The following is a 288,358-nucleotide window of genomic DNA, read 5'->3' as shown; positions in this document are numbered from 1 at the left end:
ACCAAAGAAAATTAACATAAATGAGATTATCAGTTATGGAATTAAAAAATCTAATACACATTCCATGCAAATTATTATTTTATTTTTTCGCTTGTGAAAATTAAAACCCGCAGGCAGACTGCACAAAATTGCACTGTGGCCGCATGCAGCCCGCGGGTTGTACTTTGGACAGCCCTGTATTAGATGGTTGATATGTTTGTCAAACTGAAATTGAATCAAACATTAGGAACTAAGCAGAGACCAAGTAGCTTCAAGTGATTCTTCAGTAGGTTTAGCAGCTAATATATCACTAACATAATCTCTTTAGGAAAGCTTGTATCATGTTAGGAGCTTGCCTGTTTAGTCATGATGTGGTCAATTTGATAACTGCCATTCAATGGGCCTCTGTAATACTCTCTGTGGGCTTGTTCCTACATCTTAGACTTGCAGGCAGGCTGGATCATGAGAGGACTAACAAATACACAAAGGCTCCCATCAGGTATGCTCCCTACTGATTATAAGCCAGCTAATTAGCTTTTAGAAAAAGTATTTTTTGATTAATATGGAATCAGAAAATCAACAGCATAAAACATTTCCCTTCATACTCAAACTTGAGTTCACTCTCTTCCTTGCATACACAAGATCCCTTGGGAAAGTGGGCTTTGACTGTGGAGTGAAGCATAAATTCAGAGAACATACATGACAAAAGGGTGGTTCAAGAATCATAGAACTGAAAGTTCATTAACCCATTTTGGAGTCCTCATGAAGTTCCCCTTTGATATAGTTTTCTGCTAAGTTCTAATGATCAGTCCCCTTCTAGAGTCCATAGCTGGCATTCTCTCAACCAAGTTGGGGAGAAGGAAATAGGGTCACAGTCTCGAAGCTGCCTTCTCACTTGGATAGCTACCCTTCTACAGCCATCTGTGTCTGTGTTTATCCTTGTTTGTTTTTATTGTTTTTCTCTCTCCTCTGGGATGGATATTATCTCCTATTTGTCTCTTCTCTTCAATAAGGGATTTCAGACCTTTCCATGGGAGCATTTCCCTCCCAGATGCTTAGTTAAAACTAGAATCCTAACTTTAGAACTTAAATCTTCTATCACTGGGCTAGGCCGGGCCACTCTGGGCTGAGTTCATCAATGGATTGACTTTTATGTATTGTCCCAATACCAGTGGGTATGACTGTCTTTTCAACCAAGTAGATGTTTTTCTTGAGCTCATCAAAGAGATTCATACCTGGAAAAGAGGTTAGAGAGTAAAAGCCATCTTCTTTACCTACAGTACATTTAAAACCCTTTACAATCTGACTCCATCTTACCTCCCAAGGATAATATTTATATAGCACTTTAAGGTTTGCGAATAACTTTACAAAGTGTATCTCCTTTATATCCCTACAGCCACCATGGGAGGTAGGTATTATCATTATCCCCATTTTATAGCCGAGAAAACTGGGTCAGAGGTCAAGTAACTTGCCCAGGTCACAGAGACAATAAATGTCTGAATTCAGATTTGATCACAGGTTTATCATAATTCCAGTTTTATGTTCGATCCACTGTACCACATTGTTACCATTATGAATTCTATTATACAAATAAATCCTAGTTACTTGAGATTCCTATAATTTTTTTGTGTGTTCCTTTTTGCCTATCTCTACCTTACTAGATAAGTCTCACATATGTTTTAGTCTCAGAGAGGGAAACAAATGACATGCCCGTGGTTAAACAACTAATATATAAAGGAGATAAGGCTTGAACCCAGGTCTTTCTGGCTTCACATAAATCACCCTCTTCACTATAACAAGTTGCCTCCCAGTCTACTGATAACCGGAAAATTATTATCTTTTCGATTTTTAGGCAGAATAACGAGAAATGACTGAGATGCAATACATAGATATTAGATGGCATCTTGGGTACTGTGGTAACACAACATCAAATAAGAAAACTAAAGTGAATTCCTCCAGCTTCTAATAGATTCCAGTTATTAACTTCTGGCAATCCACGTGTTAGTCATTTGAAATGTTTCTAATCAGTGAAACACCAGAATTAACCAAAGAGAAAAAGCCGCATTTCCTTAAGTATTTTCATCAGGGAGATGCAATATTCAATTTCAAGTAGCTCTTCCTTGTTCTAAATGGTCACAAGAAAGCAGCTGCTAGAGAATAGTTTGTTGGTGTCATTTCGGAATAGAATACAAGTTTCAAAATCTGAGCAATGACAAAATTCAATAAGCATAGGGTATTTTATTTTAGATGATATATTCATTTTTCCAAACATACATCTCTTTTACAATATTTATTCACAACTCCTTTGTTCACCATTACTTTGAAAAACTTTAAACTAGAATCGAGTTTTTGAAATCAAAAGGAAACATTTATTTGGCAATCTCTCAAGAATAGCTATTTCTTAAAAGTCCATAGGACCTTTATGTGGACCTATTAAGTTTTTTGAGCTAATCAATGTAGCATCAATGTGCCAACTAGTCTTCAGATTGAATGGTTTGGGGATTAAAAACATTTCTCTGATCACCTTAAGATATTAAATGCTGCCATGACTGAAAACTGGTTCTAGACACATTGCATTGGTGCATGGCCTGGGGAAATACCTTTATATTATACCTCCTATTTCTGGAGAGTACTAGGTGGCATAGTGAATAGAGTGTGGTATGTAGCGACAGGACTACAAGAGTTTGAATCCTGCCTCAGACACTTAGTAATTGTGTGGCCCTGGGCAAGTCACTTAACCTCTGGGCCTCAATTTCTTTATCTGTAAAATGAGGATAGTGATAACACTTCCTCTATAAGTTTGTTGTGAGAACTAAATGAGATAACAGATGTATAGTGATTTGCAGACTTAGAGAACTAGATAAATGCTAGCTATTCTTATTACAAATTCATAGCATCATAGCTCTAGAAGCAGAAGAGACCTCAGAGGTCAGTTAGTTCAACCACTCACTTTATGGATGAGAAGAAAGATGCAGAGAATTTAAGTGACTTTCCCAATGTCATACACGGAGCAAACATCAGAAAAGGGAATTAAACTCAGATTCTCTGACTCCTCTGAGGCCAGAGCCTTCTTTCTATCACCTGAACTCTTGTGTTTCTTTTATCTATAAGATTAATAAGTAATAATATAAAACTAAATACATCCAGTCCTGTTTTTAGCATCATCTATCATATGTTAGAGAATCAGACCAACTTAAATGCAATGTATGAGGCACTATAATAATGCAGACTTATCATATAAATCAAGATAGCAAATTTGCCTCACAGCTAGGTTCATGTCTCACCTCTGACATATACTGGTTTTGTGACTCAGCTATATCATTTAATCTCCTAGTCCTAGAGGGAACATTAGAAGACTATAAGTTGCAGAGGTGGTACCTACCTGAATTTGTAGAGACAATTTCTCATTGGAGATTATCTATTCTCAATGGTTATTCCTATCACTACAATGCCATCATATATATTGGATCCATGATGGACTTTAGAGATCATTGGGAAAAAAAAAAACCATTCAATTCAATTTAACAAGCATTTGTTAACCACCTATGGTATTCAAACTGATGTGGTAGGCACTGGGAAGACATAGAAAGTAGCCTCAAACCTGATCTCAGGAAACTTTAAATTCTATAAGGGAAGCTGGAGCTTTAAACTCTGCAAAGGGGATATGACATGTGTACAGGTACATATACTACAAGATATCATATAAGAAGGGCAAAGGAAACTGAAAAATATTAACAGTGACTAATGGAAGAGCTCCCAAGCTCTCTTATAAAATGTCAAGTGATGCCCCTGAAGAACCAGATACTGAAAGACAAGGGAGAATCCTGGCCGGCAGAACATCGAGCAAGGGATGTCACTAGAGAAGCTGTATGATCGAATGGCTTGAAGAGATTATTGCAGTATGTTTTGTAGACTGAAGATTTTCTAAGGTTGTGAGCTTGCCAGATGCTCACTGATGGATGGCTATTATTCAACTTTGTACTATTGGGATTTGCCTCTCTTCGCTATATGTGCTTATTGTAGCTTCCCATTTCTTTTAATAAAATTGTTACACTGGGGTTGCCATACTTCAAATGGGAAAGTTGGTCTTTTACTGGTTTGTCCAATAAAGAGGGTTTCCAGGGAATTTTGGTGAGGACACACAGCAGTAGAAGCTGAAAATGGAAACTCAGGTCCTCTTTACCCAGGTTCCTTTTACCATGGCAGGTACATACTGTCCTTTAACCAAGGTCAGGATAGACAAAGCTAATAGGAAAGCTAACTTCGATCAGTATATATTTATATTCCAATCATCACAACCATTCACATTCTGAAGGCCTTCCCTTATGGCAGTTTTGTTGCCAGGATTATTGAACCTTTCCCTTCCAAATACTCTCTTGCCTAACTCCCTAAATGTTATCCCTATCAATATCATTGCAAAAATTACTTTTTTTAAATATAGAAGTCTCTTCAACTTTAAAGTGGAAGAAAATGGGTTGCTAATATCTTCCTACAATTAAAAATAGGGTAGGTAGGTGGCACAGTGGATAGAATGTCAGGCCTAGAGTCAATAAGTCTCCTCTTCATGAGTTCAAATCTGGCCTCAAATATTTACCAGCTGTGTGACCCTAGGCAAGTCAGTTAACCCTCTTTGCCTCAGTTTCCTCATCTGTAAAATGAGCTAGAGAAGAAAATGACAAAGTGCTCTAGCATCTTTTCCAAGAAAACCCCAAAAGGCATCATGAAGAGTTGGACATGACTGAAAAACAATAAACAACAAATTGAAAATAGGGAATGGAGCCCAACTCGTTATGCAGTATAGTAGAGGACATGACAGACTTTGAGTCAGAAGTCCTGAATTCAATTACTTTCTCTGTCACTTATGTGTGTAACCTTGGTAAATAACTTTACCTATCTATCTCTCAATTTGTTATCTATAAATTCTGAAGTAACTATGATAAAATTGTAAGGACTCTTAAATGTCAAATTATTAGCTTTATTCAAAATATATACATACATACATTATATATGCAGACATCATACATGTATTATGTATCTGTACATAATGTAGATATGTACATTTTTATCAAAACTAACAAGTATATTTATTGCAAGTGTATATCACATACAATTTTACATATATATCCATGCATATATGCATTAGAAATATACTTGCTCACTCTATACCAATTCATCCTCTTATTATTATCCTTCATCCCCACTTCATCTTCCATTTTCTAAGGTGATTAGATAAATTTAGCTGTCTCTAAATTGTTCTTAATTTCTCCTGTTTTCTTAAGGTTTAGCATCTGAGATTTATTTTTAACTTGTTTATTGCCATAAAGTTGACACCATGGAACATGTATCCAAAGAAATGCAGAACTATAGTTAAATATTTCCCATTAAACTTAACAGGAGTTACACCCCTGACACTTATCTGATCAGTGCCTGGAGTTTCATGCTTATGAATGAATTGTATGCCCAGGGCAGCATAATCTGGAATGTTGGACAATGCTTCCACCTGGGAGCTGTTCCATTGAAAATGCTGTACAAATCCTTTGTGACTTTCATTGACTTTTGCTACTGTATTAATTAGAAAGCAAGTAAGGGTTTTTGGTGTCCATCTGATACTATTTTTAAAATTAAAGTCATATTCAATTTTGTATTTGAGACACGTATGTTAAGCCATTGTAAGACAGTATGTATCTTATAACAATAGGTGGTGGGTAATGATAAAATATGGTAAGGAATGCTTATGCTCTCCCCACAGCACTATTGTCCAGAGGTAACAATGCTCTACTTTTCTGCTTTCTTTCTTTTCATCCTCAGTATTTTTTCTATCTATTCCATTAAACTAATTTCATTTATTAAAACCTTATAAATATGCATTTAGGGGACAAATGTGTTGGATTTAAAAAGAAAGGGTCTAAGTTTGAATCCAGAGTATGCCACTTAGCTTTAAGATCTTGGACAAATCATGTGACATCATTAGACTTCAGTTTCCCTACATGAAAATGGGAGAGTTGGACTAGATGAAGTTGTGGTCCTTTTCAGTCCTAAATCTGTGATTCTATAAATGCAATAAAAAAATAAAAACACCTAAATAAAAGTGTGTTAATTTGGAGAGGAAATGTTTTTTATATCATACTTTGTGGATGATATTTTAGTCATGCTACATAATGCCAAAAAATTATTTTACAGAAAAAGAAAAACCCGCGAACAATTAAGCTGGTCTCACTATCAGTTGGATAAGGGCAAAGTTGTCTCACTAAATTCACACTATGAGATATCATGCAACCATTTAAAATCTCTGTTTAGAAGACTTGTTTAAATTTCATATGAGATATTCTGTTTTATGAAAAGAAAGCAAAGTATTTAAAGAAGCTATTCCCAAAGTACTTTCTTTCGGGGATAGCTTGGAAGTTACTAAGTCACTATGAGCCAGGACATTTATAGCATGAGAACTATGACATATAACATAAAACCAAAAGAAATTAAGAGAGGCATGGTGGGGATGAGTAGGCTACAACACAATACAGGCTAAGGAAAAGATGCAAAAAATGTTATCAGCAAGATGTATGACAGCCAAAGGTAGGTCACTTGTATAGTGAGAAGGAAATGGACAGATGGACAGCCACTGTTTTCCATTGATATACTTGAGAGACCAAGAGAATTTGAAGAATCATTCCAGAATTTAGTATGAGTCCCATGTGAAGCACTTATGAGAAGTCACAGAGAAGAATCACACAGGATATGAGGACAAGGAAGGATGGTGTTCTGCCTCACTTTGGGGGAATGCACACATCAATGAGTTCATATATCCATTAAAGTATCCAAGTATTTTTTTTATATTGGTTGTTGTTATTTTTCCCAGAAAATATACAGAAGAAATAAATAATTCCCCCCTTTCATTGAAGATAAACTGAAAATGTGTTTCAAGAGAACCTAGTCACAGAAGGAGACATTTTCTCCATGTGAAAGTGCCCTAAGTTGAAGGAGCCAAGAGGGCAGAGTAAAATCAAGGACTGGCTTGAATTCTCCCCCAAACCACTGTGAATACCTGTAAAAATGATTCTGGACAAATTCTAGAGCTACAGAACAAGCAAATCTCCAGCCCAAGATGACCTGGAGGTCTATCACTAGGCTGGGAGGAGAGGGCAGTCCAACACGGGCCATGATGGCACAGACCAGACATAGCAGCCTCAGGGGATTGAATCACTGGTAGCTGTGGTGGTTTCCAGACTTCTCAACACACAAATTCGAAAGACAAAGTAGAAGGTCCTCATCGGGGAAACTCTGTCAGACTTAAGTGAGACAAGAGTGTCCAACCACAGCCCCAGGGCAGCGGAGGTGGCAGCAGCAGCAATGGCAACAGCAAAAGCAGTTGCTTCTGGAGCTCCAGGCCCACAGATGGTGGGACGATGAAACAGCTGATCAGGGAGACATTGCAGGGATCTCTTTGCTGTGCTGAAGCAGGATTCTCTTTCTTTGCCCTACTTGAATCTGGGTTGCAGTCCTAGGTGGTGGTTCTGTGGTGTGGAGGAACTCTGACATGGCAGAGCTTGTGGCAGCTGTGAAGAGAGAGGCTTCCTCACAGCTCCTAGGCAGAAAAGAGTGTTTGTGGTCACTCACAGAACAGATAACAGGCCAGGAGAGGTCTAAACACCTCTCCTTTGATGATACCAACTTAGAAGAACTGAAAATTTACAGGTGCCTAGAAATATCTCTGACAACAGCTGCACAAAACCTCTGAAACTTGGGACAGGGCACTCTCCACTCTGGAAGCAGAGTCCTACCTTGACAAAGAGCTCAAAAGTCAAGTAATTGGCTGGGGAAATGAGAAAACAGTGTTAAAAAAATCAGACTATAGAATCTTACTTTGATACTTATTTTGATACTTAGTTACCTACAAAGAAGATCAAAACATACAACCAGACAAAGACAACAAAGTCAAAGCTCCTAAATGCAAAGCCTCCAAGAAAAATATGAATTGGTCACAGCCCATGGAAGAGCTCAAAAAGGATTGGAAAATCAAGTAAGACAAGTAGAAGAAAATTAGGAAGAGACATGAGAGCGATGAAAGAAAATCATGAAAAATGAGTCAAGAGTTTGCTTAAAGAAGACCTCAAAATTCCAATAGAATAGAAGAAAATAACACCTTTATAAAATAGACTAACCCAAATGGCAAAGGAGGCCTAAAAAGCCAATGAGGAGAAGAATGACTTAAAAAGCAAAATTTGCAAAATGGAAAAGGAGGTCCAAAATCTCACTGAAGAAAATAAATTAAAAATTAGAATAGAGCAAATGGAAGCTAATGACTTCATGAGAAATCAAGAAATTATAATACAGAACCAAAAGAATGAAAAAAAAATAGAAGACAATGTGAAATATCTCATTGGAAAAACCACTGACCTGGAAAATAGATCCAGGAGACATAATTTAAAAATTGGTGGACTACCTGAAAGCCATGATCAAAAAAAGAGCCTAGACATCATCTTTAAAGAAATTATCAAGGAAAATTGCCCTGATATTCTAGATCCAGAAGGTTAGATAGAAATTGAAAGAGTCCACCAATTGCCTCTTCAGAAAGATCCCAAAAGGAAAACTCCTAGGATTTTGTGGCCAAATTCGAGTTCCAAGGTCAAGGAAAAATATTGCAAGCAGCCAGAAAGAAACAATTCAAGTGCTGTGGAAACACAATCAGGATAATACAAGATCTAACAGCTTCTACACTAAGAGGTTGAAGGGCTTGGATATTCCAGAGGTCAAAGGAGTTAGGATTAAAAACAAGAATCACCTACCCATCAAAACTGAGTATAATACTTCAGGGGAAAAAACAGATTTTCAATGAAACAGAGGACTTTCTTTTTTTTCTCCTTGTTTGGGTTTCTTTTGGAGAGGAAAGGAGGGCAATTGGGGTTAAGTGTATATGTATATGCAAATATATATATATATATATATGTATGTGTGTGTGTGTGTGTATGTACATATATATATGTGTGTGTGTGTGTGTGTGTGTGTGTATGTACATATATATATATGTGTGTGTGTGTGTGTGTGTGTATGTGTGTGTATGTATAGATATAGATATAGAATTTGGCTTAAGGAGGGAATAACATACACACTCAATTGGGTATTTTACCCTACAGGAAAGTATGGGGGAAGGGGATAATGGAGGTGATGATAGAAGGAGGGCAGATTGGGGAATGGGGTAGCCAGAAGATAAAATTTTTGAGAAGGGACGGATTCAAAGGAGAAAATAGAAAAAATGAGCAGTAGGATAGGATGGAGGGAAATATAGTTAGTCTTTCACATAGGACTATTATGGAAATGTTTTGCATAACTACACACGGATAACATTTATTGAATTGCTTACCTTCTCAATGAGGGTGGGCGGAGAGGGAAGAAAGGAGAGAATCTGGAACTCAAAGTTTTAAAAATAAATGTTAAAAATTATTTTTACATGCAACTCGAAATGACATATATAGGCAACGGGGTATAGAAATCTATCTTGCCCTGTAAGAAATTAAGGGGGAAGGGAATGGGGGGGTGATAGAAAGGAGGGAAGACTGGGGGGAGGGGTAATTAGAATGAGTGCCATTTGGGGGTGTGAGGTAGGGGAGAGATGGGGAGAAAATTTGGAACTCAAAATCTTATGGAAATTAATGTTGAAAACTAAATATATAAATAACAAATTAATTAATTAATAATAATAAAAAAAGAAAATGCCCTAAATTGTTTCCTCCCTATTTTCCTGTTTCTACTAGATATGTCATGTCCTGTGGGGTTCTGTGTGGATGTATGGAGCAGAAAATAATAGCTCTGCAGAAGACAAAGTTGGAGCCAGTTAATAAAAGACAATGGAATGGAAGTTCAGCCAGTCTGTGAAACTAAGTAGTTTCCCCTCACCCATCACAGGACAGAGAAATATAAAGAATCCTGCTTCATATATATTTTTTTCTGACTCAGGATCAGGTCAATTTAAGTGACTTTATACACTTGTTCCAATAATTAGTTTCTTGCTTTATTCCATGTGTCTAAGCCCCTGATCTATATGCCAGTTCTCACGACTTCAATAGATATTTTCCATGTTTTTGAGTATATGCTTTGATTACCTGCCCACTATTCCAGTTATTCTCCACATTAAGGTTTGTGTTATTCCCCTAGTCTTCATGATTAATGTTGCCTTTCCCCCAGAACTTTGTCTTTATTTATAGATTTCCTTATGCCTCCTTCTCCTGCCTATCAAGATATCTACCCTTTTTTCATTACTGGATCATTCTGATGGTCCAACTGCCTACTTTTCTGGGCTTTCTCATATTTTGTGCTGCTGAGACCTACCCTTTCCTGTTGGGTTGAGCAGAAGCTGGGAAACTGCTATCATAAACTTGGTCTTCTTCCTGCTTTCTTATCCTGAACTCTGACAATGTAGAATAGAGAAATTTATTTCAGAGAAGCTTGGGAAATATGAAGACTTATTACATCAGCTGACTGAACAAGGGCATGCATAGGAATTATTACTTAAACTAAAAGACTCATAGCTCGAACTGAGAATAGCTGTAAGGTCTTTTGATGCCAAGTTGGCCTGAATTCCTAGAGCCATCTGCCAACCCTGTGATGATTTTGACTACAACATTAGATTCAGAATGTTAGAAAGGAACATTTTATCAAAGTTTATGGGAAAGGACAGAGTTTGATTTAACTGGGAGTAAAAACAGCCAAATGAGAGAAAAAGAAAAGTAGAACATCCTTCATTGATTAATTTTATTAGTTTGCTCTATTAGTAAAAATCTACTTCACTGGCTAAAAAAAATAAGTAACAAGATTATAGTATGCATTTTTAGGGCAGGAAAATTGTGGCTACAAATATTTCAAAGCAGAAAAGTACATTTGACTCTTAGAAAAAATCTTGTACTTTCAAATAACTGATTAACTATTACTCTCTGATGACAGAGATAGTAATGTAAAGGAAAATGGCAACAATTATAGCTGCTGAGCTTTCTAGTACTTTGAGGTTTTCAAAACAATCTATTTACATTTGACAAGGCTGTCCCCCACATGTAGCATGGTGGTGTCATTGTGTGGTGTGCAGTAAGGTTGAAATAAACACTTTCCTTTTGTCTCTTTCCTCTTCTCTTCTCCAAGGGAAACTTTAATTCCTGCAGGACGGGAAACAGGAAGTTTGAGGCTAGATTCTAGCCTTCTACTTTCCTCAGAGAGAGAAGGTACAGTCTAGAATTTTATCTATCAGTTTCTTTAAATATTGTTAGTCTGGGGGTGGATTTTTCAGATTGAAGTTAAATTCATTAACATTGTTGCTTAATAGGGAAAGGGGCAACAACCTTTATATCCAAAGCTTGATCGTCTTCACACTATATGGAAGAAACCTATCTAACTATGTCTGTCTGTCTATCATCTAATCCAACAAACAATTGTTAAGTGCCTACTGTGTACCTGGTTCTTAGCTAAACACTGGGAATGCCATTAATAAAAACAAATACTGCCTCTATCCTCAAGGAGCTTACAGTCTATCTATATGGACATTTAGAAGAATTTATCCCAGACAATAAAGAAAGAAAGTTCTCCCACTGTGAGTGAGGTAGCTCATTTCAATTAGGAAAGAGATTCCCAGATCTCACTTAAAGGGGAAATTACTTGAAGTCTCTAGCATAACAAACTGATGATAGGGACAAGATGGAGACTGCTAGCTCCTCTCAAGTCAGCTTCCTCCAAAAGTCTTTTCTCCCTTCGGCATCATCTATCTTGTCTCTTGATGATGGAAGCCATAAGAGCCTAACATGACTGATGAGACTAGATGTCTTCTTTCTTCTCCACCCCACCCTTCGCACCAGTGCAGGTTATTGATCACCACCAATGAAGAGAGTCCAATGAATTTCAGGGCTCAGCTTACACACACTATCTCATTCTGCCCTCACAAACCTGTGAAGTGATTGGGACAGATCTTGTGATGGCTATCTAATGGATGAGAAAACCAAAGATCAGAGAATTTTAAGCAATTTTCACAGTCATGGAGATAACTATCATAGCAGGGATTTGAACCCAGATCTGTCCTGAGTGTCAGTGCAGAACTCACTCTGTTTTACCATGTTTCACTTAATTATTTTAACATAAACCTAAAGACTCAAAAACCAGGTGATGGCCGATGCTGCATATCCATTTGAAAAGACTTTATTCAGATCTATTGTTAAGGATAATAAGATTCCATATTCTGCTAAGCTGAGGTCTTTCCATCTTTAAGAGTACAAATTTCTATCTTCAACTTCATGAAGTCGGAAACCTTCTTTCTGATTCCTCCCTTTTCCAAGTTTTATTTTAAATCGATGGTTTCAGTTTCCTGCCTCCTGGCTTCTTTCGAATAAAAAGGTAAAATCCTACCTTCTATAGGAAGCCTTTCCCAATAGTTCTTATTCTAATGCCTTCCCTCTCTTAATTATTTCCTGTTTATCTTGCATGAAACTTGTTTGTACATATTTGTTTGCTTATTGCTCTCCCTCCCCCACATCCCCTGCCTCTGTTAGACTGTGAGTTCCTCAAGGGCAAGGATTGTCTTTTGTTTTTCTTCATATTTCCATCACTCAGTATAGAGTCCAGCAAAAAGTAAGTGCTTAATAAATGCTTATTGAGTGACTTGCACTAACTGCTCATTTTGACAATGTAGTTGTTTATATAACAAGAAAAAGTGGTAAAGACAAGCAATGTTGTCATGTGTAAATAAGTAGAATAACAACCAAAACAATAGAATAATAATAATAATACCAAAAACAATTGATATTTACTTAGATTTTTTTAGATTAGCAAGTGCTTTAGATACATCATATCATTTGACCTCCACAGCTATCTTGTGAATGAGGCATCACTGTCCTTATTTTTGTATGTAATTAATAATAACAATTGTAATCACATTTTTAAAAAGACTTCAAGTAGCTAAATAATTTGATATTCATTGTTTCCTTTGATATTCATAACGACTCTATGAAGTGTTAAAGTTATTATAACTCTCATTTTACAGATGAAGAAACCATGGTAGAGAGAGGTTGAGTGATCTGCCCAGGATTACTATAGTAAGAGCCTATGCTAGCCCTCTTAACTGACATTCTGTCTTATAAATACAATACCCCAGTTTATGAAGTTGTGAACACAAACCCTCTGTGTATGATAGCTTACTTTAACTACACCTGTATATCATGTTTGGTGATTGCCTCAGAAAAGTTGACACTTAAATCAGACATTCAGGCTATGAACAAACTTAATAGTGCCTTTGTTTCAGCATTTGCTAACCTTGTATATTCCCTGAGCATGAACTCCAAACTTCCAATAAGCTATAGCTATCCAGATAGATAATGATGCTACACAGAAGGGAGAGCTTCTGGACTCTAGGCAATTTACAGATAACATTTCACAAGCCTAAGCCAAGGCCACGAGAGCAGGCTCAGTAAATTTGCAAAGTCAGTCATGGGTAGACAAAACTCTTCACCCACCTTCATTACCTCCTCTCTTCATTTCGTTAAACAAATATAATGCCCAAAGAACCTGTAAGAATAGATTTAGAAGTGGAGGAAATTGATAACAGTCTGTATCCCCACCAATCATTTTTTAGAGTAACAGGTAAAAGTAGTGAATCATCAGAGTCACATGTCACTAGTAGGACCTCTCATATAGAAAGGGAAAACTGTGAAGCCATTTTTGAGCAGTTTTATCAACATGAAAAAAAGAGATTGAGCTATAGACCTAAAGCAAGACAAATTTTTCCTGGGAAAAACTGGATATAAGGGTATAAGGAAGAGCCCATGTGTTTAGTATGATTCTTTGCTACCTTAAAAAAATGGCTTTTAGATGGGCAGAGCCAAGATGAAAGATTAGAGGCAGAAACCCAGCCAAAGTCTCCTAACATTCTCTTCCAAACAAAATTAAAATAACACCTCAAATCAAATTTTGTAGCAACAGAATCAACAGAAGTTCATAGAGAGAGATTTTCCCAACCTAAGACAACTTAGGAAGTGACAAGAGAGTTTTGTGACATTGAGGAGAGAGCCAGCCCAAGCACAGCATTAGCACCAGTGCTGGGCCTTGGAGACAACAGCAGCATCAACAGGAGCAGCTTCAGGAGCTTTTAGCCCAAAGATAGTAAGAGGGTCAGACAAATGGTCAGAAAAAGATTACAGGGGACCTTTTGCTGACGCTGGGTACAGCTAATGCTGATTTGCAATTCTATTGCCTATACACAGTATAGGTCTTGTGGGCAGTCACTTGGGAGCAGGGAGTCTGATCACAGTCCCAATGAAGAGAAGAGTGCTAGTGCTTATTACTTCAGTCCTTCGTAAATAAAGAACACAGCATAGACCTGAGAGAAAAGAGAATTCACCTCACCTCAGATCACACCACCTTAGAAGCACCAAAATCTTGTAGACCCCTGGAAGTAGCTATGAAAAAAAAGTAATACAAAAAAACCTGAAGCTTGGGTTGGTGCATCCCCAACCCAAGGAGAGAAGAGCCTGAACGTGATCATCCAGAAGGCAAAAAGACTAGTATTACAACCAAGAATTACCTATCTAACAAAAGTGAGTATAATATATCAGGTGGAAAAAGTAGACATTTAATGAAATGGAGGACTTTCAAACATTCCTGATCAAAAGACTAGAGTTGAACAGCAAATCTGACTTTCAAATATAAGAATCAAGAAAAGCGTAAAAAGGTAAATATAAGAGAGAAATCATCAGAGACACAATAAACTTAAACTGTTTACATTCCTATGCAGGAAGATTATACATGCAGTTCCTAAGTTGGAAGAAGTCTACATAGGAAGAAGGCACAGGTATGAGTTGATTATATTGAAATGATCTAAAAAAAATGTGTGACTGATGCACTGGGAGGAGGGAGAAAGTAGAGGTTGAATGGGGAAAAGTATCTCACATAAAAGAGTTACAGAGAGTAGAGCTTTTACAATGGAGGATAAAATGATGGGGGGAGGGTTAGAAATGCTTGAACCTAACTTGCATTGGAATTGGATCAAAGAAGGAAGAATACATACATATACACTTAAATGCATAAAATTGGTCATGGAAATCTATATTACTCAAAAGGAGGGGAAGGAGATTAGTGCCATATAATTAGACAAACTAACTCCTAATAATTGCTTTCATTTCATCTTTATTGGTGGTGACTTCAACCTTTTCATTTTTGATACTAGTAAATTGGGGTTTTTTTCATTATTGTTAAATCAAATTAACCAATGGCCTATTTTGTTGTTGTTCTTGTTGTTTTAAACCAGTTTCTATTTTTTGCTGTTAGTTCATTTTTTTTTACTTTCTATCTTTTCTTTGATATTCCAGATTTTTACTTTGGTGTTCAATTGGGAATTTCTAACTTTTTTTTTTCTTTTTCCAGTTTGTTTCTTCCTACTTGCATGCCAAATTAATTGATCTGCTCTTTCTCTCTTTTAGTGATACTTATTGATATTTAGAGATATAAAATTTCCCCTAAGTGCTGCTTTAGCTGCATCCCACAAATTTAGGAATGTTGTCTCCTCATTCTCGTTAATGAAATTATTGATTGTTTCTATGATTTGTTCTTTGATCCATTCATTCTTTAGTATTAGATTATTTAATATCCAATTAACTTTTCATCTGTTCTTCCATGACCTTTTATTAAATGATTTTTTTATTGTGTTATGGTCTGAAAAGAGTCCTTTTTATTATTCCTGCTTTTCTTCATTTGGTTGTGTGGATTTTATGCCCCAAATGGTCAATTTTCATAAAGGTACTATGTACAGGTGAGAAAAATATATATTCCTTTCTTCCTCATTCGGTTTTCTCCAGAGGCTTATTCTATCTAACTTTTCTAAGATTCTATTCATCTCCTTAATGTCTTTCTTATGTATTTTATGACTAGATTTTTCTAGCTCTGAGAGAGGAAAGTTGGGGTTCCCCATGAATATAGTTTTAATCTCTTGGTCTTCCTGTAATTCATTTGACTTTTAAGAATTTGGATGTTATGCTATTTAGTACATAGATGTTTAGTATTGTTAATTATGTATGGTGTGTTTTAACAAGATGTAATTTCTCTACTCATTCATTTTAATTGTCAATGTTTGCTTTTGCTTTGATTTCTGTTCCCTGCTTTTTTTCACTTCTGCCGAAGCCTAACAGATTCTGCTCTGGCCCTTTATATTCACTCTGTATTTCTCTGTTTCAATTATGTTGCTTTTAAATAATATATTATTGGATTTTAGTGTCCAATCCATTCTGTTATCTCCTTTCATTTTATAGGTAACTTTATCCTATTCTCATCCACAGTTATGATTATTAACAGTACATTTCCATTTATCCTATTTTCTTCTATTTATCCTCTTCTCTCTCTTTTCATCCTGTCCCTTCTCTAAAGACTGCTTTGCTTCCACCCACTGCCTTCTTTTATTTGCCCTCCCTTTCACCACACATACTCCTTTCCCTTATCCCCTTTTTTTCTTACTTCCCTGTTGGGCAAGATAGATTTTTCTATATCCAATTGAGTATGTACATATAATTTCCTTCTTTGAACAAATTTAGATGTGAATGAAGTTCAAGTATTACCTACTGCCCCATTTCCCCCCAACCCCACCCCATTGCAAAAGCTCTTCCTTTCATATTCTTTTATGTGAGATAATTTCTGCCATTATTCCTTACACTTTTCCCTTTTTACAGGGTATCCCTCTTTCTCACCCATACATTTTTAATTATCCCAACATAATCAACTCACTCTTGCACCTTCTTTCTATGTAGAATCCCTCTAACTGCCCTAATAATGATAAAGTTCTCATAAGATATATGCATCATCTTTCCATATAGAAAGATAAACAATTTAACCATATCAATTTCTTTATGATTTCTCTTTCATGTTTACCTTTTTATGCTTCTCTCAATTCTTGTATTTGAAGGTCAAAATTTCTATTCAGCTCTTGTCTTTGCATCAGGAATGCTTAAAAATCCTCTATTTCATTAAATGCTCATTTTTTTTCCTCAGAAAGATATCACTCAATTTTGCTGGATAGGTTATTTTTAGTTGTAATGCCAGCTTCTTTGCTTTCTGGAATATCATATTTCTTTTTTTTTTTTTTTTTGACACAGGAAGGCATTTATTACGGTCCTCGAGAGAGCGGGTGTAGTGCTCGCTGGAACACTCACACTGATACAGATGCAGGAGCAGTGGTAACCATTCCCTCCACTCCTGCTAGAGTTATGGTTAGTTTACATTCTTTATTTTTTACATAGTTTTTCTAGGTTATACAGTTTATATAGGTAGGATAATAAGGATATAGAAGCAAAAGTGAAGTTAATTAGATTTTCCTTGTCTTAGTTTAGGATTAATCTACATTCTTTTACTTCCCTTACCTTTGGTCTTTGACATATGCAAATTATGCAAATCAGTAGGCCTGGACTCTTGACCAAGACCAAACCCTAGATAAGTTTGAACTGGTTCAACCTGGTTTGGCCTCTCCAATTCCCCTGACTGCCTTCTCAAAAAGCATGCGCATACGTACAAGCTCTGACCTCTCACCTGACCAACCTTGAGGACTGATTTCTGCTAAAGCTGGGGTGGGGGATGGGGAAGTACACCTTTAGTTCTGTGGAAACAAAACTCCTCTTCCCATTTCTTACAATTTCCCCCTCTTCTTTTATTCAAATTTTTGTTTCCACATTTTTAATATTCCCTTACTCTCTTTCTCATCTGAATTTTTCTCCTTAATCATCACCCCTTTAAATATGGGAAGGATTGATCGACGCATTGACAAATCAAAGGGGGCAGTCCCCTTTGTAAATACAGATAAAGAGACCCAAAAGAAAACGATAATTCAATTGTCCCTTTAAGATTCAAAAGTCTTCTTCCCATAAGGCTGTCTGGCAGAGAACAACATCAGTGAAGTCTTCTGGTCCTTGGTATTTGTTCTAGTCATCTCCAGCATCTTCTTGCCTTCCTGTAGGAACCAGCTCTCTTTCCATTCTCCTACAAAAGTTACCTTGGCACAATTTTAAGTTACCATTTCTTAATCCTTATACCCTGATCATTTTTACAAATTCAAAATTGGAACTTTGGCCAATTGTCATGTTTAAGGAATTTACATCAGAACCCAGTTCCTCATACTTTACATTAACTCTTTATGTACTTTACTTAACATAATTTACATTAACATTTCCTCACCAGGAGGATGACATTTCACTGAGGAATGAACAGCAGACTCCAGCACATACATAAATACATTAGATAACCAATTCTTAACAGTACATATAACATCATAAACTTTTAGTTATGCCATGTTTCTTTGATGGTGTTTACAAAATAAACCACAAGCCATTCTTCTTTTAACATTACTAATTGTAACAAAGCTTTAGACAAGCATGATATTAACCTAATAGCAAAATAATATTCTCACAAGCCCTTGACCTAATTGTCTCCATACCATTTCCAAGGAAAAAAAAACCTAACACTAGTCCCAGTCCTATACTATTCTAAGATGTTCCATAATCAATTATTTTAATAGATTTGTTACCGTACTTACAAGACCTTCTGATTATAGTGTAATATTATATTTCAAGCCCTCTGACACTTTAAGGTGGAAGCTGCTAAATTTTGTGTGATCCTGACTGTGGCTCCACAATATTTGAATTGTTTCATTCTGACTGCTTGTAATTTATTCTCCTTGAGATGGAAGGTCTGGAATTTAGCTATAATATTCCCGGGAGTTTTCATTTTGGGTTCTCCTTCTGGAAGTGATCAATGGATTCTTTTAATTTCTATATTATTTTCTGGTTCTAGGATGTCAGGGTGATTTTCTTTTTTCATTATTTTGGTTTTATTTTATTGCTTTTTGATGTCTCATGGAGTCATTAGCTTGCACTTGTCCTATTCTAATTTTTAAAGAATTATTTTCTTTAGTGGGCAGCTAGGTGGCACCGTGAATAAAGGGTTAGGCTGTAAGACTCATCTTCCTGAGTTCAAATCTGGCTTCAGACACTTACTTGTTGTATGACCTTAAGTGAGTCACTTAACTAGGTTTGCTTCAGTTTCTTCATTTGCAAAATGAGCTAAAGCAGTAAATGGTAAACTCCTAAAATCTTGGCAAGAAAACCTCAATTGGGGTCACAAAGAGTCAGGCATGGCTTAAAAATAAAATGGCTTTTCCATTTGACTAAATTCTGCCTTTTAAAGAGTTTTTTCATGAGTGAATTTTTGTACCTTTTTTTTCTACTTAGTAATTCTGTTTTTTTAAGGTGTTATTTTCTTCAGCATTTTTTTTCTTCAGCATCTTTTACCAACCTGTTACTCGTCCTTTTATAATTTTCTTCCTTTGCTTTCATTTATCTAATTTTCTTCTACCATTCCTATTTGATTTTGAAAACAAATTTTTAGCTCTATCAAAAATTATTTTTTGTATTGTGTCCAATTCACATTTTTCTTTGAGGTTTTGTTTGTAGCTCTTTGGTCTTCACTGTCTACTTCTGAGATTGTAGTTTTATCTTCCCTATCACCATATTAGCTTTTCTGGTAGGTTTTTTTTCTTCCTTGTTGCTTACTCATCTTTCTGCCCTATTTCCTGATTTTTAAAATTTTATGTTAATGTTGGGCTCTATCCAGGGAATGAAGGTGGAAGGTGGGAGTGGAGGGCACTATCTCAACCTTGATTTAGGCATTTTTAACTGCTATTTTCAAAGCTAGGTCTGGGCAGTTGAAAGTTCAATGCTTTCAAGGTGTTGTGATCTGCGGAGAGGTATAGTCCCTTATGTCTTGTTCTGCACTATGGTCCTTACCAAGGAAGTGGCTATGATCCCTTGGCACCAGAAGAGATATTGCCTGTAAAAGTTTCCACTCCTTTGACTGAAAGTGCTCCTCTCTGCCTTTGCACTATGTATAGACAAACATTTGCCACTCAGGGCTCCCACTCTTTAGTGATTGAAAGTGCTCTTTTCTGCTTTTGAACTATAAACCAGAAGTAGGTCAAAACAGTAGAATTGCCCGACAGTATCTAGTACTGTGTCCAGTGCTAGCACAGAGGTGCCTTATAATATCTTTCTGACCAGATCCCCTCACTGTGTCTGGCTTGAAATCTCCTGAAGCTGCTGCTACATTTGTCATCACCACCTAGTCCCACCACTGGTATTAATTCACATATAGGGCCAACTGCCCTCCCCTGCATCACAGATTTCTCTGACCCCCTATGTTGTCTTGTGCTCAAAGCATATGTCACACTGAACTTTTGTTGGCTCTGTCTGTAATTCAATATGAGTTGTTATTTTAAAGTTGTTTGGAGGGAAATATGATGAGGTCCCAGCTGAATGCCTTCTCTATTCCACCATCTTGGTTCCACTCCAGGCCAAAGAACCCATAATAAAAAAAGAAATGCTATCTACCTCCAGAGAAAGGACTGTTGAACCATGAGTGGGAATCGAAATATAATTTTCTTACTTTCTTTTGTTTTTTAAAAAATTTTAAAATTATTTTTATTATTACTTTATTTTTCTTGCTTTTTGTGATATGGCTAATATGGAAATAGGTTTTTATAACTGATAAAATATTGCTTGCTTTCTTAGTGATTGTGGGAGGAACTTGTAGGAAGGGAGAAGGTTTTCAATTCAATTTTTTTTTTTAAAAAGAATGCTAAAATTAATAAATAATAAACAGATATTTTTGGAAGAATAAAATTTTAAAAATGGCTTTTCTAATCAAACTTTGCTAAGATATATGTATTTTATATGTGGACTCTCATTTTTCTGGTATGGCTACGGGCTTACCACAGAGTAGTAAAGCATTTAAGCATTTTCTGCTTGAACAGTCAGGAAAGCATACAGGAAAATCTGATCACCTCTTTTAACCCTCTACAAACTCTAATATTAATTCATGCAGTAATTATGAATCTGAGGTAGGATTAGTTCCAGGTTTTCTTGATTCTAAGAACAACATACTATCTACTAAACCCCATCACGGATCAGGAAACAGAGAATAATTGTGTTTAAATTTTAGAGATGATTTTTTTTGCCCAAAGTCTTTCCTAATTCCATACATAGTGCTCTTTACAATATACTAATGCAGCTGTTAAGAGGAAGGTATGTGATATGTATTGTAGTGATCATCTTTGTAACTAACAAAAATTCCCTTTATGGTTGACAGGTATTGATTAGCCTTCATTTAGTGGATGCCTAGGCTGCCTTGGGGCAGGTGTCTGCGCAGTGAACAAATTATCTGGAGATGATAGCTACTGTTGGTTCTATTTGCTGAGTGGCCTCACTCAGAGGGGACCTTCCATTTTAAGAAGGGTAGTAACAAACTGTGTCTTTCCAGAAGCAGACGACCGGGACAATGAAAGGCTTGGGAATCATTTTTGAAAAAAAAATAGGGATGTTTAGGCTGGAAAAGAGAAGATTTAGGTAATTAAGCTTTGTCATGAGATAGAGTGATTAGGCTTGTTTTGCTCGGCCTAAAAGACTGAACCAGAAACAATAAAGAGACACTGCAGAAAGTCAGGTTTTAGTTCAATGAAAAGAATAACCTACCTGAGAACTAGAACTGTCATAAAGTTTAAAGCACTTCCTCCATAAGGGATGACTGGAGATCTTGATGGGGAGACTTGATGAGCATTTTCTTATCCTAGTTATTGTAAAGAGCGTTTATGTTCATGTTTGACTAAGAATACATGGTCTATATGGACACTTCCAATTCTCAGATTGTGATTCTCAATATAGAACTTGAAGCAAATCATATCTTAACTTTCCCAACAATATAAATAGGCATGACAGAACTCTTTATCTCCTTGGATACTAAACCTTTGCTAACCCAAATTCCCCTAGAATTCTCTACAAGTGAATTAAAGGAATGAATATGCTATGATATGTGTCTGTTCTATTGCCAAAGCAAAACACGTGAACTATGAGAATGTTCTATCAAATGGAAGATTTCCCAGGTAACAAAAGGATAGAACATCCTCGTGGTTTATCAGTAATGGAAAAGTTATTGAACTATCCAACCAAATCCATGAACAAAAAAAATTACCTTGGCATACCACCAAATTCCATGAGATTGTAAATATAATCCATGGTGAGGTATTTTATAAACTTTGTTTTAAATTATAAAATAAAGGAAATAAAAGAAAACAGAAAGTATCCCAGTGAGTTATATGGAAAGAAGAACCAAATAGATGAGTCTAGACTCCTTTTATCTCTGAAACCCAGAAAATGGCACATGAGTATAATACAGAGAATTACAAGTAGTGAGAAGAACTGGTAGCTCTTAGTTTTCTATGCATCAATTAATTAAAATACTCCACACATAAATAAACATATAAGGAAGAATTGGGGCAAAATTTTATATGTTAATTATAGGGTTTAGTTGGCATAAGTATAGTACTGATTACAGATACACTAGTGTGCTAGTACGTGTGAATGTGTAAGTGTTTTAACAAAAACTTCATAGCATTGGTTTTATTTGTGGTTTATTAAACCATTGGACTAATGAGATGAAATTCATGATTTGATTTGTACTTGGAGCCACTGGCAATGTTGAGTTCTAAGTCAAAGACCAGACATAAAAGCAATGATACGTATCTCAGAATTTTGGATGACAGAGTAAGATGGGTCCTGGGGCAAGGAGATGGGGGTGGGGTGCAAGGTTGGGGAATGAATACTCTTTGTCTGAAACTTGTTTAGGAAAAAAAGAAAAAAAACATATATAAAATACAAGACATACACCTTTACCGCAACATTCTTATTTATAGTGAAAGAAAACAGTCACTCTGAAGAATTATTTGGCATCCTCCCTTGTTGAGATCACTACCAGTCAGATCTCAGGGGCTTTCTTGTCCAAAAGCTATACCCAAGGGGCTATAGTCTTTACCCTCTTATTCCCTGTGGGAACCTTACCCTGTAACATCTTTAGTAGCACACACACACACACACACAAACACCCCGCAAAAAACCCCACAACAACCAATTGGTTTGGTGGGAGAAGTATTTTACAATGATTGCTAGAGATATAAATTATAGAAGTCAGCTACATTTACGTGGTTTCATGTCACTTCACACATGAGATCACTATTGCACAATTGTAGGTTGATGTTTATTTACAATAGCCAACTTGGACCCTGGGGTTTTAGTGCTGGAGTTCCTTAGTTCTTCCATGCTAGTTACTAGAGCCGTCACTCAAATTGTGACCAAAGTTGCTCTCTTCATAACCTCCTGAAAATTGCCATGTATACACTATGGGCTACCCATGCCAACATACACTAGGGTGGGAATTATCACTGGCATTCCCCTGAGGACACATTCAACACATGCTCTATATACACCTATAACTGGCAGTGATTTTATTATAAGTGGATATATAGTAGATAGAGCACAGGGCCTGGAATCAGAAAGATCCAAGTTCAAACCTGGCCTCAGAAACTTACTAGCTGTGTGACCCTGAGCAAGTCACTTAACCCCTATTTGCCTCAGTTCCTCATCTGTAAAATGATGGTGTGTTGAAGAAGGAAATGGCAAACTACTCTAGTATTTTTGCCAAGAAAACAACATGGACAAGTCCATGAGGTCACAAAGAGCTGGACACAATTGAACAGCAAAAATCATAGCTTCTCTATCATCATGTTCTTGGTTTTTTTTGTCTGAGCATATTCCTCTTAGCCATTGTTTCCCATTTTCATGTGCTCTAATGACTTCTGAAGCTCTTTGGGCTTCATCAACTCATGCAGTTTTCTCAAATCTCCAGATTCTTGGTAGAAAAACGTTTATCCTAACTCATTCTCCCTTCTCAATTCACATATCCAGTCCTGGTATCAATATGGTTTACTCCTTCTAAAAAATTTTAGCAATCTTGAAAACTATCTTTCATCTAGATAGCCTTTTACACTTTCAACAAACATTTATCAAGCAGCCACTATGAACAATGGGCCATAGCCAAGGACTATGGATGAGGCAAAGATTAAAAGACGACAGGCACCACTCCTGCTCTTCAGAAGCCCGCAACGTAGTAGTGTGATAAGACTTGAACACAAATAGCTCTAATATAAGTTAGACTATAATAAGGATATGGGAGAGATCAAAAGAAGGCATGAGAAACTCTAGAAAGGAGAGATCACTTCTGGATAGAAAGTGAGAAAATGGCAAAAAAAATTAAAAAGGGAGGTGGACTCTGATCTGAGATCTTAAGGCAAGAAGAGATATCCATAAGTAATGATAGGGAAGAAATATATTACCAGGAACAAACAGGGTGGAGGGACAGGACATATGGTGAGAGAAGACAAATATACATGCACAGACATCTAATGACTTATCACCACTAAAGACTTCATCCAATGCTCAGCATGGTGTGGAGGTCACTTTAGCTTCTTCAAAGGGGAATCTAGACCAAAAGATTTGACATGTCCTAACAAGCTGGAAAACTGAGATTAGGTTCAATGATGGACTGTGTGTCCATGAATTGAGAATTTGCATATTACATTTAAAAAATGTTCATTGTTATATAACAAATATCTGGAGAGCTTAACCTAAGCTCACTAAGTTTGCTCACTAAGGCATAGTGGGTCACAATGTACATCTACAAAAATGAAACGGTGACTCTTTCACCGTATGTAAATATCTCCTTTCCTACCTAGACAGGGGTCTTTTTAGGGGCACCCACACTCAGTGAAAGGTAATTTTCATCGCATTTAGCAACAACAAAAAATTATTTGTTTTTGGATAATCATTGAAAAACTTCCTTCACACCCTTTCATTGAGTTTCCTTTGTTTTCTAGGCCTTTGGATTGTGTATTTCATTTTATTTAAATTCAAAAAAATGTTAGAGCTATGTTGTCAAGGGAAGCAGACACATAAAAATACTATTAAGCTGCTTCAAAAGTAAAATACAATCTTATTTAAATCAAGAAAGGGGATACTTGAGAACTTTCACTACACAGGGAGAGAGAAAGAGAGAGAGTTCCATTAAAATCGTATCCCTTCTTGAATCCAGATTGCTGGCTTTTCCCAAGATTTATAGACAAAGAGCCTGGCATTATTTTCATGAACTCCTTTCGGAAAGTACATTACTCTTAGACTGAAAAAGAAATTATTATATAGTATTACTTAGAGGAATTTCACTTTGAGATTTCTGCTTCTATCATCTAACTTTAAAAACTTTCTAAGAAAGAATCCATGCATATGAATCTATCAATTTATTTTTGATTTAAAGAAGTATATTGAAAAGAGAACCAATATGGTATGGAGAGAGCACTGGTCTTGGAGTCAGATCTGTGTTCTGATCTCAGCTCAGATGTTTACTACCTCTTTGATCGTGAACAATAAATCAGCAAGCATTGCTTAAACACTTAACAGATGCCTGCCACTGTGCTAGGTATTTGAAGTAAAAAAGCAAAAGAGAGACAATCCCTACCATCAAGGAGCTTGCTAGAATACCACAAGATGCTCACACAGAAGTAAACACAAAATATGCACAAAATAAACGCACCATATTTTACAACGAATCCACTAATTGGTTTGGGTGGGATGGACTCGGGGAGTAGTAATCAGAAAATGACTTTGGAAAGAGGTGATACTGGAGCTAAGTCTTGAAGAGAGCTGGAATTTCCAAGAGGTAGAGATCAGGAAGGGAGATATTATAGGCAGAGATCTATAATGTATGGTCTGTCCAAAAGTATGGTGGTCATCAATGAATCAATAACTTAATAAATATTTATTACTACTAGTATATTCCAGGCATTGTGCTAAGTGCTAGGGAAAATAAAAGATATAAAAACAAAACAAAAGCAAAAAAAAACAAACAAACAAAAAAACAACCATGCAGTTCCTGTTTTCAAGTAGCTCACAATCTAATGGGAGTCAACATATGCAAACAAATATAAACAAATAAGCCATTTATTGGATAAACAGAACATAATCAATAGAAGGAAGGCAGTAAAATTTAGAAGGGTTGTGAAAGTCTTCCTGTAAAAGGTAGAATTTTAGTTGCAACTTAAAGGAATCTAGGAAAGGAAGTAGACAGAATTGAGGAGGGAGAGTGTTCCAGTCATGTGAAACAACTAGAAAAAAATGTCCAAACCCAAGAAAGGCAGCGTTTTGTTCCTGGAATAGCAAGGAGGTCACTAGATTGAAGAGTATATGGCAGGGAGTAAAGTGTAAGAAGAATGGAGATGTAGGAAGGGCCTAAGTTGTGAAGAATTTTAATGCCAAACAGAGGATTTTGCATTTGATTTTGGAGACAATAGGGAGCAACTGTATTTTATTGAGTAGGGGTATGACATGGCCAGGCTTGCATATTAGGAAAATCACTTTGATGGCTGAATGGAGAACAAAAGGAGGATGGATGGAGAATGGTGAGACTTGAGGTAGGCAGACCCACCAGCAAGATATTTCAGTAGTCTAGGCAGGAGGTGATGAGGGCCTGCATGAAAGTGGTAGAAGTGTCAGAGGAGAGAAGAGGGCATACTCTAGAGATATTTCAAAGCTCAAATTGACAGGCCCTGGCAACAGATTGGATGGAGGGTGGGGTGGGGGAGGGAGGATATGAGAAGATGAGATTCTTATTGCTAAAGAGGAGATAGGAGAGATAATGAAGAGTTGAGCATAACACCTAGGTTGCTAGCCTGATGGACAAGGAAGACGCTGCTGCCCTCAATATTAATAGGGAACTTAGAAGCTTGGAACATAATAGGTAAATGTGAGAATCTGGAATGACTTATAGAAGAAGCAGCAAACAAAAGCAGCTGAGTGCGAATGGAACAAAGAGTGTGCAAGCGAGAGTAATGTGTAATCAATCTGGAGAGTTAGATTGTAGACAGATCGTGAAGGGCTTTAAATGTTGAGCAGAGGATTGACATTTTATCCTAAAGCTAATGCAAGGTCACAGAACCTTCCTTAACAAAGGAATGAGAGAGTCCGACTTGAGTGTGGAGGATTATCACTTTGGCAGCTTTGTAGGGGGTGGAGTGAAAAGAAAGAGATTGGATGCAGAGACTGATTAAGAATTAAGAATTAAGACTGATTATTTCAATAGTCCAGGAGAGAGATTTTGAGAGGATGGCCTAGGGTGGTTGTAGTATGAATCAAGAAGAGGATAGATACAGGAGATGGTGGAAAGATGAAAATATGCTAACTTGGAATATGGGTGGTGAATGAGAGTGAAGAATGGAAATTGACTCAAAGAATGATGGTATGGGAAGGTGGAGGGGCAGAAATAATGAATTCTTATTTAGACATATTTCGAATGCCTGTCCAACATACAGGTGAAAATGTCACGCAAACCACTGGAAATGTGAGACTAGAGCTCAGAAGAGAAATCAGGAAATTTATATACAGATTTAAGAATCACTTCTGTTGCTATGGTTGTCTGATAAGGTCACTGAAAGAGACTATGTCAAGAAAGGAGAGGCATCACAATATAGCACAAGTTTTCAATGCATACGCTCAGGCTGACTCTTAATTAGCCATTTACTTCTTGGTTGGCTTCTTCTAGCTGATTTCTTCTTCATACTTAGTGTTATTTTGACTTCCTTAAGTAGCACATCAAGATCCAGATGTTAGAGTGCAAATGTGGTACCTTCTCATTGATGAAGAATGTATTTTGTTTTGATAGAATCAACAGGGGAAGCTAGATGCCGCAGTGAGTAGAGCACTGGCCCTGGAGTCAGGAGGACCTGAATTCAAATGAGGCCTCAGATACTTGACTCACTCTCTAGCTGTGTGACCTCAGACAAGTTACTTAACCCCAATTGCCCTGCCTTCCCCCCTCAACCAAAAAAAAAATCAACAGCAAATTTGTGGAATGCAGGGCTTAGTGAAATTAGCACACTATTATTCACTAACAGCACCATCTAGAGGAGCTATCTACACTCATTAAATTCTCATTCACTTCTCAACCCTTTGCAATCTGGCCTCCATAACCATTAACCAAAAATAATGATAATAGCAGTTATAAAGCACTCTAAGGTTTTTGGAGCAATTTATAAATATGATCTCATTTTAAACATAACAATCATGTGAGGTAGGTATTATTATTATCCCCATTTTACAGATAAGGGAATAGATAAGGAGGCTGTTAGAGCAATCTAGGCAAGAAGGCTCTGAGAGGCTAAACTAAGTCAAGAAATGCTGGGAGGGTAAAAAAATGACAAAATTATCTAACTGATTGTTTATGTGCTGTGATGGAGAGTGAGACCTTTGGTATAATAAGCCTCCATGTTAGGAAGGACAGTGGTGCCTTAAGAATAAATGGGAAGTTTGGTAGAGGAGGAGATTGAGGGGGAAAGATACTGAAGGGCAGAGGAAAAAGTAAGAAATTTTCATTACTCCTTTTTTTTTCTCTTAACTGTAAATGTACTGGTTGCTTTGGTGAGGAATTGTGAGCTTATTTAGGGTCTGTTGGAAAGGCAAAGTAGCTTTTAGGGCTTTTTAAAGAAGTAGAGGCCTTCGTTGGATTCCTAGAATCTGTCTGGTAAGGTGAAATTTGGTGGAACCAGTCATAAAGTTAATAGGTAAAGGACATCAAGCTGATGAGAAGCTAGGACACTATAGTGTTACAAAGGCCAAAGGTATGGTGCAGCCATGTAAAATTTCACAGAAAGGCCAAGCAGGATAAGGAGAGAAACAAAGAAATAAACAAATTTCTGGATCTAGTTATGATGAGGTCCTTAGCATAGACAGTTCTCTATCCTACATAAAGACTTGTTAAAGAAATGCACATCTTTCCCCACCAAAAGACCCCTATGTTAATTTTTACAGTACTGTTCTCTTTCTCTCTCTCTCTCTCTCTCTCTCTCCCTTTCCTCTCCTTCCCTCCTTCTTTCTCTCTCCTTTCTCTCTCCCTCTGTCTCTGTCTCTCTGTCTCTCTCTCTGTCTGTCTCTCTCTATCTCTCTTTCTCTTCCTGACCCAGGCTCCAAGGCCTTCTCATATTAAAAAACAAACAAACAAAAAAAACAACAAATTGAGATAGAAGGGGGGAGTGGGAGAAGGGAAGAGGAGGGAGGCTTTGGGAAAAAGAAATGATTTGGAAAGTCCATGAAAGGGAGTATGGAAAGGTGCTAATGAGTCCCAGTAAAGCATAATGTAAGATGGATAGATAAAAGCTTCAGAATTAGGAAGACATGGCTTCAAATTCTGAAGTTGACATTACTGGCTGCTTGACTCTAGGCAAGTCATTTATCTCTAGGTCGGTAGTTCTCAAATTTTTTGGTCTCAAGATGTCTTACATTTTTAAAAATTATTGAGGACACCAACCAGCTTTTGTTTATGTGGGCTATATCTACCAATGTTTACCATAGTAGAAATAAAACTAATAAATTTCAAATATTTATTCATGAACTCATTTTAAAATAATAATAAAACCATTACATGTTAACATATGTTAAATATATATAATCATATTTTTCTAGAACCAAGAAGTTGAGAGTAGAACTGATTTATATATTTTCACAGATCTCGTTCATCTCTGGCTTAGTAGAAAACTGTGTTCTCTCTGTTTCTGTATTCATTCTTTTGCAATATGTTTTTGGTTGAAATATATGAAGAAAACACAGATGTGTAATCAGAAAGGGGAGTATTTTAAAGAACAAATAATTTCTAAATATTATTGTGAAATAGTTTTGACCTCACAGACACCCTGAAAGCATGTCAGGAACCCCAGAGCGTTCTCAGGTCGTATTTTGAGAACCATTGCTCTAGGTTCCAAAGGTTAATTTCTAAGACCATAAACTACAGCGCCAATGACAACTTGCATTGGTAGATTAAGTTTCCTAATCAGAAATTCCTTACCAACTGGTTCTCCATGAAATGGAGCCACCCCATTGCTGATGTGGTAGGTGCAGGACCTGCCCCTGCTAACAACCAGTTCTCCCAACTCAACCTAAAATTAGCTACTGGTTCTACCAAACCTGAGTGAACCGGCTGAATCCCACCACTGGTTCAAACCCAGCCTCTCATGCTTATTACTTATGATCCTCAGTAATTCACTTCTACTCTGGGGGATTTAGTTTCCTTACCTGTAAAATTAAAGAACTGGATTATACAGACTCTGGGATTCTTTCTAGTTTTAGGTCTATAGCAAAGAAAGAGAGGAGAGAGGAGAGGAGAGGATAAAGGAGAGAAGAGAGGAGAGGTTAGAGGGGAAGGGAGGGGAGGGGAGGGGGGAAGGGAGAGTTTAGGAGAGGAGAAGGGAGGGAGAGAACCAGCCAAGTTGAGGTTGGATAACATAACTTTTTTTGTGGTTCTTTTAAAATACAAAATGTTTATGAAGTACTTTATAAAAACCACCAAAAATTCAAAATAATTATCACCAAAATGTGCTGTAAGACTATGTTGGAAAAAGTTAAAATTGTATAATTTTATATTAGCAAGGAATATAATGATATATTTATTTACTTCTTTGAAAAATGCTTTCCTTCTTACTCGTATAAGTCTTTCATAAATAGAATTTAAATACTATTTAATTAGAATTAATTGAGTGTTCCTTATGCAGAAATCCAAAATAAATCAATCTCTAGCATGAAAGTTCCCAGGATTTTAAGATACATGATGTGCACCATGGACACAGACTCTAAACTGAACATCTGTAGTCAGGACGAAATGTCTGTCACCTGCAGTGGGGTATCAGTGCAGTGACACATCTGGTTAAAACTATTAGAGCTAGAAGCCAGAACATTTTGCTCATTTCAAACAGAGCACGAAGATGCAAAGCTTTTATTGGTTTCATTTTGCCAGTGCTGAATAAGGCAGATTTCTCTTTGCACACTTGCATTTTCTGCTTTGGAACTACAAAAGAAGATGGCTGCCCTCCAGGCATTCACTGGTCCTATTGTTCTTGATGGATTTTGTTACCTTGGAGATTCTTGGAAGATGTAAGTGCTCTAAGGGTTGATTGATGCCTGACATGAAGCTAAGGTACAGAATGTTACTCTAGCAGCTATGAAGGATTATATTTTCTTTACAGATGTCCTCATTCATTTGAAAAGAGATCAAATACTGATGCCTAAACCTGAGTCTGGAAATGTGAATTTCACAGTTTGCATTGCGATGAGATTTGGAGCAAGAGAACCTGAGGAGAAATACCTGTGGGTATTATAAACCATTACTAAAATAGAAAAGAGGGAGACAGCTAGGTGGCAAAATGGATAGACCACTGAACCTGGAGTCAGGAAGACCTGGGTTCAAATTCTGCCTCAGACACCTACTCATTGAGTGACCCTGGACAAATCATTATCCTCTGTCTGACTCAGTTACCTCATCTCTAAAATGGGAATGATGATAGTATCTATTTCCCAAGGCTGTTGTAAGGATAAAATGAGTTAATATTTGTAAACTATAAGCACTTTTATATAGTGCTTTAATTGTAGGCTAATAACAATTACATATTTATTGATATTGTTATCACCCTACTATTAACTCCACATTTACAGTTACAGCGTTTTTAAGAAGGACAAACTGATCAGATTAAGTATTGGTACTTCTTGAAGCTTTTGTTTTCCCCAAATCAGCTTCTTTACAGTCACTCAGATCCTTTAACTGATGTAGATCACCAGTGTTGATGAAGTGTGCAATGCAGAGACATCTGATTTAGTACATCACAATGAGTCATATTTAAATTTATTCATTAAGAGAAAGAAGCTTTTTTCTCCTAGGACTACCACATTCCTACCCATTCTTTACCATCCTTAGGCCCAACTCTTTCTCATTACTCGTCTATTCTTCGATGGTTTTTTTTTCTTACTATCATTTAATTTAGTCCACAGTGTATCCTTTCATCCCGTTTTATTGATCTATTTATTCACTGTTTGGATGGATTTCTATGGAGTCCAAAAAAGTATGTAAGTCTATTTTTAAAATTCAGTGGTGTTTTCTCTTTTATATTAGTAATCACAGTAATATCCACATACCTTCCATTCACTTAAATCCTCAGGGCTGTGTTTAACTAAAGCCATGAGAAATAGTCATTTAAGTTAAGGTGGGAGAAAAAGAGACAGAATTATTTGGAACTGTAAAATCACCAAGTTAGAATGACATTTGTTACAGTCTCTTGCTGAAATATATAAACTATTTTTGGCAAGATAGATAAGCAGAAATAGTCTATTTCTCATACCATGTTAAGCACTACTTAGCCTTTGTCTATAAGGGAGCAAGAAACATGCAAATGCCAGTGATAATATGATGCCATGGCATTGTGAAAAGTAATTGCTTCAATTTTGCTTTTAAAAATAATTAATTCAAATCTGTTTAGTAATATAAAGTCATGAAAGTGAAGTCAAGATATTTTCAGAGGAATGGGGGAAGAAGAAAACCTGTAAGTTCATTACAGAAACTTATTTTGCTGATAAGGATCAGCAACTCATCTGTAACTTAAAAGAGTTGTCCAGGACACCGAAAGACTGACTTACCAATATCCCTCCAGTGTTTAAGTGTCAGAAAAAGGATTTCAACTGAACTCTTTCTGACCTCAAGGCCATATCTCTGTTCAAAACACAGTCCTAGCCCGTGAACTCAGGTTAAATGTATTAAATCTATGATAGCTTTGTTGTGTTTTGTTTTTAGGTGTGTGTGGCAGGGCGGTCATCTCTCAACTAAATAAGGATATATTTCACATCAAGACTGATTATCAAGTGCAAAGCCGAGGCTGATATACATTGATAGAGGGAATCTGGGCACTGGAAGTTCCTGATACCAGTGAAACCACAGGTCTGCTTCACTTTTAAATAGACTTTACAGTCAAAATCTATCATCTGATGCTGAGTGAGGGGAGCAGAACCAGGAGAATGTTATACAGTTACAGACACACAGTATCTGTGATGACTAATTTTGATAGCCTTGGCTTTTCTCAGTAATACAAGGTTCTAAGACAGCTCCAAACAAGCCATCCACATCCAGAGAGAGAATTGCAGAGTCTGAATGCAGATTGAGGCAAACTATTTGCTCTCTCTTTTTTTCCTTTGGTTTTGTTTCTTCTTTATCATTGTTCATTCCTTTGGTTATAATTCTTCTCTACAACTTGACTATTGTGAAAATGAGTTGAATGTGAAGGTGGATGTAAAACTTATGTCAGATTATATGCCATCTTGGTGGGGGGAAAGGAGAAGAGAAGGAGGGGGGAGAAAACTTGGAACTCAAAAACTTGTGGAACTGAGTGTTGTAAATTAAAAATAAAAATAAAATTTTAAAAATCACAGATTTTTCATACCATATTACATATGTTGCAGATATTAAGAAATATTATTGTCAGAATGTAGTTACTTGACCTGTCTATTGACTAGACGTGATGTGTATATAAAATTATTATTCTTAAAACAGTCCCACAGATTTTACCAGACTGCCTAAGTAGACAGTGATTAAAAAAATGAAAAAGAAAAAGAACCATTGATGGTCTTAGTCGCATAGAATTCTGAGTGTCCTGTGATTTGAACAGACAGGTCTCTAGCTGTCTGACCAAAGAATTACATAGTTACCAGAGAAAGAAGCACCAACATCTGGGTTTTTAAAGCAGGGTGGCTCCAGTGGCTACCCAGAGTCTCATCTGTTCAAATCACAGGACACTCTTACAGTGAATACCTTCTTCAATCTCACTTTAAATAAACATACATATATCATTCACTTAGTTCAGGGAAAAAAAGCCAGCACCCTGAACTTCAGAGCAAATACAAACAAAAATTACAAGCATACATTATGTAAACAGAGCAAACACACCCAGAAATCAACAGATAGGCCTCTAGCTGTCTGACCAGGGAATTACATAGTTACCAGAGAGAGAAGCACCAACATCTGGGTTTTCAAAGCCAGGGAGGCTCCAACAGCTAACCAGAGTCTCATCTGGCCAAATCACCAACACTCTTCCAATGAGTGTGCCCCCAAAGGCAAAATGCTAACCTCTGAGTATATATATATTTCTTCAGGGTCAAAGGATGTCACAAGCATGTGACTCAAACCCATGTGACCTAGGCTTTCTTATGAGTTAAACACTTCTTCAGGGTCAGAGGGTTTCACAACCATGCAACACAAACCCAGGTGACCTTGGCCTTCCCATTACATAAGCAGGTCATCAAAGACTCCCGATTTAATCAAAGATTCCCAATTGAAGCAAAGGCAAGACTCATTAAAGGCACTTGACTGCTTTAGCATTCTAAAAGAGAAGAAAACAGAAAAAGGCCCACCCTAATTACCATAACAAGGACAAGAAGGATAACAACCAACAGATAGGTACAACTTATCATTTTAAGAAAATCTCCATTTATTCTTATACTTTTTAATGCTTTTAGTAAAAATTAGTGTTGTATTTTGTTCTAAGCTTTTTCTGCATCTATGGAGATAATTGTTATGATTCTTGTTGGTTTTGTTATTGATATAGTCAATTGTGCTGATAGTTTTCCAATATTGAATTGGCCCTACATTCCTAGTATAAATCCCACCCACCCCCTTTGTCATGATGTATGATCTTTGTGATATGTTGCTGTAATCTTCTTGTTAATATTTTATTTAAAAATTTTGCATCAATATCCTTTGGGGAAATTGGTCTATAGTTTTGTTTTTGTTTTTGTTTTTTTGCCCACTGTTTTTGCACTTCTTAGTTTAGTTATCAGCACCATATTTGTGTCACAAAAGGAATTTGGCAGGACTCCTTTGCCTATTTTTCCAAATACTATATATAGTTTTGGAATAAATTATTCTTTAACATCCATCTGGTCTTGGGGATTTTTTCTTATGGAACTTAGTAATGACTTGTTCAGTTTCTTTGTCTAAAATAGGGCTATTTAAATATTCTATTTTCTCTTGTGTTAATTTGGGCAATTTAAATTTTTGTAAGTATTCATCCATTTCACTTACACTGTCAGATTTATTGCCATATAATTGGGCAAAATTGTTCCTAATTATTGCTTTAATTTCCTCCTCATTTGTGGTGAACTAACCCTTTCATTTTTGATATTTGTAATTTGTTTTTCTTTTTTTTAATCAAATTAACCAATGATTTATCTATTTTATTGGTGCTTCTATCTGCACCCCCCTCCCACCCCACCATAAAACCAGCTCCTACTTCTATTTGTTAGTTCAATGGTTCTTCTTGCTTTCAATTTATTTATCTCTCCTTTGATTTTCAGGATTTTCGATTTGTTGTTCAACAGGGGATTTTTAATTTATTCTTCTTCCAGTTTTTCTTTAGTTGCATACCCAGTTAACTGACCTGTTCTTTCTCTAGTTTGCTGATCTCAGCATTTAGAGATTAATTTTTTTTTTCCCCAAATACTGCTTTGGCTGCATCTCATAAATGTTGGTATGTTGTCTCATTGTTCTCATTCTCTTTAATTAAATTAATTATTTCTATTATTTGTACTTTGACCCACTCATTTTTTTTAGGATTACATTATTTAGTTTCCAATTAATTTTCAATATTTGTTTTCATGGCCCTTTATTAAATGTAATTTTATTGCATTATGATGTGAAAAGGATGCATTTAAAATTTCCACTTTTCTGCATTTTGTCGTGAGGCTTTTATGCCCTAATACATGGTCAGTTTTTGTGAAGGTGTCATGTACAGATGAGAAAAGGTATATTCCTTTTTTATTTCCCATTTTTCTCCAGAGGTCTATCATATCTAACTTTTAAAAAATTCTATTGAATTCCATAACTTCTTTTGTTGGTACTGTTGTTATTACATTTATCTAGTTCTTAGATGAGAAAGTTGAGGTCTTCCAAATAGTAAAGTTTTACTGTCTATTTCCTCCTGTAACTCATTTAAATTTTCTTTAAAAATTTAGATGCTCTACCATTTGGCGTGTGTATATATATATATATATATATATATATATATATATATATATATATATGTGTGTGTGTGTGTGTGTGTATATTTAGTATTGTTCTACTTGATTGTCTATGGTAGTTTTTAGCAAGATGTAGTTTCCCTGTTTATCTCTTTTAATAAGAATTATATTTGGCTTTGCTTTGTCTGAGATCAGAATAGATTCTGCTCTAGACTTTTATCTTTGCTCTGTATGTGTCTGTCTATTTCAAGTGTGTTTTTTACAAGTGAGACATTATAGGATTCTGGTTTTTAATCCACTCTGCTATCTGCTTCCATTTTATGGATGAATTAATCCCATTTACATTCACAGTTACGATTACTGTGCATGTCCCTCCATCCTATGTTCACATTTATTCTTGATCTCTCTCTCTCCCTCTCTCTCTCTCTCTCTCTCTCTCTCTCTCTCTCTCTCTCTCTCTCTCTCTCTCTCTCTCTCTCTTTTTCTCTCGTCCAAATCCACTCTATGTAAGATATCACTTATTACTCTCCCATCCTATTCCCCCAGGATAAGATAGATTTCTATATCCCACTGAGTCTTTATGTCATTCTGTCTTCCAATTAATTCTAATGAGAGTAAGTTCATGCATTGCCTATTTCCTTCTTATATTCTCCTCTATTGTAAAAGATCTTTTGTGATTTTTTTACATGAGATAATTTACCCTATTCTTCTTCTCCCTTCCCCCCTTCTCCCAGTACATCCCTTAAGAGATTTTTTTGTTTGTTTTTTAAATATCATCCCACCATTGTCAACTCACACATGTGCCCTCTGTCTCTGTATAATCCTTCTAACTGCCTCAATAAGGTTAACTTTCTTAGGAGGTATAAGTATCATTATATTAGGAAGGCAGAATTTATGATTTCAAAGAGAATCTCATATGTGCCTGAAAGGTTTGGAACCACAGGATATAAGGAATTCTCTAGGCAGAAGGCAGGAGAACTAAAGCATGTATTTACACTCCACAGTAACAAGCCCACAAACCAGCGTCCCCATTTTGATATTTTCATCAAAAGCTTCCAGGCCCAATAAATCTGCCTCACAAGGGTAACCAGGAGGCCACAGAGAAGCGAGATAGTATAAGGCAAAATCATATACATGCTTCCCCTCTATGGTAAGAAGATTACCCACTGGCCTCCAGTCCTGGCTCAGCACTCCTCACTCTACGTAGGTCAGCTCTGCTACTGGCAGCTCAGCTTTGGCTGTAGGTGTCTCTGGCTCCAATCAGAAAAGGACAAAAGGGGTCTTTAAGCTGTCCTCTCCCCTCTTCATCATCAAGCGCTGCCTGAATGACCAGGGCTGATTGGTTCTTGACTTGGCCTCTCCCTCTAGTGTAGACCAGGTTAACACACCTCCCCTCAGCCAGCCCCATGACTCATCATACAGGAAGTTCTCTGATTCCTGGCATGGTCGCTGGGCTTCCTGCCCCAGAAGAGCAAGCCCCAGTGTCCAGGGAAGCTCTATGAGATAAGTTGAGTCATTCAAAGAAAACAAAGGCCATTCTGGTTACAATCATTTTTCCATGTAGGCATGTAAACAGTTTCACCTTATTGAAACCCTTATGATTTCTCTTTCCTGTTTATTTTTTTATACTTCTTTTGAATCTAGTTTGTGACAGCCAAATTTTCTATTTAGCTGTGGTCTTTTCTTCTGGAATATTTGGAAGTACTTTATTTCATTAAATATCCATGTTTTTTTTTCCTCCTGAAGGATTATATTTAGTTTTGTGGGGTAGTGGTTATAATCCTAGTTCCATTGCCATTCTGAGTATCATATTCTAAGTCTTCCTATCTTTTAATGAAGAAACTGTTAAGTCTTCTGTGAGCCTGACTACGACGTCACTATTATGAATTGTTTGTTTCTTTCTGCTTATAGTATTTTCTCTTTGACATGATAATTCTGGAATTTGGCTACAATATTCCTGGGAGTTTTCATTTTGGGATCTCTTTTAGAAGGTGAGTGGTGGATTCCTTTGATTTTTATTTTACCTTTTGGTTCTAGCATAAAAGAGCAGTTTTCCTAATAATTTCTTGAAATATGATGTCTAGGCTCTTTCTTTTTTTTTAATCATAGGTTTCAGGTAATCCCATAATTTTAAAATTCTCTCTCCAGTATCTATTTTCCAGGTCAGGTGTTTTTCAAATGAGATATTTTGCATTTTCTATTGTTTTCATTCTTTTGATTTTGTTTTAGTTTCAAGATGTCTCATGCAGTCATTAGCTTCCACTTGCCCAATTCTAATTTTTAAGGACTTATTTTCTTTATTAAGCTTTTGTACCCATTCTATTTGGCCAATTCTACTTTTTAAGGAATTGTTTTCTTCATTGAACTTTTGTATTTTTTTTTCCATTTAGCCAATTCTGCTTTTTAAGGAGTTCTTCTCTTCAGTGAATTTTTGTGCCTCTTTTACCATTTGGCATATCCTGTTTTTTAAAGTTATTTTCTTCTTCCATCACTCCCAATTTATTTCTCTAATTTTTCCTGTGCCTCTCTTTGTGGTTTTTAAAATCCTCTTTTGAGCTCTTACATGAGTTCTTTTTGGGCCTGAGACCAATTCATACTTTAATTTGAATCTTTTCATGAGCTATTTCAATATTCTTGTCCTCTTCTGACCTTTTTGTTTTTTTTTCTTCCCTGTCACCATAGTAAATTTCTAGGAACAGGTTCTTTTATTACTTGCTCATTTTTCCAGACTATTTCTTGACTTTTAGCTTAATATTAAAGTTGGCTTCCATTCACTAATTGGAGGAGGCATCATACATAACTTCAGGTTTTTGTTCTGTTGTTTCCAGAGCTCATTTTGGGGATCTGTAAGTTTTCAGTTATTCTGAGGTGTTATGATCTAAGAAGAGGTGTGGTCACTCCTCTCTGGACTGCACTCTGTCAGTGAGCAATAACAAGTACTGTTTTACGCTCCGGAACTCTGACCAAGGATCTTGTTCCCCTTCAGCTGGGGGCTCTAACATAATAGTGCTCTTCCTTGCCCTGTGACTGTGATCTGGAATCATGTGTGGGAAATGCAACAAAATCCTGGCCCAATATCTCCCTTATAATCTCCTTCTGAGTAGTTGCCTAATCCCTCTCCATCTTACCATCTGTAGGCTGAGAGTTCCATTGCAGATTCTGTTGCCCCCAGGCCTGCTACTGGCTTGTAGGTTTGGCCAGCTCCTGTAGGGGCCTTGCTGGCCTGTGGCTGGGGCTCAGGGCCACACTGCTAACTTGTGATGGGGCCCAGAGCTTTACTTCTGACTTGCTAGGTGGACCATGTGCTGGACTGTGCTCATCTTGCCCCAGTAAGAAAGACTTTTCCTATGAGCCTTCTAGATTTTCTTGGGCTGGAATATAGTTTCACCCCATCCTTTTGTTGGTTTTGCCATTCTAGAATTCATTTTGAAGTATTAGTTTAGTTATTTGGAGGGGAATTGGGGAGAAGTGAAGTCAGTCTCTGTCTTTATTCTACCATTTTGGCTTCACCCTCCCACCCCCAAACTTTTCTTCATAATGCTTGGATCAGCTTATAACTCCGCCAACAATTCATTAGTTTGCCAATTTTTCCATATCCTTTCCAACATTTATCATTAGCCAATCTGATAGGTATTAGGTGGTACCTCAGATTTATTTCAATTTTCATTTCTCTAATCAGTAGTGATTTAGAGTATTTTTTTATGTGACTATTGATAGCTTTGGTTTACTCTTCTGAAAATTTCCTTTGACCATGTATCAGTCAGAGAATAACTAGTATTTTTTTATAAATTTAACTCAGTTCTCTCTATATTTGAGAAATGAAGCCTTTATCAGAGAAACTTGCTGTAAACCACCCCCCATTTTCCTGCTTTCCTTACAATCTTGGCTACATTGTTTTTGTTTGTGCAAAACCATTTAAATTTGATTAGTAATTTTTAAAATTGTTTTAATTAGTTTAACCACCCACATAAATAACATAATTATACTATTGGCAGCTTTGGTGATGAACATCCCTTTATTGTCCCTGTATTTTGTATTTTCCTCTACTCCAACAGACTGTGATTTTATCAGTATGGATGGATCTTTCCTCCACCAATATATATTGCAACCAATATATAATTGAGCAGCCAATCTTTATAAGTGGCTGTGCTTCCCCAAAACCCTTTCCATTCCCAACCCCCCAAAAGTCAGGATTTTAGTGAAGGTACAAACTTTCTCCTCATGTTATCGCAAATCTGGCCTTCCTGTCACTATGGGTCATCTCCGCATCGTGCTGCTGCATTGTACAACTCTACACCCCTTTCGAGCTTGCCTTTGTATGTTGTCTTTCCCAGTTATAACGTAAGCTCCTTGAGGGCAGGGGTTATCTTTCTTGCTTGTATGCATCCCCAGCACTTAGCTTCATGCCTGGCACACAGTTAACCTTAATGAGTACTTTATTTGTCTTTGTATTTACGTGCTGTCTCTAATACTTGAAAAGTAAAACACATCTGTGAAATCATCAGTGTGAGTATTCCTTCCAATAATATACATCACAATACATTCATCTTGTATATCTTGATCCATTCTTGCACATGGCCTCCCATAAGTTTACCACAGGAATTCCTTCTCCCCATCTTTTGGAGACTTTCTTATCTTCCTCTTGATATCATGAGGGTGTCAGTGAAATATGTGGGCTGTCTATTTCTTATTTCTCAATCTTGCCACATGATCAGACCATCTGCTATTCTTTTCCTCTTGCCTTTCTTCAGTCCCATCTTTGCACCACTTTGGTCTTTGCAATTCCTTATTGTGACATCATGTATTTCTATATTGCTGTTTGGGTTATCCTCAATTTCAATTTTGCAAAGACTGTAGTGATCCGTGACTGGCAGCTATAAAACAACATGAGAAGAATGTTGATATTTAAAAGGCAATCCAGCCCACTCCCCTCCTGCTGTTCAGCTGTTATGTTCTGGGCCCAAAATAGATGGACAGACACTGCCAATTGAATACATGTAAAACCATAATGTTTTTGTGTACATATCATCAGCTTCTTTATCTCTCTCTTTTAAACTCCATATAATAATAACTAACGTGTATATAGTGTTTACCATATACCAGGCATTGCACTATGTCCTTTACAATTATTATTTCATTTGAGCCTCACCTACCTTGGGAGGTAGGTGCTATTATCACCTCCATTTTCCAAATGAGGAAAGTGAAGCAAAAGTTAAGTGACTTCTTTAGGGTCACACTACTAGCAAATGCCTAAAGCTGAATTTAGATTCAGGTCTTTTTGTCTCTATTCATTTCACCACCTAGCTGCCTGCCACACACACAACTAGTTTCCAGATTTCTTTCTCTACAACACCTCTAGCATAGTCACTTTCTACACCGGTACCACTCTAATTCAATCCCCAATCACCTCTCATCAGGACTATCACATTAGCCTTCTAACTGATCTCTCTTTTTTGTCCCTACTCAAATATATCCACAGTTATGAAAGTGATCTTCTTAAAGTGCGATTGTGATCATGCTATCACCCTACTCAATAAACTTCTTAAAGTTCGCTAAACTTCAATAGCTCCCTATTTCAGCCAGGATCAAGTATAAAGTCCTTTGTTTGGCATTTGAAATTCTTTATAACTTTTCCCCTTACTCTCTTTATTGTCTTCCTACATCCTACTGCCTTCCACACACTCTGTGAAGCTACCATACCATCCTACTTGCTATTCCTTTCATATGACACTCCCATCTCCTCAGTTTTTTTCACTGACTAGATGCCTTAGTTCCAGGACTGGGCTGGTCTCCTTCCTCAGTTCCATCTCTGAGAATGGCTGATATTTCCCCCAAATTTGTACTGAATGTCACCTCCTTCAGGAAGCCTTTTCTGGCAACCCTGGCTGCCAATGCTATCTCTTCTAAGGTTATCTTATTTCTCCTCTCTATTTATTTGTAGTTTATGATTTTATATGTTGTTTCTCAAATTAAAATGGAAGCTATTTGAAGACAGAGGTAATTTTTTTGCTTTTATTTGGTTTCCCCAGTGTTGTAGCACTGTCCCTAGCATTTAGTAAGCATTTAATAAATGCATATTGTTTGACTGATGTCTGTATACCTACAAAAGCATGTGCATACATATATGAATTCATTGTATATATATGTGTATGTATATGTATACACACACAGAAATTAATGAATTAAATTTATACATTAGTATAGAAATTAAACATTCAGTTCTATGCTCTAGTCTGGATAATAGACATTGAGTCATTTGGTTTTTCTTATATGTTTATTTTGCCCAAATTCTAGAATGATTACAGAATCTCTTTTAGAAAATGCTACAGTATTATGAGTTTTGATATAACCATCATAACATAATCTCAAATGAGGAGATATTATACCTCACTAGAGGGACTATTTCCTCAACATTTTATTTAAATGGTTATAATCATCTCATTAATTGGCTGTCAGGGACAACTCTAATGAACTGGGATAAAAAAAAAAAAACAAGAATGGTGTAGACATTTTTGAGCACCAATAACCTATTTTCTACCTTTTTTATGACACATATAAAAATTTCTTTCCTCGTGGGAAATCAGCAGAGGTATGCTCCACAGTGACTTATGTGGCTTCTCTGAGCATCTTAAACATTGTAAATCTGAGAGATGATGTGGGTTCACAAACCTTAAAAGTGATTTCCACACTCCAAATGAAATAATTTTAAAACAACCAAGTAGATAGGACTTCAGTAACTGAATTCATGCCATATACATCATTAAGAACCCTTGACCCTGCCTTTCATCTAGCCTCAGTATTTTATTGCTTCTGGTCTTGAGCATTTGTAACATTGAGAATAATGATGTTCTTTACTTTGGAGATTACAGTTGCATTATATTGGTTCCCTCCTTTCACCATTCTTTCTGACTAATAATAAGATAAATTTGGGAGACAAAGTAAACTCAGGGATACATGTAAAGCCAATCAAAAAGTGAAAAGTATTTCCCCCATTGAATAGGCTTTGGGTGGGGCCAAAAAAGGGAGGCTTGATGAGAGACAGGCCCACATCCTTTCACTAACTAGATGTGAGTTCCCAGGCTAGTTAGCAAACTAGTTTGTTAGCTTGCTAGAGGCATGAAGCATTCAGGGCCCTAAGGGGAATCGCTAAGACAAGAGCCAATGGTATGTTCTTGAGCTCTAGTCAATCAGATGATGGCTAGAACTATATAAAAAGAGAGCCCAGAACTGGGAGCAGCAGAGAGCTGCAGGATTCAGAAGCAGAGAGCCAGCATGGAGAGTGCAGAGTAGAGAGTGCTGAACAGGAGAGAGTTGTGGAGATCAAGGAACTCAGAGTCAGCAGAGCTGTAGGAGAGAGTGCTGAGTGGAGAGTTAGGATTCCTGAGTAACCTTTTATAGGAAAGCCTTGGCAGTGAAGGGAACTTGTAAGTATGGCTTGGTTCCATAATTTCCTTGTTACTACAGTGAGGTGGACTTATCGGTTTCGGAATATTGTTGCTACAATATCAAATTGGGAGCATTGGTCCTTGGATCTGATCCTCTGGAGTCCAAATAAATGTTTTACTTCCTCTGTCTTCTACCTAGAGAATTCCTTATACTTTGTGATTCTGAACCACTCAGGCATGTCCATGGCCCTCTCCGAGGTCATGAATTTCTCCTTACTACTATAATATGGAGTCATTCCTTGCTCTGAGTAGTTCTAAGACATTGACAGCTCTCAACAGAAGCATTATTGAGAGTTCCATGTAGTTGGCTCCTTCAATAATAAATGTTAATTCTAAGGGAGATTATCTCTTACTTTGACAGTGTTATCTTAAAAGAGTTGAAATGTCAGGGAAAAGGAGCAGGGTAGAAATGTAATTGATGATTTTTCTCTTTGGTATGCATGATGGAGCAAATACCAGACACACAGGCTCCTACCCTTGGTCCCCACCCTAGGATATGTATGTGCCTGTCATATATAATATACACACATGTACATATACATATATATATACACACATATACATGTACATATTGTGAATATGGATGCATATTATACATGTGTACGTATGTGTCCATATGCATGTCTGTGGTACATTGCACATATATGAGCTTATAGGTGTATATACAGATATAGAGATAGATAGGTGGTATAGGCAAAAAATTTCATCCTCTAGGGAATTTTAGAGTTAGAAAGCTTCTTCTACTGATAAAACTAGACATCTTTTCTGTAATTTAGTCATAGAAAGTGTCTTGGAACAATGAAAAAGTAAATGATTTACCCAGGGTCATATAGCTAGCATATGTCAGAGGCAGAGCTTGGACCCAGGTTTTCAATATACATCTATCCATATGTAAATATGCATCTTTGCATTGTGATGCATATATATGCACATAAACAGATATGCACACACAAACACACACACATATCCTATTGATTACATTCTGAACCTTTGTGATTATAAGCTTTTGTTTTCAGCACGTTTTCTACATTTTATCTAAATGTTTAGTTTTAAGTCACCCATTAGATGATAACATGACATAGAGTATGAAGTATTGTGTGCTTTAAGTTAATGTTCCCTTGACATACTTGATGGTGCTTGAGGTAGTAAGGTAGTTTCCAACCATTTCTGTTTAATTAATAAAGTTTATAACAACATTAATGGCCTGTTTGTCATTTATTACCAATCAGGTAATAATGAACCTGGGCAATGAAGTGTCCTAAACTGGTCATTAACAAGTAACTGACTTGTTCTCCAGCATATAGAAACCATCAAGGTACATTTTTGTTTGGTCTCTGTAGGCCTTCCCTACATTCACCCACATATCACTAATGTGCTTTCAAGATTGGTTTAACCAAGTGGGTGTTTTAGCATTGAAAATAAGCACACAAGGTTAAAGAAGGCTAGAATGGCTATTCAACTAAAACGAGCAGTACCAAGAATAATTCATTGCGAGTATCACAGAATTATTGTTAACTTCACAGACTATCTTATTGTCTAGGAAATTTAACAAATGTAGTTATCTTAATAAATATAGGATAAATTAATTAAAGACAGATTTCTGTACAAAATCCATTTTTTTTAAACTAACAGGTTGAGCAGTGTAAGGTACAGTATGTTAGTACTGGACTCAAAAGGATATAGACTCATGTCCTGCTTCTGATATCTGCTTCACAGGAATCTCTTTCAAACTGTACATGAAGTAATCTTTCTTCTCTAAGGGCATACACTTTACTGGAGGCACACAGAGATACGTCAACTTAATCTTGTTGTTCGGTCGTTTTAGTCATGCCTGACTATTTGTGACCTCATTTTGGGTTTTCTTGGCAAAGATACTAGAGTGGTTTGCCATTTCCTTCTCCAGCTCATTTTATAGATGAGGAAAGAGAGGCAAACAGATTTAAGTGACTTGCTCAGGGTCACATAGCTAGTAAGTATCTGAGGCTGGATTTGAACTCAGGAAGATGAGTCTTCCTGACCTCAGGCCTGCCATTTGATCCATTGTGCCACATATAAAATCTCTGCCAAATAAATACAATGAGAGAATCTCATGGGAAGTAGCATTTGAAATGATCCTTGAAGGTAGCAGGGGGTTCCAAAAGGAGAACATGAAGGGAGAGGAAATTATAAGGTAAAGCAGAGAAAGTTGGGGTGGACCCCCTTTCTGGACTCTGGAATATGGCATTAGGGTAAGAACCTGTGATTTTATCTCAAAGGAGAAGGAAAGGAGATCCAGAAAGGAGAGGACCTTGAATACTCAAGCCGTTTCTTAGAATAGTAGGAGAAAGCCACTCATCTCTAAACAGATATATGGCTAACTAAATAAAAGCAACTTATATTATCTACCACTTCATGATTTACAAAAGGATTGTGCTGTTCATGTAAACACAGAAAAAAAAATTAGCTATTTGGCCTGCATTTTGCATTAATATCCTTGGAAATATTTGGAGAATTAGAAAAAAGATCTTCACAACACAGAACAGTGCCTGGCCCATAGTAGGCATTTAAAAATGCTTGTTGACTAGTTATAGAGGTTCTATGAAGGATTTCCCGAAAGAACCTCATGGGTCGAGAAAGTGAGAAGCGTTTGGTATTTATACTAGTGCTGTGAATGCCCACATGTAAATGAAACCTTCAGTCCTTCAATACACCAGGATCATTGAAGTACTTACCCCATGAAGTAAGTAATGAGAGGATAATTTTTTTTCTTCATTTGCTCTTGACCCGTTATTAGCATGGAAATCTCTAAGGGCAAATCTTTGACCACCAATGAAGATCACTAATTCAACTGTAACTTAAAGCCTCACAAATTTTGCCTGTGGATCCTGAGAGGTTGTGCAATTTGTTAATAATCATAAAGCTATTTTGTGTTGGAAGCAGAACTCAAACCAAGTTTTCCTTCATCTAAGGCCAAACCTTTATGAAGTGTGCTATGTTGTTTCTATATGAAAGTATCCCCCTACCTCTAACCCCCATTGTACAGATAGAGATGCTGTCAAGACACAGGGAGCGGGGTAACCTGCCAAGGTCAAATAGTGAGTGAATGATGAAGCCAGGACTCAAACCCAGGTCTTTCAACTCTGACCCCAGTACACAGTATTATACTCTACCATTCAGGAGCTGGGCTAGAAAATATTCAGTGTCTTCTCAACCCTTGCAGAATTCTATAATATAATGCAAAGTAAATAATATATTACTAGAAAGAGGTATGAACACTATATTTAAATGCCTTATTCTTGGTTGGTAAATGAACTATAAAATCTATACAACAGCAACGTAAAAAACTGCATTGTTGAAAATAGCATAATTTCTTGACATACTGATTTTGAAACCCCTTAAAAATAAAGTCATAATATCTAAAGAGACTATTCTTTTAAAGGTTAAGTACATTGTACTGCCATGTAAGTAATTCTGTTTGAAACTTTTAAAGGTCATTTTTTTCATATGATATTGACTTTTATTCGGTTTATTTGCTAATCAGTTTCACTCTACAAACAGAATTTGAGATTATGTGCTTTACTCAGTTGATAGAAAGGGAGTGTGTTATAGTATAATCAATATAAAATAGGTTTGCAAACCTTCCTTCTCAGGCAACACTCTAAATATGTATGTTGCAAGACATTTGCTAATCAGTATAGGTGGAAGAAGTTTCTTCTAATTGGAGTTTCCTTACATAAATTAAAGCACATATCTAGATTTAAAAAAAAAATCTAAGTCAATTCAGGTTATGTTAAAGTGTATCAGACTCAATGGGTTCTTTTGATTCACTTAGTTTTAATTTCAAAAGAATTATACCTAGGCATAGAGAACTGTAATTAACAGGCATGAAAAAATATTTTTTAAGACAGTGTTAGAAATAAAGAAGCTATTTTGGAATTTCCCATCGCTACATGCTAAGGTTTCTTCAAAGAATGACAAATATAAGAGTCACTTACAATTAATTTTATCTTTGTCCTACTACATAGAAAATGTAACATTCTCAAATACTTATTCTCTTTATATATTATATAAATGATTCATTATTTTAATGAATCTATTATCTTATATTCACCATCCACCAGTATATACATTACATTATTATGTGTGTGTGTGTGTGTGTGTGTCTGTGTCTGTGTGTCTGTGTGTGTGTCTGTGTGGGTATAACAGTGCCTCATTTTCTTTCCCAACCTATGGTGTTCTTGCCCATGTCTTTTCCTAAATCTTCCATAGATAATATGACTGATAAATTGGAGGGCTTCCTCTGATTCCATCAGAGAATCCTGTATGGTCATGGAAGACTATTTTAAAAAAGCAACCTCAAAGCGCCGTTTTACTTTGTCAAGTAGAATGCTTCTTTGTAATCAGCATACAATAATTAACGTAGTATCTTGTATTATTTATACCAGCAGTATCAAAGTCTCGTAGGCCTGTGGGAATAATTTACATTTGCATAATACTCTTTCCACAACTCCATAAGGTCAGCATCAGAAGTACTGCATCACATCCATTTCACTGAGGCTCAGGGAGGTTAAGAGACTTACAGATGGCTACACAGCTAATAAACGACGGAGCTGAGGCTCAAACCTTGATCCTGCTGACTGCAATCCTACGTTTCTCTCCATTACACCATGCTGCCTCTTAAATAAAATGTAGATAGTTATTGATGTTTTCTCCCTTTTTTGTTTATTTAGGGGGAATAATCTTATCTGTGATCTTTTCTATTTTTCTGAATGTTTGTCATTTTTTAGATATTTTGAAGAATCAATCCTCAGATGTCTTAAAAAGAAGCTTTATTGATGCCTTGTATTTTTATATCACTGCCATTTCCAAATATGGGGATCATTCTCTTCCCACTCATCTCCCACATACCATTGTCTTCCATTTTAACAAATAAAAACAGCTAAAGAAAACCGAGTGACACAGAGACTAAATCTGACAATGTATACAAAATTCGGCACCCAGAGATTCCCCCACCTCTCTCCAAAAAGGAGAATAGTATTTGCTCATCTCTTCCCTGAGTATTTTCTTTTCTTTTTTTTTTTTTAATGAAAAAACATTTATTGAATTCCTATTCCTACTAAGTTCCAAGTGCTATGCTTGGTACTGGGGATGGATGACAACTACAGAAAGACAGTTTATGGTCAAGTTCACTTCTTGGTAGTGGTGCAGAGACAACATATTATTTGACAGTTTAGTTGCTGGGTAAATGAAAAGACTTTTAAAAGTTCTAAGTCCTAAAAATCACAAGAATGCACGTGAGGGACAGATTGCATGGCCCAAACAGGCATCTTTAGAGAGCAGTCTGGATTAGTTTATAAACTAATACATTAGTTTATATTAGTTAATAGTCATTAGTTTATTAGTTTGACTCATGAGTTCAGAAGTCAGAGTTCAGTTGGATCTGACCGAGATGAGAAATCTGCCTTTCTCTTATTAGCAGTATGAATAATTTCTACAGTTGTTTATAGTATGATTATAGTATAGTATATAGTATTTTGTTGACATCACTGAAGAAAAATTAAAATAGCTCATAGCAAAACAAAGATAGCCATGGAAGACAGTTCTAACATGGGGTGGGGGCAGTGTAAAGAGACTTATTTGGAGATTATATTGCAGGGTTTAAGAGAATGAAACTTTAAATTCCACCATCTGCAAAGTTTTGATTGAGTCTTCTCACTTCTTTCTATTTTTAACATTTAAAATTTATTTTTATTATTTAATGTTTTTTGTTTTCGACACTGATTTCCATAAGATTTTGAGTTACAAATTTTCTCCCCATTTCTACCCTCCCCCCACCCCAAGATGGCATATATGCTGATTGCCCTTTTCCCCAGTCTGCCTTCACTTCTGTCACCCCCACTCCCTTCTCCCCATCCCTTTTCCCCTTAGTTTCTGGTAGGGCAAGATAGATTTGTATACCCCATTGCCTGTATATCTTATTTCCCAGTTGCATGTAAAAACAACTTTTTTTGAACATTCATTTTTAGAACTTTAAATTCCAAATTCTCTCCCTTCTTCCCCTCCACCCATCCTCCTTGAGGAGGTAAGCAATTCAACATAGGTCACACATGTATCATTATGGAAAACACTTCCATAATAGTCATGTTGTGAAAGACTGTTTCCCTCCATCCTATCCTGTCTCCCTTTATTCAGAATTCTTCTTTGACCCTGTCCCTTTTCAAAAGTGTTTGCTTTTGACTACCTCCTCCCCCAATCTGCCCTTCCTTCTATCATCCCCCACTTTTTATCCCTTTTCCCTCCACTTTCCTGTAGGATAAGATACCCAATTGAGTGTGTATGTTATTCATTCCTTAAGTAAATCAAGAGCAAGATTCACTCATTCTCTTTCACCTGGCCCCTCTTCCCTTCCATTATAACTGCTTTTTCTTTCTACTTTTATGTGAGGTAATTTACACCATTATGTCTCTCCCTTTCTCCTTCTCCCAATACATTCCTCCCTCACCCATTAATTGTTTTTAGGCATCTCTTCATATTCAACTCATCTTATGCCTGCCCCTCCTCTCTCTCTCTCTCTCTCTCTCTCTCTACATATATATATATATATATATATGTATATATATATATATATATATGTGTGTGTGTGTGTGTGTGTGTGTGTATACACACACACACATATATATGTATATATGTATATGTGTATATATATGTGCATGTGTGTGTATGTATGTATGTATGTATGTATATTTCCTTCAACTACCCTAATACTGAGAAAGGTCTCATGAGCTACAAATATCACCTTTCCACGTAGGAATGTAAACAAAATAGTTCAGCTTTAGTAAGTCCCTTATGATTTCTCTTTCCTGTTTACCTTTTCATGCTTTTCTTGTTTCTTGTATTTGAAAGTCAGACTTTCAATTTAGCTCTGGTCTTTTCATCATGAATGCTTGAAAGTCATCTATTTTATTGAAAATCCATATTTTGCCCTGGAGTATTATACTCAGTGTGGGTGGGTAGGTGATTCTTGGTTTTAATCCTAGCTCCTTTGATCTCCAGAACACCATAGCCCTTCAATCCCCTTAATATAGAAGCTGCTAGATCTTGTATTATCCTGATTGTGTTTCCACAATACTCAAGTTGTTTCTTTCTGGCTGCTTGCAATATTTTCTCCTTGACCTGGGAACTCGAGAATTTGGCTACAATATTCCTAGGAGTTTTCTTTTTAGGATCTTTTTCAAGAGGTGATTGGTGGATTCTTTCCATTTCTATTTCACCTTCTGGTTCTAGAATATCAGGGCAGTTTTCCTTGGCAATTTCTTGAAAGATGATGTATAAGCTCTATTTTTGAATATGACTTTCAGGTAATCCAATAATTTTTAAATTATCTCACCTGGATCTATTTTCTAGGTCAGTGGTTTTCCCAGTAAGATATTTCACATTGTCTTCCATTCTTTCATTCTTTTGGTTCTTTTTTTATAATTTCTTGATTTATCATAATGTCATTAGCTTCTACTTGCTCCATTTTAATTTTTAAAGCAGTATTTTCTTCAATGGTCTTTTGGACCTCCTGTTCCATTTGGTAATTCTGCCTTTTAAGGCATGCTTCTCTCCTCACTGACTTTTTGGAGCTCTTTTGCCATTTGGGTAAGTCTATTTTTTAAGGTGTTATTTTCTTCAGTAATATTTTGGGTCTCCTTTAGCAAGTTGTTGACTTGTTTTTCATGATTTTCTTGCATCACTCTCCCAATGTTTCCTCTATCTCTCTCACTTGATTTTCCAATTCCTTTCTGAGCTCTTCCATGGCCTGAGAATTATTTTTCTTGGAGGCTTTGGATGTAGGATCTTTGAACTTGTTGACCTCTTCTGGTTCTATGTTTCGATCTTGTTTGTCACCCAAAAAAGATTCTATAGTCTGGGTCCTTTTATGCTGCTTGTTCATTTTCCCAGCCAATTACTTGACTTTTGAGCTTTTTGTCACAGCATGACTGCTTTCAGAATGAAGAGTGCTTTATCCCATGTTTCAGGGGTTTTACGCTGCTGTTTTCAGAGCTACTTCTATTCTGAGGTGGTATGATGCTCCTCTCCTGGCCTGTGCTCAGGTCTGTAAGTGTAAGCACCTCTTTCTGCCGTGTAACTACCAAGAGAACTCCCTCTCCACAGTCATCACAAGCTCTGCCACATCAGTGCTCCTCCTCCCCCACGAACCACTAACCAAGACTCCAACCCAGATCTAAGCACGCTAAAGCAAGAGAACCCTACCTCTGTATACCCGCTCTGATCTGCCACTTGATACCTCCCACAGTGTGTGCCATGGGCTCCTGAAGCAGCCTCAGCTGGAGCTCTGGAAGCTGCTGCAGGAGCTTCCTGCTGTTGTCTCTTACTACCCCTGGGGCTGACCCTAGACCACACTTCTCTCACTCACATGTAGCAGTTTTCCCTCTGATCTGCTCTGTTGTCTTTGGTGATTGGGGATTGAGAAGTCTGATAACTGCCACAGCTAGTGATTAAGGGCCCTGAGACCTGGTCTGCCTGGTCTACTCCTGGCCCAGTCTGTCCTGCCATGGCCCATGCTGGGCTGTGCTCCACTCACAGCAAGGTGCAATAGACCCTTCCCAGGGACCATCTAGGTTGTCTTGGGCTGGAGACTTTTTTCCTTCTGTTATTTCATGGATCCTGTAGCTCTGGAATTTGTTTGGAGTCATCTTTTACAGGTGCTTGGAGGAATTTAGGGGAGAGCTTAATCACGTCCCTGTTTTCAAGCCACCATCTTGGCTCTGTCCCTTTTCACTTCTTTCTAGTTACTTCTCAAGCTAGTCTTTGAGCTTCAGCGTTGCCTTCAACTTTTGGTCCCAAGTCGTATTATCTAGCTTAGTGAATTGGTGGTTGTGGACAACATCTTTATTTTTGCTTGTTTTCCAGCCAGTTTCTTTCCAGTTGTCAATCCTTTCATTCATACCTTTGGTGATAAATTAATTATCTGTCTACACAGTAGGTCTGTCCTTATTTTGGGCCTTTCCTTACTCAATCCCTTTGGTAGTTGCTTCTGATGATGCTCTTTGGTTTGTCTGTTGTCCAGAATGTGTACCACTTATGTTTAGATAATGGTCTGGTGCCTAGTAGACACCAATACCTCCTCGCACTCTTTCTCTTCCATTATTTTTGCAGGCACCTTTGATGTACACTGTGTTAGGGTCTGATCCCTGGTGTGGTTGCCCGTATGGGCTTTCAGAGCCTCTAGTCTGCCAGCCATACTCCTAGCTCCTTGGACTGTGTTTTCAACTCATCTCCAAAAGCTTGGTGAAAAACGAAAATGAGTCTGACCTTCAGAGATTGATTCCCTGAATATTTTCAAAAGTGCATTTCCTGCAACATGTATTACTTCTATATTGTTTTGAAAGGTTTAGCACTTCTCCTTGACTTCATCTTTTTCACATCATTGTTACTTTGGACGTATATTGGGTGCTGAGATGAACATGATAATCTTATAATAAAAACCTACACAGAAGAAGAAACCCAGTTAACTGTACCATTTCATACATATGTTGCTATGTCTAACATCTTCAATTTATCTAATGAATGAAAACTTATTTTTTATTTATATAAAGTTCATTGTTAAGCAAAATTCTAAAAATTCACCTTGAGTCATACATCATTAGGACTTAAAAGGACTCTAGAGATACTCTAGTCTAACCTCTTCATTTTCCAGATGAGGACTTTTATGTAATCTATTCCTATAAAGATTCATTCAAATTGAATAATGTGTTAGATTTTACACAGTATTTTCTGGGATGCCTATGGAAATTTTTTGTAGCAATTATTTCCCCCTGAGAACTACATCTAAAAATGTATCTTTGCATCAACAGAGAACAGATTGATTAATTCAAATAGTGGCTTCTGCCATGATATGAAGTGAATGTCTGTCTAATAAGCCTGAAGCAAATGTTATTTTCACTATAGCAAAGAAAGCATGGTTTATATACATTTGACTTTCTAAATCACTTTCAGATCATCACAAGGCTAAATGTTCTGTCATCTTTCATAGAATATGTTTGGAGCTGTCTACAGTTCTGAACATATTACTAAACGTCTATTCCTTTCCCTGAGTTTAAATCCCTGAGCTTCAGGGTCTTGAAATAATTACTGTCACATTTCCAAAAGGTACTTATCCGAGAGATTTGTATCATCTGTGAACCCTAGAACTTTCTAGAAATTTAAGAAATGACTATTTGTCTGTCTTATAGCTATTAAGCTCAATCATATCCTGATTTATTAAAATTCCTAAATCTAATGACATAACTTCTGGATGCCAAAGCCATTTTTTTAAATGGGGCTCTCTAATATCTTCTCAAGAAGAAAAATGAATTGACATCCAACAGGAAAGTATCTCTTCACATAAAACCTCTACAAAACAAAGATAATCCTTTTCACTATCCTCTTCCCTTTAAGATCCAACCTCCATCCACAATATTTTGAATGATGGAATTCCAAGCTCTGTGGCTTTTTGGGGCAGGGCATATGAGGGTGGCCCATGGAAAGAAAACTACCTACTGTCTCCTAAATTCCATGGAGAGGCAAGCACTCTATATATATATATAAGAATAACTGTGTGGGCAAAAGCTGCTTTAGCAAATGACCCAGGCACTTCAAAACACTAAAGGATATTGAAAATACAGTGATTAGAAGATTTTAGATTTATAGCTGTGAGGGATGTCAAAAAGCATCTAGTCTAGTCTTTTCATTTTATAGATAAGAAAACTAATGCTCAGAGAGGTTATGTGATTTACGGTAACATGGGTATAAGTAATGACCTTGGATTCAAACAAAGGTCCACTCATTCCAATACCGCTATTCTCCCCACTGTCTAGGACTGACAACACAGCACTCTGGAGACACAATGACCAATGCTTTATGTAAATATTTGTATTGTTAATGTATTGAATGTATTGTTAATGCAATGGGAAGATCTTTCCCATCCATTAAATAGGCCCATGTTACCTGCTTAGGTCACATGGAAGCCTAAATCACATGACTTTGAGTCACATGTAATCTCTAGTGGGAGGAGCTTGCTGAACAGTTGGAATAGGAAGGGGTGGAGCAGGAAGAGTGGAACAGAGATGAGAGGAAGTTGGTCAGAGAGTCAGAGCTGAGGAAGAGAGAGCAGGCACAGGAACTAGCATGAGTGAGAGGAGTGATTTTGCTTAACGGAATTTGTGTGTGGGAAGGCCCTAATTGAGGGAAGGCTGGGGGATGCTGGTGCCCCTTGCATTGCTAATGTGTATAGATTTCTTTGTTGCTATAACTGATATGGCTTCCTGGTGTTGGGATTTGGCTTTCTGGTGTTTGCATAAATGTTTTGGTTCTTTCTTCCATGTAGAGAGTCTGTTGTATTTTGTAATTCAGAACTACACCAGCATATTCATAACTGCTGTAGGCGCTGTGAATATAACATTGGCACTACAACACTATAGCTAATTAAAATGTAGAAACCAAGTAAACTCACCCACACACATACTATTTAAAATCATAATATAAAATCCTCTAGAATTTAAAAAAAAATTCAATTTTTCAACATCTTTTAATGCAATAGAAAAAAAGAGATTGATACATACATATGTATATGCATATGCATGTATTCATGTATGTTTACATAATTCATGTATATGTGCATACATATATATGTGTATATACATGAAATCTATGTTTATATTTCATTTGGATTTTAATTTAAAAATTCCATCTCCCAACCAAGCTATGGATTTGTTTTTCTGGAACTTACCTGTTATTTCAAATGTTTTTCCATTAGGTATTATAGTAAATCTTTGAAGATACTTAGGTTTGGGAAAATTAAGTTTGAATATAATGTTCCTAGGATGCAATTTTGTATACATATCAAAATGATAGCATATTGGGAAATATGGTAGTATGAATTGTATACATGAATTTTACTATCTTAGTAGCTCTTCCCTACCCCCAAGTTAATATAAATGCCTCAAAATTTTTTCTTATTGAAAATAGAAATAAATAGTTCATTTTTCCCAAAATTTTATAATGCAAATAAAAGTCTGGCCGAACCATACACAGTAGAAAAAGTAGATAAAACATTTCCCCAAGATTATGAAATGTTTCTAAATTTGCAACATTCTTATTGGTCCATCAATATATGCACTTTAGATAACTGGTACACATATCTAATTAACAAGCCAAAAATAGGCAGAAAGCAAAAGATCTCATCATCTTATGTAAGGAAAATTGTACAGCACTCCATTGATACCTAATTACTTCTCACCATGATGCTGATAGGGCAGCTAGGAGGCATAGTATTTAGAGTGCTGTGTCTGCAGTTAGGAAGAATTATCTTCCTGAGTTCAAATTTGGCCTCAGACACTTACTGGCTGTGTTACCCTGGACACATCACTTAACCCTGTTTGCGTCTCTTTCCTCATCTGTAAAATGAGCTAGAGAAGGAAATGGCAAACCACTGTGGTATTGTATCAACAATCCAGCTAGCAGCTTCTGTGGGGGTATAAGATCCACCAACAACCAGCACCCAGAAAGCTGCCAACACAGGTCTTTTTGATCTGCTTTATTTAAGGAAAGCAACATTAAGGGGTTAACCATCTTACTTTAATCCAGCATAAAATAACCTCCACCTAGTTCAGGGGAAAAAGCCAGCATCCTGAATTACACACTAAATACAATTCATAGTTATCAACATCTGGGTGTACAGCCTGGGAGCTCATTGCAACAGCTGGCCCAGAGTCATATGCCACTTCTGCTGTGGCACAGAGCTCTGAGAGAGAGCACCAACCTTTATGTCTATATATCCTGTTCAGGGCCTGGAGGGCCCTGACCTCACTCAGGCTGGGCATGGAGAAGTTCCCCACCCCCAATATCACATCAGATACAAATCAATGGCTCCCAATTGTCTTGGTGCTGAGAAATACAAAAACATCCCACTTTATCTGCCCCATTCAAACAAAGGCCAGAATCATTAAAGGTCAACAGCAAAAAGTCCCACCTTAATTACTATTACAGGTATCTCAGCCAAGAAAATCCCAAATGGAGTCACAAAGAGTTGGATAAGACTGAAAAAATGACAGAACAACAACAAAATGATGCTGATCCCCTTAACAGCAAAATTCTTCCATGGGTGCTCTATAATTGTTAACCTTGGTATATAACAAATTGAATAAATTAAATTATAAGCAATCCAAAGGACAACTGAAAGATGAATCGTAAGCGTAATCAAACTATAACATGCTATTGACAATACTTGTGTTCAAGATATGTAATAACATTATTAAGGACAAAACTATCAATTATAAACAACTATTACTAGAAAAGGCATTATAATGATTATTCAGTAGGAATGAGAGATAGTGATGGACACCTACGAGATGCAAGCGGCAGGAGTGGTAAAGGAAGAAGAAGAAGAAGGAAGAGGGGGAGGGGGAGGAGGGGAAGGAGGAAAGGAGAAGAAGACATCCAGTGTATAGTACAGTTTGATGATTGATTTCTGGAGAAACATGGACAAGAATCACATAGCTTTCAATGATATGGAAGGGGTGATTTATCGCTAGTGGTCACAGAATGAATACTACAGAAATCATAGATGTTTAAATTATCAAACTAAAACATCATAGAGTTATTTAAAATTTAGAAAACAACCATTACAAAAATGAATTTGAGTAACTAATTCCTGATACTTATAAAGTCACCTGAAAAACTTAAAGATAATTTTATCTCATGAAATCATAGCAGGATTCCATGGCTAAGGGTTCCTGAAGCATCATAAAGCCTCTTTCTGGAATGATCAAAAACAACCAATGGAGTGAATAGATCTCAAGAGTCATATCTAAACATAGCTGAAATTAACCATGAAAAATAGAACATTTTTAAATGACTTAGTTCAGATTTTATATTTTTTTGCTTTTTTAAAAATATGCAATTACAAACATAAAAGGGAATACAGATGAAGTAGAAAACTTTCATGCTGCTAAATATGTCATTGGAGATAGAATATTAATGCACATTAACATGTACAACAAATATTTATCATGGTCCTACTATACTTTAAGTGCAAATCACTGTGCCAGCCAATAGCAAAACCACACAAAGACAAAAGTAAAACAGTCCCTGACCCCACGCAAACTTATATTCCATTAGAGTGCACATCTGTATAGAGCTAAACGAAATTATCCAAAGGTGCTTTCCTCACAAAAACCTTCTAAGAAAGACAGAAAAGTTAATATAGAAAGTGAGGCGAAGGAAACTGATATGGCTTACCTAGGATATGACTTGCTCTCATACAAGTCTCATGACACTTAATACATTGCCCTTTCTATTTATGACACACAACTCAATTTTATGATATCTATCCTACCCGGAAAAGAAAATGGTTTGATTTCAGTTTTTCCAATTCAGCTTTAACCAATAGGATGAAAATCAATTTTAGAAATAATTGAATATCCTTATTAGAATGCCTACCTAAATACCTGAGTCCTATATGAATCATATTAAAGAAATTACCTGGGTTTGAGGTTTGAGTTCTCAGAAAGAGTGGTTAAAGTATAGAGAGAGAGAAAAAAATGTCAGACTCTCATTGGCTTTGTCTAAGCAAGAGAAGTGAAAGTAAGAAAGTTTAAACTGTAGCCATATACCGAACAAACAAATCAGTACAATTCATACAGAAAAAAGAAAATATTTTTCTTAAAGTTTAATATTTTGAAATGTGTATATTGCACAAATGATTTTTAGTATTATTGATGGAAGGGAGCTAGAGTTGAAAGAGGATCCTCCATCAGAATTTATTATTAAAGTCTGCGTAATTGTATAGAAGCACTAGGAATTACCAGGGTTTTTTGTTTCATTTCCGTTTTTTGTTTTCTAACATGATGTGTAAACTGCAAGTATATATGCATACATATACAATACATCCATTTATATAGTTATTTATATAATACATATATAAAGCTATTATATATTTACAAATATTTATGTGCATACATAAACATACACATTTTTTGAGCTATTTCAACAATATTTTCACCTTAGATGCATATATGCATATGTATGATATTTCATCTTAAATATATATATATATGTATCTATGAGAAATATCATTGGAACAGTTTAACTAGAAAACAAATTGAAAATTAGTATTGCATTTTCTCTTCCTATCAAAAATAGTAAATGACCTCTCACTAGATAATAAATATAGCTTTTGGAGTCTCACTACAACACTGTCCCTGGGGTCCATGCTTTATCCTTTAGGTAAAGTTACCCTCTAACAAGGTCCATTTTCTGTGTCAGTAACTAAACCTCCTGGGATTCTCTCCTAGACAGACTTGTTATGATGAATACTTGTTTCTAAGTATTATAGTTAGTTTCTATAATAATATCCACTCATAATTAAACACAAATAAATGTCCCATTCTTCAGTTTTTTGGCTCACAAATGCTTGTTTTATTTTTAAAATATATAAAAACATCCAATAAAATAGCTTAGTTTTAGATGTCTTAAACAAAATGTCTTAGAATATGTAGGAAACATTATCATAAACCAAAACATACTAACAATATGCTGCAGGAGATGTTGCCAAAAATGTATACATCACTTTTTCTACGAAATTCAAGAGCAGGATCTGGCAAAGGAGTTATTTAGCAAAGACCCTTATGGGTTTAGGGATGTTAAGCTATCCTGTGTCCCAGAACAACTTTCACTAAAGATGGAGAAAAGAAAACAGACTCACTGGCTTTGATTCAGTTTGATTTTATGGCTTTAATGTTGGTCATTCCCTAAAATGGTTAAATGCTGTAAAAAGGCACTAGAACCACATAAGGCATAATCTTTTGTCAACATAGACACTTGTGAACCACCACTGCATATCACATTGAAGATGCCAGCAAAGGAAATTTTAAAAAACTAGACCAAGTCTATCACTATTCTAAGCCTTCAGCCTCAATCAGCATCTCCTTTCACATAATTTGTTACTTCATACCATTTTATTTCTTGCTGGGGACTACCCCTCCAAGAGGGCAGTTAGGTGGTTCAGTGGGTAAAGTGCCAGGTCAGATGTCAGGAAGGCTCATTTTTGTGAGTTCACATCTGGCCTGAGGCACTAGCAGTGTGACCCTGGGTGAATCACTTAGCCCTGTTTGCTTCAGTTCCTTATCTGTAGAAATGATCTGGAGAATGAAATAGCAAACTACTCCAGTATCTTTGTCAAGAAAACTCCTAGTGGGATCACAAAGAGTCAAACATGACTGAAAACACTGAACAACAAAGTATCCCCTCACACCCACCCCGTGCACACATCCACATAAAAACCCTGCAGCAGATAATGCTTCAATGTTGAAGTGAGCCTTGAGAAAGAGCTGACATGCCTGAGAATTGGAAGACCCTTCACTTCACTTCTTTGTAACCAAGCTGATCCCAGGAATCTACAGATTGCTTTACTTTGACCATGAGCCAAGCAGCATCATGAATTTGCCAATTGCCTGGGTGCCTCCTGTATATTATCCCTTGCTGTCTCCCCACTCTTGTCACTGTTCTTTACACTTATTCATAAATTCATAAATTGTTTTTACCATTGCTAATGTGAAGGGCATGGTATTCAGAATCCCAGCTTCTTTACTTCTCTGGCCATGCTCACCATTCCCTCATTTTAATCCATTTTTGTCCTTGTACTCTTCCCTTCAATTGAACCTGTTGGACTGCACAATCTAATGTAAATAAACTTCCTTAAAAAAATCAAATTGTGCCCTTTCCATAGAAACAATTTTGCATTTTAAATGTAATTTTCTATTTATATGTGTTTTTTTATATGATGAAATCTCGACAGGGTTCTTATTTTACACCAAGCATTGTGCTGAACACAGGGTATACCAAAGAAAAGTGATTAGCCTTTCCTGGATTGAAGACATCCACTGAGGAAGAGCTTACTACCTTCTGAGGCAATCCATGATACTCTTGGTTAGTTCTAAATCTAAGGATTTACAGTACTAACTTTTTTCTCTGCAAATTCCATTGCTCTTACCTCTGTCCTCTGTGCTAAATCAGCACAAATTTAATCCTTTTTTTTAAATAACACCCCTTTGAATTCTTGAAGAAATCTATTATATGCCCCATCTTCTCTTCTCTAGACTAAACTTGCTAAGTTCTTTCCACTAATCCTCATATGCTATGATCATAAAACTCATAAAACATCCAAGTCATCCTCCTCAGAAAGCTCTCTAGCTTGCTGTAGCCCTCCCAAAATGTGGTGGGGAACTAAGAACACAGTCTTCCAAATATTGCCTAAACATCGGCAGGGTATCTCCAGAGCTACAAAGTAGAACAAATGATAGGAACTGAGGTATGCAAAAGTTCATAGGGTTTAAAGAAAAAGATCTTTAGATGTCTAAATGCATACACATAAGGTCTGAGTAAAATAAAGGCAAGAAAAATAAAGTGAAGGTGGCAAATTTGAAGAGACAAAATGCACCACAATATGTATCAAAAACTTCATAGGATGAAATACTTTACAGAGACATATGCGTAATTCAAAATAGAGTATAATTGAAAGGGGAACAGAAATTAGCTATGAAAAATACACAAATTATACAGATATATATGTATATACACACATATATACATGTATATACATACATATCAATCTCTCTCTCTCTCTCTCTCTCTCTCTCTCTCTCTCTCTCTCTCTCTCTCCCTCCCTCCCTCCCTCCCTCTCTCTCTCTCTCTCTCACACACACACACACACACACACACACACACACACAAAACGCAATCAGAAAAATACTTTTGGCCCAGTTCTTCAAACCTAAATCTTTAACAAAAGGAATTGTATGCCAAAGAATTAGAATAATCATAGTTGATTAGTTAATATCATAAGATAAGAAGTAGTAGTCTCAAGGTAAGGTTTAGAAAATTAACACAGAGTACTTTAATAGTAAGCTATTTGATTCCTCATGCCCATTGCAAGAATTATAAGCAAGCTAATAGTTTTATGAATGGGTGCCTGAGCCAAGATTTCCTTCCCTGCCATGAGTGTATGTACTTTGCCAGAATAGCCCTCACCCCCAACCTTGTAATAATTGGCAAACATTAATTCTGCCCATAAATGTGATGGGGGGAAAAGAGAAAGTAAGCAAGAGAAGGAAAGGAGGAATTTGATGAGCTAAAACACGTGTGTGAGGAGAAGTGCATTCAAAATTAGAGACTAGAGGTGAGACATCACAGGGAATGGTGAAAATCATACAGGAGAGTCACCTGGGGCCATTCCTGTCCCCTTAGAGTTTATTCAGGGGAGGTACCTGGCCCACAGACCATCGTATTGGTTAAGATGAAGAAGCTGAAATTCCTTGGGAGCCCGGACTTTGATGTTTATGTGAGAGGAGTCAAGCTAAGTGGGAATGATGCAAAGCAAGGAAAATTCTGAAACACTAAAAAGATGGAGACCAAAACTTCAATAAAAGCCCTATATACAAATAGGTAAGCAACTAATCTTGAAAACAGAAGGAATAATGGATAAAACCTAAAAGAGAAAATAATATGCCTGAAACAAATATAAATACCAAGAAAAGTAAATCAATATTGCCTGATGAGGAAGAGAATACTACAGACATCTTATTGACCATGGAACAAAAAGAAACTCCATAATGATTAAAAAAGTGAAATACCACCCATAAAACAAACAAAAAGAGGAGTGAATTTTGGTTAGAAATTATTTCTCAATGCAAGATTTCAAGCTTTTAGGGAAGAATTTGATAACCTATTTAATGAAATAAAAGCTGTAAGAGAAAGAATGACATATTTGGAAAATAAAAATATTGATATTAAGAAAAATTTAGTAGAAGAGAAGCCAAACTCTAAAACCGGAATAGAATACATGAATTCAGTACAAGCTAAAGCAGTTGAATTTGATGTCAAAGAAAATTAAAGAATTGTAGGTTTTCCAACTAAGTATGACAAATAAAAAAATTTAAATACCGTAATGGCAGAAAAAAGAAAATTTTACAGAAATTATGAATAGCAACAACTATATATCAGTGAAAAGAATCCACAGATCACAAAGAAAAAAAAGGAGAAAAATTTAAAAAAAAAGTAAAGTGCAATTCCAAAACAAAAGTTAAATTTAACTTAAAAATAATTTTATTCATAGTTTCAGATTTTTAATTGCCTGTCTTTTCCACTGTATCCCTTCTCCCTATTCCTTCCGGAGAATTATCCCTTATATTAAAGAAAGAAAAAAGGAGAATAACTTGAGCAAAACTAACTACCAGATCAAAAAAGTCTGATGTTATAAGGTGTGTTATATAACAAACCTATAGTCCTACTCTTCTGCAAAGAAGTAATACTTTTTCATGGCCAAACTTCATCACCCTAATTTCTTATCTTTCATTTCCAATTACTTTGTTGTTGTTTTCTTCCCATTTACATGGTTGTGGCCAATGTGCATTTTTTTTTCCTCCCCACTATGCTTAACTCACCGTGCATCAGTTTGTATAAGATTCATCAAGGGGGCGGAGCCAAGATGGCTGCATGAAGGCAGCGTCTTACCGGAGCTCTCTCACAAGGTCTGTCAGATTCCCATAAAAAAGTGAATTTGAACAGATTTGAGAGAGTCAGAAACCGCGAGCAGTCTGCATGGGGCCAATTTCCGAGCCGGGAGAGTCTGAAAGGCTGAAGACACGATCCTGTAGCCTCGGAGAGTGCTCGGCTGCGGAGCTGCTCCAGACCAAAGTGGAAGCGGCCGGCCGGGAAATCCACATGGGAGACGGGCTGGGAGAAAGCTGGGCGCCCGAAACCGGCAGAGATCCCCAGGACTCCCAACACAGGACGGCAGTCTGTGGGAGCGACGAGAGGCAGTGCAACGCCACTGGCCGTGAAAACACCCACTTCTGACGCTTGCAAAACCCAGGAACTCGGCTTCTTGAACTTCCGGAAGACTCAATGGCCAGGTAAAAGGCTCTAATCCCTCCCCCCCTCACCCAGAGAATTCCTCGGGAGAAAAAAAAAGAGAGAACTGAAACAGAGGAGAAAGTAGTGGTGCCTCACAGGACAAATAGTAGAAGCCCATTAGTCCCAGAGGGGCAGAGTCAGCAGGGGTCAACACCGGGAACCCAGACATAATCTTGCTCCCCCAGGGGAAGCGCCAGTCATCAGCTCAAACAACAAACAGCTGAGACCATTGCTGAAAAGCAAGTGCTGGAGAGCACCTATAGGGAGTGAGATGCCAGGGAGCCAGACCCCTCCCCCACACCTCAGGAAACTGAAGGTTATAATTCTGGACTCACAACCCCCAGAATAAGAAAGCTGGGACAGAGAGCCCAAAGCTAGAAATTCGGGGTAAAGCCAGCAAAAGGCAAACCAACATGAAGAAGAACACCAAAAAACCGAGGACAATAGATTCTTTTTATGCAGACAGGCAGGAGGAAAATATCAATACGGAAGAGGACGGCAATGATACTATAGACGTGTCTGATACCTCAAAAAGTAATATGAACTGGTCTCCAGCCCAAAAAGCATGGCTGGAAGAGCTAAAGGAGGATTTTAAAAACCAAATTAGGGAGCTAAAAGAAAATATGGAAAAAAAAGATTGGCGAAATGGCTACGGAGATTCAGAATCTAAAGAGAGAAAATGACACCCTGAGCAGTAAAATCAACCAAATGGAAAAGGAGACTCAAAAACAAAATGAAAACACTAACTCATTAAAAATTAGAGTTGAGAAAGTGGAAGCTAATGAATCTATGAGGCACCAGGAAGTAGTAAAACAAAATGTAAAGAATGAAAAAATAGAAAATAATGTGAAATATCTGATTGGCAAAACAACTGACCTGGAAAATAGATCCAGGAGAGACAATCTAAGAGTTATTGGTCTACCAGAAATCCATGATGAAAAAAGGAGCCTTGACAGTATCTTTGAAGAAATTATCAAAGACAACTGCCCAGAGGTCCTAGAACCAGAGGGCAAAATAGTCATTGAAAGAATTCACCGATCACCCCCTGAAAGAGATCCCAAACTGAAAACACCAAGAAATATTATAGCCAAATTTCAGAGCTATAAACTCAAGGAGAAAATACTGCAAGCAGCCAAAAAGAAGCAATTCAAATATCGTGGAACTACAGTCAGGATCACGCAGGATCTCTCAGCTTCCACATTAAAAGACAGGAGAAATTGGAATATGATATTCCGAAGGGCAAAGGAGCTGGGACTACAACCAAGGATCAACTACCCAGCAAAACTAAGCATAATTTTCCAGGCAAGGCGATGGACATTCAATGAAATAAGGGAATTCCAGATCTTCCTGATGAAAAGGCCAGAACTCAATGGAAAATTTGATCTCCAAATACAAAACTCAAGAGAGACATAAAAAGGTAACCTGGGGGAAAAACCCCACAAACCTTATTAACCAATAAGGCAGGTTGTTTACATCTTTATGTGGGATTATATCATCTTATGTATGTTTTATATGTATATGTATATATATGTATATATGTATGTATATATATGTGTATATATGTATATATGTGTGTATATATATACGTGCATGTATGCATGTGTATATATATTATATATATATATACACATATATAATCAGTCTTGAGAATGGTACAGCTATTTTGACAATTGAAAGGGATATACATAGGTTGTGAATGCCTCTATAAATTAACTGATGTAAAGATATAAAATATAAGTAAGAGATATAAAGAGATATAAAGAGATATGAGAGGAGCAGTAAGGAGGTAGTAGAAAAGGGTAAATTACACCAAAAGAAGTGGCACAAAAACATATCATAGCAGAGGGAAAGAAGGGAGGGAGAAGAACAGTATTTGTTTTACTGTCATCTGATCTAGTTCAAGAAGGGAATAACATACCCTGATAAGTTTAGAAATCTAACTTGTCCTACGGGAAGTAGGAGGGGAAGGGGGGAAAAAGGGAGGGGGGTGGTCAGAAGGGAGAGGAGAAGTAGCAAGTGGGAAACGGTAAGATAAGGGAGGGGAATAAAGAGGGAGGGTAAACTGAGGAAGGCGGCGGTCAAAGATTCATCAAGTTTCTCTGCATTCATTATGGTTGTTGTTTCATATAGTACAGTTATATTCCATTGTAGTCATGCACCACAGTTTCATTCAGCTGTTTCCAACTGAAAGACAGCTATTCTGTTTTTACTACAACAAAGAGTGATATAATGATTTTTGTGTATATATGGGCCCTTTTCCATACTCCTTGGGGTAAATACCTGGCAATGGAATCTCTGGATCAAAGGGTAAGGACATTTTAGGAACTCTATTTTAAATATTTCAAAATTGTTTTTCAGAATTACTAGATGAATTCATATGTCCACTAGCAATGTATTAGTATGGCTATTTTTCTGCAATCATTCTAGCATTTACTATTTCAGTCTCATCATCTTTATCAATTTGGTTGCTATGAGGTAAAACCTCAGAATTGTTTTAATTTGCATTTCTCTTATGAGAAATTTGGAGCATTCTTTTACAACTTAATGGTTCAAAACTCTTATGAATGTCTTCTATTATTACATAATTCTACATAATTTCTGAACACATATGTATTGAAGATTTTTTTGAGAATGGCTTTTGAGCATTTGCATTTCCATTAATTGTCTATGTATCTTGGATACCAGACTATGATCACAAATATTAGATTAAAATAATTTACCCATTCTATTACTCCTCTTTGCAGGGTGTTTGTATTAATTTTCCATCATAGGTATTCATTGCTTTCGCCATGACAATGCTCTTTTCTGAAACTCTCTTGCTTTTATTATTTGAGAAAACACTCCCCTCTTCATGCTTTTAGTTTCTACCCTTCAGTTCTGCATCCTCTCCCATTCTCCAGCAGCTTCTTTTCTAGCCAAACTACTGTAAGAGTCATCATCCCTTCACTATCTGCTCACTTATAGATTTGAGAAGTATGTATCACTGATTATTCCTCTCCCTCCACCTCTTCCCATTTACGCACCATTTCGCTCTGCAATTTTCGTCCAACAAAATACATTGATTCTTTAACAGGGGGTTATTGGGAATTTTCCATGGTATTTTAGGTATGTTCCTCTAACTTAATCTCTCCTATTGTTCATATATTTAACTCTCTCTTTTTTATCCCTTGATGATTCCTTTTTGATCTTTATTTTTCTGATAGTTCAGTCATTTTCTCTCAAGCTTAAAAATAAAGAAGTAAACAAAAATCCTGCTAAACATGGAGTGATTTATTTCTGTACTTACCTTTCTTCAGTAGTTGTATTTATTTATTCTTCTTATGTTTTGGATGTTTGGGGTGTTTGCAAGTTTCCATTTAGCCTTTATATAATCTAGTCACACTCACACTGATGAGTGTAGTCCCCCTAGTAAGCCTGTTTATATCTTAGTCAAACTCAGTCCAGCTCAGTTGGCCAGGCAGTGCCCTTTTGAATGGAGCTCTCCAATTTGTCTCAGTGGCCAGTGAAATGCCTTTTCTTTTCCACAGAATAAGTATATATGAAAGAGTCATAGAAACCTTGTGCATGCTCCAAAGTCCACTTGGAAGATTGAATCAGGCCTAACATATGGACCATACTCATAATATTCCATTCTGTCTCAGAACTCTGAAGGCAGTTTTAGACTAGATTATATAATCTTTATCTTTCTTACCCTAAAATGCAAGAGACTGACCCCATGGCCAGAAGAGATCAATTATGAACCCTGCATGACTTTGAGCTTTTTGTATAAGTTCCTGTGGGAAATAATCCACATCCATATGCCCATTTACCACAAGGAGACAAAATCCTAGATGTCAATGCTTTTACATACCTAGAATTATAATAAATATACAGAATAAAACCTTTTACTGACTTGGATTCCAAATTATTTTAAAGGTTTCTTCTATCTGCAGACTTTAGGCTAAGGACTTTTCTAGCTTAAAATCTATGATTCTATGATATACCCTCCAAAGCAGATCACCAAGTCCACTATTAGGTAGGGTGTCAGAGAATTGCCTGGGGAATTAAGAAGTTGAATTACGTTGTCATAATGACAAAAGAAGTATGTGTTAGAGGTAGAAGATGTACCCATATCTTCCTGAATTAAAGGCCAAATGTCTATCCACTACACACACTGCCTCTAAAATTACATTTGTTGATTGCAAAATATAATGCAATTGGTCACTTTTAGATTCCCTTGGGTCACTATAGCCCTGATTTCTGGATGAATCCTCTTTTCCTGACAGATGTCCAAGAGCTAAGTGATAAAACTTCTCCAAGTGGGGCATCTTAAACTTACTGGATTACTTCACAGGAGGATATCCCCAGAGTTAGATGACTTTAGTATTGATTTTTAAAAAAACTAATTTCAATTTATAGCCTTCATTTTTATTTCTGTCTTCACAAGCAAATTTATTCCCTGGAATGAGAGGCTAACCATCTTACTGATTCCAAAATCTGATTCATCTCTTCAAAGAATGAGATGGTAAAAGCCTGCTATTTTTTAGTGAACGGCCAAAAGAGAATATATATAAAAAAGGGGTAGCTGTTAGCCATGGAGTTTGTAAGGTTTTATTTTCTAAGACTTATATGAATAATAAACTATAAGACCTTTGATTTCATGAATGATGACATTTTATTCAGAAGTACACAGAGCACCAACTCACAGTGGTCCCATGCAGAGATCAAGGCCTTGCCTATGTAGTGAAGGCTAATTGGAACTAGGACCATGCTATTGATAAAATCCAATTCATGTGGGTTTCTGTTAATGGCCCCCACCATGAATGGATTTGCCTGAACATTTTGAACTTATCCCATTGATGTTTGGTCACAAAGATACGTGCCAAGAATAGAAGGCTATTTAGAAGGAAAAAATAAAATTTTATGAATTTATATAAAATAAGAAAATGAAGACAAGTAGGATATACTGTGATGATGAAATAGTACTCAGAGTACTGAGTACTGAGTCTTGTTATTCCTTGTGGCTGGAATGAATTTGGATAAGGACAAGGACCCAAAGTTAGGTAAGGTTGTTCTAAGGGAGCGTTAGGTGATAAAAGCTGTCAGTAGGAGTGGAGGATTGGTAGTGGGGGGAAAAACGATGTATTGCTTAGATATTAAAACAAACATAAACATTTTTTAAAAAAATAAAGAATAAGGGAACATGGAAGAAAACTTCAAAGAACAATTTGTCTAAAGAGTACAAATGAGGAAATATGATGAGGATTGTATTACTGTGTTGGAGTCAGGAGACCCAGCTTCAAATCTTGGTTGAGCTACTTTCTATCCCTTTGACTTTAGACAAGTTATTCAGTTTTCTCTTGGACTCAGTTTCCTTAACTGCAAAGTGAGGGAATTGGAATAGTTGGCTTCTAAGGACCCCTCCAGCTATAAGTCAATGATCTCATGACTTACAATATGACAGTGTAGACAAGATAGTTAGCACATATGAAATGTTTCTTTATGTAAGTAGTTTTCATACACATTTTGTGTATGTATTTATGTCATGCATATATACATGAAGGTCCATTCCTAGGGAAATCTGAAGCCATGGTAGCATGATAGCTTTCAATACCAGTTAAACAATTCTCCCCTTGAGGTTTTTATAAATTGAGTTTGAGCAGACAGTCTAAGAGATAGGCATGAAATAAGAATTTCTATTTTCTGATGGTTTTTTGTTTGTTTGTGTGTATCATTTCATGTAGGAATTTTATAATTATATATAAAGTATGGGTGGAGAAGCAGGATGACCCAATGGAAGAAGTACATTATTTGGAGTCAGAGGACATCAGTGTGAATCCTACTTCAGCTATGTACTACCCACGTGACCTTGGGCAAATCGCTTTAACTCTCTAACCCTCAGCTACTTCATTTGTAAAAAGAGAGACTTGGACTTATGACTAAAGGATTAAGGTCCTTTCAAGCTTTAACTTATTATCCTGTGGCTGAAATAGTAGGTGTGTAGTTCAATCAGAGTGATATAGAAATCCAAGGTTGTATCTCCTCACCAAGAACTGCCTCCTAGTTTCACACCCATTCCAGCCCTGGCTACAACCACAACATTAGACAAGACTAGAAATTGTAGCATACATATTTGGTGAAATATTCTTTCAGTGGCTTATGGTAGTCCAGCCTCATTAATTTATATATTATTGTGATTAATCCACCTATGTCTTGAAAGATTAAACCAAGGGATTAATTGGTGATTGGTCTTGGTAAAGTTAATATTATTTAAATCCTGTAAGTCACGTTATGCAAAGTTTTTAATTATTTGAGGTTAAAAATATAACAAATTCTCGTAACCCAAGGTTAATGAAAAAAAAATTTACATGAAATACAGTAACAATCATCTGCTATGTAGTAGGAAAAGAATAACATTCAAATGATATGCTTTTTAATTTGGCCTTATGGCTCTGGGTAAAGCAAAGATCCAGGTTTGAGGATTTACAGGAAATTGGAACTCAGAAAACTAGTATTTGAATGAGCTTTATAGCTATGTGGCATGCCAAATGGACAAAAATTAAGCAGGTGTGTTTGCATGCACATACGCAGATGCACAGAGACACACAAACACATGTGCATGTACACATGCTCATGCATGCACACACATGCACATACTATATGGCAATACAGATTGAGATTTGGCCACACATACAGGGCTACGGTCACTCATGTGAGGAAAGAAGACGTATTGTAGTGAAGTTCTTTGTGAGAGTACACGCTCAGAGCAGGACTTGAGAGGGCAAGTTTTATACCTTAAAGACTGGCTTCACTGAGAGCAAGTGTTTGATGCCATTTATGGGAGAGGACATTTCTAAACAGACTCAAATGTTGTGTGAAAATTCCCAAGGTTACTTGTTGATGCCAGATAGGTAGAGGAATTTCCTAATCAGGACCAGAAACTAGATGAGATAAGGGTTTGAGCTGGCAGTTGGAGACCAGGAATGCACAGCCTGTGCAGTCAGCAAGGAGTATTGATTATTTACATCATTAATACAGAGTTAGAGTGAGTCAGGATAATGAATTACAGGCTGTCTGCCAAATATATATCTTTGAAAAGTTCTTTTAACATTACAGAGTTATCAGCCCCACTGCTATGTTTTAGTAGACACAACAATAACAGGTCCTTTCATTCTTCAAGCATATGATTTGTCAATTCAGATTCCAAGTCCTCTATGCCTCACATGATGATCTTTGAGATTCACTGTTACTGAAGATCACCCTCGTGCTAACATCAGGGTGAACAACTCCAAATTTAGTGAGATTGGTCTTTAGATGGCCTTGAGTTGAACCCACAGTTAAAACCTTTCCAGATTGGTAAAACCTGCCCTTGTTTGCATTCCTTTGACATAGTCTGCCATGACCAAGAAAAACCTGAGAACTACCTCACAACGATTCATCAGAGAAGAATTTAATGTAAAATTTATTTACTTAATAAAATGAATTAAATCACATTATCTTAGTTAATCATATTAAATTTTATTCAATAAGGCCACTTATTAAAGAATAAATGAAAGAAAACAATTGCCTCAAGAGGATCCTTCCCATACTTGAACTAAAGTACTCATTCAAAACACACAGAATATCTTGTAATTGCTTTGCTAAACAAACAAGAGGAAAGCTTAATATTCATTGCAAAGTCATAATACCACTAACAGAAAGGAGCTAGAAGATTAGCAACAGTCACCACTACAAAGTCATACATTGGATAATTGATCTGCATACTTGTATATGGAAATATACCTTTGTATCATTTCTATATTTAACAATGCTCTTATTGTATTTATTCTTCATAAAGAAGATCTTTGAATAGACATGTATGGGAAGCTGAAGTAAAAGTAAAAATAAAATAAGAATTATTCTGGTTAATAAGGAAGCTAGTAGAAAATGGTGGTAGTAAGTACAAACTAATTTATTACAACTTATTGGTAATAATTAAGGAAGTAACTGCATAAGGATTTGAAGCCTCTCAATAGGAAAATGGTTTCACTTTTGCGGAGAAAACAGGGGTTGGGGAATAAAGAGTTTTAGACTTGCCATTTCAACCCTATAGGGAGCTTTCAATATGAAAAATTTATCCTACAGATGCATATATACAACTCAACTGAAACATTTGGTCTTAGCAAAATGAGAGGTTAAACAGCTTACACATGATTTGTTGTATAATATTATGTCAAAGGCAGTATCTGAAGCCAGGCTTGCCCGTGAGTCATAGAATTTGCTATTCTGCTTTTCTTAGTTTGTCATGATCTAAGATGTAATAAGGAATATTATATATAGAGAGGCCATTATGCTGGAATACTGAAATCCTAGAATGAATCAATCAGCAAGCATTTATAACATTTGTTATGTTTCAGGAATTGCATTGAGCCCTAGGGATTCTAAGAAAGGCATAAGGGTGTCTCTGCCCTCAAAGAACTCACAGTTCAAGGGGGGAAGATCACACATAAAAAGAAACTGAAAAGTGGAAGGGAGTACCTTGCTTTGGGAGCAAGAGGAATTCCTGCAGCCAGGGTAGAAAATTATCTGAGTGAGGGGTGAGTTATTTAAAGACTCACTAGGCTTGTATGTATGGGTGTTCAAGGAGGCCTATCAGCTCTGGTGTTTGGGCTTGTTGAGTCCTTTTCAGGACTGCTCATCCACCTTTGGTCTCCACCTGGCACTCAACTCTCACTTGTGACTTCAAGAAGCTGTGGCATGAGCTGAGGCCACACCCTATAAAATATCTCTGCAGACAGACTTACTTTAACAGAACCTCATAAATCCTCAAGTATAGATGGCATCTTCAGGATGCCTCCTGGTGCTAGCATCTTCAGTACTATGTTTGAATGAGAACAGTACTATCAGAATAAAGCAAGCAATTGCTCAGTCTTAGGAAGTCCTTCTGAGTTCTTTTTTAATTTTTTTTTTGTTTTCGCTAAGTTGGCATAAGCCATTTTTTAAATCTTCCTATTGAATAAGGCTATTATTTGTGTTGCAATTCTGTTCAATTTTATAATTTCTATAGAATATTTCTATAGCTCGATATGAATCTATATAGATGTTGTTCAGCTGCTTTTCAGTAATGTCCAATACTTTGTGATCCCATTTGGAGTTTTCTTTGCAAAGATTCTGGACTGGTTTGCCATTTCCTTCTCCAGCTCATTTTACAGATGAGAAAATTGAGGCAAACAGGGTTAAGTGACTTGCTTAGGGTCATACAGCTAGCTAAGTACCTGAAGCCTGATTTGAACTTAGGAAGATAAGTCTTCCTGATTCTAGGACTGGCCTTTTAGCTACTGAGCCACCAATATACATACACACATGATAAAATATATACTTAGATATTTGCATGGTTGTATATCTATGACCATGTATATTACTAAATCATCTGTATAGATATAGAAATACGTATATTTGTATAAATATAACACATATACGTATGTACAATATATGTAAATTATACATATAAATATACATTTGAATATATAAATATTTAAATATGTACTTTGCATGGGCTGCTCTGCCTTGTTTCAATTCCACTAAATGAGATGTCCCTGTTGCTACCTCTAAGGAACACCCTCCCCATTTTCTGCCTCCTTTTGTGTGTTGTCTCTCCCCATTAAATTGTGATCTCCTTGAGGACAGGAATTGTTTTTATTAATTGTATCCCCTCCATTTAACACAATGCCTGGCTTAAGAAATGTAGATTGGATATGTTTGTATACGTGTGTGTATGTGTATACATGTATGTGTGTATGTATATCTATGTGTATAGCTGTGTAGGTCTGCACACTTATATATGTATGCATGCATGTATGTATTTATGTATACATATATCTCCCAGAGAGCGATAGAGACATTTCCAGAACTGAGGTCTCATTGATATGAACCCATTTTAAACCCACAAGTTTTGTAAGTCATAGTTTTAAAGATTTGTCTGGGGGAGGCTAAGAGTCTGTAACTTGCACATGTTCACATGGCTAGCATGGATCAGAACGACTTTATTTCTGGTCTTCCTAACTACAAGGCATGCCCTCTAACCATTATTCTATACTGTTTCTCTCCCATCTTGTCTTAAATGTCATGGATAAGAGGAAACGAGAACGAAACTTGAGAGATTACTTAATCTTTGCTGACAATCATCTCCTTCTTGTATTGGTTTTCTTTATAGACCCATGAAAGGTATGATCTCATGGTTGTGTGTATTCTCCTGTCATGAAGAGAACAACCCATCCTATGCTGGACCATCCCGCACATTTCTCATTCATAGCCTCTTATCAAGCTTCCACAGGGGGTCCATGATCCATGTGCCTCCTCCCTCTGGTCCTATTGACATTCTAAGTGTGCTGATGGATCAGGGTGGTCAGCACCAGAAGAAACGCACGTTTCAACAATGGAAATGTTTAAAATCAAACTTTGCATGCCATTTCATAATTTTTATTCTGAAGAAGCTTTCGAGTGGTGTTTGTAAAGCTCCTTTCTGAATACGAATTTGATTTCTAAAATGTGTTGTTTCAGAGAGAATGCTTTCTCATCAAAACCTTCTATAATCAGATATTCCCCTTGTTTGTTATGAACAATCTTACCCCCTACAAAGTCTCTCCATTTTCTCCACCTTATTAAAAACCAACAAACCATTGAATTTGGACATGGACTTTTTCTGTGTGCTGCCTTAATTCTGGCAACACTTCAAATATCTATACCTCATCATCAGAGAAATCCCAAGACACAGAGATGAGCATGTGACTGTGACAAGCAATCTCTTTGCATACTAATCCTTAGCTTTAGGCAGTATGGAAATTGTCCTTTCCTTTCACACTGGCCCATATTTGATTTAATTTCCAAAAGGTGGTTCTCCCTACCCCCAACAATTTCTGAACTATAGTATTGACTAATGACTTCTGGGGCTTTTCTGATTGTTTTTCGTTTATTTCTCTATGTTACATTGTTACTTAAAAGCTTCCATCCTAATTACAGTAAAAAAAATCTTGGAAAATAAGCTTCTTGATTGAGTCAAATTCAAAGAGACATTCAGTAATACATTCACATTTGTTTAATATCCTCATCCCCAGTCCTAATCTGTAAGTTTAATTAAACTCCGTGCTTTTCCTTCCAAGCATACATTTTAAATGTAATCTTTCTGAATTTGAACCAAGACTCTCTGCCCCAGTCAAATGGTACTTAAAAAAAACTGCAGGCATATTCAATGAGTCAAGGAAAAAAAGTAGAGAAAAAGGCTCAAATGGTAATCATAGACTAGATTTCACAGGAAAGCTTATTTGCTTCTCTATGAAATTTGCTATGGATTAATGGGAAGAAATAGGACCCTTTCAGCATAGAAGTATTGTTGTTTACAAGAATGAGAGATTTTTAAAAAAAATATCAGCTTATGTGCCAGATTTTACAACATAATTCCTAAAGGTCTGGCATGATTCAAATTGTGTGCTAAAGGAGAAAGAACACTGTGAATTGGAAATCAGACTCCTTGGATTTGAATCTCACATGACCTTGGGCAACACAGTTTAACCAAGTTTTAGTAAATGCCTCCTAAATGCAAGGTTAATACCTTAAGCATTGGAGAGGTAAAAGCAAAAATTAGACAAGTCATGACCTAAAGGAGCTCACATTCTATTGCTGGGGGGCAGGGAGATGCAACATAAACACAAATAAATGTGAAATGCATTGAAAGAGACAACGTGATTTTTTAAGAAGAGAGCAATAGCACCTGGAGAGATCAAGAAAGGTCTTCTACAGGAGGTAGCCCCTAAACTGTGTTGCAGAGAGTGAAAGATTATAGAGGGTAGAGGTAAGGAGAGAGTTTATTCTAGATACAATGGGACACAGAGATGGATATAAAATGTGGCCTATGGTGAACGGCAAGTGACTCATTTGGACTGCAATAGAGAGCATGTTGATGGGAGTGATATGAAAGAAGACTGGAAAGGTTGGTGAAGCAAGTCATTTAACTTTTCTGTTCCTCAATTTCCTCCTCTGTAACATAAAGGGGTTGGAGGGAGATGACCTCTAAGTTTCCTTCCAGCTCTAAATCTGTGATCCAATGATGTTTGAGATGGAAATGCACCTCCTTGGAGACATCCCTATCATTCTTTACTCTTCCTCTTATGGGTCAGATGAGCATTTAAGCTTGTAATTTTTATTTTTAAGGTGGCATAATGAGAATGCATCTCTTTTACCTAGTTAACACATAGCTTGTATTGCTCAAGAGATATTTAAATTGGAACAAGGTAAACTTGTAAGTGTCAGCGTTTCATGGGCATAACAGCCTTAAAAACTCCAGAGAGCCACAGGACTCATGATATCACGCCATAGCTCCATTTTTCTTTCAAATCCACTAAGGTTATTATCTCTTTTCAACTTACAAGCTTTGTTTTTTTTTCTATAAATATAAAAATGGTTCATTTTTCTGAACATTTCCTCCAGCTTTGGGTGAGCCATTACAGCAGTGATTGATTCCTATAGTGAACTCAGATACATGGAACTATGGGAATTCTAATTTGTGCTCCTAGATTATTTGTGATATGAAATGATGGAATGAATTGATTCATTTACTGGGCAAGTTTTAACTGAATTCAGTAGTTCCAGTTCTTTACGTACTAATAGGTGCTTCTAAGTTTTCAGGGTTTTGTTTGTCTGTTTGGTGAGGAAAATCTCACCCAGGGTAGAAACGCATTGGCCTCTCATGGGTCCAACCCCACTCCTGATCACTTTGTCCCATTCCATGTCCAACCTGGGACAATTTGCCTTTCCTTAGGCAACCTTCTGACCCCACACTATATTGGTAAATGATTAAATGTGGACACCCTATCAAGTTAACCACTAGCAGCTCAGAGCTCCTGAGTTCAAGCAATTCATCAGCTTGAGGAGACAGGGATGGGAAAGGAAGAAGCATTATTAATGATCCAGTAAGTCCCAGATACTTCTATGCTCTTCAAAAATATTATCTCACTTGATCTTCAAAACAGTTGAGGAAATTCAAGAAAACAGAGGTTAAGGGACTTTCCCAGGTTATATAGGAAGTTTTTGAGCCTAGATATGAATTTAAGTCTTTCTCATTCCAGGCCCAGTCACTTTATCCATGGCAACCCGTAGCTATTTCAGCCTCTCTAATAGTAGGGATTGTTAGCATGTGCCACCATACCTGGCTAAATTCTCAGTTAAAAAAATACTATTTTGTGTAGAGATATTTTTCGATATTAGGAGTTACCCATGACTTTGAAATCACAGGTCCAGACAATTAAAAAAATACTCTCATATATGGCCTTGCGAGTTGCCTCACACTCCTATGAGGTGCCTTTGTCCTGCTCCTAGAGTATTTTAGTGTTGTTACTTTGTTCTACAGAAGATTTAAGATTTTCTTTCTCATTGAACCACTGGATTTCCAAGTTGGAAGGTATCTCAACATCCATCTAATTGCAAACGATGCCTCAAAAAGAATCCATGGTACCACCAAACCAACGAGTGGTTGTTCTGTGTTTGCTTGGAGGTTTCCAATGAGGAGACACCAGCCACCTCTGTCCATTCTACCTTGGGCTAGATCTAATCTTTCAATTTGCCTTGAGTTACGCTTCAATTTGCCTCTTTGGAGCTTCTGCTCATAGCTCCCGATTTGGGTCTCTGGAGTAAAGTGGAACAAATAATCCCTCTTCTGCGTAATAGCCATTCAGAAGCTTATAGACATCTATCATACCCGCTCTGAGTCTCCCCCCACCACCCCACAGTAAATGAGTAAACATCTACAGCTTCTCTAGTCCGTCCTCATATCTCTAGGCCCTTAAAAATACAAGTTGATGGATTCTGGATGCTCTTTAACTTTCTGAGTCCTTCCTAAAATTTGGTGACCAGAGAAGAGCATCTTCTTTTATGGTGTAGTATCCTACAAGACTGGGCTTTTTGGAACTGAGGGCAACACAGGGAATGGCTGCCTTTCCTGAAAGGGGAATTTTCTTCTTTCCTCCTTAACAGAAAAAAAAAAAGACAGTATATCTGATCAAATTCTCTTTGATCAATGGAAACAATGTCTTCCAAGAGATATGTGCAATTGTTTAAGATGATTGTTTTATAATGTGACTGTTTCTCCTAAGAGCAATTTTGTGATATTTCAGCAACATTAAACTATATTCTATAATTGCTAATTTTATTTTTATATATTAAAAAGAAAGCGCAGTTTTCTCTTGAGATCTATTCTTTACAAAGCTCCTCCTGAACTCATTTTATGAAATAGCTAATTTATTTTGTTAAATAGTTATTATGTGCTATAAAAAGTTACTTTTTTGGCTATTATATTATTTATACAAAATGGAAAGATAAGTATAATCTTTGTGAGCAATATGATGGAATAGGGGAACTACAGATTTTGGAATCAGAACTCTGGCACTTGTTATTTCCATGGCCTTGGAAAAATCACTTGCTCTATCTGGATCTCAGTTTTCTCATTTGTAAAAGGACATTAGACTGTATCATGTTTTAGGTTCTGTCTATATCAAACAACTATCCTGTGCCTTCTGGGAAAATATAGTAAAGATGTTTTCCACTGTAACCCAATACCCCTTGTACAAGCACCCACAAAACCCTTTCTGATTACATTAGCTGTTACTTATAAAGGTATAAGTTTAAAAAGGGTGGGACTTTTTTTTTTTTTACTGTTTTCTCTTATGGAGCACTTATGTAATCAAGTTCCTTTGATGAGTCCAGTCTTTGTTTCTTTGATTACATCTGGAGTCTTTGATGACCTGCTTACCTCAAGGCAAAGCCTAGTTTACATAGATTTGAGTCTCATGTTTGTGACACCTCTTTGACTCTGAAGAAGCTTTTAGGTCACATGAGTTTGAGTCACATGGTTGTGATGGCCTTTGACCCCAAATAGGGCATATAAACTCAGAGGTTAGCTTTTTGTTTGAGGCTCTCACTCACTGGAAAAGTGTTGATGTGGAGACTCTGGGTAGCTGCTGGAGACCCCCAGGTTTGAAGAAAACCACATGTTGATGCTTCTCTTTTTGGCAACTATGTGTGTGATGTCTTGATAAGACAAAGCCTGCCAGTTGAATTGTGTTATTTGATCTGTGGATATTTTCTATTTGTATTTGCTCTAAGGTTCAGGGTGCTGGCTTTTCCCCAGAACTAAGTGAATGATATATGTATGTTGGATTAAAGTGAGATTGTTAACCCCTCAACATTGCTTTCCTTAGGAAAGCAGGTCAAGGAACCTGAGCTGGTAGCTCTTGTTCCTGGTCTTGTTGCTTGTCTTACACTTTCACAGCAGCTGCAAGCCACATTGTTTTTACGACAGGTAGTCCCAAAGGTCTTAGTGCACTTTAATGCTTTAATAACTTATATAGTACAATGACTTTTGGGATACCCAGTATAAGCTTTTAATGTTTACAAAGCATTACACTTTCTTTTTTTTAAATATATTTAGTTTTCAGCATTGATTTTCACAAGAGTTTGAATTACGAATTTTCTCCCCATTTCTACCCTCCTCCCCCACTCCAAGATGGCCCCATTCCCCAGTCAGCCCTCCCTTCTGTCACCCCTCTCCCCTACCATCCCCTTTTCCCTTCCTTTCTTGTAGGGTAAGATTAATTTCTATGCCCCATTGCTTGTGTATCTTATTTCCTAGTTGCATGCAAAAAAAATTTTTTTTGTTTTTGAACATCTGTTTTTTAAAACTTTGAGTTCCAAATTCTCTCTCTTCTTCCCTTCACACCCACCCTCACTAAGAAGGCAAGCAGTTCAACATAGGCCACATGCATATCATTATGTAAAACCCTTCCACAATATTCATGTTGTGAAACACTAACTATATTTTGCTCCTTCCTAACCTATTCCCCTTTATTGAATTTTCTCCTTTGACCCTGTCCCTTTTTGAAAGTGTTTGTTTTTTATTACCTCTTACCCCATCCGCCCTCCCTTCTATCATCCCCCCCCTTTTTTATCTTCTTCCTCCTTCTTTCCTGTGGGGTAAGATACCCAATTGAGTGTGTATGGTATTCCCTCCACAGATCAAATCCAATGAGAACAAGATTCACTCATTGCCCCTCACCTGCTTCCTCTTCCCTTCCTACGGAACTGCTTTTTCTTGCCACTTTCATGCAAGATAATTTATCCCATTCTATCTCATCCTTTCTCCCTGTCTCAATATATTCCTCTCTCATACCTTAATTTGATTTTATTTCTTTTAGATATCATCCCTTCACATTCAACTCACCCTGTGCCCTCTGTCTATATATATATATATACCCACACACACACACACACACACATATACGCATATTCCCGTCAGCTACCTTAATACTGAGGTCTCATCAATCATTTACATCATCTTTCCATGTAGGAATGTAAACAAAACAGTTCAACTTTAGTAAGTCCCTTGTGATTTCTTTTTCTTGTTTACCTTTTCATGCTTCTCTTGATTCCTGTGTTTGAAAGTCAGATTTTCTATTCAGCTCTGGTCTTTTCACTGAGAAAACTTGAAAGTCCTCTATTATATTGAAAATCCATATTTTGCCTTGGAGCATGATACTCAGTTTTGCTGAGTAGGTGATTCTTGGTTTTAATCCTGGCTCCATTGACCTACAGAATATTGTATTCCAAGCCCTTCAATCCCTTAAGGTAGAAGCGGCTAGATCTTGTATTATCCTGATTGTGTTTCCACAGTATTGAAATTGTTTCTTTCTGGCTGCTTGCCGTATTTTCTCCTTGATCTGGGAGTTCTGGAATTTGGTGACTATTCCTAGGAGTTTTCTTTTTGGGATCTATTTGAGGAGGCTATTGGTGGATTCTTGAAATTTCTATTTTACCCTCTGGCTCTAGAATATCAGGGCAGTTCTCCTCGATAATTTCTTGAAAAATGATATCTAGGCTCTTTTTTTGATCATGGCTTTTGGGTAGTCCAATAATTTTTAAATTATCTCTCCTGGGTCTACTTTCCAGGTCAGTGGCTTTTTTCAATGAGATATTTCACATTGTCTTCCACTTTTTCATTCCTTTGGTTCTGTTTTGTAATATCTTGATTTCTCATAAAGTCACTAGCTTCTACTTGCTCCAGTCTAATTTTTAAGGTAGTATTTTCTTCAGTGGTCTTTTGTACCTCCTTTTCCATTTGGCTAATTCTGCCTTTCAAGGCATTCTTTTCCTCATTGGCTTTTTGGAGCTCTTTTGCCATTTGAATTAGTCTATTTTTTAAGGTGTTGTTTTCTTCAGTATTTCTTTCCATATTTTTTGGGTCTCCTTTAGCATGTCATTGACTTGTTTTTCGTGGTTTTCTTCCATCACTCTTGTTTCTCTTCCCAATTTTTCCTCTACTTCTCTAACTTGCTTTTCCAACTCCTTTTTGATCTCTTCCATGGCCTGAGACCAGTTCATGTTTTTCTTGGAGGCTTTTGATGTAGGCCCTTTGACTTTGTTCACTTCTTCTGGCTGTATGTCTCGATCTTCTTTGTAACCAAAAAAAAAAACGACTCCAAAGTCTGAGACTGAATCTGAGTCCATTTTCACTGCCTGGCCATGTTCCCAGCCAACTTATTTGACCCTTGAGTTTTTTGTTGGGGTATGACTGCTTGTAGAGCAAATGTACTTTGTTCCAAGCTTGAGGGGATGCATTGTTGTTTTCAGAGCTATTTCTATACAGCCAGCTCTGCCACACCAGCACTCTTCCTTCCCCAAGAACCGCCTACCCAGACTGGACTCAGATCTTCAGCAGGCTCTCCACTCCAGCTCTGATCTGCCACTTAATTCCTCCCACCAGGTGGGCCTGGGGCAGAAGCAACTGCAGCTGTAATTCTGTAGCTGTACCACCTCCACTGCCCCGGGGCAGTGGGTGAACTGAAAACTCCTTCCACTCCCCACAGCTTTTCCCACTGACCTTCTCTGTTGTTTTTGGTGTTTGTAGGTTGAGAAGTCTGGTAACTGCCACAGCTCACTGATTCAGGGAACTAGGGCCTGTTCTGCCCAGCTCCCAGTCTGGTTGGTCTGCGCGGCCCACGCTGGACTCCACTCCCCTCTGCTCCCAGCTCCATTTGCGACAGACCTCACCCAGCATCCATCCAGGCTGTCTTGTGCTGGAGCCCTGCTTCCCTCTGCTATTTTGTGGGTTCTGCAGTTCTAGAATTTGTTCAGAGCCAGTTTTTATAGGTTTCTGGAGGGACTTGGCAGGGAGCTCATGCTAGTCCCTGCTTTCTAGCCACCATCTTCTTAGCATTAACTTAGCATTACACTTTCATCATCTCATTTGACCCTTACTCCAACCCCATGGAGCAGTAACCCTTGATATCACCCTGTATATATACATGTGGAAATCGAGGCATAGATAAGACAAATAAAAACATGGCTAATAAATGTTAAAGGCAAGATTCTAAACCAGATCTTGCCTGATTCTAGTACTTGTGCCATTTCTACTATAACACTCATCAATGGTAGCCCCCTACCCTTTTGTACTATTTATTCTGCCTACATATTTTTTTTTATTCCTGTCCTTCAGGAGAAGCATCATGGCAAAGTGGACAGACACCTGGCCTCAGGGCCAGGACAACCTGGATTCAAGTTCTACCTTTAATACATACTGGCTGCTTGATCTTGGGAAAGTTATTAACATCTCAATGCTATAGGAACCATCTAAGGCTAAAAATTTCAGAAAAAGGGCTGAACTTCACTAGTGGACAGCATTTCCTCACCTGGGAGTATCCTATGGCAATAAAACAGCAGTCCCAGTTTCTGTTCCTATTCTTACACTTTTCCACCTGCTCCATACCCTGATCAAACAAAAACAAAGAGGCAGCCCAGGTTGAGGCTTGCCTAGGCAGGTAATGTGCTTTAGATGCCATGTGCTCATGGCCACCATGAGGTTAGGGGTGGGAGAAGAAAATAAGAGACAACTTCCAGTCCTCCATATCTCTCGAAGTAGTTTGAAATAGTCCTGCCATGATGCCACCTGAAGGGATAGGAGAAGTCCAGAGATGGATCATGCCTTCCTACATATCCACTAAGTCATCAGCTTCAAAACCAATAAAGGGAATCTTTGGTCTTCTCGAAGTACAAACCTCAAAATAATGAATTATATATCATACTTAACACATATGTGTATATATGCACATGCGTATATCATATGTGTGTAGATGAAATATATGTATCTTATATATTAGTTATACTGTTTCAGGAGAAGTATTATAGAAATGAAATTCACATGTATACATACATATGTGTAAGTATTGCTTGAATGCAAATTATGTGGTCAAAAATAATTTTAAATCTTCTACCTTATTACTCATATGTGTATGCTTACTGATTTATTTATTTTAACCCAGCTATATTGGTAGATTTGACCGTTTCATCAGAAGAACTCCTGAATGGTAACTACCTAGGAAATAGGAATGGAAAATTTTTTTTTCTTTGATTTTGACATGCATATTTACCTTTAGAAAGCCTTATAGCAACTTACACATTAAGTTGCAACTTAACTTATGTAAACTATACATGTAATTTAAACTGGGCTGGTTAGTTATAAAAAAGCACACAGATTCTCTAAAAGAAGTGGAGAAAGCTATTGTTACTTGTCATCTGAAAGAAGCTGATTGCTGCCATTAGGCACAGAATCTGGTTCTAAATTTGCTGTCATTAGGGCAAAAAGGGAAATACAGTTGTATGTAGTTTCTATTTTCTCACAAAGGAATCTATTCAAATTCACTTGCCAACAGAAACATTTTTTGGGAACTGAAAATAAATGGAATTTTGTTTAAGCTTGAATCCTTGTATAAGAGCCATTGGGTAACAGTGAAAAAACATCCTCAATTGTTTTAAAAAAAATAAACTACATTAATTTAAATGAGTGGTTTTTATATTTACTCTTTATAGGGTATAAAAAGGCAGAGAGGGATAACATTAACATGCAGCTTAAAGATAATATTTCTGTAGGGGGTTGACATGATATGTTATGTTGTTTTCCATTGACCCAACTTAAAACAAGGATAGAATTTGGAATATATAAACACATATATTAAAAATAATTAACCTATTCATTGAACTGTTTTTCTAGCTTCAAATATGAGGTAAAATAGGTGAACACCAAGGTGTTTTCAACACTGAAGTTCTATGTTTTCATCATCCTCCGATAATATTAAAATTGCAGATTTTTAAGGATCACTTTAACATATACTGAAGTCTAGTTAATGAATGACAGTATTATCTTAGCAATTCAGAGGAGTAAACATATTAAACCCATATGCGCTGAAAAATATTATTCTAGGTGGGCATGCAAATATGGAAAACAACAATCCATACCTTCAAAGAATAAATAATCAAATGGTTAGAGGAAATGACAAATAAAAAGAAATAAGGAACTAAATCCTGCAGAAAAAAGTGTTGGCTTTGGATTCTGATAACCTAGGTTCAAATCCTACCTCTTATACTCGCTATCAATGTGATATTCACTAAATTATTTAACTTTTCTTAGCCTCAAATTCCTCATTTTTTAAAATATTTAATTTACTTATTTTCAATTTTGGACATTCATTTCCATAAGTTTTAAGTTTTCTCCCCCACCTGTGACCAGAATGGCCTTTGTTTTCTTTGAATGACTCAGCTTACCTCATTGAGCTTTGCGGGGTGCTGGGGCTTCTCTTCTGGGGAAGGAAGCCCAGACACCATGCCTGGAAGCAGAGAACTTCCTTGTGATGAGTCATGGGGCTGGCTGAGGGGAGGTGTTGACTCCAGAGCCACGCCCTATTGGGTGTTAACCTAGGGGAAGGGGCCAACTCAAGAACCACTCGGCCTTGGTCATTCAGGCGGCACTTGATGATGTCAAAAACTCTATAAGAGGGGAGAGGACAGCTTGAAGAGCCCTCTTTCCTTTTCTAGTTGGTATGGGAGCAGCGGCAAGTGTGACTCTGGGTCAGCCCTTGCTCTCGGGCCAACCCCAGGTGTTGGTAACTATGAATTGTATTGTGTCTGTCTGTTAATATTTGTAATTTGTTTGTATTTTGGTTTTGAGGTTCGGGGTGCTGGTTTGTTTCCCCCAAACTAAATGAATGTTCTGAACCTCAGGGTGCTGGTTTTTTCCCCTGAAGTAAGACAATGAATCTGTATTTGGTCTGTCTCTTGATGCTTGTCTTTTTGCTCCCCTGAACTAACCGAATGCTAACTGAATGCTGGTGTTTTCCCCTGAACTAAATGAATGCTGTCTGTATGCTAACTGAATGCTGGATTAAAGTAAACTGGTCAACCCCTTCACCGTGCTTTCCTTGTTTAAGCAGATAAAAAGAACTTGTGCTTTCCCGGCAGCCTCCTGGGTGCCGGCATACTCCTGGGTGCTGGCTGTGGGGGGAATCTTACACCCCCACAGGAGCTGCTAGCAGGAGCTGCTCGCTGGGTTGTTAAACCACCCTTCTCCCTCCCTCCCTAAGTCATCATGCAATTTGATATGGGCTCTTCACATACATTCCTATTAATCACATTTTCACATTAGTCATGTTTCATAGAAGAATTATAATGAATGAGAGAAACCATGAGGAAGAAAACAAACAATACAAAAGAGAAAAGAGTCTGTTTCACTCTACACTCTGTCTCCATAATTCTTCTTTTGGATGTGGATGGACCATTATGAGTCCTTTGGAAAAGTTTTAGGTCCTTGCATCGCTCATCAGAGGTGAATCTATCAAATTCAGTAATCACACAATATGACTGTTACTGTGTACAGTGTTCTCCTGATTCTTCTCCCTTAACTCAGCATCAGTTTATCAAGTCCTTCCAGGTTTTCCCGAAATCCATCTGCTCATCATTTCTTATAGCACAGTAGTATTCCATTACATTCATATACCACAACTTGCTTAGCTATTCCTCAAATGATGGCATCCCCTAGATTTCCAGTTCTTGGCACCACAAAAAGAGTTGCTATAAATATTTTCGTACATGTGGGTCCTTTCCCCATTTGTACGATCTCTTTGGGAAAGAACCTTAGAAGCAATTTTGCTGGGTCAAAGGATATGCACATTTTTATAGCCCTTTGGGCATAGTTCCAAATTGCTCTCCAGAATGGTTGGATCAGCTCACAGATCCACCAACAAGGAACTGGTGTTCTAACTTTTCCACATCTTCTACAAAATGTATCATTTTCCTGTTTTGTCATGTTAGCCAGTCTGATAGGTGTGATGCGGTACCTCTGAGTTGTTTTGATTTGTATCTCTCTAATCAATAGTGATTTAGAATATTTTTTCATAAGGCTATAGACAGGTTTAATTTCTTCCTTTGAAAACTTCCTATTTATATCCTTTGACCATATATCAATTGGGGAATGACTTGTATTCTTGTAAATTTGATTCAGTTCTCTATATAGTTTAGAAATGAAGCCTTTATCAGAGACACTAGTTGTAGAAATTCTTTCCCAGTGTTCTGCTTCCTTCCTAATCTTGGTTGCATTGGCTTTGTTTGTACAAAAACTATTCAATTTAATGTAATCAAAATTATCCATTTTGCCTTTCATAGTCTTCTCCATCTCTTATTTGGTCATAAATTCCTCCATTCTCCCTAAATCAGACAGATAAACTATTCCTTGCTCCCCTATTTTTTTGTATTCCACATTTTATTCCTGAGCACATTGCCACAAAATTCCCTAGACAGACCTTCTAAAATCAGATGCTTCTTGCTTCTCAGTTTCTTTAGGGACAGAAAAAGGGAGTGCTTTTATTGAATGACTTTGAAACATCCACCACCATCCTTTACCATTCATACTTTATGTAATATAAAACAGAGTAGAGAAACCATGACTCTGCATTCTATGACAGCAAAGTACAACCAACTGGGAAATTGATGTTATGTCTGTTTTCTAGCAGCAGGTCATGGGTCAGGTTCCTCTATTAAATTGTAAGCCCCTTGTGGGTAGGACAGTCATGCTTGTTTCTGTTGTCAGTGTTTAACAAGATGGTAGCACATAGAGGACACTTAATAAACCTCTCTCTCTCTCTCTCTCTCTCTCTCTCTCTCTCTCTCACACACACACACATTCCTATGAACAATTGTACTCTCACAGCTCACAACCTCTACCTCACTTTGATAGAAAAATGTCCATTTTCCATCTGAAGGTATTCCCCTTTACATTTCTTTTTTTCACATTTTTAAATCTATTCTTTATTTTTAGTTTACAACATTCAGTTCTAAAAATTTTGGGGTCACAAATTTTCTCTTCCCTCCCACTCCTCCCCACAACTCCCAGAGAAAGGATGTAATCCAATGTAGGTTCTACATATACCTTCACATTGAACTTATTTACATAATAGTCCAGTTTTAATGAAGAATTATAACCAATGGAATGAATCATGAGAAAGGAGAAATGAAATTTTTTAAAAAAGAAAAAAAAAAGAGAGCAAATAGTTTGCCTCCATGTGCATTCAGACTCCATAATTCTTTTTCTGGATGTGCACAGCTTCTTCCATCATGAGTCTCTTGGAGTCCTGTTTCCTTTACATCCCTTCATTTCCACTGTGTAGCCTCCTCTCGAAGCTGCCTCCTCCAGTTCTTTTTTTATTTTATTTTATTATTTAATATTTTTTAGTTTTCGGCATTGATTTCCACAAGATTTTGAGTTACAGTTTTCTCCCCATTTCTACTTTCCCCCCACTCCAAGATGGCATATATTCTGATTGTCCCATCCCCCAGTCAGCCCTCCCTTCTGTCACCCCAATCCCCCTCCTCCCATCTCTTTTCCCCTTGCTTTCTTGTAGGACAAGATATATTTCTATGCCCCCTTGCCTGGATAGCTTATTTCCCAGTTGCATGCAAAAATAACTTTTTTTGAGCATCCACTTTTACAACTTTGAGTTCCAAATTCTCTCCCCTCTTCCCTCCCATCCACCCTCCCTAAGAAGGCAAGCAATTCAACATAATCCACACATGTATCATTATGCAAAACACTCCCATAAATAGTCATGTTGTGAAAGACTAACCATATTTCACTCCCTCCTGTCCTGTCCCCCATTATTCAATTTTCTCCCTTGACACTGTCCCTTTTCAAAAGTGTTTGCTTTTTGTTAAAAAAATTTGATGGAGAATCAGAATCTTTGGACCATGCCTTGAGAATCACTGACTTAACTTGATCCTCTCCTTTTATCCACCCATAGGGAAACTCATGATTCACAGTATCTACTGAGCTTTTACTAATAGCTTTGAACTAGGAATTTCCTACACTTAGATGCTTTTTAACACATTTCACAATAAATTTAAACTCATAATTAATGTTTCTTACTCCGCAGAGATACATTTATGAACTTAGACACCAAATCTTTTTTGATTTAGTTTTGTTCTAACTTTAGTACGGCATGAGTCTTAGAGGAAAGTATGTCAATCTATGTTAAAATGTGCATTTATAGTTATTACTTAATATTTATAAAGAATATACATTATTTAACTCAGGGCAAGCCCTGTCAAATAAAAATACAAGATAAAGTACAATGAGCAAAGCACCCTAAACCCAAAGATAACTTTAGTAATCAAATTGATTTTTTAAATTAAAAGCACATTAGTTATTGCCCTAATTCTTCTTTGGTGTATTAAACAGAAGCAATACAGTAGGATGGACAGAATGTTGAGCTGGTATTAGGAAGGCCTAGGTTCAAATTTGACCTTCATCATTTTTTTAGTGTGGGTGACTCTCTGTTCAAGTAATTTAACTTCATTATGACTCAGGCAACTCCCTCGAAGTTATCTAGATAATTTGTCGGCGGCCGGACGGGTGTGCCCCACAATAGCACCCCGTTCTCCCCGACTACCGCCTCACACTCACCCTGCCCACGGGTCTTCGGATGTCTCCGGCTCCTCCCGGGGGACGCGAGAGGAGAATCACCAGGCAGCTACCGGAATGCGACAAGCAGTTTTATTGCAATGGCATACCAGAAATCTTACACAAAATCCCACTGACCCTCTCTGGGGTGCTCCTTATATTGGGAGTTTCGGGTTAGCTCCTCCCCAGTTCCTCCCCGAAGGTGGAGCCCTTCCAGTTGGAGCCGCCCCGGTACTGACGTAACAGAAGCCACACAGGCACTGCTGCGTCAGCAGGTCCAGACTCCCTGGCGTCTCACTACCCTTTCAGGAGGCCCAGGTCCAGAGCGCCCCTAACAACTCCCCCTTTTTGTTTAATGACATCGGCTTTTACAGCTTCTAAGGAGCTGTGCAAAACCCCAATCATACAGGAAATCAAGCAGGGCAGGAACAGACAGATAAGAAAGGCTAGTATGAGAACAAGTCCTCCAATGGAGGCCCATTGGAGCAACTGGTGGACACTGAGAGTGTCCCACCAGGCCTTAGCGTTGGTATAGTTCTCTTCCCAGTCGCCATTGAATTGTATAGTAGCATTCTGTATGGCCGCAATGACCTCATCTAGCATATGCAGTTCAGTTGTGAAATTAGTGGCAGTGTTATAAGAAGTGTCTCTAATTGTGCATACTGGGAGGCATTGTAGGGAACAGGGGTTACACAGAGATTCGAGGTAATGGCCCAGTGCATAGGATTCACTGCCAGGGGTGGCAAGATGGCAGGAGCAGATGTGGATGGGGTCGCCAACTGGATCATGGCAAGCAGGCAGCTAAGGGCATTGTTCAAGGCAGCCCTCCTTCTCTGGACGGTCCTGTTTTTCCGCCGCGGCCTCCGTTCCCTGGGGCGTCGACGGGGGCGCAACCTCACGGACCCGGCGGATGGGCACCCAGATTTGTTCTCCTGTGGCATCTGTGGAGACACAAAGATACCCTCTCCCTCCAATTACGACCCTCCCCGGCCCGTGCCACACCCCTTTCTCATCTTTCCACCAGACCGGGCTGCCTTGAAGGCACGCAGTTGGCGGCGGTGTCTCCTTTTGGCCCGGCTCCTGTCTTTCACACTGGCCTCCAGCATAATATTTTAGCGCAGGCGTGAGGCCATCATCACGAAATCGTAAAAAATAAAAAATTGGCAGTAATAAAAAATGGGCAGTAAAGGTAGCTGTAGCGAGCTGCGCATGGGTCAGCCTACCCACCACTCCCCCTTTTTGTTTTATGAGAATAGGACTCACATATATAAGGGATTTAATTAAACATCTTTCATCCTCTACGTTAAACTTATCCCAGTGTAAAAGCCAAATATTAGAATCCTTTCCATCTATTGTACATTCAGTTCCTCAGCAAGTCAAGTGCATTGTTTAGGACCTACATAACTCAAACAAGTTCTTTCTCTGGGCTGATGACCTTGCCCGTGCAGAGAGTGCAGAGAGTTTCCAAGGGCCTTGGCAATGTTACAAAATAAGGAGAAGCAACATGGTCTCTAGGAAGGGGTTACACAGAGAACTCTGTGTGCTATCTGTTGCTGTTCCCCTGAGCAAACTTATTCAAGGTCGAGTCTTACCAAAAATTATGCAAAGGAGTGCACAAAACTTTCCTTCATAAAAAATCTCTCTTTCTCAGACAGCTTATAATTTATCCTGATATTATTAATTTCCACCTTCTCCACATAATTAAAAAAAAGGAAAACTAAACTCACCATAGTAAATACTATCTCTAAGCAACAACATCAATAGCTTAATTAATGATCTCACAAATTTCCCAAATGATAGCAAAACAATTAAAGACAAAATTTGGTAATTTAAGATTTCTTAAATTACAATTCTTAATGTAATAAAATTTAGATTATAAAAGAAATTGTTTTCCAACAACACAGATGATACAGTTGCTTACCAATTTATGCAATAATAAGAAAAATTTTAGAAATATAACAATATCATAAACAATTATCATCTATTTAAACTTGAAAACCAAAATCCATTAATTTCCATTTTGGTGGCTTTACCTCAGTCAGGTATGACCCCAAATTGCCTGATAACAGAATCATTCATCTCATCACCAAAACTTCACATTGAAGAAAATCCACATAAAGTTAATGAATATGAAGCAATTATTTTTAACTTAAAACAGTTTACATTCAAATAGCATTTATTCTATGCCAAGCATTGTGCCAAGCACCTTTACAATCATGCAATCTTTATAATACCCCTGGGAATGGATTCCACCACCATCCTCTAATTGAACAGTAAACTACAGTAAATAGAATTTTCTTGGGGCTATATAGTTAATAAATTTCTCAATGCCAGGTATAGTCAGTTTCCCTTCCAGGCAGAGGGGGTTGATAATTAATTGAACAGCAATAATAATAACTCACAATAATCAATATCCTTACCCTAATCAATATCCATATAAAATTTAATAGAACCCTCCCACAAATCTAGCTCAAAAGGTAGGTGGACATAATTTCTTTTATCTCTTCAGAACTTAATTGGTTTTTAACACTAAAACAGTAATCCCAAATAACCTAGTTAACAATCTTACAAGTTTCCTAAGTGCTGGCAGAAGTGTTTTAGCTGTGATCTTAACAAGGTAGGGTTAGCAAGGCTGAGAAAGTAACTTAACCAGTTTTACACAATTGTTTTCATTTTGTAGTTTCACCAAAATTCAAATTAAAGATCACTTTGTCTAATCTCATATCTAGTCACTTAAATTTTACAACGTAGGAGAATTTTACTACAATTCAGAAGTACAATAGAAAAATTTCAGATGACATTAACTGCATTCCCAAATCATTACATACATTAGGCTTACCAAGCATAGAGGCTTTTCTTCTCCTCATAGTTGCAGAGCCTGGCTGTGGACTGAAAGGGGGGAAGGTGCTGGGAAGCTGCAGAGTCCAGCACCTGAATTAAAGGTCTAAGGAATTATTGAGGGGTCCCTGAGAGATCTTTACCTTCTTATAGGGGTTGTATTTTAATTTCTACAGTTTCTATGTATTATGATTTAATTTATTTGAGGACTTTTAGGGGAAAGGCACATCAGAATAAAAGGGCCTAAATAAGAAAAAGCAGCTCGTACACAGGGCAATTATTTTGAAAAGAAGCCAACTCTCTATTGTATATTTACGAATCACTTTAAACTTTCCAAGTAGCAAACGTAGGAAAATCACAGCGAGCTAGAAATGTTTTCACCCAGGCGGACTGGGTTATATCTATGGAGATAATTCCTATCCGAAGAAGTATTTTTGTTTCTCAGGACTACAGTAACAGTCAGTAACAGTCCTTTGGGTACACTATGTTCAGATTGGCTTTCACGTTTGGCTTTCATTTCTCTGTTTTGGAAGCTTTAAACCACTTGTTTCAAATTCAAACAGGAATGAGGGTCACTAAATTGCACATAAGCATAAGGATCTCTGTAGTTGTAGATTGAAAAGTACTTATCAACTCTATAGATTTAATACCGTTATGTCATTAAATATTTTCCAACTTTTTTATCTATACTAGTCTCATGGTGATTCTCATTCACCACACAGGAATTAAAACATCTTTGTATATACTTCTGACATAGAGCTGGAATTCTTAGCCCCCCAAGGAGTCTACGGATTGGAGGGGGATACAGAATATCTTTTGTCTTATAAACTGATTTTTCTTTACAACAGAATCTGCTAAATCAAGATCTTAATGGTTCTAATTTTCTCAAGTAAATTTTACTTCTGTGTTCACTCCTTAAAAACTTTTTTGGAAGTGAGAGCTTTGAATTTGCCAGTCTAAGGTGAGTGGGACTCTGGAAAAGATCCAGTGGTACCATGTCCCTTTCTCCTCATACTGGGAGACTCAGAGTGTCTCTTCCTTATGCATTTTCCAAATTTGCCTTAGTGCCAAATGGTATGAGAAATTCTGACTTTATCTTAAGCATCAAATCAGGAGTAACACATTTCTTTAAATTTCAGGGAAAAGGTCCCCGCCTCCTCTCTTATCTCTCCTCACATCCCAAATTGGCCAGATTTGGGATGAAGAGAGAAAGAAAGAGCATTATTTTCAACAACTATAAACCGTTAAACAAGAAGACATTTTCCTCTCTCCTGCTCTCCCCCCCTGCCCTCCCGCTCCTCTGAAGAGACTGGAGTCAGGGAGGGAGAGAAAGAGACAGTGGACATTACAGGGTGTCAGGTTACACACACACAGAAACACAGATACAGCACACAGACACAGAGACAAAAAACACAGAGAGGATTTTTGAATCCTATGCACAAATTGCTTGGCCCTCTGATGTAACGGAGGCCAGGTGCCATGCTTTATTGGGGTTGTGGAGACCCTGCGTTTAAGATGATCAGAGGCAGATCGCTGGCTGGTCTCTTAAAGAGACAGCTTTCTCTTACTAACTTCTTCAGAAAGTGAGGAGTTGGGGAAGGGGCCAAAGAAGACTTCATTCTTTCCTTCGGACCATATGCTAAGTTGCCTTTTTCTGGTATCTTGTCCTTGGAGTCTACCAAGTGTGCAAATTCCTCCTCTTGCTCTGTTCCGGTAGCCACATCTGTAATTCGGGGAGTGATTGTACACCCCTGATCTTGGCCATCTTGTATATGATTCTTATGAATGTGGCCTGATCCGTGGCTTAAGTTTCTCAGTTTCCATTTCTCTTTCTTTATACTTTTGTGTCACATTCATTGGCTTTGTGTTCAGCATCTCAATCTCTAAGTTCTGCAACTGTTGGTTTAGTAGCTTATTATCTGAACCAACCTTCTCAAGTTCTTTCTGTAAGGTCTGATTCCTCAAAGTTAACTCAGTGATCTTCTTTCCAAATTCACCTGACTTTTGTTCAAATTTGTCTTTAAGTTGTTCATGTTCTTCTGGCCTAACATGTTGAGAAAGCTTAGCTTCATAGTTCTCAAGTTCTCTCTTTAACTGCCTAAGTTCAGCCTGTGATTTTTCATATTCCCTTTCCATCTCTACGAACTTTTTTGCTTTCTCATTCACTTCATTTGATAGTAAGCTCTTCATGTTTTCAAATTTTTCCGTAGGGATGGAGAGGGCCAACTTTGTTGCTAACTCCTTTAATTGGCCTTCCATCTCCAAGGCTTTTCTTCCTCTCTTCTCTCGCTCTATTTCAGACATGCTAAATTCTTTCTGTAGTCGCTTATTTTCTTCTCCTAGTCTCCCTTTATCCCTTTTAAATTCCTCTACTAACTTTTCATTTCTTTTGATTTGGTTCTTTAGCCTTCCTGCTTCAGCAGAAGCTCCCTCATATTTTGCTTTCATTTCTTTCAATTGCTCCCTTAGTTCTTCTGTTAATCTGTTATTTCCTGAAGCTGCTTCATTCGTCAAGTGCTCCTTTAGAGCAAGAAAATGAGTCTGCATTTGCTTTATTTTACCTTCTGAATCATACATTCTCTTTTGCACATCTTTTAAAGCATCCTCCAACTGCTTTATCTGGTCATCAGAATCCTCCTTGACTCTTTCACATTCTAATGCCAAAGCTTTGCATACTGCCACCTTATGGGCCAGTTCATTTTGGAGCTTAATCTTATCTTGCTTAACTGAATCACAAAAGGCTCTCAAGGCATCTAACTCTTTCTTTAAAATCTCATTTTCAGAAATGGCAGTTTGACTGGGTAAGGATAGTTCCAATGGTCTTAGCATGGAACGACAGTTTTTGGCTACATGCCCTAACTTGCCACATGAGAAGCATTTAATGCCGTTAAATGGCGCACGGCAAGCGTTCTTCATATGCCCCTCTTTCCCACAGTTGAAGCAAGTAAGCCTCCTTCCATTCCCACCCCACTGTGCCATCAACTGAGTTTGTTTTTCCAGGCATGAAGCCATCATGGTCATAGGGTCTCGGTGTGGCAAATCCATCATTTTTTCAATAATTTGATCAAGGGAGGGATTATGTGGCAGCGACGCAAGCGCTGCACGATATTGCGGTAACAGCCCTCCCTTCACCAACTGCACTATCAGAGGTGGTGCTGCGCCCGTCTTGCCAAAGGTGGCATGGACTACTGTTTTCACCCTGCTAATAAAGTCCAGAGGTGATTCATTATTCCTCTGCTTGAGGGAAGTTAAGGAGACCTTGCTCCCAGGAGTGCCTAATTTTTGGAGGGCCTTAATGTGGCAGGTATTCACTGCCCTCCTCACCAGGTCGTCATAATTTAACTGGTGTTGTAAAGACACATAAGGTCCTTGTCCCAAAATCATGTCTAAGGCATCCTGCTCGTCTGCAATATTATGCTCTGTAATAAACTTCTGCGCTTCCCTACGGACGTAAGCCTTGAAGGCTACTGCCGTGGCGGGCTCAAAAATCGCCTCTGCAACTTCCTGAAAATCGAATGGGGTCCAGGGGAGCGTAAGGCAGGATGATTCTAAAGCCTTTTGTACATAGGCTGAGCCTGGGCCATATTTCTGGACTGCCTCCTTCAAATCTTTAATAAACTTAAAGGGAACAGGTCGGTGATATCTGTCCTCGTCTATATCGCCTGGATTTTCTATCAGCACCGGTAGTGCCAGCGGGGAGTCCCACTCTGCCCAATCTACATCCTCCCCGTCCTTCACAGCCTGGCGTAGGCTGAAGGACAGCAGGCTCTGTGGGGGCCGGGCTGCAGCTGCACCCTTTGTACTGAACGAAAAGCCTTTCCGCGGCCCCAGTGTCATCTCTGCCAGCAGGGCAGTGGCCCCTTCCTCCTTCTCCCTGAACTCATGAGTTCCCTCCCACTTATGCCAGCCTGTCTGTTCCTCTTTTCCCTCTTTGAAGAGGTGCCGAGGCGGTAAAGAAGCACCTCCTTTGCCTAGGGAGTTCTGCTCTTCCTTCCTTTTGGGGGCTGCTAACAACCCCTCCCTCGGAGGGGGGCATGGGAAGTCCTCTTTGCCTTGCTGTAAAGCCTCCCAAGGGTAGATGGATTTTGGCTCGGGAGTTTTCTCTTCCTCATCGTCATCATCCGAGCCTGCCAGGGATGCCCCTACTTGGGCCCCCCTTTCGTCCCGTATAGGGGGTGGCTGGGGCGATAGGGCAGCCCCAATCGCCGAGTAAATCGCAAAATCCTTGGGGTCTAAGAAAGTGGGGTCTGTTTTATGGTAAGAGGCCATTTGCTGGCCCACCAAACCCCATCTCTGCAGATCTACCCCCGTGTGTTCTAACCACGGGCTAACTACCCAAACTTTCTCCACCCACTCTCTACATGCTCTTATATGAATTCTAACGCCTTGCTCCTTACAGACCTTGTAGATCTGGCAGGCGAGTACGCCTTTGTCCTCCGGCTCAACACGGGCTTTACAGACCTTCGGTCCCATCCCAAGGGCTCAACCTGTCTCCTTGGGTTCTGCCTGGTCTTCCGCTCCCCTTATCTATTGGGAGCAGGAGCGGCCTCACTGGTCAAGCCCCACGTTTGGGCGCCAGCTGTCGGCGGCCGGACGGGTGTGCCCCACAATAGCACCCCGTTCTCCCCGACTACCGCCTCACACTCACCCTGCCCACGGGTCTTCGGATGTCTCCGGCTCCTCCCGGGGGACGCGAGAGGAGAATCACCAGGCAGCTACCGGAATGCGACAAGCAGTTTTATTGCAATGGCATACCAGAAATCTTACACAAAATCCCACTGACCCTCTCTGGGGTGCTCCTTATATTGGGAGTTTCGGGTTAGCTCCTCCCCAGTTCCTCCCCGAAGGTGGAGCCCTTCCAGTTGGAGCCGCCCCGGTACTGACGTAACAGAAGCCACACAGGCACTGCTGCGTCAGCAGGTCCAGACTCCCTGGCGTCTCACTACCCTTTCAGGAGGCCCAGGTCCAGAGCGCCCCTAACAATAATTAATTAATAAACATTTACGTTGTGCCAGACACACTTCTAAGTTCTAAGGAGACAGAGAAAGGCAAAAACAGTGTCTGTTTTCAAGCAGTTTTTGTTACAGTTACATTTTACAGGGTGTTCCTAAAGTTTGGACAGACAGTGAAAAACGCATATTTTCAAGAAATGAAATGAATGAAATTTTCAAAAATATTTTATTTAATTGGAATATTCACAAATAACATCTTCAATATGGTTTGATCATTTGTGATGCAAAAATTTGAAGATTCATGTGAACTTGATGCAATAACTCCAATTTGCCTTCAATTTTAGCACATTCACTCTTTTTGCATTTATGCATTCAATCAAGTGTGTTGCATCTGTGATTTTCATTGAGTACACCTTCTCCTTTAGCATACCCCAGAAAAGAAGTTGTTAAATAACACAGAGTCTTCGGTGAAACAGTTAGCAAGATGTTAATGAGATTTCCTGTGTCCAGACTTTAGGGACACCCTGTAATGTGGAAAACACATTAAAAAATGGAAAAAAGAAATACCAAATAGATAAAAACTATTGTGAGAGTGAGGCACTAACAGCTGGGGGAGGGGACACCTAGAAAGACCTCCAGCAGAAGAGGAGGTTTGGGATGAGACTTGCAAGAAGCCAAGGAACCTAAGAGGCAGAAGTGAGGAGAGCAATCCAGGTACAGAGGATCATTCGTGAAAGGGGAAAGGACATGAGGTAACATGACAAAGTTTAATGTTCCAGGAAGAGCAAGGAGGCCAGAATAGCGGAATTGTCAAGGGCATGGAGGAGAATAAAGAATAAAAAGACTAGATAGCTGTGAAGGAGCACTTCCCTATAGGTAATTCAATTTCCCTTCCCAACAATTGGTTGATAGGTATTCTTTCTTTCATATATAAAAGTGAAAATGATTATATTAAATACATAAATATTAATGTCTATTAAATGAAGACTAAGCTATAGACAACCATTAGTTTACATGAAGTGTGAAGAGAATGACAGAGTTCCATAGGATAAGTCATGGATATAAAGACATGAGCACCTTTGACAGGATGACCCAAAGATACCCAATTTAATTTAAGAAACAAAATATAATCAATTCTCACAAGAATTCCTCTTCAGTTCCCTTCAATTAATCCTTTCTTTATCATGATTGTATGTAGTTCTTTGCATGTTGTTCCCCCCATTAGAATGAGCTCTTGAAGCCAAGAAATATCTCTGTTATTCTTTATATCCCTAGAATTTATCATAGTGTCTGGCATATAGTAAGCCATTAATAAATACTTCTGGACTGACAGGAAAGCATAATTAGTAGTTTCCACTTGTTTAGTGAAAAAGTCGATAAATTTTTCCATTGTTTGGCTTCAAAAGAACATAATTTTTGAAATGTGGAATTTCCATTAACATCAGGTGTAATTAAATTTGCAGTTAGTCAAATTGTGTACTCCAAATTCACATGTGAGTCATTTGTTGAAATATCTCACATATGAAATATTGCAAGATACAATTTTAGGAAAGAAAGCCTTAATATGTTATGGCAACTCTGTATTGTAGCTAAAAACTTCTACTTTGTTTATAAAAATATGTTGATTTCAACATCAATTTTCACTGTAGGAGATTTTCAGAAAAAAAGAAGAGCCAATTATAATTGAAAATAATTATTTGGAAAGAGATAATAACTGGTGGGATTCAAGTTTAAGAGAAGGCATTCTGGCTTAAAATATTTTTTTTACCTAATGCAAGAGTAAATCAGACTGAAAAAAATATCTATCTTCAACTAATCCTCTTGAGGCTTTAAAAATGAAGATTTTCAAAGTATCTTAATGCATCTATGTTTGCCATTTAAAAAAATACAGCAATATTAACTGCCCTGACTGGATAGAATGCTGGACCTGAATTCAGGATGACTTGAGTTCAATTCCAGACTCAGACACTTACTGGCTGTATGATTCTGGAAAAGTCATTTAACCTCTGTTTGCCTGAGTGTCCTCCCCCGTAAAATGGGAATAACAATAACATGTATCTTTCAGGGTTGCTGCATCAAATGAGATAGTATTCATGAAGTGCTTAGTATAGTGCCTGGCACATAGTAGGCATTATATAAATGTTTGCTATTATCATACGTACTATGAAAATGACGTAGTTTTTAAATTTATTTTAAACTTAAGTACAAAAGAAAAAACTGCCACATACACAACAGCATCTAATAGAGGATTCAAAAGAAAGCAATAAATTTACATTTCAAGAAAACCTATAAAATAAGTACTACACATTTTTTCAAAACTGTTCAGTTTTTCTTTGCTTCCTTATAGGTTTTCTTTTGTTCTCTGCTGTTTACTTTTACTTTATTTTTCCCCTCCCTTCCAAAGAAGGCTACAATTAAATATGATATATATATATATATATATATGCGTGTGTATGTATATATTTTGTACGTATATGTGCATACACATATATAAATGTACATAGGTATCTATAAATATAAACATATATACTTATATACATATATATGCAAGACTATTGTGTGCTTATTTAATACTAGTCATCTGGTTTTCTGAAGGTAGATAGCATCTTCTTTCATAAGTCCAAATCTTTCCATGTTTTTCTAAATTAACCAGCTCCTCATTTCCTACACCATATCACTATTCCAACCCAATCCCATTCTATCTGATTGTCTATGAAAACTGTTTCTCCCCAATTCCCTACATTCTTTCTATTCTTAGCTGCATAGGTTTGATTTACACAACAAAATCTTAATTTAAAAGAATCAAAACTATCCATTTTACGCTTCAACAATGCTCTCACCTTGTAATATGGTTTAAGGTCTGATACTACTGTATCTGCTTCTTTTACATCTATTTTCCCCTGGTTTCTTTGAAGTTCCTGACTTTTTGTTCTTCTAAATGAACTTTGTTATTTTTTTATAACCAATAAGATTTTTGAGCAAATTTATTGGAATGACCTTACATAAATAGACTAGGTCTATTTTCATTTTAAAAAATATATTGGCCTTACCTACGCACAATCAGTAAATATTACTTCAATTATTTAGATCTAACTTTATGTGTATAAAAGTGTTTTATGTTTATATTTGTGCAGTTCCTGTGTCTGCTCTGGTAGGTATGCTCTTAGGTATTTTATATTGTCCAACAAGAGGACAAATAAAAGAGTGGAATCGAGAACTCTAAAGCAGTCTTTTAAGACATACATTGCAGAGGCAAATAGCCTTACCTACCTCAATGGCCATTATAGTACATAAAAGAATAAATATTGATAGTTATTACAGTGACCCTGGGTAGACAAAGTTAGCCAAGTTTCACTCCATCATTTTATGAGGTAGAAAAATTATACAGAACTTTGTTTAAAAGTTTTCTGAATTGAATAAAGGGAGATAGGATAGGAAGGAGCAAAATATAGTTAGTCTTTCACAACATGAGTATTGTGGAAGGGTTTTACATAATGATATGCATGTGGCCTATGTTGAATTGCTTGCCTTCTTAGGGAGGGAGGTGGGGAGGGAAGAGGGGAGAGAATTTGGAATTCAAAGTTTTAAAAACAAATGTTCAAAAAAAGTTTTTGCATGCAACTAGGTAATAAGATATACAGGCAATGGGGAATAGTAGCCAAGAATTGGAAATCAAAGGGATGCCTATCAATTGGGGAATGGCTGAACAAGCTGTGGCATATGAAGGTAATGGAATACTATTGTGCCATAAGAAATGGGGATGATACGGACTTCGTAACAACCTGGAAAAACCTACACGACATAATGCTGAGTGAGCGGAGCAGAGCCAGGAGAACATTGTACACAACCACAGATATATGGATTCTGTGAGGACCAGCCCTGACAGACTTCACTCTTCTCAGCAACACAAGGTTCAAGGACAACTTCAAAGGACTCACGATGGAGAATGCTATCTACATCCAGAGAAAGAACTATGAAGTTTGAATGCAGATTGAGGCACACTTCATGCTCGCCTTTTTTTCTTCTCTTCTGTTTTTGTTATTGGGTTTTATTTTTGGTTCTGTTTCTTCTTTCTCATGATTCATTCCATTGGTCATAATTCTTCTCCACAACTTGACTAGTGTATAAATTAATTTAATGTGAAGTTATATGTGGTAGTTATATGAGACTCCATGCCATCTTGGAGAGGGAGTGCGGAGGGAGGGGAGAAAATCTGGAACTCAAAATTATGTAGAACCGTGTGTTGTAAACTAAAAAAAAATAAAAAAAAGAAAGTAAGGGAAAAGGGGATGGGGGGGATGGCTAACTGGGGAATGGGGCAACCAGAATATATGTCATCTTGGAGTGGGGAGGAGGGTAGAAATGGGGCAAAAATTTGTAATTCAAACTCTTGTGAAAATCAATGCTGAAAACTAAAAATATTAAATAAATTTAAAAAGCGAGTCTTATCAAAAAAATTTTCTGTAAAATTAATTAACAATCATCTATTAAAGGCTTACTATGTGTCAGGCAATGAAAACATGTCTTTCTTGAAATACATTAAACATTTAATGTTAAATTATTTAGGAAATTTAGGTATGTGGAACATATGTTTTCCACAGTTATATTAGATAATTAAAGCACTACTCTGCTACTTTCTACTATATGCCCTCTAATGCACGATAAGGTAGAGACTTTTTTAATAATCATTATTGTGTTTTTCTTTCAAAGATTCTATTGTAATTCTATTGTGACTGTAATTTAGAAAGAAAACAAAAATCAAAACAAAAAGAAATGGGGAAGTTCACATCCCTTGGGAAATAATAATATTCCATTTCATGATTTCCCTTTGTACAACCTCAGATTTTTCATGACTTCTTAACAACATATTCATTTGGGGGAAAGTAAACAAACATTTTATAGAGATGATGATGACCAAGTTGCTATTGGATAGCTTTATATTGACTATAGTTTTGCACTCTTTCAGATTGGCTAAAGCATCTGCTGCATTTTAGTCTGCTTTTTTATGAGAGTAAATTGAAATTACAAGAAATGTCTTCTATGTGTTCCCAGGTTTTAACTATTGTACTGAAAGAGGTCTATAACTTCATCTGGATCTCCATATGGTTCCCTAAAGGTGCTATAGTAACTATAAGACTCAGCTTACTGGTCGATTGGCTGTGGTCCCATCATAAAATGTACCTGTTGTGATTTTAATGTTGGAGAATTTATGAAATGTTGCATGTGTTTGCCTTGGGGATTACATAGGGAACTTCCTAAATTAACATGCTGTTAAAGTTATATAAAGTACGAAAGAATCATAGGAGGAAATTGGTCATGAAAATAAGCATTTCCTAATGGAAGGAGTGATTTCCTAATGACTCCTCCATAAACTCTCACACACATACACACACATGTCAATCATTCCATGCAACAAAATATAGTCAAGTAAAACAAATCAGCATGTTAGGCAGGTCTTGAAATATATGCCTTGCCATCTATAGTTCACCATATCTCTGTTAAGAGTCTAAAGGCAAGCTTTCTCAGCAGTCCTCTTAATTTACAGGCATAATCAAGCATCACATTGATCAAAGTTCTGGAGTGTCTCAGTGATCCTCTATTTCACTTTATTGTGATTATCCTGTTAACTATTCTCTTCGTCTTGCTTACTTTCCTATGCATCAGTTCATAGAAGTCTTGTGGGGCACATCTGCAGCATTAGTCTATTTCTCATGAAAATCTGCAAACTGTGAGCCAAAGATAGATGTATTGATTTAACTAATGAGGTTGAGAGTATTAAACAAGTAACAGCTGTTTCACTTGGAGATGTTTCTCTCAGCCAGAACTCCGAAAGAAAACAGGGGAAAAAAATGAAACGTGAGAGCCACTGGGGCTGAGTAATTTCAGAAGGTGTGAATAACACAACAATCTAAGAAAATATGAGCATCTTTGAAAGGCCTTGTCAACTTTAGGTATGACCTAGAAAGTGTGAATGGTGTTATTAAGATCCTGGTATTTAACAGAAATAAAATCCGTGGTAGAATAACTGATAATTTATTAAGAAAAAAAGCTATTATTTCCCCTCAAAGGGTGACAATGATCAGCATACACTTTGCAACAAATTAAGTGGAATAATATGATTTCTTAAGGAACTCTATTCATTTTTTTCTAAAGAAAAGTGGGGTTAGTTAAATTAGAATCTTTTTGAGCTTATCACAGAAAGAATGCTTCAAAAGTCATTGCTAGATGTATTTCTCATAGCAGTTATGTATGGAAAGTTAGCCAATCAAGGTTTAAAAGAATAAGCAAAGTCAAATGGCAAATACATCCACAATAATCTTTAACAAATCTTTTCGTTAATTTGTTTTTCGGTTATTGAGAATCTCTTGAAAGGCAAGACCACATATGAAGGCAACTTGATACAGGAGAAAGTGTCTTCATGAAACTTAAATTTGAATACAAGCTCCTTCACTTATTAGTTATGTTATCTTGGACAAGTGACAATATTTTGGGGTCTCAGTCTCTAGATCTCAAATACTCTTCAAAATTACAAAATTAGCTACTATAAAATCAGTTTTAAATGATCCCAGATTCTCCACAATATATCCTCATCATTGTGATGTGACATACACTTGAAGAATATTAATATTGCTCGTGTGGATCTCATCAGTTTGGCTCTTTCTTCTACCAGTATAGATTGCAATATATTAATACCTTTTTCATTTGTGCAGTTCTTATCATATCCTTCCATAACCGATCCATAAGGGATCATACTTAACTCACAAAGAGGACTTTTCTTTAAGTCTTTTTATATTTGATGAATGCTGGTATAAAATTTGGACCCTCTATCTATTATTATTTGATCTCATTATATTACTTCCTCACCTCTTTTTCTAGTGCTTGATGATGTCATTATTTGAATGGAAGTAATTTGAATATGATGTAGCCTATTCATAGCTGTGAGGCACTTATCATTTGTCCTTTGAGTCACCTGAACATAGTCCTACAAAATAAATTATTTTTGAGATTTCTGCTTTTTTTGGACTATTGCTAACATTAATCTCTCCTGTTTTACATTGGCTAATCAAGAATTGACAATATAGAGAGTATTTCAAAGGACCTCCAAAGTGCTTCCCTTTCTATGCTTTGTTGAATAAAATATTCTTTTAGATGTCCTCTTTTTCTTGTTGATATATCATTTCATTGTGAAGCAACTGTCATAGTAAAGGAGGAAATGAAATGTTTTTTTTTTATTTCCTGAAATATGTCCCATTTCAAAGTTAAAAAATAATTATAGCTCCATTTCTGGCATGGGATCATACATTTAGAATTAGAAAAGGCCTTGCAGTTCATCTAGTCTAAGCCAAGAGAGGTTAATTGACTTGTTTAAGGTTGTTGTTGTTGTTCAGTTGCTTCAGTTGTTCCAATTCCTTTGATCACATTTGAGATTTTCTTGGCATAGATATTGGAATGCCATTTCCTTCTCCAGCTCATTTTACAGAGAAGGAAACTGAGGCAAACAGGATTAAGTCACTTACTTAGGATCACATAGCTAGAAAGTGTCTGATGCCAGATTTCGACTCAGAAAGATGAATTTTCCTGACTCCAGGTCCAATACTCTATCCACTGTGCCTGTGACTAAGGTCGCCCAAGTAGTAAAAAGTAGAATTTAAACACAGATTCTCTACAGCAGAGATTCGCAAACTTATTTGTCCTACTCCCCCCTTTAAAAAAAATTGCTCAATGTACCACTGGAAATCTACTTTCTTTAACACTTTAACAGTTTTTTTAAAATTTGCATTATTTCAAAAATATGTATATATTTTTAAATGATACATCTTTAATTTAATTATTTATTGTAAATCTGTGGGTTCTTTCCTGCATTGAAATTTTAATGATGCAATATTGCATCATCTAACCATATAGTATCTTATTGTAAACAAGTCTTTACTCTCACATATTCTTGCTAATGCATGTTGGATTTCCCAACAATGTGTGACATGCTTGCCTACCAAAACTTTCTTGCTAAGACCTGTCAGCAGACTTGAATGCTGATTGAATTTTGTGTGTTTATTTAAAAATGATATAATCACTATGACTTTAACTCTGTTACACACAACAGATGAAACACTTAAGAAAGGTTTTTCAAAATGTTCTTCTCTTTTATTATGCTTCCACCACCCCCTTGTTTTTATTCAATGTCCCCCAATTGCACTTGAGGCTACTATTGCCCTCCCTGCCTCCATCATTCCAGTGCCCCCCAAGAGGGTGGCATCACCCACTTTGGGAACCTCTGCTACAGACAATGCCATTTTTCCATTTTGACTCCATTCCCCATCCCCAATCATCACTCCTGTCTGTATTTATAAGCAAAGCTTAACTGATTCAAATGTACAATGAATGTTTAGGGAAATTAGTGCAAAGAATATATCATCAGAAAGACGTAGGAATGGAATGATATTCCTGTGACAAAAGTAACTGATAGATAGCCAAAAAAGAGTTTGTGTGTTCCGCTGGTATTTCCACAATGTCAAAAGTTCCTCAGGAAGTCTCTCCCAACATGCTGATTAAGCATCTTTTTGAAAAATTGACACAGAATATAGACAAGAGTTGCACAGGATAAGAAGTGTGCTTTTGTTAAATTTGCCCCATTAAAGCAACTATCCACATTGATGAGATCATAGATACACAGAAGTGTTAAAATAATTATTTACAAATGTATTATACAAGGTTTCCTGTCAACATCCTGGATGGAAGGGAATTTGTGGCTCTCTAAGAGGAGATGAAGTGTCATAATGGTACTTGAAATACTGTTGTACAAACCTCTCTGCCTTGTTATTGAGGAGTCTAGATTCTATGTACCACCCCAGATGTAGTGCATTAAAAAACAAACAAACAAAGGCAAAGAGGAAACTTTCAGTCTTGGCAGAAAATATGCCCCTACATATGGCTTTTTAGAAGAAATTATTTACCTGAAATATGTCTACAAAGGGAATTAGTCCTATCTTTAAGATAATACCTTAATCCATTCCTTACCAAAATATATTTTAAGTTGTAATATAGACATACCCTATCTCTGAGTCAACAATCATTTATTAAATGCTTACTCTATTCCAGGTACACTGCTATGCTGGAAATACAAAGAAAATTTTTTTAAGGAAATTATCATTTCATTCAAGAACTTTACGTATTAATGGGAGAGATGACATACATAAAACAAAATACAAGATAAATATAGAATATATGGAAAGAACCTTACAGGGTAGCATTAGTATGTTTGAGGGCTAGCAAAGACCTCCTGGAAGAGGTGGCAAATGAGCAGAGTCTTATAGAAATGCTAAGAATTCTAAGATACCAAAGTGAGAAGGCAAAGCTTTCCTGACATGAAAGAGAAATCATGCAAAGGCGTGGTCGGTGTGTGAGGGATAGCAAGAAGGCCAATAGGCCAAACTATAGATTGCATGAGAGAAATGTGTTAAATAATTAAAAAAAAAAAACTAAGAAGGCAAGAAGCAAATGTTCTATGTCATTGGTTTTTCTTTTTTCTTTTCATATTGTGTGTTGAAGGCCATTCTAACACTGAATTAGGCACTTGTTTAATCCTAAGGAAGCACTCATTTTCTAGATGAGGCACATGGACAATGAAATAAAAATGCATTCCCCTTTATTTGTTGAGAACGGCAAAATTTTCAGAGAGTAAAGTGAAATGAAGGGCTGGCATATGGCTAGAACACCTGAAGTAGCTTCAATCATATGGTAGATGCAGGGTGCTGCTTTCTTTAGTTCTCAGGTATGCAGGAATATTCTACTTTGGCTTAACCCAGGGTTAGGAGGGGTTACCGCGCCCCCCCCATTGGCAGTCTAGCCAAAACTGTCCAACAATACGAAGGGCCTGAATTAGCACCACCCCTGGATTCTGGCTACACTGGCATCTGAGGGAGAGAAATACAAGATTCCATGTAATGAAAAGGAAGGGAGCCTTCTACTTCACCCCTCTCCCCTTCCCAGTCCTGCCCCAGGCCATAAGGCCCCAGTGTGTCCTGAGTCTTAATCCTTTTCCTTCGTTCTTTTCCATACCAGGTGCAGAGTAGAGTCTCTGATCTAGGCCAGGAGCTCAAGCCATGGGAATCTGGAATTACAGGCTGAGTGATACAACTAGTCCAGCATTTAGGCCTCAAGGAGCAGACCATTGTGACTCCAGTCCAACAAAATCTGGTAATTTGGACTTGAACTTGGTGGGACCAATGCCATCTAGGAATTGAGTTAAATTGTAAAACTAATCTCCCACCCTCTCCATCTGAGGAATTATGCCCTGTCGGTATTAGGGAAAATATATGTATGTTTGTTCTTGCTATAAATTTCCATATGTAAATATCTTTTGGTAGAAGCTATTTTTAATAGAGGGAGAAAGACAGAGAGAGAGAAACAGAGACAGAGAGAGACAGAAATACACAACAGAGAGAGATAGAGAAAGAGAGACAGAGAGAGAAAGAGAGAGAGAGAGAGAGAGAGAGAGAGAGAGAGAGAGAGAGAGAGAGAGAGAGAGAGAGAGAGAGAGAGAGAAAATGTGTCTAGGTAGATTGTGAAAAGCTTTTCATGCAAACCAAGGGTTTGTGGTCAGTCATATAGACAAAAGGAGCTATAGGAGTTTTTTGAGTGTGTGTAGAGGTATGTGTGTGGGCAGGGGATGGGTGAAGGACACCTGATGTGGTTGGACATGTACTTTAGGAAAATCACTTTGGCGAATGGATGAAAGTTAGATCGCGGTAGAGAGAGACTACAGCCTGGTCAGCCTGGCCAAGTAGAAGGCTATCACTATAGTCCAGGCAATGCAGTCCTTAACCAGGGTGATAGCTATATGAGTGGGAAGAAGGAGATTGTGCAAGAGACATCGTGGAGATAGAAATGACAAGATTTGGAGGATAATTTAATATACAGGATGAGCAGACAGCAGTTGAAGACGACACTGAGGTTGTGAACCTGGGTCCTTTGTATTTCTAGCTGTTAATCAAATGATGTATGTTTTAGATTAGTAACCATATTTTCAAGTATAACATAATTACTGAATTGAGGCAGCCTGAAGAGAGGGCTACACTTGGAGTCAGGAATACCTGGATTCGAATCCCACCTTAGATGCTTAACCACTTCTAGTCTCTACAATGAGGATTGTCTCCGGGTTCTACAATACTCAATAAGATAACTTATATAAAGCACTTTAAGAAACATAAAGCACCATGTAAATGCGAACTACTATTATTATTTTAGATTTGTATTCAAAGGATATATGGAATTGCCCAATAAAAATATATTGTATGGTGCCAATGTTCAATTCTTACAGTTTTTTCAGAATAATGCATAACTTTTTCTATTATATTTTTAAGAATTAAAAAATAATAATTCTCTTTCATTTTATTTTGCAAAACTTCTACTATCTGGTTAGAAATTGTGGCCCCAGGGAGAAATCTGCAGAAAAGAATCACATCTTTGGTAAACCTACAGTCTGTTCTTAAACTATCTTGTGATAAACTTAAAGGCAGGATCATTTTATAGGTCAAATTAGAGCGGAAAGTACCCTACCATTTATCCCAAGTGCCCCTGAGAAGTTTCCTGCTCTATTAGTTCAAAGAGATTTTACTGGTTTCTCCTGAATTCAACCATAGCACTGAAGCGAACATGAAACAGCCAGAGTTTCTGATTCTTAACAAAACTATCACTAGAACAAAGCCCAAGGATGTTCGCAGTCATGTAACCTTATAATTTCTCTCACTAACAACATTTCACCTGAAAAAAATATTCTTTTCATCATTTTTTTCTGGTTAGGTAGTAGTTCCTGTCACTAGAACACAGTTATTGCAGCAAAAATGATGAATTAGGGAGTTGAAACAAAGGAAATGTTCAGTGTTCTGAGAGTTCTTCACTCATTAAAATATATTAATTTTGTTATCTGGAAGAAGAAATACTAATTCAGTGGTATAGGAGAAGCTGTACATAATAATAAAAACGAGCTAACAACCTTCAGGGTGTCCATTCACCAGAAAACTAATTTCACACCTAGTGTATTATGTAATGTGCTATGAAAATAGTTCTTTGCTTCAAAATATCATTAGACTAGTTGAGGCCTTCAAACTCCTACAAAAGCATTTCTATTCAATAGAAGGCAGATTTCCCACATGGTAATAAAAATCCTGAGATAGCTCCAAATTTCCTCTCTCTCCTTTTTCAAGAATGTCATAATGAGTTACTGCACAATTTGAAAGATCTCAAATAGTGGATTAAATGGAAACACATAGAGAGAGAGGTACAGTTGATATGAAAACATCTATATGGTGGGAAGGGCTTCTGGGATGTTATAGAGTCCTATCAGTCTATCCAGTATTTTCTCCTCTGGTATAGTCTTCCTGAGAACTCACATACTATTTTAAGTAGAATTTTTTTTAATGCTTGGGTTAGCAGGAGAATATATAGATGCTATGGACAATGTTGTCTGTGCCTTTTGAATTTCCCTGCTATGAGCAGAGGAGGTAGGACTGAGGAATGATTGTACATTTAAATGTTGCTAGCATTGGCAGTGGAATAGGAAAGGGAGGAGCTGAACTAAGGTGCATTAATATAGAGTGCTTTCAACGTGCTGTGAATTTACAATCTTGCACCAAAGCCCTAGTGTTCCCTCTCTAGCTATAGCTCTGATGTGTATCAAGGGGCCAACTTCACAAAACTATGTCACCATGGTTTCATTTCATCCATACCAAGTGTTTGAACATAGAAAAAAAAAAACTGGTAGCATCAGTGATTTTATAGTTGGAAAAATTCTTACAATGTCAAATTTCGGTTTTGACTGAATTGATCATGTTTCAATCATATTAAGAGAGTCTACTAACCATTTTGATTCTTCTATTGTTTTGCTGGGTTCTTTTTCTCTTTCTCCATCATTTCCTGACCACTTCGACTGGGTGGATGTGTTGAGTTCCACACAGTACTGGTTCCTACCTTGAACTGGCAAGCATGATAATGAAAATCATTTACTCATTCAATCAGTACTTGGTCCAGGATCCCAAATTATTCAGATTACAAGGAGACATTATCTTTGCTTCAAATGTTTTATTCATACAGAAAAGTAAAGCCATTAAAAATTGCTTTGCCTCTGGAAACATCTGCGCTTTTGCTCTGTAGTTGGGCACTAAAACGTTTGAGGCAATCTTTGTGTATTGCCATTACCTAAGATAGAGTACTTTATCTTAGCTAACTTAAAATCTTTATGTTCAAACATTGCTCACTGTGACATTTCTTTCCTGTTAGTTTATTTATTAAACAATTTGGAGAGTAGGGGAAAAGGATATAACTTTTATGGTAGTTGATAGTGGGCACAGAAAACCAAATGATGTGCATTTTAAAATATTATTGTTTTTAAATTTTGACAAAGATATCACAACCTTAACTCATACTAAATGTTAAATTTTTTTTTCAGTTTCCTGGCTGTAACACATTAATGGTTCATCAAAAGCGCCTCACATATTTATGACCTGCTATGTAAAACTACATAAATGTGAGAAAGTGCCAACAACTCTTTTTGCTTAAAAAAACTTCAGAAATATGAGTGTCAAAAATTCTTAAAAATAATATTATTTCAAAACTTTTGTGAATTTTATTCAATTTTTAATTTTTGCTGATCCCATATTTTATTTAAAGGGCAAGGAGGACAGTGCTATTCATTAACTTTACTAATGAAGATTTATTGATGATCTGTAATAGCATAGGTAGGATATCTTATTTAATTTCATGCTAAATATATATCCTTTTCATCTTTAAAATAGAGAAGAAAATATAGTATATACAAATCAAGATCAGAGTGAGGAGTGGCATGTAAAGACCATGTTTAATAACTGCTATTTCTGAAATAGTTCTTTAAAAACAGGATCACAGGATATTTTTGAACAGTGAGAGGCAGAGCCATAACTAGGTCAGGTTAATGGGGGCTTTGTCCCAGGGCACCAATATTTAGAGGATGAAGAAATTTAAAATGCTGATTTTAAAAGATTGTGCATAAAACCCTTTCCCCCAAGCATATTGCCATGGAGACTTAGTGAAGCAAGATTATTAGTATTCAGGCACTGCCCAGAATTCCATAAGTTTCTGGAGGTTTTTGGTCTTATAAAGGACTTCTTTCCACTCAAAAGCCATGAAGTACCAATGAAGGAGAGGGAGAACTATGTTTCCAATAAGAGTTCTGATGAAAAGAAAATGGTTTTGATTTCTTTTTAGCTTTAAAGGAAATAGGATATGCTGCTAATGACTCCTTATCTATCCTGGAATCTTCCCCCTCTCCCTTCAAAATACAATCCTTACTGGCTACTCCTGTAAAATGCTAAATGTTAAAATGTTTCAGCTACTAATACAAATGGTGTTTACTGGAAATACTTAGGCATTCTAAATATTCACTTCTATTTGATTATTAAGTAGTCTGACATGTTGTATTCCTACCTTAAGTCTTAAGAATATTAATAGTGACTTTTGAGCTTATAAAATAGTCAAGTTATGAAACACATTTGATTTAAAAATTATTGGATCTTTTATTTTTTTTCCTGAGAAGAAACTTTGAAAGCAATACTAGAACCATATGATTATAATTTGATTCACATAAAGCAAATAGTATAAGATTCAGTGATTTTTATTTCAATGATTAAATATATGAAGTTTATTAAAATTTGAAATGTGATCTCTGTACCAAATGCCATGAAAAATGCAATTACTTTTCGTAGTCTCTGCATTTTCCATGTAAACAAACTAAATAATAACAAACTTTATTTATTGTTAATCACACCTCTCTGGACAAAATGACAGGGAATGAAGAATCTGAGTGGCACCTTTGTGACAGCAGGACAAACAAGAGGACAAGCAACTTCATGGCATGGCAGAAAACTCATTTAGGCAGAGGTACAGAGATCAGAGAAACCAGCAGACTAGGATTAATTAAATTGTAGCCCAGGTTACCATCTGTTTTACCCTGTTTCTCTGGAGTAGTATTTAGGGAAATTTCTCAACTCTATTTTGCCTATTTAACCACTTAAATCCCACAATGATTCAGTTCTACTTTCCTTCCACAATGGCAGCTTGAAATTTGAAGCTTGTTCCCTTCATTGCTCCTTCAATATTTCCTTCAAGTCCTAAAAATTTTGAAATTTTTATTAAAATATATGGTCATTTCCATGATTTGTGTCCAAATCTATAAGTATATTGTTTTGGATTAATATCTGTGTCAATATCTATATATGTTTATATCATGCATATCTATATCTATCTGCATGTATAAGTACATTCGTGCTATCCAAATGTTTTTAGAAAAAGATGGGAGTGCTTTGCTGGGGGAATTGTGAAATGGTAAAAGTCATTTTTGGAAAGCAATTTGGAATTATGCAAAAAAAGTCTAAGCTGGCCATGCCCTTTGACCATTGTAGATTTCACTACTAAGCTTATATTCCAAGAAGGCTATTGAAGAAAAAAAATTCCCATATATAGCAACATATTTCTAGTAGCACTTTTTATAATAGCAAAGAATTGAGAGGGGGAGTAGATGCCTATCAGTTGGGGAATAGTTAAACAAATTGTGGTACTCGAATATAATGGAATACGTGTGTGGCAAAAAAAGATTAATGTAATGAATGCAGAGAAAGATGGATGTGAATTGATGTAGAGTAAACAGAACCAAGAAAATAATATACTACACAGTGGCTACAACAATATAAATATAACTACACACCAAAAAGATCAGAAATAAATGTTACAAAGGACAAGCTTGATTCAAAAGAAAAAAAAATATTAAAGAACACTCCTTTCAGGGTCCCATAGTGTGGTACATTACATATATTTTCAGACTTTTTCAACATATTGATTAATCTTTTTTTGAGGCAATTAGGGTTAAGTGATTTACTCTGGGTCACCCAGCTAGTAAATGTCTGAGGCTGGATTTGAATTCAGGTCCTCCTGACTTCAGGGCCAGTTGCTCTATCCACTGTACCTCCTAACTGCCCCTTTAGTAATCTTACTGATTTTTCCCCTCTTTTTCTTTTTCGTCTTATGTGTTATATGAGATGGCTCTGGGAAAGGGAAGAGAGAAGATATTGGAGGAAATATTTTTAAAATATTACAAAATATTACAAAATTATTTTGCTCTTTTTTCCATATTCTCCCAAAATATAATGTTCATTGAGTTTCACAAAATTAATATGGAAATGTCAACCATTGTTCTAGCTTACTGCCTGATGTCTTTATATCTTGATGTCTTTTGAAGGTTAATGCTAGAGTTGCAAGGTTAGCAGGTATAAAGACTTGCTTGGAAGAGGGGATGGGGAACAGAGTAGTCCTTCAAGCAACATACACTCACAGAAAAAAAAGAGAATAAAATTATTGTGATTCAAGAATAAAATATTTAAACAATAAACCTTAAGTAGATTTTCTTCACGTTTTCATTAAAGGTTATTAACATATAGCAGACAAGTCTTTTAAGTATGCTATGGATATAGGTGTATCCTGCCTACCTCCACCCCCGGCCATAACATTTGAGGCTGGAATAAAAGGGTGGTGGCTGCATTGTAACAGTCACATTTATCTAAATTAATTTTAAAGTTTACTTGACTCTCTGTATTGACCTTCTGTGTCACTCTTTACCTATTGCTGGGAAGAAGAGGACAGGGAATTTACAATCATATGATAATGAGCAGAGAACAAAACCCAAAGGAGACCACATCCATGATTTGCCAGTCATGCCAGGAACTCTCCCAGCAAGTGATGCTGTTTGACTCCACAAGCAGTCTCAGTCTCTACATCATCCCCTGTTGCCAAGCAAGAACTGCGCTCAGTGGCATTTGGGGATGACACTATGGTTAGCCTCTTAGGATTCATCCTAAACTGAGCTAGCTGGCCTCCATTTCAATATGTACAAGACTTTCTTCTATTTTAAACATACACCTAATTCATATCACTGTATTTAATGCTAGTAAGTGAAAATGTGTTTTCAATTGAACATCAATTTTGATACCAGAGTCCTAGCCATTGTTTTTCATTGCATTAATCTTTAATTTAAGAAATAAACTTCATAATAATTTCTCATGATCTATTTTTTCTCGATTTATTTACATGTATAATTTGGGGGCTAACCCTTTCCTATCCCTCCTTAGTGTGAACTGGCAGGCAAATATAATATATTTTCCAAATGTTATTTGAATATGTAAATGGAAATGATTCAAAGACATTACTAGAGTATTGTGTGTGAAACAAATTTTTTTAATTGATTAATATTCTCAAAGTTTAAGATGTGAGAGGAGCCCTGAGGGGGGAAAACCTCTTGGAGGAAAGAGATTTTGAAGATACAGAAAGTCAGACAGAAAAATGGAAGAGAATTGCGGGATGCCGAATAGGTGCTCATTTCAAGTGGTGTCTCAGCATGTGAGAGGTGAACTAGTACTCTTAGAAGAACAGAAAAGCTTGTCAGAGAATTTCTGTGGAGAGTTTCAGGGATAATGGCTTAATGGAAATACTGATAGCTAGGAGGAAAGCACTCTTGTGGGGCATATCTAGAACCCTAAAAAGGGATAAGATTGATTACGTAAAGTTTTCATGGAGCTAAGAAAAAAGAGATCACAGACTACATTGGGGTGGGGAGTGAGAGATACTGATGGAATCCTAATAAAGCCGCCTCCAGCCTCAGTATACTTACTTCTTTATGGGCCTCACTGAACAGCAGGAATGTCCTGATTTAATCACACAATCTGGCTTTAACCACACCACTGCCCACAAACTCAGTGAGGAGTAGGCCCACTGTCCCTAGCTATCCACTGCCACCAGGCTCAATATAGCCACTGCCCTTACCTAGTCACTGCCTCCAGACCCATTCCTCATATTTCCCACAGAAACAGTAGATGTGTCCACGAACTTAACCACAACCACATTCATCTAATTGCAGACAGGACCACAACAGTCAGCCAATCAGAAAGCAGCACCACCAGGATGCCTGAGTAGGATGTAGACCCCAAAACAATAGAAGGGACTTTCCCTAACTAGGCCCCTGTGCAGTAACAGCAAAAACCATCTTTTAGGTGAACTTGCGAGGAAGAGAGGCTTGTTATAATATCCTTATCATATATTAATGCCCTTCCAAAATGGGGTTTTCTGTAGGCACTGTGGGTAATCACATGCGCAATTCCACTGAGGCTGGGACCCCTCCACTATTAACTTATCTCTTGACAAACCCCTCCTGCCTTTTTAATACTCATAATTTCTGTTGTATAACCATCATCATTACATTATAAAATTGCCTATCTTGTCTTACTAAGTTTCTGTTTCCTCTTGGAACTCAGCCTGTTGGAGAGCATCACCTACAATAAATGCCTTTACTTGGATTAGAGGTGGTCCGAATATGAATTCTTTGAGGTGACCCCACAACACATTATGAAACCACAATAATAATGTGAATAAAAAATTAGTAGTGACCTCATGGGTGAGGCTGGAAGAGGAACCTGAAATTAAGAAAGGATTTAAATAGGAAGGGTAAAAGAATGATTATTTAATTATTTAAACAGGTCCAAAGATTTATTAAGCACCTACTAAGAACGAATTATTTACAAAATCTCAGCAGAGCCAGAGGAAAGTTCTAAAGAGTTGAAAGGTCACCCTCCCGTAAGTATCTCAAGGAAGATTTATGGGAGGCATGGACAAAAGTTGAGTAGAATGGGAGGCCTGAATGAGCTGTGATTAGTACTGCTGGAGGCAGTATCTATGTCATTCAGGTTATAGATCCCCAGAAGTTATCAAAATATAAATAGGGCACTATCCTAGACCCTGGGGTCATTCAAACTATTTGAGTAATATGGGATTAGGAAGCCTATAATTCCAAGTAAACACTATGTAATTTATGCCCTAGGACCTAGGTTCAATTCCCATCTCTTTCATTTACACTTGTGTGGCTTTGGGCAAATGACTTAATCTCTCTTGGTTTTAGCTTCCTCATTTGTAAAATAAAGATCAAACAATCTCAAAGCTCTTCCCAGCCTGTATCTGTGATACTGTGACGGTATGATTTGACTGCACTGTTGACTGAGTGGTGGTGCCAGTATAATGGCTCACTTTGCCAAAAGAGTAGGGGAGTGGCACCACTGGAAACATGAATCAATCACTCAACAAGCATTTATTAAGTACCTTCTATGTGCCAGTCATTGTGTTAGGCAGGCAGATAAGAAGATAAAGACTAAAATCAATTCAGGCCTTGCCTTTAAAGAGCTTAAACTCTCTTAACAGTCAATCAGTCTACAAGCATTTATTAAGGGCTTACTACCTTACTATGTGTCACATACCATGTGAAACTCTGGAAATACAAAGACAATCTAAAAGAGTTTCCCTTCCTTCAAGGAGCTTACATTCTAATGGGAAAATAATGGAAAGTGTATGGGGAGGGGGTGTCTTGTTTTGGGTCATGATGGAGAGTTCTAGAGGGGTACAGTCTGGTGACTAATGAAGAGGTGGTTGGCATGGGTCCTCTTTAAATAAAGGATTATAGGAGGAAGCAGCCAATCAAACAAGAGTACTTGAACCAGGTCTAAAGAGATCTTTAGGCTAACAAAGGTAGGTAGAGAAATCTGGAGGAACAGAGATTACATGTACATGCAAAAGTGCACACACTAAAAAAATATGTATCGAATAAATACATGGTTAACAGCTTGGAGATCAGGAGAAGATTTATGTAGAAGGTGGAACTTCAGCTTAATTTTGAAGGAAACTACAGATTACAAAATGGGGAAGATGGGAGGAAATACACAGTAGGCGTAACAGGGGAAGGGGCAAATAGTTATTACAAAGACAAGATAATGAGAATTGGAGTGTAGCATATGTGAGACAAAGCATAAGGAGATCAGTTTGGTCAATTATAAAGGGCACAAAAGGGAGTGATGTATAATATAGTTGGTAAGGAAGACTGAGGCCTGTTTGCATATGTCAGTCACCTTTCTAGGGACATGTCATATACAAAGAATACACCTCTAGCCTTCAGTTTATATTAAAAGAAAACAATGCTTATTGCACTCAAAAAAATTTAAAAGTTAGCAATTCATTAACTGAGATCTAATGGAGAACATTCAATTGTATGTAATTTATTATTAGTGGTATTAAATGGCAAAAAGTTTTTTCCTCCTATTTCTCACAGTGTAAATGAAAATATGACAAGATAAATTCAGTAAGAGTTAAAAAAAACAAGAGGAAGGCTCTAAGAAACAATTATAAATAAATGGAAATTGGAACTAACCTGAAAACCCGGTTCTGAAACAAAGTTACAAGTGGGAAGTTAAGCAGTGATTCCGAGCTGGATGCAGACAGTGGTTCATCAGAATTTATTAGCTTATAAAGATATAAGAGCCAAAAAGTACAGTCAAGTTGGATCCAAGACCAGCACAATATGAACACCAATACCAAACCCTCTTCTAAATAAGACATAGGTCAGTCTGCTTGGAAATTGGGCAAAATTGGGCAGAGCCATGTCCTATAGAAATAATGAAAGCAACTCTTTCTTGGAGAATCACTATTATGAGATAGAATGGTGACCTAGTTTTTTTCTTTTCTTTTTTTTAAATGTTACAGAAAATTATAAATAAAAACTAAATATCAATAAAGTTAAATAAACTAAAACTGAAACAAATTAAAACATTGTTCAGTGACTTAAAATTAGAAGGCACATGTTGCCCACTTAAAAATTGTATCACTTCTCATTGTCTACGGTAGTTATTATAATTTTAGTTATTGTAGGTTATTTTTTATTCTGGTCCTGCTTTAATGTCACTTGAAACATTCATTAATTCTATCTGATACAGACTGATTAGATTGAGCCCTTTCTCCCAGAGGAATGGGTTGGTGTGGTGAGAAGAGACAGGAAGACGGGGATCAGGCCTTCTGAAAATACTCTTCCAATAGCGACAGTTACCAGGCAGAAAAGAGGGGCACCACAGAGGAGGTTCCTCCAGGGTCTGGTCTCTTTTGGGAGGGGGAGAGCTGGCAAGGGGGTTGTCATGGTAGTTGTAGAGATGGAAAAGAAGAAGAGAGTGAAGAAAAAAGGAGCACAGAGAAAAGGAGGACTTGCTGAGAGGTGTGTTTGCTCGCTTCAATAAATAGATATAGTGATGGTAGAACTGAGCTGTTCTTAAAAATCAGAAGCTAAGGAACTGAGGTCAGGGGTAGGGAGGATCACAATGAAAAAGATCAAGTGTCTCTCTCTCTCTCTCTCTCTCTCTCTCTCTCTCTCTGACTGTCTGTCTGTCTTTTTGTCTTTCTCTCTCTGTCTCTGGGTTTCTTTCTCTCTCCCCCATCTCCTCTCCTCTCTCCCTGTCTTTCTCATTAAAAAGTAAATACTTCTTGATAGTATAAATGAAGGCTGCCAGATGAGGACCCTTGCAATCCAACAACTTTGGCTATTACTCTCCACAATGTTACTGCTGTACAGGTCTCTGAGCAACAGTTCTTTAGACATCTAGAGCTATTTGAATATCAAGATATCAGTTATGTAAAACCGCTCATTCCTTGGCTTTATTAAATTTGCAAATTGGAACCAACCCTAAAGAAATATATGCCAAGAAAGGTAGAATGGGTTTAGTTTTAAAACACAGCTCTATTAAGTATTACTGTATTAATATCAGCAAATACTTTTTTCATTTGAAAATAGCCTTGCCTTCCACATGTTTTACTACATTTGGCTTAACATTATTTTTTTTCTGATTCATTTTTGAAGCAGCACTGATATACTAATATTTTTGTGAATGTGAATGCTCAACGTGAAATTCTGCAATGGCCTCATAGAGCCAGGCAATTGCTCTGAAATGAAGTCCCACATAGTTAATACTGAATAATTATCTTAGAACATCTGTTATTTCTGTACATACAGGCACTGATACTTCAGTACTTTGGTGGATGTGTGGGTATTCTCTCCAATGATGCACACAACCCATCCATGGCTGCCATTAGATCTCTTGACATTGTGACACTGTGTCCATGCCTATGAAGTCTGCAGCCTGTCCAGTAGTTAATCCTTGCTCATACTATATGAGCTTCATATCTTCTCCCCTCCCCAGCCTCCAATTTTATTTTCCTATCCTACACTGCAGAAGAGGAAATTTTTTTTTACTTTTTTTTCAAAGTTGTTAAGGAATTTACTAGCAAGTGGATAGCCTACTAATGATATGCATCCCTATACTTAGCTTGACTGTTTCTCACAAAGGAGATATAGTCAATTATCAGGATATATTCAAAACTTTCAATATCATTCACTGCTCTTCATTCACCCCCATAGCAGATCTTGTCATTTATATCTCTATAGTACCTTTTGCAATAATTCCTCTTCTCACTACTCACAGTCCTCACCAGTTCTGACCCGGACTTTGCAATAGCCTTCTCTTTGGGATTCCTGCCTCAAGTCTCTTCCCTCTTTAACCATTCCTTTCATACCCAGTGATTTTCCTAAAGCACAAATCTGACCGTATAACAACTTCTTTCCCGCTCAATAAACTCTAACATTTCCTTATTATAGGATCAAGTATAAATTTTTTTAAATCGTAATTTAGATCCTTCCCACCTTCCTAGTCTTCTTATATATTACTTCCTTCCCAGTATTCTACAGTCCAGTCATTCTAGCCTGCTTACCATTCCTTACATACAACACACCATCTCCCATCTTCTTGCTTTTGTACTCTCTATTCCCCATGACTAAAATGCTTTTCCTTCTTACCATCATCTCTTAGAATACCTGCTATTCTTTGAAACAGCTCAAAAATCATCTTGTACATGGAACCTTTCCTGATCTCCCTAGCCGTACCCTGTCCTTCAGGATTGCCTGCTATGAATTTTCATATTTTGTGTATATGCACACACACACACACACACACACACACACACACACACACACACACATATATATATATATATATATATATATATATATATATATATATATATATACACATATACATACCTGTTGACTCCCATTTAGAATGGAAGATCCTTGAGGGTACTTACTATAGTGTTTGATATCCAGCAGGCACTTAATAAATGCTTAAGTGTCTGAGTCCTTTCCAACACAGTAGAAAAGTGCCAGACCTTGTGCTATATATCATAGTCTGATGAAATATCAGAATGGGGTTTTCTCTGCTTCTGATACTTCAATTGCATAACATGGGAGACACTGGCAAAGGACTGCAAAGCATGGCATTCCTGCATCAAGGAAGGAGCTGTGCTCTAGGAGCAAAGTAGAATTGCAGTAGCTCAAAAGAAATGTGATATATGAACATTTAGAGACATCTCCACTCCAAATGTTCACATGGCCTATTTGTGCCTGACCTGTGGTGGAGCCTTCTGAGTTTGTATTGGTCTGATCGGCCACAGTCAGACACGTTGTGTACCTTGACTCCACTACAAGTGTATTAGCAAGGCAATAATCACAATTTAGATGATAATGGTCAAAATGCCTATGTGGTTCTGTATCGCAAAATATAAGAGTCTCTCCACATAGAAGGTAGAAGAAGTAAACCATATATTCAGACACCAAAGGATCAGATCCCAAAACCAAAACACCCAATGCATCACAGCAGCAAAGAATTCAATACGCAACACCACCACAGAGAAACACTCTGCCCTTCTGCTGAGGCCTTCCCACAAACACATTCTCAGCCACCACACATCTACTGTTTCCCTCACAGCTCTAACTTCCTATCTCTCTGCACTTCCCGTGACACAATTTCCTTTTCCTCTCAGCAAGCTCCTCCCACCACATATGACTTAGGCTTCCTGTGATGTAAGCAGGTCACGTGGCCTATTAATGGGTGGGAAAGATCTTCAAATCTAAATTGTCATAACATATAGTGACATCATTTTGGTCCTCTTCAAGAACAAAGGAGCACAACCAACCAACTACTGATACTTTGTGAACAACTCTAGGAGAAGAATACTAGTGGCCAAAAGCATAAAGAGGGAGGAGTTGCTGTGATTACCATAACAAGAAAAAACGTTTGCAAGGTATCATAACAATATAAAAATATGATCATATAGAGGTGAGCACAGAGTTTCTCAGATTCCAGGGACAAGGTAAAGAGAAAGAATGTCAGAGACTTTGCTTTCTTTCTTTCTTTCTTATTTGTAACTCCCTTGGCACAAGAAATGAAATATTTTAGATGCGATTCTCAGGCATGTATTGGCCAACACCACTTGAGCTCAAATTTCCTCTTAGGCCAATTCTTGCTTTGATTTATTGACCTTCACTTGCTGACTCCTACAGTCTCTCGGATGCACACAGATAAGTGACATCCCCAAAGATTCTTCACTCTCTTGGAATCACACAAAGAGGCATGAATTCCCAGAGGATGATTCCTGAAGCAGAATATTGTAGGGAACCATACCAAACACACGAGTTAGACAGCAGAATAGATGATGACGCCAACAAGTCTATGTTAGATCAATCTCTCAGTCCTGACTACCATCAGTCTGTATGAACTGTACCTCAGTTATTTTGTAATGCCTCTGATGGATATAGAAATAACCTGGCTGGTTTGAAAATCACTAGCAGTGGTGAACTTCTGACTTTTTATATGTACCAGTGATTGTTCCCTGACAGTCATAACTGGCATCTGCCTCAGGTTGCTGGTATATGCTGCCCCACACACATATACTAACAAAGACAGTACTGGGCTGATATAGAAAGCCTCTCTAACTTCAGAGTCTGCATTTCACTCATTTTACTTGTGCCCATGGACAAATAAGGGCTATAGGATGGTGAGTACAGATAGCATTTTGCCTTCTGCAATCTCAGGAATTGAAACATTTGTCTGTGAACCAAAACAAACACTTCATACTAATCCACCCAAACAATAGGTAGAAAGTCTATGTAAAATAGCGAATATCGTAAAATATAATAATTCTCAAATAATGCATTATAATCTATAATCATTTTGATTATCAACAAACAAGATCCCAAATCATTTCTGGTGAATCTTTCCAATCTCTACAAAAGCTCATTTTGTAAGAGTTTGTAACTAAAAACTTCTGCATATCCAAGCTCCAGGAATACTTTGGTCCTTTACCCTATGGCCAATCAAGTTCAGGGCACATGGATCGACTTTTTCTTCGTGCTATAGACAGCAGACAGAAAAAAAAAAATAAAGTTCTCACTTGGCTATATACCAAGGGCAAATGGATGAGTACTAAGCCTGCTCTGATCAACTCAGGTAAAGAAGATTTCTTAATCATTAATTAGTTAAATAAGATCAAAAGAAAATTTATATGCTGAAACAGTCTTCCTAAAGAGACTTGGGGTATATTAATTACTTAAGGGTTTTTTTTTATTTTGGGGGTGGTATTTGTAATGGCTAGTTGAATTCAAATAACCTTGAGATATCCTCCAACATTTTATAAGAAAAGCTTAATGGAATGGATCTTGGAAACTCCCAATGCTAAAGTAAGATATGCCATCTGTGTGGAGTAAGCGTCTTCATGCAGTTCCAAAAACATCCTCACTTACATTTGACTGAATATTAATGACATCAAACTGTGACATGTCCCTTGTTCAGTTCTGATTTCATAGCACTACTTATTTCCACAAACATTATGATAAGGGTATATTCTAGCCATATTTTCATAGTTTCTGGCATAGAGCATTAAACATTGCAATAAAGCATAACTATTTTCACATTCTGCTGATGTGGGAAAACCATAAAAATCTTAATAAGCGAGATACATGACACCTAGCAATTAATTAGGTCTGGGGAACATGTCAGACTTCCAGGGACATTATCTGATGCTGATGCTGAAAAAGACTACAAACAAAGATATGAAAGTAATAGCTATTGACCATTATGTTCCAATGCATTTTCCATTGCACAGAAATTATTCTTGACCAAGTTTTCTGTGGTGCACCAGTACTATTTTAAAATGACATATTTTTCATCCAAATATTCATCAGTCATAACTAGAAATTCAAATTATTGAAATTATGGGGGGAAATTTAGTTGTGGGAGACTCAGTTTGATTCCACTGGGAGCAGATACCCCAGAAGAGGGGATAGGGATAATTAGAATATTGGGGGCTGGTGGCCAACGGTTACTTAAGGAAGTGGGAGAAGTTGTAGCAAAAAGTCAGTAAACCAGAGTATCATGACAGGAAGATGTGCCCATCTACTCCCAAAGTTATCCTCAGCAAAACTCTGCTTGTTCTACTAACTCTTGTATTTACACAGAGTAAAATATTTTACCTACTGTAACGTTCATAATGAGTAAAACACTTTGACTTCAGACATATATTAAAACTCTTTTTTTTTCTTCAACAGGAGAAAATAATAGGAAGATAACCCATTCTGCTTTCTGATTCCTTCACAAATTTAAAATAAATTAATATAAACATATTGAACATGATATTTTATATGAATAGTAATCACGTTGGAACATTATGGGATCATATGTTGTCATTCATAATAGGAATGATAAAAAAATAGTCTTGAATTCAAAATACAATTTGTTAAAGTAGTAATTTCTGGCAGAGGTGGTGATTTCACTCTAGTGGAAACTCCTTCCAGTGATACATATTAGCAATTGGTTTGCTATCTTAGTTTTGGTTGGCTGCCTAGAACAGGGGCTTGTCCATGTAAGCAGTTGGAATGTGTTTCAGAATACAGGCTTGAACTCAAGCTGTGGCCACTTCAAGCCTCAATGGTCCTCTCTCCATTATGTCACACTTTGTCTCATAAAGAAATCTTGAGGGAGGGGAGCCAAGATGGCAAAGTAAAACCAGGCATTTATTTGAGCTCTCCCCCAAATCCCTCTAAAACACCTGTGAAAAATGACTCTAAGCAAAGTCTAGAGCTACAAAACCCATGAAATGACAGAGTGAAACAAGTCTCCAGCCTAAGAGGTCCTTGATAGTCACTGGGAAGTGTCTATTGCACTATGCCGAGAGTGGAGTACAGCCCAGTATGGGCTGCATCAGGACAGACCAGGCCTGAGCAGACCTGGCAGAGAAGGCCTTAAGGCACTGAATCACTGAGCTGTGGCTGTTTCCAGACTTCTCAACCTACAAACACCAAAGACAACTTAGCAGGCCAGTGGGAAAACTCTGTTGGACCTGGGTGAGAGAAGGGCCCAGCACAGTCTGGTCCCAGCCCTGGGGTTGAGGAGATGGCTGCAGTGGCAGTAGCAGCCACAGAAGCAGCAGCAGCAGCCAATGCTGCTGCTTCTGGAGATCCAGGCCCACAGAAGGTGCGGGGAATCAAGTGGCTTATCAGAGCGGGAGTGCAGGGGTCTCTTTGCTGGTGCTGAGGCTGGATTCTCTTTCTTTGCCCTGCTTGGATCTGGGTCACAGTCCTGGTTGGTGGTCCTGGGGTGATGAGGGATGCTGGTGTGGCAGAGCTTCTGGTGGCTGTGGAGAGGGAGTCCTCCTGGCAGTTCCAAGGCAGAAAAGAGTGCTTGAGGTCACTCACAGACCAGAGCACAGGCCATGAGAGAAGGAAAAACCTCTCCTTGGATCCTACCACCTCGGAAGAACTGAAAATTTACATGTGCCTACAAGTTGCTTGGAAAACAGCAGTACAAAACCCCTGAAGTGTGGGACAGAACACTCTCCACTCTTGAAGCAGAGTCATACCTTGACAAAGAGCTCAAAAGTCAATCAATTGGCTGCAAAAACGAGCAGATAGCATAAAAAATCAGACTACAGAATCATATTTGGTGACAAAGATCAAAACATACATGCAGAAGAAGCCAACAAAGTCAAAGATCCTACAGCCAAAGCATCCACAAAATATATGAATTGTTTGCAAGTTATGGAAGAGCTCAAAAAGCATTTTGAAAATCAAGTAAGAGAAGAAGAGGAAAAATTGGGAAAAGAAATGAGAGAGATGCAAGAAAATCATGAAAAATGAGCCAACAGCTAGCTAAAGGAGACCTAAAAAATACAGAAGAAAATAACACCTTAAAAAATAGACTTACCCAAATAGCAAAGGAGGTCCAAAAAGACAATGAGGAAAAGAATGCTTTAAAAAACAGAATTGACCAAATGGAAAAGGAGGTCTAAAAGAGCACTGGAGAAAATAATGCCTCAAAAATTAGAACAGAGCAAATAGAAGCAAATGAATTTATGAAAAATCAAGAAATTATAAAACAGAACCAAAAGAATGAAAAATAGAAGACAGTAAGAACTATTTCGTTGGAAAAACCACTGGCCTGAAAAGTAGATGCAGGACAGATCATTCAAAAATTATTGGACTACCTGAAAGCCATGATCAAAAAAAGAGCCTAGGCATCGTCTTTCAAGACATTATCAAGGAAAACTGCCCTGATATTCTAGAACCAGAGGGGAAAATAGAAATTGCAAGAATCCACTGATAGCCTCTTGAAAAAGATCCCAATGGGAAAACTCTTAGGAATGTTGTAGCCAAATTCCAGAGTTCCCAGGTCAGGGAGAAAATATTGCAAGCAGCCAGAAAGAAACAATTCACATATTGTGGAAACACAGAATAACACAGGATCTAGTAGCTTCTGCATTAAGGGATGGAAGGCCTTGGAATATGATATTCTGGAGGTCAAAGGAGCTAGGATTATAACCAAGAATCACCTATCCAACAAAACTGAGCATAGTACTTCAGGGGAAAAAAATGGATTTTCAATGAAATAGAGGACTTTCAAGCTGAATAGAAAATTTGACTTTCAAATACAAGAATGAAGAAAAGCATGAAAAAGTAAGCAGGAAATAAAAATCATAAGGAGCTTATTAAAGTTGAACTGTTTACATTCCTATATGGAATGATGATATTTGTAACTCATGAGACCTTTCTCAGTATTAAGGTAGTTGAAGGGAATATACACATACATAGACATAGGGCATAGGGTGAGTTTAATATGAAGTGGTGATATCTAAAAAAGAAAACTAAGGGGTGAGAGGAATATATTGGGAGGAGAAAGGGATAGACAGAATGGGGTAAATTATCTCATATAAAAGAGGTAACAAAAAGCTGTTATAACGGAAGGGAAGAAAGGGAAGGTGAAAGGGAATGAGTGAACCTTACTCTCATTGGATTTGGCTTAAGGAGGGAATAACATATACACTCAATTGGGAATCTTACCCCAAAGGAAAATAGGGGATAAGTGAATAAGAGGAGCATGATAGCAGGGAGGACAGATTGGGGGAGGTAGTAGTCAGAAGGAAACACTTTTGAAAAGGGTCAGAGTCAAAGGAGAAAACTGAATAAATGGGAGACAGGATAGGATAGAGGGAAATACATAGTCTTTCACAACAGGACTATTATGGAAGTGTTTTGCATAAAGATACATGTATAACCAACATGGAATTGCTTGTCTTCTCAAGGAGGGTGGGGGGAGGGAAGAAGGGAGAGAATTTGGAACTCAAAGTTCTAAAAACAAATGTTAAAACTGTTTTTACATGCAAGCAGGAAATAAGATATACAGGCAATGGGGGATAGAAATCTATTTTGCCCTACAAGAAAGTAAGGGGAAAAGGGAGTGGGGGGAATGGGGTGATAGAAGGGAGGGCAGACTAGCGAAAGGGGTAATCAGAATACATTCCCTCTTGGGGTGGGGGGGAGGGTAGAGATGGAGAGTAAATTTCTAACTCAGAATCTTGTGGAAATGAATGTTGAACACTAAAAATAAATAAATTAATCTTTAAAAAAAGAAATCTTGCACAGAAGAAAACCTTTAACTGATAATTCAGTGTATGGGCTTGAAAATCTTGCTGAATTTCAGGATAAACTTAAAGAAAGACTTAAAAATGGACAAAACTTTAACAAATTTCCTTAAAGAAAGTTTGACATATATGACACATTTAATTTATGGTTGGTGATTCTAAGATTATTGCTCTAGAGCTGAGAGGGACCTTAGAGGCTATCTGATCCAAACCCATCATTTTCAGTTGAGGAGAGTGAGGCCCAGGGACAGTATAATTGGCTCAAGATCACACAGGTGAAAAAAGTTGAAACTGAACCAAGGTCTTCTGAATCCAGAACAAGTTAGAGATATTTGGTTATAACTAAATAGGATATCCTTTAACTAAGGCAGCACTTATCTTACTTTTTTAAAACTTATTCATTTATCTTAAATGAGATATTGTACCTAAATAAGTCATTAGTGCCTCTCATCAAAAGAAAATGTGTTTGACTTGCAATTTTTCTTTGGTTTGCATTTCCACATACGTGTACGTTTGTGCATGTGTATTTGTGTGTGTGTGTGTGTGTGTGTGTGTGTCTGTAGTGACTTGGACAAAACAAGCCTTAGTACTTTTGCTGGGAAGTGAACTGCAGGTTCTTGATGTTTAAAACATATATATGTGTGTATGTGTATATGTATGTATATATATGTGTACATATATGTGTATATATATATATATATATTTACCTTTCTAATGAAGCATAGAAAGAAACGTGATTCATTAATGTTGTAATTATTTTTCCATGCTGTGAATATTATCCACTGTTTTGTTTTTAATTGTAACAAACATGTAATTATACATTTAACAATGGGAAAAAAAGCATTCAGGTAAATAAAGTTAAGGAAATGTTTGCTTTGCAAACAATTAAACAATGTTATTACCTTGCTCCACATATTCGGGAGAACTGTCATTAGACTCTTACCTATTGTAAAAACAATCACAGGTAGTTTAAGTTTGCATTTTTAGAGTCAACTTCTGTAATTAGGAATAATTGGATTAGCCACATTGTTAAAAATTAATAAGCTAAAGTGGAAAAAATTAATAAGGACTAAAGACTGTGGTTACCTTTCTGTTTTTAGCTCAAAATCATCAAGGTAAATCAGCATAGCTTCAAAGAGATTAGTACAATTTGTAGAAAGTTTAAAGAAATGTATAAAATATTAGCCAAAGAATTTGAAGTCCACTTATTTAGTTTCTTTATATAATCTGACTTCAGATAGGTATTGACTAAGTATTGACTACCATTTCTACTACCATTTCTATGGTTTTTTTAATAAAGTGATGACTAAGGAGAGAAGAAGTATGGTGTAATGAATATAGCGCTAGATTTGAAATTAGTAAGACAGGGATTCATGTCTCTCCTCTGATGTGTACAAGCCGTTTGATGATGGTCAATCTCTTAGATTCTAGGTTACCTCCTGTAAAACCTAGATAATGCCAGCAATACTTACCTCCCAGCACTGTTCTGTGATTCAAAAGAGAAAATGTTTATAATGATCTATGAAAACATTAAAGTACTATGTAAATATGTTATGATTTTTATGAAATACATAAAAAGAAGAATTAAGAATTCTGAATCACCTGCTATAGGTTTCAGAAATGTGAGATCTTTTTTGTAAACTCATTTGGATTTTTAATTTGTTTTTTCTTTATTTCTTTCTTTCTCCTGTAATGAGTGGATAATTCAAGGAGAGCTATGTGATCCTAGCCTGGTATCTTAACTTCTCAGTGAGGTCAGATAGCCTCAGGTAGCCTATGACTATAGGCTGCAAAACAGTTGCAAATCTACATTTGTGGACAGTTTTCTCATCAAGAGCTCCCTATACAAAAAGAAATTACCAATCCGGTCAAAATAAAATGTATTATGGTGGACTTCTCAGGAGTGAAAATTATTTGTTCAAACTGCTCCCCCAAAGATTATATTTCACAAACATCTCCCTCCCCATCATATATGAGCAAAAATGTTCCAGTCTTTGAGTATTATGTTTATATCACTAGACTATAAGCTCTTTGAGGATAGGACTTCTATGTTAGCTAAGTTCCATATGTCCTTTGGGAGTCTAAAAAATATAAATATTAGGTACTTAACATATGATGCATTTGTTGTTGCCTCCTTCCAAGTCTGATGTAATCCAACCTTCTCCATATTCTCTTCCCTAATTACACTGCCCCTCTTCCCTCAATCAATGTGTATATATATATATATATATATATACACACACACATATATACACACACATATGTACATATATACATACATGTATGTGTATATATACACATACATATATGTATTATGTATGTATATGTGTGTGTATATGTGCATATCTATGTATATATATATGTATGTATGTGTATACACACACACATATATGTGTGTGTGTGTGTGTGTGTGTGTGTGTGTGTATTCCTTTTGCGATCTGACCTAATACTTACTATGGACTTCCAGGATCATAAGAATTGCAGCTTGAAGAGATATTAGAAGTCATCTAAACCACAACCCTAATTTACAAAGGAGAAAAATGTGTCTCAGAAGCATTAAATGACTTGCCCAGGATGAAACAATTAGTAGGTAGCAAAGTAAGCATCTGAAACCAAGTCTTCTGACTCTAAATTCAGCACTGTTTCTGGGCCATCTGTCTTGTAAGCAGAAAGCTGACATCCATCCTAACCTCAGGTATTAATATTGCACAAATGACTGACCTAACTCAAACAGAGGGGTTATAAAAAATAGGTTTGTTTAACTTGTAAGGCTCTAGTTATCAAATATAGGGCAGGTCACATGTTGGTAAATTTGGTTCTGGTTCAGTTCAGTGAGATCTTTTTCCCTGATCAGCCATCTTATCAATAAAGACAGAGCTCAAGTGGTTTCAAATAGTGGCCAGCACAGACTAGAAAATCTTCCTGTGTCATGAACAATGCATGATGCAGAATAGATGCTAATAAAATATTTTCAATTGATTTATTTTCAGAGATATTCTGTTTGAGGTAGTCTATTTTCACCAATTAAGGAAGGTTTGCAGTTGCTCATACATAATCAGTGGGAAAACCAAAGTTGGCCTCTGACTATTATGGCATGCCTAGTTCTCTCTGCTGACTGTAATTCCTCATAGTGACTAAGAAGAGACTGCTGACAGGAAGAATTTATTCAAACACCCCTAATTCAATCTAAATTAAATGAGATTGGCCCGCTGCAATTGTAACATATCCAAGGGGAGGGAATAGCAATGTACAAAAAGGTTCAGGATAAATTGTGTAAGAGATCAGGGAAACTCTAAAATTCTAAATTATAATTTATTGCAAAAAGATCTCTAATCTGTTTGACTGTATTTTGACATATTTAAGGTAACATCGTCATAGAACGGTGGTGCTTTTCATGGAGTACAAAGGAAGAAAAGACAAAACATAAGAATTTCTTCAGAAAGTTAAGAATAAAAAGAAACCTAGAGATATTAGAGGGCCATATGGTGAATAAAAATCAACAGTAGGACCTGGCTGGCAGCCATATTGCTTTAACTTCAATTCAATAAATATTTATTAAGTGTCTACTATGTGGCAGGCAGGCACTGTGCTAAGTGCTGGGGATACAAATAAGAAAAAGAGATAGTTCCTGTCCTCCAGGGGCTTACAGTCTAATAAGGAAAGACAACACAGAAAAGGAAGTTGAAAAGCCGGGGAAGGGGAAGGAAAAGTGGGTAGACAGTACATTAAGAGCATGTTGTACTATGGAGTAAAAGCTAAGCAGAGCTTCTTTTGGAAAATGAAATTACCCCAGAGGTTGGGAGCTCTTCGTAAAGGAAGGGATTGGGAAGAGTTTAACACTCTGTCCTCCAGCCCTCTGATCAGAGGGAAGAGGCAACTGAGGATAGGTTTAGAAGTTATTGAATATCCAAATTGGAATAATTTTTTTTCATGCTGCTAGATTTCACATGATCATCGTCCTCTCAAGGGGAATGGTATATTGTTCCATGAAGTGAAAGCCAAACAGAGTACCTGATAGAAAACATAGTAATTTCTCCTTAAAGTGTGTGTATTTAACTAGGATTTTAATACATTGATGTAAAGAACCAGACTCACAAATGATGTTTATCATATACGTATAAATGGAGAGGATCTGGATTCATTTTTTAAGAAGTGTTTACATTTTGAACACGTGGTGGTTAGTATTGATACTAGTATAACACATATTGATATTGAACTTGGTAATAAACAGTCATAGCTGGTTTGAGCAGAGATACTACACACACACATATACAAAGACACAAGATAAAATATCCTTGTCTAAAGATGGATATGTTTTTCTTTGTATAAGAGTCAATCTATATTCTATATCTCCCATCCCAAATTCATGTGGAAACAATTGTTTTATCACAACTGAACAAAATAGAAATGATTTTCTGTTAGAAATAGCTACAAAATTTCTCCATTTCCATCAGAAGTGCATTATATCTCTGACACTTGACCTCTGTAAATTATGAGAATTTCACTGGAGAGCTATGTGAAATATCACCAGCTGTCTCCATTTTTGTGTGTTTTGCTTCAGCACATTAAAGACAAAAAGTAATTAAAACAGTACTTGGTATTTTTTTAAAAATGAGGTTATCTTAATTATGGAAGAAAAACATGGTAACATAAAATACTGACCATCAAATTTTACAACTATATGAAGGCTAAAGTCAATACAACAATATTAATAACATGAACAAACAAAATTTTAAATTTAATTTTAATAAAGTCAATAAACTTGCCAAATGAAGGCCACAACACAGTTATGGTCCTTCAGTATAAATATTTATAGTTTCCATAATCATGATGTATTTACATTATGACATTTTAAATTGTATATTTGGGGGATTGACCTGTTAATAAAATGATTCGTTACTGAAGGTTTTTGTGTAGGATTATTCCATGCCATAACAATCAGATACTATTACTCTAAAGTAATCAAAGAAGCATAGCATCTCATAGTTGGAAGAAATCATGAAGTCTAGTTCAAATCAGAACAAGAAGTCCTCCTACTGACAAAAATTTGAATATTAAAACTTCCAATGATAGAGGACTCTCTACCTACTAAGGCTGTCCCTTCCAAGTTGTTATTTATTCTAATCATCAAGAGATGTTTCCTAGCATTGAAACAAAAACATCTAATGCTTATTCCAAACACAAGCCCTTTAGACATTTAAAGACATTGTTCATGGGTTCACTGCAGTTCATGTGTCTACTGGTGTCTTTACTTCTTCAGTTATAACTTCACTCATTCCTTCAATCCATCTTCAAATGATATAACATTAAGTCCTCCACACCATTCTGGTTACCCTCCTCTTCATGTGTTTCTAAATGTATCTCCAGAACCGAGATCAGAGAAGCTGATATGATCTGAGTGGACCAGGGTACTGGGACTATCATCTCCGTTGTTGTAGTTATGGGACATCCATTAATGAAGCATAATTTAGAGAGGTCAAAAATAAGTTTTATTTATGCCTTCCTTTCTTAGTTCCACTCCTGAATCTCCAGACTTCTTTCTACACTGTGCCACTACACTCTGCTCCTGCTACCCACTATTTTTAGGATTCCTTTTATTTGAATTACTTTTTTTTCCTTTCTCCATTAAAATGTCAGCTCCTTGAGAGCAGGGACTGCCATTTTTTTTTTGCTTGTGTGTGTATTCCTAGTGTTTAGCATAGTTTCAGGCACGTAGTGCTTGATAAAAGATTACTGATTTCTATTTGCACGTGAAAGCAATTTTTTTGAAATATCCCCTCCTCTCCATCACATTCTACATTGATCCCTTCCTTGTAACAAAGAAAAACATTTTTAATGAAAGAATTCCATCTTTAATGTAACCTTGAGGTAGGTTGCCAAGTGTGTATTTCCATGGACACATGACAATTCATTTTTTGCTTCATTTCAACTTTGCAAATGCTGAATAAGCATCTGCTTTATACTAAAAACAAAGGAAGATTCAAATTTAGATGTCAGAGGTTTTATATCTATGGGCTTCATTTGAGTTGGGGATTGGGACACATATAGGAATAACTTTAAAACTAATAATAGAAGTGTCTAGTCATTAAGGGGCAGCTGAACTGGAGCTTGAAAGAAAATAAGGATTTTTTTTAACAAAAAAGAGATAAGGAGCAAGTGAACTTTAGGAATTCGTGAATACATAAGGGACTATGATGAAAGAGGGAGTTCAAAGAATAACTAGTCCACTGTGGCTACAACATACATTATAAGAGGAAAGTATTGAAATAAGGCACATAGGAGCCAACTTGAAGAGGGACATAAATGCGAGTCTGATGATTTTATAATTAATTCTATATTTAATCCTACATGCAATAGGAAGCTACTGAAGATTTTTGAGGAGACAAGTAGCATGATCAGACTTGTCCTACAGGAAGATTATTTTGACAGCTGTGTTAAGGGTGGATTGGAATGGGAGGGAGAAAAGACTCAAGAAGAGACAAATTAGAAAGCTATCACAATAGTAGAGGTGAGAGGAAATGAGGGCCTTATCTGATGAAGGCCTGATATAAAATGATGGCTATTTGAGTATAGTGAAGGGGACAGATATCAGATATTGGTCGGCAATTATTTGGATATGGGAGTGAAAGTTAAGAATGAATCTGAAGTTACGTTTCTGGTGCCTGACAAGACGAATGGTGGAATCCCCACAGATGAGGGCAGTGTCAGTTGGAAAACGAAAAAAGGGGGGGGCAGGGTAAATTGCATAATATGTTTAGAAGAAAAAATTAAGAAGACAAGGGGAACTCACTGCATATTTAGAAGAACAAGAGATAGCACAGTGTATTATATAAAGTCTTGGATGTTGAATCAGAGGACTTAGGTTTGCTACTCACTTTTATGACCATAGGCAAGTCCCTTTACCTCATTGGTCTTCATTTTCCTTATTTATTAAAAAAGGAAGAAAGAAAAAAGAGAGTCTAACTAGATGGCTTACAAGTTTTAAATTCTGTGAGTCAAAGTTAATTGAAATATTGAGTCAAAGTGTATAAATTAATTCAATGCGAAGTTATACATGGTAGTTATATGAGATTCCAGGCTGTCTTGGGGATGGAGGGGGGAGGGAGGGGAGAAAATCTGGAACTCAAAATTATGTAGAACCGTGTGTGGTAAACTAAAAATAAATTAATTAATTAACAAAAAAAAGAAGAGTAAACTATAGTTCTGAGAGGTTAAATAGTTTACTTAAGATTACATGTCTAGTGGAGCAACAATAGAGCTAAGTCTTTCCAGTTTGGAGAAAAAAGGAATGTTGACTAAATGTTATTACTAAATGGCATGAACTATATTTCAAACTACTGTTTTTAATTCATTTGCAACTTCAGGGTAGGAAATGCAAAATAAAAATACAATAAAAGAAAAAGAAATATTGAGTCAAGGAACTAGAAAAGAGATGATGACATTGATACGAAACCAGGATATGATACCAGAAACAACTATTTGGGGGTAGAATATACACATGTACATACATATACACATGCATGTATATGTGTGTGTATATACACACACAAGTTGCCAATAAAGGATGATAGTAGCATTAGTAATTATTGTAATTATTAATATTACTATCATCCTTAATAATCATCATAACCATCGTAATTATTATAATAACCAGTCGTAATCAAAATTCTCATTAACAAACGTTTCTGATTTAAAAAAAAGTATATTGCAAAACTGTTACAGCCCATTACTAATCAACTTATTGATACTCATACTCATCTCATTTACTCTCCAAGCTCTAGGTCTGCTTCTGCCTCATCCCCCAGGATGCTCTTGTTTCCAAAAAGAGACTCCTATCAACCCCTAACTGTGCCTCTAAGATGGAGAATTTATTTGATTTTTCTATATTGCTCTCCAAATGTTGATATTACTGAAAGGGAGGGGCATTAGAACCCAGAGCCTCAGGGCTGGAAGCATCAGTAAAGAATATCATCTGCTAGAGTACCTAACCTTAGTCTTGACATTCTACATTTTTGCCCCAATCAAAGCTAATAAACAAACTGAACTTGACCCCTGGGGATCTGCACCAAAATAAAAAATCCACAAAACCTGTCAGCAATCCACACCCAGACATATTTGCTAACCATTTGCATTGGTTTAGAATCATGATATACTATTTCATCCCCGCTGTGTCGTACCACTACTTCATATATCAATTCAATCATTTTGTATTACTACTAATAATAAATACACAAACATTTATTAAGCACTTACTATGTGCCAGGTACTGTGCTAAGCACCAAGGATACAAAAAGAGGCAAAAGTCAATCCCTGCCCTTAAGGAGTTCACAGTCTAATGGGGAAAGACCACAAACAAATACGTATAAGCAAGTGATATACAGAATAAATAGCAGATAATTAGAATGAAGAAGGATTAGAAAAAGTTTCCTGAAGAAGAGAGGGTTTTAGTTGGGACTGAAAGGAAGCCAGGAAAGCCAATTGAGGAGGGAGACCATTCCAGATATGGAAGACAGCCACAGAGCAAGGAGGTCAGCGTCATTGGTTAGAAAAGTATTTGTGGGGAGTAAGGCATAAGAAGATTGGAAAGATAGGAAGAGGCTTTGGATGCCAAAAAGAGGATTTTGTATTTGATCCTGGAAGGAATAAGGAGACAATGGAGTTTATATTCCATATTTTGCTCTCAATGTACTCTGTCACAAAGACCCAGGTGCATACGGCTTTTAAGAATGTGGACTGGGTATGCTGACACACCTTGAGGGACCAACCCAATTGACCCTTTGGATAATAAGAACGAATCCTCAAGGTGTGCCAAGCAAACTTGACCCACTTTTGTTCCTAAACCCAGGGAAGTATCTCACAGTCACCTAACCAAACAATAATCACCTCCAACCAAGCTGCACCTATTCATTCTCAGAGACTCTTGTCCATGTGTTCTCTTGCAAATCATACAATGGGAAAACACCCAAATATTTTGGGGGGAGGGCATTCTTCTAGATGTCATTTTGCAGATATCAATAGAACACATGTGGTGTCCATCAGTTATTCTACACTTTCCCTATGGGACTGATCTATTCTTGTCCCCCGATCTTACATCTCTGATTAAATATTTTATGTAGCTGCTCCTAAGCAATTCTTCATTGGAAATATGTCTTGAATCAATATGAGAGCTCACACTATGGAAACTCCTTCCATCATTACCTATCAGCAATTCATTTATAATCTTTTATCTTAGTTATCTGAAGCACTGAGACATTCAGTGACTTACCTATTAACATAGCCTTCACATGCCAGAGGCAGAACCTGAACCCAGGTCTTATCCACTCTAAGCATACTACTCTATCCAGCAGCATGTGCTGTGTTTTGATGGTTTTAAGATTATATAACATTGTATATATTTAGTCGTCAGTATTATCCCCACAAACTGCAATCTTTTCAAAGTCAAGGATCATTTCCTATGCAAATTTTTTATCTTCCCAGCACCTAACATATGGCTCCTTACAGAATATACAATTAATATATGTTTGTGGTATGGTCTGATACAGTTTGATCTAGTCTGGTATTATCTTGTGCATTCTGAACTAAAGAACATTATTTTTCTCTCCATACTGTTAATTTCATTATTAAATGTAAATTTATGACATGTTTTAACTCACTATTGATTGGATGAATGCATATTAAAACAATTTTGCATATTAAATGCATATTAAAACAAAGAAAATAATGCAAATCAAAACAATTCATATTTGCTGATAGGACAGAAAAGTGTCAGAGGGGGTGTGGGAATGCATTAATGCCCTGGTGGTGGAGTTGTTAACTGATTCAGTCATTCTGTAGAGGAATTTGGAACTATGCCCCAAAGAGATATAAAATCATGTACACCCTTTGACATAGTAATACCACTACTAGGTCTGTATCCCAAAAGACATAAAAAACAGAAAGGGAAAGGACCTATAGGTGCAAACTTATTTATAGCAGTCTTTTCTGGTGGCAAACAATTAGAAATTGAGGGGATACCCATCAATTAGGAAATGGCTAAACAAATTGTGGTATGTAATTATGATGGAATACTATTGTGCTATGAGAAATGAGTGGGATGCTCTCAAAAATACCTGAAAAAATTTATGTGAGCTGATGCAAAGTGAAATATACTATTTACAAAGTAACAGAAATATTGTGTGATGATCAGCTGTGAATGACTTGGCTATTCTCAGCAATACAATGATTCAAGACAATTCTGAAGGACTTATGATGAAAAATGCTATCCATCTCCAGAGAAAGAACTGATGTTGTCTGAATATAGGTGAAGCATACTTTTTTCTTTCTTTCTCTTGAGTTTTTTTGTCTATTATTTCTTTCATAACATGATTATTATAAAAATGTTTTGCATAACTATGCATATGTAACCTATATCAAATTGTTTGCCTTCTCAATGGGGGGAGTGTTGGGGAGGGAGGAAGGGAGAGAATGTGGAACTCAAAGTTTTAAAAAACAAATGTTAAATTTTTTTTACATGTTACCGGGGAAAATAAAATGCTAAATAAAAATATAAATTTCTCATCATGGATTTGTTGTTTGTCCTTCATTTTCAAAGAGGACCATGATATCAGGGAGGTGATACCATGACATTCAAGTGAATTGGATTTAAGTGAGGGAATACTGTGCAAAATTAGCAGTCTCACTTTCTCCTCCAGAGCCGTCTGGGTCCAGTGGCAAGATATAGATCAGGACGACTGGAGGTGGCTTTGGATGCAGTGGGAAACCTTGACCTTCTTAAGTTAAGATCTCCAACAAGTCTCAATTTTACTGAGGCAACACCCATTCAGTGATTAAGCTAGGTAAGAAATGAGGCAGAGAATAGCCTCTTAAAGAAGAAGGAAGGAAGGAAGGAAGGAAGGAAGGAAGGAAGGAAGGAAGGAAGGAAGGAAGGAAGGAAGGAAGGAAGGAAGGAAGGAAGAAAATCTGGGAGGGGAAGATCACAGACTCAAGGTCATAGTGAAAGATATGCTGTAGATAATCCCACTGGTTTATTAAAAGGTTTAATCTTAAGTAAATCATAACTAGCCAAGAACTTTTTATAAGAAATTTTCAAATTCTATAAAATGTCAGGAGCTCAGAATATCCTAGAATTCTTCTAGTAGATCCTACATTGTTATCTATTGGGGCTTTTTGTGTAGGTAGTGATCCTACTTTAGGTAAGGGGCAAACCAGATGATCTCTGAGGCATCCACCAACTCTAATACTCAATGCTTAGGTTTCAAGTACTTCTATTTCTGTTTGTTTCTTGATCAATTTTTTTCAGCTAAATGATCTGAAAAGAATAGTACATTGGTCTTGTAGTTAAGAAAACCTGACTTCAAATCTTACCTCAGACACCAGCTATGTGACCTTGGGCAAGTCACATAACAGCCCTCTGCCTCAGTAAAATGTTTAGTAAAATGAGGCAGTTAAAATTGATGATCTCCAAGATTAGGTCTAGCTCTAATCCTACCATCCTAGGACCTTAGAGATACTTCTGATTGATATCAAATTCATTCATATACCCCTAAAGAAGTCCTTTTGAGCACAAGGTCTGCTTGGGCTACAGTCTGGGTACTATATTTCAATACTTAATTTTACATTATTTAATATTTGAAAGTGGATTTCCATTGCCCACATTTATCCAGTTTTTAAGAGTATAACATTTTAGCCACCACAGAAAGAGGGTCTCTTAGCAGGAGTAATAAAACAGACAAGGATGTACAAGTCTTCAGTTAGATAGTTCATTGCTATGAAAATGTTCTGGACTGCCTCTATGCAGAAACACTGTAATACGCAATTAGGAGAACTTAAAAACACCAAAACCATCACCCACTGACCTTGAACCACAATCCTCAACCTTTCAGACATACAAAACTATTAGTTAAGAAAAAATCAAAACCAGTAAGTTTTTACACTCAAGTAAAAAGAAAAATACATTGGGGAAGGGGAAGATTTTTTAAGAGTTAGATTAGTTGTAGAGATTATCTAATCTGTACTAGAAAAACACCTTTCGGAACACATTGGTCTCAATACCTGAGGGTAGAAACTGAATCATCATGGAAAAATTCTTCATAACATGTCAAATCAGCCTTTATTTAAAAAAAATCCACACATTGTCTGTGGGAAACAGGATGTCCTTTATAGTTATAAAAACACGTACTGAAGTAATAGAGCCAGTAGATTTGTCCTTACCAACCGACTTATATCATAAAAGCTTCAAGAAAATCTTGAATAGCGATATCATCAATCTTGTGGGTGTATAAGTTAGTACATGTCACTGTATATCACATCGGGAGGAAGACAGCATAGCAGCTGGCTGTCAAACTCACAATATTTAGTGAGCAACTACAAAATGGATTTCCAACTAGAAGTGCTTGATGGAAAAGGTGGAAGAGTTCATTAGTTGCCTTGCCAGGGCTAACAGGGAAAAAAGTCTTAATTATCTTACAAAGAGAGTGGATTTCAACTTTATTCTTTTCATATTTATTTTAAAAGTCTTTAGATACAAGAGTTCCTTTAATACTATATTGGTCCAAAACATGGAGGTGGCAAGTAAAGAGAAAATCTCTAGCCCCGTGTTTCATTTGTCAGATGGAGTTAGCAGTGATTGAAAAGTGAATCTAAGTGGACTTATTCATATTAGAGGATGGCACAGATGGAGACATATTTGCGATTCTCACATAAGGGAAAAGAAGTAGAGCCAAGCAAGAAATTGCAAATAGGTCAGGAAGCAGTGTTTTCATGGTCTCAAGTAATTACTCATTCTATACAAACTGAATGGACAACCTGATATCCATTTACCTACAGACTTGACAGAATATTGATACAATTAAAAAGTCTGAGATTTATGATTTTTTTCTATAGATGTGATTGAATTTCTAAGTGAAATAATACATACATATGAGTACTGACCTTTATTATTTTTTCCTGTTCATTTCTCTATTGAATGCTGCCTTGATTCAATAATAAATCTAAACTCAGAAATACATTTCCTAAGCATCTATTATGTGTAAAGCTCTAGGTTGTTGCATCCAAAGGCAAAGACAAAACCTAACAGGTACTCAATGAACTTCTATTTTTTGAAGGGTTACAGTGAATACAGAGACACATAAATAAAAACTGTATAAAAAGTAATTCCAGGAGAGTGAGGTGCACAAAAAACTGGAGGGATCAGGAGAGGCATCAAGTAGGAGATGATACCTAAACATACTGTGGTGTCCCTTGTGCCTGGTGTCCCTTTCTACCTTCCTCCCTCTCTTTTTCTTACAATGTTTAATCCTTTTCAGTTACAGCCCAATTACAAACTCCTTATATCAGACCTTTCTTGATCCCCTCATACTTGTCAGTTCCCTTTATATTTACTTTGTGTGTGTGTGTGTGTGTGTGTGTGTGTGTGTATAATCTATTTATCAACAGATTATATACATGCATAATATACATATGTACATATATAGAGAACTGAATTTAATTGAACTGAACTGAAATGAATTTAATTTGAGGAAAGTGAATCAGCAGAGAATTCATGAATGGGTATTCAGGGTATGTCTGCAATAATAGTATACTCAGACAATATCATAATTTACTTAATCAACCTCAGAACAAGTCTAGATAGCCAAAAATAAATATGTAAATGCGGACAACATGGATAGTAAAATTTGAAGAAAATTATGTCAGAGGTAAAGGTAGAGTTATTGTCATTTCTTGCTGTTGCTCTGAAACACTTATGTTGAGACATTATTCAAAGATGAGAACATAGAAATGACAAAAGATCTCATCTTTCATTAAAATTATTTGGTATAGATTTTTTAATAAAGCTCTTGCTTGTGTAGACTTACTCTAATGACTTTGTAGATTTATGTATTTATTTTTTTTTGTTTTGCTCTCCCTCAAATAAGAACTTAAATACATAGTTTTTCCTCAGTTAAGAATTATAAAGATGTAGATGGTTGAATTCTCCACATTAATTGGTGACCTAAATCCAATTCAATAGATAATTTATTAAGATCCTACAATATTTTGCCCAATATGAACGCAGACAGAAAGACAGCACGGCATAAAGGGCTGGCCTTAGATTAAGGAATGCCTCAGTTCAAACACTGCCTCTTACACATACTAGCTGTGTGACCACAGTCAGGGATTCTCTTAGTATCCCCAGAAATTCTCTAGGGGTACATGTTAGAGACAGGTGTTACTGATCTATATCAGTGGAGAGAGTTACCCAGATTGATGAAATGGTCTTGAGGGGAAAATGCTATAACACAAACTATAAAACCTTGAGGAATTTGCTGCTTAGTGTAAAGGTACTGGCTTTTTTTTCTTATAGCTTAAAATCATTTCAAAAATTATAATCATTGCCTCCTCATTGGAGTGAATTACACAATCTGAATAACCAAGGTCCTAATCAAAGATTTATCTAATAACAGATATTGCGGTGTTCTGGTGTACACTCTGGAGTCGTAGCTGATATTTTCCCCATATCTGATAATTTTCCCCTTTTCCTTCCAATGACATTTATCAGGATGATGTGAGCAATACATTTTTAAGAAGTCAATCACATTGAATATACATGTGATTTTGTTCTCTATACTCTGTGAAACTAGGCTATTAAAATGTTTCCTCAACTCCTTCTCTAACTCTTTTCCTGGGTCAAAAGTAAGATGAACATGGCAGAGTGCCAGGAGTGTCAGAACACTGGAAATAACAGACAAATGATATCAAAGGAGGATGAATAATAATATGGGAGAAGAGAAAGGTCATCTTTCTTGTCATAAGTATAGCCCCAGAATTTTAATGATTTCTTTATTGTGTTCAATAGAGCAGTTCAATGGCCAGACAATCAAAATCCAAATGCACTGAAAGAAAACTAAGATAATGCTGGGCATTTGAAAAGCGAAAGAAAAAAAATTTAAACGATGGAGATGGTTGCTTTCTCATATATTTAAGCATCTCTTAAGTATTTAAGCTTCTCAATTTCACTGTTGCCCACTGTGTTATATTTAATGTCCGCTGAATATATATTTTTTTCATGCTGTTTTCTCTGCTGCACTTCTAGGTTCCATTGTACCTTTGAAATATGAGAGGGAGCAAAATGTCATACCTTTTGTTCAGCATGCTCCTATGCCTTCTACAGACAATGTTTTTATGTGAAAAGTAAGATGAACTACTGGGTAATAATTACATGGTTGACTAAATTACCCTATTTTATAATTCTTCATTTTAATTTGTTGAAATGCAAAAATTCAATATAAGCATATTTCATTTCATGCTATGTATTATACTTTATACATTTCATATTATACCATATTCTATTTCATACTGTGCTTCATCATACTTTTTTTTCTTTTTTAAAGGAAATATCCCTTTAAAATATATGAAAGAATTCCCATTTCCTCCTAATTTCCATGTTTCTCCCTCTAGGACACCACTATCTTTCCAGTCACCCAGATTCTCAACCTCAGAGTCATTCTTCATTCTTTCTTTTCTACCTCCTACTTATGTCTTCTTTATCCAATCAGGATGAAAATTCTCATCAATACTACCTCTACAACATACTCTTTAATCTTTACCCTTCTTTCTCAATTCATCACATCCTAGCTGAAATCCTCACCAACTTTTCCGGGACCATTTTCCTCCTTCTCCTCCATATACATACACACACACATACATCTCCTTGCTTAAGTTCTCTGCCTTTTCAAATCCATCATTCCACACAACTGTGGTTTGTAATTAACATAACAAAGTTTTGGTCTGACCATTGCACATCCTTATTTAAAAACCACCAGTTCTTTCCTATTGTTCTTAAGGAAAAAAATATAAATATTTTAGCTCAACAATTTTACAGTGTGGCTTCAGTCTACCTTTCCAGGCTCGTTTAACATTATCCCCCTTCGAATGTGGAGCAAAATATGTTATTCCACAAACATTACATTCTATATCTCACGTACATATACCTGGAATGGTCTCCCTTTTCATCTCCCCCTGTTGAAATCTTTTCTGCTCTTCAAGACTGACCTCAGATGCCAAATCTTACATGAGGCATTGCCTGATTGAGGACAATTTGTTTTTTTTTTCTTTTTTGAATGCATGTTTTGTCTCAGATATGGGATTTAACATTCTTGAGGGTAGAAAGTATGTTATCTTATTTTGGCTTCATAGTCTCAGCACCCAGTCAAGTGTCCTTCACATAGCACTGAGATGCTCTTTTTTTCCCAAATTGAAGAGACAAAGTCCAATTTCATAAACTGCTTTTCAGTTACTGATCAGTCTTCTGCAGCTCAGTGTCTTCAGGATTAGAACGTTAATTTCTCACAGAAATGTGGACTTATATTCAGAAGATCTGGGATCTAGAATATGCAGGAGTTAGAGCAAATCAATTTACCTCTCTGAGTATCGATTTTGTCCTCTATAAAACTATGATAACAACTATCCTGCCTACCTCCTAGATTTTTAAGAAAAAAAATCAAATAATTCATGTGAATGGGCTTTGAAAAAGTAAAGTAGAAGTAAATGGAAGATAGGATTACCACAAGCTATTTAAAATTGAATACACAATTTCAAAATAGTGAAGAAGGCTTCATTTTTTTCTTTGTAACCCGAACTATAGAGAATCAAGAAATAGTACCTAGAGTACTGGGTTTAGAGTCATAAAAGACCTGAGTTGAAATGGGGTTTTTTGATATTAACTAGCTGTATGACTATCGTCAAGTCACTTGGACACCACATGCATTTCTGTACATTGAAGTAGTTCCCTGGCTGGGAATTCCCAAGATTAAAGCTTTTTATTCATCTCTGCAGTCTATTACACAATGTTTTGCATACTATAGGTTCTTCATAAATCCTTGTGGAATTGAATAATAATCACAACGTTCCTTCATGTTTCAAGATCTCTCTATTCCTCTGGCTTTTGAAGACATATGAAAGGACACATAATATATTTCATTTAATGACACCATCACAATTATTACTAAAAGTATATACGTAAAAAGTAGCAGATCAAGTGCCTATTATCTGGGCAAAGAAATACTACCTTATGTTGCCAGTGCTTTCCACATGCATTTGGATCTCAGAGGTCAGAGAGAGGCCATGAGATACATTCTAGACCCCTTGAAACAGCACTTCTTCTCCCTTATTTTGTATATGCCCTATATTTCCTTAATTCTCAATGTGTATACACCTCCCATAAAAGATCTTAAGATCATTGAGGCAGGAACTGTCTTGTTTTTAATATTTTTTTTAATATTTGTATTCACAGTAACTAAGATAGTAAATGAAATATAATAGACACAATGAATGCCTATTGACTGGTGATTCTCTGACTTCTCTTTCAAGATTAGGAGATGTTCATCCTAGTTGCCAATGCTAGTCACTATTATCTTCCCTTATAACTTCACCAAAAGCCAACTACCCAAAGGGATAGTTGAATAATGAGATGAACAACCAAAGCCACAAGTAGTACCCTTATTTTCTGGTTTTCTAAAATTTGGATTTTGGAGTGCTATGTTTCCTACATTCATGTTTAGAAAGTGACTTTTGGGGAACAAGAACCAGGAAATAAAAGGAGAAAATGGTAAAAGAAACCTAAGAATAACTTAAGATATAAACTAGATGGGAAATGTTCAATTTCCTATATCGTATGTCCTATTTTTCCTATGGTTTTATGCCAAAAAACTTATCATGTAGGAAACAATGAATATTTGTTGAATGAATAAACAAAGCTTGTCACTCTCTTTTTACATGAAAATCTAGTGAATCCATATGATTTTACAAGAAAAAATTTAAGTAAATATTCACAAAGCCTCGGGATTTCATATAAGTGTAATTCTACCTTAAAGCTTATTTCCAGTGTTAAGTTATGGAATTTAAAATCTATACCAAACACATTTTTAATGACAGATAAGATATTTTGTCATTTATATGTTTGTATGTATATATATGTATAGATTTATGAATATATATACATACATACATTTATATGCATATTTATGAGAGGGACATAGTATAGAGGATAGAAATCTAGCTTCAACATGAAGACTTGGTTTCAAGTCTCACCTTTGACATATACTACCTGTATGACCCTGAGTAAGTCACTTAATCTCTCACTAAACGAAGCCAAGTAACTCACTAAGATGGTAAATTGCAAAGAAAGTGCTACTCTGTATTGGTAGCTGGAATTTTCTCAGCTGGGTATTCTCCATATCACCAATGAAATAATAAGTTCATACCCTACTTCTATTTACCTATTTCTATTGATAAATGGGAAGTAGCATCATGGCATTGTGAATTATGGGACGTTCTTGAAATCTCAAAGACCTGCCTGCCTCTGACACATACTAGGAAGGCAACCATGGGAAAGTTACTTAACCTCTTAGGCTTAAGGAAGCTCTCTAAGTCTACGATCTATAAAAATAACTTACATAAAAGTTATAAATCAGTGGAGGGCAGGTACATAATGGAATTACCCCATACAGACAAAGTTATAGGGCTATTCCAATAGATATGATTTATGGAAGAGCACAGACAATTTCACAAGAGTCCCTGAAAATGTTGCAACATAGTCCAATGGAGGAGGTAACCATGTAGATGAGATCACAGCTCCTTTGAGGTATATCATCCACACTTAGAGCATTGGGACAAGTTGTGAGAGAAAGAAATACTGAACTTTTAACCGTACAAATCTTTAAAAATCTGAGTCAACGCAAAAGTCTATTTCACAAAACTAGAGTAAAATGAAGCAACCTGGAGAAAGACTGGCTTTCTGGTAAATTACAGTGCTCTTCTTTAAAATAAACAGTAATGTGTTTCAACTTTAATTTACTTCACTCCACAAAGGATAATGAAGACTTTAATGGAAAAATGTGCCTTTAAGTTCTAATCACTTTTAATCTTAGCAATCGCGAAGATTCCTCAGGAAGAACAGCAGCAGGGAAAACATCTTAGCAATTATCACTCCATGAAGAAAGCCCTCTGCTTGGTAGGTGGACCTTAAAGCCAAGGTTCTGACTCCGCCACTAAGTAAGCTGTGTTTTGTTGGCCTCTCAGTAGCTCTCCTCTCTAAGCTTTGGTGTCAACGTCTTCAATGTATGGTTCATATCTCAAATTGTACTTTTCAGTTTACTTTCCCCACAGGAACCAGGTGAGAGAATTTTTACAAGTGTTACTATTCATATTTTTTAGATGGAAAACTGAAGCTTCATGAGGCTAAATCGTTTATCTTTAAATATTTAGTGGGTGGCAAAAACTAACTCAAAACTTCTGAATAAAATTCAGTAGTCTCTCCACTCTCCCTCTATGATCCCCTGGAGTTTATTAAATAAGAGATAATGTTTCCAAAGTACGTTGTATTCATAAAGCTCTATTTACATGTAAGTGGTGATGATAATGATCATCATGGTGATGAAAAGCAGTTTTTATGTATTTGAGATGTAGCAGGACATCCATGGCTGAAGGGTTAGCACTGGAGTCAGAAGGTTTGCTTGCATTCAAGCCAACTCCTTTGATAGTATGGATCTAAGATATGGATCAATAGTTGCTTCTGATTGCCTCTTCATGGGAGTAGAAGTGAGGGGGAAGGGAGTACCATTTAGTACTTCTACGAAATTTGGATTTCATTGAATAAGGAGACCTGAATGACAAAGGGAGGTGAAAAAAATAATAAATATCATGAGAAAACAACAAACATCATGAAAGATGTTTTTCTCACTCTTGATAAAGAATGTTCTCCTTAGCCTTGATAAAGTCCGATATGGGAGAATAAAGGTTTGACTGGGTATAGAATCCCAGTTTTCCTTCCCACAAGTGCACACATACAGACATGTACAATCTGTTGTGTTAAATTCTTTTTAAAATTTTCTTATTTTTAACATGCTTTTCTTATTAAATTTTGAGCTCTAAATTCTCTCCCTCCCACCCAATCCTACATTCGTTGAAAAGGAAAGCAATTAAATATGTGAAATGATGCAAATATATCCATATTAGCTATATTGCAAAAGAAAATCTTAAAAGTGAGAAAATTATACTTCAATTTGTACTCAGAGTTCATCAGTTCTCTCTCCAGAGATAGACAACATTTTTTCATCTTATGTCCTTTGAAATTGTCTTGAATCATTGCATCGATCAGAGTAGCCAAGCCTTTCACAGTTGATCATGATCTCCTGGTTCTTCTCATTTCACTTTGCATCAGTTTATATAAGACTTGCCATGTTTTTTTCTGAAACCACCCCTTCCTTCTTTTTTATAGCACAATAGTACTCTATCACAATAATAAGCCACAATTTGTTTAGCCATTCCTTAATCAATAAGCATACCCTATATTTCCAATTCTTTGCCACTAGAAAAAGTGCTGATATAAACTATACATATATACATGTATATTTCCCCCCAATTTTCCATGATCTCTTAGCAGTATAGGACTAGTAGTGGCATTGCTGGGTCAAAGGGTATGCCCAGTGTTATAGCCCTGTGGGCATAGATCCAAATTGTTATCCAAAATGGTTAGACCATTTAACTACTCAATCAACAATTTATTTGTGTACCTATTTTCCCTGATCCCCTCTAGCATTTGTCATTTTTAATAGGTGTGAGGCAATACCACAGAGCTGTATTAATTTACATTTTCTTATCAATAGTGAGGGCAGCTAGGTGGCTTTGTGGATAGAGTGCTAGGACTGAAGTCAGGAAGACTCATCTTCCTGAGTTCAAATCTGTCCTCAGAAACTTACAAGCTGTGTGACCCTGGGCAAGTCACTTAACCCTGTTTGCCTTCAGTTCTTCATCTATAAAATTCACTGGAAATGCCAAAACATTCCAGTTACTTTGCCAAGAAAATCCCAAATGTGGTCATGAAGAGTTAGGTGTTATTGAAATGACTGAACAACAACAAAATAATAGTGGTTTAGAACATTTTTCCATGTGACTATAGACAACTTTGATTTCTTCTGAAAACTTCCTGTTCATGTCTTTAACCATTTATCAATTAGAGAATGGCTCTGATTTTTATAAATTTGACTCAGTTCTTTATATATTTGAGAAATGAGGTCTTTATCAGGGAAATGTGCTATAAAATTGGGGGTGTTATTTCCTTATCTATGATCCCTTTTAGTGGAATGTAGCTTCCCAGATTATCTCTTTTAATTATATTTTCTGCTTTTGCTTTTCTTGAGATCATGATTGCTACTCCTGCCTTTTTTTACTGCAACTGAAGAATGGATTCTGTTATAGCTCTTCACTTCAACTCTCTGTGCGTCTTTCTGTTTCAAGCATGTTTCTTATAAAAAATATACTGTTGGATTCAAGTTTCTAGTTCATTCTATCTGCTTCCATTTTATGCATGAGCTCATTGTGTTCACATTCACAGTTTTGATTACTGTCTTTCCCCTTCTATCCCAGTTTCTTCTCTCTCTCTCTCCTTCCCTCTGTCCCTCCCCCACCCCTCCTCTGTTTCTCAAAAGTCTATTTTGCTTCTAACTATTGTCTTCCTTAATCTGGCCTCCCACTCCTCTAACTCTTATTCTCTTCTCCTCCTATTTCCTTATTGGGGAAATAGATATGTACACCCAACTGTTTCTATACATATACGTGTGTGCATGTATACACACACACACATACAGAATATATGTACAATACATACATTATATACATATACATACACACACATAGTCTCCTCTCTTTGAACCAGTTCTGGTGAGAGTAAGGTTCTAACATTGCCCACTACCCCACACCCCACATTTTCCCTTCCATTGTAGAAGCTTGTCTTTGTATATATTTTCACATGAGAAAATTTCCCTCATTTTACCTCTCCCTTTTCCCTTCTCCCAGTGCATCCCTCTTTTTCACTCCATTTTTTTTCTTTTTGGAGATCATTCCAACATGATCAACTCATATTCATACCCTTTGTCTATACAAACTTCTTATAAGTGCCTTAATAAGGTAAAGTTCTTAGGTATTACATTAAGCATCTTCCCATATAGAAATGTAAAAATGTAACCTTATTGAGTTCCTTATGATTTCTCTTTAATGTTTACCTTTTTATCCTTTTTTGAGTCTTCTCTTTGAATTTCAATTTTTTTATTCAGCTCTGGTCTTTTCATCAGGAGTGCTTGAAGTCCTCTATTTCATTAAATATCTGTTTCTACCATGTTTTTTTTTTAGTAATTACTGATTCCTGGTCATAATCTTAGCTTTTTTTTTTTCTTCTGGAATATCATATTCTAAGCCTTCTGCTCTCTTAACTTGGAAGACACTAAATCTTGTGCAATCTTGATTATTGGTCCATAATGTTTGAATTGTTTCATTCTGGCTGCTTACAATATTTTTTCCTTGACCTGGGAACTCTGGAATTTGGTTATAATATTCCTGGGAGTTTTCATTTTGTGATCTCTTTCAGGAGGTGATTGGTGGATTCTTTCAATTTCTATTTTATCTTCTGGATCTAAGATATTGAGGGAATTTTCCTTTACAATTTCTTGAAATATGATGTCTAGGCTTTTTTTTAATCATAGCTTTCAGGTAGTCCAATAATTCCTTTTTCTGAATTTTTAACATTTTTATTCAAAGTTTTGAATTCAAAATTCCATTTTTCTCCCCCCCTTCCACCCCTCCCTGAGATGGCAAGCAATCAGATATAGGTTATACATGTACAATTATGTAAAACATTTCCCTATTAGTCACTTTTCACAAGAAGACTCAAAAACCAGAAAAAAAAAAGAAAGAAAGAAAGTGAAAAATAATATGCTTCATTCTGTATTCAGTCAATATCAGTTCTTTCTCTGGATGTTTCATCATTAGTCCTCTGGGATTGTCTTGGATCATTGTGTTACTGAGAAGATCTAAGTCATTCATAGTTCTTCATTGATCAATACTGCTGTTACTGTGTACATCTTCTTGGTTCTGTTCACTTCACTATGCATCAGTTCATGTAAGTCTTTCTAGGTTTTTCTGAAATCATCCTGCTTGACATTTCTTATAGCACAATAATATTCCATTACAATCAAATACCACAAGTTGTTTAGTCATTCCCCATTTGATAGGCATCCCTTTGATTTCCAATTCTTAGCTAAAACAAAAATAGCTGCTATCAATATCTTTGCACAAATATATCTTTTTTGCAGTCTGATAATTCTTAAATTATCTCTCCTCTATTTTCTAGGTCAGTTGTTTTTCTGATGAGATAGTTTACATTTTCTTCTCTTTTTTTGCATTTTTTGACTTTGTCATATTATTTCTTGATTTCTCATGGAGTCATTAGCTTCCATTTGCCCAATATTAATTTTTAAATAATTATTTTCTTTAGGGTGGTTGTGTACTTTTTTTTTCTTTTTTTGCCAATCTACTTTTTAAGGAATTTCTTCCTTCAGTGAATTTTCATATCCTCTTCTCCATTTGATCTGCCCTGCTTTTTATACAGTTCTTTTCTTTAGTGTATTTTTGGGCCTCTTTCACCACCTGTTAAATCTCTTTTCATAATTTTCTTGCATCACCTTCATTTCCTTTCCCAATTTTGCCTCTATTATTCATACCTCTTTCTTTAACTTTCAGGAATTCTTGTTAGGTTTGTGTCCAATTAGCATTTTTCTTTGAATCTTTGGTTATAGCTGTTTTTATATCATCTTCTTTTGAGTTTGCTTATTGGTCTTCCCTGCCACCATATTAACTTCTCATGGTCAAGTTTTTTTTTAATTGATTGCCAATTTTTTCAACCTATTTCCTGATTTTGAATTTTATACCAAAGTTGGGTTCTGCTCACCTGAGGGTGGGGAGGCACTGTCCCAAGATTCAAGCTTTTATGTGCTACTGCTTTCAGAGCTAGTTTGGGGGTCTGCAAGTTTTCAGTCCTTCCAAGGTGGTGTGATCTAGGGAGAAGTGTAGTCACTTTTCTCCTGGTCTGTGATCTGTTATTTACCCAGGAAGGACTTGTGTTCCCCTAGAGCTGAAAGCAGTAGCACTCCTCTTGGCATTGAAACTCTAACAGGGACCCTCATCTCCTGAAGCCACAAGCACTAGTGCTGTTCTTCACCAGGGAACTGTGACCCATAACCATATATTGGCAATCGATTTTCCAGTTAGAGGTTGCTAAACCGAGTGCCAGCAAAGGGTCATTTCTTTCTGACCAGTTGTCTGACCCCTTCCTATCTGTGGACTAAGAGCTCCTGAAGCTGCAACTTCTGTTGCTGCTGTTACCACCATGGGATCAGGTAGGCATCCACCCTGGTGCCACAGACCTCTCTGGCTAACTTCCCAAGTTGTTTTATGTCAGGAATATGCCTCACCTTGACTCATTCACTTATTTATTTACTTATTTGTTTGTCTGTTTGTTTATTGCTCTAGCACTCCAAAATTTGATTTGAGGAATTAGTTTAAAGTTCTTTGGAGGGGAATTTTGACAGTGTTCAGTGGTGTTTCTGCCTCTAATCCACCATCATGGCACCACCCTTTGTTCTTTTCTAACATATTAATTTCTTTTGGCTACAATACCTTATTTTCTTTGAATATTTTCATTTGACTATCTAACAATGATATACATTTTGCTACCTTTGTATTCTTCCATGATTTATAGATAACCGTCATTTGTGGGAACTAGGATTAGAATTTGTAGGAACTGAGTTTTACCACCTTTGTGAACTAGGGCAAGTTACTTAAACTCTCTAAGTCCTAAACTAAAGTTTCTTTCAACTAAACATAAATCACAGCAAATTATTCTGACCCTATAATACTAAAGCCTGCTTCTAAAACATACTAGCCATTTGACCTTTGGGTAAGTTATTTAATCTCACAGAGTATCAGACAATTCAAGAAACCTTTAATATGAAATGTATCTGGAGATATCTGCATTGATAGGGGTGTCCCAACTGAGAGCTTCCCACTCCAGTTAAATCATGAGTCTTGATCAAGTATTCCTTTCTACTCATTTGAACTATATATGTGTGTGTGTGTGTGTGTGTGTGTGTATGTGTGTGTATACATATATATGTATATATACATAAATATACACAAAATTTGTCATTGTTCAGTTGTTTCAGTTGTGTCTAACTCTTTGTGATCCCATTTCCTTCTGCAGCTCATTTTATAGATGAGAAAACTGAGGCAAACAGGATTAAGTAGGCCAGATTTTAACTTAGGAAGATTCTTCCTTCTATAAAGCTACCTCATATACACAAAATACATCCATATTGAGTTTATTTGTGTGCTTAAACATATGCACACATATGCATATATTATACACTTGCATACAATTTTTATTCTTTAAAAGTGTTTTAAATTGCTTGGGTTTAAATATATTTATATTTCAATTTAATTGTATTAGTGGTAGTACTGGTGGTGGTGGTGGTGGTGGTGGTGGTAGTAGTAGTAGTAGTAGTAGTAGTAGTAGTAGTAGTAGTGGCAGCAGCAGTAGCAGTAGCAGTAGTAATCTAACAGGATAAAGGACGTGTCATTCCTATCATTCTGTTTTCCCCTGGAACTATTCCAAATGTGCTTTCGCTGAATCTACAGAAGATGAGCTTACTTTTCAAATAGGCATTCATTTGCAGAAAGCATTTTATCCAACTATACAATAGTCCTCAAAACATTAAATATATAAGAATAATAGCATTATAGTATCTTGTCGTTGGATTGTGTGCTAGGTGATGTTTCTCATAAAAGCACATCATTTCTATCTGATTCCCCATCAAAAAAATGAAAAACATGAGATGAAAGTAACTATGATAGCAACAAAAATAATTTCTTCTATTTATATAGGACTTTTAAACTTTTCTAATTGTTTCAAATCCATAATCACATTTGAACCTCTCAACAACCTTCTGAATTAAGAGCTATTATGGTGACTATTTTGCAGATGAGGAAACTAAGTCTGAGAGAGGTTAAATGACTTGCCCTGGATCACATAGCTAAGAAATGCCTAAGTTGGATAATGTCTAGGCTGTGTCAAAGTCTTGAAGAACAACTGCATGAATCACAACACAAGGACATTATTTCTCAATTTATGAGTGTGAAATTCACTTACAATTCTTAAAAACATAAATCCCAGCAATCATCAGGAACACAGACGGGGCTACTTAGCCCAGACATAGCATATAAATATCAAATCTCTCCCTCTCACCCCAAATGACTATAACTTAAGTACTTGAGCGCCTATAACTTTCAGATTATTAATTGCTCATAAATGTTCATGAATTTGCATGTCATAGTAATGAACTTGTGAGAACATGGAGAAGTCATCCATTATTCATCTGCCAGTAATTATGCTGTAGATTTTCCATTCAGTGCTGCCGTGCATTATGTAAACCACCCATGCTGGGGTCAGTTCCCTGATTCATGATGCAGACTTTCAGCATACCAGGGAAGAGGCTACTGAAGACATTGTAATTCACTACTTTCATCTTTTCAAAGATAAAGCTCAAGTGATTAATGAATTTTAATCAGTAAAAAAATGTGATTTTTTTCATGAGCTAATAAATGTTTCATATGAAAGTATTCAAGTTATTCCTCTAACCCTCCCTGCCCAATTAATATTAAGATGATCATGGAATATTAGAAGAGGAAGGAATCTTTAAGATAATTTAGACCAACATCCTCATTTCACAGCTGAGGAAATTGAATTGTTATTTTGAATGTTAGGAGGAAAAAGAAATAAGTATTGAAAGAAGTTACTCATATATCTCTCTACATATGAACTTACGCACAAATATAAATGTTTCCACATGTACATATATATATATATATCCATATACATATTTGCACATACATACACGCATATATATGTATATGTACATATGTTATGTGCATGTATTTTGTGTGTGTGTACTTATAAAGTTTCACTTTTAAAAAAGTACTATCAGAATAATGAATAGGACTCAGTAAAACAAAAAAACTTGTATTTATGTACTTTATTTTCTGGCTCACACTTATTGTATTTCTTTCTCCTTCCCTGTTTTCTAATTACACTGGCCTTCTTTGCTGTTTCTGTGACTCAGTACTCCATATCCTGTTCAGCTGTCCCAACACATATCCAGTCAACTGGCAGCCACAGGACAGGCAAACCAGACTAGCTGGACAAGATATCCTATAGGGCGAGGCATTAGTGGGAAAGACAGAAGACAGTCAAATTAAAGGATCTGGGTACAAATTCATGTTCTTCTTATAATCCATGTGATCCTGGGAAACTTACTGGGTGCAGATTTGCTCATCTGTAAAATGAGAGTTTGGACAACAAGGATTTTTAAGAGTTTACTACATGTTGAACACAGTGTCAGGTGTTAGGACTACAAAAGGTAAAAAAAAATGTGAGTGCCTATTTTCAAAGAGGTTATATTTTATTGAAGGAAGTAGTATGTATGTATAAGTATACAAACAAAATCGTTTTACTAGATCTGTGTTTTCATTGGTATCAGGAAGTCTCACTGGGGAAATTCTCTTAATTAATGAAAGTCTGCATCTGCTCAGTGACTTGCCTGAAGCACTAACAGGTTAGAGACCTTTACTCTAACCACATAGCCAGTATTCATCAGAGTGGGCACTGCAATACAAGTCTTTCTGACTCAAAGGGTGGCCTTCTGTGCAGGGTGGGAAAGGGATGCATTGGCAACTGGGAGAATCAGCAAAGTCCTCATGTAGTGGGCTGAGCTCTGAAGACTGCTAGAAGTGGTAAGAGGCATAAGTGAAAAGGCTATGCATTCCAGGCATAGAATATAGCCTGTTTGGAATGCAGAGCATGAGGAGAAGTAAGGTCAGTTTGACTGGACTACAGAGTGTGCACAGAGGGAAACTATAATAAGCCTGGAAGTTAGGCAGGAAAAAGGTTGTAAAGGGCTTTAAATGCCTAATAAGAGTTTGTATTTAATCCTAACCCAATAGGAAACCACTGGGACTTATTGAGTCGAAGAGTGACACTGTCAGATCTGTGTTTTTGCGATATCCCTTAGGCCATTGTATGGGGTATTAATTAGAAAGAGGACTAGATTGACAATTCTAGTTCTAAATCTATGGTTTTATGACAATACAGAGAGAACAAAAAAGAAGTCTTGGCTTCATACCCTGAAGTGACTCAATTAGCACAACCAAGGAGATATTAGAATCACTCACTAAATTGCAATATAGGATTCCCTTCCATTCAACAAGTCTTTTTTAAGGATCTGTTCTGTGCCAACCACAGCACTGGGAATACAAAGACGTCAACATAATATCCTATACCTCAAGGAACTCACATTCTATGAAATTAAAGGCTCTAAATTGTTAGGAAAGAAAGTGATGTGACTTGGTGTGGTAAATATCCTTTCCAGGGACAATATCTAGTCATGGAATATTAAATTAGATATAAAATAACCTGGATCAGTAAGAAAAATCTAACAGTGTCTGCTGGCCATCTTTGGAGACATTCCCTTGTCTAAAATAGTCTACTGAGGTGCTTAAGCCAAATCAGCTAATATTTGTCTGCCTGTGAAAGCAAAAGTTTCACTGGCGTTTGCCAAGAAAATCGCTGCACCACATGCTTCTTCTAAAGCACTCATTAACACAAGTTCTAGTCTCCCTAAACACTAGGAGGCTGGCTACAAACCTTTAGGTAACTGCCATGTGCTGGTGGCTATTAATTTTCTGAAATGCCACCTGTCCTTACTGCTAAAGATCCATAAGGATAGCTTTCTATTTCAGTGCCAAAAATCTGAAAAGACAAGATAAAGCCAAAATAAAAAAAGAGAAAGTGAAAGAAGAGAGAAAGAAAGAAAAGAAACAGAAAAGACATTAGTAATTTTTCAACATTGCTACAAGGTACATTCTTGCTTCTAAATAAATCAATCCTCAGTTGCACCTGTTTCTCTAGTTCCCATCTTGGCACCATACCAACTCTGCAAGGAAGTTGTGCTCGCCTGTGCTCTGATTCTACACACACTTTCTCCCTGCAGAGCTACGTACTGGTAAGAGTTACACATCATACACAGAGAGACCAGGACATTCATTAGTCCTTGAGAGACATTAGAAGAGAGTCTTTACACATGGTCCTGTATCAGTAAGGCAAGATTCATGACCTCGAAGATGACCATTAACATCCCTATATAGTTCAGAATCACAAAGTATAAGAGATTCTCTAGGTAGAAGGCAGGGGAAGCAGAACATTTATTTAGACACCAGAGGATTAAATCCCAAAACCAATAACTCCAACCCGACATAGCAACAGTTGTATCCCAAAGGCAGTAAGTCCATCTCAATGTAAGAACAAGGAAATTATAACACAGTATTACAGCAAAGAACCAAGTCATCCCCGCTGCTGGGGTCTTCCTGTAATCACTCACGAATCCCAACTATCTGCTTGCCTGTGTTCTCTCCCCATTCTGTTCTCTGGTCTCTGCAGCTCTCTGGTCTCCACTCTCAGCTCTGCACTCTCTCTGCAGCTCTCTCTTGTCTCTGCACAGCTCTCTTGAATTCTGTAGCTCACTAGTCTGCAGATTCTCAGCTTTGTTGACTATGACTTTAATGGCTGTGTTCTGGGTATATACATTCTTCTTAAGGCCCGAGGGCCTCACAACCAATCAGTGAAAGGGTGTAGGCCTAGGGCTTAGCATTTAGTAAGTAAATGGTGTAGGCCTGCCTCTAATCAAGCCTCCCTTAGCCCCACCTGAGGCCTATTGAATGGGTGGGCAACAGCTTTAATCACTGATTGGCATCACAGGTCCAAACCGAATATTTTAACCACACTGCTCAAATGATTTGTGATCTACTGAAACTAACTAATGATGGATTGGAAAGCGCACTGAGTTTTTTTAGTCACAGAAGTCTATTAATTACTTCCAGTGTTACCTTGGGCAAGTGACTTCATTTCTTTCAGCCTCAGGTTTATCATCTATTAAGTGAATGAAATGGATCCAATTCCAGCTCTAAAGCTTATAAAGTGTATAAAATAGCATCAATTTGTTTTATTTGGCATTTTAAGGGGCTGAGGTATGTCACATAACTAAATTGTCTAAATAACTTATCCCCATAAGCACCACATTTTTACTGTATGGTAACTATTTTCATGGGTCTTTTATATATCTTTATGCCTTAAGTAGAGTAAACTGAATGCAATTTGACTATTCAAAGAGATTCATGTTATCTTCAGGAATATTAATCACCAATCCACCACATAGTTCCTGCAGCTGCCAGAGTGATATTCTGAAAACACAAATCTGAACCATTTACTCCTGTTTAAAAAAATCTTTGCAGCTTTCTATTGCTTCTAGGATAACATATAAAGTCATCAGACTGGTATTCATTTAAAGTTCACAACCTGCATCCCTCATACCTTTCTAGTTTTATTTCATAAATTTGACTTTCACAGACTCTTCCTTCCAGTCAGACTGGCCTTCTAAGATACTTTCCATTCAAAGCATTCAATTTCCCATCTCTGGTACCTTATGTAGGTAAGTGAAGTACATGTTAACTTTTTAGTTGGCCATTCAGGTCTACCTCCCATTTCCTCTCCCACTGACATGTCTCATTTCTCAATATTTCAGCTTCTATCAATTCCTCTGCCCTGTCTCTTCTAATCTTCTGTCCTTAGGTTTTTAAATCAGCAAACTTAATTTTGAACACAATTCTAAGTTTCCCTTTGGCCTGAAGGTTGCTTGAGGCCTCTCTTATGGACTAAAGGGCAAGGATTTTTTGATAACTATTTTGGTTCAAAACCTTTCAAAAACCCCTGTTTTCCACTTCTTCTTTGTCTTCCATAATGTAGAGGTTGCTGGAAGCCTGACCTTAGGACAAATGGAGGTGGGGAGGAGGTATCACTATAGTATAAGTTTGCATTAATTGATGCCAAAAATAACTTCAGACTTCAATTTTCAAATCAATGTTTACAAAAGGAAGTGTTTGTGTCATAGCCCATTCTAAGGAGCTCTGATTTTGTAAAAATTAAATAAATGGTAGCTCCGTTAAGCTAGATCTTAGGGAGCAGCTAATGCTGTTTTTCCCAAATTGTACAACCAAATTATAAATATAGGAATAAAACCAATGCTCTCACGTTTTCAGGAATAATGGATGTCGCCCATTCTCTTTCAGCTTTTCTTTAGCAGGAACCCTTATTATCTTTTTTCTGGGCCCAGACATACTTTGTGTGTGTATATGTGTGTGTGTATGTGTGTGTGTGTGTGTGTACACGTGTGCATGAAAGAACTGAACACATTGAAGCATGAGTTTAAAATAGTTACCTTCGAGCTACGATACAAGAGGTGATGAATGCAAGTTGATTCCCTTGAGATCTTGTTAGGGAAAATCATTCATATGTTCAGTTAGCATTTGAACAAATGGTCCTGCTGTTGCACCTAATGCTAGTTCATTTTCTAGATACTTGGTCACTATGGGAGACAACTGTTTCTGCCACTCAGTTCTGGAACATGCCATTTCTAAAGCTGGGGCATTTAAAACCAAATAGTTAACCTTTCTAAAGGTTTGTAATATTAGCAAGAGAAATTAAATGAAAGTATAATAGATGCTTAGACTTTTAAGAAACAAAGAATAGCTGAGAATGGGGGAGTTGAAAGTACCGTTCCAGTCTTTTATAGAATATTTTCTCAACAAAATTGGCCGTCCTCTGAGGGCTTTTGGGTGCCTCTGGATGGGTGTGCTTTCTGAGCTCATTTTATTCTCACACTCTGGGTGTTGTGCTTCATCTTTGTGCCTAGAAGGGACAAAATACAAAAATGAAGAGATTTTCCTTAGGATTTATTAAGTGTTGCAAAAGATATCCTTTTATGGGTTTCAAAGAGCTCTAAACACAGATATAACTAACAAGTTGATCTGGGCTTTGTCCCCAGGTACTAAAATATGCAGGGCTCTTGAGAGCATTTGAAATTTGTTTGGAATTTAGCTTAGCACCTAGTTCTCTCTGCGAGGGCAGGAATCATTTTTGTCATCACACCTGGCCCACAGGAAACACTCAAAAAAAAAAGCTTGTTAATTGGTTGATTTTGATTTTTTGGTTGTTTTTTTTTCACCAGTTCCCTTGGTGACAACCCCTCTTTGGCCTTTCCCTGATTTAATCCCCTGCAATGATCTGTCTACATCCCCTGAGTTTTTGGTGTTGTTATACCCCCAGTTGTATTGAGTGTGATGTTTTCCCCATGGTTCATTTAATGTAGGGGTTCTTAAAGCCTTCTTGTGTCATGGACAAGTTTCAATTAGAGGTTATAGAAAATGAAGATGAACTTTTCCTCCACCCCAATTTACAGAACCCCTGAAATCTATCCATGAATCCCCAGAAGGAAAGCTTCATGGATGCCAGATTAAGTATCTTTGATTTGGTGCCAATTTCTTCTGATAAAAACATTTATAATTATAGCGCTATTTCTAGGATTTCATACAAAAATAAGTACTATGATTATCCTAAACAAACATAATAAATACATACAAAGTCTTCCGTTTTCCTGATTTAAACCTAGTTAGTGTTTAGGTTTTTGTGTTTGCTTAATGTGGAATCCCCTTTGGGCTTACTTCCCCATACTCATCCTTGCACTTATAGATTGAGATTCCACAGGGTAGCTGTTTAGCTGCAGGTAAAACTGAGAAGTTGTATTTCAAGTACTGTTATTCACAAGCCTCCAACCAGTGTGCTTCCCATTGACAACCAGCCAATAGATTTACTTTAGTACAAAGCATTTATTAACATTGTATGTTAGAAAATGGTAGATACATTCTTCCTCAAAGCATGGTTTTGCACAAAAACACATCAGTCCATGGTAATAATGGGTTCAAACTTAGAATATGACAGTAGCGAGGCACATGTGTAGGACACACATGTGGCTCACAGCCCATGGCATTTTATGATGTCAAAGTCTTTTCTTAACTTCATAGCTGCCCTTCTTTTTGGCACAAAGGGAAATACTTCATGAATTTGCTAGCTTCATGCACTGATTGTCTTTCTATATCTGTTTTTCAATAGTGTGTCACTATGTTCCTGGATGGAAATGTTATTTTTTTTACTGGTCCAATCTCTCTGATTCCAACTAGGTGTACAAGCAAAGCATTTTGTAAATTTTATATAGCAAATCCTAAAGTGAGTTGTTATTAAATGAAAGAGATATAGGTAAAGCCTTGAAGTCAAGGAGACTAGGGTTCAAAATCTGTTGTTGACATACGCTGGCTATGTGACCAAGGACAAACAATTTAATCTCCCAGTGTCCCAGGCATATCTTAAATACTACAAATGACTGAAGAATTAATGATCTATATCAATAAGTGAAGTTTTCATACTAGGAGACATCTACACTAATAAAATCACAGTTGCATCCAGCCAGATCAATCTTAAGATTATATGATCATAAATTTTTGACGTGGAAGAGAACTGTGAGGTCATCAAACCAACATCCTAATTTTACAGATCAGAAAACTGAGTCCCAGAGAAGCTAAGTAAAGGGTGGGATAAAATGAGTTTATTCAAGGTCACCAAGAGTTAGAAGACATGAAAATTTAACATATGCTGAGTTATATAGAAACCACTACGTAAAATGAACAATCTTACCTGCTCAACTGAATTTATGTTAATTAATTCAAATCATGAATGACAAAATTTGATTTGAGGGTATCATTTAGTGCCTGAAGCACCAAAATCACTAACTATAGCTCTAAGTGAAGTCCACAGCAAGTGAATCAATAAGAATTTATGGAAGGGTCTATTATCTATAATTATTTTCATTGTGGTCTTTTGCAAATACTCATCATTAGTGCTGCAAAAACATAATGATAAAATGTTGCAGGAAATAATGTTTGTGGTAGCCTCTGGGTGTATGTTAAAACCCACTATATGTCATCTCCTTTCTTTGTCTCTCTAAAGAATATATGTGAGCTATTATTACAATTAGCTGAAACTTCCTCCTTTCTTCCAATGTGGTTTATATAAAAAATGTTAAGATTTATATGATTCACCTCCTCCAGCAATATGTCCACTCGTTGAGCACTGAAAAGAGTTCTTAAGTTCACAGTACCAAAGGCTTGATTGAAATTTGTTAAAGGTATAAAAACTTAATACCATTTTCCCCTTGTTCCTCTGACTTTTATAATCCTCCCAGAAGTAGAACAGGGTGGCAAATTTGTTTCATGAATTGCCATGGCTAAAAATGATCATTGCTGTGTGGCCAAGCTATCAGTGAGGTGCTTCTCAGTGAGACACTACATTGATCCTTAGAAAATAGGCAATCTGAAACTAGGACCATACTAGAAATCTTTCACATAATAATAAACAGAACAGAAACCGAATTAATCAAAGGATACTGATACAAAATGCTACCGGGAGTATCCTTTAAATAAAAAAATTCTATTGATGTCTTTTGTTTTTACATTATAATCATTTTAAAATAATCTACCCGCTGACCTGGTCAATCTTCCCATAAAGAAAAATAGGTAAACGCAATCAACTAACACAACCACACATACCTACATACGTACCATTCAGCACTTTTAGTCCCCAACTTCTCCAGAAAATGAAGATAGGTGCAAAAATATAAGAATGGACTTGGAGTGAGAACTGTTTCCCATTTCTGGATTTGACACAGTCCATTTTGTCACCTTCTTTGTCATGTATAGCTCTGTGGTAGAAGAATGAGCATTTACCTATGAGCAACTCCACCTCCCTGGGCCTCAGTTCTCTCACTTGTAAAATGAGATCATTGGCCCAGGTAAATTCTATGGCTTCATCCCAGGTCTAAAAGTCTTTAATTTTTTCCTCCTAGCTCTAACTTCTATTCAGAGGCATGCTGGGAACTAATGACAGGTTTTCAAAAACAAAGAAACAAAACCAAAAAATGCACTCATGACATAATTTTAAATTTAATCTGATTAACATTTTCTCTATTACTTTCTTAAGTCCAGACCATCAAAAAACCAGTAAGTCAAGCCCTGATCTGTAAGTACTTGCTGATTTCTGAGGTGAAAATGCTCATACTGAAAAGGTAGCAATCTAACCTCACCAGTCATTTAGAGCTGGCTCCGGTATACCCTTCCTTCTAATTCACATTCGTGTACCATAGACACCAGCTGAATTAGTCTCCTTGTTGTGCTGGGAAGATCAAGAAATCAATCAACAAGCATTTATTAAGTACCTGTTAAGTATTGGGTACTATGTGAAAACATATATAAAGAATGGAACAATCCTTATTCTCAAGGAGATTATATTCTATGAGGGCAGACTATAAGCGCATTTATGAATATATTGGATAGAGACTGGACCAGTGATTTCTGTGGTATTGGGAACTCCTATATGAGTCAGTACCTTCTTGGTAACATAGTCCTAAAGAGCTGTCAAAATATTTAATTATGTGAATTGCCCAGGATCAGCACAGCAGCATCGTCAAAGCTGGGACTAGTCTTCCTGGCTGTGAGGCATGCTATCTTTTAGAGAGGCAGCTAGATAGCACAATGGATAGAGCTCCAACCCTTGAGTCAGAAAGGCCTGAGTTTTAATACTACCTCAAAAGCTTACTACTTGTATGACTCTGGGCAGTCATTTAATTCTGTTTCCTAATATAATCATCTACTGATCAGGATTGCCATGTGAATAAAATGCAATAATTCTTGTAAAGTATTTTACAAATCTTAAGGTGCTATAAAAATATCAGCTATTATTATGGTTTTTATTACTGTTCCATTCTGCCCTTCTTTAAAAGCATATACAGAATAAATATAAAGAGAATAAAGACAAAGTAGAGACACAAAACATAGAGAAAGGAAACTGAGGGAAAAAAGAATCAGGAAAGGCTTCATGTAGAAGGTGGCATTTTGGGAAAGAGCTATGTCTTGTGCCTAGGAGGCAAAGATAAGAAAGAATGCATCTCTGGCCCAGCTGAGGGCCAGCATCAAGGCATACCACATTATATGTGAAGGAACGGCTGGATCACAGAGAGCATCACATAAGAAGGAGTAGTATGCAGTGAGGCTGGAAAGATAGATTGGGGCCAGGTTGTAAAATGCTTTACAAGATAAACAGAGAAGTTTGTATTTTATCTTAGAGACAAAAAAGAAACAACTGGACTTCTGGAGTATAGGAATGACAGTCAATTTTATGTTTAAGAAAAATCACTTGAGTAGCTGAGTAGAGGATGTATTGGAGCAGAGAAATACAAGGCAGAGACACAAAGTGAAGACCACTATAATAATTTGAGTGAGAGGTTATGAAGCATTGAATTAGGTTGTGGCTGTGTGAAGTAGCAGGGCAGCTAGGTGACACAATGGATTGAACACCAGCACTAAAGTTAGGAAGAATCAGCTTCCTGAGTTCAACTCCAGCCTCAAGCTGTGTGAGCCTGAGAAAGTCACTTAACCTTGTTTGCTCAGTACCCTCATCTGTAAAATGAGCTGGAAAAGGAAATGACAAACCACTCCAGTGTTTTTGCCAAGAAAGCCTCAAATGGTGTCATAAAGAGTTGGACACAACCAAACAACAGCAACAACATGGTTATATTCATGGATGGAAGTAGTGAGAGCATTGTCATCTTTTCATTCATTTGCATCAAGTGCATCAAAAGCAAAGATGACTTTATGTCCCCGGTGAAATACCATGTATTTTCTTTTTAAGAAAAAGGGGCATTAATTATTATTAAATCTATATAAGCCAAGCTCTTTGCTTTTGCAAAAGACAATTTCATTGGCTATCCCTCATAGTTACATACCCACTCCATACATTTATATATATATATATATATATATTATATATTATATATATACACACATATATATATGTAGATATAGATGTTACATATCTTTATATGTGTATATATGTATCTGTATATGCATATATACACATATATGTATATACACACATGTATACATATATACATATACATGTACAGATACACACAAATGTGTGTGTGTGTTCCTAGAATCTACTTCCTCCTCACCTCCATCATTAAGAATTCATTGCTTTCTTTGTGTATCAAGTATCATCTCCAACACAAGGCTTTTCTGGCTCTCTTCTTATTAGTATTCTGTCTGTCTGTGCTTATGTCTGTCTCTCTCCTCTCTCTCTCTCTCTCTCTCTCTCTCTCTCTCTCTCTCTCTCTCTTTCACTCTACTGCTTCATATATAAAGACAGTTCTCCTATACATTTGTGTTACTTTGGTACAGAAAATTCTGAAAGAAACGCACATTCCCTAAAAAACTCCTATGTTAACTTTACTGTATAGCATAGTGCTCCTTCTCTCCACTCCTGTCTCCCATCCCTTTCCCCCATCCCACCCCTGCCAAAAACAAACAAACATACATAAATAAATAGAAATCCTTACCAAAAATAAAGCAAAAAATCCTCCAAATAAAAGCAGAAGAAGGGTGGAGACTGAAGCCAAGTCACTGAATTAAGTTGTCTTCAAATAAAAATTGTGCAAGCCCCTTTATTCCCTCCCATCCCTATGTCTGGCACATATTCATATTACATAAAAATGAAAACTGTCTGTAATTTCTATTTCAATCTATTTATATATATGTATACGCTAAGTAGCTGAGGCCAAAAATGATTTTGTTTTCGTTTTTGCATACTTAGCATCTAGTACAATGTCTGGTCTATACAATTGGTGCTTTATAAATGCTTGTTGAATTTATTTCTTTTTTACATGAAATAAAAAGAAATATTGATATATAAAAATGAAAAAATCACAATGAAGCTTATTATTTACTGAAGGTATCTATAGTTTTCAAATGCTATTTACTGACATTTATTGATAGAGTAAAATTTCATACTTACAATAAAATTAGTGTATTTTCTATAATAAACACTAGTCCCTCTCCTCCCCTCCCATGTTGTAGTCTCTCTGATCATCGGTGTTCTCCAGGTAATTACATTTTTCCATTTTTTCCCTCCAAAATTCTCTACCTGCAAATCTAATTTCAGGACCCTCTCTAAATACTGGTCTGTTGACAGCCACCTGCAGCTCTGCCTTCCTCCTGATGTGATATACAATGACATTCACTAACGGGCACACACACAAGATTGATGATTTTGTTCCCGAGTTTTCACTCTGGTTTCAGCCTCTTTCTCCTGCTTTCATGATCTATGTTGAGATAAGCACCTATCTTCTTGGCATTTCCTTTTTCCTAGGTTCATTGACAAAATGTGAAGGACAAAAGCTATCACCAGGGACAGCACCTTCTCTCTGAAGATGAGCTCTCACCTGTCAGAACCAAATACCTGTTAGAAAAGATTATAGGGCAAAAGCTTCTCATTTAGACCTGAGCAGGAATACAATTATCTACCCACCCACCCCACCTCTTCAAAGGGCTTGTCAGATAGCTGCTGATCTGCACATAGATTTGACTTGTACTGCTTTTTGTTTCTTTATTATATTCAACAGGTTCACATTTACTTAATTGGACTGTCTTTTACCACTTTGAAGGAAATGATAGAAGGACTGACAGAACTACTGAGATATCAGACTACTTTTTTTTAAGTAGAGTTCTTTATATATCTATTTGTCCAACCCCATTTATTTCCCATTACACTTTGTTCTTTTTTTTCTTTGCTCTGGCAGCTTACCCCTAACATTCTGGGGTTTAGCATCAGGTCTTTTCTTTGGGTAAACTACTGTCCTAAAAGTACCTCTGTGAAACATTCAAGTAACATGTTTGGATCTTATTTTGTTTTTAAATTCCAAATCTGCTGTCTCTTTGTGGCATAATGGACAAAGCACCCCAACTACTACAACTCCTATAACTTCACCCATGCGTACATGATGGCTATCTGGTTGTGTACCCTGGCCAAGTCATTTAACTTCTCTGTCCCCTCAGGAAACTTAACTTGAAGACAGCTTGCTGATCTGCATTGATGAAGGCAAGTTCGTCACCAGAGAGATCTTAATACCCAATAAAATCACTAATCTAGATAAAAATTTTTAAAATTTATTGTAATAACATAAAAAGGAAAAGCTTCACAGTATCGTAAGAGGCTCCAAATGTTACTCTAGACAACCTTTACCTGCCTTTCTTTGAGATAATAGATAGTGACTGGTAACCTTTTGGGTTTCAAAAGCATAAGTAAATTTCAATTACATCTCAGAGGAAGCTCAAATGGATTCTTTGAGTTCCGTTGTTCCCATCACAAATTCTTCCTTGATTCAAAAATAAAACCATATTACTCTGTTCAATTTGGGCATTCCCTTCCTCTAATAGTCAGTAAGCAAAAATTCTTATCTGCATTAGAAAACATCTGTATGTAGGTAGAGCCATTCTCTAACTGACCCCCCCAACCCAACCACCACACCACTGCCACCTAAAGATTCATAAGTTTAGAGCTAGAGCAGATCTTATGCCATAAAAACAAATCTTATAAATGTCATGACCACTTCTGCAGATCAGAACTGAAGCTTTTAGAGTGGCCAACCATCGCCTGGTTTTGTGATCTATCAGAAAAATAAAATGAAGACTCCATAAAATATGATTCATTTTAGCAAAGGCACAGACAAAGGCAAAGACTGACCCTCCAAGACTGCCAGTCTCTCTACTGTGGACAGCAATCTCTATATCAAGAAAAAGAAAGGTGAAAATGTCTTTGCACCTTCCTGGTTAGTGTTTATCACCAACACTGCCTGAGTGAGGTATATGTAGTCCCAGGGAACCTTTTACCATTAAAAAGAGGTGAAGCTCCCCACCTCACCATGGAGGTGGGAAGCCACAACTATTACACATTGCACATTTGGGGGTACTTTTTTCAATGTCCTGATCAGTTGCACTTCTTTTTGTTCCTCTTAAAAAAATACCATTTATTAAATGGGAAGTTATCTAGGATCAGAAACACAAAGTATACTGGAGATAAATATGATGATGTAAGAAGTAAAAGACATCAGTAATTTTTTTTTAAATAGGGTGAAGCAAAGCACTATCCCCTGACAAGATGTTGTGTAATTTATTCAAGTTCCCCTGCCACTCTAACACCAGTAGAACTATTGTTTAATTTATATTGAAACTGCCTCCAATGATGCAATGGCTCTGTCACTCAGATTTTCAAAATAATTGCATCTGGCATTTTCTTAGTCAATGAATTAATAAGGGAAGAAGTTAATGGACCAAAATGGGACATCAGCTTTTGATGATAAAAAAAGCCCTGCTCATTTTTCTTTGGATTGCATGTTCAAATGATTCCACTAAAGTTGAATTCAAAAGAGGTAGCTCTCTGCCCACGCACCACCCCCCCATTCCCACATTCCAACCCTAGTGGACCATATCTCAAAAGGTTCAAACAGAAATTTACTAGTTTTCCCCATTAAATAACTTTGCTAAATTGCCTAGAGGATAATATTAAAATGTTGCTTATATGTCTACATAGTGGTATTAAGTATTGGTGTTCCAACTGTATATGCAATAGCAAAAAAAACTTCCTAGAAAATATATTATTGACTATCCATTGGAAAATGGATGCATGATTCCTTAGCCAAAAAGTGATACACCCAAAGGTGAAGCTGGCATATATGGTTACTGAGGAGGAAATCACTATCATTTCTACCAACTCCGATCCAAAGCCAAGTCTTCCCAATTCTTCTTCCACAACATTTTCCCTTCAATTCCCATGACCACCACCATTTATCACATCACCTCATTATTCTCTGGAACATTGCAGTTGCCACATAACAGATCTTGTTGCTTTCAATCTCTTCCCTCTCCAATTTACCTCCACACAGCTACCAAATTAATCTTCCTAAGTCACAGAAATGGCCATGCCACTATTTGACTTCCAAACTCCAGTGGTCCCATATTGTTTCTAGAACAAATCAAAGCCCCTTTGCTTGCATTTATATAGAGCCATCCATAGTCAGGCTTTAATTTTCTTTTCCAATCTCATTTGACATTATTCACCCTTCACATATTCTACATTCCAGAAAAAAACTCAGCTATTAACTATTTCCCCAAATTGACATTCCATCATTCATCACTATGAATTCATCTGTAATGAAATCTGTCCTCAAATTCAACTCTCAGAATGATTATCTTACATCAAAGCTCAACTCAGGTGAACTCTCATCCTCCCCACATACTCATTTGTTAATGCTTTGTCCATTCTGATATTACTTCCTGTTTATGTTTTAAACTCTGTTTCTCATTAGTAATAATAGCTAGCTAAGATATATGTATGTTACATGAATATATGGGTGTATGTTTTAAATCCCTTTTATATATAACTATAATGTGTAATAAAGATATGTCTATACATAGGTTGATATAGTTCTATAAATAACTATAGATATAGCACTATACAGATTTAGATATATCTATAAATATAGACAAAGATATAGAAATAACATTAATATTTGTGAAGCGCTTCATTGTAATCTCATTTGATTCCCACAACAACCATGTGATGTAGGTTTTATATCCCCTTTTTCCAGATGATGAGATAATGACTGAGAGGTTAAGTAAATTAATTAGGGTCACATAACTTGTAAATGTCTGAGGCAGGATTTGAACTCTGATCTTCTTGATTATAAAACCAACACTCAATTAAATTACCTGCCAACAAGCAGAATCCAAACTCCTTGTTGGCAGGAGTTTCAATTGAATTCAAGTCCTTACAAATATTTGTTCAGATCAGTCAAAATTCAGGAACCCTGACTGAGGATGGTGAGAAGCATAAAGTTGGGTGTAAGATGGCCACCAGTCTCTACCCTGGAAAGGGCCAATTAAATCTTTTCCAAATCAAAGAAAATATATCTGAAAAATATTTAAGAAGACTTTGGATGACTTTCCTTCTCATTGATAGCCCACTAAAACACCAGGATCTTTTCTGTCAATCGACCATATACCCAATCCTTTAAAAGCTCAAGTCAAATGTTAGTTTTTCCATGAAGCCTTCCCTAAATGCCTTTTTTATTTAGAGTTTATATCTTTTAAAAAAAATCCCTATTTTTATCAAGTAATGCTGGATTCCATAGTTATTTACCTTGGTCTTGTTTTCCTCCTACATCATAGCATATATTTATCCTTACCTAAATCCGTTATCTTTTTAGCATTAAACACTGTATTATTCTCATAGTAGCCATGATAACAGTTTAAGTTTAATAATATTATAATATTAACATAAATTTAAAAAATCCAGATTTGGAGTCTATGGTCCTTTCTGCCTCTCCCCACCCTAGTTTCTGGGTATTTCCTTTTAGAATCTTATGGTAGAAAGAAAAAAGTTTGATGTGGGGGGGCAGAGCCAAGATGGCAACTGGAAAACAGGGCCTCATTTAAGCTCTCCCCTAAACCCCTCCAAACACCTGTAAAAATGACTCTAAACAAATTCTAGAGCTATAGAACCCACAAAATAACACAGGGAAACAAATCTCCAGCCCAAGATGGCCTGGATGGTCACTGGGAAGGGTCTATTGCACCATGCTGGGAGCAGAGCATAGCCCAGCATGGGCCACACCAGGACTGACCAGGCTGAGAGTAGACTGGGCAGAGCAGGCTAAGGGGCCATGAATCACTGAGATGTGGCAGTTTCAAGACTTCTCAACCCCATAAATACCAAAGGAAACTTAGCAGGTTAGTGGGAAAACTTCTGGACATGGGTGAGAGAAGTACATGGTCCATCCATAGCCCCAGAGGTGGTGGAGGTGGCATTACGGCAGTAGCAGGAAACCCTGGCAGCTGCTTCTAGAGCTCCAGCAGCAGCTGCTTCTGTCCCCAGGCCCACAAAGCAGGAGGAATCAAGAGACTGATCAGAGTGGAAGTGCAGCGAGTGCTTTGCTGTCTCAAAGGCAGGGTTCTCTTGCTTTGCTCTGCTTGGATCTGGGTCACAGTCCTGGTTGATGGTTCTTGGGGGAGGAGGAGTGCCAGTGTGGCAGAGCTTCCAGTGACTGTGGAGAGGGAGTCCTCCTGATAGTTAAACAGTGGAAAGGAGTGCCTGAACTCACAGACCAGAGCACAGGGCAGGAGAGGAGTATCATATCACCTCAGAATAGAAGTAGCTCTGAAAACAGCAATGCAAGAACCCTGAAGTGTGGGACAAAGCACTCTCCACTCTGAAAGCAGTCATACCCTGACCAAAAGCTCAAAAGGCAAGTACTTTTCTGGAAAAATGAGCAAGCAATGTAAAAAGACTCAGACTCAAACTATAGAATCTTTTTTGGTGACAATGAAGATCAAAACATGCAGCCAGAAGAAGTCAACAAAGTCAACCATCCTACATAAAAAGCCTCCAAGAAAAATATGAATTTGTCTCAGGTCATGGAAGAGCTCAAAAAGGATTTGGAAAATCAAATAAGAGAAACAGAGGAAAAATTGGGAAGAGAAATGTGAGTGATACAAGAAAATCATGAAAAACAAGTCAATGACTTGCTAAATGATATCCAAAAAATACTGAAGAAAATAACACCTTAAAAAAAAAAGACAAACCCAAATGGCAAAAGAGCTCCAAAAAGCCAATAAGGAGAAGAATGCTTTAAAAAACAGAATTTTCAAAATGGAAAAGGAGGTCCAAAAGACCAGTGAAGAAAGTATTACCTTAAAAATGAGAATGGAACAACTGGAAGCTAGTGACTTTATGAGAAATCAAGATATTATAAAACAGAACAAAAAAAATGAAAAAATGCAAGACAACATGAAATATCTCATTGGAAAAAACAATGACCTGGAGAATAGATCCAGGAGAGCTTATTTAAAAATCAGTGGACTACCTGAAAGCCATGATCAAAAAAAGAGCCTAGACATCATCTTTCAAGAAATTATCAAGGAAAAGTGCCCTGATATTCTAGAACCAGAAAAATTGAATGAATTGACTGATCACCTCCTGAAAAAGACCAGAAAAAGAAAGCTCCTAGGAATATTGTAGCCAAATACCAGAGTTCCTGGGTCAAGGAGAAAATATTGCAAGAAGCCAGAAAGAAACAATTCACGTATTGTGGAAGCACAATCAAAATAACACAGGATCTAGTAGCTTCTACATTAAGGGATGGAAACTCTTGGAATATGATGTTTTGGAGGTCAAAGGAGCTAGGATTAAAACCAAGAATCACCTACCTAGGAAAACTGAGTATAATACTCCAGGGCAAAATATGGATTTTCAATAAAATGGAGAACTTTCAAGCTTTCTCAATGAAAAGAATACAGCTGAATAGAAAATTTGACTTTCAAATACAAGGATCAAGAATAGCAAGAAAAGGTAAACAGGAAAGAGAAATCATAAGGAACTTACTACAAGTGAACCATTTTGTTTACATTCCTACATGGAAAGATGATATATGTAACTCATGAGACCTTTCTCAGTATGGGGTAGTTGAAGGGAATATACATATATGTAGGCAGAGGGCACGGGGTGAGTTGAATATAAAGGGATGATATCTAAAAAAGAAAATTAAAGTATGAGAGGGGAATATATTGGGAGAAGGAGAAAAGGAGAGATAGAATGGGGTAAATTATCTCACATAAAAGTAGTAAGAAAAAGCAGTTATAATGGAGGGGAAGAGGGAGTAGGTAAAAGGGAATAAGCAAATCTTGCTCTCATTGGATTTGGCTTAAGGAGGGAATAACATACACACTCAATCGGGTATCTCATCCTATAGGAAAGTAGGGGGGAAGGGGATAAAAGGGGGGATGATAGAAGGGAGAGCAGAATGGGGGAAGAGGTAATAAAAAGCAAACGCTTTTGAAAAGGGACAGAGTCAAGGGAGAAAATTGAATAAAGGGGGACAGGATAGGATGGAGGGAAATGTAGTCGGCCTTTCATAACATGACTATTATGGAAGTATTTTGCATAATGATACATGTGTTGCCTATGTTGAATTGCTTGCCTTCTCAAGGAGGGTTGGTGGGGAAGGAAGAAGGGAGAGAGTTTAGAACTCAAAGTTCCAAAAACGAATGTCAAAAAAAAATTGGTTTTTGTGTGCAACTGGGAAATAAGATATACAAGCAAAGTGGTATAGAAATCTATCTTGCACTACAAGAAAGTAAGGGAAAAGGGGATAAAGAAGGGGAGTGCAGTTACAGAAGGGAGAGAAGACAGGGGAAAGGGGGCAATCAGGATATATGCCATCTTTGGATGGGGGAAGGGTAGAAATGGGGAGAAATTTTCTAACTCAAAATCTTGTGGAAATCAATGTTGAAAACTAAAACTATTAAAAAATAAAAAATAAATTTAAAAAAAGAAACGAAAAAGAAAATCTGTCCGCAGTCTAAAAAAAGAAGAGTTTGATCTGGTGGCAAAAGACCTGGTTTCAAATCCTAACTTTCTACTTGCATGTGAGGGAACCTCAGTCAGATCATTTGTCCTTTCTGGGCCTCAGTTTCCTCACTTATAAGGCTGGATGAGATTACTTCTGATGTCCCTTCTAGCTTGAAATCTATAATCTTATAATGCATGACCTATAAGACCCAATGATAGGTTTAATTTTAAACAGTCAGAAGAAAAAAATGAAACCCTCAGTTCATAACAAATGCATTGTATTTCTATGGCACTATAAATAAAATAACAATAAAATATTTTTCTACCATGAATCTTTACCTGTATACAAAGAAAGTTGATTGAAAAATGAATCTCATATCCATGAGTCTTTTCCTGTTTGTTAATGTCCAAGTAAGCAGTGAAGCCATTGATTTGTTAGAGGAAAGAAAAGCTAGAAAAATTAATAATAATTAGAAAAAATGATTTGGCCTACAATTGAGGCAATTCCATCAAAAACTATTTTTGAAAAGCAATTTATTGGGGAAAAGGAGAAATGGACAGCATAATTGGCATTGTCACCAATTATAATAATTTTATGTGGATGTTGAATCCATGTAAATCAATTGCCACAACAAGGAAACCAAATGAATGATGAAGAATGAAGAGTGAGAGGTTAAAAGTGGATCCAGGCCCAAATATCGCCCTTATATCCTTGTAATGTCAAGAGAAATAAGGTAGGCCTTTAGCGCATTGGGTGGATGCTCTGTGGCTATTTTATGGGAAACATGTACAACAGTTGCACATAAAGGCAGGCACCAATAGGTTATGACCTACATCATGGAAAGTAACATCCAACTCAGAGAAATTGTGACTACATTTGAGCATTTGAAAATTCTTGAATTTACATTCTTACAGAAACATACATATTCAATAAGAATATGTAGAAATTTCTTTGTAGAAATTATGTGTCACATGCCAAATATAAAGAATATACGGATTTTAGTTACCTTTTTCAACCACTCAGGCTAATAAGACTTTCCCTTCAAGTGGTAAGGCTAATTTTTTTTTACCCACTATTTGTGTCCTAGCTATAGTCTTTACCTCAAGTGCTATATTTAGAGCCACCTAGAGCTCGGTCTTCTATCTACAGCATGTATGGGGTTAATAAATTCTCTTAGAGAGAGAACCACAGGTCCCCTCAGTCAGCATTTTCATGCAAGAAAGATGAAGCCCTATGAGCTATCTCAATCTGGTTTCCGAACCAAAATCTTTGAAGGCCTCTGTGGTACACTCAGCTCTCTCAAAGACTTAAAAGGTGCGGCAGTCTACACAAGAAGATGCAAAAGCTTACAATGATGTCGGGTATGTCCTTTGACTTCTTCTTAGAACTTCTCTGTTAACTCTTTCTCATCTGAACTTCCTATTAAAAGCTGAATCATGAACTCTTCTCTTTTCCTCTTGGAACTACTGTCTACTATTTCCCTGGCTCCCAAGTTTAACTGCTACCTAACCTTACAGTCAGAAAACCATTTTAATCCTTTGGTCTTATTATAACCTCATTTCACCCAGTCAACTATTCACCTGAGTTCACCTATTCTCTATTCTATAAACCCACCCACACTCTATGGGTTCTGTGTGTGTGTGTGTTTATGTGTGGAGGGGCACTGACTTCATGATGGCATCATTCCAGTAATACACTTGCTTTTCCAGTGATTCTGGGCTCAACTTTTATCAATATGCTTCATAATCACCGGTTCCAAGGAAAGAAGGTGAGACTTCTACCTCAAAATAAAAATAAATTATTTTTTTCTGCCATAGCCTGAAAATTACTGCACTAAATGAATATACTACTGGTAATAACCCTTGCTTATATACTTAGGCTGGTTTTCTCAGTGGAAACCTAGTCTTTGGGATGACAGGTGAGCCTTTCTGGCATGGAAAGACATAACAAAAAGTATCTTCTGTTGGCACAGCCTTTGAGATTTCAGGGTCTCCTTACTCTGAAGGGGGGTGCATTTGCTATCTTTTAACTTTATCAATTAATTAATTTTTAGTTTTCAGTATTCAATTCCACAAGATTTTCAGTTCCAAATTTTCTCCCCATCTCTCCCCTCACCCCACCCCAAAATGGCAGGCATTGTGATTACCCCTTCCCCCAATCTGCCCTCCCTTCTATCACCTTCTGTTATCGCCTTCTTTTCTATTTTCCTGGAGGGCAAGATAGATTTCTATACCCCATTGCCTCTATATCTCATTTCCCAGTTGCATGTAAAAACAATTTTTAACATTCATTTTTAAAATTTTGAGTTCCACATTCTCTCCCTTCCTCTCTCCCCACCCACCCTCACTGAAAAGACTAGCAATTCAACGTAGACTATATATGTGTAGTCATGCAAATCAGTTCCATAATATTAATCTTGTGAAAGACTAACTATATTTCCCTCCATTCTACCCTGCTTCCCATTTATTCTATTATCTCCTTTGACCCTGTCCTTCCTCAAAAATGTTTACTTCTGATTACCCCTTCCTCCCATTTGTAATCCCTTCTATCATCACCCCCCCATCCCATTCCCCTCCTACTTTTCTGTAGGAAAAGAGAGATTTTCATATCAAATTGAGTGTGTATATTATTCCCTCCTTAAACCAAATCTGATGAAAGTGAGGTTCACTCATTCCCTCTCACCTCCTCCCTCTTCTCCTCCATTGTAAAGGCTTTTTCTTCTCACTTTTACATGAGATAGTTTACCTCATTGTACCTCTCCCTTTCTTCTTCTCCCAGTGCTTTCCTGTCTCACCCATTAGTTTTATTTTTTATATATTTTAAATATCATCTGTGCATATTCACCTCACCCTGTGCCCTCCGTCTATATCTATCTATCTACTCCCTTCAACTACACTAATACTGAGAAAGGTCTCATGAGTTACAAATTTCTTTCCATGCAGGAATATAAACAGTTCGACTTTAATAAGTCTCTTAATAAGTTCTTTCCTGTTCATGTTTTCATGCTTCTCTTGATTCTTGTATTTGAAAGTCAAATTTTCTATTCAGCTCTGTTCTTTTCATCAAGAAAGCTTGAAAGACCTCTATTTCATTGAAAATCCATTTTTTCCCCTAAAAGATTATACTCAGGTTAACCTCCAGAATATCATGTTCTAAGCCCTCTGATCCCTTAATACTGACACTGCTAAGTTTTGTGTTATCCTGATTGTGTTTCCACAACACTCAATTTTTTTTTTCCTTTCTGGCTGTTCACAATGTTTTCTCCTTGACCTAGGAACTCTGGAATTTGGCTATGGTATTCCTGGGAGTTTACCTTTTGGGATCTCTTTCAGGAGGTGATCTATGAATTCTTTCCATTTCTATTTTACCCTCTACTTCTAGAATATCAGGGCAGCTTTCCTTGATAATTTTTTGGAAGATGGTGTCTAGGCTCTTTTTTTGATCATGACTTTCAGGTACTCCAATAATTTTTAAATTATCTCTCCTGGATCTACTCTTCAGATCACTGGTTTTACCAATGAGATATTTCATATTGTCTTCTTTTGGTTTTGTTTATATATGTATATGTATATATATATGTATATATGTATACACACACACGTGTATATATATATATACACACGTGTATATATATATACACACACACACATATATATATACACACGTATATATATATATACACACACGTATATATATACACACACGTATATATATATACACACACGTATATATATATACACACACGTATATATATATATATATATACACACACGTATATATATATACACACACACGTATATATATATATATGATTTTCTTCAGTGAGTTTTTGGACTTTCTTTTCTATTTGGCCACCAATTCTTCTTTTCAAGGCATTCTTCTCCTTATTGGCTTTCTGGAGCTCTTTTTGCCGTTTGAGTTAGTCTGTTTTTTAAGTTGTTATTTTCTTCAGCATTTGTAGGGTCTCCTTTAGCATGCTGTTGACTAGTTTTTCATGATTTTCTTGCATCACTCTCATTTTCCTTCCCAATTTTTCCTCTATTTCTCTTACTTGATTTTCCAAATCCTTTTGGAGCTCTTCCATGGCCTGAGACCAATTCATATTTTTCTTGGAAACTTTGGATGTAGGAGCTTTGACGTGTTGTCCTCTTCTGGTTGTATGTTTTGATCTTTCTTGTCATCAAAGTAAGATTCTATAGTCTGATTTTTTTATGCTTTTTGCTCATTTTCCCAGATAATTACTTGACTTTTAGCTATTTGTCAAGGTAGGACTCTGCTTCCGGTGTGTATGTGGTGGTGTTTCTGTTCCAAGCTTCAGGGGTTTTGTACAGCTTTTTTCAGAGATACTTCTAGGGACTTATAAATTTTCAGCTCTTCCATGGTGGTATGATCAAAAGAGACATGTTTACTCCTCTCCTGCCCTGTGCTGTGGTCTGTGAGTGACTACAAGCACTCTTTTATGCTTGAGACTGTGAGGAGAATTCCCTCCCCACTGCTGCCACACCAGTGCTCCTTCTTCCCCCAGGACTGTGACCAAGATCAAAGAACAGTCAAAGTAAGAGAATCCTGCCTCAGCACCACCAAAGAGATCCCTGCAATCCTCCTCTGATCAGCTGCTCAATCCTCTCCACTGTCTGTGGGACAAGAGCTCTGGAAGCAGCTGCTGACACTGCCACCACAGCCAACCTAGGGCTTGGGCTGGGACCAGACCACTCTCCTCTCTCATCCAGGTCTGATAGACCTTTGTTACCAACCTTGTAAGTTGTCTTTGGTGTTTTAGGGTTGAGAAGTCTGGAAACCTCCACAGCTGCTAGTGATTCAGTGCCCTGAGGGCTACTCCAGTCCCATCTGTGCTGCCATGGCCCACAATGGATTGTGCTCTTCTATCAGACTGGTGTACCAGAGCTTTCCTTTCGACCTTCCAGGTTGTTTAGGGCTGGAAATGTGTCTCATTCTGTCATATTTTGGAATCTACTGCTCTAGAATTGATCTAGAGTCATTTTTACAGGTATTTGGAAGGGTTTGGGGGAGAGCTCAAGTAATTCCCTGCTTTTACTCCATCATCTTGACTCTGGATTCCAGCATTTACTATTACACATCCCAGGAAACTGATATAGAAAAATATTGGCTGTGTTTAGAGTGAGAGGATCCACGTAAAAAAGTCTGGCTCTTGCATGATCTAAAATGAGGGAGTTGAGCTAGATGTGTTCTGAGATCCCTTCAAGATGATCCCATGATCTCTTCCTCAAGAAGTGTGGGGAATAAGGGTGATTTTTTAAATGTTATATTGTTTATTAGTCAAATAGGATAATAGATTCTTCAGTGAAAGGTAACATCAGTTAATTTTTTAATATTACATTGCTATGTGAAGAATTACGATGAACTCACATTAGCTAAATAGCCTTAGTATTTCAAGGAGTTTTAAAAACAAGAATTCTAGCCTTCAAGCACAATTTTAAAAGTAATCAAAAAGAAGAGAACGTATTTTCTGCGCACAATAACCGGACCAAACATTCACTCCATGGTGCATTAATGGACCACAGTAGTAATAGGAACAAGGAGGCCTGTTCTCTTAAAAGACTTAGGCCTGCTGCGAAAGTGACTAGGAATGTAGCGAGTTATAATTAAAACCAATTTCAATAAATTTCTCCAAGCCCCTATGTTCCTCTTTTGCATTGTGTTTGATTAAGGATGCTAATAAATTCACATGGCTGTCAGAAGTTATCAGTGAAACATTGTTTATGACTTTAATGAAGATATTAAACAAAACAAAACAAAAAAAGTGGAGACTGCCTGCTGCTGGGTTGTCAGCGTACTGCTTCTTGAGTATGACTTATGGTGGGGAAAGGGGAAAAGGTCTTCCTCGGAAATCTATAAAACTTTAAGATGAAAAGGTATAGTCTAATTAAAAATGATCTTGTGAAGCCTCTTTAACAATTACTAGTATAAAAGTTCCATTCAATTTGGTATTGTTTCCTCTATTTCAAGTGAAATTTATATTTGTATTTTTGATGCCCTTATTTTTAATAATCATATATGCCTGTATACATATACATTTTTATCCTAAAGAATAAAATCCATAAACTTATCTTAGAAAGTCCAAAAATAGATTTGGATGTGGACTGTTTTCAAGTCTTTATATATTCTTTTAAATATGCAATCATTTCTTTTTGTCTAAAGTATTTAAAGACAAGATTATTGCTGTTTGTTTGTTGTTTGTTGTTCTTCCTTCATTCTCAAGACCAAGGATGTCATGAGGGTGATGTTTTGACTTGGGAGTAAATTAGATTTAAGTGAGGAAGAGTTGAGTAAAGTCTTCAGCTTCACTCTCTCCTCCAAAGTCATCTGAGTCCAGTGGCAAGACAAAAATCAAGACAACTTAACAATGGCCCAGGATGCAGTGGGAGACTAAACTTTTAAGGTCTATCCCAGATTCAGTTTGTCTGAGGCAAGGCCCATTCAGTGATTAAGGGCTAACTAAAAATTGAGACAAAAGATGACCTAGTTAACCATCACAAAATAACCCATCTGGGAGGGAAAGACCCTCAGTGTTTCTGGCCAGAACAGAAAACAATTGCTATTTACACATACTTCAAGCCATTAATACCCAAACAGTGAGCAAGACAGGCTTGGGCTGATTACCTATTATTGACCATTCGATGAAAGCCAAATTGATTTGGGTTTAAAGGGTGGTCAGGTAACTCCATTTTTTTTTTGAGAGGGAAGGCAGGGCAATTGGGGTTAAGTGACTTGCCCAAGGTCACACAGCTAGTAAGTGTGTCAAGTGTCTGAGGCCAGATTTGAACTCAGGTCCTCCTGACTTCAGGGCTGGTGCTCTACTCACTGTGCCACCTAGCTGCCCCATGGTAACTCCATTTTTAAAGCCTATTTTTTCAGAGCTATATTTCAAGAAACAAATGAAAACTGCCCAAGACAAAGAATTGTCCCAGTTTTTTGGGGAAAATATGTAAATAGGAAATTAGAAAATAATTCCAGCCCCCAAACTCCATGATATCTTACAAATATAAGTAAGCAAAAATAATATTCGTTTGGACAGAACACTCATATTTTAGGGCCTGACTTTTCACGCGGACAAAGGGACTACATGTGATGAAAAAGGAAGAAAGAAGAATAGAGAAGCTAAGGACAAGAAAATTCATTGAATGACCCCCCATTATCCCTCTGCTCTGCCCTGAGGGTTCAGATATAAAATTTAATAATCACATTACATTAGGCAGGAATTAAGTGTATAATGTTCACCAGCACTGTACAAGGTGCTAGGGATTCAAAGGTAAAAACAAAATTGTGTGCAAATAAGGATCAACATATTTTTTCCCCTATATCTTCTCTCTATTTATTCTCCCCCTACTCCAGAGAACCATTCCACATAACAAGTATTTTTTTTAAACCAAAAAAGAGGAAAGGTGAGAATAACTGATCAAGACATCAAAACATCCAGAAAATATGTAAAATGTACCACATTTATTGACTTCTCACTTCTGTGAGAAATAGAATGAGTGTTTTCTCTTTGGAGTTCTGCTTGGTCTTTGTAACTATGCAAAATTCACATTTTGTTTTTTGTGTTTGTTCTTTCTGTTCATGTTGCTGTAGTCACTGAGTATTTTGTTTCCTTGGCTTTCCTTACTTCATTCTATCTCAGTTGTTGATGTAGATCTTTCCACACTTCTCTGAATTAATCTTATTTTTTTATTACAACACAGTAGTAATGCATTTCATTGATGTACAGAAATTTGTTTAGCTGTTCCCCATTTGATAAGCATCTACTTGTTTATAATTTTTTGCTATAATGAAAAATGTTTCTATAAATTTGTGAGTGTGTGTGTGTGTGTGTGTGTGTGTGCATATTTTCCTCCTATCAATGGCCTCTTTGGAGTATAAGTTTAGTAATAGAATAAATGTATCACAAGGCAAGGGAATTTTAATCTTTTTATTTGCATAGTTCTAATCTACTTTTTCAAATAATTGATTGACAGCCCATTTTGATTCACAGCTCCATTAGCAAGCAATACCCTAGTATGACTATCTTTCCACAGCCCTTCCAACATTGATTATTCTCATTTTCTGTCATCTTTGCCAATATTGTAGGCTGTGAGGAGAAACATCACCAGTATTTTGATTTGCAATTATCTCACTATATAAACAATTAGCATATTATCTATACACAGAGAGAGATAATTAGTAGACATATATGTCATGAACATGCATTTTGTTGTTGTTTTTGTTGTTCAGTCATTTCAGTTGTGTCTGACTCATCATGGCCCCAATTTGAGGTTTTCTTGGCAAGATGCTGGAGTGGTTTGCCATTTCCTTTTTCAACTCATTATACAGATGAGCAACTGAGGCAAAGAGGGTTAAGTGACTTGCCCAGAGTCACACAGCTACTAAGTGTATGAGGCTGGCTTTGAACTTATGAAGATGTCTTCCTGATTCCAAGCCCAATGCTACCTACTTGTCCAGATGTACACGCGTACACATATAGCTATAGACACAATTGTGTGTATGCATAAAAGCATGTGTGCATTTCCATCTGTATAATTTACCATGACCTAAAATATACATAAATAAGTAGAAAGGATAGATAGATATGGGTATGTATACCTTATATACATACGTTAATTACTTAAGTACCTTGCACAGCAGATTTGGTCATGAAAAATAATTTCTTTAATGAAACAATGTAGTCTAACAAGATTTTGTTTAAAAATCTTGAATCAATATTCATTAATGTAATTAGTCCATAATTCTGCATTTTATTCTTCCCTCTTTTAGGTATTAAGACTATATTTTTCTCAAAAGGTATGTAGTAGGGTGCATTCTTTCTTGATTTTGAAAATAATTTGTTTAGCATCAGTACTAATTATCTTTTAAAGGTTTAATAGAATTCTTTGAACTCATAAACACCAAGAATTTTTGTAGTTTGGTAGTTCCTTTACAAAGAGTTTTATTTCTTTTCCTAAGATTCAGTTATTTAAGATCTCTAGTTGTGTTTTTTTTTAATAATCTGGGTATTTTGTATTTTGGCAAGTATACCTGTATTTCTTTTGTTATCTCAATTTAGTTAGAATATAATTAATTGTATATGGTAGGTTCTGATAATGAGTTATTTTCTGTTTTGTCATGATTTCACCATGTTTATTTATTATTTCTTTGACTTTATTTTGTGCCCTCTTGTTAATCATATTTGCTGAAGTTTTATCAATTTTATTTGTCTTTTTAAAGGACCAATTTTTAGTTTTATCATTTCTTTTTTTATTTTTTTCAACTTTCATCTCCACAAGATTTTGAGTTACAAATTTTCTCCCCATCTCTACCCTCCCCACGACCACAAGATGGCATGTATTCTGATTGCCCCTTTCCCCAGGCTACCCTCCCTTCTATCACCACATTCCCCCAACCCCATCCCTTTTCCCCTTACTTTCTTGTAGGATAAGATAGATTTCTATACCCCATTGCCTGTATATGTTATTTCCCAGTTGCATGTAAAAACATTTTGACATTTGTTTTTAGAACTTTGAGTTCTGAATTCTCTCCCTTCTCCCCTCCCCACCCACCCTCCATGAGAAGGCAAGCAATTCAATATAGGTTATACATATATCATTATGCAAAACATTTCCAGTATAGCCAGGTTGTGAAAGACTAACTATATTTCCCTCCATCCTATCCTGTCCCCCTTTATTCAATTTTCCCCTTTGAGTCTGTCCCTTTTCAAAAGTGTTTGCATTTGACTACCTCCTCCCCCAATCTGCCTTCTCTTCTATCATTCTGCTCCCCCCCATCTGCTTCCCCCCTACTTTCCACTAGGGTAAGATACCCAATGGAGTGTGTATGTTATTCCCTCCATAAGCCAAATCCACTAAGATCAAGATTCACTCATTCCCTTTCACCTACCCCCTCTTCCCTTCCATTACAACAGCTTTTTCTTGCCACTTTTATGTGAGATAATTTACCCCATTCTATCTCTCCCTTTCTCCTTCTCCCAATATATTCTTCTGTCACTCCTTAATATTATTTTTTTAGATATTATCCCTTTATACTCAACTCACCCTGTACCTTCTATCTATGTATGTGTACATTCCCTTCAACTACCCTAATATTGAGAAGGATCTCATGAGTTACAAATATCATCTTTCTATGTAGGAATCTAAAGAAAACAGCTCAACTTTAGTAAGTCCCTTATGATTTCACTTTCCTTTTTACCTTTTCATGCTTCTCTTGATACTTGTATTTGAAATTCAAGTTTTCTATTCAACTTTGGTTTTTCATCAAGAATGCTGGAAAGTCTTCCATTTGATTGAAAGCCCATACTTTGTCCTGAAGGATTATATTCAGTTTTGCTAGGTAGGTGATTCTTGGTTTTAATCCTAGCTCCTTTGTCCTCCAAAACATCATATTCCAAGCCCTTCCATCCCTTAATGTAGAAGCTTCTAGATCCTGTGTTATTCTGATTGTATTTCCATAATACTCAAATTGTTTCTTTCTGGCTGCTTGCAATATTTTCTCCTTCACCTGGGAACTCTGGAATTTGGCTATGATATTTCTAGGTGGCTTCCTTTTGGGATCTTTTTCAGGAGGCAATTGGTGGATTGTTTCAATTTCTATTTTACCCTCTTGTTCTAGAATATCAGGGCAGTTCTCCTTGATAATGTCTTGAAAGATGATGTCTAGGCTCTTTTTTGATAATGGCTTTTAGGTAGTCCAATAATTTTTAAATTATTTCTGCTTGATCCATTTTCCAGGTCAGTGTCTTTTTTTCCAAAGAGATATTTCATATTGTCTTCCATTTTTTTCATTCTTTTGTTTCTGTTTTATAATTTCTTGATTTCTCATAAAGTCCTTAGCTTCTACTTCCTCCATTCTAATTTTTAAGGAACTATTTTCTTCAGTGGTCTTTTGGACCTCCTTTTCCATTTGGCCATATCTGCCTCTTATGGCATTCCTCTCCTAATTGGCTTTTTGGAGCTCTTTTGTCTTTTGGGTTAGTCTATTTTTTAAGGTGTTATTTTATTCAGTATTTTTTTGGATATCCTTTAGCAAGTCATTGACTCATTTTTCATAATTTTCTCGCATCACTCTCATTTCTCTTCCCAATTTTTCCTCTACTTCTCTTACTTGATTTTCCAAATGCTTTTTGAGCTCTTTCGTGGCCTGAGATCAATTTATATTTTTCTTGGAGGCTTTTGATGTAGGATCTTTGACTTTGTTGGCTTCTTCTGGCTATATGTTTTGATCTTCTTTGTCACCAAAGAAAGATTCTATTGTCTGAGAACTTTTATGCTGCCTGCTAATTTTCCCAGCCAATTACTTAACTTTGAAGCTCTTTGCAAGGGTATGACTGCTTCGAGAGTGGAAAGTATTTTGTCCCAAACTTCAGGGGTTTTGTGCTGTGGTTTTCAGAGCTACTTCTTTTCTGATGTGGTATGATACTCCTCTCTTGGCCTGTGTTCTAGTCTGGTCCCTGTCTGCCGTGTAACTACCAGGAGAACTCCCTCTCCACAGCCACCACAAGTTCTGCCACACCAGTGCTCCTCCTCCCCAAAGGACAGCCAACCAAGACAGTGACCCAGATCCAAGCAGGGCAAAGCAAGAGAATCCTGCCTCATTACCAGCAAAGAGATCTCTGCACTCCTGCTCTGTTCATCTGCCTGGTTCCCCCCACTGTCTGTGGGTGTGGAACTCTGGAATCAGCCCTCACAGCTGCAGCCACCTCCACCACCCCAGGGCTGAGGCCAGACCGTGCACTTCTCTCATCCAGGTCTAACAATTTTCCTACTGACCTACTCTGTTATCTTTGGTTGCCACAGCTGTCAATGATTCAGTGCCCTGAGGCCTGCTCTGCCTGATCTACTTTGGCCTGGTCTCTTCTGGAGTAGCCTGTTACAGGGCGAGTTAGAGCTGACCCCTGCCCTCCTTGGACCTCCATACCCAGGGCCTGCTGAGGTAAACTCAGGGCTCTGCGATATGGGTGGAGCTAGGAGGAGGGGTCTGGCCTTTGTTGCCTCCGTAGCCATTCCAGGTCTTTGCCCAGACCTGCTTGACCACATGGCACTTTCAGCTCTTTGTCTGGGCTTGCCAGAGCACATGGAACTTCCGGTTCTTTATTTGGACTGCCTGACTGCAGGGAGCTTCGGGTTAGTGTGGGAAGAGAAGGGGATTTGAGTAGGCGGGACCAGGACAGTCCTAATGCCTACATAACCAAAGATATAAAAGTTTGCTTTTAACCTGAATAAAACGGAGTTACTCACCACCTTCGGCTCCTGCCCCATTCATTGTCTGTGAGACCAGGTCCTTTGCTGGACAAAGGCCTGGGTGTTGGGGGATAACAGACCCCAACAAGTTGGGTGTTGGGGCAGAGACCCCAACAGTAGCCTACACCGGGCTGTACTCTGCTCCCAGCACAATACCATAGACCCTTCCCAGCGACCATCTAGGCTGTCTTGGGCTGGAGATTTGTTTCGCTCTGTCATTTTGTGGGTTCTGTAGTTCTGGAATTTGTTTAGAGTCATTTTTTACAGGTGTTTGGAGGGATTTGGGGTAGAGCTCAAGCAAGTTCCTGTTTTCAGGCCATCATCTTGGCTCCACCCCCTAGTTTTATCATTTCTATAGGTTTTTTTTTTGTTTCAAGTTTATCTAATTCTTCTCTAACTTTTAACATCTCTTCTATGTTTTAGATTTGTTTGTTGGCTTTTTAATTGTTCAACATACCTTCAATTCGTTGATTTGTTTGTTTACATATGTTTGCAGGAAGATACTTTTTCTCCCTTAGTAATGTTTTAGCTACATGGAAAAAAGTTTGCTATGTTTGATCTTTTCCATTTCCTTCCATAGTAAGTGTTTTTGTTATTGATACTTCAACTCACAGTTGAGGATGTCATCGTTAAGTCAATCTCCAATTGTTTCTGTGTCTCTTATTTGTGTTTCCTGAACTGATTACTATTTTATTGCATTATGGTCTGGGAATATATATATATATATATATATATATATATATATATATATGTGTGTGTGTGTGTGTGTGTGTGTGTTTAATAGCTCTACCATTTTATATTTGTTTCTAATATCTGAGTTCTAATATATTGGTTATGTGTATAAAAGTTCTGCATGCTACTGAGAAAAATATATATGCTTTAGGAATTCTGTTTAGAAGATTCTGTTCATCTTTTAACTCAAGTTTGTTCAATAATCTGTTCAATTCTCTGTGTGTGTGTGTGTGTGTGTGTGTGTGTGTTTCCTTTTGATTATCTTACTGTTGTATTTTTGTTCAAACTTGAGGGAAACATATTGAAATCTCTTGCCACTACTACAGTATTGTCTTGTAATTAAGTTCACTTTTTCTTTATAAATTTAGATACTAAATAAAACATTTGGAGTATATCATTTTAATATTGATATTAGTTTGTTGTCTATGGTTCCTTTCTACATAATGTGGTTGTGCTGTTTATCTCTTTTTCATGTTGTGGATTTTTGTTTTTACTTTGTCTGATAGAATGACAGCAACTTCTGTTTATTTTGGATTCATTCAATGCATAGTATTTTTCCTAAGCCATCATTTTTATTCTGTATGTATCTTTGATTTTAGGTATACTTCTTATAAACAAACATGGCATTTCTTTTCGTATCCAATCTGCCACTCATGCTATTTTCTTGAGTTATTTAACTCATTGTCATTTAAAATTATGAGTTAGTTTTATATTTTCTTCTGTTTGTCTTTTTTTTTCAAACTAAGATTTTTCTCTTTTTTCTTGGCAAAAACAGTATTTGTTTCTTCAATTATTTTGAATAACATACTTCATGGCAACCTATTCCCACTGGTTCTCTTCCTTTCACTCCTTCACCATAAAACTCCATTAGTTGCCCCTTTCCTTAATTTTGAAGTTTTGCTTAACTTGTAAGTTCCTTTCTCTTTCTTCCTCTTATCAAGTTACCTAAATTAACCCCCACTTTTGCCCTCTACCTTAAGTAGTCAAGTCAAACACTCCTCTTTTCCTCATTTCAATATATTTTATTTTAAATTTTCATTTTCTATGATTTTCCTTCATTCTCTTCACTATTATCCTTTTCTGTCTCTTCTAGATTTTGATTCTTTGAATCATAGCTGTAATAATCTTGCAACAATCTGGCTAGAAGCTACTGTGTTTACATGTCACTCAAACCAATGTAAACTAGGTTTTCCCTTGAGGCAAGGAGGTCATCAAGGATTCCTAATTTAATCAAGGAAATAAAGGCCAGATTCTTCAAGGCCACTTGGTTGAATAAGTGCTAAGAGCCCATCTTGATTGTCAATACACATACTTACTTATTCTTTCTTTAGTCTATGACTTTCTCATTAAATCAAAGCTTCTAAGCTACCTACTTTAGGTTCCCTGTTCTAGTGTCTATATTATATATTGCCATAGATTTTGCCTCCTGATCCCCTTTTTCTGTTGTCTCACTATTAGAAATAATAATTCCTATAGTTGATAGGAGAATGACAGGAATTTTCTTATGTGTCTGTGCAGATTTATTACTATATTTTATTTTAGCCTCATATAATCATCCCCCCACCCATTTTCTAGTAAAGAACTTTCATGGTTCCATAGGTTTTGTTTTTCTTTCTTTCTGGAAATGATATGTGGATTCTTTTGTTTGGTACTGTGTTTTCTGTGTTCCCAAGTTATGGACAGTTTTCTTGCATTATTTCTTGCTTCATGTTGTTTAGGTTTCTTGATTTCTTATGCTCCTCTAGGAGACCTCTAATCTTTAACATATTTTTATACTTCCTGTCTTTGAAATAAAAATATGTTGCTTGCATGGAAATCACATTTTCTCTTAACATTGCTCCCTTTTCTCTTCTCTTCTTCCAGATTGTTGTTCACTTCTGTGTATTTACATTCCCAATCAATTGTTCTCTTATATAACTGATGAATTTTGCTACTCTGCTTCAAGGTATTTCCCCCCTTATTCTACTACTCAGAAAGCCAAAAATTCTGCTGTCATAATTTATATTTCTCTTTCAGACTTGTCAGGAACACCCTACAGTAGTTCTATGATTTTTTGGGAATCTACAGAGTTATTGAATGTTGATTAATTTTTGTCATGCAATATTTGTTCACAGATTGCTGGACTCAATTGCCTCATCTGGAGGCCATATTCCCTTCCATTATTCATATCTCCTCTCTTTGTTTATCTTTTTATAAGTTTTCTTCTTGAGATTTTTTGTAATTTTATTCTTGTTTTCTATATTGATTAGTTTCTGACTCCTTCTGTTTTGATTATAATTTTATGGAATCTATACAAAGAAGAGATGGAGGGAGGAAAGGAGAGTGGGAGAAAGGAAGGAAAAAAGGAAGGCAGAGGGAAGGAAGAAAGAAGGAAAGAAGGATGGAAGAAAGAAATGAAGGAGGAAGGGGAGGAGGAAGGGAGGGGGGAAACGAGCATTTATGAAGCATCAACTATGTGCCAGGCACTGCACTAAATGTCTTACAAATAGTATCTTATTTGATCCTTATCATAAGCCTGGGAAATTATGTGCTATTATTATCCCTGTTCTACAGATGAGGAAGCTTAGATTGAGCAAGGTTAAGGGACTTGTACAGGGTCACATAGCTGATTCCAGGTCAAGCACTCTACCTGTTATGTCAGAGCTACCTGAGCCTCCTCCCACCTAAGAGAATTGACTTTTGAAGGAACATAACAGGTTTGAGCTGAATGATAGTCCCCTTTTCCTCAGACTTGGTGGAGTACTATACATACTATGTATACTGGCATCCTGTCCCAGTTTCTTTTATTTCTCAATTCTTTCCTAAGTACTGTTGTAACAGAGGGTGCTTCCACACCTCAGTTTGTCCCAAAACAACCTTTTGCCTTGGAGGTTTGTTTTTCCTCTGTTTGGTGGTACTAGGAGAAGATGGGGGGGGTGGTCAGAGTTGAGTACTATTGCAAGGTCATGAGTCATTTTTGCAGCCCTACCAGAATGTGGTGGGTGGTGGGTAAGACAGGCTTAATTGCTTGTTACAGGTTAGAGATTAGCCTTCTCTGATGTCAATTCATCACCTTTTTACATTCTTGGTGTCTTAAACCATGGAGACAGCTAAAATTGCTTTATTTTTCTGCTTAATTCCTACTTTGGAGATGTTTGAAAGGTTGTGAGAATTGGAGAAAGTGTTTAGTCCTTGATATGTTGCTATTATGAGCTGGAAATCGCATCCTTTAGTGTCTTAAATTATGCTACCCTAAAAAAGTGGTTCATGCTACTGTGATTTGATCATTGACCTTTATTTCATTATCTTAAAAATTTATGAGAAAGGAAGAATAAAAAGTGGACCTATGGTTCAATTTATATAGAGAACCCTCTCTGTTGTGGACACTATCTAATTACAGGTCACCACTTTTCCTATAACTTTTAGTTTTAGTAAGCTGTCTGAGATCTTAAGTTATTTGCTTAGATCACATAGCCAGACTTGAACCTTTGTCTTCCTGTCTATGAGGCCAACTTTCCAGCAAACAAGCCCTACCATTTTTCACATGGTTGCCTCTGCCTTTCTTTACTCTATCTTGATATTTGGTGAATGACTGTTCCAGGGTAGACATGAATAGGTGTCAACCTTGTAAGTTCAAGAGATCCAAAGGTCCCCATGACTGGACTTCATGCCTAGCAAAACTGACATTTCTCAAAATATTCCTATAGATTAGTTCTTGAGCTACCTGGAGACCAGTCACATACTTAACATGCAAATCCATTAAATATGAATATATAAACTCATTTCAGTAACCCTACCCCCTTCCCATACTGGATCTTCTTTGTAAATAAGAAACATTTGCAATTCATGCACACCTCAGACTTGTGGACAAGAAAAGGTAGAAGGAATATGTCCTTCTCCATCTCATCATCATAGGATAAAAGAGAAAAACAACATCCCCAGGCTGATAAACTATCTGTGATTCCTAATGGCTGGAGATTTCAGGAACTCTGAATCTTTTCTATTTAAGGACTCCAGGTTCCATATCTACTGTTGGGCGAGAGCCACTCTCAGATACACGGGCTTTTATCCGCTCTATCCATAACTCTTATGATAGCAAAGCTTTTCATTCTGCCTCCCCTACAACCATCCCCCAAAAGGTCTGAATTATAAAGGATGAAGGAAATCAAAAAGAGAATGCTAAAACATAGAGACAGTATTCTTTTATCTGGTCCCATTGTGCACTTGCAGTAGGACAAAATTTACTTTAGTCTTTTCTCTGAGAGTTGTGTCAGTCTCAAATCTGGTGGAGTGATACAGATTCTTCTCCATTTATCTCCTGCTTTCAGTGAATTCCAGGGTTCTAGGATGTCCACAGAGTGGGAAATGTCCTGAAGAAGCACAGGTTACAGTAAGTTTGGGGATACAAAAGTAGCTCTAATTAAATCAGACAAGATTGTTTAAAAAAAATTAACTTTTTTCTATCCCTTTAAACAAAAATGATCCTCTCTCTCTTTGCACCTCTCAGAGCATTCAGAGAAGGTTGCCCTGCTGTTTTCATGTCCTGCTTTGTAGTCCATATATCTGTATGTATGTCTTATCTCTCCTAATAGAGAGCAAATTTCTGGAGAACAAATCTAAGCAGTATAGAAGAAAGAGCACTGGATCTGATGCCAGAAGATCTGAGTTTGAATCCCAGCTCTACTACTTACTACCCACTAAATGAGGGAAGTTAGTTTAATTCAATTCAACAAACATTTATTAATTGCCTATGGTTGTCAGATACTGTGCTGGACCCTGAGAATACAATGACAGAAAGAAAGCTGTTCCGGCAAGTTTCAGACATGGGTGAGATGGGGGAACCACCTGTTCAAAAACATGGTGACAGAAAATGGAACGTCAGATTAAGGAATTAGCTTATGTGCTTGGTTGATGTGTGTTTTATTCTATAGATAATAAGGAACAACTAAAGATGGAGCATGAGTTTCAATATTCTTATATCAAAGTATTTGGAGACACCCTGTTTCCCAGAGCTAAGGCCCAGCCAGCAGGCTGTGCCCTGAGTTTGGCACGACGACAACCCTTTGTGCTATGAATGATCTCACCCTCTGTCAAAGTATATTGTTTTGACTAGTACCAGGTGTTCACTGAGGGATTTTTTTGTTGGAGCTCCCTCTATTTCACAGGGACCTGAGAGCCAATATGCTGCAGCCTAAAACCATCGATCACATCTCTTGACATGCTCACAATTCCTGTTTCTTGTAACTGCCAAGTGAACTGAACCAGGCACTGCATTCATGTTCTTGACATGCCAACTCTGGGTCTGTGCCCCACTGAATGATCACAAAGCTCAAGGCTTGACAACCCCCAAAATTTGAGAAACTAATCACATAGGATCCAAGCCCAAGAAATGTTGACCATGGGACCTAAGAATGATTGTGTTGTGGTCCAGCTCATTCATGTATATAAGCCCTGTCTTTGCCCCCACCCTGTTAAGCCCTCCTTCAAGGAGGAATGCTTCCAGTTGCAGTGTTTTCCTCACTCTGAAATAAATTAAGCTTCTGTTTGATTCCCTGACTCTCTAGTATCTAGCGTGCTTTGTTTGGCTCTGGCCACTCACAGATTAGAGGCCAGTTCCAGTCTAAGTTGACATCAATTGGTGTCAGAATTGAGATTGGACATGGAACCAGGTCATTGGACTCTCCAGCACCAGTGGGAATGGACTAGGCACCACTGGAGATTTATTTCTCTGGAGTCCAATGCCCCCTATTGTCCCCACCTCCAATTTGATGAGTCCTCTCCCCTTTGTTCCTTCTCCAATCTCTGCGCCCACCCTTTGATTGAATTCTCCTTTCTTTGTGAGGAAAACTCTGGAGGCCCTCCCTTGACCCAGTCCTGGCAAGCATATCCTATGCACATCTCTGCTCATCCCTGCACACCTCTGTAAATTTGCTGCTGTGTGTCTCAATTTTTGTTTCTGTTGTTTTCTTTTATTTTGTTTTCTGCACAACTCAAGTGCCACGTGGCTAACAACATACCTCTGTCATTTGGCCTTTGCATGCCTCTGTTCTAGGCTTACCTCTGGCTTTTTTTTCCTGCACATCTCAGCTCTGTGTGCCTGAGCTAACCAGGTAAAATTAGATTTATATGCTTTGCTCTTTGTATTTGTCTCATCATTTTGTCTGTGTTTATAAAATGAAGAATGTCTGTGTCATGTTTGTGTTGTGAGCTAGATTCCGTTACCGTGAAAAATTTAAAATGCAGCCAGCCAAAAAACTTCTAAGGTCTGTAGCCAGAGAGTTTAGAATACTGGGAAAGATTAATGAACTTTCATAGCTGAAGCAGGTGTCTCAGTAAGCAAAACTAGCTCCCACTTTAGTCTTTCTATGGGAGACTAGGTTATAAGAAAAGAAAATAAAGAGAGACAAGGGGGAAAACCCTGCAAGACACTTTTTTCCCCTGTCATTTCAACATTAGCCAAGTTGGAATTACAGAGATAAAGTCAGATAATCAAAGTTTGTAGAACCACTAAAAATATCTCAGCAGATTCTGGAGATGTGGAGATTAATCATTAAGGAGTTTGGAAATTAATCATCTTAAGATTGCAGGAGAACTCCTGAGACTTTTGGAGTAATTCCAGGAACTCACTTCATTCTGAAATATCTTACTAAATTTGGGGGTATCACCCTATAAAATTTGTTTTAAGAAAAAATAAAGTTTAAATATTATGAAACTTTTAAAAAGTAATTGGCAAGATTAAAAGCTTCATTGTTCTAAGGCAATGAAGGAAATCTAGTTTGGTAGCAATCCCAAATTCAAGAGAGCAAGGGGAAAAAATAGGTAAATGGTTTGCCCCTTATATCAATGTCTTGTTAACCCTTTCTTGACCTTTCAGTTTTTATCCTGTTTTGTTAATGATCTTCTCCCCCACACACACCCTGTCTCTAAACAAATTTAGCATTTTCTGATGAGCAACGTTCTGATATTGGGTTCCCTCTTCTGACTGCAGGTAACAGAAGAAGATGAAGCTAATCTCTGAGTCCCTTCTGCGCCATTAGGAAAGGAAAGTATGGTCCCCTTAATCAAGAAGAGACACAAGGTAGGAGTTGTTAAGAAACCCATCTATTGGGAGAGAGAATGTAGAATAAATGCTAGGGTAAATGCTGAAAAAGAGGAAAGCACCCCAGAAAGTATTGAGGGATCCTCCCCTCAGCCCCAATCTTTTAGCATGGCATGTCTCCAGGGTGAGATAGCAAGGGGAGGGGTTGCAAAACAGCAGGGATACTCAGTATACCCCTCTGCCTTCCTTGCTCCCTTCCACCAGAGTCATGAGTATATCTCAGTTGTGGGGATTGCTAATAAGAACATCACAGCCCATGTCTCTCTGTTAACCCTTCTTATCTCAGATCAGTGTAAGAAAAGAGAATGCTGGAGAATTGGAAGGAAACTTGAATTATATTCTGCCCCAACTGGTAGAAGGGGAGCAGCTGCTGCACCAGGATCCCACTCTGGCAGGGACCCAACAGCCTTGTGCCCCTTGGCATCCTTCAGCTTGCTCCTCTACACGAGCCTGGGGGCATCACCCAGGTGCAGTACATCCTGCCCAACCTGCCCAGAAGCTGCAAGTGACCCCAGCCCCAGCAGGGCCTGCAGCTGTTGGGGTGGTGGTGGTGAGGGTCAGGCCCCACAGCCAGCATTCACTACCACCAATGGGAAGGTCCTGGCACCAGCCACTCTAGCTCCTAGGCAGTACCCTCTGCCACATACCCCAAATCCCAGTCAGTGTCCAAGGTTTAACTTACCCTCAGCAGGCCCCACCTAGTTGCTGCCTAGGATGGTTCAGTTACCCCTGATAGTGCCTAGTGTGGCAAGAGAAGATGGGAGAGCCAGCCGGCCTAGCCTCTCCCTTGTTGAGCCCACCCTTCTCTATTCCAACTGAAGAAATTTGTTAGCTGTGTAATATTAGGCAGGTTATCTTATCTGTTTGCCCCAGTTTCTTGATCTGTAAAGAGAAAAATAATAATGGCACCCACCTCCCAAGGTTGTTGTTGTGAGATTAAATTGACATAATGATTGTAAAGTGCTTAACACCATGACTGGCATATGCCAAGCGCTACATTATTTCATTAATTGAATGTGACTGTTCTATATTGGATAACTTGAGTGATTTAAAATGCCAAGGGTAATAATATCAATGATTTTTATATGTGATAATTTCAAAATGCAGTTGATGTCATATGAAACTTATTGTTTGTGTTATTATTGTATTTCTAAATTGTATTTCTAAATCTAAATTGTGAAATTTGAGAGACCATTGTAAAACAGAAGTGCTGTTAGAAAAACTTCCCTTTTAATCTGGATGTTGTCATACATGAGTTGGGCTTTTAAAAGTATGTGAAAAAATTGGATATTTGAAAACTTAAATATTTAATGAGGCATATTTGTTATAAAACAAGTAATGCTGCTGCTACTGCTACTACTACTTACTATAATTTTCATTTGAAAATCTTGGCTATTATGAAAATGTAAGGTGGTTTAAAAATGTAGCTTCAACATATTAATGATGAGTCAACTATCAGGTATTTGCTGCATGTCTAAAGGCCCAGAATATTGGTAGTTTTCATTTATAAGTAAAAGATTAATGAAAATGTTAACTGTTAGGGAAACAAAGGAAAAGTATTCAAACCCTAAGCTGTAGTTACTGAAATTTTGCTATTTAAGGTAAAAATTCCCAGGACTTTAATTCACGATTGTCTTGAGCTTTAAGGGGAATAGTTGTCTGAATTGTCATGAAACCAATTGTTGAAAATGGCATGTGCTACAGTCTGGGAACTGCTAAAGGTGGATGTTTGGACCTGGGAAAAGTTTTGGAAACAACCTCAGACACCAACCTAGGTAAGATCCTCTTGAACCTATTTCCTCATTGTGCTATTTCCTTGCTGACAAGGAAAATTCCCCACCTGGTCAGTCCTAAGTCTTGCCTTTAACACTCTATTGACTACATGATTGACTCTCAGATATGAATCATGCCTGGAATCAGAATTTTTCCCGCCAACAGGGAGTTTCTCACTGTTATGATATATCACACTGTTACAACTATGTTCCTTTTCTTTCCTTTTATAGAAAATTTTTACAGTCAAGAAGTATTGTAAGTACAATACTAAAGCTACTAAAAAGTAGCTTGAAATTGGAACATCTATGACTTTCTATAACAGAATTCAAGTAAGAATGTCTTACAATTTTAACATATTTGTGGTCAAATTATAATATAAGGATGATTTCCTCCTAAGGGGAAAATGATTAGACAAGATCATAAGACAAAATGTAATATAAAGGTTTTCTTAATAAATGGAATAGTAAATTTTGAGAAAAGCAACAGGACTAGACTATTTTCTCTAAGAATTATATACATATGTATTGACTACCTTCCAAATTATCTATCATGGAAATTCAGGCTTTGAGTATGTTTTGTTAATAAATTCTCAAAATTAGATTAAGGATTTATTGAGGATTAATTGGATTTTACACACAAATTATACTGATAATGGTAAAGAACCTGAAATCATTTTTCCATTTTTAAAGTATCTATCTAATAATTTTTAAAGGCATAATAACAGGCCATAGATGAGCTTCCTAAGAAAAAAGAACTAGGACCAGAAAGGTTTACAAGTGAATTCTATCGAGCACTTAAAGATCAACTAACTCCAATATTAAATTGTTTGGAATGATAGGCAAAGAAGGGATCCTACCAAACTCCTTTTATGAAAAAAATATGATGATACCTAAAATCAGAAGCGCATAAACAGAGAAAAGAAAAAGGTTTTGATAAAGCACAACAGCACTTATTTCTATTAAAAACATTAATATAGTAATGTGTTTTTTCTTAGACTGATAAAAGTATGTTTATCTAGAACCGTCAGGAAGCATTTTGTAATGAGGATAAATTAGAAACCTTCCCAGGGAGATCAAGTGTTAAATAAGGATGTCTACTGTCACCAATATTATTCAATATTGTATTGGATATCCTAGAAATAGTGATAAGAGAGGTACCAAAACTGTTTGGTGCTGGCTAAGAATTGGAAAAGTAGCTTATAAATTTTTGCTTGTTTTTTTTTCTTTTTTTTTAGCTCAAATTTTTAAGAAATTCTTATATCAGGTATACTGTTTAGGTAAGGATAGAAATAGTAAATGGTATATAAACTGAAATTCTCTGAAGTTTCAAAATTGGAGAACCCAATTTTAGTGACTATATTAGATTATACTAAGTCAGAACCTGAGTTTTGGAACCAGAAAAGCAGAGCCCCTTTTAGAGGTGCCCTGAGAACAAGCCTATTGTCCAAAAGAAAAGATATCTAGGGACAAGATAACTACACAAAACACCTGGGACTCAAGATGCACTGGTTAAATGGGTATTGAGAACGTGTTACTAGGATACAAGTTACTTAATGTTAGCTAATATTGATGGTAATTATTTTCTTCCTTTGTATGGTTTATGTTCAAGTTTTCATGCTTACCTTGGTGACATATATATCTCCCTTTTCAGAACTAGTCCATTGTGAGCCCTCTAAGTAGTTTGATGTGTACCTGATTTAATGTAATTGTGTAATTATGGAAATTGTGAAAAAATAAAAACACAAAGTTGATTCTATTGTTTGAACCTAGTCCCGAGTGACTGGGAAATTGGATCATCTCTATGTGTTGTTTAAGGACTTATCTCTTAGGCTAACAAGAAATTCAGATGCGAAGGTTGATGCAAGGAGTTTTTCACAGCTGTAAATCTCAGGCAAAGCATATGTCTTCTCTGAAAATTGACAAACAATCATTGTTTTTAAGGACCCCTATCAGGTTCTTCTGACTACTACCACAACTGCCAAACATGTAGGTGTGTAGTTATGTGCCCAATCACCAAGGGTCTGATTCAAGCATGTATTGACATTTTCTCCCTCTACATCTCGATCCTCCTCTCTTTTCTACTTGCAAGAAAGCATTGACTAGTAATGATACTTAAGGACCCTGCCCCCCACCACAGGTCCCCTTAAGGAACTAATCCCCTGTGCAACATCTCATCCTGGCCCAACTGATCTCTCATGGCATCTTGGCTTATATCTGCCTCTCCTTTATTGGCCATAAGAGTATTCTTTCAAACCCTCTCCCTTTGGCCAAAAGGAGGAAATGTCAAGGTATTTGGAGATAGCCTGTTTTCCCAGAGCTAAGTATCAGTAAATAGGCTGTGCCCTGAGCTTGGCATAACAACAATCCTTTGTGCTCTGGATGATCTCACCCTCTGGCAAAGTGTATTGCTTTGACAAACACCAGGTGTTCACTGAGTGATATATGATTTTCATTTTAATCGATTAGATTGGTTGGAGCTTCCCCTACTTCCCAAGGAGCTGAGAGTCAATGTGCTGCAGCCTAAAGCCATCCATGACATCTCTTGGCATGCTCATAATCCGTTTCTTCTAACTGTCAAGTGAACTGGACCAGGCACTCCACTCCTGCTCCTGCCACACCAACTCTGGCTCTGTACTCCACTGAAAGATCACAAGGCTCAACAACCCTTAAGACTTGGGAGACTATTCCCAAGAAATGTCAGCCATGGGAACTGTTTCCTCAAGACCTGAGAATGATTGTGTTGCTCTCTGGCCCTTTCATATATATAAGCCTTGCTTTTGCCCCAGCCTGGTAAGCCCTCCTCAGGAGGGGCAGCTTCCTCTTGCAAGCCTTTTCCTAATTTTGAAACAAATTAAACTTCTGTTTGATTCCTGACTCTCCAGTCTCTAGCCTGCTTTGTTTTACTCTGGCCACTCACAGGTTAGAGGCCATTTACGGTCTGGTTGACACATACAATTAGAGTTTAGGCTAGGTAATCGCCAATATGCTTTCCAATTAAGAAAATTATTATAAATATGAACATATTTTTTCTTGTGTCCTTATTGCCTAACACCGTATCTTCCTTTCAGTAGATAATCCTCGCTCCCCATTGCCACTTTCAATGTTTCTATCTACCATAATTATTCAATAACCTCTTCTCCTTTGAGCTTCACTCAAACTTTACCACCCAATCAAAATTCTGGTAGCTGTCTCAACACCCAGGACATTCCTCCTTTTTCTTCAAGAAGTTCAGTGTCTGGTTCACAGTCTTTTCTTATTTCCAGCCCTCATACTAATGTACTTGATGATGTATATTGGTATTGCCTCAAACGCCCCAACCTTTCAGTGTGTCAACTTACTCATTTCCTATGTCCCACTCCTCCACCCTACATAAGTTACAAAAGAGATGGCCATCCCCTTGATCTTGCCATCACCCACAAATACACCACTTCTATGTTTGTGAACTCTGACATTAGCTTCTACGATCACAGTCTCTTGTCATCGTACCTCTTCCTTGGCCTTGTAACTCCAAATCTTGTTATTCATCCTGTGACCTCTAATCCCACAGTCTCTCAGTTCTTTCTTAGGCCAGCACTCACACACTAGCTGTACATTCCTTCTTTCCCAATGTTGACCCCTCGATGAACCAGTTCAATGCTACATTGTCCTCTTCTCTTGAATCCCTTTCTCCCTTTTTCCTAGCACCAACCTTGCCCTGCCAAGCTGCCAACATCTTCTTTACTCCTACTCATGTGTTGTTGAACAAAGCTGGAAATAATCACAAAATTGTGTTGACTGAATCAACTGCAAATTTATGCTATGCTGCAGCAAGGCAATACTTTTACATCTTTTAATTCATTATCCCGCTCAACAGAGCATCTTTTCCAAATCTATAATCCCTTTTAAACCACTGAAGGATGCCCTTCCTCCTATTTTCTCAACTGAGATCCTTGTCTCATATTTCACTGAACAAAGTTGCCACTATTCACCCAGACATTTCGGTCCTGAGCCCTCTTTTCTTTTCCTCTATCTCATTTTGCTTGTTGATCTCATCACTTCCCACGGATTCAGTTATCACCTCTATGCTGATAATTTTCAAATCTGCTTGTCTAGCCCTAACCTCTCCCCTGACCCCCAGTCTATCATTACTGGACTTCTCAATTTGTATGTACTGGAGACATCTTAGAACCAATTTGTCCCAAACTGAACTTAATGTATTTTCCCTAAAACCCTCCCCTCCTCCAAATCTCCCCCTTACTGTCCAGGGGATCAGCAAAATCCTCCTAGTTATCCAAGCTTATAACATAATTTATAAGTTATTCCTCTTCACACACTCAATCCACACCACTCCCCATATCCAATATATTCTCAAGTTCTGCCATTCTTATTTTCAGATCATCTCTTACTTGTGCTCCCTTTCCTTCTCTGACATTGTCACTAATGTGATACATGCCCTCATCACCTCAAGACTTGAATATTCCAATAGCATGCTGCTTGGTCTCCTTGCCTTGAGTCTCTCCTCATTCCCTTCCATCCTATATTCAGCTGTGGAATTGATACTCCTAAAGTAAAGTTCTGGCCACCTCGCATTCCATTCAATAAATTCCTTTGGTTCCCTATGACCTACATGATCAAATGTAAAATCCTTTGGTATACAAAGGCTGCAGAACCTAGGGCCTTCTTATCTTCCTTATACCTTACTCATCTCCACATACTCTTGAGATCCAGTAACACTGGCTTCCTTGCTGTTCCTTGCACATACTACTGCTTCTTTCTACTCTGGGCACTTTTACTAGTTGTCCCCTATACCTGAAATTCTCTCCCTCTTCATCTCCACCTCTTAGCTTCCTCCCAGTACCAAATCCTACTTTCTAGAGGAAGCTTTTCCTCATTGGCCTTAATGCTAGTGTCCTTTTTACATTGTTTCCAGTTTAGCTCGTATTTCCCTGGTTTATACATAATTGTTCACATGTTGTTTCCTCCATTAGACTGTGAGCTCCTTGAGAGCAGGGCCTTTTGTTTTTCTTTGAATCATCAGCATTAAGCATGGTGTCTAGCACATGGTAGGTACTTAATTGATTGGTGACTGATCAATTGAAGAAATTTCTAGTAATGTTTTTATTGAATTAAATTGAATTATGAAGAGAAACAAAAACATAGGATTGATAAGTGCCAAGCCTAGGAAAAAATAAACCTACTCGTCTATTTTCTTAAACATAATTTATGTGATGGATGAGTTATCATCCTCATAACACATATACATAGAAAAAACTGATGTCATTTTGAAGCTGCAATATACCAAAGTATTTGGTGTTGAGATTTTACATCCTGGAAAATGATAGTTATGCCAACTTGTGGGTGTAAACAAATTAGCACCAATCAGGGAAAACAGTATAATGAATGCTGACATAAAAACTGAAATGGGACTGACTCAATAACCACATCACTTAGAAACTGCTAATGATGAGGCCATCATGCCAATTTACCCCCAAATTACATAATTCAGATGAATGATCATAAGCAAATCCAAAGCTCAAATAATTATCTGAAGAAAAACACAGGAAAATAAAACCACTCAGCCTAGTTTAGAAACATCACTTCCGAAAAGCAAATGAAAGTGACCCATCCTCCCATATACCTTCCCTACCCTGAGCACAGAAAAAATAACTCAAGGCAAGTTTTAGGGCATTAAGAGAAGGCAGAGTTAATAGGGCCTCAATGTCAATGTATCCTTTGTGGTTATTTCCTTCATTATCAACTTTGAATCCCTGTTCATCACGGTTTTCCTTATAGAAGTGAAATTTGCAGGAATGTAGGCCTCTAAAAGGGTCTTCCCCATGTTTTTCTCAAACAATTGCTTTTTGGTACAAAAAGTCTACTATTGAGACACTTGGACAAATACACAGTATCATAGGAAAAAAAAAATCTACTCCATGAAAGTCAGGCTATTTTTTCCTTAACAGGTACTAAAACTCTTCTTGAAATGTATTGGTCCACCAAACTAAGATTCAAAACACTGAAACATTGATGTAGCTTCCTGGTCATCTAAGAACAAAATACATCTCCTGAGAAGCCTCTCTCAGGCTTGAAGAAACTTCTAACCTGTGTTGCCAGGATGAATATGGACATAAGGAAACTGAGTCTGATTGAATCAATGCTGCATCCTTATAGAATATTCTTCCCATGCTTTTCCTAAGTAAAATTCCCTTTTTGTTAGATGAGCTCTCAATGTCTAATTTATTCCCAAACTCAAACCTGAGCCAGTGGACTGGCCTGAGTCAGCACTAACTTAGAATGTTAGACATTACTATATAAGACTGGATGGAACAATCTCTTGGTTGAAATAGGTGAAGAATAAAGTTGAGGAAAAAGAATCCTACATGATTAGATGCCCTGATGCCTTGTATACTCTAGTGTGGCCATATTTCTAGTTAAATAACAAGGAAGGGCCCTGAAAATCCAATGATATTAGATAATGCTCATCTAGTACATGGAGAGAGCAGCAATGCTCATGGGCCCCTTTCCCATTTGGTCAAGAGGAGACGATAGCTTGCAATGATCTACATCTTCATCTAACTAATAATACATAAGTAACACACTTGGCGAACCTTAAAAGTGCTATATAAATACTATCTATTATCATCATGATTATTATAGCATGCAATAGCAGTTGGAGTTATAAATAAAACCACAGATTAACCAGTGTAAACTAGTAGCAAGATGAGACAAGTGGAAAAAAAACATTGTGACTCAAATTATAATATACTAAGTCAGGGCTGTCCAACTTTAGGTTTTTATTGAAACAATATACAATATATTTTGATTTGCCATTTTAGTGAGAGCTCTGTGGTAGCTCAGCTTCATTTACTAAAGCATTTATGTAAATTTCTAGGCTGGTAGGATGGGCCGCATAAATGGCACTGAGGGCTGCATGCAGGCAGCGGGCTGCGTTTTGGACAGCCCTGTACTAAATGTACAAAGGTGAGATCTGAACAGAGTAAAGTGAGAGATTCAAGAAGGGAGGGGTAATATTCATTAGAGGGATCATGGAAGACTTCATGGAACATATTACCATCTCAATTAGTCTTGAAGGATTGGAAGGTTTCCCATGAGAAGAGCTAGGAAGGGAGGTGGGGGAGATACAAAAGCATAAGGGACAGGAAAGACAAAGATAAAAATCAGGAAAGAATGACTTGTCTGCTTGAAAATAGAGTATCCCCAAAATCTTAGTGGCATTTTTTAGCTTAAATGGTTTTATAGCTTATAATAGCACCAAGAGTTTGAGGACAAGAGGGTGGAGCCAAGATGGTGGCTGGAAAGCAGGGACTAGCATGAGCTCCCCACCGAGTCCCTCCAAAAAAACTATAAAAAATGGCTCTGAACCAATTCTAGAACTGCAGAACCCACAAAACAGCAGAGGGAAGCAGGGCTCCAGCCCAGGACAGCCTGGATGATCTCTGGGCGAGGTCTATCCTGAGCCGAGCCGAGCCAAACGTGGGCGGCATGGACCAACCAGACCAGGAGCCAGGCAGAGCTTGCCCTAGTGCCCTGAATCAGTGAGCTGCAGCAGCTACCAGACTTCTCAACCCACAAACACCAAAGACAACAGAGAAGGTTAGTGGGGAAAAGCTGCAGGAGTGGAAGGAGTTCATGGTTCGGCGACCACCCCAGGGGCAGCAGCGGTGGGGCAGCTATAGAACTACAGCTGCAGTTGCTTCTGGCCCCAGGCCCACCTGGTGGGAGGAATTAAGTGGCGGATCAGAGCAGGAGTGCACAGCCTGCTGAAGATCTAAGCCCAGTCCAAGTTGGGGGTTCTTGGGGAAGGAGGAATGCTGGTGTGGCAGAGGTGGTGCATCCGCCCAAGCATGAAACATAGTCCTCTTAACTCTACAAGCAGTCATACCCCACTGAAAAACTCAAGGGTCAAGTTAGTTGGCTGGGAATACGGCCAGGCAGCGAAAACACACCCAGATTCAGGCTCAAACTTTGGGTTCTTTCTTTGGTGACAAAGAAGACCAAAACATACAGCCTAAAGAAGTCAACAAAGTCAAAGAGCCTACAACAAAAGCCTCCAAGAAAAACATGAACTGGTCTCAGGCCATGGAAGAGCTGAAAAAGGATTTGGAAAAGCAAGTTAGAGAAGTAGAGTAAAAATTGGGAAGAGAAATGAGAAGGATGCGAGAAAACTATGAAAAACAAGTCAATGACTTGCTAAAGGAGACCCAAAAATACTGAAACATATACTGAAGAAAAAAACAGCTTAAAAAATAGACTAACTCAAATGGCAAAAAAGCTCCAAAAAGCCAATGAGAAGAAGAATGCCTTGAAAGGCAAAATTAGCCAAATGGAAAAGGAGGTCCAAAAGACCACTGAAGAAAATACCACCTTAAAAATTAGATTGGAGCAAGTGGAAGCTAGTGACTTTGAGAAATCAAGATATTCTAAAACAGAACCAAAGGAAAGAGAAAATGGAAGACAATGTGAAATATCTCATTGGAAAAACCACTGACCTGGAAAATAGATCCAAGAGAGATAATTTAAAAATGATTGGACTACCTGAAAGCCACGATCAAAAAAAGAGCCTAGATAGCATCTTTCAAGAAATTATCAAGGAGAACTGCCCTGATATTCTAGAGCCACAGGGCAAAATAGAAATTGAAAGAATCTACCGGTTGCCCCGTCAAATAGAACCCCCTAAAAAAATCTCCTTGGAATACTGTTGACAAATTCCAGAGCTCCCAGATCAAGGAGAAAATACTGCAAGCAGCCAGAAAGAAACAATTTGAGTATTGTGGAAACATAATCAGAATAACCAAAGATCTGGCAGCTTCTACATTAAGAGATCGAAGGGCTTCGAATACAATATTCCAGGGGTCAATGGAGCTAGGATTAAAACCAAGAATCACCTACCCAGCAAAACTGAGTATCATCCTCCAAGGCAAAATATGGATTTTCAATAAAATAGAGGACTTTCAGGTTTTCTCAGTGAAAAGACCAGAGCTGAATAGAAAATCTGACTTTAAAACACAAGAATCAAGAGAAGCATTAAAAGGTAATCAAAGAAAAAAGAACAAGAAAAAGAAATTGCAAGGGACTTACTAAAGTTGAACTGTTTTGTTTATATTCCTACATGGAAAGATGATGTGTAAGATTCATGTGACCTCAGTATTATGGTAGCTGAAGGGAATATGCCTATTTATATATGTTTATGTGTGTGTATATATATGTATATATATATATGTTTATACATATATAAAAGAGAGAGAGAGAGCAGACACAGGGTGAGTTGAAGATGAAGGGAAGATATCTAAAAGAAATAAAATCAAATTAAGGGATGACAGAGGAACTGAGAGAGAGAGATAGGGAGAGATAGAATGGGGTGGATTATCTCGCATAAAGGTGGAAAGAGGAAGCAGTCCTGTGGGAGGAGGGGAGAGGACAGGTGAGGGGGGAATGAGTGAACCTTGCTCTCATCAGATTTGGCCTGAGGAGGGAATACCATACATACCCAATTGGGTATCTTACCCCACAGGAAAGAAGAGGGAAGAAGATAAAAAAGGGGGGGATGATGGAGGGGAGGGCAGATGGGGGTGGAGGTTATCAAAACAAACACTTTTGAAAGGGGACATGGGCAAGGGAGAAAATTCAGTAAAGAGGGATAGGTTAGGAATGAGCAAAATATAGTTAGTTTTTCAGAACATGACTATTGTGGAAGAGTTATACATAATGATACGCATGCAGCCTATGTTGAATTGCTTGCCTTCTTAGGGAGGGTATGTGGGAAGGGAAGAGGGGAGAGAATTTGGAACTCAAAGTTTTAAAAACAGATATTCAAAACAACAAAAAAAGTTTTTGCATGCAACTAGAAAATAAGATACACAGGCAATGGGGCATAGAAATTTATCTTGCCCTACAAGAAAGGAAGGGAAAAGCGGATGGGAGGGGAGTGGGGTGACAGAAGGGAGGGCTGACTGGGGAACAGGACAACCAGAATATATGCCATCTTGGAGTGGGGGGGAGGGTAGAAACGGGGAGACAATTTGTAATTCAAACTCTTGTGAAAAATCAATGCTGAAAACTAAATATATTAAAAAAAATGTAGGAGAAAAATTATAAAGAAAAAGCATGGCTCAAAAGAAGAGATATAAGAAGACATTCTCAATCCCCATTGCAGAGGTCCTCAAATGTTGTACACTGCACAAATTTCTGGATTTCATTGATATTTTGTTCACTTGTGCTGATTTTTTCCCTTTTTTTCTTGCTTTATTTAAAAAAAAAATTGTTATAAGGTATGGCTCTCTGGGTGGAGGAGGGGAAGGAATATTGGGGGAAATTAGTGATTTTTTTTAATAAGACATCAATTAAAACATTTTTTAAAAACTGAAAAAAATAAGAGTTTGAGGACACCTTGCACAACAAAACTGGAAAAGCAACTTGGATTCTCATCATGAATGACCTTAACATCCAGGCTAAGAAAATTTTATTTTATCCTATGTAGACAATAGGTAGCTACTGCATGTATTTATAAACAGGAGTGACAGGGTCAGGCTTGTACATTTTGAAATTTATTCCGGTTGGCAGGATTGTGAAGAATGGATTAGAATGATGAAGGTCTAGAAACAAGGAAAGTCTGATAATGTAGGTGAGAGGTTATGAGGACTTCCAATAAGATTACAATACTGGGAGAGTAGAAAGCAGGGAATGATCAAATTGGTTAATATGGTAGAAAAGGAAAATGACAAATGACAGGGGAAATTTAAAACACTAATGCACTGTTGGTGAAGTTGTATGTTGCTTCCACCATTCTGGAGAGCAATTTGGAACTATATCCAGGGGGTTATAAAACCATGCATACCCTTTGACTTAGCAATACCACTACTAGGTCTGCAAAAGAAGTGAAAAGGACCTATATGTACAAAAATATTTATAGCCACTCTTTTAGTGGTGGCAAAGAATTAGAAATTGAGGGGATGCTCATCAATTGGGGAATGGTTGAATAAGTTATTACATATGATTACGATGGAATATTCTTGTTCTATAAGAAATGATAAGCAGGATGCTCTGAGAAAAACCTAGAAAGAACATGAACTGATTGATGCAAAGTGAAATGAGCAGAATCAGGAGAATATTGTACACAGTGATAGCAATGTGGTATGATGGCCGACTGTGAATAACTTAGCTTTTCTCAGCAAAACAATGATCCAAGACAATTCCGAAGGACTTATAATGAAAAGTACTGTCCATCTCCAGAGAAAGAAGAGCTGAATGCAGATTGAAGATATTTTTTGTTTATTTTTCCTTGTTTTTTCCCTGTGTTTTCTTTCACAGCAAGGCTTACATGGAAATGTGTTTTACATGACTATAAATGCATAGCCTATGTCAAATTGCTTGCCTTCTCAATGCAGGGGAAGGGAGAGAAAGAATTTGGAACTGAAAATTTGAAAAAAGAGAATATTTAAATTGTTTGTATGTATAATTGAGAGAAATAAAATAGTAAATTAAAAAAAAAGAAATAAGGGAGTGGGTGCAAGAGATATTTTGGAGACAAACTCCAAGTCAGGGTTGCGAATAGAGATAGAAATGGGGGCAGGGGAAGAGAAATTACATAAAATATGTACTGTAAGTGTGTCATTTACACTATTGTTACCTTAATCATTATTGTACTTATGGCAGAGGAATGTCTACAGGCACTTTAATTTCAATACGCCATTTTCCCAATGGTAATGTATGAATAGAAAAAAAAATCATGGGACTGAATCTTGACTTTCTTATATTTTCAGTGATAGTTTTATCATAGATAAAATGGAAATGATACTATTTCTTGCAGGTACCACCACTGGACTGTTGTCAGGCTGTTGCAACAATTCAGCTAGCAGCTGTTGTGGGGGTGACAGACCAACATAAGCCCAACAACAAGAGCACTGCGAGCACAGGTTCTTTTGATCTCCTTTACTAAGGAAAGCAATGTTAAGGGTTTAACAATCTTACTTTAATCTAACATATAAGTATAAACTCACTTAGTTCAGGAGGAAAAGCCAGCAACCTGAACTTCAGAGTAAATATAAACAAGTTACAAACATACACAATATAAACAGACCAAGTCACAATTCATAGTTACCAAGAAACCATCAACATGTAAGTTGACAAGCTGGGGAGCTCTTAACAAGGGCTGGCCCAGAGTCACGCACCACTCCTCCAGTGGCCCAGAGCACCCAAGGGAGAATGCCACCATCTGGGTTTATATATCTTTTTCAGGGTCAAAGATGAGTCACTCATGCAACCTAAAAGCATCACGAAAATGGGACTTAAACCCACGTGGTCTGAAAGCCTCTGATGTCACAAACATGTCACTCAAACCCATGTAAACTAGGCTTTCCCTTGAAGCAAGGAGGTCATCGAGAACTCCTAATTTAATCAAGGAAACCAGGCCAATGTCTTCAGGGGCACTTGATTAATAAGCGCTAAAAGAGAAAAAAGTAACCAAGTCCCAACTTAATTAATATTACACAGGCTCAGACAAGATAATATATGTGAACTGTTTTGCAGACCATAAAGTGGTATATAAATATGAGCTAACATTTGTCATAATTTAGGTAATACTATCTGATTATTATTTTAGGATTTTTTTTATCATCATAGGATCATAGAGCTAGAAGGGAACTTAGAGGTCATTTTTCCCCATGTTTTCATTTTACAGATGAAGAAACTGAGACTCAGAGACTTCAAAGTCACTTCCCCAAGGACGCACAGGTAAGAAACGGTAGAATTGAGATCCAAATCTTTCTTGCAAATCTAGAATCCACTTTATCAAGCTTAGTCCTTAAATATGTTTTTGCTTATTTCCTTTCACTTACTTGAGAATAAGTTAAAGAGCAGAGAAGAATGATTCAATTATACAGTGTTTCATTTTTTAACAAAAAACGGTCTATTATTGTACAATAATGGCGTATCATTTTTTTAAAAAAATTGTTTTTGAAATCCTAAAAATAATACCTAAAATCATTTTTAATAAGGCCATTAAATATAAATAGGCATAAGATTGACATTTTATTTTAAAAACCTTGCTACTTGGTATAAGATATTTATGAACCTGTGAGTGAGAAAGTTGTGGTTAATGAGTACTCAAAAAATTTGGAGATTTAAGTGCCTTGATCATTTAGCATAAAGCTGTGTTAAAATGTGCAACTGAAAACATGGTCTTGTACCATTATGCAAGTGTGTATTTGAAGGAGGATTTACCAAACAGTAAGGCTGATGCTGGGATCTCTGAGCACCTTACGTTTTGGGCAATTTGAATTTCCAACATCATCCACATGGGAGTTTATGTCTGTGCCCTGCCTATCAATAATAATAGCTAATAATAGTTGGCACTTGTATTGTGCCTTATGGTTTGCAAAGCACTTTACAAATATCTCATTTTATATCTCATGGATATGTGACCTAGATATGAGGACGGGATACTTTTAAAGTTAGACAACTAAAGAGAGAACTTTTTTTCTCAATATGCCAGTAAAAAATTCAATATGATTTGCTCCCTGGACACCACATAGACCAACCTATACTGGAAATGACTGTTCTGGGCCCTGTTAAAGAGTTTGTTCTTAACCATCCAGCTGACTGTGATACCTATTTAGAACAAAATTGCTTCTGACTTTAAGAATGCAGGAAGACTTGGTTTCAAATCCTAACTTTTATTACCTATGTAATCATGAGCAAGTCAAAACATTTTTATTACCACTTTTCTCATCTGTAAAATGAGATCACTGGATTAGTGACCTCTAAGATTTATTTTAGCTTTAAAAGTCCTGTTCCATGAAGAAAGAGGAGCCTGAACCAAGCTCAAACTTTTGCAATAAAATCTCAGCATCTTTGTTTCACTCGGTCTCCTGGAAATGCTTATTCCTTTCCCCTTCTCTTCCCTCTTTCCTTCCCCTTCAAGATTCAATTAATGTGTTACCTCTCACGGGGAATCTTTCATGATCCATTAGATATAAGTTACACATATTTATATTTTTTAATATTTACATATTCACATACATACACACACATATATGTATATTTTTACACATTATATGCCCTTCTCCTAGTAGGATGCAATATCTTTAAGAACTAGTGCATTTTTCATTTTGGTCTTTCATATTTCAATACTTAGTACAATACATTGCGCATTGTAGATCGCTCATAATTTTTAGGATTGAATTGTATTCACATCATTAGTTAAAAGCTGATTGCAAGGTATGTTTGATTCTACTTGTCCTGGACCTTGAAATTTCTAGTTACAGATTTCCTCTGTGACTTATTTTAAAATAAATAAGACATGATTTAATTTCATACTGGTCATTTCAGCTGGTCTGTTCTTAATTGCAGGATGGCAGTCCATCACATTCCATCTATTGGTCTCCAGGCTCAGTCTAGCTTGGCCTGCTGGGACAAGACATTCCTCATGAATCAGAAAGAAGAGAAACACCAAGCTATTCTGTTGTCTACACTCAGTTCTAACTGCCTAACACCCTGAGAGAATGCCACCCTGAAATCAAACCTCTAAGGATGTTAATAACCCCCTTAAATCATTCCTCAATGACGAAGAAATGCCTAACTTGGTTGTATTTTCCCCATCCCAGTAATTCTGAGTTCCAACTGCCATTATCACATCTCCTTCCAATATTCTCTATGTAATGCTTATTCCATCAGTTAAAAAAAAAAAACTTTGAACTTAAAACTTTTCCTTTTCTGTTCCTTCACCTTCTAGCTCTTACTGAGATGTAGCACTCTTCTGATGACCCCATCTATCCATATCTTCAATGCTTAGCACAGTGTCTAACACTTAATACATGTTTATTGACTGACTGACTTTCTAATTACAGTTCAAGTAGCTATTATCTATTGACCTTCAATACATTCCCCTTCTTTCCTCAATACGTTTAATGCCTAGCATAATCTTTCTCTCTTTGCCAACTTCTGCCCTTGTACTAAGAGCCTCCAACATACACATTGGTACTTCTTCGAATACCCTAGCTTCCCAATTCTTCAACTTACCCCTTTTCTGTGACCTATTCCTCCACTCCAACACAGCTACACAGGAAGATAGTCATACTCTTGACCATGATATCACCCATAAATTAATGCATAGCTTCCATGCTTATAAACTCTGACATTCTAATATCTGATCATGATATCATTCCTCATTTCTCTTTATCTTGAGATCCCAAAGCCTGTTACTCTTCCTCACCATCCTGTAAGTGCTTAGTTCTTTCACAGGCCATCACCCCTACACTAGTTATACTGTCCTCCTTTCCCACCTTGACTCCTTAGTGATATATTTCAACTGTACATTGTCCTTTTCTCCTGAGTCATTACTCCTTTATCTAAAGGCTGATCATGGCTTGGCTGCTGGAAAAGCTGGCAAAATTTATGAAACTGTGCTAATGTATCTGTTTTCCCACAGCCCATATAGCATTTCTCCTTTCCTTTTTTCATCAATTTTGCCAATCTGAAACTGCCAGTTCCCCCTCCTTCACACATTAATTCCCTTGATATTCCTAATCTGTACCAATGGTCTCTTAATCAGTAAATCTAATGGCCTTTTCTCAGTCCTCATTTTTCTTAACTACTCTACAGGTTTTGACACAGTGGATGACATTCTTCTCCTTGACACTTTTCTTCCTAGGTTTTTGTGATATTACACTCTCCTGGTTCTCTTCCTACCTCTGACCGCTCCTTTTCAGTCTCTTTTATTATATCTTCATCCAGCTTAAACCTGTAAATTGTGAGTGTTGACTCCAGGGACTCTGTCCTAGATTCTCTTCTCTTTCTATGGTATTTCACTTGGTGATGTCATCAGTTCCTATGGATTCAATTATTTCTATGTTAATGATTCTCACATCTACTTATCTGGCCCTAACTTCTAGTCCTACATCTCCAATTGATTACTGGATTCCTCAAAGTAGATGTCATGTTCAAACCTGAACTCTTTCCTTTTCCCTAAAACGCTCTCTATCCCCTGAACTTTCCTATTATTGTTAAGGGTATCCCCAGATACTCAACGTTACACCTGTTATCCTAGACTCCTCACTCTCTCTCTCGCCTCCCAGCACCAGTCTGTTACCAAGTCCTGTCAATTTTATTTTGAAATCTCTCTCCTATGTGTCCCCTTCTCTCCACTGGCTGTGCCAGGAACAAGGTCCAGACCCTCATCACCTCAAGCCTGCACTATTGTAATTGCTTGCTAATTGGTTTCTTGCTTTCAGTTTCTCCTCCTTACAATCCATCTTCCACTTAAACTGTCAGAATGATCGTCCTAAAAGGCAGACCTGATCATGTTATCCCTCCTCCATCCAATAAAATCCAGTCATACCCTATCACCTCCGGGATTAAAAATAAAGTCCTCTGTTCGGCATTCAAAGCCTTTCATCACCTGTCTCCTGCTTACCTTTTCAATCTTCTTATGCTTTACTTACTCCCACAGACTCTGAGATCTGACAACATTGGCCTTCTCACTGTTCCACAAACACGGCAGTCCATCTCCTTATTCCTTTTATTTTCACCGTCTAGCCATAGGTGTAATCATTTCTGCCTCCTGCCTTACCTGGCTTCCTTCCAGTCCCAACTAAAACCTCACCTTCAATAAGAAGCCGTTCCTTATCCCCCATGATGCTAGTGTTTTCCCTCTCATGATTATCTGTAATCCTAATGTATGTATCTTTTTTTGTACATAATAGTTAGTGTGTTCTCTCCATTATACTGAGCTTTGTGAGAGCAGAATCTATCTCATGCCTTTCTTTAACCTCTCACTGAACATAGTGTCAGGAATATAGCAGGTTTATAATAAATGTATATTGATTAATTTACAATAGTAACATTTGAATACATTTTATATGTGTATGTATATATCTTAGAGAAGACATTCACCTTAAAGATCATTTCCTATCATATGCATAATTTATTTTAGATGTGTGTGTGTGTACATGTATGTGTGCAGACTTTGATTTTATTTTCTTTTTTCAGAGAGGGGTGGTACAGTTATATAGTTCCCTTTGAATTACTTAGTGGCATGTATTATTTAAATCTTAAGAACTGATGTTGCAGTCATTTCCATAACAGTTGTTCAAGAATAAAATTCATAGATGTTGACTATCCTTCTTGGCCCTTACTTATTACTTATAGCCAATATAAATGATACTTAAAGTACTGGCAAATGTGAGACTAATTATCATAAAAATGATACAAGAAAAGTATTTAAGATGATCATGTTTGTTTATTTTCATTCTGCAGCCTTATAGGAGTTGGTCTTGAAGGACATTTCATTCTATTAGAAAATAAAATGTGGGTGAATATTCATTTCAAGTTTCATTTCAAATATAAAAGCATCTCTCAACAAACATTATGATACAAACGTAGAGATGGGAAAGATAGAAAAGGTAGTGGTGATGTTACAAAAAACAATGAAAATATTAGATAAGGAAACAAATAAGAGAAAAATGTACTAAAAATGAGGTAATGTGGGAGATAAATGAAAAGTGGGGCCAAAAAACGTAGAATAGAATGAATTAGAGTAGTCTGGGAATGTGTTTGGAAGTTGGCAATTAATTGGTATATTTTTCCAAATATTTGAAGTGGCTATTGAGAAAAAAGACAGAAAAAGAGACAGGGAGACAGCAAGAGAAAGATAGAGAGGCAGACAGACACAGAGACAGAGGGATAGAAAGAAAAGAAAGAAGAGACAGAATACTATAGGTCCTATATTCTTCAATACTGTTTAAGTTAACATTGTTTTCTTGATAGACTTAAAGCAGAGAGAATAGAAAGTTAATATTTAAAACCTACTTCATAAAAGTACTTTCCTCTCTTGACATAAGTTCTTCTGCAAATTTCACTAGCAAGGTCCTGCTTGATTGACCACCCTGAAGAAAGCCACTATAGATTTCTGAGTAAAGTTCAGGGCTTCCTTTCTGATTCAATAAACCACTCATTTCCTTTAGGCTCTGTGGGTAATACTGACCTTATTTTTAAAAAAAATACAGTGAATAGTATGGCACTAGAGATGAGTAAAGGTAAAACAATGATCCTTCTTCAAGCTCAAATTCACTCCAAATGCCAAGTTCTAATGAAGGTAAAAAAAAAAAAATCCAGCTGTGTTTCTTCATTGCGTCCCCTTTAAAGAGCATTGAAAATTCAGAGATATTAATATTGTTTGAAATGTGCTGGTGTGTTATGTATTTATCTCATTTAAAAAATAATTCCTATTTAATTGAATTGTTTATTTTAAGTTCATAATTTAAAAAAAACTGTACACGTCAGAAATTCATCAATTAATTATGTCTTCTATCCTACCATTCCATACTTCTATGACCTCTTAGGAAATGCCTAAGTTGTTGATTTCCTGGCATCTTTTATTATGATTAATCTCAAAACATCTTCCTATTTTATTGACAGGAGTTATTGGCATCAGAATGCTTGCTTGACCCAAAGGCCAAATACTTTAATACATGACAAGGTAATTGATCTATGACTCTGGTAATTTAAGTAATCCTACCCATGCTTTCTATTTCTAGGAAATTGTTGTCCATGTCCGTTTATATATTTTCCATAGAGAAGATTCCTAACCCATTATAGACCTCCCTCTAGGTCTCTTATCATTCCCTGAGTATCAATACAGCCCTCTGACTGTTCATCTGCTCTTCTTGCTCTGATCACACAACCAGCCCTTTCTATTTGGTCATATCTTTAAGGATGTGGTTTATATCACTTCTTATTTACAAATCAGAGGATAAATGAATGGAGGAAATAGTGTTCTTAGAATGGACGGATAAAGATTGTATGCATGGTTTCTTTGGCATAAGAACACCTGTGGAAGAATCTCCTTTACCAATCAATGTGTATAGTATTTTCTCTGGAATTTATAATTTTGTAGAGTGGCCTAGAACAGTAAGTGGTTAAATAATTTGCCCAGTGTCACACAACCAGCATGGTGTCAGAAAGGGGGCTTGAACCTGTGTCTTCCTAGCACTGAAGCAGGCTCTCTTTCAGCTATGGTCTTACCACTTGGTAACAGAATAACTGAGGAAAAAGACACAGTGATATTAGATGGAAAGTTGTCTAAGAAGTGGAGTGGAAAGTATTAAGTTTTTCAGAGCCGTACAGGCTAGTTTGGATAAAAAGGAAAGTAGAAGTCGAGGATAAGACTATTGGTATGATGAAAAAAGGCCTCTTTTTCTCTTATCTTTGAAAAGAAGTGGTAGGAAATAAGTAATGGAGGAGATGTCAGCTATTTTCAAGGTCTTTGCACTAGACCTTGCACTAGTCCAATCCCCCTTTATGGTAAAAACATAGATAATGATCTTATTTCCCAAGTCTTTAATTATTAATCAATAATATAATTAGTTTATCAAAGGGTTCCTCCTATATATCTGCTTTCCAAACTCTATCTTTTTTTCCCCTCTGCATCTCAAGACTTCAAGAGAGTCAAGAACCATTCATGTTTTCTTTTGAAACAAGAGTTTTAAAGAAAGACATATCTTTCCTCTCCTAACCTCTTAATACCAATTTTATCCCTCATGTGGTCAGGCAGCATTCTGTTCACCAAAACAGAATCATGTTCCACAAACAGCAGCCAGAATTATGTTCCACTGGCAGCATGTAGCACCAGGCTTATCCTCTTTTACCTAGCTAGGTCAAAAGTTGGAACACACTTGTATGTTGGACAAAAACTTTAGATTCTACCAATACAGAGCCAAAATCATGTTGATGAGAGGCCTTAAAAACAGGGTGAATTTAACTAATTGCAAAGCTTATTTCAGTAACCTATTACGGTGTGCAGCCACCTCCAATAACATTGGGAATTTTCTCCATTTATGTCTAACCCCAGACTGTAATGTTATAGTTAAGCCCATTTCCTACCATTCTATCTGTGGTAGAGATGAAAAACAGCTGATCAGGAAAAGTTTTCGTTTCCTAAGTCTTTTGTTAAGAGAAGGCATCTTTCATATCCTCTCCTTTTGAAAGAAATCACATCAAGTGTCCTCTGGTGGTTTAGAAAAATCTGCACTATGAGTCAGAAGAGATAGGCTTTATGACTAGCACTCCCACTGTGGGTGTCTACACGAATCACAACTTAACTAGAGATCCATTGCTTTATCTACAAAATCAGGTTGCTGGACTAGAGAATATTTTAGGTTCCTTAAAACTATATAAAAAGATTTCCCTAATTCTGAGGAAAAAAGGCAAAAAACTGCATGAAGATGTTTATTTTAAAATGCCTCTTTCAGCTTGATTTCATGATCATTAAAAATGAAATCCTTGGAGGAAGTATGAAATTCTTCAAGAGTTCAAGGATATGGATTCAAATCCCAATTTGACACTGTGTGTCTTTGACTAGTTACTTAATCCCTGGGATTCAGTTTCCTTTTGTGCAAAATAAGAGAGTTGGAAGGAAATGTCAGGTATCTTTGGACTCATTGCACTAGGATTAGTTTTGAGTTAGATGCCCTCGAAGGTCCCTTCCAGCTACGAATCTATCATCTTGTGTTCCTGATATTAAAATTCCAGTTGTGTTTTTGAAGGACAAATTGAGTACATTTCAAAATAACATGCCTACCCCCAGTCTGTTGGCTGATTTAAATGGTGAACATTTCTTAAAGGGTAATACAGTGCCAAAAAAGAAACAGGTTCAACAAAATTCACGAGAATCTGACTGAGAATGGCAAGTGAAGTCATCCCTACCCACCCCCCCTCCAACAAGGGAAAATTTCATTGTTATCTTCCATGGAAAAAAATAAACGGAGGGTGGGTAGGGAGGGAGGAGGGGAGAGAACGTGGAACTCAAGGTTTTAAAAATGAATGTTAAAAATTGTTTTTACATGCAACTGGGAAATAAGATATACAGGCAACGGAGCACAGAAATCTATGTTGCCCTAAAGGAGAATAGAAGGGAAGAGGATAAGAGAAGGGGGTTAGGGTGTGGGGTAATAGAAGGGAGGGCAGATTGAAGGAAGGGGTAATCAAAACACACACTGTCCTGGGGTGGGGTAAAAGGAGGGATGAGGAGAAAATTTGGAATTCAGAATCTTGTGGAAGTGAATATTGGAAACTAAAAATAAATATATATTAAAAATAAATAAATTCTAGCCCTTTTCTAACATTCTTTTTTCCCCCATTCAGAGAGCTTTAAAAGTAAAAGATTCATAAGCATTTCCCAACTCTCACTGCAATCTGTTCTCTGTGGGAGGGAGGATGGAGATGATTCTTCTTTCTCTTCCTGTGGAACAGCTGATCACTGATGGCAATTGACATTGACAAGGGAAAAAAAAATCGTGGGTTCAGCAGTGCGATATAAATACTGTCAGACTGACTTGGAGTTTATTTTGAGAAAAGAACAGGAGTTTGGCTGAGATCAGACTCCGTGACCCCTCTTCACAATGCCTATATTCTTGAAAACAGTTTGGCTTCATGTGAGCTGGCTTTGTTGTCTTTCAGAACAAACTATTATCCAGAAATACTGCTGGGCATCAAAGTAGGCTTCATTGGAAGCTAGAAGTTGCATCAGCCAACATTGTGCCATTTATCCGCAAAGTTATTTTGCATCAAGGAGACTGATCACTAGGGCCTTACAGTCCTTGGTAAGGCTAATTACCCTTCCCTTGGCTCTTTTATTTCACTTGCAATAGCATAAGGTATAAGGGGAGTGATTCTTGAGAGCTCTTTTGAAATAGGACATTGAATCCAAGTGAGAGGGCAAATTGACTTTAAGACATGTAAACTAGCTAAAGAAGGATGGAGACATTTCCTTCAGTTTCATGGATTGGAGATGAAATGTTTGGTTTAGGCAGTTGTGGGTTAAAACTATCCCACTGTTCTATGTCATAAAGAAGGCACCAAGAAGTGGGTGTGAGGGAATGGTGGTCATTAATTGCAGAATTGACTCTTTTGTTGGATCCTTTCAAGGGCGGTGTCATTGGGCAGATCAAATTGAGGTTTGATTTAACAAGAACACTAACAAGACCTTGGACTCTGTCTCTCAGCCTTCTCTGGATCTCTCTGAGGAGGGGGAAAAGTGATAAGACATTAACTAATGATCCCCCTTTTTCGTATGTTCTATACAGAAGAGTGGTTGTACTCTACAACAGAACCAGAACCAAACCATCTGAAATCCATAACATTTAACACTAAATGAGAGGCTACTGAGTAAATAGTAGATAGCCCCAATCTTCTGAATGAGGTGTCAATGGGTGTGCTCACCTCCTCCCTATAAAGATAAAATTATTCTGGAAGACTCATCCTTCTGTAAACCAGAGGTGTCAAACTGGCTGTCCGTATCCACAACACCCAAGTGTATCTCAAACAAGATTAAAATCCAGTTGACTAATACTTAACAATATAAATAAAAACATAATAAAACATAATATTATATTTTAAAACAAAGTCAATATGTGGGCCACAGATGTCCTTATATATAGTCTAGTGGTCCCATTTTTATTTGTTGATCACCACTGTCACAAACTAATCAAATGGGTCAAGGAACTTTCCTAATCAACTTTTATACAACAGCTCAAACACTAATTCTGTTGTGGTTCATCATTTGTTCTGAAAAGGACTGATGAGGCAGAGTTGCACAAAGTTGCCGGCCTCATTATCTCTTCCAGAGTCAACAAAGACCAGTGGCAAGGCAGAAGGCAAGATGACTGATGATAGCCCAGGCTACAATGGAAGAGGTTGGTGTCTTTGACGTCTGACCAATCTCTAAGTATTCTATAGTGCCTGCTTCGGCCACCTTCACAGCCACTGGAACAACTTATTCTCATCAGCCCATTCTGCCTAGGGAAGTCTCCACATACTTGGAGTAGACATCCTCCTAATTCACTGATGGGTTGGAGGCCTGTCAGTTACTTTCAACCTGGTTTAGCCTGTCTTGCAAGATGGCTTTTATCATGGGAAGGCATATGCAACAGCTTCTTAGAGATACAAGTGAGAGTTGGGTGACAGTTGGACAACAAAAGTGAATGAGAAGCCCTGAAAAAGGCTCTGCAAGCCCTCACACAAGAGGTGCTGCTCCTCTTTGTACAGCCCATATATACCTGAAAATTGCATTGTTTTCAGAAAAGCCAAGAATCCAATGTCCCTGGATTAAAGAGTACATTTCAGGGAGTAAGGTATAACAAGACTTGAAAGGTAGAAGGCGGTTAGGTTATGAAGGGCTTTGAATGCCAAGTAGAACATTTTGGGAAGGCTTAGGAATATTAGCTTTCCTTCTTTCCTCAGCTATTTGTAAAGCTTCAGACAGCCATTTTGCTTTCTTTCTTTTTCTTTGAAATTTTTTGTTGTTGCTGTTGCTGCCTCCTTTATGATATTATGAACTTCATTCCATAGTTCTTCAGGCACTCTATCAGACTTAATCCTTCAAACCTATTCATAAAAGTGAAAGGTAAAGGAGAAAGGGAAAGATATACCCAAGAGAATACAGATTTCCAGAGAATAGCAAAGAGATAAGAAAGTTTTCTTGCATGAGCTACACAAAGAAATAAAACAAAACAATAGAATGGGAAAACAAGTCATCTCTTCAAGAAAATTAGCGGCATTAAGGTAATGGTTCATGCAAAAAATAGGCATTATAAAAGACAAAAATTGTAGGGACTTAACCAAAGTAGAAGAGATTAAGAAGAGGTGGTAAGAATACACAAAAGAACTATAGAGGAAAGATCTTAACATCACCAATTACCAGGATAAGATCACTGATCTAGAGCAAGACATCTTAGAGAATGAAGTCAAGTGGGCCTTAGGAAAAGCATTCCTAACAATATGATATGATGGAATTCTAGCTAAGCTATTTAAAATCCTAAAGGATAATGCTGCTAAAGTGGTGCATTAAATATACCAACAAACCTGGAAGACTCAAACTGGCCACTGGAGTGGAAAAGATCAGTTTACATCCCAATATTTAAAAAGGGCAATGCCAAGGAATATTCAAATTACTGAACAACTACGTTCATTTCAAATGCCAGCAAATGCCAGTTTCCCTTAAGGTTCTTCAGGCTAGGCTTTAGCAACATGTGAACTGAGAATTACCAAAAACAGGCTGGTTTTAGAAGAGGCAGAGGAAATAGTGACCAAATTGCTGAGATTTACTGGAGTTCCAGAAAAACATCTATTTCTGCTTCATTGATTACACTAAAGCCTTTGTGTGGATCACAACAAAATATGACAAGTCTTCAAAGAGATGGAAATATCAGATCATTTTATTTGTCTGCTGAGGAAACTATGCAGGTCAAGAAGCAACAGTTAGAATCAAATATGGAAAAATATATTAGTTTAAAAAGTCCTTGCCCATGCCTTAGACTTGTGAGGTTGTGAAGCAATACCTACCTAAAGGAAGAGAAACAAAGGGAAGGAAAGTAAAAGAATTCTGGGTCCAGGAGATAGGTAGAAGTCTCTCTATAGTCATTATCTAAAGGTTTTAGCTAAAGCCTTTCTTAAAAATAAAATTTGAATGAACACAATTTAACTTTAATTTCCTTTAGCTGTAGAAGTGAAGTGGCACAGTAGATAAAACACTGGGCCTGAAGTCAGGAAGACCTGAATTCAAATTTGGCCTCAGACATTCACTAGGGCTGTGAATCTGGGTAAGTCACTTAAACTTTACCGACCCCAGTTTCCTCATCTATAAAATGAACTGGAGAAGGAAATAACAAACCATCCCAGAGTTTTTGCCAAGAAAGCCCCAAAAGAGGTCATGAAGAATAGGACAGAACTGAAATGACTGAACAGAAAACAACAAAATAGGAGCGACAATAATAGCAGAGTTGTCATGAGAATGAAATGAGATAATATTTGTAAAGTGCTTGGCACAGAGATTGGCACGTATTTTGTAGATAATAAATACTTAGGTTTCTTACAGTAGTTCACAGTAAAATGAGTAGAAACACGAATTAAAACAAAAAAAATGTTATTCAACAGTTCCTTTCAAAGGCACAATCTTATTTGATTCTCCCAATAACCCTGAACAAATAGTACTATGCCACCTTATTGATGAAGGAAACAAGGTTCAAATGAAGGTATCCAGGAAGTTTTAGAGTTGAGATTCAAACACACATGTCCAACATTCCATTCCCAGGAATGCTTACGTTACATCACACGTATTCTGAAATTTCATTGTGCACCACCACGTAACAGAGAAGGTCAGAATTGGAGAATTCAAAGGGACCTCAGTTGCCATCTAGCTCCATAGCATAGGAGAAAAATGGTTTTCTTTTCTTTGCTTGAAGACCTCCAAGGTGGTAAAAGCCACAACCCCTAGAGGCAGCCCACCCTTCTTGGAATAGCTCTAATTGCGATGAAGATTTTCCTGATATTTAAATTTGCCTTTATGTATCTTATATTTACCTCTTTGCAACTTCTATCCATTGTCCTAGTTTCTTTCCTTTGGGGACAAATAAATGTATCATTAAGGCAATAAACACAATATCCATGATGTTTGTGATTATGCCTGTATAGTTCTGTATCACGGGATATAAGAGACTTTCCATATAGAAGGCAGAAGAAGTAAAACATTTATTCAAACGCCAGAGGATCAAATCCCAAAACCAATGACTCCAATTTGACATAGCAATTATATCCCAAAACCAGTAAGTCCACTTCATCATAACAGCAAAGAAATTAAAACACAATATCACAGCAGGGACCCAAGTCATCCTGTAACCTTCCCCCTTGCTGAGGCCTCCCTGTAAGCATTCACTAATCCTGTTTGCTTACCTGTGTTCTCTCCCCCTCTGGTCTCTGAAGCTTTCTGGTTTTTACTCTCTCCTCTGCACTCTCTCTGAAGCTCTGTAGACTCAGAGTTCTTACTCCTTCTCCTTAGGCTGAATTCCAGCTTCCTTTCTGACTCCTGCATTCTCACTCCTCAATGACTATCTTCTGGGTATATACACTCTTTTTAGGGCCTGAGGGCTTCATGCCTCCTGTGACCTAATTAGCAAAAGGGTATAGGCCTGGGGCTTTGCACCTAGTAAGTAAAGGGTGTAGGACTGCCTAAGATCAAATCTCTCCTAATTAAGCTTCCCTTAACTGGCTCCACCTGAGAAGCTTCCCTTAACTATCGCTACCTGAAGCCTATTGAATGAGTGGGGAAGATATTTACTCAAATTCATACCACAATAAAACATTTCTAATCCCTTCTCCATGTGGCACCTCTTTAAAGCCTTGTCTCCTCCCCACCCCCACTTCTCTTCCTCTCTTCTCCAGCCTAAACAAGATCCTTCAATAATCATCAGTCTACTTTTCTGAACTTTCTAGATGTTTAGATTCTGACCCATGTGTGAGTGATAGCCTTTCCAGGGTCAAAACAAAACAAAACAAAACTGAAGCTATAGTGCTTTCCTAAGAAAAGTTCCAGTGAGACTAGATACCCAAGGGCATTGAGGCAGTTATGGAGGTTCACAGAAGAATGGTCACGTGAGCTGAGAGGAAAAAGAAGATAATGATGCTGAGCTGTGGAGATGAGAAGGCCTAGTTAAACCACAAGAAGCAGGACAAGGAGGATTAAAAGATCTAGGGGAGAGTAGCAAATATGCAATACGGAGTTTTCTGTTCATGTTATATCTCTGCCTTGCAGTGGCTGGAAGATAGGAAATGGAGTGTTGTGTGTGATGAATAGAGATAACAAGACTGTTTAGTGTAGAACAGAATGTCAGGATGGTTAGGGTTATGATGTGAAGGACTTTAAAAGCTCAACAGAAGACTTTATATTTGCTCCTAAAAAATTTAAGCCGCTGTTGAGTAGGGCAGTGACATTCAGATCTGTGCCTAAAGAAAAGTCCTTTGTAGCAAATTTACTGGGCAGGCAGATGACACAATAAATAGAATGCTTTGCCTGGAGTCAGGGAGACTCATCTTCCTGAGTTAAATCTGGCCTCAGACACTAGCTGGGTGAACCTGGGCAAGTCACTTAACCCTGTTTGCCTCAGTTTCCTCATTTGTAAAATGAACTGGAGAAGGAAACCGCAAACCACTCCAGCATCTTTATCAAGAAAACCCCAAATGCCTTCATGAAAAGTCAGACATGATTGAAAAATGACTCAACAACAACAAAATAAATGGATTGGAGACAAGAGATGATGAGGTAGGGAAATCAATTGAGAGTCTAGTGCAATAGTCTAAGAGAGAGATCATAGGGGCTTGAATTAAGGTTGTGGCTATGTGAGTGGAGGAAAGGGGTTAGTTTACGAGGTGCTACATAGGTATGAATGGAAATATATTTCAATTGCCTTTGAAATGTAGGAGGAAGTTGAGAGGAATTGAAAATAACACTGAAGGTATTATCCCTCACCCTTCCATGTTGACTGTCATAAGTACTATTTTGCCATTCTCCCCAAGCGGATAACTTTGTTCATTGAATTTTTGCAAAATAATCCAATACAATTTCACACACATGCATTAAGTAACCTCTTTGCACTCAAAATTGACTAACATTATCAAGCCTCATAAAAATAAGCAACTAAACAATAACAAAATTTACTAATATTTTAAACCATGATCTGAAGCTTTATTAGAATAGAATTGATAATTTCACTTATGCATGTCACTGTTGATTAGTTTGCAATTCTAAGCCTATGGAATGGTCTGGGACATTCAGAGGTTAAATGACTTGTTGAGTGTCAAACAGACTGTATGTATAAGAGTTAGAACTTTGAACTCAGGTCTTTGGGATGCTAATGCTGGTCTTCAATATATCCACATATACTGAACCTTCAGATCTCAAATATGTTGTGCTAAATATGACCTTTAAGCTATTGTGACAGTCAAGGAACTGAAGATGACTCTGACTCCATAAGTTCCCACTCTGTATCCTTAACCTTAAGCATTAGAAAGCTTTATGCTCTCCTCTCAGGGCAAAATCAATAAGCTTGGCAGTGTTTCCTATATTTTAAAGGGTGACAAGGTTCTAACAGAAAAAAGTAGGACAATGTTCAACTTTTCACATACAAAAAAAAAAAGAAAAAGAAAAACCCTCCACTGAAATTGCGTCACCTCACTTCCTCACAACTAGACCCTTTTTCTAGGGGGGAATGTCGCTAATAAGCATGTAGAGTGCTGGACTGGAATTGAGGAAGACCTGGCTGGGTTTGAAATCCTTCTCTGACATTTATGAGCACTAGTGAGGCAGCCAAGCAGTACAGTGGATGGAGTGTTGGACATGGAGCCAGGAAGATGTCATCAAATCACACCTTCAACACTTAGTCATTATGTAACCCTGGACAAGTCACTTAACCTCTTTTTGCCTCGCTTTTCCTCTTCTATAAAATAGGAATAATACTAGCACCTACCTCTCAGGGTCACCGTGGGGATAAAATGAAATATTTGCAAAGCACTTTGCAAACCTTACAGCCCTATAAGCCAGTTACTAGTGCGGTTATTACTCTGTGATCCTCTGCAACCTCATATGCCTTAGTTTTCTCATTAAATTCCTATAAAAATGGAGTTGATAATAATATTCATAGTGTAAATGTTACCTATTTTTCTTTCCCATAAATAGTGCTATTCAGACTAATGGCTGTTGGAAAACTAGGGAAAACTTGTTATTTAGTTTGTTTGTTTTTTTCAGTAGTTGGACTTTTTGGCAAGACAGCTGTCAATAGGTTCAGGAAAAAAGTAAGCACTTTGGCTATTTAAGTTCCCATTGTCCATAATTCTTTCAGTAAAGAATTTAATAAATGTTCGTTAAATTGAATGACAGACAGAATTAATGAAGGACTTCTTGCAAAATGTACTGTAGAAACCTTGAAATTTAATCCATATTCAGTGAGGATGCTTGCTCCTCTATGGTGGTAGTAATCTGTAGGCAGAAGGTCTCCAGGGACAAGATGGAGGGATGGCACAAAGAGAGGAGGCATGGGATATTGACTTTATGCTGGATAGGAAAGAAAGCCTAGATGAGAATCAGTTGAAGGAACAGAGGCTATTTAGCCTGGGGAAGGGAGGAGTCAAAGGGCATATGATATGATAGTTCTTTTTCAAGTACTTGATTGAATTGTTATCACGTGGAGAAGTACGATATGTGTTCTATTTGTCTTCATAAGGCTGAATTCAGTAAAGGGTGGAATTTGCAAAGATTTGAAGGGGAGAAAAATGAAAAACTTCTAACAACTAGAGTTATTCAAGGTGGAGATTTGTTTTAATGTTTGGGGCTTATTTTCAGGATTTTGCTTTTTATAGATTTTATTTCTTCTATATTTTGTCTGGGGAGAAAAGTTTGTTATTTTGGTTGAGTTCCACCTACAAATTTTTGAAGAGTTGTCTTAATATTTTCCTCTTCCCCCTGATAGTCATTTAGCAATGTATCTTCCTAACCCCCTCCACCCAAATGAAATCCTTTCTCATAATGAAGAAAAACCTTTAAGAAAAAATGATTGGTGTCTGATGGCCCTGTCCCCTGTCATTTCCGAGTTCTCAAATAAGAAGAGAGGTATATTTAACCAAAACTGGTCATTTCATTTAATCTAAGACATACTCTTGAGTGTTCCTTTCATTTTCATATAATTTTTGCATACTATGCTCCTGGTTGTGCTCTCTTTACTTAGTATTAATTTATATAAATCTTCCTTTTTTTCCTCTGAGCCCTCTTTTTCTTTGTTTCTTATGATATTTGTTTATGATTTTACTTACACTGTTTTTCTTTAGTTCTATTTGTATTTGAACACATATGTCTCCCAATGGAAGTGAGAAAAATTAAAAATAAAAAAGCCCTAGTACTAAATTTCACTTTAAAATGAAAAATGAATAGATTTGTATTAAAGCAAATTGTAAATTTATAAAATATCAGAATTATTACTGTAAATGTTAATGTTCATATTGACACATCTGTAAAATCTGAAGCATTATATGTGTTTTTAAATGCCTCCTTATAGTTTGGAGGTACCTTACCGCTCCTTAGGTTCTTGAAGGCTGTGTCTTCAGAGCCCAGTTTCTGCAAAGTCTAACCAGAAAGGTTTTGATAATGGTCCTAGCTGTGAATTATTTTATGTGGACCAGCCAAGCTAAGTTGGGAGAGATATACTAACAATTAGGCTGAAGGGCAATTGATATTTTAGCCTTAATTCTTTAAGACCAGCTAATAGGTTGGAGAGGGATCAGTTTAAATCAACTCAAACAACATTTATCAATCTTACATTCCAGGAATTATGCTAAAGGCTGAGGATTCAGAAATAGGCAAAAGCCAGTCCCTGCCCTCAAGGAACTTACACTTTAATGGAGGAGACAAGATGTGAACAAATATATACAAAGTAAGCTAATATAGGATTGACATTGTAATTAAGAGATGTTAGGGAAAGTTTCCTGCAGAAAGTTGGATTTTAGTTGGGATTTAACAGAGGCCAGGGAAGGTTCAGTAGCAGAGGAAGAATACATACAAACAAAATTGCAGCTCTTTCTAAAATGTTCGATAACTGATGCTTGTTCTCTGTTAATTCAATTCAAGTACCTACTATGCATCAGGCACTGTGTCAGGCTGTGAGTACACAAAGATAAAAGTGAATCTACCTGCCATCAATGAGCTTACTTTTTACTGAAGGACAATATGACCTGTTGAGTCAAATCTGAAACCCAGTAACTTCAAATGTGAAAAAGTAGCTTAAAAGAAAAGCAGAGAAAAGAGAAGGAAAAACAGCACCTTTAGGTTCAAATTAGCATGCACACAGCAAAGTGACTTTATTACAAGTTAGAAGGCTTCATTTTTCTTTCAAGCTTTTTCGGTTTTGATTTAGCCACCCTTCTATGTTAGCAATTCAATCAAACCTCTCCACCAGAATAACTTTGCATACAGTAGGAAAACAAAAGAAAATGAAGATTTTCCTTAACTGTGGCAATGACATGACTGAGAAAAATTCTCGCAAGCTTGGGTAAACAAGTCCTGGGATACTGAAGGTGAATATCTGTACTGCCATTTAAAAAAAAATTAAATTAAGGGGCTTCAGGGAAACCATTCTGAAATCAAGATGTCTCTGCTTGACTGACATCCTTACCCTATGGCTCCTTTGTGATTGATATATTACTTTCAAAAGCGCATTTTAATTTGATCCTGCTTAATCTGAGAAGAATTTCATTATTTTTTGAAGTAATTTACGAGACAAAGATAGCTACCCTTGAGTTCCTACGTGCAGACTGGGCATTTCAATCTGTGATTTTTAAGCGAAGCCAGGTCTCCACATGTAAATTCCTTTCACCACTGCAGTTTGGCAATCCCTCTATCATTTAGGGATTTGCCTTGGGACACTGAGAGATTAAGTGACTTGTTGAAAGTCCCCCAAATGGTATGTGTCAGAAACAAGATTTGAACCTAGATCTCCAAGGTCAACTCTCTATTACGCCATGCTGCCTCCCAAAGGCATTTATATTTATAATGAATGTCAAACGACTATAACAATTATTAGCTTGAAGAAGCACATGAAAAGCTACATTAGGACATACCCTAGATCCTTACTGCTGGAGCCCCTAAGTGGTGCAGTGGATGGACTGCCTGGTCTGAAATCAGAAAGACTCATTTTCCTAAGTTCAAATCTGGCCTCAGACACTTACTTGCTGTGTGACCCTGGGCAAGTCACTTAACCCTGTTTGCCTCAATTTCCTCATCTGTAAAAATGAGCTGGAGAAAGAAATGGCCAACCACTCCAGTATCTTTGCAAAGAAAACCCAAATGGGGTCACGAAGACTTAGACACAACATAATATTACTGAAAAGGAAAAAGATCCTTATTGCAAGAAGCAACTCAATTAAAGAGCTATCTATTATAAGCCCTATTCCAGAAAAATTTGCTAATTGAAGATATATGCACATATATATGTATGCATGTAAATATATTTTATATATGCACATATAATACACATGTACCTATATAAACATAATATATACACATTTGTATATATACATATGTGCAGATATATATATAGAGACACACAATACATATATACATATATAGACTTTTTAGCATAAATATATTATATTTGTTGTTTTTTCCTTTTTTTCCCCCTATGTATAGCCAGGTGGCACAGTGGATAGAGTACTGGGCCTGGAGTCAAGAAGACCTGAGTTTAGCTTTGACCTCAGATGCTTATTAGCTGTGTGACAGCTAATGTGTGGTTCTTGAATTGTGTGTGTGACTCGGGCAAGTTACTTAATCTCTGTGCCTCAATTTTCTTAACTGTAAAATTAGGATAATAACAGCCCTTACCTTGCTAAGTTGGTGTGAAGAGCAAATGAGATAATATTTATAAAAAGATCTTAGCCCAGTGCTTGGCACATAGGAAGAGCTATATAAATGCTTATTTTCTTCCTCCTTTCCCTTTCTACGTCTATTTATGTAATCTGTCATATAATGCTATATATATATACACACACATATATGTCAATATAATCTAAGTACAGAGGTAATGTTGAAACAACATGGTTTTGGAGAAAATGCTGAGCCTTGGGTCAGAAGCAATAGGTTTGAATTTGATCCCCAATATTTCAGGGCTCCATGACCTGAGTGAAATCACTGAGTTTCCTTGTGCCTCCATTTATTTCTTCATCTGTAAAATGTATTGTAAAAATGTAGATTGTAACGCAATACTCATCTTGCAGGATTATTGTGAGAATCAAAATGGAGAAAGGCTATGAAAGGTACTATTGTTGTTTAAATTTATTCTCTGAACACTGCAGTTGTACTTTTATGTACTCACTATTTTATTTTGTATTATAGTTGAGTGTACGTATGTCCGTTTCATGTATGATCTTATTATAACCACTAAATTATTAAGCTTCCTGAGGGCAGGAGTTGTATATCATTTTTCTATATAGCTCCTTTGGCATCTAGCACAGAGCTTTGTACATTACATGTAGTTATGAAATAATAATAAATAAAGAATATATGATTTCATCAGTTTAGGGAATCTCTGGTGTTTTCCTCCCTGCAAAATAAATCCGAGGAAATTGCTTAAGGCACACAGAGATTAAGTGACCTGTTCAGGGTCACAAAGCTCATGGTTGAGATGGCTTTTGGACCCAGTTCTTCCTGTCAGCAAACTTGGTTATCTTTTTCAACAAATCTTTATTGACAGAAGGGTACACACACATACATACACAGATGTAAACATATATACGTATGTGTGTATACACACACACACACACACACACATATATATATATATACATATATATATATGTAAATATATATGGAGAGAGAGAGAGAGAGAGACAGAAAGAGAGAGAGAATATAAGTATAATGACCAAGCTTGGTGCCAGAGAGGAGTTAAAATGTACTTGCCTTCTTTCATTGCAGGTGAAAGCCTATAGGTATGGAATAATGTATATATTTTCAAATATGGTAGGTATGATAACTGGCTTTGCTGAACAGCTTTTTATTTTAAAATTTTGCTATAAAGGCTGACTTGATAAATAGGGCAGCACAAGAAGGCTGGCATCAATTAAAAGTAAAAATTTCAAAGTTTACTGAATTAAAATAAATTTAGCATATGTTCTCTCACCTTAGTTACAGTGTGGGTACCCAGAGGGCAGGGAGCATGTTTCCCAGAATCTAATGCAGTACAGAAGGCACAGGAAGTGTTGAACAATGTCTATACATTTGAATAGAATAGTTTATTTGTAACAGTCACTCCATAAGCATTTATTAAGCTCCTACTATGTACCAGGCATTGTGCCAAGCACTGGGCTGCAAAGGAAGGTAGAATATAGTCCTTGTCCTAGAGGAGCTCAAAATCTAATGAGGGGAGACAACATGAAAACAACTATTTCCAAAAACACTGCAAACAGAATAAAAAGGAAACCATGAACAAAGGTGAAACAACAGAATTTAAAGGGATTGAGAAAGGCTTTCTGTAAAAGGTGGATTTTTACATGGGGTTTGAAGCAAACCAGGAAGAGTATTCCAGGCCTAGGAGGCACCCAGAGCAGATTCCCAGAGCTGAGATGGAGTATCTTGTTCCAGGAACAGCAAGAAGGTAAGTGTTACTGGACCAAAGAGTACTTGACTAATGAGGCCTATGTGATGTAAGGATGGAAAAGGGGTGGGAATAACTTATGAAGGGCTTTGGACTCAAAACAGAGGACTATGTATTTGATTATGGAAGTGATAGAAGACACCTGAGTGACGTGATCAGAACTGAACTTTGGGAAAATCCCTTTGGTGTCTGAATGGAAGATGGACCATAGTGGAGCAAGACTTGTGTCAGGCTGAACAACCAGTAGGCTATCACAATAATCCATGTGTGAGGAGATGAGGGTCTATACCTAGGTGATGGCGATATCAACAGAGACAAGGGGTGTGTTCAGAATAATTGCAAAGGTGAAATTGATAGGCTTTCACAACAAATTGAATATAGTGGGTGAAAGAAAGTGAAAAGTTAAAAATAACACCTTGAATGGTGCTCTTGGCAATAACAGAGAAGTTTAAATGAGGGAGGTTTTGAAGAAATGATAATGAGTTCAGTTTTGGACATGTCGAGATGTTTATAAGATATCTAATGTGAGATAGCTAAACCACAGTTGGAGATATGATAACCAGGGATCAGCAGAGAGGTTAGGGCTACATTAGTAGATTTTTGAATCATAAGCATAATGATGATTAAATCTATGAGAGCTGATGAGATTATCAAGTAAAATAGTATAGAAAAAAATAAGAGGTCCTAGGACAGAGCTCAGTGGGACACTCATGGTTAATGTCATGACCTATTGTCATGACCTATGTCAAGATCTATTAAGAAAACTGAGAAAGAGCAGTTGGATAGATATTAAGGGAACCAGGAGAGCATAATGTCCAGAAAACCTAGAGAAGAGAGTATCAAGGAGAATGACGTAATCAAAAGAGTCAAAAAATGTAGAGGGATCAAGAAGGATGAAGTTGGAGAAAAGACCATTGGCTTGGGCAATTAAGAGATCATCGATAACTTTGAAGCGAACAGTTTTGACTGAATGATGAGGTAGTAAGCCAGATTGTAGAAAGCTAAGAAGAGAGTGGGAGTACAGGAAGCTGAAATTTTTATTGTAGATGACCTTCTCCAGAAGTGTACCAAAGAACAAAAGAGATATGGGATGAGAGTTAGTAGGAATGGAAGGATCAAATGAGGACTTTTTTGAGAGTGAAAGAGATTCAAGGGATTTTGAAGGCAGTAGAGAAGCAGCCAGTACACAGAGAGAGACAGAGAATGGGGATAAGAAAGGTCACAATCTGCTATAGGAGACTGGATGGAATGGGATCACACAAATCAAAGGGTTTGCCTTGGCAAAGAGTTAGCCCACCTCTTAGTGTGAGACAGGAGTGAAGGAAGAGATAGTGGCAGAAGGCATCTGTTGGATATGAGGTGAGGAGGAGGGGAGAAGAAGGAACTCTTGGCAAATGGTCACATTCTGTTTCATTTTCAATGTACAATACCTGGCATATAGTATACACTAAACGCTTGCTGATTAATTGATTGATAATAATGGATTGAAATTTTCTCCTTTCAGAGAAAACCATATAAAAATGGGCTTGCGTTTTCATCTCAATAAGTCACTTTTAACTCACTGAAGAGCTTTTTTCCATAAACAGTAATTTCTGCTGTGTAAGTGTAGGTACACTAGTTTCCAAATTCAAACTAGGACAAATATAAACTAGGACATGGTCCAGGCAAATTACCTACTCTGCTCATTTAACCAAGCTATTGGAAGGGAAAGCAGTGATGACCTCAAATGATGACATTCTCTCTTAGCTGGGAGGTGGGGTGGGCTTACAGTCTAGGCCCGAAAACTACACAGAGGACCAAGATTGATCCGGTTCGTTCAGGTTTTTCCCTATCAGAACTCAACTGCCAGGGTGGCGTCTGAAAGTCTAGGAGAGACCCTTACTGGATCAGAGAACAAATAGCTCACAGGAAGTTCATTATCTTCTAATATCTAAGAGAGAGAGGGGGAAGGGCATGCCTTCCCAAAATTACAAGGCCAAATCCCAAAACCTCTCCATTAGACATAACCCTATGAAGTCTTCACAATTATCCGTCCCATGCATTACTATCTTGGTTCCTTTGAGTTTTAATTAAATAAGTTTTATATTAAAGGGAATAGTATTTGTTAACTTCCTGGTATAATAGAAAGAACACTGGAAACAGAGATGAAAGACTTGGGTTTGAATCCTGACTCTTATAATTATTAACTATATGACCATAGGCAATCAATTTAGTCTATTTGGCCCTCATTTGCATCATTTGAAGAAAAACAAAAAAACTGTTGGATTATATTCCCTGTCTCTTTCCAAAAAAGGTTCCTTTTAAAAGATTTTAAATTCAAATTGATTAATTTCCCATAACAAGCTTACCTCTGTAGGACAATTAAAAACAATAGGGTAGCTGTTCTTTTTATTTTGAAAAAATAATAGCTTTTATGCATTAATTGAAGTTTCATTTTCCTTTTAACTTCCTTAATCAAAGTATTAGAAATAGGCATGTTTGGATCCTCTCCTGCTCTCACGCTTGGGTGAAAAAGAGTATGCTGTTACTGAATAGAATATTTACTCTGGACAAACTCCAATTTAAGTATACTTCCAGCTGTTAGGATAATGAATTTCTGACATCTTGCTTGCCAGGAGGGTAGTTCCACTAACAAACAAATACTGCCTCCCTATCTCAACCCCCTCCCACCCCAACACAAACAAATACCCCCATTAAAGACAAAATCCAATATGCTTTCCCTATGATTTCTCTTCATAGATTGGCTTTGGGTTGACAAATGTAAATTACCTGATTGCTTGTCATTTTACCATGCAAATTATTAGATCTTTTACTTTGATATCATTTGGACAGTACATTTCATCTGAGAACCCCAGCCTAGTCTTTATACCTCAACACACTGCCAGAGAATTACAACAGAGAAGACCTGGGATCTTATTTTGGTTCTGTCCTTAACCAGTTTCGTTATCATGATCACTGTTTGTTTAATCTGACTTTTCTATGCAATGCTAAAATGAGAGACTATAAAAAAAATTGTGGCTTAACATTATATAGTATGTTAATTCAAGATGGTGTTTTTCTTTTTAATTATTGAATGGCTTAGTAGAGAGAGAGCTGTCCTCCCAGTAAGGAAGTGTCCCTATTAACATTCTGTCTCTTCTATATACAGGTTTTGTGATTCTAGAGCTTACCTTCTCAGTGCCCCAGGCAAATCATTAACAGTGTAAACTGCAGAGCAGGTGCTAATCAGCCTTGGTAGAGGAAGTTCATCACTACTGAGACCAATGAAATCACAGGTCTGGTTACAAATACATATGTACATGTATATATGTACATTCATATGGCATTATGGTCTCTATTCATTCAGATTCTCCTCTCATAATACTGAATCTTGTGCATGGATAAGTTTGAGAAATATTTTCTTTTCAGGAATTATGTTGATAGTCATGTCAGTACAATAGAAAGAACATTGGGTTCAGAATAAGAAGACTTGAATCCAAATTTATATTTTATATAGCTATATCTATATATAATCTATATTTCATATGGCTAGGTCTGGGTGGGCAAGTCAACTAACATATCTGGCCTCATTTTACTGGGAGTGGAGATCATTATTTGGCACAGAGTTGAGCTGCAACCAGGATAGAGACCCACTGGAAGCTATCTCCTTTTAAATAAGGCAGGATCCTTCCTCCCTACCTTCACTTGGCAGGACCATGAATAAGAGAACACTCATGGTTTACCGTGTCATACTTAAATGCAATGGCCTTTTAACCCTGTCCACCACAGCACAAAAAGTAGCCTTGGAGCTCTCAGATACTTCACCAGAACCGGGAAAATCAATTCTATGAGATGTCCTTCTTCTAGAAGTTTCTTGGTGGAACATAGACTTTCATTTGTCTTTATATCCCTAGCACTTGGCACATAGAAGATGCTTAATAAATGCCTGTTGATGGATGGACTCTACCAACAAGCTGCTTGATTCCCCAGCAATAATACTGAAACTTCTAAATCTATCAGCATTTCTTCTTCCACCATATCTTCTGTTAGTTTTTTTCTTATTTTTTTTTCCTTTTCAGAAAAAAAAGGAAATTAGTCCTCTAGAAATTCAATTGCCTAATAGTTGCATGGCAAGGCCCAAAAGTTCATTCCCTTTTCTGGGAAGAGAGAAAAAGTTAAGAGATTATGAGTAAGTAGACCCTCCTTGAATCTCTCAGGACCCTCTGTGTGGCAGAGCTAATAATTTTATAATTTGTATTACAATTATTTGTTCCCCTTTCTCATCCCCAAGATTAGATTATGGTGTTCTTGATGGCAGAGACCATTCATTAGTTAACCCTGTTATGCTCCACACTGCCTAGCCCAGTAAACCACTTCTTCCAAAAGGAAGGTAATCCTAAAATCTTTGATTTGGGAGAAACACTAGATGTCATTTATTCTAACACTTATTTCTTCACATACAGGTATAAGTCATAGTCCATATTATGTTTAAACATGCAATTTTTTAGCCTCTTTTCCTTGATTTTACTCAGTAGGCTTTAGAGAAGAAAGACTGTTTTTGGTTTGTTTTGTTTTGTTTTGTTGTGATCTTCTATGTAATATTATTCAGAAAGCACTCAGATTTCACAATTCACTAAGTACTGAATTGTAGAAAGGTTTTACAAAATATTTCGTATGTTCGCATGGGATGTAGTCTTTTCCTCCCCATTAAGATCTAAATTCCCTGAAGGCAAGGACGATTTCACTTGTGATCTCCCAGGCTGGGGGCCAGTGAATAAAAAGGCCTAGAGCCCAGACATGAAGTGTTGAGGACCAGAGAAACAATTTGGCTGGACTGCAGAAAACAGGATATAATGTTCAATGAGCCAGAAAGACAGGTCATGTCCAGGTTGTAATAGGCTTTAAAAGTTAAACATAAAGGAACTAGGGACCCATATGGTTTATTGAATAGATATGCCGGAAAAACAAAACAAAACATTTATTAAATATTTAGTTACCCGCCAGGCATGGTGCTAAGCAGTGGGGATACAAGTACAAGCAAAAAGAGAGACAGTCCCTGCCCTCTAGTAGTTTACATTGTGCTGGAGGAAGACTACACCAAAGGGAGTTTAAAAGGGAAGAGAGGTAATTGAAGAAAGGGATGAGGCAGAGATGCAGGTACCCACACTGAGGAACAGCACTGAAGTATAGAAATCCAGAAGCGTAGCCAACAAGGTAATGAAAATTGGTCAACATGGGCTCCTCCCCAAAATGGAGACACCAAGAACTCACCAGTGGGAGAGGATGAGCGAGGGAAAGGGAGTGAACATTTACTAAGGATGTGTCATATTCTGAGCATTTTATAAATATTATCTCATTTGATCCCACAACAACCATGTGAAGTAGGTACTCCATTTTACAGTTGGGGAAACTGAGGCAGAAAATGGTTAAGTGAATTACCCAGGGTCACACAGCTAGTAAGTCACCGAAGCCTGATTTGAACCCTCATCTTCCTGGCTCCAAGCTCAGCAAAGTATCATTTGCACCGCATAAGCTGCCTGGGAGAGGAGTATGTGGTCATGGATACACTTAAGAACATCACATTGGCAACAGGGTGGCGGATGGATTGAAATGAGCAGATGAAGGTGTCCGGCTCCATCATAGGTAGACATATCTTTATGGCCCCATAACTTGAACGACTCAGGATGTTGCATTCTGAAATGTCCTTTGCCTCATCATCTATTTTTGAGAATCTTCAGAAGATTCCCATCCTTATGCCCCCTCTCCTAGAACCTACTCTTTGGCTTCATCAACACTCTCATTCCTGAATTGTAATAGTAACAACAGTAATATATCTAGTGCCCTGAGACTTGCAAAGCACATGTATGTATATACGTATACATGACCTCATTTCATTCGCACAGCAATCCTGTGAGGTAGTCAGGTAGTCAACAACTATTTATTAAGTATTCACTATGTGCAAAGCACCGTGCTAGAGGTTGAGGAGACAAAGAACGGCAAAAATCATTCCTACCCTGAAGAAGCTCACGTTTAAGTTGGGGATATCACTTGTAAACTAATGCACATACATGACATGTGCAGAGCAATTGGAGGGTAATTTTAGAGGCAGGGCCCTGGAGGGAGGGGACAAGGAGCAGGAAAGGCCTCTTACAAAAGGGGATTTGAGTCCAGCTCCGTGCCCACAAGAATTGCCTCAGAGGATGGTTAAGAGGGCTGGCTGGAGAAGTGTCTTATGATCTGGGGAATGTATTCTATTTTCTATCTATACCTCATGCCTAGAACGATTTTCTTTTCCTTCCCTCTGCTTCTCATAAGCCTTATCTCAGCTCAGGTCTAAAGGCTTTATGGATAGTCTCTGGTGCTCAGTGCTTTTTCACACTATATGTACTTAGTTTTTCTTTATCTGTATTCGTGTTTACCTATTATGTCACAAGTTCTTCAAGAGCAGAGACAGTTTTAATTTTGTCTTTCTATACTCTGTACCTAGAACAATCATTGGCATATTTTAGGTGAACATACATTAGGTGAACATTGAAATACTTGAGAATTTCATCAACATAGTAATTAACCAATATTCAAGGTGTCTAACGAAGAGCATGCTATCCACCTTCTGACAGAGATGGTCCCAACATGAAGAACAAGGCATATATTTGTGCATGTGGCCCAAGAGTTAATTTGTTTTACTATACTTAATAGTGAACATGTGCTACATTGGAGTTTATTTATTGATGAGGTATTGGGGAGAAGTTAGTGTTTGGAAGGGAGAGAGAATAAATGCTCATAAATTGAAAAGAGTTAACTAATAAAGAGCAAGGGTTGTATATGAAGAAAAAAAAGGGGGGGGCGGTATTTGACCTGACTCTTCAAGGAAGCCAGAGAATCACTGAGGGATAGAAGGCAAGTACTATCATTACTCCCACTTTACTGATGAGAAAACTGAGCCTGGGAGTTTTTAAGTTATTTTCCCAGAGTAATATAGCTAGTAAGTGTGTAAGGAAGTGTTTGAACTCTGAACTTCTTGACTCTAAATTCTACTCTTATATATCCCACCCAACTCTTATATCCCAGTCTCCCCCCCACTCCCACTGCCATTTCATTTCCCAGCCTCCAGAGTCCACAACCATCCTAGAATTCTTTATCCTCCCATTTTTCCCCAGATCCCTATCTATGGATAACAAACACTCTTATTCAGATTTTCTGTTCCTGCCCTTAAGTTGTTGATTGTTTCTTTACTGAGTCACAAAACCATGTTCATAGTGTCTATTACAAACCATTTATTCTATCTAGCTTCAACAAGAGACCCTTCCAACAATTCCTACCCCAACTCTGACTCCAATTTATCCCTTGCTACTAAATTCTTCTCCTCTGCCTACAGATAATCTTGTGTCCCTTATCTTAATATTTCTTTCCTTTGACTCTGCTGCCCCCTCAAGCTATCACATTATTTTCTTCCTGTCTTTCACTACTAAAGTGCTGATAGATCCATCGACAGATAGATGCATGGATAGATAGATACACAGACAAAAGATCAGTCTTAGCTTGGCAACATCATTTTCTCACCACACAATAACCCAGTCAGTCCCATGTATTGCAGTCCAAAACAATTTTATCCAAGACAGCAAATGTTTATTAATAGCTTAAAACATGCAAGACAATTTTAATGCTGGGGATAGAAAGACAAAATTGAAAATGATTCTGTTCTCAAGGAGCCAATATACTACTGAGGGAGGGATTGGAGGGGATTGGATTGGAAAGATACAACATAATATAGCTTCTTTCTTTATCCCTATACTAGATATTCATTTGATTTTGTTTTACTTCCCCTTTCCAAGGTCTCCAGTGGTCTACTGATTACTGAACCCACTAGCCCCTAGCCCACTTCTGCTTGGTTCTCTTTCTTTGGTTTCTATGATGCTCTTCTCCCCTGGTTCTTCTCTCACCTCTCTAACTGTTACTCCTTGGTCTCCACTGCTTTGCCTTCCTCTCTCAGTCTGTTAAGTATAGGCATTGCCTAGTACTCTATCCTTGGCCATCTCACATCTTTCTATGCTGTCTACCTTGACTTCACACATTCATGTGTCTTCAACTATCAGCTATCCATTATTCAACTCCATGCCAAGAACTATCAAATTTGTATCTCTAACTCTGACTCTTTCCCTGTGCTCTGGTGCCCTATTTCCAGTTTCTTAAAAGGCGCCACTATCTGAATGTCCTACCAACACTTCACACACATATCTCCTGAGTAAAACAAATAACCTACCATTCAAAACTTTTCTTTCCCTCATAACCTTTTTCTATTGATGGAATCACCATTTGTCAGTTCACTCAAGCTTGAAACATGGGTGTAACTCTTCTTTGGGGAGGCAATTGGGGTTAAGTGACTTGCCCAGGGTCACACAGCTAGTAAGTGTCTAAGGCTGGATTTGAACTCAGGTCCTCCTGGCTCCATGACCAGTGCTCTATCCACTGTGCCACCTACCTACCCTTTAAATTAACTCTTGAAACTTCTTCCTCACTCTTCACTTCTAATCAATTTTAAAGTCCTATCAATTTTTCATTTGTAATATCTCTTGTGTCTAATATTCCCATTGAATAGTGTTCCCAATGACAGCACCCTAGTTTAGGCTGCAGCTACCTTATGTCCATTATAAAAGCTACCAACCTAGTCTCCCCAAATCACTTCTCCAATCTAGTCTTTACAATGCCGTCAAGAATATAAGTCTGATCATTTTGCTCCCCTTCTCCAAAAAGCTTCATTTTCTCCCCACTGCCTAAAGAGTGAAACATAAAGGGGCAGCTAGGTGGGGCAGTAGATAGTGCACTAGCCCTAGAGTCAGAAGGACCTGAGTTCAAATTTGACCTCAGATACTGGAATTGTGTGACCCAGGGCAAGTCACTTAACCCCAACTGCCTGAAAAAAGAAGAAAGAAACACAAATTCTGAGCTTGGCATTCAAGTCCTCAAAACTTTGTCTCCAACCTAAGTTTCTAGCCTTTTTGACATGATTTCTCTTTGCAAATTCTATGTAATAGATGACTCCCATTTTCTAATAGCATTTTGCTAATGCTACCTTCTTGTCTTTGGTCACACCACTGCCCCTGCCTGAAATAGGTCCCCCCATCCCTCCCACCCATTCACACCCACCCCTGCCTTCCCCAGCTGCCATCTCTGTATTGAAACTGTGCTGCTTCAAGTACTACAGAGCTCTGAAAGCTTCCCTAACCTCTCAGCCTACTCTGACCTTTCCTATGCATTTAAACATTTCATAGCTTGTATTTTAGTTAATATGTGTGTCTCCTCTCTGCTATTAGTATGTAAATACCTTGTGGAAAGAAAAGTGTTTTTATTTATCTTTGCACCTAGAACAGTGTCATTCACTTAGTGGGAGCCAAATAAATTTGTATTTCATGAATAAATGCCTTGTTGGTAAGCTTCACAAACAGTATTAACTCATCAAGGACATATTTTTCTTAAAATCTTCTTCCCCAGGTCCCAAGTCAGCAGCTCAAAATTATCATCAGCCAGGAAACTGAGAATCGTGGGTGTTCAGACAAGATTATTGGTAAGAGGCCTATGTCTCTGGAAATCATTCCAGCTTATGAGGAATGGAGCCTGGATCAGACAAAATTCCAAGCAAAGTACAAGATGCTTTTAATTAGTTGAGTTTATTTTGTTAGGCAGGGGAATTGGTGAGCCTTTTTAAATTTAAGACTCATTTTGCACTTTTAAAATTATTTTAATTATTGTAAAGTGCCCAGGTGCAATGTGGTAGTCATTTATAAATAAATAAATAAAATTAAATAAAAGACAAGATCATTATCATTAAGTGTAATGCACTAATTACACAGAGCTCTATCCAGGCCAGATTTGATTGCTCTGATTCCTCATCTCTATTCCCATAGATTTCAAAGCCAAGTACTCCGACTGCCAAGTTTTTATTTTATGACTTAACACCTCTTCTTTCTCCCTTCCTTCCTCTTCTCCATAGTGAAGCCGCAAAATTGCACTGCGATAAAAATGTCTTTTCATTTGCCACTTGGGGGTGATTAGAAGGGCACCCGGCTGGTACAGTCTGCACTCAGCATGCAAATGTAGGGTGAAAATACTTTAGTTAGTAACACTGTCTGGTGTTGACTGTTGATGATAGTGTCATCTTCCAGGAGGTAAAAGGATGCCCTGGAGCAGTGCCTTGCATGTATCTGATCATGGTGGTCCATAGATGATTATTAATAATGGTTACCAAAGAGATAAAACAATGGTACTGTGGTGCAGGGAGTGCTTGGAGGGGAAAGGGGGAAGTTGAGAGTGGGGAGAAAAAGATCATGGTGGCTTCAAGACTAGAGCTATGTGGGTTGAGAAATAAAAGTCTAGGGAATGTACAGGGCTGAGCTGCATATTAACACTACAGAAATACTGATATTTTAGCCATGTAGCTCTCATCCCTAAACCCTTTTGCCCACTTCTAATACAAGCACGTTTACAGGTTTGTTCACTTTTACAGTGTGCGCATACTGTATTTTTGAGAAGGAACAATTAGTGCTGGAGATATGCAATAGAAGTATCTCTTGTTTAATTGGTGGTAGAAAAAAAGACAAACACAATAATAGAGAGAAGGTCCTTTGATATGCATTTTAGTGACTCCTTGAGAGTCTTTTTTCCCTCATAAACACTGAGGTTAAAATGTAAGGAGAGATTTGGTCCTGTTAGGAGCTGACTGATAGCATTTTTAAAGGTTTCTTTAGCCAGTTGGGAGGTGGGGATGGGTCAGGAAAATATTGGATTGCTCAATAGCTCCAAACAGCTGTAGAATCTGCTTCTAGTTGGGTTCTTGGGAGATTCTCAGTTCTACATTTTTATAGTATATCACTGTAAGTAGGAATACTTTTAAGATGTCCTCTAAATATTTATATTTATCATCTAAAACAGAGCTGTCCAACCTTAGGTTTGTATTGAAACAATAGACAATATATTTTGATTTGTCATTTTAGTGAGAGCTCAGCAGTACCTTGGCTTTCTTTACTAAAGCATTTATGTAAATTTCCATGCTGGTAGGCCTACCTCATAAATCCCACCTCAGGCCACCTACACCCTGCCTGCCGCACTTTGGACAGCCCTGATCTAAAACATAAATTTGGCAGAATTAAGCTTATAAGGAGTTTGGGAAGTAGGCTAATTAATGTTTGGTTGTTCACCCATGATCTTAACATACAGTGGGGATGATGCAGGCTGATTGGAGCAATCCTCTTCACCCAGAGAGGGAGGGATACGATGCAGATAAAGATATCCATATGTGTAGTCCTTGACTCCAGAGGAATTTTATTGACCACTTCCTTTCATTTTATTTATCCTACTCATCAAAGTAATCAAGGTGCTTAACAACACCGTATTAGAGCATCCAGCTCTCATTGTCTGCTCTGTGTAAAAGCTTATAAGCCCCAAACACCTGCAAACCAATCAGAAACAGCTCATGGTCTGAACTAAGCCTGTTGCCTGGGTTTGAACTTCACTTCTCTCAATCAGGCTGAGTTATGGACTGTGGAAGGAAGCGGCTTTCTTTCATGAATGTTTGCCCATTAAATCAGTTTGCACGTCATCAATAAGCCCTGTGGTTAAATGAGGGTGGGCATGACTGTGACTCAGTTTCTTAAAATCTGGAGCTTGCCTAATATAGGGAATGTGGATGTTTAAAGCTTGCATTTATAACAGGAAAAAGAGGAACTGGGCCTGAATCCTGGCTCTACCACTTAGTTTCTGTGTGACTTTGGGCAAATCTGCAAATCTTCTGGGCCTCAGTTTATTCATTTATGAAATAAGGACTTTGGAGGAGGTCACCTGTAAGGTCCCTTCCTGTCCTAAATCTATGATCCTATGAAATGAGCCATTGCTGCTTTTGCCAAGATATTATAGGTGTGAGTGTCTACTGAATGGAATAAGATACAGCAAATTCAATCCTGATCTAGCCTGCCCATATCATAGGAAATTTTCACTTAGAAAATGGAGACCAAAAGGGGTTCATCCCACTTTCTGATTCTGATACCTAATGGATCTGGCTTCTATACGAGGTTCACAAAAGAAGAAGAAAGCTCAGAAGGGAATAGAGAGAAGATTGACCATTGATGAGAACAGAAGGTGAATGCTAAAATTTGGATTTAAGTAGTTAGGCAATTATGCAAATCAAACATTCAGGGAGTTCACAAAAGCCAATTGTATTCAACCACAAACGAACATGAATAAAAGAATGCTAAACAGGGCACCATTATTATTTTTAATCTCTCATCTTTTCTAGTTTGTGGAGTGACAGAGGTGAAAAGTGAAAGCTAAATTATATTAAATTCTAAATCTTAAAACTGGAGTTAATTGACAGTGCCCAAACCATTGTTCTTTCACCTTGTACAAAGACAACACTAGCACTGTTGTTTGTCTGTGACCCCTTCCTTCACCACAGTAGCCTCGATTAATGCAAGATGAAGACAGAGAAAAGAAGACAATCTATAATATGTGGGGAGTGGCCAGTTAGAGAATAAAAAACTATCCTTGTAAACTGGCACATAATTACTGAAAACTAACAGGCTACAGAATAGGGAAACAGGAGTCTGGGAAGTGGGTTCCCATAGCCAAGAAAAGATAGTTAGATTCTGCGATATTCTGTACATCTGTTTTCTGAAGATCAGAACTTACATCCTATCCAGGTTTAAATCTATGATCCTGGAGGAAGATAAAAAAAAATAAAAGGAGGGGGGATGATGGAGAGGAGGGCAGATGGGGGTGGGGGTAATCAAAACAAACACTTTGGAAAGGGGACAGGGTCAAGGGAGAAAATTCAATAAAGGGGGATGGGTTGGGAAGGAGCAAAATGTAGTTAGCCTTTCACAACATGAGTATTGTGGAAGGGTTATACATAATGATACATGTGTGGCCTAGGTTGAATTGCTCGACTTCTTAAGGAGGGTGGGTGGGAAGGGAAGAGGGGAGAGCATGTGGAACTCAAAGTTTTAAAAACAGATGTTCAAAAAAAAAGTTTTTGCATGCAACTAAAAAATAAGATACACAGGCAATGGGGCGTAGAAATTTATCTTGCCCTACAAGAAAGGAAGGGAAAAGGGGATGAGAGGGGAGGGGGGTGATAGAGGGGAGGGCTGCCTGGGGAACAGGGCAACCAGAATATATGCCATCTTGGAGTGGGGGGAGGGTTGAAATGGGGAGAAAATTTGTAATCCAAACTGTTGTGAAAATCAATGTTGAAAACCAAATATGTTAAATAAATAAATTTAAATTAAATTAAATTTAATTTAATTTAAAAAACCACACAAAAAAATCTATGATCCTATATTGGAGAGGTTCTTCCCCAGTTTGGTGCCCCGTTCTTACCTCAATAAAACACTAATGCCTTACTTGATCATTTAAAGACTTTCACAATTTGTTTCCAATATATCTTTCTTACTATTTGATTACATACAGTATTATCCCCCCTCACGCACTCTGCCTTCTAATCAAATTGGCCTACTTCCTATTACATGACACTCTATCCCATGCCTCCTTGCCTTGGCACAGTTTGTCCTCCATGTCTGGAATGCTTTCTCCTCGTCACCTTCTTGAAATCCCTACTTCTCAGATCAAGTGATATTACCTCCCAGAGAACTTTTTCTGATTTTGCCACTTGTTAGGACTCCTCCAATTATTCCATGTATATATATATATATATATATATATATATATATATATATATATAGTATATATCTTATCTTAATTTATCTACAAATATGTCAATCTCCTTCTCTCCACACACACCAGTATGATATAAATTCCTTGAAGATAGGGACTATTTGGGGACGGGGGTAGGGTTGTTTATTTTGCTGTAGAAAAACCCATATGAACTATTAAATGTTAGAAACCCCAGGCCCAAAAAGGAGGACCTGGAATGAATCAGAGTCTGATCACAATTAACACAGATTATAAAATACTATTTTATTGTCTGAGAAGGAAAAGCTTGCAATATGGAACAATGTCTATTTTGACATGTTCAAGGTCTAGTTGAAAAGAATGAGATATTATAATGGTGATGTAAATTTTTTTTTATTTTTTTATATATTTCTTTATTTATTTTTAGTTTACCACACACGGTTCTACATAGTTTTGAGTTCCAGTTTTTCTCCCCTCCCTCCCCCCTCCCTCCCCAAGACGGCATGGAATCTCATATAACTGTCATGTATAACTTCGCATTGAATTAATTTATGCACTAGTCAAGTCGTGGAGAAGAATTTTGACCAATGGAATGAATCATGAGAAAGAAAAAACAGAACCAAAAAAAAAAACCCAAAAACAAAAACAAAAGAGAAGCAAAAAAGGGGAGCATGTAGTGTGCCTCAATCTGTATTCAAACTTCGCAGTTCTTTGTCTCGATGAAGATAGCATTCTCCATCGTGAGTCCCCTGGAGTTGTCCTTGCCCCTTAGGTTGCTGAGAAAAGCGCAGTATGTCAGGGTTAGTCCTCACGGAATCCATATATCTGTGGCTGTGCACAACGTTCTCCTGGCTCTGCTCCACTCACTCAGCATTATGTCGTGTAGGTTTTTCCAGGTTGTTATGAAGTCTGCATCATTCATCCATTGATAGGCCCATGTGACCTGTTTAAGTCACAGGAAGTCTAAGTCACATGTGGTGGGAAAAACTTGCTGAAGGAAAGGAACTGGAAAGGGTAGAGCAGGAAATGCTCAGAACAGTTAGAGCTGAGGAACAGAGCAGACACAGGTGAGCTAACTGTGCCGTGAATGTGTTTGTGGGAAGGCACCAGCATGGGGGAAGGTTATGGGATGAAGTGGCTCTGCTATGATATTGTGTATTAACCTCTATGGTACTTGGATAGATTGGACTTACTGGTTTTGGGATTGGGCTTTCTGGTATCTGAATAAATGTTTTGCTTCTGTCTTCTATATGGAGAGCTTCTTATATTTTGCAATTCAGAACCATGCCAGCATACTCATAACAATCACAACCGTTGCGAATATTGCCTTGGTGATATAAATATTTATACAATTTTTGAGCAAAGACAGGAGAAAAGGTGAAAATTTGGGCAGATATTAGGAAGAAATTTTCAGGAAACAAGGGAAATGAAGAATTCCAGGTATTAGAGTTGAGGCCCTTAGATACACAAATCAGAAGACATTCTTGGTGATAAATAGTCCATAGTTCAAGGCTTGATAAGAAGATATCTCCAAAAGTAGGATATTCCAAGATGCCATAACCAAAGTTAAAGAAGTCTCTGTATATATGCTTGTCTCAAAAAAAAAAAAACAACACCCCCCCAAAAAAAAACCATAAACGGGTTGTATCTTTAGTCTCATAACCTATAGACAAGAAAGTCTTTGAAGATAGGGATGTCTCTTGAAGGTCCATAAACCACTAAATGGATCAGGGTCTGCTTCAAAGCTATTATGAGCTTCTACCTGGGTTTCATGCAAAGAATTGTTGATATATCAGTCAGCCTTGGGCATCAGAAGTCCTCCTCATTAACTAGTTGTTGTGCTATTTATTCCATTGTCCAATTGCCCTGTGAAAAAGGGAAGCTCTAGCATATTTATTTGATTAATACAAGCATTACAGAGCCTATGCTCACAATTTGTTTTCTTTTGTGTATACCTAAGTGACACAGGGCTTGGCAAACAGTAGGTATTTAATAAATTGTCATTGACTGATGGATTGGCCTCCAGATGACAGATTTTTTTAGCCAAAGCAAGTCTCAGTAAAACATCTACTAAGTTCAGCAGAGTTATCATCTGTTTTGATTGATGTAGGAATAACAGAAAAAATTACGGTTCCTTAAAGTATTAAAATGACATTAGAAATACATTGTAACTTTAGATTGGTGATCTTCATTATCTGGCAATATATGTTTTCAAGCTGGATACCAGTTACTTCAAATTGAAAATGTTCTTGTAATTCAACAAGCATTTATTAAGCATCTATTCCATATGTATATGCCAGTAACTGCGCTACGTGAGATGGGGGCACAAAGATTGTCGTACATTTTCTTTGAGTGGTGGGAGATATGACATATTTGGAACATGTTGAGTTTGAGCTGTCTATGGAATACCTATGTGAAGAGGTGCAATAAGCAATTATAGATGAAGCGCAGGGACTGAGATGAGAAACAGAAAGTGGATATGGAGATTTGGGAATCATCCCCATAAAGATGATGGTTGAACCCACAGGACTTAATGAAATGACTGAGAGGGTAGAGGGAGGTAAGGCAGGACAGAGTTGTTGGAAATACTCATAGATTGGGGGCAGAAAGCATAGATATTGATCCTTTCAAAGAGACTGAGGACGGATTAGACAAGTGGAAGCAAACCACCAAAGAGCAGTGTTATGAAAAAACAGGAAAGAAAGATTCTGCTGAAAGTAGGGATGGTCATCAGTGTCAAACACTGAAGAGAGGTGAAGAAGAATGAACACCAAGAAAAAAAAATGTTTAACCATAACAAGATGATTAGTGACCTTGGAAAGAATAATTCCAGTCCAGTGATAGGAAAGAAAGCCAGATTGCTAGGGACTGATAAGTTAGTTGAGAGGTGTGAGACTGGAAGTAATAAGCGTAGACAGATTTTTCTAAAATTTCTGGTAGTAAAAATAGTGTACTTGGGGGAGGGTTATAGTTGTAGTGTCCATTACTGTTACAGTACCTGCCAGCACTACCAAGGTAGGTCCAGTCAGGACCATTTTCTCAGAATAAAACAGAGTATTGGAAAGTGTGGTTAAAACCCAATGAAATAAACCTGAAAAGATTTAGCGAAAGACTCAATTACCAACTGAATGCAGTAGAGAAGGAGAAGCGACTTCCCCTGATAGATGAGTAACAATCAAAGTCAGGATTAAGGTCCCTTAAGAACCATACCTGTTCCCTCAGAGAAGCCAAGGTGTTATTTGCCCTTTCTGGGACCTTTGGTGGGGGTAGGAATGATGTACTGCTCCTTCCTTTATGAAAATATTGGGTTATCTGAGTGGAAAACCTTGATGTTTATTCCCCTTTTGGTTTGATTGTTCAATTCAACCAAAAAGGTTTTCATTAATCACCCACTATGCTATATTCAGAACACTAGGCTATGCACTAATTATTTAAAGTTAAAATAAAGCAGATCTGCCCTCAAGGAGGAAATAGTCAGAATCATTGAACTCATGCTAGAGAACATTTATGAAAGTAATTATCTACTATATTTCCAGCTATGTGCCCCCTATGTGCCAGGTAATGTACCAGGTTCTAGGGATACAAAGACAAAAATGAAAACATTCTCTGCCCTCAAAGAACTTTGGTCCAACTATGTGGGACAGCATGTACACAAGCAAGTAAATATCATCACACAGAGTGGTTTCAAGAGGAAAAGATTGTGAATAACTAAGAGGTTCTGGGTAAGCCTCATGCAGGAGGTGTTAACTGAGTTGCCCCTAAAGGATTCTAAGTGGAGGTGAAGAGAGTGTGGGCTTACCATGAGTGAATACTTGTGCAAAAACACTGAGATGAGAGATGGAACATTATCCACAACAAAGAGTTAGTAGGCCAATTTGACTCCAATGGAATGTTCATAGGGAGAGGTAGAAGGAGTGGGAGTTCAGGTGTATTAACATGAAGTATAGAAAGGTAGGTGAGAGTCATATCCTCAATGGCTTAAAATGCCAAGTTGTAAAGCCTTTATTTTATTTTAGACAAGATATGATTATTTCTAAAACAAAATATTGAAGATTTTTGTGTAGGGGGGGAGGTGATATGATCGGATCTGTGTTTTAGTCATGTCAACTTAGCAACTGCGCTGAGAATGGATCTCTAGGAAGAGAGACCAATAGGGAAACTATTTCAAGAGTCCAGGCAAATGGTAATGAGGGACTAAATTAACATAGAAGTTGTATGAGTTTAAAGAAAGAGACAATTGTTAAAGATAAGTAAATACAGACCATGTTTTAAGCAAGCAGAATAATTTCGAGTAGGAAAGAGACCTATATGTCAACTCTCTGGAAAAGTATTTGTAGTACTATGTCTTATTTGTAAAAGATAAATAAATAAAACAAAATACAAAATCATAGAGCTCTCTGTGACCTCAGAGGCCACATAGTACAACTTCTCTTTATCTCAACAAGAATCCCTTCTACATAATCCTAGATACTATTTCTATCTATCCTTATAGACCTCCATTGAAAGGGCATTCAATACTACCTGTGGCAGCCTATTCCACTTTCAAAGGACTCTGATTCTTAGTAGATGATTCCATGTAGCAAACTTTAATCTGCCTTTTTGTAATTTTCCCTAAGATAAGAGAGAGACAGTGATAGAAAGAGACAGAGAGGGACAGATAGAGACAGACAGAGACAGAGAGAGAGAGCTAAAAGGACTTCAAAGGTTATCTAGTCCAACCCCTTCTCTTTACAAGTAGCTCAGAAAAGTTTAGGGATTTGCCAACATTCACCTAAGTATTAAGTATCAGAGAGAAGGAATCCTCTGAAGTCTGTGCTCTTTCCATTAGAACACACTGCCTATAGGACCTCTCCCCATCACTCTTAGTTCTGCTCTCTACTGGCTACCAAAACAAGTTTATTTTCTCTTCCACAGAGCAACCTTTCATGTATTTGAAAATAGTTATCATGTTGTCCTAATACAGATTTAGGAAGGTCTTGTACTCACCAAAGATGAGCCAAAGTTTCATATGAGAAAATGTGGACATGCACAACAAAATAGCAAAGTAGGGCAATATGAAGGTCAGTAGGGGAGAATGATGGGAATAGGTCAGACTCTCAGGTGGGATCAAGCATCTTACTTCGACCCTGGATAGAATGAAGCAGTCCCTTCCCATCCAGTGAAGTCTGGTAGTTTGTATAGGGTTCTTATTTTGGTTTAACAAGACTAGGCAAAGGGAGAAATTAAGGAATCCTGGGAATTGCTACTGATTCATGCCAGCGGGGGTGAGGCGAACTCTTAAGGAATTTGGGGCTAGTTGTTATTCAACTCCATGACAGGGGATGTTTGGGTAGTTAACATAGGTCTTATTTTGTGACAAGTTGACTCAGCCTCCCCTGGGTTTTGAGCTAATCCCAGGCTCTTTTTGAAGTATTAGGGAGGCTACTGTATTCTTTCAACATATCCTCCAAAGTTTTCCCTCTCTGAATCAAATATCCCTAGTTTAATCAACCAGTCCTGGAGCATCTTCATTTGGTTGTAGGATTACAGTAAGCAGAGATAGAACTGACCTAGAGTTCACCTAAACTGACTTCTTCATGCCCCAGTTGGAAACTGAGACTCTGAGGAATTAAGGGTTTACATACGGTTGCACAGCCATTGCTGTCAGACCAAGAATCGCAACTTTGCTGATTTACATTCCAGTCCAGCATTACTTTTCATGACATGTTGAACACACTTCAGCTTGTCAAATTCCATCCTAAAATGTCACGGCTAGAACTGACCATGAAATTCCAGATCGAGAATAACCAAGTCAGAGTCACTTAGTGGGAATATCATCTCCAATATTCTAAATAGCATACCTGACAACACACCCTTAGCTTTTCTGTCCTCTAACAAGGAGCTTTCATTCAGGAGCCCATTTCTGAGTTTCATTCGCAAGTGCCTTAATTACTGATCCCAATGTTACGTCCCAACGAGCAAAAGAGGTCAGAAACATTATCCAAAATTATTCTCTATTTTATCTAATATGGACAACTCTACTTTTGAGTGGGTTCAGCTACTCCTTAATATCTTTCTTAGCTTCATTACACATGCAAAACAAAAAATAATAAACTATTCCAACATAATTGTGACCATATGGTTTGAATTAGATAATAATTTTTCACATCCATATTCAGACATCTACTTATCCAAAGTGAATTACCTTTCTTGTGCCCTCAATTAGTTTAGCAAGGTCAATTGCTCCAGGTTGTCCTTATCTATGCTTCCCCTTGATCAGTTTCTCTGTTTCCTGTTTCTGTGTCCATATGACTTAAAGATCTGGTTATGCATTCAGCAGCTTCTGTGCAGAAGTTTTGCAAATCTCTATATTCTCAGCACAGCTTATGTAGTTCAGAAGGTGGCAAAGTCCAGCATTCATCACCATTCACTTACACCCTGCTACCTGGAGGAAGAGGGAAATCTGGAAAAGTTAATGAAAAGGGTTGCTCAGCTTTGCCCTCATGGGGGACATCATGGACTCTTTTTTTCTATTGTAACTGACATCACCTTCTACCTCTGCAGAGCAGTGATGGACAGAATTTAGAGTGATTGCCTTGTATTACTTTATTGTACTTTTCACAGAGAAAGGTTTAATTTGGATATGGAGTTTTGACAATGCCTAAGTGAGAGTGTCGTCCAACAGAAGCACAAAACTGGGGAGATATAATCTCCTTGCGCCCTTCCAATGAGCATGCTCAAATAACGTGCTTTGTATTATATGTTAATTGAAAGTGAGAACCTGATACCCCAAGTATGTTAAGTAAGAACATCTGTCCTTTCGTTCCTGTTATCAATAACTTATAGAGGCATCTAGATAGAATGTAGTGATTGGAGTCCGCAAGACTTAAGGTACAGATCTATCCTCTGACATTGACTAGCTGTGCCACCTAGACCAAGTTTTGCCTCAGGCAACTTGCTAGGATAAGTTGCAATCTGCCTTAGTAGAATGAATTCCCCATGGGTGACAAAATCAGAGGCATTTCCCATTTTCCAGCATAAAAACTAATTCCAAGCAATCAAAAAGTTCCATCATTAGGTACATTGTTGTTAAAAGCAAATATTTACTTCTCTGTAATTTGGATTGATAGTATTTTCATCACAATAGACTTGGATTCTATTTTTATTAAGTCTTGTTTCCAGTCTCAAGTCCCTATTCAAGGGACATGTTTAATTTTACATTTGCTCATGCTGACTCACTTGCTTCTTCTTTATAAGGCTATTCACCTTGTGTTGGTTAAGGTAAAATTATTTCAGGCATTGTCTAAGGAACAAATTTTAACCAAAAAATTAAGGAAGTAGAAAGGCAAATATTCATTTATAAAGTGTACATATAATTTCCTTTCCTTAATTGTTCACATACACAATAACATGGGAAGAGTCCTCTTCCCATCCTTTCAGTCTCTCAATAAGACTCTTCTTTGAGCACTGAGAGTTTTGGAATAACTATATCTGCAGTTTGAATTTCTGAGGCACTTTCCCATGCATCAAGGTCATTCAAGACAATAACCAGATGCCCTCTCTTCCCACACATGGGTCTTGTGAAACAAGGAGTGAAAGAAACTTGGCAAAAGCAATGAAAGCAGTCCAGGACAATGTAGTCAGATGTCAAATGAGTTCTTGACAGAAAATAATTGGTATCAACTGCCCTAAGAGTCTTCAGGTAGCTTTGTCAAAAGGATGATTATCCTTTTAGGTTTTTCCACAGTTGTTGCTGGCATTATCTTTTTTCATTGTATCACCCAAAGAAATGATGAAACGGAGCATGAATGAATGTCTGTCCCATTTTTATGTAGCTGTTCTGTTGCGTTAATTCTCCCCAATGAAATATTTTAAATTGGGTCCTTGTGAAAAGAAACCTATACCTTTAGGCTTTATTTTCCAAGTATTCCTATAACTCATTGACCTATTAAAAATGATATGTCTGAACTAAGGTAGATGAAATGATAGTGGCAATAGCACATGGTTTGGGAGATTTATATTAAGTTTGATTATCCTTAGCTGAAGGAGGAAGAAGAGATTGATACAAGATTGGAAGAAAGGGGAAAGATACCCTTTTTCTCTCTGTGGTCAGTGACTGGGCAAAGTGTCTCTCTGCTGGAGCATTTTTTTTGCAAATATGCAGCCAAGACTATTCTAAGGACAGAGTCAGAAGCTGTATTTCTTCTGACAGGCCTGCCTGATGTGCAAGGGCTATCAGCATGCCCCTTTGCAGTAGGCAAAAAGAAAGAAAATATCAAAAATCTCTTCTAGCAGCTAGGCATTGTGAATAGAGAGGATCTCTTCTTACCTCTGTACCTAAAACAGACCACCATAAGCCTTCTTGTGTTAAATGAGGGTAATATAACTATTTTAATAAACTGGATTCTATGTGAGAAAAGAATAGTAATTGGAGGATGGTAGATAGATATACTGAGGTACTGTCCTTGGGTCCAAAATCCACAAAGCAAACATTCACATAAAATTCAGATATTTAGACTTTGAGGGGATTTCAAAGGTGATCAAGTCCAATGCCCTAATTTTGCATGTGAGAAAACCAAAGCCCCAAGAAATTAAGTGATTTTCTGAAGGTCATAAAAGTAGGAGATAACAGAACTGGACTCCAACCTAGATTCTCTTTCTTTAAGGGCAACAGTCTTTCCTCTTGTACCATATGACCTATTTATTCCTACAGCATGACTGGCACATTTTTCCTATTACCATAAAGTAAGAGATTATTACTTTTGCAATTTTCAAAGTGCTTTGCCATCAACTGACCCATTTTATCATCACAAAATCCCTGGAAGGGAGGAAGTACATCTCAGAGTGCTATCAGGTGTCATCCATACCAAAAGGAAAATGCCTTCTACAATATACCCCACAAGGAGGAAGACAGCATTTCCGTAAAGACATGAAATGAGCAGAGTCCTGAGTGAGTCCACTCTACTTTGGTACAGTTATCATTAAGTAAGGTTTTTTTCCCTGTTTCACCAAGCCAATATTTTTCCCTTTTCAACCCCTTTCTACTCACAAGGACAATTTAAATATTTAAAGACATCTATCATATCCATTCCACTCACCTTCTCACTCCAGGAAAAACATCCTGAGCTCCTGAAACCCATCCCCATATGGCACATTCCAGTTTATCAATTCCCCTCCTAAAATGTGTTGTCCAGATAGGAACACAATATTGCAGAGGTCATCTGCACATTGAAGTATAAAGCATTATTATCATATCCCTACTCCTGGACGTTATGCTTCTCTCGATGTCCAAGACTGTGGTAGATTTTGTGATTGCCTTATTACTCACTTGGTTCATGTTAAGTCCTTTCAAAGTCCAAGCATAAGTTTATTTTTATCCCTACTGAATTACAATGAGATTCACCTATATCTTCTAAACGGTCAAGATCTTTTTAGATACCATCTTTTTCAACATGTTTGTTAGCTTTTCCTCCCAGGTGTATGTTATCTGTCAGTTTAACAAGTATGGCTTCTATGCCTTTCCTTATAATATTGATAATAAGTACACACACGCGCACACACACACACACACATACACAACTTAAACACTGCAGAACCAAGCATATACCCCAGGGACATACTACTGAAGACCTTTTTTAAAATGGCATCGAATCATTCAGAACTATTCTTTAAGCGCAGCCATTCAACAAGTTCAGCCAATCTGTTTGACTACAGTACGATCCAGTCCATACCCCTCATTCATTTACAAAATAGCATGAGAGAGAAGGAAAAAGAGTGGAAAGAGGAGAGGGAGGGAGGCAGGGAGAGAAGGAGAGACAGAGAGAGAGCGAGAGAGCAAGACAGAGGGAGGGAGAGGGGGAGAGAGAGGGGGAGGGAGCTTATGTAGTTCAGAAGGTGGCAAAGTCCAGCATTCATCACCATTCACTTACACCCTGCTACCTGGAGGAAGAGGAAAATCTGGAAAAGTTAATGAAAAGGGTTGCTCAGCTTTGCCCTCATGGGGGACATTATGGACTCTTTTTTTCTATTGTAACTGACATCACCTTCTACCTCTGCAGAGCAGTGATGGACAGAATTTAGAGTGATTGCCTTGTATTACTTTATTGTACTTTTCACAGAGAAAGGTTTAATTTGGATATGGAGTTTTGACAATGCCTAAGGTGAGTGGAATGGATATGATAGATGTCTTTAAGATGAGAGGAGGGAGGGAGAGAGGGAGAGAGGGAGAGAGGGAGAGAGGGAGAGAGGAAGAGAGGGAGAGAGGGAGAGAGGAAGAGAGGGAGAGAGAGAGAGAGAGAGAGAGAGAGAGAGAAAGAGAGAGAGAGAGAGAGAGAGAGAGAGAGAAAGAGAGAGAGAGAGAGAGAGAGAGAGAGAGAGAGAGAGAGAGAGAGAGAGAGAGAGAAGGAAGCCAGGCAGGAAGGAAGAATTCTTATATCACATAAGCACAGTCAAACAAAACATTCCCACATTTGTCATGTCCAAAAACATGCTTCTTATCCTGCATTTTAGCCCACTATTTCTATTATAACATAGTAAATATTTTTTTATCAGTCCTCAGGAATCATGTTTGATTATGTAATCAGAGTTTCAAAGTCTTTCAAAAATGTTCCTATTTGTAATATTGATATTATAGTAGAAATTGTCCTTCTAGGGCTACTCACTGAACTCTTCATCAGTTCATAAAAGTCTTTGCAAGTCTCTATGAAACTCTTTCCTTATTTCTCATGGAAGTGAATGTTGAAAACTAAAAATAAATAAATTTTAAATATATTTATGGTTGTAGATAGCCTTGATTTCGTCACCCGAGAACAGTCTTTTCATATCCTTACAACATTTATCAGTCGGGGAATAGCTTTTGTTCTTGTAAATTTGATTCAGTTATTAATATATCTTGGAAATGAGACTTGTGTAAGAGAAACTTTCTGCAGTGACTTTTTCTCCGATATATCCCTTCTTATTTTAGCTGTATTAAATATGTTTATATAAATATAAATATCCATTTTCTCTTCTATAAACCTATCTGTCCATTGTTTGGCCATAAATCTTCCCCTTCAAAGATCTGAAAACTAATCCTTGTTTCTCTAACTTATGATGTGACCTTTTATATCTTATCTAGGTAATATATCTGTTTGGAGCTTACAAACCAACAACAACAACATCTCGTCATGAGATGTGAAGTGTTGATCTAAACCTAATTTCTTACATTCTGCTATATAATTTTTCCCAGAGATTTTTTTAATCAAATAACAAATTCTTAAGGAGGCCTCAGTTTTTATGTTTATGAAACATTTGACTACTATATTTGTTTGCTTCTATATGTTGTGTAACTAATCTGTTCCACTCCAATCACTGTACCTTAGAGACTGTATCATATTATTTTGAGAAGTAATGGTCTATTGTACAATTTGAGATCTGGTATTGCTCGGCCCCCTTCACATCCAACACCCTCCCCCACCCCCACATTATCTCCCTTGATATTCTCAAAGTTTTGTGCAGATTGATTGTGTTATTTTCTTTAACTCTATACAGTAATGTGTTATTAGCATAATTAGTATTACATTGAATAAGTATATTGATGTAGGTAGTATTTTCATTTTTATTATGTTGGCTCTGCCTACCCATGGGCAATTAATAGTTCTCCAATTATTGCAGACTGGATTTATTTCTGTAAACAATGTTTTGTAATTGAAGTTATGTAGTCCTTAATTATGTCTTGGTAGATACATTCCCAAGCATATTATAAATCCTGTAGATATTTTAAATGTACTTCTCTTTCTGATAACTTATATTGACATTATATAGAAATGCCAGTGATTTGAGTTTATTTGCTTATATATCCTGCAAATTTGCTGAAATTATTTTTTCAATTCTTTTTCATTGTCTCTCTGTGCTTCTTTGAATACATCAGATGATCCCAAATGTTAATAATTTTGTTTCTTCTTTATCTAATTATATCCCCCTTTTATTGTTCTTATTGATAAAGCCATCATTTCTACTACTGCTGTCAAATAGAAGTGGTAACAGTGGACATCTTTGTTTACTCTCTCACCTTATTAGGAAGGATTCTAGTTTATCCCAGTTTACATACAAATTAAATCCTTCATTTTAGATACATGTTATTTTTCTGGGTAAGGAAAGATCCTTTTATTTCTGTATTTTCTATTTCTTTAAACAGAAATGAGCGTTGTGTTGTTATGAAAGGTATTTACAGCATCTGTTAACATAATCATATGACTTCTCTTGGTTTTGTCATTAATAAGTTTAATTAAGTTTATAGTTTTACTTATATTAAACCAATACTATATTTATGGTATAATGGAACATGGTCTAATACATAAACTTTGTGATTTGATGTTTTAGTCTCTTTACTAACATTTTACTCATAATTGTTGCAACAAAGTTGATCATGAAAATTGGTCTATAGTTATCATTTTTTGTTTTGATTTTCTCAGATATATGTACCAAGATCATATTTGTGTCATAGAAGATCTTTGGTAGGATCCCTTCTTTGCTACTTTTAAAAGATCATTTATACAATTCTAAAATTAATTTTATCTTTTAACATTTTATGGGATTCATTTGTGAATTCATCTTGCCTTGTTTGTTTTTTCTTCTGAAAATTCACTTATAGCTTGCATGATTTCTTTTTCTGATGAGTTGTTTACATTCACTATTTCTTGTTCGGCTAACCTAGGTGTTTTATGTTTTTTAAATACTTATTTCAACTAAGTTGTTGGGGTTTTTGCCATATAGTTAGGCAAAAAATTTTTGAACAATATGCTTGTTTCTTTTTCATTTGTCATGAATTCTTTTTTTTATTTGTACTGGTAATTAGGTTTTACCTTCTTTTTAATCAAAATATTTAATCTTTTTTGTTGTTTTTTTTTTTTTGCTTTTTAAAAATAATTTCCAAGCTTTATTTATTAATTCTATTAGTTTATATTTTTTGTTTGCTGTTTTGGGGTTTAATTATAAATATATATTCACACACATATACACATACATATGTGTCTGTACATACACATAGATACACATACATATATGTAGCTATGTATATACATACATAGAGCTACATAGACATAAAGCTACATATACATATACATCCACACACATAATTTGTTGGTTTTGTAGGGATTTTTTTCTTAGTTGTATATCCAATTCATTTGCTCTATGTCACAAAGCCAGATCTTGAACCCAAGCAGTTCTGACTCCGAGGCCTGAATTTTTTTACTTTGCTGATATCTTATGCACTCTAACTTTCTTCTACTTTATTAACTGAAGTCAAAATCTATCATCTTAAAATTTCCACTTATGGATCCAAATAACCTCTGGAGGAAACTGAGGGTTGGACATATTCAGTGAACACATGTCACATTGTGATTCATAAAGCCAGAAATAGAATTGGTGATGCTAGTTTGGACCTGGCAGTATCTGGAGTTGGGTCTCACTTCTCTCTCTTACTCACGTTAGTCCCCCGTCTTCATCTTACTGTGATGTAGTGTTTTTTTGGACAATACCTGTAGTCTTTTATGCTAGCAATGCACATCTATCTCTTGGGATCCATCCCTTCCACCAAACTTCTAAAGGGGTAAGGGCTTGATTCTCTGCAGGGTGGGCCACACGTTTACTGGATATAACTTCATCTGTGTCATCATTATTTTCCCACTATCCAACCCTTCTGTGGGATTTGTCCTTAAAATAATTCTGCTGTGAGTTAAATTTGCCAGTCCATTATTTATTCCACTATACCATATTCTCTTCTTATATGTATTGTTAGAATGGGAGAGAAATGAATATACTGTCCACCTCTACAAAACTGAACTGATCTGTTTTTGGATGTTTATTAAAATTGTTGTGAATTTACCTAAACATCCATTCCATGGATTTCCATTATTCCACCATGATAATTATTTCAGACTTTATAAAAGGTACCTGGCACACAGTAGGTGCCTAATAAATGCCACTTGAATGACTACGAAATCTAGAACCATAGTTTCACAGCATTCTTCATTCATAACAGCCTACTATCAAGAAAAGAAATTAGCTTAGTTTTAGTATGGCATTTTTAGTAAACTGATCTTCTGTCATGGTGACCACTGCATCCATTGCTAATACCCCAAAGCCATGATTTAATCAAGGTTATTCTTTTTTGGGGAAAAAATTCCACGTGAAATAATATTTTATTCGAAGTCTTTTTGCTCATCTGTCAGCAAAATGTGGTGTAATCTTGGGCAAGCCTTTAACTTTGAAGTTAAATGATAGAAAAGTTTTCTGATGGAAAATGGAGGTAATATTGCACCTAAGATGAGTAGGGAGATACTATAGAAAGGACTTAGTTTCCCTTATTGAGTTCAAGTCATCTGGCTCAGATGAACAACCTATCAGACACTTACAAGGTGTGTGACCCTGCGCAAGTAACTTAACCCCAATTGCTTCCAAAAAAGAAAGAAAGAAGTCTTCATCAAGAAGAAGCTAGATGGGGGCAGCTAGACAGCATGATGAGTAGAGCATAGGCCCTGAAGTCAGGAGGACCTGAGTTCAAATCTGGCCTCAGACACTTGACATAGTTACCAGCTGTGTGACTTTGGGCAAGTCATTTAACCCCAATTGTCCTGCCTTCCCCCCTCAAAAAAAAAAAAGATAGATGAATTCCTTGTCAGTCAGCTAGGTGACACAATAGCTAGAATATTAGGCCTTATTACAGTCAGGAAAATCTCAGTTCAAATACTAAGGCACTTAATCACTCTCATCTTCAGTTGCTCATCTGTAAAATGGGGATGATAATAAGAACACCTACCTTCCGGGATTCCTGAAAGGATAAAATGAGATAATAATTGTGAAGAGCTTTGCAAAGTTATATAAATATCATATAAAAGTTGGCTATAATTACCAGCTGTAAGGGATGTTGTAGGAGGCATTACTACATATTACCTGAGCTAGGATGAGTTGACCTCCCAGCATGATGTGGTTGGAAGAGGCTTGTGCCTGGAGTGAGAGATCAAGGTTTGAATGACAGATGTATGAACATGGGTGAGTGAGCCAATTAATAACTTTGATTTTCATTCTAATCTGAAAAATATATCTAGACCAGATGATCTCTAGAGCTTAAAATTCTAAACTCTGTGACAGTCAGGAAGAGCTCCAAATTTGAGATTCAATAACATTTTGATTATTTTTAGATTGGGGAAAAATGAGTCAGATTTTAGTAAAAGCCATACTGTTAAATGCCAATTTGAAGAGATGATCAGTTGGCTACTTCTGAAATATTTTCTCTTGTCTTCAACTAGGTTCCATATTGTTCAAATTCCCAGCACTAATTTATACTTCATTTTAAATTGAGCTTCAGTCTTAATAGAAATTGAGCTTTTTTCGTGCTGTCTTGCCTAATGAAATCACTTGGCCTGGTTCTTTTATCACTGTCATGCCATCTCTGACTCATTGAAAACACTCTGGAGAAAGCTCCTTGAAACTTGTTGTGTGGTATTTTCAGTAATTCTTACCAGATTTTTAAAAAGAGGTCAGAATAAACATTTTCTACATAGTTTGTGATTGTCACATCCCAGGTGACCTTCTGACTGGTGTCAGTTCGGATAAATCCTGTTTAGTATCTGTCAGAGAGCAATGTGTGCATTCAGTGATTATGATAATTTCTACTCTGTCAAGCAGAGAAAGTTCTACCTCTTTCCGTAATGTTGTGGCTTTCCTTTAACTGTACCATGTTAAGGGAATTAAAGTATTTCATAGTGTAAAGTCAAAAACAAGTTTCTCTATGGCAATAGATTTGTGTTTTAATCAATTTGACATCAACAATATTTTCTATTATAGATAGGACTATAGCATATATGGAGCAATTGTTGTAAGCCGGGCATTGTCTGGGGCATTAAGGCAGTCAATTTGGGGGCTTTAGCATAATTCTGGAGTTGAGAGCAGGTGCCACAAAGTCTACCTGGGGCAATCTGTTGAGGGTGCAGGAAGAGACTCTAATGAGAGACCTTGGACTTTGGTACTAAAAGCTCTGCAGAATAAGAGACCCCAGGAAAATACCACATTATAGGAAGCTAGAGACCCCCAAAGCAAGGTCAAAAAACTCAGGACACTCTGAGGTTACTGCTAGAGTAGATAAATTGGGAGAAAGAGTAACCATCTGGTAACTTCCTATTTTAACTAAATTTTTTTTCACTGACAATTTGTTTAGGTCATTTCAGTGAAATTAGGCTGTGGTGCTAATCTTGATTAAAGATCTCCCCCCACCCCCACATTTAATATGCCTCAGGTGGAGCTAGTTAAGGGAAGCTTGATTAAGAGAGGCTTGCTTGTAGGCAAGCCTACATCCTTTTGCTGGTTGGGTGCTAAACTCCAGGCCCACACCCTTTTGCCGGATAGGTACTAAGCCCTAGGGCCCTAAACTGGGTATATATACCCTGAGGGTAGCCATTAAGCTCAGACTAGAAAGCTGGGAGAAGAAGAGGAAGAGTAGAGAGAGCTTTGAAGAAGATATAACTGAGAGAAGAAGAGAGAACTTCAGGAGAGACAGAGAACTGGAAGATACGGAGAGACAGAGAGAGAACTGTAAGGGCTTTCAGAACTTCAGGAGTAGAAGATGCACGCAAGCAGACAGTTAGGATTCATGAGTGAGTGTTTACGGGAAGGCCCTAGCAGAAGGGAAGGTTAGAGGATGGCTTGGCCCCTTGCTATGATATTGTGATTTTAATTTCCTTGCTGTTACATTGAAGTGGACTTACCGGTTTTGGGATACAATTGTTTCTATGTCAAATTGGAATTATTGGTTTTGGGACTTGATAATCTGGTATCTGAACAAATGTTTTACTCTGCCTTCTACATAAAGAGTCTCTTATATTTTTGTGATTCTGAACTATACAGGCATATTCATGGTCACTGTCGATATCACAAATCTTGCCTTACTGATACATAAGCTTAGTTATTTCTGTCACTTGAAGGAATACAAGCACTGTACATTGAAGCAAACCACTGTTCTGACTGGTCTTTGTCTACTCAATGTAGGAACATTTGGCCAATTTAGACAAAATCACATTTAATCATATGGATATCATTTTCTATACATTGAATCAATATTATGTTTTGGCAGTCATATGAGAACATGTCAGTCAGTCAACATAAAATATTGACTTTCTGCCATGGGCCAGGCACTGTTCTAGGCACTATGCATACAGAAATGAAAATGTCTCATTGGAAAAACTCAGGGAATCTTCTTGATAATTGATAGTAAAAAAAAATAGAAAAGCATGGACAACCGTCAGCCTTGTTAAATTGTAAATTGTGCTTAGATTCAGGGAAGTTTACTATAATACTGTGGATATCTCTCCCCTCTTCATGATTATAATTGTGGTACATGACACCCCATCGATTTATATGATTAGTATTGTCTACCAATTAATTTTCAAGTATTTTAAAGAGGCAGAATGGCATATGGATAGAGAGCTGGGCTTGGAATCAGGAAGACTTGTTTGCTTCTATTTATTAGCTGTTTGACACTGGGAAAGTCATTTAGATTCTATGTGCCTCCAATAGCTCCTTCAGGCTTTTCTAGTAAGTCATAGACTCTTTGCAACTTGCGTTAGGCCCAGGAGTGTCCAGTCCTCTAGTTCTCCAGACTGACAAAATCACACATCATTCCCACGTTCATGATGTAATTGAAAGGAACATAACTAATGTCATATTGCTACTAGTCCCATGACTTAGCCCAAAACACAGTATTCAGAATCTGTTTATTTTTTCTATCCCCAGGTTCCTTAAAGATTGTGCACATTTAATAAATGCTTGTAAATCTATCATTTGATACTACTTAATATTTGTATAATACTTTAAAGTTTGGAAAAACACTTTCCATATGCCATCTCAGCTTTGGACAGGGTAGCTATCCAAGGATGGATTAGGTTTGACTTTGGATGGAAGTATCCAGAGCAAGGGTTTAAGACATCCTGTCAAAGTTTCTGGAAAATGTATGATTTTGCATGTATGTTCTCTAGGAAAATTCAGAATAAGTCTCAAACTGTTTTATTATGGATTGATAGTTCATTTTGTGGGTTGTTTGGATGTTGCTCCAGCAGGCAGAATACATTAACATTCATTTCATAAATGAGGAGGCAGAGCATCCATTTATGCAATTCCAGTGCAAGTAATCAGTTCAGTGGAGGGAATGAGATGCTAAAACTTCAAACAAACCTAGCTTAGCTTGAACTTCCCGGTCTCTTGCTTATTTGAAATATTCTCCTGCACTGGTTTGTAGGTTCCTCTCAGGGCCTGTGGTTATGATAAATGAACACTTTCCCTATTTTTGGATTTAATGTGCCTGAACTCCTCAAGCATTATCTATCTATCTAAAAAAGAGTCACCGAATCAGTGACATCCTGATTTGAAGAGAAAGCTTTACCTTTCTATTATGCAGGTTGTTTTTTTCAGCTAGGTGACAAAGTGGATAGGTCAGGAAGACCTGCATTCAAATCCAGCTTCAGGCACTTACTACCTGTGTGACCTTGGGCAAGTCACTTAACGTGTATTTGCCTCAGTTTCCAGATCTGTTAAATAATAACACCTCACAAGCTTATTATGAGGATTAAATAAGTGTTGGAAAGCACTTTGCACAGTGCCTGGAACATAGTAAGTGCTATAATAAATATTGGCTATTATTGCTATTCTTATTATTATAGATTCTCATAATTATGACTCTATTACAATGATGATGATGATGATGATGCTCTGTAGTCACCCAGTTTCCTCTTCTCCCCACCCCTATCTCCAACACATTTTGTTCATTTCTCCTAGAATTCATAATCAAGTCACTTTTCTTTCAAGGAATCAGATCTGACAGCATATCTTAGAACCTATCAGTATTGCCTTCTTAATTAAGCCAAAAAATAATGGCCTTAAGTCCTCTTTAACCAAAAGACACAAACATTATGAAAAATATACGGTGCAGGACGACAGTCATGTTATTTTCTGCCTTGGTGATAACTTATGTGAGGGGCTAAATTAAGGAGAAGTGTATTCTGGACATGTTTTTCTCAGTTCATTTTATTTCATCTTTTAAAGTTTTATTCATGCCTTTTGTTTTTCGACCTCAGTCAATTCATGATATACAGCCCCTACGATCACTTAGTAAGCTTTGCTTTTATAACAAAGGCAGTCAAACAAAACCAACTCACTCAGGCACTGCATCTGACAGTGGATACTGTCAGGAGATTCCACTGTGAATTCCATACCCAGAGTCCCCAGGGCCTCTATTTGGCATTTCAAATCCTACACAATCATGTGTCAACTGACCTCCCAAGGCTTATTACATTACGCTCCTCACCCTTCACAAACTATACAGCCCAGTCAAACCTGTCTGTTCTCTATTCCCTACATACAACAGCCCGTCAGCCCATCAGCCCCTCTCTGTGCCCTTGTATCTCATGCCTGGGATTTGCTAAAGCTTATCAGCACTACCCAATTGCTGGTGTCTCCCCCTACCCTCCCCCACATAAATTGCATCACATTTAGGTTCCACACATCTTTTTTTTCCCTAATAAAATACATGCTCCTGGAGGGCAGGGATAATTTCATTTTTGTCTTTGTATCTCCCCTTCCAAATAGAGGATATGTCACAGAGGAGATAACTAATAAATGCTCATTGTTGGATCTGATAGCTTCCCAACTCTCCAAAGAAAGGAGGTGTGTCTATTTCCTCTTCTTAGCTAAGGTTGGCTATTGCAGTTACACAGCATTAACCTTCAAGATTATTTGTCTTTCCACAATTACAGCCATTCTGCATATGGTATACATAGTTCTTCTTACTTCCCTCTGTATCATTTAACACATTTCCCCATAAATCTAGGAACTCCTAATCATCATCATTTCTCAAAGCACAATCATATTTTCCTATAGCCCTATTTGTTCAGCCATTTCCCAGTCAATGGGTACAAATTTAGTTTCTAGTTTTTTTTCTGCCACGAAAATCATACACTGGGAGCTGTAAGGTATCTTGAAGGTCAAGTCTATTTCCACTCTCATTTTACAGACTGGAGTGGGGGGGGGGTGGCAGCATTGCCAGTCATTTTGACTTCTGTCTTGCCATTGGATTCTGATGACTAGAAGAGTGAGGCTGATGACTTTGCACAGTCCTGACTCACTTAAATCCAGTTCATTTGCAAGTCAAGACATCACCCTCTTAATGTCACTGGTATTCATCTAAAATGAAGGAGGTACAACAGATAAGGAAACTTAAGCTCAGAGAGGTTAAACGGCTTGTAAAATGTCATAGGAGTCAAGTATCAGGCATGATTAGAGCCCGTATCTTCTTGACTTAAGCTCAGAAGTCTACCCGCTATGCCAAGCTGCCTCTCAATTTATATCTATATATCTATATCTATATCTAGATATCTAGATATAGATATATAGATATATATAGATATATGGTAAATATAAGACCTTTCTGTCTTTTGATCTCTTTGAGGCATTCTCTGGGGAAATTTCAAGGGCCAAGGATATAATTTTGGCTACTTTTCCCTTCTTTATCCCCTTACCTTTCCAGTTTTCTTATTTTTACTGCCTTCTACTAAATAAGTCAGCTCCAGTGGCCTATATTCTATTACTCACACATCATATTCCACCTCCCACAACTTGCTTTGAACTTGAATCCATATCCATCTTTTGACTTCCTTCAGGATTTAGCACAAATCTTACCTTATACAGAAGTTTTCTGATCTCCCTCCTCTGTGGCCCGTTCTCTTCTCCACTTTGTTGCCTTACCCTGAAGGTCAAGTCTGTTTCCACCCTCATTTTACAGATTAGGAGTGGGGGGGGCGGGTATCACTAGTCATCTTGAGAGTGAGGAGAGAGGAGTGAGGAGAGAGTGCATATAGACTATTTATGTGGGTGCTTACATATGGGTGTGTGTGTGTATATGTATATATATAATATATATATGTATTTATATAATATATATTATATATATGTATATATAATATATATATAATATATGTATATATAATATATATGTATATATGTATATATAATATACATGTATATATAATATATATGTATATATAATATATATGTATATATAATATATATGTATATAATATAATATATGTATATATATGTGTATATATATAATATATATGTGTACATACACACACACACACACACATACATATGAGAGAAACAGATACCTATGGGTATCTATAGATATGTATATATAGATAGTAGGTAGTTATGTGCATATTGTTTCTCCCATTAGTTGTGACCTCCTTAATGGCAGGAATGATGTTTTGCCCTTTGTTTGTGTCTTTAGTACTTGATACAGTTCCTACAACAGAGAAAGGTCTTAATAAAAAGCATATTGACTGGCTGGCTGACTGATATATTTTTTTTTCCTAATTCCAAATTGTTTTTCAGAAAGGTTGGAATAATTCCCATCTCTGCAGGAACAATTTTGCTAGCAGCTGCTACTGGGTGTAAGACCCAACAAGGCCAGCAACAAGAGCTGCCGGAACAGGTTCTTTTGATCTGCTTTACTAAGGAAAGCAATGTTGAGGGATTAACGATCTTACTTTAATTACACATACAAATATCATTTGCTTAGTTCAAGAGGAAAAGCCAGCAACCTGAACTTTAGAGAAAATATAAACAAATTACAAACATCAACAGACAGACTTTGTCTGATTCAAATCACAATTCAGAGTTACCAGAGAATCACCAACATCTATCTGGGTTACAAAGCCGGAGTGGGGGGGGGGACAGTTATGGCTTGCTCAGAGTCTCAACACTCCTTCCATGAGTATGCCACAAAAGTCAAACACCAAGCTCCCCTCAATTATATCCTGTTTGGAGCTCTGAGGGCTTTGACCTCACCCAGGCTGGGTGTGTGAAAGTTCCCCTTCCCCAGTATCACATCATATGTAAGTCAATGACTCCTGATTGTCTTAATGCTGATAAATATTCCAAGACAAAATCAGAAAAAGGTTTCCTACCAATTCAAACAAAGGGGAGACTTGACAGTCTTAGCATCCTAAAAGGGAAGAACTGGGAAAAGTCTGATTGCCATAACAATTTCCAATAGTAACATTGTAGAACGCCAGTCTTGCCCTTCAATTTTGACCCATTGAGACTTTTATCATCTTTGCCAAATTGCTGTGAGGTAAAACCATGAGTTGTTTCATTTTCTAATTATTAGTGATTTATAGCTATATTGCTCTAGATTGCTGATAGATTGTAATTATTTTTTTGAAAATTGTCCATTTTGAGTAGGATATTCATAAGCTTCAGAGAATACAGATGAGAGCATCAGGAGGGCAGAAACCTAGAGATCTTGCCCATATGAGGATTAGGTAAAGGAACTGGGCTTGTTTAGTTTGGATAAGTGAAGACTATGTGGGAAGAGGGACATGGGAACAGTCTTAAACTCTTTGAGGAGCTATCATGCAGAATGAAGATTAAATTTCTTTACTTGATACAAGAGGAAAAAAAATGAAGGAATAAAACAAACAGGTTTTCCTGACTCCAGATCAAATGTTTTATTGGCTGTGCCACCTAGCTGTCTTCTAGATCTCTATCCTATACCCAAATATAGTAGCCTATATGACAGGCATAAAGTAGCCTATATGACAGCAATGGTGGGGAAAGAGTAGATAGAGAAGGAAGAGGAGGAGGAGATTGTTCACCAACACCAGTTGTGCATAATTTGTCCTCAATGAATTAGAAAGTATAGTTAGTGGATACCAGGTTTGATACATGGTTTGAAAAAATAATTTTCCTATTTCAAGTTCTCATTTGAAGCCCAATTTCTTTTTCAGTAAGTGTAATTGTCCTGGGAAAAACATCCAGGATATATGATCAAAGTAATTTTAAATTAGCTAAAAGATTATCTCCATAACAAAATCTGATGATTCAATAAGATATAACCATGCTGGGCTAATCAGGAGAAATCTTTAACTTTAATAACAAATATAATCAGTGTCTCTGTAGAGCAAATGGTATTTGATGTTTAAAGTGATTCTTGTAATCCAATATTTTTAAGTTACTCATTTATAAAAATTTTTTTCTGAGAAGAGATCCATCGCCACTAGACTTCATTCAATTTTCTTACTACTATAATTTTCACTAGATGTCCCCCATGCCTGGAATGCTCTCCCTCCTCATTGGCTCCTGGCTACACTGGCTTCCTTCAAATCCCAGATAAATTATTATCTTTTGCAGGAAATCATCCCCAATCACCCTCAATTGTAGTGTCTATTTCACCTATTGATATTATTTCAAAATTATCCAAATATAGCTTGTTTGTGCATAGTCGTTTATATATTGTCTCCATCATTAAACTATCTTTTACCTTTCTTGTATCCCCAGGAATTAGCACAGTGTCTAGCACACAGTAGGCACTTAATAATTATTTATTGACTGAGTAGACTGTCAAAGGGGCCTGTGATACAAGAAAGAAAGTTTAAGAACCCTATGATTTGCTGAAAAGCATGAACTTCTCACTTTGGGTGAAAGAAATCACTACTAGGAATCACTGGAGACAAAGTAATTTATCTTTTGGTCCTGAGAGGCATAGGGGAAAGACATCTTACAGAAAACTGAAATTCGTGGATCATATAGATCTCCATTTCAGGTATCATCATCTTTTTTTCTTTCCACCTGTCATCAGATGAGGGAGGAAATAAAGAGAAAGTAAGATAGGCAAAGGACTACACAGACAGCAGGAAAAATGAAGAACTTGAAAATCCTCAGACTGGATAATCAGCACCTAAGTAGTCAAGATTTACCAGCACTATATGATTATATAATGAGTCTTAGGGCTTGTTGACCTCAAACAAGGATTCCCTCTTATTTCCTTGATTAGGTTGAAGATTCAAGTGCCTGCTTTTCTCCCCCCCTCCCCCCGCCCCCTGACTTTTACCACACATGCCTTTAGTCACATGTGAAACCTGGGTGCCTGAATGTTCCAAGTTCAAATGAATGCCTCATAACAGTCACACAAAACATCCAAGGCTGAATAGAAAAAACAATGTTCCTATCGATCTTGCAACAATAAAAATCTAGGCTGTTATGGAGACCTGAGCGCTATCCAACTCTCATTATGTCCAGCCTCTCACATTTCTATAAGATTTTATGGCTTACTTCCATACAGAAACCCAGTGAAATAGGAAGTGAAAGGACTGCTATTGCCTTGTTTATTTTTATCTGGACTCATGCTTAAATTGGCATAGGGAAGTTCTCATGTAAAAACCTTCTCCATCATGACAGATAAACAGCCAATCAGTCACTTGCAATCTGTGAGATTTGCCTGGGGCAATTGATTTGTGCAGGGTCACATGGCTAGAATGCGTCACTATGTATGTCAAGCCAGTCTTGGAACACCAGATCATGCTTTTTGTTATTCATTCTACTCTGACAATCTCCAGTCTACCAAACCTCCAGAAACCTGTCCTAGAGAACTTAATTCATTTCAATTTGGAACTCCCAGCCTGGGCCAAGCTGTCCTGATCAGGGAGTCAGCAAAACCAAACTCAAGTTAGTTACCCTCTCTAGCTAAGTGATCTATTCCTCCCAGCCAACTACTTTCTGTTTGTTTTACACATACTTTCAATCATTCCACCCCTTGGTCTTTTTGGCTCTGGCTTTTTTATAGAAAGTTATGTCAATTCATTTTCCCTGTGGGTTTACTTAAGATCTCTGTGACCTTCTCCACGATAAGGGCTTCCATGGCCACTATTCCCATACATAAGTTTTCTCCTATTAAAATAAAGCTCCCTGGGGGAAGGGAGTCCCCAGTTCTTATCACAGTGCAGGAGGTAAGCACTTAATAAATGCTATTCATTAATTCTTTCATCCCCAACTTCAAGGCCAGCCCCCTACCCACTCCACAACAGTGCCTCTCATTAATGATACATAAATTATTAGTCATTCCATGCACACACACTTATATTGTGATGAATGTATGTTAAAATTACATTTATGATAGTAAGATTAAAAATTATTTTGCACATTCCATTATTACTGTTTGTTTTACTGTTCTTTAATACTAAAAACCTCATGGCCCTCTGGACCAATGCTGTAATAGGCCTAGCATGTCTATAAAAAAAATCACATCATAAAATTCCAACCAAAGTAGGTACTACAGATGTGCTGTTGGGAATGATAAAAGTCACACAAATAATTTTATGTTTTTAAATCATTAATTTAATTTTTAAAATCATCTGATGCCTGACTGAACTTTTACAATCATCACTGTAAAATTTAAATTTCTTGAGAAAAATGTGTTCATTTTTAATCTTGGTAGCTCCCAGTCTAATCCATAATAGGAACTTCAAATATTGAATTAAATTATTGAAATAAGTCTATGAACTTTCAATTCAGTTCAACTTAACAAATAGTAACAATGCACTTTCTCTATGCCAAAAGTACCAAGATCAAAACCATTTCTTTGTATAACCTGGGCTTTGCTTGGCATTTCTGGTTTACGTAACATGGAACCACCCTGAGGGACTGTCAGAGCATGTCCAAATTGCCTAACATGGTGGTCTTTGTGCTTCTCACCAAGTGAGTTGATATAGCCTCCTTTAATTAGCTGCCTGTATCTTTAAAACTGGTGAGAGTACGGTGGTCGCTCTCTTTGTCTGCTCTTCCATTTGGTGGAAAGAGTGAAGATACCAATTCATCCACAGTTTGAGCACTATGAACTGAACCAGTAAGAAGGAAATGCTTTTCCAGATCCTTCCTTTACACTGCCTCAGAGAAATAGGCCTGGGAGTGTTTGTTTCATTTGGGTTGTTTTCCCTTCTCAGTTTCAGGAGCCAGAAGTGAACCCCACAGTACTGGATAATTTGAGCCATAGCAACTTTGGAGTCAGGATTACAGGCAAAAGGCACAGCCTACCAGCCTGGCATGGAAGCTCTGAGAAGCCAGAGTGCCCAGGACTTGAGCCTAAGGTACGATTTTGGTCTTTGACATGGGACTGGGCTCTATAGAAACTGAGCTAGATTCCGAACCTAATCTCCTCCTCCCCAGAGACTGAGGTGGGAAAGGTTGTGGTAGGGAGAGGGGGAGAAGATTATGCCTCCCATAAGGCAGTAATTGAGGGAGTTGGGGCAGTAGTTAGGGGATTGAATTATATATTTGTGATTATGACTTTTTAAATAAATATTTATATGTAAAAGATAATCCATCTTAATGGCTAAATCGAACTAAAGTGCTGAGGACCACCCACTACAGTTGAGAAAACAACATTGGTAGAGACTAGAGCCATTTGCAGAGAGTCAAGACACTCCAGACCCCTAGGGGTATTGGAGTACCCTTGGGCAATAATAAACTACGTGATAAACTTGGCCTTCAGGCAGTAGGAGCCAGCTTGGTATATGTTACACAAGCTTTCTTACATCCCAGAACAGACATTCTTAATGGTCTACGTTATATCCTGGGTCTTGAGGAAAAGGAATTTGGAAAGGATTCATTTCTATTTATTAACTATGAAATGAACATCTCTAGAGGTGAGAAGACACTGTTCTTTAATTATTCCTTGCCCAAATTTTCTGCTAATTCCTCATCTTCTAAATAAAATGTGAAAGCTTCTTGGCTAAATTTATGTCTATGCCTCTTCAGCAGTATTATAACAAACCCTAGTTTGAAGACCTCAAAACCACTTCAGAGCTACAAATTAAACATGGCTGTATTCCAAGAGCAAAAGGTAATCATCTTCATCCTGAGACAACCAGGTACCAAATTCTATTGTGTTCCCCCAAATCAGAAAGTCATAGCCATCAATTAAGAGCTCATGTCCTACAGACACAGTGATGGTAGTAGCAGTAAAGTGATAGCAGCAGCAGCAGTAGTAGTAGTAGTTGTAGTTGTCACTGTGGTGGTGATGATAGCTGCAATTAGTGCTTTTGGGTTTGCAAAGTGCTTTACAAATATCATCTCATTTTATCTTTATGACAACCCTGGGGAGATAGGTGCTGGGGTAGATGGGGTGTTCAGGGAGGACTAGCACTTCTGGGGTGAGGGCTTGCTGAGCCCTTTTTAGGACTGCTCATATATCTTTGATGTCCAACTTCCACTTGTGGCTCAAAGAAGCTGTAATATACGCAGAAGTCACACCCGAGCAAAACCATCTCCTCGCACAGGCTAAATCAGGTTGAAGGTAACTAATGGGCTTCAAACCAGTCTGAGTTGGGGAGATATCTACCCCAAGCGTGTGAAGAATTCCCTTGTGGGCTGGACAGATGAGAACAATTTTTTTCAACGCATGAAGGTGGCTAAAGCAGGCACTGTGAACACTTAGAGCTCAGTCAGACATCGAAGGCACCATAGACAGTTGTTCTGGCTATAGTGTTCTGGACCATAGCCAATCGTCTTGACTTTTGTGTTGCCACTGGACTCCCAAAGAGTAAGGCCAATGACTTCAAGTAAGTCTGCTTCACTTAAATCCAATTCACATTTGCGTAGACATTACCCATATTATTTTACTCCTTCATTATTTTGCTGTTATAATCATATTATTCACCTACCTTGAAGTCCTATGGCAAGGGGTGAGTCATGATGCAGCAGGTACAAAAACACCGAGAGCTGTAGTCACAAATCTGCACACAGACAGCCCAGGCCATAGAATCATCATCTGAAGTAACAGTGGAATTCAGCAGCCCTCTGGGTGTGCCTGAGCAGCTATTTCTAAAAACTACAGTGCTCACCTCCTTGTGTAAAGAAGAGGCTAGAAAAGGTGTCCTTAAAATTGTCTGCTTCACCCAACCCTGGCCTGCTTACCAAGGCAGGTGGGAATTCCTCCCTGTGGTCACAAAAATGAATGTTGTGGATCAGTTCATCTACCCTGGCAGTATACTTTCCAAGGCTGTCCACGTAGATGAAGTTGGTGCATGAATTATAAGAGATAACTCAATTTTTGGGAGGGCCTGAAAGAAAATGCAGGAAAGAAGAGATATTAGACTGCCTACCAAACTGAAAGTCTACAGAGCTGTCATACTGACTTCACTATTGCATGCCTGTGAAACCTGAACAGTATATACCTGTTCCATGCCAGAAAACTGAATCACCTACATTTGAATTGTCTTAAGAAGATTCTGACCATCACCTGACAAGATAAGGTACCAGACACTGAAGTCCTTTCTGGAGCTGAACTGCCAAGCATTCAAATTCTAGTGCAGAAAGCACAACTCCAACGGGCTGGCTACTTTTTCTGAATGCCAAACATAAATTTGCCTAAAAGATTATTTTACAGAGAGCTCACACAAGGTAAGTGCTCACATGAAAGTCAGAAGAAGTGATACAAGGACATTCTCACTGTCTCTCTGAAGAATTTTAGTATTGGTTGTGAGATAAGGGAGACACTAGCACAGGACTGTCCAGTATGGTACGCTCACATCAAAAAGGGTGCTGTGCTCCATGGCCAAAGCAGAATCTCAGCAGCTCAAAAGAGATGTGAGATGTACAGATCTACAAGCATCTGCACCCCCAGTGTTCAAATGGACTGTTTCTGCCTGACCTGTGGCAGAGCCTTCTGAGCTCTGATTGGTCAGATCAGCCACAGTCAAATACACTGTGCCTTAGGGGCGGAGCCAAGATGGCAGCTGGTAAGCAGGGACTAGTGTGAGCTCTGTACGGAGTCCCTCCAAAAACCTATAAAAATGGCTCTGAACCAATTCTAGAATGGCAGAACCCACAGAACAGCAGAGGGAAGCAGGGCTCCAGCCCAGGACAGCCTGGATGGTCTCTGGGTGAGGTCTATTCCACATGGAACTGGGAGCTGGGAGCTGGGAACGGAGTGGAGCAGAGCCCAGCCTGAGCGGAGTGGAACAACCAAACTTGGAGTCAGGCGGATGGGGCCCCTAGCGCCTTGAATATGTGAGCTGCAGCAGTTACTCCTCAACCCACAAACACCAAAGACTGCAGAGAAGGTTAGTGGGAAAAGCTGCAGGAGTGGAAGGAGTTCGGGGTTTGGCTTCCAGCCCCAGGGGCAGCCGAGGTGGGGCAGCTACAGTTGCTGCTGCTTCTGGCCCCAGGCCCACCTGGTGGGAGGAATTAAGTGGCGGATCAGAGCAGGAGTGCAAAGCCTGCTGAAGATCTAAGCCCAGCCCAGGCTGGGGGTTCTTGGGGAAGGAGTAGTGCTGGTGTGACAGAGCTGGCACCTCCCCTCCAAACGTGGAACATAGAACTCGTTAGTCTACAAGCAGTCATACCCCACTGAAAAACTCAAGGGTCAAGTTAGTTGGTTGGGAATATGGCCAAGCAGCAAAAGCACACCCAGATTCAGTCTCAGACTTTGGATTCTTTCTCTGGTGACAAAGAAGACCAAAATATACAGCCTAAAGAAGACAACAAAGTCATAGAGCCTACAACAAAAGCCTCCAAGAAAAACATGAACTGGTCCCAGGCCATGGAAGAGCTCAAAAAGGATTTGGAAAAGCAAGTTAGAGAAGTAGAGGAAAAATTGGGAAGAGAAATGAGAAGGATGCGAGAAAACCATGAAAAACAAGTCAATGACTTGCTAAAGGAGACCCAAAAAAATACTGAAAAATACACTGAAGAAAACAACACCTTAAAAAATAGACTAACTCAAATGGCAGAAGAGCTCCAAAAAGCCAATGAGGAGAAGAATGCCTTGAAAGGCAGAATTAGCCAAATGGAAAAGGAGGTCCAAAAGACCACTGAGGAAAATACTACTTTCAAATACACTGTACCTTGACCCCAACATTGTGATGTCATTTTGGTCCTATTCCAATCCGAAGGATGGATAACAACATAAAGTGCTTTAAGGTTTGCAAAATGCTTTACAAATATTGTCTAATTTTATCTTCCTAATAATAGGTGCTGGTGTTATCCCCATTTTACTGATAAGGAAACTGAGGCAAACAGACATTAAGTAGCTTACTCAGAGTCACAAAGCTAGTAACTAGCTGAGGCTAGATTTGAACTCAAGTTTTCCTGACTCCAGGTTCAGGGCTATTTCCACTCCTTCACCCAGATTATTTCTCAACTGATCAGGGAATGAAATTATGCTTCCTTTATAAGTAACAAAAACATAAGATCACCTACATAACTACTCCCCTGACCAAGAAGAAATAAAAGAAGTGGAGATCTCTATGCCGAGTAGGTATGCCCTTTAAAACACTGACCTTATACATCACTGTAGAAAATTAGAGAATTAACACAACTCATATTTGTATAGTAAATTTGATTTTTGAGATTGTGATGGCCTATTATTCATATTCATTGAGGGTATGATACACTCTATTGGGTGCTGGACATGGTGTTAGGCTGATTTAAATTCACATTCGATCTCAAACACTAATTAGTTGACCCTGCATGACCCAGGACAAGTCATTTATCCTCTCTGGGCTTCATCTATAAAATGAAGGGGTTGGATTTAACAACCTCTAAGCCTCCTTCCAGTTCTACATCAGTGATCCGGTGAGTCTATGATTATCCTTGGAAGAATGTGAGCATGAAAAATGTGGGGTTTTGTTGTCATTGTTGGTTTTTTGTTTTGTTTTTTCTCTCTGTGAGCATCTTGGAATCCTTAAAAATGTGGAATATACCAAATGCACTCCCACTCTCTCTGGGTAGGGAACCATTAAAGGAAATTATCTCCCCATTCCTAGAAAAATGCTAATTTCATAAATATAATTCTAGCCCCTATTCATCATTAATTTTCTGTACTTATACAAAATATTTGTACTAATGGACTAACTCAGTGGACTTCTAATTCGACTGAGTAACTCAGTCTAGAAAACAGCCATTCTCTATTCGTTTTTTACCCCATGTGAAATGTAGTAGTCTCTTTTGAATGCCTACGAATCATAGAAGGGACATCTTAAGATGAAAAATTGCTGTTGACCAAACAAGCAATACAGAGACATATAGTGGGTTTAGTTTGTCTCCTGGATATTAACCAAAAAAAGGGTTAAATTTAAGAAGTAGCAGGGAAGAAAAAGATGCCATCAGATCAACTTATAATCATAAAAGTCCATGTTCTGGTCTAGAAGAAAAGTGAGGGAAAATAGATGTACAGCTCGCCTACTTCACTGGGACCTAGGGAATGTAAAAGAATAGAAGAAGGTTTCCAGTGTGTTGCGTGTGTACCCTATGGAGGAATAAAGGAAGTGTATGCACAACAATTGCACAAAATGAGAAGATACTGTTGGATTGTGGTCTGTACCAAGTGAGGAAATACATGTATCACTGAAATCATGGATCTGAAAGTATGACTAATAATAATTATTATTATCATAATTGCAATAAAATTCATCTAACGGGCAACTAGGTGGTACAGTGAATAAATTCCTGGGCATGGAGTCAGGAAGACCTGAATTCAAATCTGGCCTCAAACACTTAATAGCTGTACCATCTAGGGCAAGTCAAGTCACCTAACTTTTGTTTGCCTCGGTTTCCTCATCTGTAAAATAGAAATAATCATAGCACCTGCTTTTCAGGATTGTTATGAAGATCAAATGAGATAATAATTGTAAAGCCCTTATCATAGTACCTAGTACATAGTAGGTGCTATATAAATGTTGTTTTTAGTAGTAGTAGTAGCAGTAGTGGTATATTGGAGTCAACATTCAAACAGAGGTCAAAAAGCTGGATCTTCTTTCCTCTATACCAGCTCTAGCTATGATCCTAAGTTCCCCTAATCCAGTGTGTCCTGCTCTGATTATTCCTTCAGACCAACTCTGATCACCTTGGATGTAGTCAGAAGAAAAGACTTTTTGTGTGAACCATCCACTCCAAATAATAATTACTAAGATGGCTTCTTGTGTAATTGAGGTGACTCGGTCCTTCTGGGTTAAACCAGTGAAGAGTAAGTTCTGGCAAGTTCTTTCAAGTTGAAAGGTTTTGAGTAAGAGACCGGTAATTGATCAAGTCTTCTGTCCAAATAATAATCTACTTATAGACTCATGTCTGAAAAATCTCACTGCCAGTAGAGAAATCCTGTATCATAGCAACTCATTTAAAAAAAAATTAAAAGTAAGAAAGAAAAATATGAAATAGTACTCAAAGTTGTGTGGTTTCTGTTTCTGCAGTGACAATGGTGGGGTGTTGGCAAAAAGGAGTAGTATCTATAAACATTAACTGTGACACTCTAAATATATTATTGTGTGAAGCCCTAGGAAGTGACAAATTATTAGAATAACAGAACTTCACCAATAATGATATTCACACACACACACACACACACACACACACACACACACAGAGCAAGACACCAAAACACAAGAGGTAACTGCAGATCAGTGGCTGGTGCCTATGAAATATAGTAAGACCTAGAGAGAGGAAGGTCTATGGTATGGTGGGTAGATCTGTGAATGATCTGTGGGAGAACATAAAAAAGCATGATAAAGGACAAAATGGAGTAAGGAGGAAGGGATTTCTACAAATGGAGAGAATGTCCATATAAATGAGATGGCACTGATTCAAAGGAATATGTGTTCAGGCTTATTTCTGTAACATTGTGAGGGGAATAAAAACGATTAGGAAATTGAGGAAATGATGCAGTAAAATTAGTTTTTGTTTTTATTAGTTAAGTGTCAGGCTCCTCAGAAGAAAGACATACATGATTATAATGACAAAATTGTGAACTAACGGTAGTGACAGAAGCTACTCAGCTTCTGTAAGACGGAAGGGTCATACTCAATGATCCCTTAGCTTCCTTTCCTGATTCTGTTCAGTTTGGATGATCTCTCATAAAAATAGAAATTATTTCTTTAACCTTTGCTTTGTTTGGATATGAATCACTCACATATTTTCCACTCAGTGTCTGGGAGACAGAATAGCCATGTGATTTAAGAGAGTCAATGAAAGATTTAGGGTTGAAGATTACAAACTCTAGAATTTTCTTGTGATCCAGCACACATTTTTGAATGTAATGCATGACCTTTTTTGCACTAACATTCTCATTTTCAAAATCTTTAGAACCTGAAGATGCTATTTGAATTAATTCTTCTCCATAAGTCAATTTAAATATAGCCATGTTACATATGTGAATATCGACTACAGAAAAACAGTAACTAGAGCAATAACCGAGTAGAACAACCAGAGCTTCCTTCTAGTTTTATTCATCTTTTATTGTGTGGCTTGGCTCCATCAAATCAGTTCTACATGGTCATTGTCAAAAGGAAATGGAGAGTCGAAGAATTAGAACAACATACATGTATCTATGTGTGTGTGTGTGTATATATATATATATATATATATGTTAAAGCATGTCTGTATAGTCAACAGAATGTGTTTATATTTATAGGTGTATATTGTGTTTGTGTGCATAGAATATTTAGAAAAGCAGAAATGGACCTAATTACATAATTGACTTATACACAATTGAGAGTTGACACTTCCTGGATTCTTTAGAATCAAGAAAATGGACTGTCGTAATTTTTAGTTTCTAGGTCCCTCTGACATCGAAATGCGTGGGTACACATGCATGTGCATGCTTGTGTGTAAAATGTTCCAAAAGTCTTAATGCTGTTTTACCTTTTAATAGCTTAAATTCCTTTATGGTGGTGGCTGCTAAATCATGTATGATCCTCATTGAGGCACATTGATACTTGAATTCTATATTTCTGACTGCTTGCTAGTATTTTTTTTCTTTGACCTGGAAGTTCTAGATTTTAGCTATGGTATTATTGGACTTTTTTCATTTTGGAGTTTCTTTCAAGAGGTAACTGGTGAAATCTTAATGCCTTCTACTTTGCCCTCTGTTTCTAAGAAACCTGGGCAGTTTTTCCTATAAGATTTCTTTAAATATGATGTCTAGGCTCATTTTATTTTTGGTTATCATTTTCTGATAATACGATTCTTTTTTTTCTTTTTCTCTGTTCTTCAGGTCAGTTCTTTTTACTGTGAATTATATTTTGTTTTCTTTTATTTTTCAGCCTTTTGAGTTTGTTTTAATATTTTTTGTTGCCTCATGGAGTAATGGCTTTGGTCTGGTTCATTCAAATTTTCAGGGAGTTTGTTGCTTAAGTAGGGTTTTGTAGTTCTTGCGCCAAATTGTTAATTCCCTTTCAATTCTTCTTTTCATAGCTCTCAATTCTTTCCCAAAATTTTCCTTAAACATTAAAATTTTATTAAAAAAAACATTTAAGCTCTTTTGTTTTGTTTTTAACTCTTACTTCATCTCTTCCAGGAATTCTAGTTGAACTTGTGTGAAATGACATGTGATTATGAATGTAAATGTGAATGATTGTGAAATGAAATCTCATTCTGCTCCTAGAGTGTGAGCAAAACTGCTGGTAATTGCTTTTGGACTTTCTCTTTTCTCAGTACACCGACCAGGGCTCCATACCTGGACATGCCACCCCTGTGCAAATGTTCACTGCTTAGTCCATATTAGATATGTAACTCAGAACTCATGGTGGGCAACAAAGCTATCAACTGGCCCCTGTCCCCATTGCAATACCCTGGTATAGGCCTGGGGGGTGACTCGGTATGGGTCTGAAACTTACTCTTGCCCTGGGGCACAGCCTCTCTCTGGGTGATGGAATGCTTTACACCCTGGTGTGCTCCTGCCCTGACTGCTATCCACAGTGTCAATAGACCTCTCTTTTTGATCCCATATGCCAACTTGGGCCAGACAAAGGATTCGCTGTTACTGTTCTGGAATTCCCCACAGAATTGGATCTGATACATTTTCTGGGTCTATATGGAAGGTTTACAGATGGGAATATGACTACATTGCTTCCTTTCATCCTGCTGTTTTGGCTCCACCTGTTGTACAACTTCTTATCTATGTTGTCATCTACTCTGCTGCTTACTTACCTATGTTGTTAACACTATCAGTATCATTATTTATTACTGATAGCTTCTTAGTATTGCACTTAAAGCCAATATGAGCATTTTGTTTACAACAACCATATGAGGTAAGCAGTATAATTATTATCTTATTATATTATTATGGGGAAAAAAGGTTAAGAAGCTTTCCCAGTGTCGCAAAGAGAGTTAGAGATAGTAATCTTATTTCAAGTGAACCCTAAGATCATAGGTATCAGAACTGCAATGGAACTTGGAAATCATATAATTGAACCCTTAATTTTATGGATAAGGAAACTGAGTCCCAAAGAGGCTAAATGAATTAATTAGATCAAAGAAAAAAATAGCATTTATTTAAAGAATTTACTATGTGCCATGAACTATGTTAAGAGCTGGGGATACCAATATAAGTGGATCTGTCTCTGTTCTCAAGGAGCTCAAATTCTAATTGGGAGAGATAGCACATATAGGAAATTTCAAATGAAAAACATATAAAAAGACTTTAGGATTAGACAGTAACGTGAATGGTAAGGCCTGGAGTCTAGAAGACATAGTAGCAGGCAAATGGTAAGGCTTAGCATGCTAGAGAGCTTAGTATCATGACAGATATTCAGGCCCGGTTGACCTCCAGTCTTTTCAATAAGAATCTAGTTATTTTCTCCTACCTTGTTTAGGGACCATGACCATGATCAGCTGAAGGGGTGCTGGGTTTGGGGAGAGAGGATTATAAGTTCCTGGTTTATAACTATTGGAAAGAAGGGGAAGTGAGTCCAAGAGCCAATGAAGTGAAACAGGTACTCTGATTTCCCTCCACCAGGGATTAATGTTCAAGATGAGCCTCAATTTGGGAATAGGAAAGAGGAAAGGGGTATTGACAGGAAGCTTGATAGAAAGAGAAACCCATGGTATTTGGTCCTGCTAGACCCTCTGGAGTCTGGTGGAATCTGGGCAACAGACAGTCTGGAGTGGAGCAGAGGAGGGCTTGCTCTTGAGCTCACATCACACAAATTGTAGCTATCAGAGAAATTATCAAACCCCTTTGCTCTCACTCTAAATCCATTGCTCATTCTACTAGGCTGACTACTTTCTCAGTAAGTATTAAATTAAACTAAATATTTAAAAAAATAGCCATCAACAAATTTTATCCCACTTACCCCTGTCCCACCACCACTACCCTTTACTTCTAGCCAAGTTGTGAGCAGAGAGACAGAAATCTTTTAAAGAAGGCATTTTTAGATAGACATTGTTCAAATCAATCTGAGAGATAATGCTATCTAGCCTCAACATGGAATCTTTACCTTGAAAAAAATAAGTATTAGAGGAGGGGTGGGAAGCAAGCACTCCAGAATCTCTTGAGTAAGATATGCAAAGTTTAACTTAGTTGCCTAGTTTGAGGTATTAGGAATTCCTAGAATATCAGACGACTGGGTACCAAAATAAAAACTGGGCACTAAATGCTCCCTATGGCCTCCAAGGTAAAGTTCATACTCTTTTTTCCCCAGATATTCAAAGCCTTCTACAGCCCAGCACGACTTTACCATTCTAGGCCCATATAATGATCATGGAATTCATAATAATAAACTTATTTTCTTCATTTTTTTTTGTTTTTTATTTTTGGCAGGGCAATTGGGGTTAAGCAACTTGCCCAAGGTCACACAGCTAGTATATGCGTCAAGTGTCTGAGGCTGAATTTGAAATCAGGTCCTCCTGACTCCAGGGCCAGTGCTCTACTCACTGTGCCACATAGCTGCCCCAATAAACTTATTTTCAAAATGGGTAAAAAAAAAATGGTAAAAAAACATCTAGTTACCCTTGATGAACTCCAGTTACCAGTCAAGTCACCAGGAACCAAATTAATTATTTCTTCAGTTTTGAAAGAAATTGGGACATTTGATTATTGAGCAATTGTCAACAAACTTTGAAAGATCATGGAGAAAAGGTCATGTAGGATAAAGGGGGCAAGAGTTATTTCAGTTCTCCAAAAAAAAAAAAAAAAAAAAACAAACAGATTCTGTCAGTCAATCTGTAAGCACTGTTAAACTCCTGGTATGTGCCTGCCACCGTGATAAGCACTGGGGCTGCAAAGAAAGGCAAAAGACAGACTTTCCCCTCAATAAGCTCTAATTGATGGGGAAGGAGCTCACAGTCTAATGAGGATCTGCAAGATTAGCCTCAATTCCTTGTAACATTCTAGAATATTTTCTTTGAAGCATATTTAGGGAACAATTGGAAAAGGAAGTAGAATCAGCATGGTTCCATCAATAATAATGACAGTTGTAGTGGTACCAATAATAATAATAACATCTAAGTGTTTGATATGTTTTATTTCATTTGATCTTTACAACACTGGAGGATGGGTGGTATTATTATTATTCCCACTTTACAGATGAGGAAACTGAGTCCAAAAGCAGGAAAGTGACTTGACCAGGATCACATATAAGTGTTTGAGGGAGAATTAGAACTCAGACCTTCAGAACTCCACGTTCAGCAGACTCATGAATGTAAAAGCAAGGAAAATGGCAGTTTTTTGTTGTTTTTTCTTTTGGAGTTCTAGTTCTTCTCAGGACTAAGCCAATCAAGTGCCTTTGATTGAGCCTTGTCTTTGATTGAATCAAGAGTCTTTGATTGAATCAAGAGTCTTTGATGACCTGCTTAAGTCACAAGAAAGCCTCAGTTACATATGCTTGAGTCACACAGTTGTGATGCCCTCTGGCCCTGAAGAAGTATATATACACTCTGAGGTTAACATTTTGCTTTGGGGGCTCACTCATTGGAAGAGTGTCCGTGGGATTTGGCCAGACAAAACTCTGCGTAGCCATCAAGGAGCCCCCTGGCATTGAAAACCCAGATGTTGGTGCTTCTCTCTCTGGTAACTATGTATGTATTTGTATGGGCAGATGGTTAGAAGCCCTGTCTGCTGATTTGTGTTATTTGCTCTGTTTATATAATTTCTGTTTGTATTTTCTCTGAAGTTCAGGGTGCTTTGTCCCCTAAACTAAGTGAATGATATATGTATGTTTAAAGTGAGATTGTAAACCCCTTAAAGTTGCTTTCTTTAAAAAAGCAGATCAAAGAACCTGCACTAGCAGCCCTCCTGCGTGCTGGTGTTATTGGCCTTACACCTCCACAGCAGCTGCAAGCAGCATTGCTGTTACAATGGCTAAATTGTAACAGATTAACTTTATTTCATTTTGTTGACAGGCAAACCAGACAGGTCGATGGGGAGAATGCTGTAGGTTTAATTCAAGTAGATTTTAACAAAGAATTTGGCAACATGTATTCTTTGGGGAGAAATGAGGAGATATCATCTAGATAATATTAAAATTAATTAAATTAAGAACAGGTTGATGGCTGAACCTAAGAGTAGCCATTAACAATCAGTGTCAGCTTAGAAGGAGGGCTCTCACCAGTTCAATCAATTACTTTGGTGAAGCCATATGTAGTATGCTTATTTAATTGGCAGATGACAAAAATCTGGGAGAGGTGTCAATACACTAGACGATAGTCATGATTCAAACTGATATTGAGAGTGATCTAAAGTTAATAAGATGAAGCATGATAGACCTGGTGTGGTGTTGCAAGCCTCTAATCCCCACCACTGAGGAAGGCTGAAGCTAGTGGATCAGTGGAGCTCAGGAATTCTGAGCTGTGTAGGACCAACACTGATTAAGTATTCACCATAAATCCAGCATAAATATGGAAGAAGAGAGCTACCAGATTTCCTAAAGACGAGTCAATTCAGTTCAGGTCTGAAAAAGAGAACCGGCTAAAACTTCTGTCATGATCAGAATCAGGATTGGGCCTACAAGTAGCCTCACCTATTGTCAAAAAAAAAAAGATAAGCAAGTAGATAAATAAGTGGAAGAAAGAAAGCATTTATTTAGCACCTACTGTATATCAGGCATTATGCTAAGAACTTTACAAATATTATCCCATTAGATTCTCACAAGCCTGGGAAATAGGTATTATTACTATGACTATTTGCAATTGCATAAACTGAAACAGACAGAGGTTAAGTTACTTGCTCAGAGTCACACAGCCAGTAAGTGAGACTGGAATTGAACTCAGGTCTTCCTGACTCTAGGTCCAGGTCTCTATCCGTGACTACATCATCATTTATGAGTTGATTTTAAGGCTGAATCCCCACTTACTAGATCTGATGTCCAGAATATTCTTGTTCAGATATAGATTGAATGATTCCTTAAATCTTTTCCTGCCTCAGAAAAACTGAGACCTGGGAAAGACCTTAGTTTAAAAAGGCCAAGGACTCCCACTAAATACGTGCTATCTCTAGTCTTCCTGACCTAAGTCTTTCCACTGAACTCCAGTGACTCTGTAGGAGAGAGTAAGGCTGACTTTATACACCTCTGCTTCATTTAATTATAAGTCAAGTCATCTGCCTCCTGACCCACTGGCCATCTTTGAGAATGAAGGATGAACAACAAACAAGTCTTTTCCACTTCTGAGAGTCCACAATTCTGAAATTCTTTTAAAGTCTACTTTCTCTCTCTTTGCTTGTTTTATTCCAACCCTCTCTTTCAAAACGGATTCAAATTCCTCTTCTTCTAGGAAACCTTACCTGTTTTCCCTACAACCTCCTACCCAGTTGGAAATGACAGTTCCTTTCAGACCTCTTATGGCATTTCATAAGTGCAGTGTACTTAATAATAAGATATTATATATATATATATATATATATATATATGTATGTATGCATATATATAATATATAAAATGCTTATATAATTATTATACTCTAATCATGCTGTAATTGAGACAGGGACATTTTCTCATACTGGTTTTTATCTTCTCCAATGCCTATCATAGTAGGTGCTTAATAAATATCTTCTGTATTCTTTTATTTTCTTGAATTTTCGAACTAGCTAGAACCTTAGAGACCAGGTAACCCTACCCCCATATTTTTCATATTAAATTTTCTTATTAAAAAAAGAAAAGAAAACTGAGACCCAGAGAAAATTGTTAGGCATATCAGGCCACAGTTGTGTGTTCATATTTATTGAACAAATATCCATCTTTCCCTCTCTTGTATGTCAGATCCTTTGCTTTTGCCTATGTGTCTCTAATAAAAATGACAAGTTTAGCTATCCGTGCCTCTGTATTATGTTCATGCTGAGTCCAGTGTAACATATTGCAATCTCTCTCATTGTCTGCAAGTCTCACTCACACAGCATGGCAAAGTCTAACACAGCACGACAACCACACTCAGGTACAGCCTGTTTAATTCCCAATCATGTCTATTACAAAGACTTGAGCAAGGACAATGAACTTACTCTCTTAGCAGGAGAAACCACATCCTTGTTTCTAATATTGTCTAATGATCAAGAAGCAAGAAGTCATTCACCAGAGGAATCACAACGGCACCTCAATTTATGAAGAGATGGTTTTGATAGCATTGTTGAAACAACCCAGAGTCCCAGAGTCTGAAAGTAATTAAGACGAACTTAGGAAGATTTGGGCCATGGACAGCTAAGAATTTTAATAGAAGTCCAGGCTCATGGAACTGGTACTTTCTCTAGCTATTTATAAATCATGGCCAAAGAGCCGAAAGCAGAATGAATGTGCAGTTCATAGAATTTTAGAGCTGGAAGAGGCCTTAGTCATTATGGACTCTGATACCCACCCCTACGTCAGTCATTTTAAAGAATATATTAAACTGAGTTTCAGAATGAAGAAATGTCTTATCCGTGGTCAGAAAAACTTCCAAAAAACAAATCCAGGTCTTTTTTTTCCCTCCAAGTTCAGTGTTTTGTCACAAATCTATAGCTAATATTTTTTCTCCTGGGTCAAGTGACATTAAATACACTCTCAAACTCTTTAAACAGATGTATTCAATTGAACAGCACATGCTGAAGGGAAGCAGGGAAGAAGTGATTTCCTCAAGGATGCAGTCTCTAAAGCAGGGGAGGAAGAAGAATCACAACAAATCTAAAAACATATATATTCTTACTGACTAGTAGATTAACTCAATTGCTTCTAAAAGCTTAAAGGACTGAGATTTCCATCGGTGTACTCTAAATGTACACACTCTATGAAAATATTTGGTCACCTCACCCTAGGCATGATTTGATTTGTTCCACACTGCAATATAACAGCTCTTCCATAACTCACATTACCTCAGAGAAGCCCTCCTCAGCAAGGTGTTAAGAAGCAAACATTCCAGTTGTGTGATTAAAGTACTTTAAGTATCCTGGGGGTATTTTAATAGAGTTGCTTATTAACCTAAATCCACCTCTCTAAATACTGAAACATGTAAAAGAAATATCTATGGCCAGAAAGGTCATCCCCTTCACCTTGCTTACTCCCAGGAGCGCCTCTTGTCCCATCACTGTGTACAGTGGAAGAACAGGGTTGAGCCTACTTTTATCTTAAACAAAATGTAAAAGGACAAGGGGAAATTGTTCAGATTAAAAAGAGGAAGAAATTAGTTTTCAGGGGAAAATTTTATCCAATGATTGAAAAAATTAGTTTCCAGTGGAAGTCAAAATCATACATTTAATATTTTATAAAGTTTTCCATTTTGGAGCACACATCAAAGTATAATGTATATGACAGCAGTGCTTTCACTCTTTTCCCCCACATTCATTAAATATGAATAAAGACTATATTGTGATTCCTGTTAGAATTAGATACATTGTTTTAAACTCATTAATTAAATCTAGAACAGCACTGGCTGAATCATTTTATACTGAATCATTCCATACCCATTTACTTAGAGTCCTATCCTTCCTATATCATAATTTCTCCTCTTCATAACATTTTTTTTCCTCTTCTCATCCAAATTCAGCTAGATTTTCCTCCTACCCTCACTTCCTAGATGGGCTATAATTTCCCCTTGACACATAGTTGATCTAACAAATGGTGTCCTGCCTCAGCTTCAAATTCTGCAAGTCGACTACAAGCCAACCACCATTAAATTAAGTGCCTGTTATTTGCCAAGCACTGTGGGGATACAACTAAAAAAGCCAAGACAAAAACAAAAAGTAAGCAAACAAAAAGAAGTTCCTTCTCTCAAGGAGCTCATGGTCTAGTGGACATTCCCTATGCCTGATGCCAACCCTATCTAAGCTTTGCATATATTCTCACCTCAGCCCCTCACCTACCAAGCTTCCCAGCTCCATTCTTCACAGCTTTCTCTAGCCTGAATTCCCTCACTCAAATCTAATTCTCATCACTGTGCCTCTAATCAACATCTGCTCTGTACAGAACTTTGCATTAAGTGCAATAAAAGGATTTTTGTAAATTCAGATAACATCTAGAAGAAAAACAAAAGAATAAGAACAAAAACACAAAACTAAAGAAAATGTTCTCCTTCTCTATTATATGCACAATTCCCGCCATGTCTGGAGTATGTTGGAATCCTATACCATTCTCTAATTCATACCAAAACTATTTAGTAAACATGTACTATATAGGATATAGGAAGGTTGTAGTATAAAGAAAGATAATCATAAAAGTATTACTCCTGACACATAGTGGAGTGTGACCCCTAGTAAGTTACAACCCTTTTCAGTGCTCTTGACAGCTCTCTAAAACTATTAATTGCAGGGAAAGTCTGACCTGAATTGGTAGAGGACTATCCTCATCTGAGAGCTACTTATGTCAATTAAACTGTAGTGCCAGTCCCTATCCCTATAGAGAATTTAAGTCTTTGAAAGTATCCCCTGTATCAGAGCCAATATGGTGGAGTAAAAGCAGGCATTTGCTTGAGCCCTCCCACAAATCCCTCCAAGTACCTGTAAAAAATGACTCTAAACAAATTCTAGACCTACAGAACCCACCAACTGATTGAGTGAAACAAGTCTCCACCCCAAGACTGCCTGGAAGGTCTCTGAGAAAGGTCTAGCACACCGTGCTGGGAGTGGAGCACAGACCAAGATAGATCTTGCTGGCACAGACTAAGTGGGAGCAGACCTGGCAGAGCAGGCCTCAGGGCACTAAATCAACGAGCTGTGGCAGTTTCCAAGCTTCTTAGCTCACAAACACCACAGACAACTTAGCAGGTCAGTCAGAAAACTCTGTTGGACCTGGGTGAGAGAAGGGCAAGGTCTGGCCCCAGCCCAGGGCTGGAGGAGGGGGCTACAGCAGCAGCTGCTGCTTCTGGAGCTCCAGGCCCACAGACAATGGGGGGAATCAAGTGGCTTATCAGAGCAGGAGTGCAGGGATCTCTCTTTGCTGGCTCTGAGGGAGGATTCTCTTGCTTTGTCCTGCTTAGATCTGGGTCACAGCCCTGGTTGGTGGTCCTGGGGTGAGGAGCGCTGGTGTGGCAGAGCTTATAGTGGTTGTGGAGAGGGAGTCCTCCTAGCAGTTCCAAGGCAGAGGAGCACAAGCCATTAGAGGAGTAAACACCTCTCATTGGATCATACCACCTTAGAAGAACTGAAAATTTACAATTGCCTACAAGTAGCTCAGAAAAAGAAAACCAGCAGCACAGAACCCCTGAACTCCAGGACAGAGGACTCTCCACTCTCAAAGGAAAGTCATACCCTGACAAAGAGCTCAAAAGTCAAGTAATAGGCTGGGAAAATGAGCAGACAGCATTAAAAAAAGAAAACTCAGACTATAGAATCTTACTTTGTTTACAAAGAAGATCAAAACATACAGGCAAAAGACAACAAAGTCAATGATCCTGCATCAAAAGCCTCCAAGAAAAATATGAATTGGTCTTAGCCCATGGAAGAGCTCAAAAAGGATTTTGAAAATCAAGTAAGAGAAGTAGAGGAAAAATTGGGAAAAGAAATGAGAGGGATGCAAGAAAATCATGAAAAATGAGTCAACAGCTTACTAAGAGAGACCCCCCAAAATAGAGAAGAAAATAACACGTTAAAAATAGATTAAGCCAAATGGCAAAAGAGCTCCAAAAAGCCATTGAGGAGAATAATTCCTTAAAAGGCAGAATTGGCCAATTGGAAAATAAGGTCCAAAAGCTCACTGAAGAAAATCATTCCTTTAGAATTAGAATGGAGCAAATGGAAGCTAATGACTTTAAGAGAAATCAAGAAATTATAAAACAGAACCAAAAGAATGAAAAAATAGAAGATAATGTGAAATATCTCATTGGAAAAGCCACTGACATGGAAAATAGATGCAGGAGAGATAATTTAAAAATTGTTGGGCCACCTGAAAGCCATGATCAAAAAAAGAGCCTCAACATCATCTTTCAAGAAATTATCAAGGAAAACTGCCTTGATATTCTAGAACCAGAGGAAAAAATAGAAATGGAAAGAATCCACCAATTGTCTCTTGAAAAAGATCCCAAAAGGAAAGCTCCTACGAATATTGTAGTCAAATTCCAGAGTTCCCAGGTCAAGGAGAAAATATTGCAAGCAGCTAGAAAGAAACAATTTGAGTACTGTGGAAACATAATTAGTACAACACAAGATCTAGCAGCTTCTACATTAAGGGATCAAAGAGCTCATAATATGATATTCTGGAGGTCAAAGGAGGTAGGATTCAAACCAAGAATCACCTACTCAGCAAAACTGAGTATAATACTTCTGGGGAAAAAACTGGACATTCAGTGAAATAAAAGACTTTCAAGTATTCTTGATGAAAAGACTAGGACTGAATAAAAAATTTGACTTTCAAATACAAGAATCAAGAGAAACATGAAAAGGTAAACACGAAAGAGAATTTATAAGGGACTTCTTAAAGTTGAACTGTTTACATTCTTACATGGAAAAATTATATTTCTAACTCATGAGACCTTTCTCAATGTAACAGTTGTTGAAAGGAATATACATATACATATGTATATATGTATAAATATATATATATATGTATGTATGTATGTATGTATAGACAGAGGGCACAGAGTGAGTTCAATATGACATGATATCTAAAAATTAAATTAAGGGGTGAGAGAGGAATATATTGGGAGGAGAAAGGGAGAGATAGAATGGGGTAAATTCAGGGTTGGGATTCAGCCAAAACAGTACCTAATTTTAGAGTGAGTTCTGTGAAACAGTTGTTAACAGTGGCGGGGCCTCTGCCTGCCATGTCAGTGGTGGGGGCAGTGCCTCAGCTTGGTTCAGTGGAGATGTAAGGGCAAGCAAAGTGGGACTTTTGGCTGTTTTCTCTTTTGGAGTGCTTCTTAGCACTAAGGCAACCAAGTGCCTTTGATTGAGCCTTGCCTTTGTCTGTAGGAAGAATTCTGAACCTGAAAAAGGGAACACATACTTTGACGTTAGCTTTTTGTTTGGGGCTCACTCACCGGAAGAGTGACATTTGTTATCACCAGAAATAGACTCTGGGTAACCATTGGAGCCCCCCGACTTTAAAAAGCCCAGATGTTGGTACTTCTCTCTCTGATAACTGCATATGTAATGTCTTGGACAGGCAGCTAGAAGCCTGTCTGCTGATTTGTGTCATTTGCTCTGTTTATATAACGTATGTTTATAATTTCAGTTTGTATAATCTCTGAAGTTCAGGGTGTTGACTTTTCCCCCTGAACCAAATGAATTATATATGTATGTTTAATTAATGTGAGATTTTTAACCCGTTAAGGTTGCTCTCCTTAGAAAAGCAGATCAAAGAACCTATGCTAGCAGCTTTCCTGCGTGCTGGTGCTGTGGGTCTTTCCCCTCCACAGCAGCTGCTAGCAATATTGTTGTTACAATTGCTTCTTTCTGGCTGCTTGCAGTATTTTCTCCTTGACTTGATGATTCTGGAAATTGACTATAATATTCCTTGGCAATTTCAAGTTGGGATCTCTTTCAGGAGGTGAATTGGTAGATTCTTTCAATGACCATTTTACCTTCTGGTTCTATGAATTCAGGGTAGTTTTCCTTGAGAATTTCTTGAAAGATGCTATCTAGGCTCTCTCTCTTCATCATGGCTTTCTGGTAGACCAATAATTCTTAAATTTTTTCTCCTGGATCTATTTTCCAGGTCAGTCATTTTTCCAACGAGATATTTTATGTTTTCTTCTATTTTTTCATTCTTTTGATTTTGTTTGACTGATTCTTGATGTCTCATAGAGTTATTAGCTTCCAGTTGCCCAATTATAATTTTTAACGAATTGCTTTCTTCAATAAGCTTTTGTACCTCCTTTTCCATTTGGCCAATTTTTCTTTTTAAGGAGTTGTTTTTTTCTTCAGGGATATCCCCCCCCATTGTAATTCTAAAGGAATTGTTCAATTTTTCTTCTACTTCCCCAATTTGACTTTTAAAATTCTTCTTGAGCTCTTCCAAAAAGGCTTTTTGGGCATGAGACCAATTTGTATTATATTTTGAGGTTTCAAAGGTGGATATAGTGACAATGCTATCCTCTTCTGAATTTATGTTTTGATCTTCCCTGTCACCATAATAAGAATCTATGGTCTTTGCTTTTCTAAGTTGCTTTTTTCATTGTGTTTGCTTTTTTCCTGGGTTTTAAAGTGGATTTCTTCTTCTGGGGCACAGGGAACACTGTCCCACACTTCTTGTGCTGGGAACTAGGGGTCTGGTTACTGGCTTTATTTTTTTTTTTTGCTGGGGCCTCAAGTTCTGGCAGGTGGAAGCTGTATAATGGTGTAACTTACCTGGCACAAAGCTGGAGCTGGTGGTTGGTGTGTACTGAGGCCAGGTGAGGTAGTGAAGTCTTTCTATTTTTTTGCCCATTACACTGGATGTTGGGGTGTGAGCTGTGGGGGAGGGGTGGTCTGGCTGCTGGATGTCTCCTGCCCTGGGGCTGTGCTAGAGCATGGGAAGCCTCAGCAGCTGGTGGATACCTGTCCAATGTGCAAGTGGTGGTTCTCTGCAGTGGTGTCTGCTGGTTCCCCTGCCTGTGTGAAGGCAGGAAGTGGGTGTGGGAGTGGGGAAGTCCTGGTGTTAGTATTTGACCTTTCCACCATCCTGGGTTTATGGATCTCCTGCTGGTTTGTTGAGGTGGGGCTTGTTGCTGCCTTGCCTGGAAACCTCTTGTCCTTTACTGGTCCCCTTCAGTCATAGCAAGAGGGACCTTTCCTGTTAATACCCCTAGCCTCATGAGCTAAAAAACTGCTGTGTCCTGTCTTTTGGTTTGCTCCACTGTTCTAGGATTTTTCCTGGGGCGGTATTTTCCGGTATTTTCAAGTTAAGTAAAGGAGAGTGAGAGCAATTTACTGCTTACTCCACCATCTTGGCTCCTGGAAGAACCTCTAGTGCTAGGATTCTTAATCTGGGACTTTGAAAATTTGTTTAGTAACTATTTTGATAATGATATTTCAATATAATTACTTTCCTTTGCAAACTATGTATTTTATTTTATCCACTTAAAAACTCCATTCTAAGAAGTGGTCATTAGGCATCACCAGACTGCCAAAAGATATTAGTCCATGGCACACACACACACAAAATCAGAACTTCTATCATAGAATGACCTCTTCCCATCCAATTCTGGAGCATGCAAAATATCTGCATAATACCTTGTAAGTTGTAGGTATTTATTTAAATATTTGTCGAATTAAATTCCTTGTGGAAAGAAAAGGGCCAGCCTTAAGCCAAATTTCTAAGTAGCTGATGTTTTTCTTGAATCCTCTCTCCCTATACCCTTCTTTGACCTATTTCCTCACACACCCTGCTAAATATCCCTCCCTTATCCTCCCATTCCCATTAATTTAAACACCCTTCTATAATACCTCCCTTTAACCTATTTCACCCACTTTCCCCCTCTAGATATCCCTCCCTTCTCCTCTCCCCACTCCCTATCCCCCTAGTACTTTTATTTCTTTCTGAATTATTTCTTTCTTTCTGAATTTAGACTTTCATGCTCTTCTAGATGTATATGTATTGTTCCCTCCTGAAGCCATTCTTGATGAAAATAGGTTTCCAGAACTAAAAGCCATGCTCCCCCATCTAATATTCCTGTGTCATTTCTTCCACTTGCACCTCATTTGTAAAAAATAATTACTCTTTTTAGCTGTTCCTAAACAGCTTAACTTTTTAAATTCATGTCTTACTCAGGTCTACCCCAATCAATCTTTATTTCAAACTACCCAATTGCTAATAGCAGTCTTAGACGTAAGTTTTACAATTTATATACATAAAAGGTAAACAGTCTGTCCTTATTGAGTCCCTGGTAATTAGTCTTTGGTATGTAACATATTTCTTGATTAAGTTTAGTTGTTTTTTTTTCTTTTTAACTAAATCCTGAACGTCTGACAGTTCATTAAATGCCCCTCTTCTTTCCCACTCATAATTATGGTTAGGAAAACAACAACCAAAAAAAATTAAAGAGAAATAGCAAAGGACAGAGCAGTAACAGAAGATAGAAGACAGTCCAATCTGACTGAACCATGAAAGGACCAGAAGGAGATAAGGCTAGAAAAAGTCACTTGGTGTCTCACTCTGAACTCTCCTCTCTTAATCTCAATCAACATTTTTCTGTTTAACCCTAATTCCTATTCCTGATCAGGATCAGTTAATTAGTCAATTGTGTGCTGAGGTCCAGATGTAAAACTTACATGATTAAGTATCTGAATATTAGTGTTTGGGGTGTATTGTTGAAGAAAACCAGAAACAAATCAATTTTCTTTAAAAAATGCAGTCTATCTTTTAATTCCATTTTCTAGGCCCACCCATCAGAAATGCTTTGGATAGTGGCTGATCTGTTTTGTTAGAGATGAATAAGCCAAGGAATAAATCATTCATTTATCAGACAGCTACAGATGGCTCTTTTCAAGTCCTTCCATGACTAGCAATG

This window comes from Trichosurus vulpecula, chromosome 6 (genome assembly GCF_011100635.1).
Source record: "Trichosurus vulpecula isolate mTriVul1 chromosome 6, mTriVul1.pri, whole genome shotgun sequence".
NCBI lineage: Eukaryota > Metazoa > Chordata > Mammalia > Diprotodontia > Phalangeridae > Trichosurus > Trichosurus vulpecula.
Note: the sequence above shows the minus strand (reverse complement) of the source record.